This window comes from Dasypus novemcinctus, chromosome 5 (assembly GCF_030445035.2).
Source record: "Dasypus novemcinctus isolate mDasNov1 chromosome 5, mDasNov1.1.hap2, whole genome shotgun sequence".
Classification (NCBI taxonomy): Eukaryota; Metazoa; Chordata; class Mammalia; order Cingulata; family Dasypodidae; genus Dasypus; species Dasypus novemcinctus.
The window spans coordinates 147,064,813-147,353,170 of record NC_080677.1 but is presented as its reverse complement, the minus strand read 5'-3'; the positions used below and the strand labels follow the sequence as shown (position 1 = coordinate 147,353,170).

At 38.0% G+C, this 288,358-nt stretch overlaps 2 long non-coding RNA genes and 1 pseudogene across 3 annotated transcripts; 2 read left to right on the top strand and 1 right to left on the bottom strand.

Annotated features, from left to right (window-relative positions):
* Positions 1 to 96,901: 96,901 nt before the first annotated feature.
* On the bottom strand, positions 96,902 to 134,784 carry LOC131278561 (uncharacterized). 2 transcript variants are annotated; one of them, XR_011648919.1, is made up of 4 exons: positions 134,661 to 134,784; positions 131,642 to 131,685; positions 105,038 to 105,355; positions 96,902 to 101,818 (listed from the first exon to the last, which is right to left on the bottom strand). It is a non-coding gene; the product is annotated as an uncharacterized lncRNA (long non-coding RNA). The 2 variants fall into 2 exon arrangements; XR_009185928.1 differs by having other exon boundaries at positions 96,902 to 101,344; positions 134,661 to 134,778.
* On the top strand, positions 120,870 to 251,356 carry LOC139439054 (uncharacterized). The gene is made up of 4 exons (XR_011648920.1): positions 120,870 to 121,335; positions 240,262 to 240,458; positions 242,663 to 242,842; positions 244,782 to 251,356. It is a non-coding gene; the product is annotated as an uncharacterized lncRNA (long non-coding RNA).
* On the top strand, positions 139,856 to 152,088 carry LOC101430060 (zinc finger CCCH domain-containing protein 15 pseudogene; annotated as a pseudogene).
* Positions 251,357 to 288,358: the final 37,002 nt, after the last annotated feature.

Below are 288,358 nucleotides of genomic sequence, written 5' to 3'. Positions count from 1 at the left end.
CCTGGCCCTGGTTCCCAAAAAACAACAGAAAAGACAGACATGATTGCCACAGCTTGCCCTCTGAGCCCTTGCCATTACTGTGGAACAGCAGACTGTCATACATGGTGTGAAGAGGATGAGGCATTGGAGTGGACCTGGACGCTGGCTGCCCTGTATAAACTGCCTGCCAGATGATGAGCAGTCATGGAGGGGGAATTAATGACTCTTGCTTTAAGCCACTGAATTGGGGCAGTTTGTAACTCAGCATTATTGTGGCAAAACCAATCTATACGCTCTCTTTCATAAACTTTCTTTTATGTCACTGAAAACAGTTTGTTACTCTTTCGTCTCTGCCGCCAGTGACCTGAGTTTTGTTTGGCAGTTATTTGTTTACACATCTGTTTTCCTTACTTTACTACAAAGTCCTTTGGGATGGATGTTTGCTTTTCTTCACTTCTATTCCATAATACTTATATAGTTTCTGAGACAAATGCAAGTGCTGAATCAAACTGATCTGTGTTTTGAATAGCATAGATTGTCCAAATAAAATCTAAAGAAGATGGAGAAACAGTTTGGTCTGGAGGAAAAACACTCAACTGGAGTTTTACTCTGACCCTGACCCTGACCCTGATTCATTCTTAAAACCAGTAGCAGATCAACTAATGCCTCTGAGTCTCAGTTTCCTGAAGGTCTGAACTTACTCGTGCATGCTTCTGTCCAGTCAAAATGCTCTGAATTAAAAAAAGAAACAAATCAATCCTAAATGGTTCTGTAAATAGCCAATAACTCTTCTTCATTCCCTGAAACTAAATCAGGCACTAGGCACAGACTGAAAAGAAGTGTGTTAGTTTCCCAGGTGCTAAAATAAATATCATACGATTGGTTAGCTCTGCAGCAGGAATTTACTGGTGCATGATTTCAGAAGCTAGGTTTGCTTCCTCCCAGGTCAGTGTCCTCTGGCTGGCTGGCAGTCTTGGGGTTCCTTGCTTTTCTGTCACATGGCAATGCATGTGGCTTTTCCTTTCTTCTCTGGGTTCTGTTAACTAGTAGCTTCTGGCTGCTCCCGGTGGCTTCTCTCTGTGCATCTGATTTCCTTTGCTTTGCAGGACTCTAACCATATTTGCTTGAGGCTCACTTTCTTTCAGTTAGGGCGCACCTTAACTAAAGACATCTTCAAAATGGTATCAGAGCCAGTGTCTAGGTTATCGGCTTCTCAAGAAAGAATTAAGGGATGAGCCACAAATTAATGAGGCAGGCAGAGAATTTATTGGGGGTGGGGGTGGGGGGTCAAGCAAAAAGCAAAAGAACAGAAGTATACCCCTCAGACATTCTTAAGGGAGAGAAATGCAAATTTCTGTCCCGAGGTCCCCTGTTTTATGGGAGTGCAGTACTCCAGGTCTGTGCTAATAAGCAAGGGCTCAGCGGTGGGTGGACCCAGGGATGTGGGGTGCCTAGGGATGTCTGGTGATGATTGGCTTCTGGCTGCTGTCCACGATGTCTGCAGGGTGTGTTGTCTGGGGTGATTAGCTTCTGGTCACTGTCCATGAGGTGTGGGGTAACCTGAAAGCTTGGTGGGTAGAGGTGGTGACCCTCTGGCCTCTTTGGGTGTGTGCTGTGAACTTCAGGGTGTGTTCTTGTAAGCTGCCCCTTCCTAACTTGCTTGTGTGACGCAGCAGCTGATGTAAGTCGGCAAGCCATTACCTCAGTTTCTGCTTATGTGGCTTATTAGGCTTTCTGCCCCCTTCCTCCTCAGGTCCCTATTCTATTCTGCCACAAATGGCCCTATTTATAAATGGGCTCATGTCCATGGGACCAGGTATTGGGACCTGACGTTCCTTTTGTGAGGGACATGGCTTAAGTCCCAACAAATTCCTACAGGTAAGGCAGTATTGAAATATTTGTACTGCCAATAAAGTTCTTTAAAAACAAAACAAGACAACAGCAGCCAGTGTTTTGTTCTAGTGGATCACTGCCACAATTGTGGTCCAGGAGAGTTAGCAGGGTCTAAGTTTTGTAAATAATAGCTACAATCAGTATATGAGTGTACACCTACACAAAACCCAAGAAACAGTTTGCACCAGTCTACATATTTAAAACTCCAATTAGTCAAATAAGAATTGAAGGGTACATAAATACCCACCTAATTTTTAGTGGCCAAATTGGATATATATATATAAAAAGTAAAGCGTTTTAATTCCTTGCTTAGTACTCTTCTAGATATTTATTATAAAGAAATGTCAAAGATGTGCCTAAAATTTAATTATAGAATCAAAGTATTACTTATTTTAAAAGAAAAGTTATTTAAAAATAAATTATTACCAACACACACACTAATTATCAAACCATTTAACTGTTACCACCTTAAAGCCAAATAATCCATTGGTTGACCTTGGAACTACTGGGGTTTGTTGATAAGTTTGTTGTAATTTCTGTTTTCATTTTTGACCCAGTGGAGCATAGGGCCATGCTCGTCATCCTCCCTAGACAAAAAAAAAAGGAATATTGGTGGAGCTGGTGGAGCTCAGTGGTTGAGTGGGTGCTTCCCATGTACAAGGTCCTGGGTTCAATTTCTAGTACCTCCTAAAAAAAAAAACAAAAAGGAAAAAAAAAGGAGTATTGGTTATATTGATTATATTGAATATTATTTATGTGTTCCTTTGCTTCAAGTACATCTCTGCTTCCAAGGAACCCTAAAATTGATTTAATACAGCCCATCCCTTACTGAGAAAAATAACCCAAGTATAAATGAAATGAATGACAATTTTGTTTCAATATTCATGTATTCCAGATATATCAATTTTGCACAGATAATAAACATTTCTCATAAAGATTTTGTAGAGAGAAATTATAGAAACCTTTATCACATTTAGGATTTTTCAGTATCTAATTTCATTGAGGTATAAGGTATAAATAAAGAAAGGTAATAGAATACGAAGTTGAACTGCTTTCACTTTTTTAAAAAGTGAACAAAAATACTGTTTTGCAAAAATGTCACTGTAAGTCACATTTAATGAAATCCACATGAAAGTCGACAGTGTCCTGGTTGAAATTATAATAATGGTAGACAGTTATTCAGCAAAATATCTTCAAAACATCTTTGGAAGACAAACTTTTGCTTTTTTTTGAAGTAAGGCATTCTTTTGGGGGGGGAAAGATTGGTAAAGTTATCTGAGTCTTTATATACTAAAACGTGAACTGAATATTAGTTTTACTCCGAGAAGATTGGAGGGATTCCAGTTGCAAGGGCCTGTCCTTGACTTAACAGATCCCTGCGCTCTAAGTGTCTCTTGCTCATGAGCAGTCATCTTGACCCTTTTCTGAGATCTCTGAACTCTGCTGACCTCCTGCCCCTGCTTGGAAATCTGGCATCTTTGTTCCCACTGCCATGTTGGAAGGACCCACCTCCCTTCCTTTTCCCCTCCTCTCTTACACTGCTTAGACACTTCTCCCACTTCCAGTGTCCCCCCATACAACTATTTTATGGACTTTCTGTCTGAAAATTTACACTCATACTTGCTATACAAATAATGTTATGAATGGTCAGTTCTTTAGTACTGTTTGGGCACACACCACTTTGAGGCATATTAGACTATGTTAGTGAGCAGATTATGATTTTAGATATTGCTTCTTGAGAATGTGCCCAAACTATTTTTCTCCACATCAAAACACATGGTAATGGAGCTAATTTTTGAGCAATAGGATGGCTGTTAGTCTGGTTTTATATAAGAATAAGTCTCAATATAGAGAAGACTTCATGTATTGGGGGGATACAACATTTACATTGTCTGTAAAAAAAAAGGCACAGTCTCTTGCTTGGGATGTGTTAGAAATCTCAAGTTGCTTTTAATGATGGGTGAGAACTAAAGAGAGACTTTAGCTTATATCCCACTCAAATTCCTCCTGACACTGTAAGTCACAATCAAACTCCATCTCGATTTTCAAACGGATCACCTTAGCTAGGTAGCTTGGCCTGTGTGGGCCCCATTTTCTCAGCCCAGATATGGGAACAATATTAAAACATATGTGATACAATTGTTGAAATAGTACAATGACATAATATCTATGAAAGCACTTTGAAAGGTATAAAATGGCCCACAATTGAAAAACAATTCTCAAAACACTTCTTACCACTGTCCCTTGGCTACCCTACAGCTGTACATATCATCATGTGCTTTACACTAAAATGTTCCTGTAGTAAAGAGATTTGAGATATGAAAGACATACTGTCCATATTGATTATCATTTATGAATGAATCAGGTTTCCAATAATGCCGGCTCTTGGTTTTAATCTTGCTATTCACATGCCCATCTCCTTAGGCAGCCTGTGGTTAAACATCTGTGTGTCTCCTGGAGAGCACCCCACATTGTCTAATAAAAAGGCTGGCTGATTTCAAAGAATACTTCAGGATTTGGAGAGATGATCATTAACCCTGACCTTTCTAGCATCCTATCGGAGGGAACGCTGTACATAGTTGAATGCCCAGCACCTGGGATCAAGGCAGACTATTCAATAGACACCTTCCAGTACAAGGGTCCCCATTCAGGAGATGAGTGCCTATCAGGAAGCACATCTTGGGGCTGACTAAGTGCTCCCTTAAGATGGCTGCCACTGGTGCATCCAAATCTCTGTGGTTGGCTAAGTTTTCTAGTGGGGAGGTATAGCAGTTTGATATTATTGATGAGTTCCAAAAAGAAATATTGAATTAGGTTTGTAAACAGATCTTTTCCTCTGGGCATATTAGATTATATTGGATTCAGAGGTTTACTTGATTGTAGTCAGGTAAATCTCTTGTGCCAGTAGGGCACCCTTGGTGAGTGGGGTCTCACAGATAAAAGGCATGGCAAAGGACAGATTTGGAGGTGTTCTGATGTTGGAGTTTTGATGCTGGATTTTGATGCTGAAGCCTTAAGCTGCAGCCCCGGAAAGTAAGCTCACATAGGAAACAGAAGCAAGCCCTGGGAAGAGAGGAACACTGAGCCCAGGAAAAAGAAGGTTGAGGAAAGGAGGAACCCAGGAAGCCTGAGCCCTTGCAGATGTTAGCAGCCATCTTGCTCAACACGTGGAAATAGACTTTGGTGAGGGAAGTAACTTATGCTTTATGGCCTGGTATCTGTAAGCGCCTACTCCAAATAAATACCTTTTATAAAAACCAACATATTTTCTGGTATTTAGCATCAGTACCCCTTTGTCTGTCTAATACAAAAGGGCAAGCCAGTGCAAATAGCAGTGATGTCTCCTCCAAGCAATTCAGAAAAGAATGTCACTGCTATGTCAAGCACGGTCATGATACATTTCACAGTCTACTTCTCTCCAGTCCTCAGATCATATCATCTCAGCTGGAAGACTGGAAAATTAGCCTCCTTCCCCAAAGTCTCAGAATTCCTGTACTCTGGGATTTACTTTAAAATGTTAAATCAGATGGAAAGGAGGAAAGGAAATTAACACAATTTTGTGTAGTGGTAATAGCCAGAATTTATTGCTCACCCACCATAGATCAAGTCTTGTGGTAAGTTCTTTGCAGACATGATCATTTACCATCACAAAAGCTCTATAAGTTAAGTATTTTTATCTGTTAAGTATTTTACAGATAGGGAAACTGAGGTTGAGATTCAGAGCTATAAAGTATCATGCCAAAAAGTCTATTTATAAATGCAGATTACTCAGACTACAATGCTTAGGTGGTTTTTTAAAAAATGACATTTGGTAAATTATTATCTGAATAAAAAGAGACTTATTTAATTATTTATCTACCTACTTATTTGCTTCTTTTTGTTCATTGCTTCCTTGGAGATCTGAATTCCTTCCACAGCAGTTTGGATTGGGCCAATCAACAATCTTAGCATGAAAGATTGTTTTCTTGCCACAGAGAACAGAAGGTTAGTTGGGGGGGAGCATTCTCCTCCTTGTAGTTGGGGACAGGCTGCTACAGGCCCCCCCACCATCAGGCTTCCAGAAGCCTGAAGAACAAAGCTCAGGTGGACAGAGAAGGGAGCAAGATAAATGCTATGACTTCCTTCCCTTCCTGCCTCCAGGGTTCCTCTTTCTTTTTTTCACCTTCCTCTCTCCTTAGAAGGCCAAAGATAGCTACAGCTGAAATGAGTGAAAACTGGCATCCTATTTCTGTGTGGAAATAAGGTAATAAGCATTAAACTCCTAAAAATGCTTATACCCTTTGAACCAGAATTTCCACCTCAACTTAAAAACAACAAAAACATAAAGCAGGCAGGCAAAGAAATATCCTCAAGAATGTTCATTGGGACATTGATTATAAAAACACAGAATATGAGAGTAATACGTCTCAATAATTAGAATATGGTTAAATAATAAGATTAGTGTCATACACTGGTAAGTTATACAGTCTTTAAAATTGTTTTTACATTAGTATTTATTGGCAGGGTATCCCCTGTCGTGCTTACCAGGTGAAACAAGAAAGCTAGAAATCTGTGTCAACAAAATAATTTTCATTCCGTAAAGTAAAAGTACACAATGAACTGTAGAGAGCGGAGATATTTGGGTGTGGGTTTGTAGACGTGTGTGTGTGTGCATTTACTTTTCTTGTTTTTCTATGTCCCTATAACTGAGCATGGATAATTTAAAGAAATACAATCTGACAGACTGTTTTAGCTTTTCTTGCTGTGGAATCAAATTACCACAGGCTTAGTGACTTAAAAAAATGTATATTTGTTATCTTAAAGTTCTGTAGATGAGAGGTCTAACACGGGTCTCTAATTCAAGGTACTCACAGGGCTGCTTACCTTTCTGGAAGCTCTAGGGAATTATCTCCCCATCTATATCACACCTGCTGGTTCCAGGGATTAGGACATGGGCAATTTTGGGAAACCATTATTCTGCCTACCAGACATTGTCTTTTCATAAGTGTGTTTATCTTTTATTGTGCTATGGTTAGGTGAGGTTCATTTTACCATATGATTTTTTCAATTTCTACTCTTCACACTTTTCTTTTGTTCTTTTCTTGTCTCCTTTCCTAGCTTATGTGGAAGTGATTGAATTAATTTCCTTTCACCCTCTACCAGTTCTATTAATTTAGTAGATACACTTACGTTTTAACCTATTTCCCTTTAATTTTTCTAGAAATGCCTAAAATTAGTTTTTCTTTCCTCTTCAGCAAGACCAAGCATTTAACTTCCCTCCAAATCTCACTATTTCCACCTCCATGTCATTGTTGTCTCAAATTTAAACTTAAAAAAAAAGACAAATGAGAATTGCCATCCTCATCATTATTTCTCAGACAATGAAAAGATAAATCTCAAAATGTCTTTTCATGATTTTATTGCTCACTATTGATTCTGGCATCCTAGCCTTCTGAGGATTTTATTTTTTTCTTATTGAAGGATCTGCTTTATTAGCTTTTTCCATGAGGGCCTGTGGGTAATAAAATATCTTAGTCCTTGTATGCCTTACAATATTTTTGTTTCACTATAAAATTCTAGGTCTCCAGTTAGGCTTCTTCATCCTTTATCACTGATAAGAAACCAAGAGTCAAATGATTGCAGTTGTGTGTGTGTGTGTGTCTGTGTGTGTATGTTTTGGGTGGATAGACTTCTTTTTTCTTTAATATATTCTAAAGTATAATCTCTCTATCCTTGATACATTGTAGTTTCATAGTGATGAATACAAGTATGGATTTCTATATTTTTATGTGTTCAGCAATGGACATGACTTTTCTATTTGAATGCTCATAAGTTTCTGCAAGCCTGAAAAATACTGTACTTTTTGTTAACTTAAGTATACATACGATAGATATCTGGTAACAAGAATAAAGTCATAAAATATGTTAATGTGTGTTAAATGAACATTAAATGAAAACAAAAGGTGTAGAAAGAAATATATTATTAGAATAATAAAAGCTAACATTAACTGTGCAACTATTATGACAAACCACTATACTAAATGCTATTTAGGAATTATCATTTCATTCTCTTGATAATCCCATGGATTGCAAAATTGTCTCTATTTTAAAAAGAGAAATTTGAGGTGAGGAGTGCTAGATAAGCCTCTCAGGGTTACATAGCAAGAAAATGGCAGGGCTTGTCTTCTTACTACAATATTATACTGTCCCTTTCAGCTCATAAACGCTTGGCCAGGGAGCAAGGGAAGGAGGACACGGAAAGAATATCTACCAGTATGTTAAAAGACGTTAACTCTGAGTGACAGAAATATGAGTTTGTTTTATTTTCTTATTTTACTTTCTCTGAATTTTCTAAATTTTACAGTGAACACAGTGCTTTTGTAATGAGGAAAAATAGTAATAAAATTATTTTAATATGCCTGTAAAATGTAAATGATGTCTTCTTCTAATAGTAACACTTTCATTGTTAGATAACAGTAGCAGAGATAAAGTCAGCTAAGGGCCAGATTGCCTGCAAGATGGGTGGGAGGAATAACAATGAGAAAAAAAGTGCTCAAAGAGAAGAAGGAAGGTACTTGAATGGCAGACACATATTATTTACTTCACTGTATGTCTAGCACTGGCCAAAACTACATTCTCAAAATCATCTCTATACCACTTCTGGCCTGCACACCTGATTTGGTCCAGCTTATCCCATTGATGTTTAACGAACTGTCTTTCATTGTATTTTTGCTCCTAAGTGTTCAGTTTCTATGGCAATGGATGCTATTTGAAATGCAGAAAAAACCTACTCTGTATTCTCAGTAGGAGCAATATTTCTCATTCTTATGGTACTTCTATTCATTAAAATCCACGTAAAAGACCATAATTTCATGACTGCAGTGTGACATAAGGGAAAAAAAGAGGAAGAGGTTGTGGATGCAGAGAATATGCAGTTTAAAATGCCACAAAGAAATGTTCAATTTTTTAAAAGTAAAGGCTGGGAAAATGTTAAGTCCTTTTAAAAAGGGTGAGGTGTCAAGACAACTAACCACAGAAAGGGTCTGTCATTTGCTACCAAATGCCAGGAGGGGCATACACATTTGAATTGTCCTCTGCTGTTGTGCCTGGCACTCTCCTTGCATAAAGAATGAAGGGTGGGTCATGTCCCAGGAGCAGCAAAGGGGACGAGCAGAGAGAAGAGAATCAAGGGCCAGGGTCATGGGAACTGGGACAAGAGAGGAAGTGACGATTATAACAGTCCAGCTCAGCCAAAATTCAAGGAGCCCTGGGAAATCCTGTCCTTTCTGACTGTTGGAGATAGAATCACTTACCCCACAAAAGGTGTTCAAGTTTTAAAATGCACTCCCGTGGATATGGATCCATTTACAAATAGGACCTTTGAAGATGTTATTATCAGTTAAGGTATGAACTTTTTTGTGAATAGGACCTTCTGAGATCCTATTTAGGTGTGGCCAGACTGAGTGAGTGTGGGCCTTAGTCCACATGGCTGGAGGATTTATAAAGAGGAGAAATTTGGGAGCAGTCAGAGGAGCCAGAATTCATCAGAAATCAGAAGAGCAGAAAAAGAGAGAGAGTGAGCGAAAGAGCCTTATGATGGAGGACTGCCATCACCAGAACTCTACTCTCCCCTGGGGGAAGGCATGGCCTTTCTGACACCTCGATTTTGGACTTCCTGCCTTCAAAACCATAAGACAATACATGTTTATTGTTTCAGCCAACCCCAATGTGTAGTAATTGTCATAGCAGCTCTAGCAAACTAAGACACAGGCCCTCTACTCAGAAAGTTTCCCTGATCTTATAGCCCAGGCTTTGATTCATTACAAAATTTATGAAGCCACCTCAGGTCAGATGAACAGAATGTGAATCCTTGTAGAAAGAGCATCACGATATGATTTGCCTATGATTCTTCTGGAATGCCTGGGGCCAATGTTTCTTCGCTTATTCATACCCAGAGAGCTCTGAACCTGAACAGATTGAGCAAAATCTGGAGACTTGACCGTGAGTTAGCAAAAAGTATTGAATAAAATGCCACCTCAGATTCATGATGATCTCTATAGTTGTGATACAGAACGAAAGCATGTTATTTATAAGATGTATTTTATAGGCATAAAGTTATATAACCTACATTTTTGTATGATAAAAATAAATTATATTTAAATGGTCTCACGCTGAGTTTTGCATCATCAACCAGCAAACTGTACCTTTGCCTCCATGCACCTTCTCTCCACCCCACTTCTGCTGGCCACACGCAACACTTTTTAACAAAAACTTCACATCAGAAGTTAAACTTACCACCTTTTCTAAACAGGCAATGTGTTGCATTATTATCCAAAATAAAAGTAACTCCACAATAATAACACTCATCTAATTACTTTTTAAACTTACCATTTTTTTATGGGTAAATTTTTTAAATTATATTTTCCTTATTCAAAACATCTCAGTTTCACTGTCATGTTCTTGATTGACACGAAACTAACACAACTGTGCATTTTTTGGCTGAGGTCTATGGATTGTATGGAGAATTATGCCAAAAAGAAGAAGACTCATTTCTGCTAAAAAACAACAGACTTCAGTAATTCTTGACAACTACCTGTTGTGGCAGGGGAAGGAGAAATACAATAATAAGTTTAGAAATGTCACAAATTAATATAGCAAAATATTAGTAACTCTAAGCATATAATGAACTGTAATTATGCCTTTAACATGGGCTGCTAGCAAGACACACAAATAAAATATTTCAATATATCATCTTTCAGAAGTTCCTATTATTGTTTTCAAAGGAACTTTACAATCTGTCAAGTTTATCTAAGACAAATTAGAAGTTGATTTTTATGCTGCTATAAGTGATTTTACAGTTGTCATAAACCTAGAAACATATTATGCTAGATTCTTTCATAGCAAGTATCCAAATCGGGGGAGTTCACAGAATGATTTAAATAAATGTAAGTTGTTTTATCATTACTTTTTCTTTGATATTTCTCTCTAAGAAAAAAAGGAGTAGAGGTGACAATGCAATAATGCATTTTAAAAATATCAATAGAAAAATGTTTGCCTGAATTTGACGTAAACAAATTAAACAATTAAAAGGAATTTCCACACAAGTTGTGAAAATGACTTGAAAAGAACTTGCAGAAGGATTGTACCTAGCCACTTGGGTCACCATTTTATTATCTATAATTATTTTGCATCATCACTGGAGTTTTGCTAGACCACCATTTTCAGTGACAAATGATGGACCTATCTTGGACTCTACAAAAGGTATTTTACATTTTATGTTCTAGAGAACAGACAGACATCTCATATAAATACACACATATAAAAGGGCTCATAATGAGCCCCAGAAAGAGTCAGAATAAAAGAGTATCAACATTATAATCATCCAGAAATCCTTCCTTTTCTATCACTAATGTGGAAATCCCCTTCATAGTATTCCAAAACATAGTCAATCTGCCACAGCATAAATATTTGCAGTGATTTGGATTTCTGAAGCACTCAGTTCTTTACAAATGTTCTCATTTTTATTAATTAATTAGAATAATTTTGCTTTGGTCTGGTGCTGAAAAATTGATTCATATGAGGCTCTTTGTAGCAAAACAAAAGCAGCCCAATTTCTTGTGCATGTTAGCCTATTACTCAGGAGATATTCCCCTGGTGTTTTTAGACTCCAACAAAGATTTCTGCATTAGAGTAAGTTTGGAAATGAAAGTGATGACATAAGATGCAGGCACCTATTAAGCTCTGATTGTACCTCTGCTTTAGTCAGATATGACATAATAGACAATGATGTCACAACAAATGGGCACAGTTATGTTAGACTTGCTCACTTGGGTCTATCCCTCCAGGTAGCTCTTTGTACTCTGCTGGTTCCACAGGCTCTTTCCTTCACACCCAGCTTGTTCTCTATTTCATGCCAGCAAAGTCTGTCAGCTGCCAGTTGCTTCCCTGCAGTCACTGCTATGTGTGAAAAAGTTCTGCTTTGGTGACATTTTGCAGAGTCTAATGTCTGAAAGATCTTTAGCCCAGAGACCATAAAAGGCAAGAAAATGCATTCACACATGTTGTTGAAATTGAATAAAAATGAGTGTAACATTCTTTATTTTATCTCTCGCTCCAGGAAGGTAAACTTCTCACCATGTATTTAATAGATGTAACTTAGTCATATACCCTTGGTTTGAAACAATTTAGAAGTTAAATGTGGTGGGTGGCTATCAATAATCATTTTATAGAATGGATACACACACTTGTAGATAGAAGGTAGGCAATTTAAAAATAGCCACTGTTCTGGGAATTGAAAAACTAGGCTCTAGGTCCAACTCTCTTGCTATTAACTTTCTGAATGACAAAGGGTAAATCACAGAATTTCCAAGTCCGAATTTTCTTGGTAATAAAACTACATGGATTGCATTGAATGATGGTTATTTTTCTTTCCGGAATGATTTTATGACACTTCTCTGTTCTCAGGCTTATTCGAAGTAGAACTTCCTACTAGATTTGATGAGGAGATAAAAATGGAAGAGGAGGCTGGAACTTTATTGACTTAACAATTTAATTGTATAAAAGAAACATGCACGCATCAAAAATATGATAGAGGGAAGGCAGGGATAACAAGAGTCGATTTGGGGGGAAGAGAGGTTTTGAGTTAGATGTCAACAGTTGTGCATTAACTGCACAGAAACAAGAAGGACATATCCAAAACAGAAATGGGGTCTAGTGAGGCAGAAGGAGAACATTATGAGGAGAGAGAGTAACTAGAAGTCAATTTGCTGAGAAGAAAAGTGATGGCATTTAGCCCAAGAGAAGCTGTATGCTTCATTTAAGCCCCACAATCCCTTTAGCCATGATCACATTAACCTCAGTATGAAGTGCCAACCTCATTATAAATCACTGAAATTTTGGAACTAATCTGTACAGGAAGAAGCTGTTAATAGAAAACGCAACAGATGAGATGGGCAGACCACTGAATAGGACCCAAAGGACTACCATGCTTCATGAGTGCTAAAGGCCTTGGCATTTTCCTTTTTTTGTTGTTTTCTGAGTTCCTATGTGTAAACGGTAACAGCAACACATGTACCTGTAAGTGCAGTGCTTGTGGTTAGACTAGGTAGACCTCAGGGTAAATTAGTTTTGCTTTCCTCTGTTTTTTTTTGTTGTTGTTGTTGGACCTTCCTTCCTTTTTTTTTTTTTAATGGTTTTTTTTTTATTTTATTTTATTGACTTTGTAATAATATTACATTAAAAATATATATGTGGGGTCCCATTCAACCCCACCCCCCCACCCCACCTCTCCCCCGCCCCAGCAACACTCCCTCCCATCATCATGACACATCCATTGGATTTGGTAAGTACATCTTTGGGCACCTCTGCACCTCACAGTCAATGGTCCACATCATGGCCCATACTCTCCCCCATTCCATCCAGTGGGCCCTGTGAGGATTTACAATGTCCGGTGATTGCCTCTGAAGCACCATCCAGGGCAGCTCCATGTCCCAAAGATGCCTCCACCTCTCATCTCTTCCTGCCTTTCCCCATACCCATCAGCCACCATGTCCACTTTTCCCAATCCAATGCCACCTCTTCTATGTGGACATTGGATTGGCTGTGTCCATTGCACCTCTATGTCAAGAGGAGGCTCAGATTCCACATGGATGCTGGATGCAATCCTCCCACTTTCAGTTGTAATCACTCTAGGCTCCATGGTGTGGTGGTTGTCCTTCTTCAACTCCATCTTAGCTGAGTGTGGTAAGTCCAATAAAACAGATTGTAGGTGCTGGAGTCTGTTGAGGCTCAGGACCTGGCTATCACATTGTCAGTCCAGAGATTCAAATCCCCTAAATATATCTTAAACCCCAACGTTAACTGCACCTCCAGCACATTAGCATGAAAGTCTTATGAAGGGAGATCCCATCTGAGTCCAGATTCATCACACATAAACACCATTTCCAAAGAGGGGCCATCTGACCTGGTAGTTAACCCCATCGGCCATGACCATAACTCCCATGGGTCTCTTTAGCCCTCAAAGGAACCAATATCGGGGGGTTGTATCTGCTTTATCTGTCTCTCTGACTCTGCTCAGTTGTGCATAAGGGCAATCCTTCTGCCAGCCTCCAGACTCTTTTTTAGAAACTCGTAGCCATATAAACTCATTTCTCCTTTCCATTTCCCCCTTACTTTAGGTCAAACAGCATTTTAAAGTCATGTTATTTTATGTAGACAGGGATATTCTGCTGATCCGCATTGAACCTTCCATATAAGGTCATTTTCCAGTTGCATCATCAGTTGGTAGTTGATAGTGGTCCCTCGGTGCCAGGGAGGCTCATCCCCGGGTGTCATATCCCACGCTGGGGGGAAGGCATTGCATTTACATGCTGAGTTTGGCTTTGAGACTGGCCACATTTGAGTAACATGAAGGCTGACAGGAGGAAATTCCCAGGCACAATGTTGCTCTAGGCCTTGTTCTTATTTTAAGCTTATCAGCTCACAAGCATATTTTATTACATCTCTCAAATGTCACACTGTTTAGTGTTTTAAAAGATTCACTTGTAACATGTTAGAAGTCAATCTATGATGGAAAGAGGCCAGTTAATGCCAGTAAGCTGGAATTTGAACCCTCAGGAGCATCAAACAGATATCATCTCCTTTGCCATTGGGTTGGTGCTCTTCCTCACATGGATTTCATTTTGTTGTGCTGCCCGGACAATCAGCCTTGTTGGCATATGGTTGGAAAGCCCCTGAAAATGCGTGCCATTTTACTTTGTCATTCGACTTCCTCCCCTGTGTTCTTGCTTATCTCCACATCTGACCTCCATCTAAAGTGTCTATTCCTTTCAAAGGTTTATTCTTTGTCACTGACTTTCCCTTTCATTTCACCCAAACCAGTGAGCTCATCTTAAAGTTCCTTCTGAAGAGATGATTCTTCTGGGGAACTTCAGGGGCTTTTTTTTGTTGTTGTTTCCTGTACTCTTTCCTGTCTCATTATGAAATAGTTTTTTTTTTTTGAGACATGGATCAAAATCCCCATTTCATCCCTATTTTTTTCTATTTTTTTCAAATGGTAATTGAAAGCTTGAAATGTATAAAGTATTTTACTAGAGTTACAAAGTATATAAATAATAAAAATGCTCAAGAAACATAAAATATCATATCATAGCTAATGGGTATAAATAAATACAGCTTGAAAATATTATGCAGTAGATGTCTTTTAAATCTTTCATGGAAAAGCCATCAACTTTTCCTTATTATTGGTAAGTCATCCTTATTATGAGTACTCTATATATTAATAGAGTAGATGTCTTCCTGACCTGTACTTTTTCTACTTTAAATGAGAAAGTTTTGTCATTATTGAAGAACAAAATCATGTCATTGAGTTGCCCAATTTAAAAGGCATATTCCAAAAGTGTTTTAAATAATGACTATCTTTAGGACAAGTATATTGCCTTCGGGGTGGGTTTGGAAGAAAATAACCTTTCTTATCTGTCTACCTATCAATTTAAATCATTGTAAATTTGAAAGACTAGTTCATTGCATTTGAATATTGTTAGGTAGGAAGGTAGAAATAAAGGGTGGGATAAAGGATATGTAGAGACAGGGAGAAAGTATTTGTGTGTATATGTGAGAGAGACAACACAGAGAATGTTAAAAATATTTTGAAAATCTCATCCATAATTACCCTTTGAAATGCTTATTCAATGTGATAATGCAGCATTTTTTGTTCAAAAAAAATGGAAGCTGTTTTTTTCTACTCTCAGAAAAATTGTTGAACTTGAACCAAGTTCTTCATTGGTGAATCATACAGATTAAGACAGAGCACCTAAGCCTGTGTGAACAGGTCATTTCAGGTACCCTTAGTTCACAGAATGGGTAGAATTTCTACTTTGGGAGAGCATTTGTAAATTTAGAGAAACTTTGAGGGGGTACAGATTAAATGGCGAACTTTATCATCTCATTGGGATATTCTGGTATCACATAGCTATACCAGAATGCTGTGTTCACACAGAGTAGAGAAGTTGGAATTCCTGCTTTTGAAAGAGTCATTCCAATGGGAGTCAGAACCTTCCACATCCAGAGTGATGGACCCACAGATATGGTATCATGCAGCAAACACTACCTCTGCACTGGGAAAACACAGTTAATTAAAAGAGCTCTTACAGACACATGCTGAGTTCAGCACTATCTTTGTTGCAATGAAGACACAAAGAAATAGGAGGTGTAGTTTGGGGCTATAAGTACATTTCAAGCTATTGGAAAAATACAGGAATAAATAATAATGCAAAATAGCTTATGAACAAGCATTGAAATGCATTGTACAAAAGATAATAAGAAAACTGAAGCAGGAATCAAGGTAGTCCAGAGCTGTTGATGAAAGTTAGATGAAATAAGAGACTGGATTTGATTTGATCATTGGGGATTAGTCAGGATTTGGATAAGCTGCAGAGAGAGAAAAACAAGAAAAGCAGGTTGAGCAGTCCTGTAGGATGAATGAGAAAACCAGAGTTACATAGGGTGTTAGCTGGAATAAGGATGCCTTGATAGACACCCAGTTGTGAAGAGATTTGACTATTAAACCAGGGAATTTAGAATTTTTCCACTATCAGTGGAAAGCTCTAAGAAATGATTCTCCAAATTTTTAGAGAACTATTTTCCTATTATGTATGTATGTATTTATTTATTTATCAAGCTCATGGTTGTTCATCATTTGTCATAAATTTGTAAGCTGGTGAAATATGAAGGAAGTGCTGTTTTAGATAAAACTAATCCACTCCCCTGTGAAGAATGGATTAGTGAGGAGAGAAACCAGATGTATTGAGACCCATGAGTAAACCAGACATACACCAATGAGTTCTGACCTCCTGTGAAAGAAGTCAGAATAGACACATAGGGAAGCACCTTGAATGAAGAGATATATGACTTTGGGGATGAAATAGCTATAGGAGCTATAAGAGAAAAAGAAGCAAACTGATTCTGAGATTTAATTATTTTTTAGAAGTTTTATTTTATTTTATTTATTTATTTACTTTTGAGGGACCAGTACCAGAGTTTGAACCCAGGACCTCATATGTGCAAGCCAGTGCTCAAAACTGAGCCACATCAGCTCCCCTGAGATTTGATTTTTTTTTTTAAGATTTATTTATTTGTTCCCCCTCATCCCACATTGTCTGTTCTCTGTGTGTTCTTCTGTGTTTGCTTGTATTCTCAATTAGGTGGCTCCAGGAACCAATCCTGGGACCTTCCAGAGTGGGAGAGAGGCAATCATTCCCTTGTGCCACCTCAGCAACCTGTTCTGCTATGTCTCTTATTGTGTCTCCTCTGTGTCTCTTGTTGCATCATCTACTGTGCCAGATCTCTTCGTTGGCCAGCACTCTGCATGGGCCATCTCACTGCGTGGGTCAACTTGCCTTCACCAGGAGGCCCAGGGCATCAAACCCTGGATGTCCTATATAGTAGGCAGGAGCCCAACTGCTTGAGCCATATCCGTTTCCCTAAGATTTGATTTTAAAGTAATAACTTACCCCAATGGAAAAAGGTTAAGAAAGAATCTTTAAACCAGTATGTTGATCTTCTATTGTCTAGTCCAGCATTGTCAATAGAAATATAATGTAAGCCACATAAGAAACTTTAAATTTTTGTGTAGCCACATTAAAAAGTTAAGAGACACAAAATTTTTATGTTAATAATTTTATTCAATTCAAAATATCCGAAATATTATTATTCTAACATATAATCAATATAAACTATTATTAATTAGATACATCACTTTCCTTTTTTCCATATTATGGTTTTGAAATCAGTCTGCATTTTACGCTACCTGCATATCTAAATTTGAATTAGCTCCATTTCAAGTACTCAGTAATCTCAGGTGGTAAGTGGCTACCATATTGGACAATGCAACTATAGACATAGAACTAATGGTGCCCAGTGAACAACACCTCCAAAGAGATTAGAAAACGCCTATATTGTGTGTTTCAAAGATAAAATGGTATAAGTGGTGTTGTGTATATGTGCTTAGGTACATATTATGTGGCAAACATGTGTGTGTATATGTATGGGTATGTGCATGCCTGTGCGTGTGTGTATACAGTTACTGCCATGCCAAGAAAGCATTTCTATGACATCCTTCAGAAGAGTTCTTCACTATTATTTGCCAAATTCATTGTTGCTCACTCTTGTCAGAATCTTTTTTGAGAGAAATAGCAGAGATGGAGAATTTCCTGAAGTACTAATCCCTTCGTCCAGTCAGAGATCATCAGCCTAAGGCCCTTCATCCAAAAGAAGCCCGTCGTTTGCAGATGAGTTCTGTTTGGACAGCTCAGTATTTTTTTTTGAATCTGTGACTTTGAGACTCTCCAGGCAAAGCATGTGCCCTCCACTCTCTGTGCACACACTTTCCCTGAACTGCCTGGCCTCTAGGTATTCAAGTGTATACTTGTACAAAAGCCAGAATAGCAGGAACAGAAAACCTGGGCCACATCGCTGTGATTCACTGGCTGAAAGATTTTTTTATAGAATTGCTATTTTTTTTTTTTTTTTGCCTCCAAACCATCAGCCTGGATTCTTGTGTACATTTTTAGGATGTTGTTTGTGGCATTTAATTTACGGTACCTTGACCTCTTCTAGGGCCAAGGGAGAATAGTTTGTCTAGTATTGGTACTAGAATAGTTGAGCTTCACCAGAGCAACTAACTACGGGATTAAGAATCATTTCCTCTTTCATTTACATATTTTGACAGACAAATGTTTATCCCACTTCTAGCTAATGAATATATAGGTCATCAATGTAGTTGTTTTCTGTTAAAGTCACTCTTGACTAAACCTTATTTTTTCTAGATTCATTTTTTCCCTTCATTGCAATGTCTTCAGATACTTGGTTATTATTTTAACTTGTTGTGCTGTTTTTATCTATCTATCTATCTATCTATCTATCTATCTATCTATCTATCTACTTATCTATATATGTATATCTATCTATCCATAGTTCTTCTGGCCAGTACTTCTCACCCCACTCCCTTTATCTTTCACAATGGAGCTACCATATTTTAAATTTACCTGATGCTGAGGCACAGCTGAGGGGTTCAGAATTGGGCACTTGACTTGGAGCTGGGCCAGAAAGTTTTTCCCAACAATATTTTGGACTTGGTACTTGGAGCAATATCTCACCAACGGCTGAAGCTGTAAAAGTAACTCTCCAGAGCTGTTATCAGCCATGTTTTCCTCCATGCAAAGAAAACCAGACTGGGGAATGAATGAATCCGAAACACTGAAAAGAAGTGAGTGCTGGGGAAAGAGTCTAAATGGCTTACAAGTCTCAGATTTTGCTTATTTCTTAGGCTTAGCCAAAATCTTTGCCTTTCTTGAAATTTGGCTATCCAATTTTGGTTTGGACTCTGACACTGCAATATCTTTTCCAGTAAAGTCTCTTTTAATTTAAGTTACATGGGTGGGGCAGGTCTCTGGCATCTGCAAATAGGAGAGGTATAAATAATACAGTAGTTTTTAAGGCAATGTAGGAAACACAGTGGGGCCAAATAGGTTTATAAATATAATTCTTTTATAAAGTTTGTTAAGACATGACCAGGCAAAAGCTGTCATTATTTCAGGTCAAAGTGTGCTACAGATGGATCAAGCCAATTGTACGCTTTGGTGGATGGAGTCAGTTCTGAAACAAAAATGGTAAGTAAAAGAGGTTCCTGTTGTTTGTGAAACAGATAACTGAAATGAAAATTCATTCAAAATGGTCCTATTTTATCTAGACTGTTCTTAGCTATCTCATTTTTATGTAGCGATGTGGTCTAAGGTCAGCACATAAAGAATCATGTATAACAATTCCTTAGGGATGTACCATATTGCAAACCAACACAGATCCAGCCTCCCAATCAATCTGAAATGACTGGTTTTCTCTTCAACTTCTGAAGAGACTACATGTGGTTTCTTTAGCTGAGTAACTAATAAAGCAGCTGGCTCATGTTTAGAGGATCATGCTATGTAAAAAAAATACATGCCTTTAGACATTAAAGACAGATACAGTGAAGTTTTCTCAGTATGAGAGGCACGTAAGAACTGAAATTGACAAAACAGCAGATAATACCAAAAATCTCTTGCTCATACTCAAAGCAAAAGCTCCCTGAAAGGAAAGGTAGAAAGAATTGAACAGATTGGCCAAACTATAAAGTATTCTCTATCTTTCTTTCTCTCCTGCTCCCCCTCTCTCACTTTCTCTTTCTCATAAAGTTGAATTTGTGTGGGTTGAATGAACACATCAGACAACTCCAGTATATAATTGTATGTGACTATCCCAGTAAACAACTGCCACCGACTTAATAATATTAAACTTTATGCCTATTTTCCCATATTTTCTTAATTTTTAATTCCATTATGTCCAAAGTATAGGCTATTAACAACATTCAGAGGAAAATTTAAAACCACAATTTGTGGTAGTTCTCATGCATCTTTTAAGTATTGTACCAATGAAAAAAGGAGTAGTACCAGGAAACTGCCAAAACAATTAATTTCTATTAGGTAAGAAAAGGAAATGTTCAGACTTTCAGAATAAGCAAATCTGTAAAACTGTATCTCACTCTTAGGAATTTTGTGTTGTGCTTTGAGTCCCATTTTCTAATTATGTTCCCAAAGTCTTATCTTTCATATATCCAATAAAGTAAAAAATATTCCAAAAAAATGTCCTAAGATTCTTTATACTACCTTTTTCTTTAATGACTAATGCTTTTTGGTATTGTATCTATACAACATAATAACTGAACAGATTTTTTTAATGCAGCCAGAAGCATTACCTTATTATATTTTTTAGATTATATATGCCAAATAACAGATTTAGCCCACTCCTGAAATGGAATGGTTATCTGACAATAATAATTGGACCATCTTGATGCTTCTTATTGGTATACTGTGAACAAAACCTTAGGAACATCAATAACACATTAGAGTAACTCTATATAGACATGTTTTCCCCAAGTGTGATCCTAGCCTGTTGCCTTTTTTTTTTTTTTTCCTTTTGTGGCTTTTTTCTCTTAGTATATATATATTTTTTAAATATATTTTTTATTTTTTAAAAAGGTACTTAGATTACACAAAATGTTACACACAAAAATATAAGGGATTCCCACATGCCCCACTCCCCACATCTCCCACACTTCCCCACAATTGATGAACACATTTGGAACATTGCCACTAAGCATGGATACTAGTTTACATTGTCATTTACACTCTCTCCCACTCAATTTTGTAAATTATGGCAGGATATATAATGGCCTGTATCTGTCATTGAAATGTCATTCAAGACAATTCCAAGTCATGAAAATGCCTACATATTTTACCTCTTTTTCCTTTCCCTGCCTTCAGCACCTCCAGTGGTCATTGCCTCCACATCAATGATATAATTTCTTCCATTGCTAGAATCATAATAAATCTATAGTAGAATACCAGTAAATCTACTGTAGTCCATATTATGTTCCCCAATCCTGAGGATTCTGGGATGGTGATACCCACTTCACTTCTAATTGAGAGAGGGCCTCGATCCCATATGGCTGATGAATGGGATTCTCTTGCTTGCAGTTGTAGACTTTCTCAGTTCCTTGGGATGGTGGTTGTCCATCTTTACCTCCTTGTTTGTTGTCCTGGGTGAGTCCAATGAAATGGAGAGTAGGTGTTGCAACTCTGCTGAGGATCAGGGCTCAGCTGGCACATGGACAGCCCAAAGATTCAAGTCTCTTGGACATATACCTACCAACTCTAGCACCAACTATAGATTCAAATAGAAGGGACAGAAGAGGCATGTGTAGAGAAGTCACAACTGGGTCCAACTCTGTCACACTCAGGAGCACAAACTCAAAAGTAGGGCACACTGGCAAGGCGCCAGACTCCAAAGCTATCTGCCAAGACTGCAGAACCTGGGTGTCTCCAGAGCCCTCAGGAGCCCCATTATTTGGGGTAGTATCTACCTTGGCAGTCTATGAGATCCTGCTGAGACTTGCATAAGCATTATCTCTGGGATGACCTCCAGACTCACTTAGAAGTTTCTTAGCCATATAGACTCATTTGTCTTTACCTTTTCACCCTTTTATTCAAGTTCTTTTTCCAATTGCTTTGCTACTTGGTGCTTGGTAGTAGTCCCTTGGTGCCCGGGAGGCTCATCCCCAGGAGTCATGTCCCACACTGGGGGGAATCCACTTATATGCCGAGTTTGGCCTAGAGAGAGGCCACATTTGAGCAACATGGAGGCTCTCAGGAGATAATTTTTAAGCACCCTACAGCACTAGGCTAAATTTGCAATTTCAAGAGCAAAGGTTCATAAGCATAGTCATCAATATCAAGCCCATCAATGGACCATCCTTCTTCACTAGTCATGGCCCCTACACTTGGGGAATTGTTGTCGTTCCATTAGAGAATGTCCATCCTGTTGCCTTTAGCTCTGGATTCCAGAATTTACTTCCATAGCCAAGACTATGCAACCATATCTCCCAAGTACCTTTTTCTTCAAATGCCCACTCTTCCAGTACTACCAAATTACCATCTGTGATGGCTTAGAGCTATGTACCTGAGAAAAAAATGTTCTTACACTTAATCCATTCCTGTGGGTGTGAACCCTTCTAAATAGGATCTTTTGATGAGGTTATTCCAGTTAAGGTGTGGCCCAGCTGAATCAGGATGAGTCTCATTCCTGTTACTGAAGTCCTTATTCAGAAGGTCACAGAAAGAGAACACTGGAAGGAGCAGTCAGAAGTTGAATGTCAACATCCAGGGAAAAGAAGGCAGAAGCCAGAAGGGACTGTTATGTGCATTGTCATGTGATAGTAGAGCCAAAGACCAAGGATCACTGGCAGCTAGACCCAGAATGCTACAGTCTCCTGGGAGAAAGAATCACTTTGATGACACCTTGATTCTGGACTTGTCCTAGCTTAAAACCATTAGCCAATAAATTCTTTTGTTTAAGCCCACCCATTTTATGGTATGTGTCTCAGATGGGAAAACTAAAATATACTCTAATTACCTTTTTCCTCAACAAAACTTCTGAACCACTTAAGAATAAATGCATGAGAAAAATAACTATGGGATTAGAATCTGAGATGGCCCCACCCTCTTTCTTCATTAATCTTTATTTACATTCTTCCTTCTGAGTTGAAATAAATATTCTCTTTATTTTCTACTTTTCAAAATAACAGATATTTTTCCAAATTTCCTATCTTCAATAATTGGGTTAAAATAGCTTCTTAGCACAAATATCACATACTTCATCAATTTCACCTAAGTCAAGAAATATTAGTCACATCCCTTGACTTTCAAGAAATACTTGTTGAACCCTTACTGTATAGAACTCTTTTTGGAGGTTGGACTGAAAAGTGATTAAGTATATATATGCTGTCTTTGCCAAAAAAAAATTTACATTCTAATAATTATTTTTTAATAGAAAATACATTCCCTATAGTATTTTATTCATTATTAATGATATTTATTAATATTAATATTAATATTATTTCTCTCTCCAGGTCTAGATATGAGTTTTGTGAGGTCAAAAACAGCCTTATACTCAATGCAGTTTCTGCCATTCAGTAAAAATTAACAAGTACCTGCTGGATGAATAAATGAATGAATGAATGAATGAATGACTGTGTAGATACTTTATTCAACTTACTTTTTTTCTACTATATGTACTAGAAGATCTAAACTTCCTGAAAAATTGCCCTTGTGCATCTAATGTTACTTAGAATTGAGATCCTTTCAATCTCTTTCATTTTGAATACTGTTGTACTCTTATTTAATTCAAACTCCTATTTTTGTTTTCTTAAACATTAAGCTGATAGTGAACATGATCGTATAAGACAAAAATGACTACAAGTTGGTTGATTTTTGAAATTTGATTCTTACTTGGATTTCAGGATTTGGTGAACACATTTTTGGATGAATAGGAAATAGACAAATTAACAAGAACTCTCATATGAATTTATAAGGGCTGATAGATAACGTGTACCAGCTAAAGTAAATTAAATATCTATGTATTTTTTTACTTTGAATAGTAAGTCTTTGGGAGAGTTGAGTGTTATTTGTGGGTCCTTCTATTTGTAGAGAAGAGTTGAGTCTATCTCAAAAGTATATGAAAAGCTACTTGGAGAGTTTTTCTTCTTGTCTTTAATTAATATCAATCCACGCATCCTTTGTGAGAGCTATTTAAACTTACAGGACACATATTTTAGTGCAAATAGTTATAGTACAGTTTATAAAGAGCTTCAAATTCATTATATCATCTTATTTCACAAAAGCTTGGTGATAAGGTGGGAAAAACAGCAACTGGTGCCCCTATTTGTGGATGGAGAGGATGAGAGACCACTAGGATCTCAGCCCAAGTCTCCTGAGCCACAGGCCCTGACTCTCCTGAGTCACTTCGTGCAGGGTGAATACTTGATCACCAGGTGGTCTACATTTTATGAGGAAAAAAAACCCAAATCATCTAGGTGACTGAGGGTCTAGGTCAGAGTCTGTGTCCTTGTCACTGGAAGTTTGGTTCAGGCTTCATTCCTAGGCCTGGAAAATGCCTGATGAAATACAAAGAACTCTATTCTCAGAACCAGAGAGTCCTATCTAGCAGATATGTTAAAGATCATGACTCAAATGCCTGAGATGTTTCACTTAACTGACAGACTAGATATATAAACACATCATTAGCTAGCTATAGATGGCACCCTCTAAATATTTTTTTTAAAGAACTCAAAGATGAAATTGCAAACTCTAGTTAAAATGTGTATCTTGTGAGCATAAATACCTGGTATCTGATGAATGAGGATTGCAAATATGGCAGTCCTAAAGAAAGACTGTGTAAAAGGCCCTTATGACTACAAATTGATGACTCTCATTACCATCCAAGTGAAACTACTGAAAACTATAATAAGGGTTAGGCTAACTGAGCAGTTAAATTTAATAACCTTCAATGGTAAAAGGTAAAATGGTGTCTATAATGGAATATCTTGCATAACCAATCAACAGGTCTTTAGAGATATATACAAGCATGTGGTCAAAGGAAAAAGAAAAGACATTCTTTACTTCCATTCTCCACAATTTGCTTTGACTTTCAAATAAGATCATCCATCTTCCTATTCTCCATGGTGTACACATTACTACTTTGCACACAGTGGGTGCTTATAGTAAATTTTTTTTCAAGTTTTTACATTACAATTCAGTTTGAAATTACTTGCTAGAGGTTCGCGGGAGTGTTTTGTCACAGACATGGCACCAAGTGTGGTTGGTGCATAATGGGTCCCCAACATGTCCTTCTTGACTGACTAACTGAAGATTCAAAGGATAAAGATAGGAAAAAAGAGAGCTCTTCTCTGGTTAAAATATGAAGAGAAAATTTTGCTAGGAGTCCATCAGTGAAACAATATTTTAAATATTTTTATAAATTATCTGGTCCAAGATAAGAGCATTGAAATTATAGCTTACCGTTGACTCTTCTTAACACTATACTAGGTATATTCTCACAACTGTGTTTGTAGAACTCCTTTTTAGTTCAGATTCTGTCACCAATATTTTTTGTAAACTTAGTGAGATAATTTAACCTGTCTCTGCCTTAATGCCATCACTTGGGAAAATTCATCTACCCTCAATCTCAGTGTGACATAGGATTTTAAAGCTGCACTGACATCCTACCAGTGGACACTTGAACTCATTCATGTCTCTTATCAACACATATTAATACTCCCCTTCTCTTCTTCTGTTCATTAAAAAGCATATTTTTAGGTACCATTTCTGCTGTATTCCTACTCTGTGCACTCCAGGACTATAAACTCTCCTTTTGGCACAGGGATTTGAGCATTAGCCTCAGTGTGTCAACTGTTGGTGTTTAACTATATCTGAACTTAGCTGACAATTGTTGGGACCAAAGGTGGGGAGTAGGACCCTTCTAGAAATAGAAAGAGACATAGGCCAGTATGATGGTTGGGCTATTGTGTCAACTTGGCCAGGTAATTCACCCACTTGTTTGGTCAAGCAAGCACTGGGCTGACTGTAATACAAGGGCATTTATGGACTTTAGTCACCACTGACTTTACTGCAGTGGTAAATCATAGATAGCTGATTATAATTACATCAATCAGGGAGATTGGCATCAGCAATGAGCGACGCTTAACCCAATCAGTTGAATGCCTTCAAAGGGGAAGTGATTCCAACATTGAGTGAGAATTTCCCAGCTCGTCTTTGGACAGCCAGTGTCTCCCAGAACTTGTCCAGAATCTTCATTGGACTTTCATTGGAGCCCCTGGTTGCAGCCTACCTGTGGAACCTGGACTTGTGTATTCCCATGGTCATGTGAGAGACTCTGATAAAATTGCATATTATTGACAGATATCTCTTGTTGATTCTATTTCCCTAGAGAACCCTGACTAATACAGACTGTAGCAAAGACTCATTTCATTAAGGGAGTAGTAATAATTCTGAGAATTTGTTCCCTGAATTTTATGAAAAAGAGGGATAATAAGTAAAAAAAAAAAAAAAAAAAAAGAGATTTGAATTTAGGAAACAAGATAAAAACTCCATGAAACATAGGGCACACGTTTTACTCATTTGGAAGGGACTTCTCCTTTGGAAGGTACTCCTTCCAAATGAGTACAACTTAAAGGGGAGAGCATTTTTTAATCTATTTTGTCACAGATCAACATTTAATTTGCCATTGTCGGACTTCTAATATTTTGCAAAGTGCCAATATGAGCTCTGGGGAGATGAGTCCTTTGTGATCATAAATGAGCTATCTCCTAAGGACCTCCAGAATACAACTGGGGGGCTAAAATTTCAATGCAAACAGATAGACCTAAAAGCCTGTGGGAATTTGGACTATCATTTCAAAAGTCTATCAAAAGATCCTGAGGTTGAATGTGACCACTCTCTAATCCAAACTCAGCATGTAAATGCATTACCTTCCCCCAGCGTGGGACATGATTCCTGCAGATGAGCCTCCCTGGCGCCGAGGGATTACTACCAACCACTACCTGATGAAGCAACTAGAAAGAGACCTTGAATAAAAGGGTCAACTCAGACCAGCAGAATATCTCAGCCTACATGTTGGATCAAGTGTTAAAAACTGCTTTTTGACCTTGAATAAAAGGGGGAAATGGCAAAGACAAATGAGTTTACATGGCTAAGAGTCTTCCAAAAAGAGTTGGGAGGACATCAGAGGGGTTGTGCTTATGCACAACTCAGCAGGACCCCAGAAAAAGCCAAAGTAGATACAGCCCTAGGTACTGGTTCTCCTGAAGGCTACAGAGATCCACAGGTTATATGTCATGGCAGATGGATTTGGAGTTCTGTGCCATGGCAGAGGGCCTTATTCTGGAATTTGTGCTCCTGAGTGTGATGGAGCTGGACTCAGATGTGACTTTTCTACACATGCCTCTTCTGTCACTTTTACTGAAACCGTGCTTGGTTCTAGGGATAGTGCATACTCAGGAGACTTGAATCTCTGGACTGCCTATGTGCCGGCTGAACCCTGAGCCTCAGCAGTGAGGCAACTCCTACTCAATGATTCATTGGTCTTACTCAGGTCAGCTAACAGTGAGGTGAGGATGGTCAACCACCACACCAGGGAATCAAGAGTGCCTACAACTGCAAGCAGAGGGATTGCATCCATCATCCATGTGAAATCTAAGCCCCCTCTTGATCTAGAGGTGGAGAGGGCATCACCATACCAGGGTCCACAGAATGAAGGAATCAAATATGGACTAGCGAGGACTTAACTGATATTCTACTATAAAACTATTGTGACCAGTAATGGAAGAAATTTTAGCATCGAGGTGGAGAAAGTGACCACAGTAGTTGCTGAGGGCAGGGAGAGGGAAGAAGAGATGTGATGCGGGGGCATTTTTGGGATTTCGAGTTGTTCTAAATGATATTGCAAGGTCAGATGCTGGACTTTATATATCCTGCCAAAACCCACTGAATGTACTGGGGGAGAGTGTGAGCTATAGATAAACTATTATCTATGTAGTGCAGCAGTGCCCCAAAACGTGTTCACCGAGTGCAATGAGTGTGCCACAATGATGGGGGAGGTTGTTGGTGTGGGAGGAGTGGGGTGGGGGGATGGGGGGTATACATTATATCTTTTAATGTAACATTTTTTGTGTGATATACGTATCTTCAAAAAATACAATTTACAAAAATGATGAGGTGGGGAGTGGGGAGTGGGGAGTGGGTTATATGGGAACCTCTTATGTTTTTGTTTTTTTAATGTTTTTTAATGCAACGTTCCTGGTGATCTATTAACTTAAAAAAAATAAAATAGAAAAAAAAAGATCCTGAGGCTGGGTAAAACACAAATTTCATATTAATATTTGTTTCCATACCACACATTAATTTTCAGGACCTATATTCTTTGCAATAGTTTTTTTTTTTAAGTAAATAGTGTTTCTTCTCTTTGATTCTCAGCATTTTTGTACTTTAATTTGGAGGTATAAAATACTATGAGCTATTGTGAGCTATCACAAGCTATCTAGCTAATTTTTGCTCATAAGAGTGAGTAGAAAAATGGTCCCTACTTTCTATGTGAGCCAGTAATTTCCAAGTAATTACTTGGAAAAAGTATTTAAAATTGTGGTTTTAAAATGATATCTCTTGAGCTTGGACTGTATACTATAAATAAATTAATCTAATGTGTTACTACTACAGGAGAAATGGTTAACAGGTCTTAGAATGATCACACCTGATATTTAAAATTAGAACCAAAATATATGCCTACTCTAAAAAATATATTGAGTCTGTAGAGGGAATATTGTGTGTATGTGTGATTTCCACCATTGATTATAAATACAGAAATATGGAAGGACAGTTGATGGGGACTGGATGGATAGATAGATGATAGATAGATAGATAAATAGATATAGATGGATAGATGGTAGGTGGATGGAGAGGCAGAGGGGATGAGAGAGAGAGAAGAAAGGTGGATAAATTATAAAATTAAAGGGAAAGGGATCTGGGCAGAGCGAATATCATGATGAAATGAATGGAGTGTATTCACTGTAAGAAGTGATGAAAAATTAGGGCTCTTTTGCTTGAAAGAATATGAAAGTTGAGGTGAAGATATGATCAAAGTTTATAAATTTGTTGAAGGCTCTGCTAATGTGATCACAGATCTATTAACCACATCCCAGAGTCTTCTTTGAAGTTTGAACAGGGTAGTCTTAGGATAGATGAAAGGAAGTACTTTTGTACAGTAGGAAGGAAATTTATGGAACTTTTCAGAAGTTACAGACTGAAAATACTGTATAAACATTTTCAGGAGGCATAATAGATCCATCCTAGGTTTATTTAAGGGAGCCTGAGGTACAGGCAAAACAGCTAAATATAATGGAAAGTAAAGATATCCTTTGTAGTATTCCCTTAATTTCACTTTCTAAGTCATACTATATACACTTTTCTTTAATATGTTCATAATCATTAACAAATTTCCATGCATAGCATTAGTATAAAATAGTTACAGACATCAGTTAGTGCCCAATTTGACTGTGATTTCTAAAATTCCTCCTTCTGGAAGAGATTTGTTCTTTGCATCAGGTCCAGTGGACCCTCTCTATTTGTAGGAGATATGATCCCCCATTGCTTTCTTACTTTTAGCGAGCCACAGCCATTTGGGCATTGACATAATTGAACCCCTTCCTTAGCCTTGTGTCTTAGTGTGCCAGGGCTGCTTAGACAAATACCACACAATGGATTGGCTTTATTAACAAGAACTTATTTTGTCATAGTTTTGAAGTCCAACATCAAGGTCTCAACAAACCATGTTTTCTCCTGGAGGCTGCAGCATTCTGGTGCTGGCTTGCTGCAATCCTTGGGGTCCCTTGACTTGTAGATGCATGACTTTCTATTTCTGGTTTCTTCTGGCCTCTTCTGACTGACTGCATCTGAATTGCCTTTGCTTATCGGGACTTCAGTCATGTGCATTAAAGCCCACCCAAGTTCAATTTGACCTCATTTAAATAGGATCTTTGAAGATCCTAGTCACAAAAGACTCCACACCTTAATTAACAATAGCACCTTCGAAGGTCCTATTACAAATGGATTCATGCTCTCAGGAATATGGGTTAAGAATTGAATATCTTTATGGGACAACAGTTCAATCCCCAACACCTTGGGAGATGCAGGACAAGCATTTTCTCACTAGGGAGAGGTAGACAAACAAAACTCTTATTTCTGTTGCATTTTCCTTTTGTACTGCAGCCCAGTGTTATCTAAATAATGACTTAATCCATTTCTTTTCTCATATGGATGCTGCATCTTGATTTTTGTTATGTCTGCAGAAATACTTTTCCTTCTTACCTTGTCATCTATTTGAATTCAATAATCATTCACTGAAGATGTATTCCATGCCAGGCACAACTGTGCTTCATGCTCTCACATGCATATTCTTGATCCAGCCTCCTCACTACCTTCATGGGTAGGCGAGCCCTGCAATTGCACCAGGCCCCATGCTTAAGAGGGGCCAGTGCTTAGTTTATGAAATTTTTAGTAATTTTCACACGAGGAGCCTTATATTTTCATACTGCACCGGGCTCCATAAATTATGTGGCTGGTCCTTGGAGAGACAAACAGACTTTTATCCCCATTTTATAAATGAAGAAACCGATGTTCAAAATCAGAGTCACTCATCTCACGAGAGGGACAGAGCTAGAAAGTGGCTGAGCCAAGTTTTCAAATTCAGGGCTTCTGACACCACATCCTGCTCCCACTGGCAGACCACTTGCTCAATGTCCCTCTAGGAACACAGCTCCATCCTCGGAACATTACTGCCGTGGGAACAGAGTCGCTTTCTGTGGCAAGGGCAGGTCGAAGGCAGGCAGGGGGAATACAGGCCGTTTAGTACATTGCAGTTAAAAGACTCATTTCCTCTCCTTGACCTTCTATTTGCCCTTGCTTGATAGACAAGAGATGATGGGTAAGTGGCGGGGGTGGGGGAGTGAGGGAAAACAATACTCATACACACTTTTAAATTAAGCTGTCCAATTCCTATGACATGAGCCATTTGGGCACTGGCAACCCTGCACACTCACTGCGAGTGAGGATTTTGTATGGAGTGATTATTTCCTCTTTGCCTGACCCTTTCCTGTTTTCCCCCTTTAGCCCCTGTTGCTATTCAGTAGGCTGCAACCGGGCGAACTGGAAACAGTGACCCAGCCGTGATATCACTGCTGAGGCAGCAGCGGTTTGTGAACGTGTCATCAAATGCAGAACAATGATACCATTTTCTCTAAAGCCGGAAGTTCTTTTTTTTCAATGCAAAATAAAATGGCCAAAGCTCCAGTGGCTTTGTTTTTTGACTGAAATTTCTCCCTTCCCCCAGTGGTCTTCGGCTTTTTTTCAGTTCGTGCAAAGAGGTTTTTGTTTTGTGTTGTGTTGTGTTGTTCTGGTTTTTTTACGGGCTTGGCTCTCTGGAGACCGTATAAACAGAGACTAACCTGCTGCCATTTGATAAAAGAAGAGGCAGTTGCTCAAGAACCCCAGTTTATTCGGAATCTGGTTTTTCAAGTGTAAATTTATGTAGCATCACTTATCTCCCTGTAGTGTCTGCTTGTTGAGGATGAAAAAAAAAATCTTTGTTTTTTTTTAGATGTCAGAAAGGATCAAGTCAGATTGAAAGACATGGGTGATTGGTGAAATTGAAAGGCTTTTGCAATTAAGAGTCCTGAAGGGACACAAAAAAAGAGGTTGTTTTGGTTAAGAATAGAAAGGGGGTAGCTACCTTTGGAATTGCCTTTGCACAGTCGCATAGTTTGCGTCATTATACAGGCATCCCCTTGGCATCGACTAGCTTTTCATGGCTCTGACATGGAATTGTCACTACTGCGTCGTCCCATTTGTGTTACGTGTTCGGGAATTGGGGGGTGGGGCTGGGGATAGAGGAGAAAGACACCGACAGGTGGGGCCAGGTACTTAGGGGTACACATTGTACAGTCACACATGCTCAGAAGGGACCCGAGCTTACTTTAGTGCTCTGATGTCACTGTCTTGAAATTATAACTTTGCACTAGGCCCTGCAGATTATGTGTTCAATTCTGCCCAGAGGTGGCTTGGGAACAACTCTAGTGGCTTTCCACTAATTTCTCCATATTCTTTTCTGTGAATATATGGGAGTACTTTCATGCCTACCTCAAATTTGGTGATAAATGTGTGCTTGTGTATATGTCTGTTTTTAAAGAGGTGTGTGTGAATCAGAAAAAGAAACACTTGTAGGTGTGTTTTGAGTTAGAGTGTTAATAGAAAAGCTGCTGAGTCAAGTTCATATCCATTTGTAGGGGTATTTGTTCCATCTATTCCATTGTAATTTAATATTTTCAACTTCATCTATGACATGATGTTTTTGGATTATATTAAAGTTTCTTCAATTAGCGTATGACACAATAAGTGACCCCTACACTTACCCCATGGAAAAAAAAGAAAGGAAGAAAACACAATATTGTAATTGGAAGCTCCTTGCTAATATTATTGTCATATCTCTGACTTAGCACCAGTATGCAAAATGCTCACTCTTCTATAGGGGGTGTACATTTTGGTAAATTTACTTTAAAGGGGTTCATTTAAAAAAATTGAAATCTTCTTGTACTATTGAGACATTTATGAAGCTGTCTCTATTTAAGGTATGGTTATTAATTTTACTTGACTTCTAATGTTAAGGGGCAGTATAGATTTAGGGACACGTGTAAATAATTGAATGGCTACATCTATAATCTGAAGAAGAAAGAGGGCAAGATAGCAAATGTTTCTTGTGGCTACATGTCTTACAGAGCTGATCTACACAGAATTGAATAAAATATGTTTGGAAATTGACCTCCTCCTCGGTGTTCATCCAGGAGTTCTAGGATCTGGTCTGCTAGGTGTATTAGGGTTCTCTAGGGAAACAAAATCAACAGCAGATATCTGTACATAGTATGAGATTTTATAAAATTCCCTCATGTGACTGTGGGGATGTATAAGTCCAAATTCCGCCGGTAAGCTGCAAATCAGGGGTTCCAATGAAGGTCCTTGATGAGTTCCCAGGGAAACATTGGCTATCCAAAGTCAAGCTGGAAATATTCTCTGAATGTTCAAATCACTTTTAAGTCATTCAACTGATTGGATAAAACATCACTCATTGCTGACAGCAGTCTCCTTGGTTGAGTGTAGATGTAATCAGCCATCCATGCAATGAATTCACTATGACTAAAGTCCATAAATGTCCTTGTATTACATTAGCCCAGTGTTTGCTTGACCAAACAACTGGGCACAACTACCTGGCTGAATTGACACATTAGCCTAACCATCACAGTCCACCCTTTGTCAACTTGGCAGCCATACACATCACCTTAAACTATATTTGGTCTCCAAATAAGAACAATAACAGACATACAAATGTATATATTTCTACCTAACAGTTTTCAACTGTCCTGCATACAATTGGAAAACATTAATTTCTTACAGAACAGGAAACGAAAGAGCTCCATAGACATGGAATTGGAGAGAACTTTGTTCCTATGGCCCTGGGAAGAGAGATGAGTCATTTGCCTGATAGCCTTTAGCTGAGATTGGAAAGAAGCTGGGCCCATGCAGCCTCGAGAGGAAGAGGAAGCCCTGAGAGACAAGCCCTATGCCAGGCTGCAGTTGAGAGAAAGGAAGCCCAAAGTGGAAGGCTGAACCCTTACAGAGATCACCCACCATCTTGCTTCACACATGGCAACTGACCTTAGCGAGAAAACAGCCTTGAGTTGGACTCTTTAGGGCCATGTAACTATAAGCTTTTACCCCAAAAAAATACCCTTTATAATATATATATATATATAGTTAAAGATTTTATTTTATTTATTTCTCTCCCCTTCCCTCCCCATTGTCTGCTCTCTGTACCCATTTGATGTGTGTTATTTTGCTCCCACTTGCATTATCCAGCAGCACTGGGAAAGTGCGTCTCTTTTTTGTTGCATCATCTTGCTGTGTGAGCTCTCCATGTGTGTGGCGCCACTCCCAGGCCGGCTGTACTTTTTTCACGTGGGGCGGTTTTCCTTGTGGGGCACACTCCTTGTGCATGGGGCACCCCTACATGGGGGCTCCCCTGCATGGCACGGCACTCCTTGCATACAGCAGTACTGCATGTAGGCCAGCTTACCACATGGACCAGGAGGTCCTGAGGATCGAACCCTGGATCCTCCATATGGTAGACAGACGCTCTATCAGTTGAGCCACATCTGCTTCCCTAAATACCCTTTATAAAAACCAATATGGGAAGAGGATTTGGTCCAGTGGTTAGGGCGTCCGTCTATCACATGGGAGGTCCGCGGTTCAAACCCCGGGCCTCCTTGACCCATGTGGAACTGGCCCATGCGCAGTGCTGATGCACACAAGGAGTGCTGTGCCATGCAGGGGTGTCCCCCGCGTAGGGGAGCCCCATGCGCAAGGAGTGCGCCCCATAAGGAGAGCTGCGCAGCACAAAAGAAAATGCAGCCTGCCTAAGAATGAGGCCGCCCACACTGAGAGCTGACACAACAAGATGGCACAACAAAAAGAAACACAGATTCCCATGCCGCTGACAACAACAGAAGCGGACAAAGAAGAAGACGCAGCAAATAGACACAGAAAACAGACAACCAGGGTGGGGGGTGGTGGGGGGAAAGGGAGAGAAATAAATAAATAAATAAATCTTTAAAAAACAAAACAAAATAAAAATAGTTTTCTGTTGAAGTCTGTTGCATCAGCACCCTTTGGGTTCCTAAAACACCAGGGGTCAGCAAACTTTTTCTGTAAAGGGCCATGTTCTAGTTTACTAAAGCTGCTCAAAGCAGATATTATAAAAGTGGTTGGCTTTTAACAGTGGAAATCTGTTAGGTTACAAGCTTATAGTTTCAAGGCTGAGAAAAATGTCTAAATCAAGGTCTCATCAGACAATGCTTTCTCCCAGAAGACTGGCTGCCAGCAATCCATCCTCTGTCTCATGGCAAAGTACATGCACCGGAATCTGCTGGTCTCTCCCTTCTCTTCCAGGTTTTGTTGCTTTCAACTTCTTGCTTCAGTGGCTCTTTCTTTGTCTAAATTTCATTCTCTTATAAAGACTCCAGTAAGTAGATTAAGACTCATCCTGAATGAGGGGGATTACATCTTAAGATCCTACAAAAGACTCTACTAACAATGGGTCTACACACTCAGGAATGGATTATCTTTAAGAACATACTTTTCTGGGGGTATCTATAGCTTCGAATTATTACAGACCAGATAGTAAATATTTTAGGTTTGGGGTGTTATAATGTCTGCCACAACAACTCAACTCTGTAGTTATAGCGTGAAAGCAACAATAGACAATATGTAAATGAATGACCAACTGTACTTGTGTTGCCAAAAAAGAAAAAAATAAGGTTGGGCTTGCTTCAGATTGAGTAGTCTGAGAAGAGGTGGTAGTGGTGATCAGTTTTGTCTTGCCAACACCACCCCTATGTTTAGGTCTGGCAAGGAGAATAGTGATTAGAGGGAAAAGGACACAGTCTTCGAAGGCTAGTACAGATTCACTTAGTGATGGTACCCTCTGAGGGTTATTGATACTCAGCTGTTAGTTCTTTCTCTCATGGGGTTCTTTGTGGGGGTGGGGTTTTTGGAAAGTTTCCTGCAGGGACATCCAGCTACATTCTCACATGCTGGCCATGCTTCTGCATGGCTACTCTCGATCGCTCCTTCAGCCTACCTATCTTCTCCCTACTGGGTCTACCCAAATAAAGTATCTTTGTGTGAGGAACACCTCTGCAGGCAGCAAGCCTTCTTGGATATAACAAATTGACAGGGTCCAGCTCTCATAGGAGGTCCACATCTGGCCACCTAGAAATGCATGCTTTCATCCCATCAAATACTAGTTGCTGCCTTCTTCAAATTCCAGGGCACATAGCTCAAGCTCATCAGCTGTTTTTTTCTTGAAGCCTTTTTTTATTTAGCATAAGAGGAAGAGACAACAAAACCCACTCCTTTCCTATTGCATACCGATAACTCTTTCTAAAGGCCTGGTCAACACCTCATTGACTTCCTCACCTGCTTATACATAGCATGCAGCTCAGTGATATCCTAACACAGTCTTAACAACTTTCCAGTACCCTTCTTTAGGCTGTGGAGGTTTATGGAGCTTTTGTTGTTCACGACGATGATATTGTTGTTGTCTTTGGCATTCAAAACCTCTATTGAAACACTGAGAAGAAAACACATATAGCACTCTGGGACACCTACATGGGATAGGCCATCAGTTAGGTAGAAAGGCTTAGGAAATAAACATGAATAGTTTTTTTCTTTCTAGGTGCCCTAATATCCTGCCAATAAGATCATCCTCTTGATTATATATAAAAAAAGAGACCAACTAATTAAATGAGATAACTGAGTACTTGCCTAGTTTTAAAAAGTATGTTGCTTTGAAAAATGTTTTATAAACTTTAATGACAAATGAACAGAGGAGTGAAAATTTGCCTTTGTCATAGTTCAGTGCTATCCTTATGTTCTACTGTTCTTGTCATTTCTCTACTTTCTCCACAAGTAAGAAACAACACTGTTGGAGACACTGTCCAAACTTTGTTTTAATATGGCTGTATTCAGTGGTTAGTCATAACTGGCTTAAATTATGAGTGAAGATAGTGGCATTATAGCCTTGGAAGAAGGAGGCAGTCAGTTATATAATTGTTCTCCTTTGTATGCTTCTAAGATATTCTATATTTCTGTTCTACATTTACTGTTTGATGTCACAGGGATGTCATAATCTATGACAAAAGAATATGCTCTATGAATACCTACTTTTGGAAATATATATTTAGAAATATTTAAAACTAGATATAGGTATCTCTCTAGACTCCAAACATTTTTCTTAGTCTTTGTGCTAAATCATTCTACCTTTTCTGAGAGTATTCTATGCCTTAGGTGTAGAAATTTTTCTTAGATAAAATACCGCTTTCTGTCTTCTACATATGTCTTTGTGTGTCAGCTAGCTTTTTTTGCATACAAATCACCCCCACAACTTAGCAGTTTAGATCATCAATCATATATTTGCTTACAGTTCTGTGGGTCTGCACTTTGAGCTGTGGTCAGCTAGGAGGTTCTTCTGCTGATCTGCCCGAGCTTATACAGCTCACTCATTCAGCTGCAGTAAACTGATGCATTGGCTAGAAGCTGGTTGTTCCTGGATGGCTTCTCTCATATGTCTGTTGATTGGCAGGGCTTATGGGGGCAAATGGGCCACATGTTTCCAGAATCCAGCAGGCTAGCCTAGACTTCTTGTTATGGCATCTGTGTTCCAAAGCATTAAGAAAGAGAGATAGAGAGTAAGCTCAGTGCTTAGGTACTTTTTAAGGCTCTGCTTGTATCACATTCGCTACTGTCCTTCTGGTCAAAGCAAGTTTCCAGACAAAGTCCAGATTCAAACTAGGTCTTAGTGGAAGGAGCTGCAAACTTTTTTGCCCTATTTTTTCTCTACCACATTGTGTGTTTACTGTGTGTAGTAGTTGAGATCAATTACTAAATTTATTAATAAGAAACAGGTCTTCAATTTTTGTTTTGAATTTTTGTAATTTGTTTTAATTACAAAAAATAATAAGTCTCACTCTAAAATGTTCATGCATATAAAGATGTAAAATATGCACTAAAAGTCCCTGGTGTAACTATGGGGGGGAAACTAGGTGAAGGGTAAGTATGCGGGACCTCTCTGTGCTATCTTTGCAACATCCTGTGATCCAATAATTATTTCAAAATAGAAAGTTTAAAAATAAAGTAAAAATTCCCTTCCCTTCAATTCAACTCCACAGATTAACTGTATTTAGCAGTATCGTATGTATTTTTTTCTGACACACCTTGCATATACTCTATGTTTGCCTCTATATTTTTAACACATGGGTTTTTTAACCAATTTCTGTTGAATACTTAAGAGCCACTCTCACTCTTCTTTCAGACTAACAGAATCCTGGTTTGTTCTAGTGGATGGAGATTTCTTGATCTCAGGGAGGGTAGATCCACCATAGCATCAGGTGAAGAGTCCTTAACTGGTCTCTATTAGTCATGGGACTCTCATTCTCCCTGACCCACTGGTCTACTAATCAGCATGTAATGCATGTCTAGCTAATGAGTATGCAGGTTAGTTTTTAGAGAAGTCTTCCCTTCCTCAGTAAAAAGAAAAGCAAATGATAGCCAGTGTTTATACAATACTTTGAATGTACATGGCAGATCTCTAAATGCTTTTGATATGTTAACACATTTAATATTCACAACAACCCTATGCAGAGGTTCTATTAGTATCTCCATTTTACAAATGAGGAACTTGAGAGCACACAGGTTAAGTAACTTGCCCAAGCTGACAAAGATAATAAGTGGTATTCCTGTGATTTCAGTCCAGGAAAGCTCATTCCAGAGTCTGTTTTTAACCAATACATTACACTATCTTTTGGCACTTTATTGCTTCTCCACTCTTTCTATTGTGAGCGTGGATGTGATGTCTGGAGATGAAGTGGCCATTTTATGACTCTAAAGAGAACACTGATGATATTGTAAAGCCCACACATAAGCCCTGGCCTTCCCATATCCAGCCTTCTTGTTACATGACAAAAATAAACCCTGTTTTGCTTAAGCCATTCTAATGATTTTTCTGTTACTCATAGTAAAAAAATTCTAGCTCATATAACAAACTATTGTGAAACATGATTTTCTAATTTAATATTATACTTTAGATATGTTTTCATATGAATATAAAAATATATAGATTTACCACCTTATATATAATGTCCACACAGGATTTTGTTATATGGATGTCCAACAACATCTTAAAAGCCATTATTTATAAACATTTAGCCTGGGCTAATTGTTTGCCATAACAAAGTTCTGTGAACACCCTTTTTTTGGTTAAGCTTCCTATTTGATGGAGATCAAGGCTCTCATATAAACAGAAAAGGAATTTTCTGAAAGGGTTTGAGGCATTTCACAGAGTCACTCAAACAGATAGAGGTCTAGGCTCAGAAAGTGGGATGAGAAGAAGTTTAGGCATCAAGAACCAGAATCAAACTCATGTCCAGTATCAGCCTAATGGGGACATGTGGCTGCCACAGTGAGCATTGATCATGCAGCCTGCCCTGTCAGCACGGCCAGTCTTGGTCCCCAGATGTTGCCACTGTACTGCTACTTCTATTTTTCTTAGATAATGGATATTGCCTTTCAACCATTATAATAAAAACACATATCCCAGTGTTCCTGCCTCCTTGTGTGATTAGTTCCAGGGTAAAATTTTGCCCCATCGCATGTAATTGACTGAACCTAGATCACTGTGATGGGCAGTGACCTCCTGGACAGTGCAGGGCAAGGGGGATTGTTATAAAGGGGGTGCCTGGCATTTTCATCTTGTGTATTGAGTTGTGAGTTCTGCTTCCTGACTGATGTATACATTGGGGATGTCCCCAAATAGAGAAAAAAGGTTCAGACACTGTGGAGATAAGTGGGGAGAAAAAAGACAAACGCCTTTTATATTCTCCTACATGGATTTTTCTGCATTGTGCAAGTTTAAGTGGACTATTCGAGCCAAAGGTACATATGCATTTCAAAATTTGAAGATATTTCTAAACTTCTCTTTTAAAGAGCCTATACTAATTTATAGTCCTACCAGTAGCATATGTAAGTTCTGATTTCTCCACACCCTCAAAACCTGGATACTTCCGTCACTCAAGTGAAATGTTTTTACAAGAAGCACTAAAAATCCTCAAAAATTCCTGGTTGGAATAGTCTAATCTTGCTGTCAGTAGTTTTATATATTTAGCACATACAGTTTTTCTTAAAGTATTAGGCAAAAATATTTTCAAAGAGAAGTGTAACTGTTAAGACATTACTACATTTACTTTAAGTCTTTCAAAAGATTTTAGCTCAGTTTCTTCAACAGTATTATACATGCATGAATAGAAATCAAAATATATCATTATATATGTGTATATATATGTATATATGTAATATATATGTCTTTATAACTAAAAAATAGCAAACTAATTTAAGAACATTATTTTTCTATGGTTAGAATTACTTTCCAGTTAATATAGAAAATATATGAATATACCATATGTCTAATATATTTCAACAATGAGCTAATGAGCTCAGCAAGATATTTATGTTAAGTGTTGTAGTTACATTCATATGTCAACTTGTCTAGATTATGGTGTCCAGTAGTTTGGTTAAGCAGTCGCTGGGCTGATTTCTACTATATTTGCATAGATAGCCAATGACTGTATATACACCTGATGGCATCTACAATCAACAAGGGGATTACCCTCAGCAATTGGGGAGTCTCCTCTCCCAATCATTTGGAGATTTAAATGTCAGATCTGAGGATTTCAGAAGTCAGAAGGAAGAATTTCTCTCCTTTCTTCAGCCAACCAGCTTCTCCTGGGGAATTGACTGTCACCTTCACTGCATTTCCAACTTGCAGACTGCTCTATGGAATTGAGATTTGCCAGTCCCCACTGATGCATGAGCCAATTCCTACAATGAATTCTTAATAGTTACATAAATGTGTATATTTAAATGTATATTTACATAAATGGATATATATGTATCTTGTCAGTTCTGTTACTCTGGAGAGCCCTGCCTAATATACTAAGCAAGCTATCACTTCTGTACTGAAATATATCTTATAGTACTTTAATCTGCACCTCTCTTAAGATACCCCATTATACACTGGATCTAAATTTCCTGTGTGCGGGTGTTGAAAGATGGTACTAAAAATAATTATGATAAAGGACCATGGTCTAAAACATTTGAGAAAGCCTGGTTTAATCTAAGTTAGACAGACTTCTTTTCTACAGGGTCTGTGTGTGTCTTACTGTGCTAACGATAGTTTAAATCTCCGAAAGGGGAATATAATAGGAAGGTTTTCGCAAATGAGCAAAAAGGACTCTTTTATTATAGGATACATATATTCTGGGATGAACTGTGTTTTAAAAGTCCTAGTATTGTATATTCTTCAGGGGAAAGGCAAAGTTTATAGATCAGAAATTTGGATTTACATAAGGAAAGAAAGAGAAGGAATAATTAAGGTAAAATAAGTATTTTATTTTCCTCAACAACAACAAAAAAGTCCTAGCACTAGATAATGGTTCCCTGGGTGTAGAGTTGCTTCCCTGGGTGTAGAGTCCCTAAATAAGGGAGGCTCATTATTAACTTCACAGGGTTCTGCTTGATGTAAGCATTCTTCAAAATGCCTGACTGATAAACAAATAAGTGAATTAATTGTTTCTATTTCATTGGAATCCAGACCATCAGCATTCTTCAACAACTAGCTATGAAATAAAAGTTAGAACCTTCAAAGTCTAAGCAGAAATTATACATTTCATGTCTTGACTCATTCGAAGCTTTTGACATCTAAAAACAACACTTACATTTGTTAGTAATTTTAAAGTTCCCTTCAACCAAACCATTATTTAATTTTAAATTTAACAGCTTATAGTTTAGGCTTGCTTCTCTGTGGGGTTTAAGATGGAGATTAGTCATCAATGTTACCTGTGTTTTCTGCTTTGCCTAAGTCACTGGGTAATGTCATTACATTTTTTTTTTAAGATTTATTTATTTATTTCTCTCCCCTTTTTTCCCCTCCCCAGTGTCTGTTCTCTGTGTCTATTTGCTGCATGTTCTTTGTCCGCTTCTGTTGTTGTCAGCGACACGGGAATCTGTGTTTCTTTTTGTTGCGTCATCTTGTTGTGTCAGCTCTCCGTGTGTGTGATGCCATTCCTGGGCATGCTGCACTTTCTTTCGCGCTGGGCGGCTCTCCTTATGGGGCGCACTCCTTGTGCGTGGGGCTCCCCTACGCGGGGACACCCCTGTGTGGCAGGGCGCTCCTTGTGCGCATCAGCACTGCGCATGGGTCAGCTCCACATGGGTCAAGGAGGCCTGCAGTTTGAACCGTGGACCTCCCATTTGATAGGCGGAGGCCCTAACCACTGGGCCAAGTCCACTTCCCATCATTACATTTTTGTCTATGCTTTCTTTGTTTGGTATGATCTTCTTAAGTGGTCACCCATCAAACACGTATCTTTAAAAACCATCCAGGTGAAAGTTTGTGTTTCCCAGTGCTCTGTACATACCTTTATCATATAACTTCTTACCCATTTATTTTGTCATTTATCAGTTAATCTGCACTGCCAATGTCAGATGGATATCTAGCACATCATAGTTGTCCAACTAATGCTTATTGCAAAATAATTAAATGATTATATTGTTAAAACCTTGCTTTCTAGAGCCAGAGTTTTCTTTGTGAAATTTTGGTGTTTCTAGAAATGTAATTCTAACAGCCTGGTATTGGCTTAGGCACAGACAAATATATTAGCAAGCCAGAATGAGTAACCCCAAAATATATACCTGCTTATATGAAGATTTATAGATGATAAATATAATTTAAAATTTGGGAGGTGAATACATAAATTATTTAATAAACCATGCTGGAAAAATTAGAAGAAAATAAAGATGATTCCTACCTCAGATTATATATAAATATATTTCAGATGAAACACAGTATTAAATGTAACATAAAATTAAAACTATAGATGAAAATTTAGAAGATTGTATATGTAGCATAGATGTTGAGACTTTCCTAACCGACATAAGAAACTAAGAATTAGTAAAAGGAAAGAAGATATTTTACACTTATATAGAAAAGGATATCAGAACCAAGTTACCAAATGCATGATAGATTGGGAAAATAATATTAATAATTCATCTGACAGATAAAGAGTTAATAGCAATCATGACAGAAATGGGTAAAAATATGAATAGGCAATTCTGGGAAGATTAAATCCAAATGGCAATGACACATGGAAATTGCAACCCCATTAGTAGTCAAGTAGAAGCAAATGAAAGCAACAATGATATATTACTTCTCAACTATATGATTTATGCAAAAATATAAAAAATCAGGTTCTAATGTCTATTGTTGATGAGAAATGAAGAAAAGAGTATATTTATGGAAGTATAAATTCCAACAGCCATTTTCAAAAACAATCTGGATATCTAAACATAAAGGTGCACACTCTTTTCTACAATGCATTCCTCATCTAGTAATTTATGCCCTAAAAATAAAAATCCCCAATAATATTTAAGAACAAAGTACAAGAATATTTACAGTAGCATTTTTAAAGCCCCCAAAATGAAATCAAAACACATTTTTCTCAAAGGAGAATGTTTGAATAAATCGTGGTACAACCTTACCATGGAATTTTATGTTGCCATTTAAAGAGAATAATTTTATGTAAACTGTTTAACAGAGGGATTTCTAGGTTATACAGTGAACTTAGAAAAGCAAGATGCAAGTAAGTTATATAATATTGATTCCCTGTTATAAACTGTATGGTTTATGAGCATGGTAAAAGTAATAGAAAGATACATGAATATGGGAGGAGGGATTACAGTATAGTAGAGTGAGTAGAGGTGAGTAAAATATTCTATGAGAAAAATATCTTACCCTGTGAATATATCTATACATGCAGGTTTGTAAGAAATAAATATACCAAAGCTTAACACTGATTTTATCAGTTTAAATGGTTTCCCTTAGGTTGTCATTCTATATTAATTACTAAATGTTGCAAAACAGGATAGAAAAAGAACTAAACCCATATAAATGGTGCAACCAAGGAGCACTTAGTGCTTCTAGAAGGGGCAATGCTTGATTACCACATCAGCTGGTTGAGGAAGGACACAGGCCCCACAAAGCAGACCGGAAACAGGGGTTCCCAAGAGTAATTCAGGGGAAACAAAAGAATTTCCTTCATGGGAAAAATCAGAACGTTGTGGAACTTCTTTACTTTTAAGATTAGTATTAATTTGATTTTGAATTACAAAAATGGCAAGGTAGGTATCTGTCTGGCACAAGCTTTTTGGTGTTTCAGGTATTCACCTGACCTAGAGAACAGATTATAATGTAAGAAAGGGAAGACGCAGGTGATCAAAGGCACACTGGGTGACAGTACTCAGTCACAAATCCTGCTCCCCCCTTAGACCTTCCTGGAGAATCACTCAAGCTTTCCTCTCAAGGACAGTACAGTTACTGACTCTGGATTTCCCAGACTGTGGCTCCTTCCGACCCTACTAAACCCCGGAGCTTCCAGCAAGTCCTGTGTTTCTTGTGATCAATGTTAAGTCACAGTAGGTCTCTAGAAGCATTTATATATATCCATTTTGTAGACTCTTCATTTTAATAAAAGGATTGAGTGCGGAGTACAAACTGTCCTCAGACATCATTGTGAAAGGGAGTTTGGGGCAAGAGCTTGGCTTGTGGACAGTCCTATCTGATCAATTTTGTGGCCAGTTCAGAGATTAGAGGAGATCAGTTTCTTTGCCATAGCCTAACTTTACTCAATATGAGTCAATGTCCTGTCTTCTGATTTTTCAGTTTTTATTTTGTTTTTTCAGAACATCTGAGTCTCCTTTCCTTCGAGTTTGGCAGAGGAAATTTGAGGCTGGCACTTGCTTACCAAAGAGACTAAGAAACATGGTTTGAAAAGTTTACACTCATTACTTTAATTCCCCGATAAAAGGCAACGCCTGGACTTGTTTACTGTTAATACATGTGAGTATCATTAAATCAGAGTGGATTAATGCTGTTTATGGCCCGAATTGTTTCAGAAATCTTGACCTGAATACAACTTTATCTGCCATTAATTTGAATTACTTCCACTTGTGTGTCAGCACTATTTTTAAGAGGATCAATGAAGGTTTATGGAGAAAAAGAGCCTTGTCATCTACTACTCCCAAATGGACTAAATTAATTAAATTGCTGGAGCCAAATCTATGACACTTTTTATATATTGTTGCTTTTTATGGATTGGCTGCTGACATTGATTAGAACAAAAAGATGTGCCTTTTTAGCTGAGCACAATAGATGGTTTTCAGCAAACAGGTATTCATAATTTAACTTTCATGGTTATCAGAGTAGGATATGAGTAGCATATTTCTTGTAAAAACTAGAGCATCTCCTGGCATATGGTGGGAGTATAAAGTCTAAGTAGTTTTAATACAGACAAATTAAAAACTACCAATTCATAGTAAAATCTCCCTGGCTACAAAATCTATCAGTCCCTAGTGAGAAGTTTTTTCTCCAACCACTTAAAGGACTCCCTTGACTTTTTTTCCTACTTAATTTGGGGATTGTCCTAGAAGTGTGATGAGGTAAATGTGGAATTTGGGAAAAGAAATGTGGCCTAGATCCAAATCAGCCATGGCAGTGCAGTCTTGGGCAAAATTAGAAAGTAGGTTATGTATATATTTGCATTTTTTAATCTCAAAATTCTGTGTCCTGACATTCCTACTTTTCACCTAGCACTCTTTGAAAGGTGAGAAAGCTGAAGGGATGCTAAACTTAGAATCAAAAATCAAGTATTTTTCTCTACAGTTTTATAACATTTACTGTACATGTAGCAATCCATTTAAACCCCTAAACCTCAGTTATCTCATCATAGATTCGGCATGCTGATCAAAAGCAGCCATACAAGGAAACAATGTGTTCCCACATAAATAGCTTCCCACTCAGGTCTATTCATCTCAGATAATGCTTCATCCTCTTTTGCCTCTCAATACTTACTTGTTCTGGATCTTGGACTTATAAAAGTCCAAGGACTAATCTGTGAAACTAATTCCAAACAGAACACCAATAGTTGATAACGGGCTTCTGTGTTTTTAACAAATCTTTCCTATTACCACTACACTGCTATTACTCTCCTGTTACTAGTACTCTGAACAAGTAGGTCAATGAGGGAGCTATTTTAGGGGAAGGCAGTCCCCTAAAATCACACCGCTTTGGATGCAATGTACAACTGACCTTAAAGCAGTCCTGCGTGCTGAAAATGGACAGCAGAGTATGGTAGAAAGAGTGTGTAAAGTTTAGATTTTAAAAATATGACTTTGGTTTCTGATTTCACCACTTTCTAGCTGAGAAACCTGCCCTGAGGATGAGCTTGGCTTGACTTGACCCAGTCATTGCATTCTGTGGGTCTCGTCGCCTTCCATGGTGGTATTTCTGGGATGGGAGCCAATGTGATCCATGTAAAGAGAGTTTTGTTAGGATTTCGGGAAGGAAAAGAAAAAAACAAAAACATAACACTTATTTATACTTCCCTAAGACTTACAGAAAAAAATTCTCTTTCTCATAAATGAATGATATAGTGCAGAGACCTGGGAAACCCTGCTGATGACATGCGGGGTGAGCTTGCCTGGAATGGAGCCAATACAGAAAAAGCAGAGACAAAATGAGAACCCTGAACCAATCTGCCTCCGGCATGTGAGGAATCTGGGCCCAGACTGTTGTATTGTATGAGCCAATAAATCCCCTTTAATGTTCCATCTGGTTTGGATTGGGTTTTCTGTTCATTGCAACACAAACGGTCTTCCCTGATGTGGTAGCCAACCAACCAGCTAGCCCCAGATCCAGGGTGGAGCACAAAGTGTCACAGGAGCCTTGTGAATGGATAATGCTTCTTTCCTCATCATTTTCGTGGCATCTTCCAGAAACTAGTTCCCATATCTGGTTGGGAGGATGGGTTCCTATTTTTGTAAATCATCCCACATTTGCCTTATTAACTTACAACCTGGATTCTTTCAAATGAGGAGTATGGGAAGAGTGGCGTCTATTCCTGTTATAATTTCCATGTCCTCTGGTACTTAAAAAACATCAATTTAAAAAGGGATTTATAATACTTGATTCCCTTCATTGATTGAAAGGATCTGCTATTGTGTTGGGAAACACAGAGTTAAAGTCATGGAAAACTCTTCGGAATACTCTACAGTCAGCGTGGCCTGGGTAAGATACTTGTCTGCATCTGGGCTTTAATCTCAGCCTGATTAGGAGACTTCTATGTTGTGCTTATATTTTAACACGCTCTCCCTCCCTGCTTAGGCTCTGCAGAGATTTGCAACAGGGTACATTGTACATGTAAAATTCCCTGGTCTAAGTGGAAGCTTCCATTCTTCAAAGTTTTATATATATTTATAATATATATAAGTATGTATATGTATATGGAAGGAGATGAATTCTTCACATTCATATGCAAAAGGTCCTGGGGCACACCAGGGAAGAAAGACACCTCTAAAACAGAAAGCTTTGGAAATCGTGCTTAGAATGGCACAATTTACTGGAATTTAATATTGCTTCCTATGGCTTTGTGGTTACAAAGGCAAGATTTTACTTGGTATTACAAGTAAAATGCAAGTACATCTCACTCATGTGATATGTATTGCTACTGTTTCCAGAACCAGGAAGTTAGTCCATGTGAGAATAAATTTTAAGCCACTATGAATATGATTTGCATAGCTTGTTCTTGGAAGTACTATCTTTGCAGGTTGTATATTTGGGAACAATGAGGACATTTTTAGGATTAGCCATCATGCTAATGACTAGAATTTCCCAATATAATTATAATAACTGAAGGATAAGAGCTGGCTCCTCTGTCTTGCTGTGAACATGAATGCAAACTAGCATTGTCCAACAGGTTCTAGGTCCTTAAGAAGTGAACTTATAAATTATGAAATCATTAAAAAAAGAGCTTATATCCATACATGTAGAATTACTGATTAATGCAGTGATATTCCCTTATTTACAGTATCTTTTTCTTTGAGCCAGGTTAAATGACCAAACCTTAAAGCACTTTTAGGCTCTCAGATTGCTGTAAAACTACAGTGGTCTCTCTTATGAGTCCTCTGGTAGTTAATAATAACTAGCATTTGAATAGTTTCATAGGGTTTTTTGTTTGCTTGTTTTGTTTTGCTTTATTTTTTTTTAAGGTTTATTTATTTTCCCCCCTCCCCACCTCCTGCCCTGCTGTTTTTGCTGTCTGTGTTGTCTTCTCTTCTCATTTTCTCTCCTCTAGGATTCACTGGGATTCAACCCTGGAGACCTCTGATGGGAAAAGAGGTTTCCTGTTAATTGCATCACCTCAGTTCCGGTTTTCTGCTGTGCTTCACCTTGACTGTTCCCTTGTCTCTCTTTTAATGCATCATCATCTTGCTGCATGACTCACTTGCTGTGCGGCATGCTTTCTCTTCATTTTCACCAGGAGGCCCCAGGGATTGAACCCAGGTCCTCCCACAGGGTAGGCAGAAGCTCTATCACTTGAGCCACATCCACTTCCCAGTTTCATGGAGTTCATAAGACAATCTCTCATACATAATTTTATTTGATCCTCATAAAACTCTGTGAGATAAGAAGACTTTTATTATTATTCTAATTTTGCAGTTGAGTGAGACTTAAAAGTTTAGGGGCTGCTTACATAGCTGACAAACTTTCATGACTTCATAGCAAACATGAAAACAGAACTTGAAGAACTTGAATGTAATTCCCATGCTCTTTCTACTTAACCAACTTTCTATCTCTGGGTAGGCACATGATAGGGTATAGAGCATGAATAGGAAAAAGATTTAGGAGAGTCATATATTGTAGAATGTTCAAGCTTAGGAGTATCTGTTTTATTTTTAGAATGTTAGTGATGAATTAAATTATTTATTCATTCACGTAATGAGCATGTATTGAAAGGCTACTATGTAGGAAGAATTCTTCTAGATACTCAATACATAGATGAGTAAAAGAGTCAAAGTCCCTGAGTGTACAGTCTCATGGAGAGGACATACACCAAACAAATAATCTTGGAAAGAGCTAGTACAGCAGATGATAGGAGCAATGAAGAAAAGTAAATCAGGATAAAGGGGAGAAGAAATACTGAAACTGGGTGTGAGTTACTATTTAACATAGGGCTTCCCTGCTGAAAGCAGGAGGGGAGAAAGCCATGTGAATTTTGGGGGGAGCATTTTCTAGGTAGAGGGAAGAGGAAGTCCTATGGTCCTAGATAGGAGTGTGCCTGGCTAGTTTGAGGAAGAGGAGGGAGACTGAATTTGGGGAAAGGAGTAGTAAAAGAGGAAATTAAAAAGATTGGCAAGGATCAGGTGTCAAAGGGCTTTATGCAAGCCTTAAAGAATTGAAGAGACATGAGCAGGATCATCACGTGACATATTTTTAAAAGCATCACAAAGACTGTTGAGTTGGAAATAGATATGTGACCAGAGCTGAAACAAGGTGAAGAGGTAGAAGAGCTTTGCAATTACTCAGGTAAGTGTTGATGATGGTGTGGACAAGGATGGTAATAGAGGCATAGAGAGAAGCCAAAATATTCCAGATTATTCTAAAGTTAAAAGTCATAACATTTGCTGATGCTGCATTGAGAAAAAAAGATGGGTCAAGGATAACTCTATGTTTGGGGGCCTGGAGAATTAAAATGTTAAATTTGTTTTTGACTGACATGGGAAAGGCTAGGGGCTGAAAAACCCATTGGGTAGTAGACCAGGCATTTGGTTTTGTAGGTACTCAACACCATTGCCTGCTGGCCTAAGGAAATGAGTCATAAATGACGGGCTCTATTTTAAGAAATAACTCATACTAGATCCCTGCCTGTCTAAAAAGCCTTTTTTTGCCTCTTGATTAATTTTGCTCACTGTAGTTTCCCTTGACCCAAATTTTTTGTTCAACATCCCACTAAATTCCACCAACTTCTCCACATACCTACAGACATTTTTTATCATGAGTATCCTGATTTTGATTTTCCCTTCTTTGTGGTAGTTGGTGTGAACCATTCCACCTCCAGATCTTGTTGTAACCTTTTCTCTAGTCAGGCAAACCCTTCCCCACTGTCACTTTTATCATGCAAAGGAGGCATGTGGATGAACTGTTCCAAGCACATATTAACCCAGAAGAATATTTTCAGCCACACTCATGGGCCCTCAAATCATTTAACATTTCTATCCTCACTTTCCCAATAAAGACATTCTCTTACAGCTGAATGGGAAAATTCCCACATTAACAAATGGAAAATACTACTAATTTGGTTTTCTGTCATGCTTAAGAAGCTTAAATCAGTAACATCTCATAAACAAACTGCTTCAAGTCACAAAAGGCATGGAAAGCGAATTAAAGCCCAGGCTTTTACAATAACACCAATTTCTCTATTTATTTTTAAAATGTTTCAAGAGGAATAAACATAAAACATGCTGCATATCCAGTGGCTCATGATTTTGGAAAGAAAAAAACAAACAATATTATAATGTAAAAAAATCAGAGTGTCTTCTCATCCCTATAATCACTTCTGAAATTCTATGGCAAATGTAATTCCAAAATTATTCAGACTGTAACTATTAAGCATACATAAAATGATTATAAAATAAGAAACATATTAATTTCTAAAGTGATGCTTCATCTAAACAGCCAATTTACCCATAAAGTTAAGTTGTTTATGTGGCAGCTAAACATGAGGGGAGTGAATGGCAAAAAAATGATTTGTTGATGGGAAGGTAAAATACCAGCCATAATAGCAGCTTTTGCTTCAGCAGCTGCAAAATACGTTGTTCTGGAAATCTGGAGAGCATCTCAGTCCAGAAACCTTTGACCAATGAAAGGATCTCTTGCTCACTAAAATCAAAATAGGCACAAAAAACAATTCAAATGGTGGCATTGAATGGATAGTTCTAGTGCATATAATTTCACAGCTTCCTACCTAAAATAGAAAATGTACTTCAGTAGGAGTAAATTTAATTACATTTATCTTTAATGAAGCTGAAAGGTAGGGAAATTGCCATTTCTGTGGACCAACATTGCTTCTTCCACTGGGTTTATAGAGCTTCACACAACATTCACCAGAGACTGGATCCATTTGACTTGCCATCTCCCTCATTGAACCAAGTACTGCCCCATGACAGGTCTTTGTTTTCCTGTTCTTGGTAATTTTAGTGCCTGGTCTGATGACTGATTGTTATATGAATGAGAAAACACAAGCAAATCAATAAATAGCAGAATCTCCATTTGAAAGTTCACCATCATCGTTAGAGAAATTTATTGAATTGAACTTATGCAATGAATGGATGTAGATGCTGACACAAAGTGTAAGGAGGTCAGATGGGGAGAAAGAATGGCTGAGGATGTTGTGCCATTTGTTCATTGCACAAAGGTGCCCATGAAGGCAGGGGCAGGGGAGCTAAAATCCACAGGAGAGCCCCGTGTGGCTATAAAAGACCAGAGAGGGCACCACTCTTTAAGACACCCCCACACACATACATTCACATGTAGCCTAGTTTTGACTCTGCAAGAAGATGTGTTCATATTCTCTTGGTAGTTGTTAGAGAAGGTATTAGTTGGTGTCAGCTTAAGAAGGCTCATTTGGGAATAGAGAAATAAAATAAAAATTCATGATATGCTTTAAATCAGTACCATTCAAGTGTTACAAAAAATAAAAATAAAAACATACAGATGGTCTCAGGTGTTTATTGCATGCAGATTCTAATTCCACAGGCAGGGATAGGGGCTGGCACTGAGGTTCTACACTTCTAACAAGTTCCCAGATAACATCAGTGCTTTGGGTAGCCAGGATCTAAGATACAATGAGGTACCCAGCTCAGTCTGCAGCAGCACAGAATGAGTGATCAGCCAGGTAGAATGAGAGAATCCCTTATTCTTCAGAAACCCCTTGCAGCTTAGAGACCTTCCCTTGTCTGCACCCAACAGACTTAAGCACATTTATCAGCAATCATTGAATCATGTTACATCTTCAGTAAGTTCTACCAATGTTGAATTCAAGAAATAAGTATACAGATAAGGTTTTCCTCCTGGGATTGTCCCAAACCAGAAAAGAAAGGGAAAAGCCCTGTTTAAGGTATCTGACCTATAAGTCAACACTCAGGCTCACTAGGGATCTCATAACAGCAATGCCAATTCTGGACCATTGGGCCTCAGTCTTAGAGCTATAATGGCTTTTTACTGATCTTTCCAACGTTCAGCCCCTTTAAGTGGTTCAAAAGCTTTGAGAAATGGTTATTTATTTATTTGGGGGGCAGGTGTTGGGGATTGAATCATGTTCCCCACAAAAGACATGTTCAGGTCCCAACCCCTGGTTCTGTGAATGTGATCCCATTTGTAAGAGAATCTTTGAAGATATTAAGATATGTCCATACTGAATGAAGGTAGGTCTTAATCCAATATGGCTGAAGACCTTATAGAAAAAGGAAATTGGACATAGAAGAAGAGGAAGCCATGGGAGCAGTCAGAAGCTGGAAGTCAATGGAACCCAAAAGATAAAGAAGACGCCACCATGTACGTTGCCTTGTAATGAAAAAGCCCAAATATTGAACTCCAAAGATTGCTCGCCAGCCAGAAGATCCAAAACTCAGGAGGAAGCAAGTCTTCTTGCCTCTGAAACCATGAGCCAATTACTTCTCATTGTTGAAGCCAACCCTTTCTGTGGTATTTATGATCACAGCAAGGAAACTAAAGCAGTAAGTCTCTTCAATTTTGGCATGTCTTCAATATTTAATATATGTTACAATACAACCTGGCAATTTTTTTAATGATGATGATGAACATAACTAGTAACAATAATGAAACAGGGAACTTAGGTAAAATACGGCATATCAGAGTTTACCAGTGGTTTCATTCATGCTCTCCCTTTTAATCTTCAGAACACTCTATAAGGATTTAGCATTTGTTCCATTCCAAATTCCAGGACAAAATCCAAACCAAACATGGCATTTTCTGAGAATCTTGCATTTCTCATCCCCTGGACCAAATAAGTAGGCTGACATTTTAAAATATGTTTAGCCCCAAACTGATTTAGTTTCACAATAAATGAAAATAGTCTTTGCAGGGTTTTGGCAACTTGGAAGGTTTCACAGCTACAGGCAAAGGAAGGCAAACCAAGGGAGAGAGCATGCTCCCAAGCACAATTAATCATTCCTCATGCAAATTATGGCTCATGGTTTAGAAATGACTTTAGTGTTTCTGACACAGAGAGAGTCCACTGTCTCCCTGGGGCTTCACTTGCAGCTTCCCCGAGGGTGTCGTACCCTGAATTGAAACTACTGAACAAAACTCTTTCTGCTCATATTAAATATCCCCCACAAATCAGAAATTTTGAGCTGCTTCTATGCACGTATTCCCATTGCATGCATCTATCTTATTTTGACAGTGGTCTATTTGGTTATCTACTAAAGTTCACTTAGAAAAAAATAAACAATTTTACATGGACCCAATCATGTGCATTAGAAAGCTTGATTAGAATATGATTTTTTTTAATTGAAATACTTGGATTGGGTCCAAGCCCAAGAAATTTGGAAGTAAAACAAACTTCCTTTCAAATGAGTTGAAAGTCACCTTTGGAATTAAAAACTCATGTAATAAAAAATCCCCTTTTAAAAGTAAAATCCCCTTTGATACTCAATGTGAAATGGTTTTTACATGAATATCAGTTTTTGTTTTCTTTCTTTTTTTAGCCTGAAATAAGCTGTTTTGTTTACATGGAATATGTCTATCTTTTAAGTTCAATTAGTTGATACTTCTGAATGTATATTTTTTGCGTGTGGCTCTCTCTATATGTCCATATATTTATATTGTCTACATATGTAGTGTGTAAGTATGTGTGATATAATCCACTTTCTCATTTACCATAGTGATTTCTTTTGATATAGAATCTGAAATAAGAGTTCAGAATATATTAGGGGTAGATTGTGTGTGGCAAAAATTCCTAGGCTTAGAATCCAAAAACCTGGGTGCAAGTGCTGAATTTTTTCACTTCATCACCTCATTTTCCTTAGGGAAGTCACCTCTACTCAGCCACAGCTTCCTCACTTGTAAAGCAGAGGCTCCCCCGGCTCCATCTACCATGCAACGTTGCTGAGCAGAGCGGGTAGCATAGCATGTGGACGGCTTTTATAAACTACAGGAGTGCCATTAAGTGATTTATTATTTTAAAGAGCCCAGTTACTAATGCCAGCTTACTACTGAAAACGATTTATCTTGTCTTATATATAATTGTGCCATATATTTATGTAAAATTTTAAAACATTTTCTTATAAATGCCATTTACAAGGTGTTCCTGTCTTAACGTTCCTTAGATTATAACACATATTAAGTATATTAGGACCATGTAAACATCCGCTGAATATTAAACCTAATTAAGCCAAAACAAATATGATATATAAAAAAGGAAAAGAAAAGATTACCATTTCCCTGGATCATCAAAGAAAGCATCCTCAGGGAAACATCCCTGTAAGAAAACTCAGGCCTTATGAATGTGGGGATCAGAAAAATTTAACCCATTAATCCAATACACATGTGTAGTCCTACTGTGAGCCAGGCACAGTGCCTGTTACTGGTGAGTTGAATGAGAACAAAAAATGCACAGAAGGGGGTGGGGGGAAGAGGTTTCTGGGAAGAAGAAACTACTTGTGTGGAGGCCAAGAGGTCGAAGATGAATGAGGCTCTGAGGAAATGAAAAATGCTAATGTGAAGATGTGAAGAAAAGCAGCAAAGGGTTGGAGATGTGGACAGAGGCCAGATCACCCAAAACCTTACATGTTATGCTAAGATATTTAGTTATTTTCCTAAATGCAGTGGGAAACATGGAAAGATTTTCAACACAGGTGGCAGGCTAGACTTATGCTGGCTGCTGTGTGGAAAGTGAATGAGAGGGGGACAACGTTGGAGACAGGAGGAATAACAAAGGAGTCGAGTGTAATCCGCACAGGAGAATATGGTAGCCTGAGGCAGAACAGTGTCTAGTCTAGGACAGAAAGCTTAAAATGGGATTCAAGATATGTTTTAGAGCAGAATCAATGGACTCAGTGAATGCCTGTATGTGAGAGGTGAGAGCAATAGACGCCAGATGGAGGGCATGAGTTTGGTTTTGGAATCCTGTTTGAGCTATCCAGCTGGAGGTGCCGAAAAGGTAGTTAGACATACAGGTCTGGATTTCTGAGAGGGAACCCGGTTGGAAATGCCGCTTTGAATTGAGTTGACAACACAGGAAGAAAGTAGAGAAGACTGCACAGTACCCAGGGCACAGCTCTGAAGAACATTCCTGGTTAAAGGGCAGAGGCATACATAGGAGTTTAAAATGCCAGAGAAACAGGGAAAACTCCAGGAGAGATCGGCATCAAACCAGCTCAGTTAAATGGTATTTCAAGGAGGGAGTGACGAACAGGGTCAAGCACTACTTAGAAGGCAATCAAAATAAAGATGAAAATAACATCTATTTGATTTAACAACCTGGTTGGTGAAAGCAATTTGCTGGAGAGGTTGGATTAGGAGCCAAAATACAATGCAACGAAGAGTAAATGAAAGGTGAAAGAATGGAAACATTGGATCTAGGCAACATAGGCGACCACGGGTGATATTTGGCATCCCAGTTTGTGTATGTGTGCATGTGTGTGTTAATCTGGGCACATCTGGCATTTCCATCTATACCATTTCCTCTTAATTTAGTGATCTAAGTATACTAAGAAAAACATTATTCCATAATAAATACACTTTGTATTCTGACTGGCTACACAGGAGAGTTGTTCTAATAATTCCTTGAAAGCAGGAGCTCTGTCTGCCATTCTGTCTGGCTGGCAAGAAAGACAGGTTGCTTGAGTTCTGGGTCAATGGCTAGATGCAGGAAACAGATAGTGTGGCTAGGATAGGAGACCACTTCCTGTGTTAACTGTGCTGCCCAAAATGGTGGCCTGTTGTCCAAAGTGGCCATTTAGACTTAAAAGTTTTTAAAAAATTAAAATTAAGGAAAGTAAAAATACTTCAGGTCTCATTTGCATCAGCCATATTTTGATGGCTCAATAACCATAGTGGTTAGTGGTTACCATATGGCACACCGCAGACTGTGGACATTCCATCATTGCAGAATTTTCTATTGGAGCACACTGGTCTAGAAGAGTGAGGCAATCCAACTGAAATTAATTCAAGTCTGGGGAACATGTCAAGATATCAGCTTGTGAATAGTCTAATTTAGTATTCAGGAAATCTACACGATAAATCTGATAATCAAGTTGAAGATTCAATAGCCAATGTTATTAAGACTTACAGGATCAAATGAAAAGAAACACTGTGTTGAGCAGTGGTTTCAACAACTTAACTCTATATGTGGTTTTAACCTGGATCTTACAGCCCAAGATTATAACACTCTTCCAGAAACTTCCTTGTTTGTTGTTGTTTCTAAACCGGATCCTTGCTGGCCTTTGAGCAGGACTTTTCTCCTGTACTTTTGCCAGATGGTAGGGCTGCAGTCTCATAAATAATTGAATTGCTCACAAGTGAAACACAAATTTCCAAGGAAGAATAAAGAAAAAATGAAAAATATGAGTAAGTAATGAGAAAGAGTTAGCCTTAGTGAGTCTACAGAAATTAAAATAGCATAACATTGGCAGAAGAGTGAATAGTTTTCCCAGGAAAGATTAGTTTTCCCAGGAAACAAATGCTGAATGAGAAAAAAATAATGGTGACATGGAAAGGAAAAATTATTCAATAAACGATGTTGGAAAATTTGTTGACTTAGTTGGAAAAAATCGATTAAGAGCCTTAATTATACCATATTGCAAAATAAATTGAAGAATTATTAAATGGAACATGTAGAGAGCTAAAACATTAAAAATAACAAACAGAAACAAAAAAAACCAGTGGAACATTTTACTGATCTCAGAAGAGATAAAGACTTTCCAAGTAGATAATGAATGGAAGAAATTATAAAGCAAAATACAGATAGATTTGGTTACTATTCAGGGTCAACAAGAATGTCAAAAAGTACTGATTTTCTTCTCTCATAAACTAATTTTTATCAGTGTTGGATGCTGGCTTGGTTTTAACAATCAATCACAACACAGACCTTCGACTGATACCAACCGTTGCACCAAAGATAAAACCCATTTACCATTCTGGGATTTCATACACTTGGATAAAGTAAAACAACAACTGAAAACAAACAAACTTGGATAAATGAAAAAGTATTCATTATAACAAAACTAAAACATATTTAAGAAACTAGGGCTAAATGCTAAAAGGATTCCAGCAGAAAAATAGCCAGGGCTTACTCATAAAACAAGAAATGCAAAGACTAAAAAGCAAATTTAAAAATTCCTTATTCTCACTAGTAATGAAAAGAAATTCAAATTCTTAAAACAGCTAGAAATTTTTTTGCCTAACAAATTTGCAAACCCTTCCCTTCCCTTCCCTTCCCTTCCTTTCCCTTCTTTTCTTTTCTGTTACATTATGTTACATTATTTTATGTTATTTTCTTCTTAAATAAAACCCCCCATTGCAGTTAGAATTTCCAGTAGATAGACAATCTCATTCAATCCTGGTAGGTATCTAAATTGGTACAGAATTTCCAGAAAGTGGTTTTTCACTTTATATAAATTGTTTCAAAATTATTCATGCCCTACAACCAAGAAACTCCATTTCTAGTAATATACCTTTAAAAAGTAAGATGACTTATCTACAGGATCTATGCCAATGATGTTTACCCTAATTTTGTAGAACTGTTAACAACAGAAATATTCAAGACTAAGAGAGGGGCTAAATAATTTGGTACAATTAATAAGATGAAATACTATGTAGTGTACAAAATTATAATTTTATGTTTTTAATTACTCGGAAATGTTAGATGAAAAAAGCAGGATCTTAAATTGAATAAGCAGCATGTTCACCATGATAGGCATATAAATGTAGATTTGGCATTATAAACAAAGGCAGATTCCCATAGCAAAGAATATTGGGGGTATATATTCCATCCCTCAAAATGACTGTTTTAACTGCTAGGTTTAGCTAACATGAGTGATTTTTATTTCCTTCTTCACATTTTTTCCATATTTTCCATGTTTTTAAAAAAGGATCATTTTCACAAAATGTCAATACACAAGTTTTTTTTTTTAGGAGGCACCAGAGATTGAACCCAGGATCTCATACATGGGAAGCAGGCACTCAACCACTGAGCCTCATCCACTCTCTGATATGCAGAATTTTAAAATGAAATTTCAGTGATGAAGTGACTCAGCTTAATCCAAAGTCCTCCTCAAGATTATTTCTGTCCTTCTGTAAAGTGGGTTCAGGGCCTTCTCTTGTAGTGTCTAGTTTTGGAGTGTAAGAACATAAAAGATAAAGCCTAGTATCCTGAGATCTCATCTGAAATTGGACATTAACTGTAAATTACTGACTTATGACAGTAGCGAAGGCCATTAGAGTTGATGGGGTCCTTTTGTTTGTGTGTTTATCAAGAATTTGATGCATGACAGAGACCCGTTAGAGAAAGATGTGTATAATTAATTCAACAAAAGTTAAGTCATTTTAAAAACATGTATTACATGCCTTTTTCATGTTCTAAGAATTACATTAGATGTTTGGTCAGCCCAGCTTAACTTATTAGATCAAGAGAAACCAGAGACCACAGACTATGATTTCAGAAAACCTGCTTTGCTTAGCCTAGAACTAAAGGACCATAAGGCATAGAGAAAAACTGAATAGTCCAGAATGGTGACATACCAAAATTAAAAGCTGATTAGAATTAGAGAGTGCATCCCAAGGATATTGCATGAACTTAGTATATGCCCAGCCTGTGCTAGAAACTGTAAAGATACAGTAGAAACAAATCCTCAAAAAATTTATAATCTAATAAATTGGTATGGAAAAACATATCAACACAAAATATTGAATTAGCAGTATAAAACTATGTACAGCTTAGAACAGTATTTCCCAAAATGTTCAACTGAATACTACTTTTTCAAGATTCAATAAGGAAATGTACCACACACACACGTGCACACATGCACATACACATTTATTTGATTAATTGATCCTTTTAAAAAGGTTAAATTAAACAAGTTTCATTATTCCTTATCTTTTCAGATACTTTAATATGCTAATGCTGTGCATTGCAGATTTGAATTCTACCAGAGAAGATATTGCAATGGGGTCGCCCTTATCAAGAATTTAATGGATTACCATTCAAAAAGTGTTGACGTCATGAAAAAAAAATTACTGAAAAAAAATGCTTTGGGTGTTCAGAAGAGAAAAGATCATGAGCAGCTTGAAATGTGGCCAAGGCTGTAAAGGATTTAGTCCTTTTGGGCAACCAGGTTAAAAAGGCCTTGAGTAATGAGTAGTTTCAACTGAGTGCCTGAACAGAAGTCTCTGGAGTTTGGACTTAGAAGCAGAGAACATTAAAGATGGAAGAGACCTGACAATCATCAAGTCCAGCTTCTTCATTTTCCAAATATGGAAACTGTCCCAAAGATGTCGTGTGAATTTCTTCCCAGATGTCATACATTAATTTTTGTGAAGAACCAGGAGTGGAGCCAGCATACCTTAACTGGTTGTGCTACACCATGAAGTCATTCTCAGAGGACTTCCAGAACAAGGAGAGTGCAGTAAACTGAATCAGACTACGCTCTCGGTGTCTACTCCTCACACCTTCATTTTTCCCAAATATATAATTTGTGCCTCATCTTCACCCCTGGTGGGAGTAAAGCATCTTCCATTCTATACTGAACAGGAAATATGTGTTTTGATTTTTTTGTCTCTATGTAAAGAAAGATAAAAGGTGAAAATCCTCAGGTGGAAGCCAAGAAAAATTCCCAATCCCATCCCCTGCCAGGACACCACAATTCTAGAGACAGTAAAGAGCTTATAACACAATCACTGATTAACACTTGCATAAAGTGAGTCTATGCATGCCTCTTTGCCATCATGAGATAACGATAATAATATCCTAATAGCTAAGGCTCACTGAGCACTTATATGGCATAGTACTTGATAAGCCGTATATTATTTAATCTTCAGAAATCCCTAACAACTGAAATTACAATCCTTGCCATTTTACAGATAAGGAAAAGTGCCTATGGTTATACATCTAGTAAGCAGCAAAGCTAGAACTTAAACTCAGGGATTCTGATCCCAGAGCCATATTGAGCCAGGGCAGGAGGGTTCCATTTCTTGTCATGTTAATAACTTCTTTGTGAGGGGCATCCACTGATGTCCTACAATCCCATGAATTTCCTGAAGGGTCAGATGGAAAGAAAAGAATAGTCCACAAGAAGTTTGTACTCAGGTATTTCATTAGTACCATCCCAATGACCCAAGGAAATATAAGGAGCCTTGGAAGACCAACGAATTAGTTACCTAAACAAGTATCATCTGTTCACCAGCTGTGAGACTAATTCCACAATATGTAAAGTTAGCTTGTCACGTAGTATTACTCTTAAAATTGAGCACTACTCTTAAAACTGAGTTTAACTTGGACCACTCGTAGATTTCCCATAGCATAAATTCTGTCTTTTTCCTTTTCCACTGTCACCCCTGAACATCTGATTTAACACTGGACATGGCAAGTTTGTAGGATTTCCTTCTTAATTTATATATGGTGAAATATGTCTTAAAAGGACTTAAAATATATTTTTCGTGTCAAAAATAGAAGGACTGGGGCAGTGCCAACCATTTCCCTTCTCTTTCGGTGGTCAATTTCAGATTTCCACAGCAAGGAATTTAAAGAGCAGAGCCCAGTTCAGAACGACACAATCTCTCCACGGGCTTATGTTTACTGGGTCCATGGACCAGTACATGGATGAACTCTCCCAATTAGTCTGAGCTATTACAAAACACTGAAGCTGAGCCTCAAACCCAGGCCCATGGATGGGTTTAAGAAGGCCTGGAAAGTCTTTAAGACAATTTGCAAAATGTTATAACTAGAGAAGACAGCATCTCTGCTGCTTTTCCACAGTTTCTTAAAGTACCTATGGCCCTAAAACTCTAAAAATACCCCTTGAAGGGAAGCTTTATACATATCTTACAGGAGTGTGAAATATTTCAGTTCTACTCTCCAGTGTGTTCTGTTTTCTCCATGAAAATGGAAGCTCTCCTACCCTTGTACCCCTCTCCCTACCCACACGCCAGAGCTGCCATGGAAATTAGAGCTGGAAGAAAGGAATTGCACTGCAAGTGTTCTTAGTCTGGGATTTCCAGGTGTACATTAAAGTGTCATAAGAAATAATCAATGTTGGTTAAGTCTGTAGTCACCCAAACAGCAACATTTGCATTTGACTTAATGTATAATTCTAGGAAGCATGTGGGAGCAATGCTGCATCTCTTTTTCCTCTTCTGAAATCTACCCTTTGATCAGGATGTGTGACTCATTGATTCCAGCCCTGACACAAATGCCTCAAATGAATGTGAATTAACAAGCTGCAGAGTGACTACTTTCTTTTAAGTATATTACAGAAAGTTCTGGCAAGTTTGGAAAATTGCGAAGCCATTAAGTCATAATAGTAGAACACAACTCTTACTGAACCAGAAAACAAGCAAATGAAGAGAGGCAGTAGGCGGACATCCTGCTGTGAAACCAGGACTTATAAATTCGTTCCCCAAAGTCAGAGTTGTCCCACACTGCGTTAAGCTCTTTGCAGCTTTTCCTTAAGCTCTTACATGAGCTTTAATAGAAATGGAGCCCTGATTTGACTCTCTTATTGACTAAGAATTCAGATCCATGCATCCAGGTTGTGTAAAACCCACAGCCCACCCTTCTAAGTTCTGAGAGACCCGTTCGAATCATAGGAGCAGGGGAGAGGGGCATTTTCTGTACTATGGAAAGTGAACTATCTTACTCACGTGCCTTGATTAACTGGTGATGTCTCAAGGATTTTGTAATTCAAGTATAGTTGGTGGGCAGAAAGGAAACATTCCATTTTATTGTGTGAGTCAGTCACCCAAATCTAAGTCTATTTTTCTTGTAATATAGTATTGTTTATTTCTTATCAGCATCTACTCCCACGAAGAGCCAATGATCTAATCAACTCTTCAGAGCAAACATGCAAAACAGCAGATTTTGATGTTTAACAATAATATATGTGGAAAGTCATATCCTTGTTTCAGTATGATTGTATAATAACGTATTTGTGCCCCTGGTTAAAGTTTACATTTTATAAAACAATGATGATAATGATATATATATGCATATGTATATAAGAGTGTTGTCAGGTCTCTCCAGGGAAAAAATGTGATCACATACACTGATGACCCCAAACGAAGGGTTAAAACTGTTAAGAGACATACGCAAAATCACACAGGTAATAGATTTCAGAATCAGGACCAGGTCTCCATTTCATGATATTACGTCCATCCCATGGAACATAAACGGGAAACAACAGCAAACAGGTTGGACTCCTAAGAACAAAGAAACACAAACTCAAAGCTATGCAAAGCAAGAGACTGTCCATGCAGGAGATTCTGCTTCTCCACTTTGGGGGTGCTCATGGGCTTTGGAGTGAGAGCGCCGGGGTTTCTAGCCTTGCTCTTTCCCGTGGTCACTTAGGAAATTTGCTGTCCTCTCTGTGTCTCTGTTTCCTCATCTCCAGTGGGGATAGTAGTCATATATCTTAGGGTTGATGATAGGAGGTTATGAGTCAATATAGACAAAGGGCTAGATTATACCTGGCCTTTAGAAAGCCTTCAATAACTAACAGAGGGAATGGGCAGAATTAGAGGGAACGCTGCCTTGGCGACCAGTTGTCAAGAATAGGGACATTGGTGTGAGAAGCAACCTGAGGTGGGTGGAGCACATGGAAACATATAATGATTATGTGCATGCCTTCTCCCTATAATTGAGTAAACTGAACTAGCCTGAAAGCTGCTGTTTCTGGAAACCAAACAAATCTTTGGTAAGTCCTGTGTCCAGCAAAATGCTAGGCATTCTGAGGATATGAGGGAATTATAATCTCTACCTTAAAGTAGCTCAAAACTAGAATTGCAAAGACCAGATAGATCTTAAATGGTGGGGCACAAATACAGTAGACATGGAGGAAAAGAGCTGTAGTAGTCCAGAAAGTCTTCTTGGAAGAGGAAAAATTTTAACGAGCCCTTGAAATATAGGTAGAATATTTAAAAGAAAGTAATTTGAATAGGTGTAATATCAGAAATCAGAATAATGGTGCTAGGCAGTAGTGGGGATCAAATTATAGAAATGCCTAAAAGTGGCAATCCTGAAACTGAGGATCAAATGAAATAATTCTGTTGTTGGAAAAATAAATTTCTAGAAATTTTACTGAATCTACTTGAAAATACAAGTTTTAAAGGATTTTTTAAAAATTCCATTTTGTGCCTAAGCATCACTATGTTACTGACACACGCCTCACGTTTCTCTTTCTGACCAGAGAGAGTGGAACATTTTTTTAAATGAAGATAATTCATTCCTGAGGCTTCAAATTGTGAATTTAAAAAGATCTTCATAGTGTTCTTAAAAAGCATACTGAATTACACAGGTGCAATTGCACACAGATTAAGTTTAGTAATTCCAGATGCATAATATTGCTAATGTTCTTTATTGTTATTGCTACATTGTTATAGAATCATAAATGTTTTATATTATATTGCCTTTGTGGGAATGCTCTTGGTTCTGAGGATTTTAGGATTTTCAGGAGAAGTCATTTCACTAATTTTTACAACTATCTCTGTAGTGTATTGAGGGAATAAGAAATGCCATATTATCCTAACATATGGTTATTAGGTCCTATCTTTAACTTTACATAATCCTTGCCTCTGGATCACATTCTCTTCACTGTACAATTTACCCACTGTCACAATGAGCTTTTTTTTTTTAAATTATCTGAGTTGATGTAAATGGTCTCATATGGTAACAGAGCTGTCCATGTTCCTTAGCCCTTCCAATGGTAGAAGGCCTTTTAAAGTCAATGGCCAGCTGGCAAGTGGAGGAAGCTGGTAAGGAGCTTTTGATATGCACAGAAAGAGAAAGGAATGCCTAAGTACAGTAAAGTGTAAGTAGCATAGTTGTTAAATATGTGCCCCAAACTACCTGGATTCAAATCTTAGTTCTGCCACATATTAGGTAATTTAATTGGCTTCAATTTCTCATCTGTTAAGTGGGGACAGCAATAGTCCCATACTCTCAGGGATTGGTTGAGGACTAAAGTCAACAGATGAAAGGCATTTGAAACTAGCCCCTGTATCTGATAAGAATGCTACAAATGTTTATGATCATTGTGAAGGAAATGTTAAGAACAAAGAGATACTGATTAATATTTTTAATTCACCAAAAATTTAATGAGTGATTACATAGCAGGAGCACTATTAAAGACTTTGAATTAAAAAACAAAGAGATGTAGTCATTGTTTATTTGGGTAAAATGACACATAAAATAGTTAATTATTATATACTGTGCAAAGCAATTAGTAAGTATCTTCAAAGTGCTCTAAATGTACAAAGGAAGAATCAAGTTTTTCCTTACATGAAAGAAAATTTCTGTCCCTGCAGGAAAGGAATATTTGATCATGTTACTTGAGTCAAATTCAGTATCAGAAACATCCATATAAAAAGGTATGAAATGAGACTCAAGGGGTAATGGTCTATTTAGAGCACTAGAAATCTGGAAGCCAAGATAAGATTCATAGATACCTAGAAATTGGCTCTGATCTCTCTTGCTGGATGAGAATATGGCCTAGCTGATGTGGAGTTTTGGCCACTAACAGGTAAAGCTTCTGTGACACACAGATCTTTAGGAAAGTTGATATAAGCCCACATAGAAAAAGCTGATGGTCCAACTAACAATGAGCTTCTTGAGTCCTCTCAGTCCATAGCCCACCCAAAATCCTGCAGTTCTTCATAAATTTAAAATTGTGCCACTGGACCCTTTTGGTAAAAAAGATTTGAGCTTTACCCTTTTCTTGGCCTGACATGTGAGGTCAAGGTGAGATGTGGGATTGTGCTGCTCTCCCGGACTAAATAACAGGAACCTAAATGTAGGTAGAGGCAGCCAAGAATGCATTGTTAGAAGGTGAGTCTTAACTGGGAGATCAGCATATTTCAATTCCAAAATTCCAAGATGGGAAGAGAATAGAGTGAGACCAAGTAAGATGCAGCCCATTTAGAGAGTTGAGGACTTCTACCAACAGAGATTATCTGTCAGAGACCTTTGAGTTGGTATCTGGGCTTATTGCTAAGGAGTGTAGGGCCAAACTGAACAAATATTCTAAAAGTAGTCATAGGCTATCCCAAGTTATTTGCACTCTTTCTTGATGGTTCTGCTTTGAACTCTGGCTGGTTTCATAGCAGTTGCCTGTGGCCATTTAATAATTTATATGAGTTCTTTAGGATCTAAACTGTATTATATAGCACCATGCTGTAAAAGAGTGCTTTCCAGTATTTTTCACATCAAAGAAGACATCGGAAATGTTAATATTTATATAGGCCCACGGAATAATTGGATACTGCTACTCCCAGCCAATGGTTATGGATGCTGAGATTAGATTAGTCCCATATGCCCCAAAGACTGAGATGATCAATTCCTCTGTATACCTGTACCCGATTCAAGTCACACCAGATTGCCTGACCTACGGTGGGAAGCTCTGATCTATACATCAGACTCACCAACAGAGTTGGAATTTTCTTCCTTATCCTTTGTAAATTTAAGCATCACATTTCATTTTAAGCATTTCTTTTTTTAGACTCCTTTTGAAACAAAGAACCAATATAAATAAAAATTATATAAATAGCCCCAAGCTAAAACTCACTTGTAAATAGGAAAAGATATGTGCAGAATGTGTCCAGAGGAAATAAGATAGAGAATTAATTAGTAAAGGCCTTTTCCTCCCCAACTTTCCCATCTTTGGGTCCTCAGTGATGTAAAGGAGGAAAAAAAAGTCAGCTCATTTTGGTTAGATCAGTTTTGTTCAATGTTTTTCTTTCCTTTTTTTTTTTTTAAAGCAAAGAAATATATACCAAACACAAACCTTTGTCTGTTTAGAATATAACCTGAACTACTGAAATGGCATCACGAGCTAATGAACTTTCAAGAAGCCAAGGAGTTTGTGCTCAGGATACACTGGTGTAATTTTCTGTTTGTTGCTATTATAGAAATGAACTGCCGGTGAACAACTTGAAGGCATTATATGTAAATAAGAATCCATGGAAACCACTGTCATGACTTTGAGGTATAATCTTTGCTTGTTTTATTTTTCGTGAAGCCTGAGCATATTTTACAATCCATAAGGGATTGATGAACTAAGCAGGATTTAGTTCTAGTTTTGTCAGGCATCAGCTGGGCACTATCGTCAACCCTATGAGCCATTAACATTTATGGACAGTAGTTCAGTGCACTCAGCAATGGTGGATTCAAGTCTTGGTCATCGCTCAGGGACTCATCTCCCAAACCTTAAATAATTAAGATTCCTATCAAAGGTCCCTGTGGTTAGGAGCTTAGATTTGGTTTCTAATATCTTAGAAACAAGGCTTTTCATCGTTTTGGGATTCTAGTCCACTTTGTTAATTTTTAAAGCTTGAGAATATTTTTTTTCTGAGAGTACAAATGTAGTTTTCTTTATTTGTGTATATATATTCTTTGAATATATATTACAAACAAAATTGAGTTAAAGTAAAAGATTAATCCAAGTAACTAGGGGTTTTATGGGTCTTCATTACTTATTACACAGCATGGGCCAGACTAATGATGGTCATAAGGAATACAAGGACGGGTGAAATACAAGGCCTGCCCTCCCGGGTTCACAGGCAAATGAAGAGTGCGCAACCCACATAATTGGAATGTTTGCTTCAGAAAATGGTCTGACTAGACAATAGCCACAATCCTTAGTATCGTATGGACTTACGTTTTTCTCTAGTTCTTGAATTTATGCCCATGTGTAAAGTCCTGGGTAAAACATAAAACATGAAGACACTGCACGAGGGTGGACAGCTGAGTTTATCAAGAGAAACAGAGAGAAAGTGGCAACTCTAGATGAGTAGAAAGAGACTAGTGGCATAGACAACCACAGACCATATCCAGAAACTAAAGGGATGTAGATTGCACCCTTTGGGTTTTGTAATTAATGAGTCTTCAAACTAAATAAAATAATTTGCATTTTGCAAATTTTAAATCATCTATATGACTAGATGTTGAGAATTCAAAACATATCATCCCAATGAACTACTATTCAGATTTTTACATTTTATCTGAGCCTTTGCAAAGCAGAAACCCCTCTCACTGGACCACGTCCAGGTGTGGAGAAAAAAACTCTCGTGTAGATATTTTGAGAGCTCTTCAGACATGGTCATTAGTATTCGCCCATCCTTGACCAAAAATATACACATATTTTTTAAAGTATTTCACTTCCCTCTCTCTTGAGCATGAAATAACTATCACCAGTTCTTCATTGTAGCCTGCCTGAGGTGATTTGAAGCTGTATGTACCCCAGAAAAACATGTTCTTAAATTTAACCATTTTTGGGGGTGTGAACCCATTGTAAGCAGGATTAGCTTCTTAGGTTTAAGGTGTGGCTCAGCCCAATCAGGATCTGTTCCGTTACAAGCAAAATGAAATTCAGACAGAGAGGGGAAAAGGCACAGGAAGCAAGAAGCTGAACATCACTGGAACACTGAAGAGAAGGGAGACACCAGGGGTTGAGACCAGGAGATGCCATCATTTGTCTTGCCATGTGACAAGCAAGGACCAAGAACCATTAGCTGCCAGCCCCAGATGCCATGGTCTTCAGGAAAGCATGGCCTTGATGACACCTTGAATGGACTTTTTCCAGAATTATACTGTGAGCAAATAAATTCCCCTTGTTTAGCCTGACCCCTTTCATGGTATTTGCTTGAGTAGCCCAGGAACTAAAGCCCTGCCCCATGTGGAAGCTAAGCATCACCATTGCCAAGGTCTTCCTGTGGACCTCCCTGAACACCTGAGTCTTGCCAACCAAAGGCCATTGCTTCTCAGCATCCACTCACTTTCATGTACCTGGGTGTTCTCCCCTTGCTAACACTATGAAGTATATTTACAGGAAGTGAAGATTTTCCTCTCTGAACCTGCTTCAGGAATGAGAGGGTAAGGCTTAAGAGCAAGAAAAGGGAGTCAGAAGAAGAGCCTTTTCAGGGTAATCCAAGAAACATAAATGCCTTAGTAAATAAGGGAAATAAATGCTTCTCAGAACATCTCAAAAAATGCCAACTTGAACAAGACAGGAATGCAATCAAAATCAAATCATAGGGCATGCAGCTTGCTTTGAGTGGCAGGAATAATGTATGAGTCTGTTGCCGAAAAGGTAGATGATGAGAGGAAATCAGTCAATTGAGGAAGCTCAGCCAGGAGGCCACCAATCCACTTTGTATATAGGTTACTGTCTCAATTTCAAACCCCTGGTGAGGAGATCTGTAATTAACGTACTCTATCTGAACCAAACTAAAATGATGAGGCAGGATGCCATGTTAGATGGAGTGGTGGGGGGAGGGGTAGATGGTGAAGCAGTAAGTAATGAGAAGCAACTTAAACACATCACATTGCAACCAACCAGAGGAGAATGCATGGCATCTCATAGAGGATTCCTGGACTACAGACATCAGTGGTTGCAATTATATACATTACTAGCTTTTCTGGAACCCAGTCAAATCTCAACAAAGCAGTAAAACAATATATGAGCTGAGAAGGGAGAGACATAATCAAACCCTGCTGTAGACATAGCTATAGACCATGCTAATTCAATATTTATTTCAGCCTAATAGAAAGAACGACTGACATCATTCACAGAGTGCTGAAAAGTTGATTAACTTACCTTCATTGGTACTGTAACATATGATTTCCCTTCATTGTCCAGATGACACACATAAGCAGATCACTCTTGTGTACAGAATTAGATCATGGGATTTTTTTTCCTTTACAGTTGAAATTCTCCTGGAAATACTGGACAAAAAGCAACACATCCCATCCCCTAATTTTAAACAAATAAACTGCATGTCTTTAACACTGAAAATTAGCTGCCATTATTACTGGAGTATTAATAGTATTATAAGTATCCTTTAAAGAGATATGTCTCAATTTATTCCAGCAGTAATTCCAAGATCTACTGAGTTCTTCACCAGAACAACTGTGCAGCTTTCCAAGAGGAATGAATAGTAGAAGAGTTGATAGTGCATATGGTGACTGCAATGATTAGTCTAGCTCACCAATACACATCAAAGATTTATCTACCTTAAGCTTCTAAGTTATTTTTCACAGCACTACTTGGCATGCATGCATAAACAATCAAATGTAAGCCAAAAAAAAAAAAAAATGAATGCAAACACAGATGATATGGAGTAGGAGAGGATTTGGTTGTTTTGTTGTTTCATAATCCAGAGATGTGAGGGACCTGAGATGATGTGACAAAAGATGTATGTAAATGAAAAACTAAATAGCATTAAACATGTATCTCCCTTTCTCTCTCTCTCTTTCTCAACACACACACACACAATATCCCTAGAAAGCATGTATATCCTCATTAGAAGGATATAATTAAGTGAAGGGGGTAAGAGCAAAATGTGGAAGCTGAGAAAAAAGAACTGCAGGTACACAATTTACACAGCTGGGAAGGATAGCTGCCTGTTTCCCTGTATGAGTTCGAAGCACAGAGCAAGAGAGATCTGTAGTAACAGAATTAAAAAAAAAAAAAAAAGAATTAAAAAGAAGTTGTGATGGTTGCCTCTAACAAGAGTCAGTACTGTGACTTGGCTTTCAGAAGAAATAAAAAGTTCAAGCAATTTCCCACCAATTTGACAATTTCTGATCACTACCATCAGTCAATGAGTCACATATATGAACGAGTATAAACATTTTCAGTTTTAAGAAGTATTTTATCTTGCACACCCTAAGTACCTGGTAGCAACAAACGAGCGTATATTCAGGGATCAACAAAAATGGTGGAGGATCTAGAAACAATTTTGTACAGCAACAGAGACAACTGAGGATGTGACATGAAAATGGGTAGACTTGGAGAGGAACTAATAGCTCTCTTCAAATATTTTAAGGGGTTCCATATGGAAAAGGAGGTAGACTGATACTTTAAATCACAAAAGAAAAGACCTAAGACCAGTGGACAGAAGTTACTTGTAAACAGATTATCACTCATATAAGACTATTTTGACTCTCAAAGGGCCACAGTACTTTGGGGGCAAGTGAGCTTTATGCTCTTGTCTATCTTTAAACTGAAATTGAATAACTATGTGGAATACCTTTGCTGATCCCATCTCCAGGCAACAGAATTTACCCACAAGTTAACTGAATTAAAGTTGTGTTTTCATGACACATAAATATTTGGTCAATGCAGCAAAATCTAGTCAATAAAATAAAATGATTTGACTATTGTCATACAGCCTGAACATTAGCCAAATCCAAACGATGTTATTACTAACACTTAACGATCTGTCAGTAAGAAAACTTTGATAGATTTCTTGAGTTACAAGTTTAAAAACCAGAAAGATTTTATCATGAAATGAATGAACCAGGTGCCTCTGCTTTCTAACTCAGGGATCTGTCGTTGATACAGCATTCTCCACCCTTTCATTAACTAACAGTTTAGTTGTTCATTGTGGAGTAAAACTGACCAGTATTGTTCATGCCAGGATTGGGCTAAGATTTATCACATTGTTTCTGTGAGGGCAGGAGGTGAGTAGAAGACAAGATATGATGTAAGGGCAGCATCTAGTTTCATACACGTAGACTTGACAAGAATTCTCTGGATGAAGAGAGTAGGCAAGAGCGTATGTGAGAGTACACTATTTGTACTGGAAAGGCCTATTAAAATTACTGCTGAATACTAGACTGAAAATTCCTAATTTTAAAATGATCTTGTTAGGAAAAATATGTTCTTAAAACACCATTAAAACTGAAAGCCAATGAGGTCTTAAACAAATGCTGACTTTACTAACTGGCTGCTCAATCAGCTTTGGTGAACAAGAAGCTCGGATGTTGAGTCTTGGTTATAAATAATTTATGGTAACTCAGCTAATGACACCACCTCTAACAAAACCTCCTATCCACATCTAATTCACATAGCCCGGAACCCAGCTATGTTTGATATAAATATAGAATAGATAGTAATGATTTTTGTTGTATTCACTGCATTTAGTATTCATGAACATTTGAATGTATTTCTCAGTACCCTGCTGAGATTTTCTCTGTCTGAACTAGAGGGTGCCAAGTTAAAGACTTGGCTGTGAGTAAAAGAGTAAAACCGTAGAATGTATTCATGTTGCGTAAGGGCATGGTTGTTGAGGCTTACAGAGGACGGTTTGGAAGGCAAAGCCAGTTAAAGAAAGGAGAAGCAGGAAAGAGGCCTCCGCCTACCCCAGAGGACTCAAAATTCTAGAATCTGCCACCTGATTTCTTTGTGGCCAGAGAATATGGATCTACATCAACTGCTATGAATAACTTGGATCCAGATCCTGGAAGAGTTACTTTATTATGATTATGTTTTTAATCACTCTAACTGTAATAGTTGGCTATTTTTTTAAATAGAGTTTCCTGCTGTTATCTTGGAATCCATGAGAAGAAGGAAGTTAGAAAGTGTCAAAGACACTATAAAATGGTTCAGAAGGAAATATGGGGCAAGGATCAGTGAATAAGGCAATGAATTCTAAATCTGGTTTTATTACTGGCTAAGGAATATCTTTCTACTTTTATCACTGACTTGGAAATGTTCCCACTATTCTGTTCTTATCCCATTTGCTTTCCTTATGAGGACTAACTGGTACATCTGATGACCACCTGTACTGTAATATGAATGGCTATTTGTCAAAGAAAGAAATGGAGGCCTCCCTTGCCAACAAAAGTCACTTGGATGATTTATGCTTATTAAACACTTCCCTGTGGCTTTGGCAGTCTCATCCTCTTAAAAGGCCTTGGTTGTTTTGACCCTGAGTGTGTCTAGTTAGGCTGCTGACGTCACCAAAACCCGTAAGCCAGTGGATGTTCCTCTCGCCTGGAGGAAGGAAGACAGAGAGACCACTGACCGTACTGTACCTGGGCTGGCTGAGGCCCTGAGGCCATCCCAGCTTGATGCTGCGATGGCCTGTCAGTGACTGAGGTCACCTGGCAGCATCCCAAAACATGCTTCAGGACTCTAGTGGAATTCTATAGCGAATGATACAGCTACATCGTTAATACAAGCACCACTTAAAAATGGTCACCGTTTAAAGTTTCTGTGAATCGATTTCTATACCCATTGTATAAAATGTTAGCCGATGCAAATCACTTGCATTTCCGGCTTGTTTTCTGCTTAAATGTACTCTGGCTTTCCTTTGAAACAAATTGCTAGTCCGCCATCTACATAGGTTCATTCAAGTCTTTCCCTTTGGCTGTCTACAAAGAGATAAAGTATCCTCATTCAATATACAAATTGTTCACGAGATGTGGGGAAGTGATCATTTGTATTCAAACAAAAGAAATTTCACGTGCAAAGGAAAATAAAAACACAAATTAAGCAAGACATACATTTTGCTGGATTGTCCTGATAATACAATTGCAATTTCCAAACACAGTGAACCTAAGAAAATAGAAAGTAAGGCCAATCAGACAATTCAGAGAAACAAAATTTTCAAGTGGAGAAACCAAAGAAAAACAGCATTTAAATGTGCAGTTGAGCCCAGGCTCAAAATGTCACAGTATATCATCAGAAATGATAGGGTCTAACTTGTTTGTAATAAGATGAGAAACCAAACCTGAGGAAACGCTATATGAGGTAATGTGTTCCCACCTTAATCATAAAGGGGAGAGCCACACAGTGGAAAGCCAAAGGGAGTGGAGATATCCCAAATCCGGTGACATACACACTATCATACTAATCATACTTTACTAAAACAAACATTTATTTTTAATTATCTTTTACTCTTTGTACTTAATTTGGCCTATAAAGAACAAAGGATTAAGTTAGTGATAAATGCCAGGTGAGAGGGGAATAAACTCATGGCACTGGAGAAGCCGCAAAGTGAAAATCTGTTTGAGTTACTTTTCTTTGTGTGTAGCCTCTTTAAACCTCTATCTTATTGCAAAAATAAAATCATTTGGCTTTTTGTTTGTTTTCTTCTATAATTTATGCCCCCCAACTGCTTCTAAAATATGTTTGATATCACAATGGTCCTAGTTAGTTGACCAGCTGTGTACAAATTGTGAAATAATCCTTTGAAAACTAAAAGAACTTCTTCCTTCTTCATATTCATTTTTACTTTTTCTAGGACATTTTCATTTCTGTGTTTTTCTGATGAAACAACTATCTTCAGATTCCTCAAATATTATAAACCAAAAATGATTTCATACTGACATTATGCTGGATTCAAATGATAGAGGTACTTTGTCAGACAGGGCAGCTGAACATCAGGAGCAGGTACTAGCAGTCACTGGGAAACTTCTATCATGCAAGAAAGAAATCAATAATAATGGTAAATGTAAGTATGCTTTTGTGGTGTTTGAAGACACACTCATTTTGAGGCAAGTACAGCTGGTGGGATGGGAAGAAATGGAAATAACAGCCCTTACAAGTATTATCAAGGCTAAATCTGAGGCTGGTGGCTTTCAGTGATACTCAAAGTTTGCATCAGTTAACTAGCACTTGGTAGAGACAGAAAAGGGGAAAGATATTTGGGGCTGGCTAGAGTAGAGTTTGGTCTCAAAGGCAAAAGACTTGTTTTGAAAAGGATTCAGAAGCCTCAACGGAGTGAAAAAGCCTTTTCTTTTGACTTCGAATCTTTTATTTTACTTCAAGGAAATTAGAAATTTCTTAGGAATGAGCTCTGCTGGAGCAGCAGCATGAAAAAAAGTGACTTCACCACAAATAGGCTTATTTGAGAAATATCTCAGTTTCTCAAGTATGAAGAGCCATTGATGCAAAATGTATTTGACTTGTCATTTGAAGGGAAGTTATATTTAGTTGTGAAGCTGGTGTGATATTTTTAGAAATAGTAACATTCATAGAATTTTTTTTAAAATGTTGAATGAAAATGTTAGGAGATGTAGAGAAGTGACCCTTGCCACCTGGTCCTGGAAACTTGTAATTCCTCTTTTCTTGTTTCCTATCTGTGGCAGCTTGACTCTGTGAACCACACCCGCAATCATCCTGAGCAGACGCAGCTTCTGTTTATTCAGCCTCATGGGGCCTGGGCCTGATACTGTAGAGAATCTGGGCCTGGGTATGTAAAAGTCCCCCCGAAGGAAGCCATTCCATAATTCTTGCAAGATTCTCTAGCAGCATCTGGTTCCCTGGAAAAGATAGCAGCAGATATTCAGAGCTGGGAAGGACTTCAGTGATAAATCACCGCATCTAACTATCTCAATTTAAAATAAGAAGGAAACGAGGCCACCAGCAGTTAAGTAATCTTAACAGAGTCCAGGGTATGGTGGGACTCGAACCCGGATTTCTCAGCAGTCCACCCTGGGCCATTCCCCCACAACACAGCTGCTTCTCATTATGCACCAAAATCAAGTTATGTAAAGCAGAGTTCTGCAGAGGGAGGCTAAAGCCCTCTGCTGCCTCATTAAACTAATACTTTCTTGGCTGAAGCTAGATTGTGGTTTCCTGAGAAATATGCTGTCTGGCCATCCTGCATCTTCCCTCTCACAGTAACACAATTTTTCCATGGAACTACCTCAAAGAAGTATCACCCTTCCATGGAAGAATCAAATGTAGTTAAATATCTATCTTGCGACCCCCTTCCAGTAATACTTTTGCCCTTCCCCAGTTTCCTGTTCCTCAAATATTCATGGGCTCACTACTATATCTCATTCATAGACACATTAACAGAAGTGCCCTTCACTTATCACATTTTGCTCCATAGGACAAGTAACCATCAATGTTCTCCTGTGTCTGTCTGCAGCAGCACAGCAACACACGTGGCTGTGTTACAAAGCCAAAGCAAAGCTAGATGCAGCCAAATTCATCTCTCTCTCCTTTAAAAAGGAACCCTTACATTTCAACTCAATTCACACACACACACACAAACACACTATATATGTATATATATAAAGAAAAGGAGTAGTAACAACAGTTCAAATATTTGCTCTCTCTTATTAATGTTTCATTCATGGAGAATTGACCTTTATGAAGGTGAGTCTTATAAGGTTCATATGAAACAGACCCTGTGTGCCAAAATGCCACAACAAGATTTACATTAAAGCCATCTCGAAGGCAGGTGGCATGGACTTAACATTTTGGCATCTTTTTTCTCATTTTTTCCCATTCCATTATAATCATTTCTGAGCCTTTAATTTTTTTGTAGTATTAAGATATGAGCATAGTACTGCATTTTGATCTGTATAGTTATGAGACTTAAATGAATGTTTTGAGCATTAGGATTTGGCAAAGAATGTTTAAAAACACATAGGATGTTGTTGCTTTGTTATGAAAGCTATGAAATAAGGAATGTAAAATTCCAAATATCTTAAGCATGAAGAATATAGTGTGTTTGCTGACCTGATGGATTCAGACCAGATCACTGTTTCCAAGTGGGATTGAGAGTTGGTGGTCATGTCTGAGAGCTGGTTAAATACAGAAAGGAGAGATGACCACCCATTTGCAAGTTCCTGTACTCGGAACGCATATACTGAGCATTCTGTGGACATTCCTATAAAACACTGATTTTTGGAAATACAGACACTTATGCAAAGATATCTTTCAGTCTTGTTTCTGAAATAATGGCTCAGAACTAAAATTACAACAAATAATGTTTTGCTATGCTTGACTTCTTAATTTACCTTCACAGTGGAGTTGATCCATTATTTTACTGAATGGTGGCTTTGAGATCTCCTTTCATGGAATGGAGCAGCATTAGCATCAGCTGTGTAATGAAACAACTTGAAATCTGCATTGTATCTAGGGGATCAACTTCTAAATTTTTGCCAGGACACTACTAAGACAAAACCACCTCATTCCATTATCCACATGAACGCTTCAAGAATTCACTGGAAATCACTGGAAAATTGGGAGACTGGTTGCTAATTTCTACACTCTTTTAGAGGTGTTATTTAAATTGATATATGCAAAAAAGCTGGCTTGGGGTCATCAATGAGCTAAACTTCAATGCAGAATAAAGCAGGAAATAATGTGTTTCAGGACTCATTTTCTCACTGTGCTCTCCCTCTCAGTGATAGGATACCATGCCTTGCCTTTAAACCCTTTCTTTATACTGATAAGTCCCAAATTTGTATTCCTCTTCTGGACCTCTCTCCTACATTCTAGACAATACACCAAAGCACCTGTTCAACATTCCCATTTGGATGGTCTATTGACATCTCACAATAAACATGCCCAAAACTAAGCTAAAGCTTTTCTTTCCCCAGACTCATCTTTCAGTCTTCCCTATTTCCACCCTTTGGCAATTCCATTCTTTTGACTGCTCCGAACAAAAATACCTGCAGTCAACCTTGACTTTTCTCTTTCAGGTCATGCATCCAATCTTCCAGCATATACTATTGGTTCTGCCTTTCAAAATTATCCAGGTCTGACCACTTTTCATTGCCACTACTATGATGACACAGGTGTGATTAGTTAAATTCTTTTCTCCTAAATTATTACAGTAGCCTCCTAGTTGTTTTTTTCTGCTCCTATACCTCTCTCTACTGCAATCTATTCTGGACATAGCAGCCAGAGCAATCCTTTACTTTTGAAATATATGTCAAATGATGCCACTCTTTGCTTAAAAGATCACCATTTCACTCTGAGTAAAAGCCAAGTCCTGTAAGCTCTGGAGCCTTATCTCTCTTGATCTCAACTCTACTCCTCTGTACCTCCGTCACTCTCCAGCCATACCTGCTTCCTTGCTCTTCGTAAAGCACAACAGGCACATTCATGCCTTAGGATATTTTTCCAAATAGTACCCATGCTTGGAATAGCATTCTTTCTGATCTCTGTGTGGCCAACTCCGTCATCTCCTTTAATCCTTTGTTCCAATGTCATCCTATCAAGAAACTCATCTTAGCCAGTCCTGTCATCCTGCACTACATGAGGATGACTACTCATCACCTTGACCCACACTGTATAATTTACTTATTCAACCTATTAATGAGCATCCTATACCATCAGAATGTATACTCCACAAGGATGAAGATCTTGCTTCTGTTGCTTACTGATGTATCTCAAGCACCAAGAACAATGTCTGGTATATATTAGTGCCTGATGGGTGCACATTTAATATCTGCTGAATGGATGGATATTGTTATATGATCAGGAGACTCCAGAAGCATGCAAGAAAGTATACCTCCATTGTAACTTTTGCTAATGGTTTATGGTTTGGTTTTTTTTTTTTTTTTTTTTTGTATCTTTGTTTGTTTTGCCACAGAAGGACAATCCATAGAACTTTGCTCAGTTTTCATAACAGAAATCTGCCCCTAAAACAGCTCTGGCTTTTTGCTGGCCTCCAGGGCTAACTGATTTCTTCAGACATGGACCTTCTAAAAACTCATCTCTTGAACATGATAATATTTAATACTTACTAACAGCCTTCTTATGCAGACAAAGAAGAAATGAAAGCAAAATGTAAGCAAGAAATCATTTTGTGAGAGGAAAATATGTTGCTCTTTTAGAGTTTAAATTCCTCTTTTGCCATTTACTAGCTCAATATTCATGGCAAATTATTTAATGTCTCACTTTTCTATTTCCTTATTGGTAAAATGAGCCTAACATGATTGTTATGGGGATTAAGTGGGAAAATATATGTAAAGCCCACAGCACACTATCTACAAATGCTCAATAAATATTAGCTATTCTTATTATTTTCTAACTTTAAAGGATATTATTTTTACTGCAGGAAAGAATACTCAAAGCTCAGTATCAGAGATGAAGTAGTTTTCTTACTGTAAAGACATTTGAATAGATTCTATGGGGATATATGCACACATAAACATACACACGGACACATTTCCTGCAGAAAAGCATTATAAATTCTGACTACTGCCACTAGCCATATTGAAATCTTTGTACACATATTCTAATCTCTCTTTTTATCCCTGCTGGGCTACTGTAATTGCTTCTAGATCTCTTGACCCTACCATCCCTCTGCAATCTTCAGTCAGCATTGTGTCCTAATGTACAAAACTTTAAGTGACTTCTCATCAGTGACTCCATAAAGGCAAGCCCTTCTCCTAAGCTAACCCAAGCCTAAGGCTTGGTTTCCAAGCCACCACTGCCATGGTCTTATAATTATGACTACTCATCCTTCCCTGGGCTCTCCTATAATTTCCTCCTTCTTGTTTTGGCCCAATGTCTCTCTGGACCTTTTTCTTTTTACTCAGTTCAAGTACCATTTCTTACCATAAGCCCTCTCTAGCCCTTTCCATTACCCACTGTAACACGTTTTGATATTTCCACAATGCTTATTCCATATCTACTTCTCTGTACATTTTTGTTTCCCCTTTTAGACTCTAAGCATAAGTGCAATGTTTCATCCATTTTCCTCTCATGTAATTCTCCCATCCTTAGATATAGTAAGTGCTATTGACTAAGACTTCCCTGATATCAAGGATTTCTCTTAAAACCCAAAAGCCAACAATGAAGGTATTGAATATCCCCCACATTTCACTGAGAGTGCCGGCACATTCCAAACAGAACTGCTAGAACCATGCCCTCCCTCAAACTGAGATGTGAATATACTGATCTTAGACACTCTTCAACTCCACCACCCAACCAGCCTACATTTACTTATACAAATTGAAAGCTAAATGCGTTTTCCTTGAGGATTTTGCTTCAGTCATGGGTCCTTTGGGAGTATTGTAGCAAATGTGTGCTCCCTAATCCCATGCCAAATGATGGGTCCTTAAGAGAACTACTCCTAGAAACTGGGGTACCTGACATCTCATTCCCTGGCTGAGCACTTGTCCAACAGCAGAAGCTTATAAGTATTCCTTGTGTGGCCCCTAAATTGGACTATGGGATAGGGTTCTGAAAAGTTGGCATGTGTTCCCTGGAGGTTGAGGGCACATATGCACATGGAAACAAATGCTTATTTCTTTACTGAGAATGGGAAACTGGCACAGTAAGCCAGCATTGTCAATCTATACACCTCCATAAAGCTTGGTGAGGATGTATATTGAAGAAGAATTATTCTGAGGCTGGTATCATGGAATGATAGGCTGTCTTCCCTGGTGATTCTTCTTATACTTGGTAGAAATTTTAAAAAGGGAGTAAGGAAAGATTTACCAACCATGTTTTTATAATACACAAATGAAACATTCCATTCAGTATGGTTCTTTCTGAGCTTACGTGATTAAAATGACTCTTACAGAAAAGAGGAAAATGGTTTGGAAAGACTGAAGTTGCAAAGTCAATGCAAGTATGATCAATTGCTGTTTAAGGGTAATAGGACATCAGCTTCTTTCTTTTCATCCATCTCCCTGCCACACTGAAGTATGATTCTTTGAAGTACAGTATCATCTCTATGACACAATATTTCACAGAAATGATGCTTTAGTACTGATCAATCTATATACTTGCTGCTATGTAAGTACAGTGTCCAGAAGTTTTATGCTTGTGGAAATGAGTCTTTTGCAATAAAGCACTATTTATAGGATACCTCATCATGTAAACATCTAAAGTGTCTAATACAAAACACCAAAGAAAAACAAACACAGTTCAGTCACAAGGAAAAACCACACACAAGTTCCAATTTATTTAGAAGATTAACTACATAAAAGGTGCCATATTCTCCTTATTTATTTGGTTTTACACATAAATGTCATGCCTAGAATAATTTCAAGTGCCTTACAGAATAAGGGGATATTCATTATATTCCAAAGACATTTTAAATAAACTTTTAGGTAAGAGAATGAGAAAATGAAGTAGAGTAATTCATGTTAATTATAATATTGCTGGATAGACCCAGGTAAATTATTAAAAACAAGCTCCTTTTCAGTTGCTTTAAATGTGTTGCTATTTATTTTTATATATCACTTCAATATCTATTTAAGATTAAGCTTTTGACTTTGTCCCCTGCTTAGAGTAGAATGTTCAAGAAATGAATTTCTGTAACCACATGGTCAATGTCTTCATTTTAAAGTTGGCCCAGGGTATACATCATGTTCTCAAGGTTACAGAGCTCATTAATGTTGGTTGGGGCAGTCTCTTGTCCAGCAAAAGTGACCCTTCTCTATACTCTGGATTTTTCATGATTCTTGGTAATATCCAGCCTCTGACATTAACTAGCTGTGTGGCCTTGGGTCATAATTTTGTCAGGCATTCAGTTAGGTGATCTCTGAGACCTCCTCCAGCTCTAAAATTTAATGCCTCTGAAGATTCACAAAGATCATGAGCAAGAATTCCTAGCATAAAGCAAGTATCTGATTTAGCAAAGATTTTATGAAATTGATTGTGGAATCTATTTCTTCATTTCTTCCACTTATCAATCAACCAATATTTCTTGATTTTTTTTCAGTGATTCAGACATTATATTATATTTTTATTTCTAATCCATTCAAAGGCACTCATGAGAATGTGAAATATGCAGTTTAAGTGACCACCTAGAGGCCTTGCCTCCTCACAGGCTCAATTCATTTACTGGGTGATCAGAAAGACCTCTTTGGCCACTCTAAGCTGCATTGATTCCCTTCTCTTTTAAAACCAGAGTCCTATACTGTCCCTTTGACATTCAATATGACATGTAATCATTTACCATTATAACAATTATAATATGTAGTTACTTGTTGAGTTCAATTTTGCATTTTCTGTATTTTATCTTCTATGTAGGTTGTATGCTCCTTGACGAGAGAGGCAGTGTGTTTTTATTTGCCTGGCAACATCTCCACCAACACTAAAAATTACTCAAAAGTTGGATGAGTAAATGGTAAAATGGTAGATATAGAAGTTTGAATAGAAGATGACCTGACAATGTTGAAGACTGACAAAGACGGTCAGCTGTTCAGTTAGAGGCCTCAGGGATTGACATCTTGATAAATTTTCCATAATTTAGGGCCTGCTCTTCAGCCACACTGACCCAGAAATTTATCAAGAATGATGATTTATACAACACACTACAGATGTCTATTAGATACCTTGGATAGGTGTGTTAGTAATGACAAGTCATAGCTACATTTACTGAGAGTCAGGCACTGCACTGAGGTTTACAGAAAGACTTTCTGCTGATGAGTTTTACACATCCATATTACTGAAACTTAGAGAAGTGAAGTAACTGTTTGGGCTTGCTCTGCTATAAGTGCTAAGATCAGACCTCAGACAGCAAAGCTTCATCTCTTTCCATTAGAGCCCACTGAGTCTTTCACTAAAACTATCAGTAGAAAACTTAAACCATCTTGAAATTGGGGTGTTTTAGTAAGGGTTCTCTAGGGAAACAGAATCAATAAGAGATATCTGTCAATTGCATGCAATTTTATAAGAGTTTCTCACGTAGCTGTGGGGATGCACAAGTCCATGTTCAGTAAGCAGGCTGCAACCAGGGGCTCCAATGAAAGTCCGATGAAGGTTCTTGATGAGTTCTGGGAGATGCTGGTGGTCCAAAGATGAGCTGGGAAATTCTCACTCAGTGCTGGAATCACTTGCCCTGCTAAGACATCCATCTGATTGGATGAAGCATCACTCATTGCTGGTGGCAATCTCCCTGATTGATGTAGTTGTAATCAGCTCTCTATGATTTACCACTGCAGTAGATTCAATGGTGACTAAAGTCCATAAATGCCCTTGTATTACAATTTGCCCAGTGTTTGCTTGACCAACCAATTGGGCACTATTACCTGGCTAAGTTAACATATTAGCCTAACCATGGCACAGGGGATAGTATTTATAAGTGTGTACTATGGATGTGGTACTTTCATATGCATTATCTCATTTAGTTCTCTTAAGAAGGTAGTGACTTTGCCATTACAGAAATAGAAAAACCTTCTCAAAATTACATGGTTACTAAGTGGGTTAACACAGATTAATAAATGCAGAATTTTCAGAGTTCCAGACTCAATCAATGTGAGCAGTGTAAAAGCCATTAACATGGAAGAAATTATATCACTGATGTGGAGACAGTGGCCAAAGGAGTTGCTAAGGGCAGGGAGAAGGAAAAGGAGGTGTGACATAGGGGCATTTTTGGGATCTGGAGTTGTCCTGAATGATATTGCAGGGACAGATGCAGGACATTATATATCCTGCCCTAACTCACTGGATGGACTGGGAGAGAGTGTAAATTACAATGTAAACTATGATCCATGCTGTGTATCAGTGCTCCAAAATGTATTCATCAATTGCAAAGAATAAACCACACTAATGAAAGATTTGTTGATGTGAGAAAAGTGGGGGTATGGGGAGTGGGGCATATGGGAACGTCCTATATTTTCTAATGTAACATTTTGTGTGATCTATATATCTTTTAAAAATAAATAAAAAACATGTTTTTAAAAGCCATTAACAGAAATACTGCAGCAATTATATTAACTTAAAATTCAAGTCATAACTGGGAGTAAGAACTATTAATTTCTTTAAATGAAAACAGTTCCCGGTCTTGAGATAAGAGCAGGTATCTCAGAAGAGAAAATCCCAAAACAAACCCAGGAAAGCATGTGTTGCTCATCTGCCCCTGCTAGAGGCAACATAATTGGAAATAGTTTGCAGGGGTTCTTAACGTTTTTTTGTTCCCCAGACCCTTTGCCAGTCAAGTGAAAACCACAGACCACTTACTAAGTCCATACTATACTGTGTATTATTTCATAAATATAAGACCAACACATCCCCACAAGAATCATGTTCTTTAAATTTCAGTTCAAGCTCATGTACCCCTTGTTACAAATCCCGGGTTTAAAGAGAATCCCTTTTATTTTGTGCCCAGTCTGCAACTACATTTCCAACCTTTAGTTGGAAGCTAGCTAGGGAATAGGGAATGGAGGCAGCCCTGACATTTATGGGCTTTGTTGGAGCAAATCACATCAGGCAAACCTGATTTCATTTTCTCATAGAATTATAAGATTGATAGCAAAGGGGAAGAGAGTAGATGGCATATTTGCTTGTTTAATAAAAATACTTGATATAGTATTTTCATGACATTTTCTTTTATAAAGAAATTCGAAATGGTTTGGAAACAATCACCGTCATTTTTATTTGAAAGTAGCTGCAATGTAAATAAAGGGAAATAATAAAAAATCCAATGGAACTATGTCTCGCTGGGCAGTAAGAAACAGTAAGGATAAGAGGGTTGAACTCCAGAATACCTAACATTTATGAAAAGCAAAACTCTGCCAGGGAAATGAAGAAGCACAGATGATTTCAAATATAATGGAAAGAAGATAAACTCTAGAAAAGAATCTTAAAAGACAGAAGCAGAGATAATTCACAGAATGGGTTCAAATCCAAAGGTTCCTAAGAGTACCTGCCAGATTATATTCATGTTAGAAATGCATGAAAATAGCAGAACACTTGTTTCTATTGGCTGTTTTCACAACCGTGAGCCATGTTACCTCTTGCTAGATGAACATCTGAGACCAGTGTCAGATAAGTCACTCTTCCCATGAGACATTGCAGTGGTGTGCCCATCTGAAATATATTAATCTTGCCTGGAGTACCAATAACATCTCTAATCTAATCTCTATTGAGCCATCTAGCCATAGTAACTTAAACATTTAGTTTTTAAAAATCACCCACCAGTTGTTTTATATGTTCCTTGTTCATTCAATATTACTTATATTTTACTGCTAGAAAGAATATATTGGAAAATTCCTATTATCTCATATAAAAGCAAACAAACAATTGCCTTGTGGCTTCAGTTATTTATTGAAAAGTAGAACAAGCAGGAGGAGGAATATCAATAAAAGTACCAATTTCTTTTTTTTTTTTCCAAATGGGTCAAGGATATTTTAAAGGCAACATTTGTTCATATACCTCACAGAAAAATATCCTCGTTTAGTGCTTTGAATATGTCTTTGCTAAAAACTCTGTCTTGATCCTATGAAATCCATGACAGAAGATTTAACACCAAAAGATTCCCAATACCCCACCCCCAAAAATATTAAAGTAGAAGATAGAGTTATACAAATTTAAATCTGAATTACAGGCTGCATATTGGGGCTCACTCTAATGTGCTGCTTATTCTGATCAAATCCAATAAAGTTGCTGTTTGACAAACACATATCAAAAAGGGTCCTCAAACAACTACCAGGTTAGCTAGCGTACTGGCTAAAATGTGTCCCCTACATAACTGCCTAGAGGCCCACACATGGATCAGGAGTGCTGGCAGCACTCTTCCATGAGCTGATCCAGATACCTAGGTTCCTTCTTTCTTGTTGCTCCGACATCCTCTAGAATGTCTTTTTTCATCTTCTGCAGAGTCGAATCTGTTTCCATCACTACTCTATTAGTCAGCCAAAGGGGTGCTGATGCAAACTACCAGAAATCGACTGGCTTTTATAAAGGGTATTTATTTGGGGTAGCAGCTTATAGTTACCAGGCCATAAAGCACCAAAGTCTATCAGCAAGATGGCTGCCAATGTCTGCAAGGGTTCAGCCTCCCTCTTCCTCTTAATGCACAGTGGTCCCAGCTTCTTCCAACATCAGCTGTAGGCTGGGATACATCTCATCTCTCTCCCAGGGCTCATTCCTCTCCAGGTACAGTTACTCTGTTCTCTCTACAAGGTCAAATGTAGACTCTCAGGCTCTCTCTTCCTGGGGTCTCTGCCATGTCTATGGAGCCATTTCTATTCCTCTGTGTTCTTCTCCTGCGTGTGTATTTCCTGGGGCTCCAGCATCCAAAAACCTCCAAATAGCTTCTCTGCCTTGTTTTCTCTGAAAGTCCCCACCCACCAAGGGGGTAGGAATTCAGCATCCTCCTGACATGGCCCAATCAAAACCCTAGTCATAATTTAATCAAGTAAAAGTGAAAACTCTGAAGATATTACAACTTAATATGCCCAGAGGATGTTTACAAACATCATCCAATATCTATTTTTGAAATTCATAAATACCAAACTGTTTCAACTACCAAGTCCATTTTCCAGTCTATGGGAAGGAGAGGGGAGGTGGACAGTTGTATTAGTCAGCCAAAGGGGTACTGATGCAAAGTGCCAGAATTGGTTGGCTTTTATGTAGGGTATTTATTTGGAGTAAAGGCTTACAGTTACCAGGCCCTAAAGATCCCAACTGGAGATACCATAAGAGGCACTGCCGCACCCAAAGTCTTGCCACATGTTGAAGCAAGATGGTGGACAATGTTTGTGAGGATTCAACTTTCCTCTCTTTCCTAATGCTACATGGGCCCAGCTTCTTTGGATCTCAGCTGTAGGCTGTGGAGGGCTCATCTCGCTTCCCAGGGCCTCTGCCATGTCTATGGAGCTGTCTATCTTCCTCTTTGTATCTTCTCTGTGTATTTATTTCTATGTGTTTCCCTGATTGAGTATACATTCATATAGCCCACCCCGGGGGGGGGGGGGGGTAGGGACACAAACTGAGTCACCCTAATGGCATGATTGAATCAAAGTTCTAATCTTAATATAATTTAATCAAAGGAATCTCAGCTGAATCAAATACAATCAAAGGGTATCACACCCAGAGACTAGTTTACAAACATAATCTATATCTCTGTGGAATTCATAAATAATATCAAACTGCTATAACAGTGTACACAATTCTTTGATCATACTCCTCTATCTAGAAACCAGCCGCATGCTAATACCTAGCTTTAATCTGCTAGGTATAGCAGGATGAAGTCCCTCTTCATGAAGAATTCCATGATTGAGAACATTTGAATATCATCATTTTACTATATCTAATGAGTTAATGGATTTAGGCAATGATCATAGTGGCTGTTCACAGTACCATAGAAAAGCAGCCACACATTTGTCCCTCTAAATTGAGCAACATAATACTACCTATGAAGTAGACTTGCAAAAGATAAAAAGGTCTGGCTCTAATCAAGCTATCATGTCAAGAAAATGTAGAATACAGAGTAATATTCAACAATACCACCTGAATGGAAAAGCCTACAGGAAAACCACCTGTTTCCTCAGCAAACACTATTAAAGGAAAAAGAGAGAGAGAGAAGTGGGAGGACTTACTGATTAAAATAAACAAGTATATCAGTCAATATCAATGTGTGGATCATATGTGGACCTTGACTCAGGCAAACTGTTGTTTTTTAAAAGCACATTTATAAGAGAGTTGGAAAACTTGAAATCTGATTGGATATTTTTTAGTAAGGAATTATATGTAATCTGTTTATGTGTATATATATATAAAATGGTTTATGTTTATGGGTTTTCCAAATGCTTGTCATTTAGATATATATAAAAAGAACTATCTACAGAAGAAATTAGGTAACATTTGGGGTTTGCTTTACAGTAATGTTGAGGAATAGGGATATTGATAAAACAAGATTGGGTATGCATTAATAATTGTTAAAGCTAGTTGATAGATACCATGAGTAGTTCATTATATGATTCCATCTACTTTTGTACATATTTTCATTTCCCATAGTAAAAAGATTAAAATAGCTCAATTTAAAAAGTCTAGGCAGGGGCAGGTGTGACAGTAGGAGGTGGTGTCTATTACTAAAAGGAAAAAGAGAGAATGATTTGGGGTGACAATTAGTTGTCTCCTTCACAATTGCCCATCCACGCACAAAAACCATACCGTAATAAAAGATGATGTGCTTGTGACCAGCTACAGAGAGGGTTGATACTATCCCTCGAAATAAGCTCATGCTTCATTTTCTGAACTAAATAGGAGATGTCTTGAAAGTAAAAGGGGTAGAAAATGGACATCCATACCATAAATTCTTCTCTCATCCATTGTTTTCCAGCTCAAGACATCATCAATAAGTCACTTAATGCATTTAATACCCATTAAATAAATGCAAGTAGCCACTCAACACTGGTCTCCCTGTCTTTTAGTCTCTCCCACTTCCAATCTCTCTTATACCTGACATGTTTCTGAGTATTGCTCATCCCAATTCCCTCGCCAACAGCTGCGAGTAGCTTCACAGTCCCTATAGAACCCCAGACTCCCTGCCTGGCTGTCACAGTGTTCCATGATCTGGCTCCCAAACTAGCCAATAATGAGATGTCTTTTCTCATCCTTGCTTATGGGATTCAGGCAGAGATGTGCGTGAACACCCCTTTGAATGCTGAGTTTCCTAATCTTTTTATCCTTTGTTAAAAAATGCTTTTCATTTTAATTCCTCTATGCTTTTTGTCAGCGTTTGAAGTCCTTTTCCTGTTAATGACCTCACAGTGGATGTTTCCCTTATTTGAAGAAAGAACAACAAAGCATAAGACATCACCATCCTGCATTTCATGCCTATTAGCTCCTTATTAAAGTACCATACGATGCACAAACAGCTGTTTTCAGAGAAGTTTTTACTTTAAGCTCCCGACACAAAGAAAATATACTCTATGGCAAATCATTGTTAAGCACCCCGGCAGGCAGAACTAACTGTTTTCAAAAGTAATCACCCTTGATGGGGTCCCAAACAATATATATGTATATTTAGGAAAAAAAAAATCAGTCAAGAACATTCCTTTTTGAGCAGTTGGTAAGACAGGCTTAATATAATAGCCTTAGCCTTTAAAGTAACTCCACATGCCTTTCATCTTAATTAGCTACTGCAACAGCCCAGGCAAAGCAAACAAAAGTTACTTTCAGAAGGCTAGGTTTAAGGGCAAAAGGTAAATTGGTAATTGGATTCCTCTCCATGGCATAAGCTTCACTGACAGAGCAATGGGGAGCCAGCTGGTGGCTGGCTAAGCAGACAAGAGCAGTATTTGTTAAGGAACATTTATTTCTGTCTGAGTTGTATAACAGTATTATACATGGTCAGCAGACAAAATGCATCTTTGATCTTTCTCCCTCATACAGTAAAGAATGTTTTGTTCCTTCTTCCTAAAATCTTATTAATATTTTCTCTTAGGAAAACCCAGAATATTGGTTTATTTTACTTATGGGTGAAGTAAATCAACATACCACCTCTTCAGGAGCTTTTTCTTCTGAAGGCTAATCTGTACTTGTGAAATAGAAGATTTGGTACCAGGTTTACAAACTTTGGGCTATGTATAGGTTAGTAAGAAAGCATTTTTCTAAGTAGCAATGGTAATAACAAAAATGGTATTATTTAACAGTTAAATTAGACAAAGTATGATGTAATGGCCCATGGTAAATCTATAATAACATTACAAAAATCAGTAAGGCGCAGGCAGGCAAGCATGGATTTTGAGAGTGGTAGAAACACATCATGAGAAAAAGTTTTGTGTCCATTGTGGAAGTTCAGAAATCTCCTTTACTCTCCCTTAAAGAGCTTGGAGAGCTTGGAGAGGAGGTCAAATTCCAATTCTATTCTGAGAGTCTTTATGAAGGATAATTGAATTGAGCCAAATTGAATTGAGAAAGCTTTGAGGAAGTCAGATTTACACAGGAGCATTGCTTACAGCTTTTAGGGCCCAAAAAGGCAAACAGCCTTGTCTTTGGGAGAATCACCTGCTTTGCTGTTGTAATTTGATTTCTTTTGTTAAAAAGACTGGAAAAGGGCTATTACAAAAAAATATTACTGTACAATGGCATTGAAAATTATACTTGTAAATATTTGCTGAAGAACCCTGTATAATTGCTCTTGACTGTAACTCTTTTCCCACCCCACACACTGCCATCCACCTATACCTGGGTGAAACTTTCTTAACCTTTAAGAATCACCTCAGGGCCGTCATTTCCTCCAGGGATATTTTCCCCTCCTGCCTAACTCCCTCCTTCCCTTTTGCTTCCCCGCTCTGATCTCCCTTAAACTAGATGCATGCCATTTAACACTACATATCATGTGTCACGATGTATATATGTCTCCACCAAAAGATTGAGTCTTAAGCATCTTTATGTTCTTAGCACCTGGCACAGCACCTCAGGAGCTACACACTACATGCCCAAGTAAGTATATGTAAAATCCTAGTGAAGTGTGGATGAAACAGTATTGATTTGCTAGAGTGGATATGCAAGAAGCGATCCCCTGCTATAACTTATAACTTTTGAGTCTGCAGCTCCCAGTCTGGAAATCACTGAGAAGGAATCTAGAAAAAAATTTAAGAGGTGGCACATTCACTCTGGTGGTCTCTGAAATTCACAGCTGATTCTGTGGATTTCTCCTCATTTACCTAAAGTAAAGGCCCTAAATATGGAAACTGAACAGAAGCTTTGCGGAGTCTTTACAGAGAATGCCTCACCCCATCCTGAGTGAACAGCAGAAACACTAGTACAGAATTCAGAGGCTTTTCTACTCTTTAATTTAGAAAACTGGCTTGTTTGCAGAGTAGTCTTGGAGCAGGATTGCCCCAGAGTCCTGGAAGCTGCTGTGACAATTTAGACTCTAGGTTCTTAGCATAGGAGTGATAATAATAGCTCACATGTAGTGCTTGCTTCTTACCTAATAGGAAGGTACTTCAAATATATTATTTTATTTAAACTTTGTAACAATCCTACGGAATTGTTTTTTATAATGTTTCATCACGTAGTATTATGACACCCATTTCACATTTGTGAAAATGGAGAGTCAGGGAGATAACAAGTAACAGGAACGTAACTTCTAACCGTAGAAACAGAACTTCAATTTATCCATCTGCAAAGTCTGCCTCTGTCTGTAGAGGGAACCATGTGATCCTGTGAAGGGTTCCAGTGTTGCCACGGAGATTTCATGGCTCTCTAAATGATGCATTAATATTATGCAGCATCTTCAAAATGCACCTAAATGCAAACAGGCAGTACCGTTTTTCCTTCCAAATCATTATCTTTATTAATTGGTGCCCTTGGTGGGATGGAAAGATCAGTAGGTCTGAAGAAAGATCACTGGTTCTGAAGGCATGTGACCAGCCTTTGAGTCTTGCCTCAGTTGCAAGCTTATTATGTGACCTTGGATAAATCACTTAATCTTGCTGTGTCTCAGCATCCTCTAAAATGGGAAGATTGGTTAAAAATTATCTTCAGGGTTCCTTTAAGACATTAAATTCTACATTTTTTTCTTTTTGTCTTCCTGAGCAATTAACAAGAATGATTGAATTGGTTCTGCCTTTTCATCCTTTTTTATGGTAGCTTAATTTTGAAAAAAGTTTAAAAACTAGATAGGAAAAAATCCAAAATGAATGGTGCTGAGTCTTTACAATAGTGCTTTCTTTGATGCTTTCTCATATGTGTCCATTGCTATGTAGCATGTGAAATGTGCTTTCCTGTGAAGATCTAAGGGTAGAAAAACACATGGGCCCCTCTGGGCTTATAACTGACACCTAGGCTGTGATCAAGACCTGGAGGCGCTAAGGGTTTTGGCCGTTTTCCAGGGATCTGCCTGAAGAATTTCACAAGCAGATGCTTTCTTAGATCCTTCTTTCTCTACAGTTTTTACTAAAGTAACTATCCCACATTCGTGATGTTTCACTCATTAAACCAAAACATATGGGCATTTTATCTGCTATACTTATTCATCCAGTAGTAGGTGCTTCATCTATTGATGGCTGAATTGTAATGAGCATTTCCTGAACCATACCTTTTAAAAATTTCTAAGACTCTGATACGACTATGTTATTTTTCTTCCGTGCCTTTTGAAATTTAATTCAAACAAACAAGAATATATTATGGTCAAGTTTGTACTGACTTTTTTGGCAGGCTAAAAAATAAAAGATAGCTTCTCATCTTCAGAAGAATTTTGTATAAACAGACAAATATTGAAAATAAGTTAAGCGTTAGACCTGGTCCATAGTATTTTTCTTGAAGTAGAAAATTAATTCAATTAGGTTTTTTTCTCAATAAATATGTGAGAAGATCATGCTAATACAATTTGTGGTACCAAGGCATCTTGCCCTGATTAGTTTATTTTCCTTCACTCATGGAATTCCCTCTACCGCTTCCAGCTTTTTTATCTCCAGGTTCTTCTAAGTCTGGTTGCCTCCAGGACTGAGCTGACAGATGTCAGCTGCCCTCCAAGTACAGGCACCCGGTTGCACCCCAACACTGGGCCATGGGATGGGAGTCCTTGAAGATGGTTCCTTTCCCCACCAGAGTTGTGTAAAATATACCTGCCCACAGCTGCAGTTAACCTGCTCAAAAATCTCTTAGAAACTTTTAGTTGATCACAAAAATCACTTATAAAGATTAGTTCTTCTCATTTATAAAATGTAGCTCTCCAAAGACCCATATTACAGAAAAAATAAGGGGCAGCAAGGGTCGTTGTGTGTTCAACCAACACTGAAGACTATTAACAACCTTGCTTGCATAACCTTGTATTCATTTTCTGTTGCTGCTATAACAAAAACTTAATGGCTGAAAAACAACAGAGATTATTATTTTACAGTTTTGGCAATCAAACGTTTGAATTGGGTCTCACTGAGCTAAAACATGGGGTTAGCCAGGTGCATCCCTTTCTTTCAGGGGAGAATCTTTTTCCTTGCTTTTTCCAACTTCTAGAGACCACATGAATTCCTTGGTTCAGGACCACATTCTCTCCCCTTTAAAGCCAATGATGCCAGGCTGAGTCCCTCGTACACTGCCATCTCTCTAGTTGTCCCTCGTACATATCCCTCTATGATGTCTAAGGACCACTGAGATTAAATTGAGCCCACCTGGATAATCTAGGATCATCTTCCCTACCTCAAAATTGTTAATTTAATCACAGATGCAAAGCCCCTTTAGCCATATTAAGTAACATTCACAGGTTTGGGGGGTTAGAACATGGACAGCTTTGGGGAAACATTATTCAGCTTACCACAGTCTGCTACTTGGTCCCCAAAGGTTTACCTCTCCCACATACAAATGAACCCTATCCCAAGTTCCACCAAAGTCTCAACTCATGATAGAATCAAACTCAGATCCCAAACCTCATCTAAGTCTCATCAGTTCAACAGTCCTAAATCTCATCATCTAAATTATCTACAATTAGGTCTGGGTGAGATTCTGGGTATGATTCATCCTGGGGCAAAATTCCTTCTCTATCTTTGAGCCTATGAAACTCAAGAAACAAGTTATCAGCTCCCAAAATGAAATAGTGCAACAGGCATAAGAGAACAATTATAGATATTCCCATTCTAAAATGGAGGAAAATAAGGAAAAAGGAATCACTAGACCCACACAACTTCAGAATCCACCTGGGAAAATTCTATTAGGTTTCCAGGTCTAGAAATCATCCTCTGTGGCTTGAGGATCTGTCTCCCCACTAGGCCTACAGTTCCACCTTTAAATTATCCATCCTTTTTCATGAAGGATAGTAGCATGTGTTTGCCACCGAATCATTTTATGAGCCCATTCCTGTCTGTAGAATTTTGGAAGTCCGACATCCTATCATTTCATCTCCTATCTGTTCTCTTCAGTCTAAGCTGGCAGTGTCTCTGTTGGTATAACATTCTCAAAAGCTCTTTAGCTCTTCCACATATGTCATGGGCATACACTCCACTAATATTCCCATCTCTATTCCAGGCTTTTGCTGAGATGGCTGAGGCAATCCATGAATCACATGCCCAATGTCTTCAAAGAACCCTGTGTGACTGAATTCTCTGAACTTTTGACACTTCCAAGGCAATAGCAAAAGGCAATCCAATCATATCCATTGGCATTCTCCCCAGAGCCTACTTCCTGATACTGAATCTCCTAATTGTAGTACTTTTTGGCAGTCTGGATAGGCTGAGAATTTCCCAAATCAAATCCTGGTTCCTTTTAGCTTAACAGTTCTTCTCTCAATTTCTTTCTTTCTTCTCCCATTTTACTATAAACAGCAAGGAAAAAACAAAAAGGCTGCACCTTTGATACTTTTCTTGGAAATATCCTAAGCTAAATATCCAAGGTCATTGCTTACAAATCCCACTTTCCATATAACTGTAGGAAAAAACTCAGCTAAGATTTCTGCCACTATAACAAGGATTCTCTTCCCCTCTTCCAATAGCATGCTACTAATTTCTGTTTGAGCCCTCACCAATATCCTTTAACCTCCCTGTTTCTACCAACAGTCTGTTTATGATGACTTAGGTATTTCTGAAAATGATACAGGTTTTCAATACCATGTTTTTCAGTTCTTTCTGAGGACCCACTAGCAGCACCTATACAGTCCATATTTTTACTGACAATCTATTCAAGGCAATCTAGGTTTTTCTATCATGATTCTCAATATTCTTCCAGCCTCTGCCCATTACCCAATTCCAAAGCCACTTACACAATTTTAAGAATTTGTTACAGTAGCACCTCTCTTCCAGGTACCAAAGTCTGTATTAGTATCATATTGCTGCTGTAACAAATTAATACAAAGTTAATGGCTTTCTATAATACAGATTTATCATCTTACAGTTAGGTCAGAAATCTGAAATGTGTTTTCTTGGGCTGAATTTAAGGTGTTGGTGGAGCTGTCCTGCCTCCAGAGACTCTAGGAAAAAAATCAATTTATTTGAGTTTTCTGGCTTCTAGAGGCCATTTACATTCCTTGGTTCATGGTTCCTTCCTCTGTCTTCTAAGCACATTAGACCAACCTCTGCTCCTATTGTTCTATTTCTCCTTTCTGATCCTTATCCTCTCATTTTCCTCTTATAAGACCCTGTGATTGCATTGAGCCCATGAGAGCATTCAGGATAATTTCCCCATCTCAAAATAAAAGATTTAATCCCATGTGTCAAGTCCTTTTTACCATATGAAGTAGCATATCAACAAGTTCCAGGAATTAGGACATGGGCATCTTTGGGGGACCACTGTTCAGTCTACCATAATGTCTATGCTCTGCTGCTTCCCATATTCATCTAGACAATAATAAATTGAAAGTTGGGTAGACATCATCTTCCGAAGGTCCACGAGATGGAGGAATATAATATGGATTGTAATGGACTTGGTGGTATTTTACTATAGAACTGTTGTGACTCTAACAATGGAAGAAATTGTGTCATTGATATAGAGATGGTGGCCAAAGGAGTTGCTGAGGGCTGCAAGAGGGAGGAAGAGGTGTGATATGGGGCATTTTCGGGACTTGGAGTTTTCCTGAACGATACTGCAGTGACAGATGCAGAACATTGTTTACCCTGCCATAACCCACTGGATGGATTGGGGGAGAGTGTGACTTACAACGTAAACTATGGTCCATGCGATATGGCAGTACTCCTGGGTGCATTCACCAAATTCAATGAATGAGCCTCACTGATGAAAGGGGATGTTGATGTGGGAGGAGAGGGGTTGGGGTGGGGAGTGGGTTATATGTGAAGCTCTTATGTTTTTTAACATAACATTTTGTGTGATCTAACTTTGAAAAAAAAGACAACAAAATATAATAATAAAAATTGAAAGTTGGAGCATGAAGATTTTCAGGTAATTAAAATGTATGAAGTTTTTGCCTTATATTAGAAAAAAGTGAGAACCAATTTGTACTTTGTTACAAAAAACTCTTCACAAATATCTATTGGAGTGGATTTGGCTCAATTGGTTAAGCACCTACTTCCCACAGAGGAGTCTCAGGTGCCTCCTAAAAACAAACAAACAATACAACAACAAGTAGAAAGAAAAAAAAACAACTCAGGGCAGCTGATGTGGCTCAGTGGTTGAGCTCCAGCTTCCTTCATACAAGGTCCCAGTTTCAATCCTCAGCCTCAGCACCTAAAAAAAAAATCTGTTCAACACTTAAGGATTAGGTATTAGATATTAAGAGATAAGAGATTCCAAATTATGGAAAGTTAGAAAAGTAGGGGAAAAGGGAAATGTTATTAAAACAACAAAGGGCAAAAAAAGAGGAGAAAGGAAAGGCATAATAATAAAGGACACAATAAAACAGTAAATATAATTCTAAGTATATGAGTAAACACAATAAATATGTATTAAACTAATCAAAGGAAAGATAGAAATTAATAGATGAGGCAAAAGACAATAGACAAAAGCCAACACACAAAAACTCACTAAACTGCTTATAAGAGACACTATCTACCAAAAATAATGATATAGAAAATTTGACATAAAGGCAATGGTAGAAGGTATGTCAGATAAAAAAGATAAAGCTAAAACAAAAGAAAAAAAAGAAATGTAAATGAAAGTAAAAGGCTAAAAAGGTGTGTAGAAACAAATTTTTTCTGCTGTAATCAACACTGAGGTTTGATCAACTTATTTATCAAATGGTATATTGATACAAAACTAAAATATAATTGATAAGGTAAAGAAAAAGATAAAGCTATAGTAATGATGTTAACGATATATAAAAATGGTAGAATAATTTTTTTAAAAATTAATAAGCATAAAGAGGAGCTATACATGATGATAAAAGCAATAATCAACTTACAAAAAAAATTGACAGTCCGGGACGTATATGCCCTAACAACATGGTCAGTTTAAAGCACAAACTGACAAAGTTGGGAGCGGATGTGGCTCAAGCAGTTGAGAGCCTGCTTCCCACATGGGAGATTCTGGGTTTAGTCCCTGGTGCCTCCTAAAAACAAACAAACAAACAAAAAAAACAATAAGCAAACAAACGGAAAAAAACAACTCAGGGGAGCTGATGTGGCTCAGTGGTTGAGCACTGGCTTTCCACATTGAGGTCTCAGGTTTAATCCCCAGCCCTGGTACCTAAAAAAAAAAACAAAAACAAAGTGACAAAGTCAAAAATAATGTTGACAAACTAAACAATGGAAATAGGAGACTTTTAAATGCCTCTCTCAGAAATTGATCAATCACGTATATAAATTATTAGTAAGATTTGAAAAACCAAGGCAGCGAGCTTCATGTAGTTGACCAATAAAATCCTGAACTCCAAAACAGAGAATATGCATTCTTGCGGAAAGCAACTCCTGACAAGTTACCCAATAATTTCCACCTCCTGATATTTATGCCCTCATGGAATATCCTCCCCTTGAGTGTAGGCTGCAGTGAGGGACTTGCTTCGGATCTGGCACAAGTGATAGCTTGCGAAAAACGTAGTCCTCTGACTCATGTGCTTTCTCCTGCCATCATTCTGATGCAGTCAATTACTATGTTGTGCATTGTCTTAGTAAGGGACCCACATGGTAAGTCACCAGTCAATAGCTCTTTTTTTTTTTAATTTTTTGAAATATATCACTCATACATAAACATATGTAAATAATAAGTGTATAATAGTTGTACACTTACAAAACAAACATATATAACATCAAACACATATAACATCTCACCCTACCACCAATAACTTCATTGTTTTTAAACCTTTTTAACTAATGATTAAAGAGCATTGTCAACATATTACTACTAAACAAAGTAGTTTTCCCCTAACCAATCCAATTGTTATTATCTTTATATCATTTATATATGAACATACATAAACAATTAAGTGTATAGTAAAAGTTGTGAACTTACAAAGCAAACTTGCATAACATCATACAGGGGTCCCATACATTAACCCTCCACCAACACCTTGCATTGTCATGAGACGTTTGTTACAAACTATGAAAGAACACTGTCAAAATCTTACTACTAATAGTTCTTATCTTACATTTGGTGTGTATCCCTCCCAAACTCACCCTATTATTATTTTTAAATATATTTTTTATGACAGAACTTGTAAACTTATAAAACAATCATGCACATGTGCAGAATTCCCAAACAACACCCCTCTATCAATACACCACTGTGGTGTGTCATTTGCTACAGATAAAATAATATCATCTGATTGTTACCATGTCCATGTACATTTGGCTCACATTTTCCATACTGCCTTAGTATCAACACAGTACCTTTTTTGCATAGATGCAAGAATATTATATTATTACTACTAACCACAGTCCATAGATCACTCCAGCTGTATTTTTCCCATGCTTCTCCACATTCCCACCACCATGCAGTAGTGATATACATTTGATCTAGCTAACAAAGGACACTCTTGCATCTGTACCATCAACCACAATTCTCACCCACCTCTTGATCTATTGTGTTATCCAGTTCCTAGATTATTCTCAAACATTGTCAATTGGCATTTACATAATTAGAGTACCATTTTCAGTCACATCCCCATTTATAAACTAGCTGTTATTCACTGTGTGTTACCATCCACTCTACATTTTCATAATTTTACAATAAAGCTAATTAAAGCTTCTACATACATTAAACATCAGTAGTCCACTCAGTCCTTCTCTTATCTCCTTTAAGAATCTGCCACCTACCACCAGGTCTGAGGTGTCAAGCCTCAAACTAACAACCTACAAGGAATTGAATTCTGCCAACAGGCATATGAGTGGATCCCTTCCAACTGAGCAAGAGTCAGAGGACTCCACTAAGCTGTGCCCAGGTTCCTTACCCCTAGAAACTGTCAGGTAATAAATGCTGTTTTAAGTCACAACGTTTTAAATTCTTTGTCTCAGGAGTGTTACTCCTAAGGATTGTAAAAACATTTTTCTCAATCCACTAGTTCTGACCCTTGCTCTACAGAGCATGAAATTATATTATATACCTTGTAAAGCCCAGAAGGTGAGGAAACCTTTTACTCTCCCAGTTCTACATTCAGTATGGAGTCCTATACTATTTGATAAAATGTCTTTACGTTGTTCTCCAGAGCCAAATACAAGTATCTTAGGGTTTGTTTTTTTTTTCCTAAAAGCTATTTGGGAAACAGTCAAAATAAATCAAGCTGCAAAGAATAACTTGTATGAAAAGCTCTTAATACGCCTATACTTGTAGAATTGTCGCACTTCGCATTTTTCTTCCCTGGGGTCAAATCATTGTTACCCCAGTTAAAGTCAGGGATAAGTCAGGTGATCAGTCATGGGTCAAATCCTCAAGAATAGAATGGAGAGAATTCTATTAAAGTATCAAGGGTTGGAAAGGCTAGAAAAGTTTTTTTTTTCTTTTTTCTTTTCCTTAGTTCAAGTTCAATTCCATCAAGATCTGGAGGCAAATAGGGTGAAGTTTCCTATAAAATAAAATATGTGTCGAAAACCTTAATTTAAGAACTACTGCTCTAGATGTTTGATCCTTTACAAAAATGGAAAGAAAAAAAAAAGATGTGTTTTCAGAGAGAGAAGGCATTACGCTTAGCTAAAGGAAAATTAAACTCCTACCCTGTCTGAATTAATAATTTAGCCAAACAAATCATGACATATTTCCTAGCTTTACATTGGTTTTGAATTTTAGGCCTCACAGAAGTCATACAAAAAGAATATTACTTTCGCGCTTGTACTGGGAGAAACAAATCTAAAAGGCTATACATTAGAGTCAAACCCGAAATACAATTTATAATTTAAACCATTATTTTCACCACTAAAGAAGAGATTTTGTTCATGTCCAAGGAACCAAATTTTCAAAGGATTTTCATATTAACAAAGGAGATATAACAGCTAGATGAATTTGACTTATGCCCATAAAACTGTGCCTACAACAGTCTACTTTGTACCTCTGTGACAATTTATACAATGTATTATAATGTACCTTGGTGCTGATCTTCAGTCAAGGTATAATTAAAAGAGGATGCAGTGAGAAACAATAGCACATGTTAGATTCATTGTCACTGTTCATTCCTAAAGTGATCATTTTTAAAAGCACAAGGAGCAGTGCCATCAACACATTCCTATAAATGTGGCTGGGCATTCTAAACTCCCAAATATATATAAGGGAATTTTTTGAGAATCACAGGATGTTTTCAAAAGAGGAGATTTTAAAGACTACATAGTCTAATCCATTGTTCACAGATGAGAAAATAGTCTTGGGAAGATTAAAAAGAGATGCCTATGGTTAGATAGCTATTGGTGGCAAGGCAATATGTTCTCAACCCCACAGATTTCATCTCTGCCTATGGATGTACAGGGGAAAAATACAGGGCCTAGTAACTTTCTGAATATGATTTTCCCAATGGCACAGTAGTCCAAATCTAATGAATTAACACTTTTGTCATTTTTATAATTACTAAAAATATGCACATATACATAAATTAATTCTCTTTAAACTCAGAAATAAGGAGTGCCTATAGAAAGGTGCATTCCCTATGATTAGCACTGGGGTAGGTATTCTCAGAATCCATTCAGGTATTCTTAGAATCCACTGCATGGGGTTGTAACTAGGAGCTTCTAGAGCCTGAAAAATTGGTTTCTGGACACACAAACATGTACATAACACATACCTCACACCATATGAAATATGATCCCTTTAGCTCTTAGAATAGCAGAGTCCACTGCTGAAGCCTTGGGATGCCTGCTTAGACTGCAAGCAAACCACTTGTCTGACCCCAATGTGACATGCAAGTATTATCATTTTCTACAGGTGCCATAGCTGAGGATGTTATGCTATGCTAATATTTGGGGTATATTTTGTGTACTATGCCGAATGCTTTATAAGCATTATCTTGTAGGTAATCCTTACAACTTTCTGCAAGGGTTTCACTATTATTTGCATATTATTAGGCCTAGAGAAGTGAGGTGACCTGCTCAAAATGACACACCCAGCCAACAACACCTAAAATCCAGTGAAGGAGAATGTGTAAAAGAATCAGAAAAGGCTTATCTCTATCCTATACATTCCATGCTGGAGTAAAACAAAACCTACTGATGTCACCAATGTTATCATAACATAGAAAATCAGAGATTATTCATATTTTAACGGTCATGCACACCAATTGACTCATATAAAAAACAACAACAACAACAACAAACTGGAATCCAGAGAGGGCTGAATAATTTGTCCAAAGTCTAGGATTCAAATTTAGGGATAGGAATAAATGTGTACAAGTTTCTTTAGTCTAAAATATAATAAAAAAACTTTAATCTATAAAGCTATAATTGCTAGGAAAACTAAGACATAATCCCCACCATTCCAGTTAAGGATCACTCAGCGCTCTTCAGTAGAATTGCACAAATACCCTTAGTAAAATATGTATTTCCCTCCACCCACTTAAGAGTAGGATGAAATGGCACATTCCATTTTCAAAGTGGGTTGCTGCCACACATCAGCAGTATCAAGAATCTGAAAAACTTTAACTTGGTACCCAAAGTAACTTGCAAGTGAATTTACTCACCAAAGTAAACCAGTTGAATAGAAGGTATAAAATCATATACTTTTCTAAATGCCATTTCAAAGCCAAGCAGGAGCAGAATAAGCACTGACTTGTGTTTGTGATAATGACATTTAAAAGTCTAAAAATTATAGGGTTGTTTACAGAGATGGACTTATTATAAAATAATTGCATCCAACTTCTCATAAACATAAAACGTTCATAAACATAAAAGGTTGTACATAGTTGAAAGAAAAGGTTTCCTTAAAGAATAGAGAAAATAACATTCAGAGTTTCAGAAACAAAACTTCAAAGGCAATCTGGAAATACATAGAATTTTAAAGAGAGAAGCTCACTCAGAGATTTCTCTAAAATTTCCAAAATGTAAAAGCTTATTTTTCTGCAGACATCTAATTTAGAGTACATAGCAAAACCTGTAATAAACCTCCTACAAAGAAATAATAGAAGACTATATGCATTATAGATGTTCAGAAGTCTTTCTATTTAAATACAATTATTGACCTTCCACCAACAGTCAGGAAGCATAACTTTCCATGGCAACAGCAAAAGAAAGGTCACAATCATATTATCCAAGGTAATTTTTGACCCTTAGGAGGGATTCACTATTATACTTGGAAGCCAAATCACCTGAGGGACAATAGGTAAAGATCAAATTTCACCTTGAAAGTGCCTTTTGTTTTCTTTTCTGGTCACAAATAGCTCTCATCTAAGTGGCATCTACCATTCCTATAAGATGTATGTTTATTCATCATTAAGTATCACAACTTCCCATAGTGAAGGTATAAATGGAATATGAAAGTCTCTTGGTCTTTAAGGTGTTTGACAACCATTAATTCTGGACGCAGCATTTGGAGAGATTAAAAGCTTTGTTTCTGTGGGCAGTAAATCCTGGATTTGCTAGATGTATGTGTTTCGGCCACCTACATTAACCATGTTCCAATAAATTGGGAGTAATAGTATCTTCCCTTAGAGTTGTTGTGAGGCTAAAGAAGAAAACGATGCCAAAGCATATAGTCCAACAGCTGAAAAAGTATAAATACTCAGTAAGAATAGCTATCCCAATTATTGATATACACTTATCTTAATTGTTTCAGTGTTTCTAATATGTTACATTTTTTGGTGAGATTGAGCAGATGGTAAAATGTATTTTAAAATATAGAATATCAATGAATTATTTTAATAAATTACCTTTGGCCTATTTAGCATGGAATATATATTATTTCATGAATTGTGAAGTTGAGTGAGAATTATTAATGTTTTTACATAAGAATAATAATTATCATTATACCATTTGTGTGTGCATATATGTTAATTAGGTCAAATTAAATATCTCAGTAAATGACATTTTAAGCAAAATACAACGGACACTTTTATTTTTTTCTGAATAACAAATATACAAATGAAACTACAGCATCAAGATATTATATTGGCAAACATGGAATTTATAATAAATACTCTTTTTATAGGTTAATGTCATGGCATTCATAGTAATTTAACTGAAGAATCTTCATCAACTGAAAATTCATCAGTTGTTTCAGTACTTTGTTAAGAAATTGCTCTAAATCAATATCTCATCTTCTCTTTGAAATCTATTTTAAAAAATAAAAACAGAAAAAGGCCTCTGGTTAACAGTATCACATGTAAAATATCCAATCAAGGGTGACTTAAAATGAGTCAGAGCAGAATATCTACATTTGTGTTTCTAGTTCTTTCCCTGGAAATTGTAGGAATGGAAGTCAATCTCTAGCTGACAAGCAAGTTAGAAATGTCATAAAATATTTCATAAAATATTCTCTTCAATTAATATATTTCTATAATATCCTATTTTGAATTCTCAAAACATATAAAATATCTGTGTATATCATGAAAATATGCACATTACTGCAATTTAGATCTTTACAAAACAGTCCTTCATTTATTTCTCCCCTTGGCCTTATGCATCTCCCTTTTGAGGGTAAAAGTCATAAAACATCAAGGGTTTAAGCAAATGAATTCTTTCATCTTTAGTTTCTTCATGACTGCAGACAAGAAAAGTATGTGTTAAGATCTGATACAACAAGAAAAACACTGACTTCTAAAAAAATGCATGCTTTTAAAAAACTAGACTATTTACAAACTTTAAGCATAACAAAAAGAAATATAAATGTGCATGCCCTGATTCCTTCTTTTCCTGGAGACATAGCACTATCTTTTCATGATTTTTCTCCTTGCTAGCTAGCCAATACTCTTTTGTGTTATCATTCAAGGCCTACTCCTTATTTCTGACATCACTGTAGTGTTGCTATGGGAATGATGATTTGATGTGCCCCTGAAGGAACAAAGGGTGATTTCCATTTGAGGACTTCAGAGCATGCTTGGTTCCTTGTTGATAAATGACTGTGGTAACCAGTATATAAAATGTTATCAGCAAAATTCCATTCATATTTTACATGTCTCCTTTCCAGCAAACACTTCTTTCAGTACATGTTATTACAACAACCTTGGGACACAGGCTGGAACAAAAATGAGAATTTACTGGGTTGAGTATGGATCACAAGTCAAAAAAAGCAAGTAGTAGGATTTTGAATAATGTCCTTTGTCTTCTGAATACCAATTCACAGTTTTCCCAGGAAATTTCTTTTTTTTTTTTGGCTGTAATTTTTTTTTTAATCTTGGTACTCATAGGACTAATTTTAAAGTAGATGGAGTCAATCAGATAGTGGTTTCCCCAAATCCTCCAGCTTTCCCAACTCCTGCCCCGTCATTTAGCTAAATTCATGTACCCAATTTATAAGTAGAGACAACCTTAGTAAAAAAATCCAGAAAAATTCAAAATCTCTGTTAACAAAACATTATAATGATTGAAATGACAGCTATTACAACAAGTAAGTTCTCTCAAGTAGCTATGTAATTATTTACAGTTTAGTTTTATTTATGACATTCCCTTCACTGGTATGTCTTAAAAATATTTTTAATTTTTAAGTACAACATTCATACTATAAAGACTACACATCATAAGTATGTAGTTCACTACGCTTTTTAAAAAGCAAGCACATGCACATAACAACTACCCAGACCAAGCATCCCCAAATCTGCTTTCACCTGTCATGACATAGCCCCTTAAAAGGTAACTGTGATTCTGACTCCTATCACTATAAATTTGGTTGACTTGTTCTTGTGCTTTACATAAATAGACAAAGAGTATCAAAGAGTGTGTAGTCTAGTGTCAGCCATATGTCTGCCAGAGTCACCGAGGATGGGTGTACATCCGGCGTGCTCACTTCACTGCTGCCTACATTCCATTGCATTGCATGGAAATAGCACAAATCACTCATCTCTTTGTTTTAGTTTACTAAAAGCTGCTGGGAGCAGTATACCAGAAATGAGTTGACTTTTACAATGGAGACTTATTAGGTTGAAAGCTTATAGTTCTAGGACTGTGAAACTGTCCAAATGAAGGCATTGCAGGAGATCCTTTCTCCCCGTGCTGCAGCTGTAGGTGATCAGGCACATTGCAGGCATCTGCTGTCTCTCTCCTCTCCTCCAGGCCTCATTACTTTGAGCGTCTGACCAAAGTGGCCTTCTCTCAGCTTCTGGGTTCCTCTCTGCCTCTGCAGCATTTTTCTGTATATCTGTGGCTTTTTTTCCCTCTCCATTTATAAGGGACTCCAGTGAGAAGATTAAGACCCACCCTGGGTCATGCAGTCTAATCAAAGGCCCTTAACTGAAGTAACGTAATCAAAAGGTCCCACCTACAGTAGGTTTATATTTACAGAAATGAATTAGCTTTAAGAATAGGGTTTTCTGGGGTCTGCAAAAGAGTCAAACTGCCATGCCATTTTACTGTTAATGGACATTTAAGTTGCTTCCAATTTGAGACAATTATTAAATAAAGCTATTGTCTTTTCATGGTTACCTGCATTCTTTTCTCTTGGGCATATACATAAGAGAGGAATTGTTTGGTCATGGCTATGTCCATGCTCCTTTTAGTAGATAATGCTAAGCAAGTTTACAAAGTAGGTGTAGCAAATTAACACCAGAAGTGTGTGAGAGTTCAAATTGCTCCATGTCTTTGTCTACACTTGGAATTGTCAGGTGTTTTGTTTTGTTTTGCCATTCTGGTAGGTGTTGTAGGTGTTACTATTTATTCATTGTCACTGTTATTTATTACTGTGGTAATACTTAATGCTGAGCATTTTCAGCACATCATTCAGAAAACTTTGATTTTCTTATTGGAAATGTTTTAAATTAGAGATTTCAATTTCATGAATATAAATAGGATTATAAAGATTTTCTATTTCTTCTTGTTTCAATTCTGGTAAATTATGTTAATTAGGAAAAGTGTTTGTGCCATTTAAAGTTTCAAATTTATTGACATAACAGTGTTTTAATGAATCTTTGTGGTAGACAGAATAACAAACATCCAGGGATGGAGATATCCTAATCCCTGAAACCTATGGATATGTTACCTTGCATGGAACAAAAAACAAAACAGAAATACTGCAGATGTGATGACATTAAGGATTTTGAGATGGGGAGATTATCCTATATTACTTGGGTGGGCTCAATGTTATCACAGGGGTCCTTAGAAGAGGGAGGTAAGAAAGTCAGTGTCAGAGAAGGAGACGGGACACTACAAGCAGAATTCAGGGTGATGCTATGCTGGAAGCGGGCCACAAATCTAAGGAATCCAGGCAGGCTCCAGGAGTTTCCTCGGTTTCATTTTTCTCTTAAATTCTTTTCTCTCCTTTCCAAACCACTCTCTGTGCTTCCATCTGGACATTTTTTATTGAGATATCTTCTAGTACAATAATCCTACTTATTGCTCTATCTAATATATCAGTAAACCCAGCTCTTGAACACATAATTTAACTTATTGTATTTTTAGTTCATGAAATGTATTAAATTAATTTTATATTAATTTTTATATTTTATGATTTTTTGATCATTTTCACCATGTTTTTTTTCCTTATTTTGGACATGTTATTAATAGTTATTTTAAAATGCAATATCTGAATCAACTGTGGGTCTAATCTGTTTCCTGTTTCCTTGGTTTCTGTTTACTTTTCCTATTTTTTTTGGCATTGTTGCCAAGTTTAGACTGATAGAGCATGTATATGGAGAATGGTATCTAGGCTTTGAATGAGGTTATCATCCTGCAGAAAGGATTTAATTGTCTTCTGGAAGGCAGCCAGAGAATAGGAAGATCATCTTGATCCATTCCGAGAGAGAGTTGATGCCAGGCTGTGTTTCAGTCTATATGAAAGAGTCTGTTTCTATTTTGCTATTATTCCTAAGGAATAGCCCTTGATGGAGTTCCAGGTAAAAGCCCCATATATTTACCAGGACCCTTTGTTATTGGCAGTCTCTGAAGCTAATCATCTCTCTAGCACCATCAAACTGCCAAAATCTCTACTTAGCATTTTAGCTTCTCCACAGCTATTTTTTTGCCTGGTTTATCTGCTCTTTACTCTACACACACAGATTAGAAATTTGTGAATGCCTCAAGGGGAAATTGCATGTGGAATACTGGCTTCACTTCTCTGAAATTTTCTTTTCCCAGAATCTTGGCCTTACTAATCCTGGCTGACTTGAAAGATCTAAATTCAAATTTTGATCACAATGAAGGCGGTTAGCTGCCACTTTATTTTCAGTCTCTCTGCCCCACCCCTCTAACACCCACAAATTCACAAATGCCCACAGGGAAAAAGTAGCAGTAGCTGTAGTCTCACCTCTGTGCTTGCTTTCACTCCAGAATGTTGGCTCCTCAAATCCTGCCTGATTTGCTGTTAGGATAAGCCTGCAAACAGCTGTTATTTTATTGTTGTTATTGTGATTTTATCCAGCTTTTATAATTGGATTTTGTGGGAGGGAGTCTGTAATAAATTCTTCCTCATAATCAGAAGGAAAAATCAACTCCAACTGTGTATTTTAATATAAATTAATAGACAGTTCATTTTTATCACCCAGATCAAAAAGCTCTTAATTTTCTAATTTCTTGTGATGTTCATTCTGTTATTAAGAAGCAAAGATTCCTGTCTCTTGATTACCTGGAAGAAATGGGGGAAAGAAATGAAGAGGAGGTGACAAAAATAAACATAGAGATAGCATGATAAATATTTGACAACAAACATAAAGGTAATATTTACATTAGGAAACTTTCAAGAGAAAGGTATGATGACAATATATCCCACCCTGTCCAAGACAATTCCAGATTATGCCTGTTTTCCCAAAGAATCCAAAAATAAGGCCCCTTTCACTTCCACAAATATCCCAATTTGGATGAAAAAGTTACATCATCACCATAATTAGAAGTGCAGTAAGTAAAATTATGTCAGATAAATAGTTTACGAGAATTCCTAGAAAGTAAGGGGCCTTGTATATTTTGTTAGCCACTATATCCCCAGCACCTCAAAGAGAGCCTGACTTACAGTAGACCCTCATTAAATATTTGTTGAATGCTTGGTTGATCAAAATTTTCTTCTTATTGATAGTTCAGAAAAGTTCCTATAAACTTTACGACTTAATATGAGAAATGTCATGTAAATTTTTAACATTACTGTCTAATTTGGGAAAACTTCTATCAGCTATATTTCAAAAATGGGCTCTTATAGGCATATATGCTAATGGTATTACTGCTTCCTCCTTGTGTCCTACAAACATAGGAATTCTGATAAGTTCCATTTTGTGTGCTTCCCAGCACAAAAGGAAAGAAAATGCATAATGCATTTAATTTATAATTATATAAGCTCCTTACTTGAATATATTCCTGACAAGAGAGAAGTTCCATTTTGACTACAAGTTGATGATAAGCAATTCCTCCATTTAGAATTTTACATATCAAATGATTGAAAGAACTTTCCCCAGACTAGCTTCTGGTTCAGTATATTTCAGCCATTGCTTCTCTTCACTCCTCACCTACTTTCAGAGAGAGTGAGAAGCATCTGCATATGATATGTCCTTTGGTGCTGTTATGGTACTAATTTATGGTACTAATAGGTCAGGAGCATATCTTGAAGCCTTTTCCACACCGAGACGGTAAGCAATAACTTGACTATTCATGTAAGTGACAGCAAAGCACTTAAATATACATTTAAAAAATCTGAACTCTGTACCCAATTAGCTTCTTTGTAATCATATCCCACTTCATCCCCACCCGACATCAGGGGAAATATGATGGCGGGCAAGTCAGAATTTAGACACAATGGTCTTTCTGATTGCAGTTAAACGACATATGAACAAACATATGAGTATGTGGACATCTTGCTAGAACCTTCCCTGGCTTTGGAAGAAGCTATGAAGTGAGGGGTCCAGAAATTTAGCTTTGCTAATTTTACAGTAAATTTGGTTCTGGTTACAGATTTGCACCGGGATCTCTGGTGTGCAGAGCAGGGTTATCTCAGGCAATGCAGGAGAAGTGACATTTGGATAATAGATAATGAAGATGAGGAGGGGTTATGGAAGATTATGATAACCTGACTTGTTCTGTTAACTCTGAGTAGTTTGATGCAAGTAGATTAAAGAAGAGAATGTGCTCAAGGTTGAGAAACAAGACCTAGACAACATCCTCATGGGGGTGGCCCATGAAAGGTCTTTCATATTAGAATCCAGCATTTAAGTTTTATCCTGAAAGACAGCGAGATGGGGGTGTGTGGGGGTGTTGATTAATTTTCAGGCTATGAATGACATTGTCAATTTATGTTACTGAAACTTACCCTCTCTGGTAGTGGTTTGGAGGAGGCATTTTTAGGGTCCCTGACTAGACAAATATTTGGAAGTTAGAAGGCTGTTTAGGTGGCCTATTAAACTAATTCATTGGTATGGACAGACAGATGTAAGTAATACTACTAATGAAGTGAAATCTGTGGCTTGTCGTTAAGTAGGTGGGCGAGGGAGGATCAGCGTCTGGGCTGAGGCATGGGGCTTGTCATTCTACCTTCGTGACCTCGACCCCCCTACATCTCTATACACAGGTCTTATCTCTGCTTCTTGGAACCTTCTCCCTTGGTGACAAATGATACCAAACTTGCCAAATTCCCTTCTACTTCCACGGTCCCCTCCTTAGTCTCTGACAGGCTTCTCACTTGACCTCTAAATGTTAATATTAAGAGGACACTTCTGAGCCCTCTTTATTTCTGTCCCTACACTTTGTTCCTAGTTGGTTTCAACTTTTCCCTTTCCATGGTTTTAAGGATCATGTACATTCTACTAAGTCATAAATATATCGAGAGAGAGGAAGAGGAAAAAGTCCAACCCTCTTCCCTGACCTGCAGACCCTCAATACCTAACTACACACCATCTCCTACCAAATATCTTAAAATCATTGTATGTCCAAAATGGGCACAACCTAACCATTGAGACCCCATTTATACCCCTTCCTTTTCTCTCCTCCCTTTATCAGTAAATTTGGTCATCATCTACCCAATTACTTAAGCCACACTTGAGCTCATTTGCTCCTTCATTTACTCCATCTGATCCTTTAAAAAAACAAACAAGCAAGTAGAAAACATCATTCAATCATCATTACCATTATACCGCAAATTAAAAAAAAAAAAGAACTGCTTACCAAGGTCAGTGAAACCTTATAAGATCTGACCCAGGCCACTTTTTTTTTCCCTAGATTAGGGCGTTCACACTTGCCATTCCCTCTGCCTGGAAAATCTTTCCCCTCACTTTTCATTCTTCAGGATACTGCTTACATGTCAGACCCTCCTTCTTCATTCTATTTTAGAAAGCCTCCCACCTCTGCCCCTTATTCTCTATCTTAGCACAAGAGTATTTTCTTCATAACCCTTGCCCTTACTGACAAGTTATAATAACAATCACATTTTCTATTATTTTTTCTCTGCATCCCACACTGAGCTGTGATATCCACATTCTGAATGCTCAGCCTGCTCTTTATGGGGTTGAGAGAAAATAAAATAAAAACAAAATAATAAAATAAAAATAAAATAAAATACAGTCTCTTTGTGTAAAACAGTTTGTCATGCTATAAATTTTATTGATGCCATATATAAAACTATCAATTGTGCTGTCTAGTGCTAGCCAATTATGACTGCTAATTTTTATAGAGTCCTTACACAGATATATCAATTATATTCCTGAAAAGGAGAATTAAACTCTTTTAAAAATTCTGGAAAAAAAAAAAAGAGTGGTTGTCTCTGGGCTATGGAATGGAAAGTGATTTTTTGTTTTCCTCATTACATTTTACTACATAAATTGCATTTAACTGTATTGGTCACATGTTGCTTCTGTAATCAGAAAAAATCAGAATGAAACCAAAAATTTAAAAAGACACAAAAGAAGTATTTGCTCTGTGGAGTATTATCATGTAAAACTGGTTTTTAAAAGAATTTTACTATCTGTGTTTTATAACATCCATGTTATCACTTTCATACACGGCGGCACACATGTAGAAAGATGAAGGGAAGCCAAGTACTTCTAACTTCTTTTTTATCTTGTCTGAGCTAAAGGTTTTCATTTCTAATGTTTGGCCTTTTAATTTTTTTTATTCTTATTTCTCCTTGGTTTTCTGAAAGAGAAGACCTTTAACATTTATCCCACAAGACTTCAAACTGATTTAAAAGGCACTGGGTTGGGTGTACTTGCCTTTCTGCCCAGAGGGTGTAAGCTTTTTCTTCGGCAAACTCCCTGCTGACTTCCCAAAATAGCAGATAGTAAATGTGGCTCAACATGTTTTCAATCTAAACAGATTTATTTATGTGGATTCATAGATGAGTCATGTCTATACTGTTATTTTACTCTAGAGCAGTTGGCAAGGCAGTAAAGAGCCATTATTTTGACCGTTATTCTATACACTCAGATCAAAAATGCCTTTCCATTTTAATAGGCATTTTTAATAACAAGAGCCAAGATTTGTAGGGCATTTCCTGGGTGCTAAGGATTCAGTGCACCTTTATAAGTTAGTTGTCATTGTTCACGTTTTACAGTTAAGGAAATCAAGACTCAGAGTCTAAATCACTTGCTTAGAGTCTCCGAGCTGGACAGGGCTTTGCCCTCACTGGCTATCCTCTTTGCTCACCATTCCTATCCTGTTAGCTTCAGTTATTTTCCCATTCTCCCCACCCTCCCCTGACAGTTTCCTTCAGACTTCAATCCCTAAAATAGGAAAGAAATAAAAATAAAGCCATACCAGTGCAATGACTCACTTCTGAGCCAAGACTAATTTAACTCTAATATTGCACAGCACATAAGATTAATTTTGAGATGGCTTACATTTCCCCCAGTGACAAAGCATAATAAAGGCACTTTCTTGTGGAAATATAGCTGCTCCTAAAAAGTAAAACATACAAACAAACAGAAAGTACTTTCCCTGTTCTGATTACCCATTTAGAACTATCCAAGAGCACATTAAGAGAAGTCATTCTACCATTCCCTTTCACCACTTCCTCCACCTGGAAAAACCACATGAGTCACAACCATGAGTGCCCTTTCATCCACAACCTTCTTTCTCATGGTTTGGGTGTGTGCTTTTACTGGAAAATATTCTGATAAATGCCAGCATTAAATATTCAAAATACATTATTATTTAAATAACAGAACATGATGAATATCATCCAATAAAAGCCAAGAGAGAGCAATCAAGCCAGGCAGTAGTCAGCACTTAGAGATTCACAAGGTCTCTCTGATGTCCATGTACTTCTTGCAAGAAACACTGTGATTTACACTCAAAGAAGTTGCCCTGAGTAAGTCTTGGTAAAGTGGTAGAGAGGAAAGAGCACTGGGCCTGCAGAAATTGCAGAGCCATGGGCCAGTCATCTGAATGTTTTTGAACATTGTAACACAGAAGACCAGGCTTTTGACTCCTTGAAAATACTTTAGCACTTCTTGAAAATAGTATTTTATCAGTTCTTCCAGTGTTAGTGTAACAGAGATAATTTTATTATCTATGGTCTTAGTCTTCCAGGGTTGCTATCACAAATAGCAAAGATTGGTTTCCTTAAACAACAGGAATTTATTTGTCTCACAGTTTTAGCATCTAGAAGTCCAAAATCAAGTAGCATTCTGGTGGCTGTTTGTCAGTGTGGCAGTTTAAAATTATTTTATGAATCCCCCAAAGAGAAAGATCATGTTTCTTAAATAATCCATTCCTGTGGGTGTGAGACCTTTTCAATTAGACTACGTCAGTGAGGCGTGACTCAGGTTGAGTCCCTGCCCTCTTGCTGGGTCTGATAAAAACAGAGACACAGGAAAAGGGCACCATCGTTTTTGATCCTGAAATGTGAGAGAAAGTATTCCAGTTTCAGCCACAGTGGAACTGCAAGGAGAGAAGCCGCCAAGAAGCTCAAAGACCTGAGGTCCAGGGAGAGAATGGACATGTCTGAAAACTTGCAGCTGAACTCAGGAAGAAAGTGGAGCAGCCAACACTGACAGAGAAGGCCTACTAAAAGATAATCTCTATGCCTGGTTGCTCTTGGCTGAACTTTCGGAGATGGTACCTTCTGGAGGGAAAGGCAGAGACCTTGACTGAGTTTAGCAGAGCTTAGCAGCTGCCTTGCTTTACCATGTGGCAGCTGACTTTGGTGAGAATGCTTCTCTGCTGATGCCTTGTTTGGACATTTCATGGCCTCAGAACTGTAAAATTTACCCCAAATAAATCCCCATTATAAAAGCCAACACATGTGTGGTACTTTGCATCAGCAGCCCCTTGGCAAACTAAAACAGCCGACAATCCAAATTTCAGTCTCCACCCCTGTTACATGGATATCCGTCTCCTTCTGCCTCTAACTCTTCCTCCTGCTCTGTCCAATTTTCCTTTGCTCATAAGGACTCCCATCTTGTTGAATTAAGGACCCTTCTAATTCAGTTTGGTCTCATCTTAACAAGCTCTTAGAAGATCACATCCACAGGATGGGGATGCGGGTTAGGGCTGGGATATGTGGGGGACATGATTCTATTCACAATATCCATGCCTTGGATATGAACTGGATTTGTGAAAATTCTAAGCTTTGGTATACATTATTTCAGAAGCAGATGATTCACAATAAGGTCTTAAATACCTCTTCTGTGATGAAGATATTCTGAAAGGTAAGAAAATGGACTTTGATATTGCTAAAAAAAAATTGCCTCTTCCATATGTAAAAACAAGCAAACAGCTGAAAGTTATATTAATAGGTTTGGTGAGTGAAGTGTCAGAGTGGTGAAGGCAATGGATGAGGAGAAAGATACTATGCCAACCTCAGAGAAGTTACTTGACTTCTCCAAGCTTTAACTTACTCACATGTAAATGAGGATAATGATACCCATTCTGGTGATGCTGATGTCAGGGCAGGTATCATTGTTGTGAAGATCAAATGAGATGTTTTATGTAAAAGCTCTTGAAAAATACTGTTTCTGGTCCAATATAAGGCACTATTTAATTTCACAGCAGTAACTTCCAGTCAGGAAATTTCATGAAAATATTATTCAAGAACTCAATTTAAAAAAACAAAAACAAAAACAAAACTGTACCTGAAATGTACTTATATAGTTTGTTTTATATTCCCAGTACCCAAATAGAAATTATTTAAAATTTACTTATATTAAGTTCATTTGCACTATATTCCTAGAAATACATTTATTTTTCAAAATAACAGAGATACAACTCTGTTTGGATTTCAACAGGATCACCGTGTTTCCAAGAATACTTACTTACCAAGTTAAGAATTATTACAAAATATTGTTTTGGTGAGAAAAGTAGGGGATAGAGATTAGACTGTATCATTACAAATATCTCAGTGTCTCATCTCTACATGTAACAAGATTTTCTATTTCTGTCAAAAATAGACCATCTAAATATGTAAAATATTTTGGGTGAAAAAATAAGGTATAAATCATAAAAGAAAGTAAGAGGCAAACAAGTCTACTCAGTCTAGAGTCACAGTTTGTCCTTATACTGACCTTCTACAGAACATCTATTAATTGGTAAAGCTGGTCAAGCTGTTTGATCTCAGTGAACACTACAGTGACTTATGCTTACACTGAACATGAATCTTGCCCCCCTCAGAGGGAGAATTAGGGCAAATGCTCCAGTGCCCAAACAGATTTGGGGTCATGGAAACAAAACTGTTTTCTGGTCCCTTTATGTGTAATTTGCATCTTGATTCGAAATCATGTCTAAATGAGCTGAAGCACTCCCCGACATCCTCCTTCCGACCTGAATCCAAAAGAGAGAGATCGAGTTCTCTCTTCTGCAAGTCCGAAAAAAAAAAATGGCTTAGAATTATCCACTCTAAACTCAATATTTAATTGGTCTATATCTAATAATTCTATGGAGCAGACTAATTCATTTGGTTAAGTAGGAGTACAAGGGCAATTTATCCTCAGAGGCTCACTGCCTAAAAACTGATCATGACGGAAGTTTTTCAGAGATTTTTTTTAATGCCCACACGAGCAATTGCTGTCGCCCCTTTAAGAATATTCCAGACTAAATCATCACAGCCATAATGATAGTATTTGTTGATCATTATCCATGTGCCATAATGTATCACAGTACCAAGTACTTTGCATATAATATCACATTTGGTTCTCACAACACCTCTAAAGGTGCAGGTACTATTATTATCCCCACATGTGGATAAAGAATTTGAGGCTTAGATTGGTACCTTGTCTAGGGGTAAAATGATTGATTCTTATCCAGATGGTTGAACTTCAGAATTCTATTTTTACATTGTACAATGTAGAATTGGGAATCAAATTATTCATTTATTTACAGGATATGGGTTATATCAACCCATTATTATATCTTAAACAAACGTTTGTGCTGGCTTAGGAGGTAGCTTAGGAGGCAGGCCTTCCTGTGCTGACCTCCATTAAGAGCAGGAGGTGGCAGATCCTCATTTCCTGAGAGGACACTGATGCTCTCTCCTGCTGAAATGCTTACACAACTTCACTATGGTGATAACCTTGAAATATTTGTTCTTTCCAATTATTTCAAAAGTTTGGTTTTGAGAAATATTTCTGGAGGATTGCCTAAAAGTTATACATTTCATCTATTCTTATAGTTTAGATTTGACTGCTGGAGAAAACCAGACCAACAAAAAACTGTGAATTTAGGCTAGCCTATTGGTCCTCTATGAAATCTCTTTTACTGAATTGTCAACTTGGCATAAATTGAGGAATGTTATGAGAAACATACTCACAACAGCATTTTTGGTGGTATGTTGTTCTGGTTTTTTTTCACTTGATTTTTAGCTTTATTTGGGAACCATGTAAAGGCTTTATATATACAATAATATACAACTTTTTAAACAGAAAGAAATGAAATCCAACCCCAAATATGGGAAAAAGTGCAAAACAAATAAAATTAGCACTATATTAAGCTAGTAGTAATGACAGAGGTAAAAGTTTGCTGCATGTGACTTTAGAATAAATGATTAAGAACTAAATAGACACAAGGACATCCTAAACAGCACTCCAAAGACTTATTTTTAATAGTTATATTGGTATTTTGGGTCTATCATTGGTACTTTGTCAGATAAAGCAAATAAATAATATATAAGTGACTACACAGCTGAAGTTTACAATGTGAGAAAAGACTGATATCAAGCTACATGGTTAAGTCCCATTTGAATAGGAAAGACCAATGTAAGCTTTTGTTTTACTTTTTTTATATTTTAACTTTTTTTCTTTATTCTTATTTTTTTAATGTTACACTCAAAAAATGTAAGAGGTTCCCACATACCTCCCCCCTACTCCTCCCACATCCACAACACCCCCACCACTGCGGCCCACTCATTGCACTTGGTGAACACATCCCGGAGCACCACCGCACCACATTGATAACAGTTCACATTGTCGTTTACACTCTCCCCCAGCCCATCAAGTGGGTTATGGCAGGATATATAATGTCCAGCATCTATCCCTGCAACATCATACAGGGCAACTCCAAGTCCTGAAAACACCTCAAATCACATCTCTTCTTCCCTCTCCCTGCCCCCAGCAACTACCATGGCTACTTTTTCCACATCAATGCTACAATTTCTTCCATTACTAGCCACAGTAGTTCCATAGAAGAATATCAGTAAGTCCACTCTCATCCATATTTTATTCCTCCATCCTGTTGACCCTGGGATGGTGATGTCCACTCCACCTCTATATCAAGAGGGGGCTTAGATTGCACATGGATGATGGATGCAGTTCTCCTGCTTGCAATTGTAGGCACTCCCTGGTGTAGTGGCTGACCATCTTCACCACCCTGTTAGCTGGCCTGGGTAAGTCCAATGAACCAGAGGGTAGGAGTTGCATGACTGCTAAGGCTCAGGGTCCAGCTGGCACATGGACAGTCCAGAGATTCAAGTTTCCTGAGTGTACACCAACCCTAATACCAACCACAGGTTCAATAAAAGTGACAGAAGACACATGTGTAGAAAGATCACCTCTGAATCCAACTCCATCTTACTCAGGAACACAAATTCCAACAATGGCACTGAATTCCAGAGCCATTTGCCATGACCATAGAACCTGTGGATCTCCATAGCCCTCAGGACAACCAGTACCTGGGGTTGTATCTACTTTGGCTGTCTCTGGGGTCCTGCTGAGGTGTGCATAAGTGCAACCCCTCTGATAATCTCCCAACTATTTTTTGAAGACTCTTAGCCATATAAACTCATTTGTCTTTGCCATTTCCCCCTTTTATTCAAGGTCAAAAAGCAGTTTTTAACACATGATCCTACATGTAGGCTAAGATATTCTGCTGGGGTATGTTGTTTAGGGAGTTTTTCACCTCATCACTCAGTATTTCCCTTATAAATGCTCAAGGGAAAATTCCCTCTTCATACTTCTGTGCCTGGGGTGGGAGGCAGCATAAAGAACAGAAAAAAAATATTTCTTTCGGAAATTTAATGTATTATTTGATGGATAATGTGAATTATCTAGATGTCTCATTTTTTCTTTTTTCTCTGGCCACTTAGAAGCAACTTAAATATATTACTTTTGTAGAACATATGACATTAATTTTTGTGTGTTAATTGCCCTTTCAGTCTTTTCTTACTCTATCTTGATTTCCTGTTTTTCTGTTTTTCTATCTGAATGTTGACTTCAGTTTGGAGCTGTATGTACTCCACAAAAACATTTTCTTAAACGCAATCCATTCCTATGGATGTGAACCCATTGTTAAGTAGGCTCTTTTGATGAGGTTACTTCAGTTAAAGTGCTGCCCACCTCAATTAGGATGGGTCTTAATCCTATTACTGGGGCTGTTTATAAGCAAATGAACTTCGGACAGAGAGAGCGAGCGAGAAAGCCACAGGAAGCAAGGAGGAAATTCAACAGAGCCCACAAGAGTATAGAAAGGCCAGGAGAGGCTGCCATGTGCATTGGTATATGACAGAGGAGACAAGGACCAAGGATCGATGGCAGCCAGCCCCAGAATTCCACAGTCTTTGGGGAGCAAGCATCACCTTGATGATATCTTGATTTGGAATTTTTCCTTGCCTCAAAACTGTGGGCTAATAAATTCCCATTGTTTAAGCAAACCCATTGCATGGCATTTGCTCGAGTAGTCTATCAAAATTCATTCACTACAAATTTCTGATCATCTCTTCTCTCAATGTGGGGCCAGCTACATCATTCACTAAATAGAGTGCAAAATGAAAATGCAAGTCTGGCAGAAGCAAGCAAGTCAATCTCCCCTTTCCACAACCCTTGTAGGTCATGTATTCCCCCAGAGCACAAGGTTGCAAAGAGTAGGCACCCTAGAACCTGTCCCAGAACCTGTCTTGGGGGGGGGGGGGGCCGGCAGAGATGGCCTGCATGTGAGGGAGCACCATTTTGCCATCAGACTTCACTTACAAAACATAGTTCCAAGAAGAAATTTGTAAGTTTTTCCAGATGGCAAAGACAAAGCACTAAACCCTTCTGGCCATGGGGCTTTTGGGATTGCACAGGTACATACCCAGGAAGCCAGAATTTCCTCCACCCTTCCCAGTTCTCCCAATTCATCTTCTCATTCTGGCTTCCTCCCACTTCCAGCCTACCCTGGAATTCATGGCAAAATATTTCAACCCCGTACTTGTTTAGTCTCAAATTCAGCTGGTGTTCCTCCTACCATCAGCTCTGGGATGCCCACTGTTTTTGAGCGGTCCAAGACAAGAGGAGACAAAAAACATTTAGCTTCTGGCATCACTCCCTTTCCCTCTAATTTCCCAGAATTTATTATCAGAGGTGTCACCTGCTTTCTCCATGATCTTTCAGCATCCTGAGATTGTAACTCAGATAATTTTGGCCATAGCTACTCTAGCTCCTCCCATATCTTGGGCTTCAGTTTCCTCATCCTGACTGAGCTTTAATTTTTCCAGATACAAGGTTATATTTTTCAGTGATGAAAAGCAAAGCAAACTGCGAGGTGACCAGCTCCACTTTCTGTCGTCTGTTCATTGCCAGTCATCTGTTGATATCACACCGTGTTCCTGAAGTGGTAACTTTTATTCTTTTTCTTATCCAAAACACAACTAATAAAACCAGTTCTGCTTTCCTTAAAATCATTAGTAAGCCCAAAGCCTATTCTGGACTTTAGCATTCCTGAAACTGTTTTTAAGTTTCCATCACTGTTTCAATCACTGATCTTGGTTTGGTGTTAGGCTTTCATCTTCCTTCTGTAAGGTTTGTCCTGCTTTGAGTCTTTTATGGATCCCAGAAAATTATATTCTTAGGCTAACCCATTCCTTTAGTTAAGGGCCTTTGTTTAGATTGTGGGGTCCAGGGTCGGTTCTAATTCTTTTACTGGAGTCTTATGTAAATGGAACACAGAGAGAAAGAGTACTACTACCCTGCCCTGAGAGAGAATACTCCAGCACCACCCACAGCTGGAGAAAGGCAGAGAAACCCAGAGAGGCTGAGAGAGAGGCCAGAGACTGGAATCAGCAGAGCAGCTGAAGCAACAAGGCCCCCAGAAGGCTAGGCCAAAGGAACAGCTTTGGTGCAGGTGGTCAAGGTCATACCACACAGGAACTACGGCCTTCGGTTTGTGAGAATGCCTCTGATTAGGGCTACTAGGCTTGGAAACAAAAATACAGGACACCCAGTTAAATGTGAATCTCAGATAAACAACAAATCCTTTTTTCAGTATAAGCAAATTTGGTGACATCCTTGTACTAAAAAATTATTTGTTGTTTATTTGAAATTCGCATTTATTTGGGTGTCTTATATGCTATTTGACAGCCCTACTATAATAGAGCTAACTTGGCCTCTGACAGTTCAGTCTCATCTATAAAATAAGAGAACTGGATTTTACAAAATTCCCTTCTTAACTTGGTTTTGTGAGTCCAGTCTTTTTACTTATATTCTCAGATGGCAAACCTGAGAGGTAGTACGACTTCACTGTAATAGTGGGAATTAGAGGAAGACTGCCTGGCTCTGACTCCCAGCTCTGCCACTCACCTGCTGTGTGACTTAGCAGATCACTTAACTTCTCTCTGCCTCAGTTTCTTCATCTATAAAATGGAGCTTATAGGAGCACATGCCTCATAAACTTAGAGCAAGGATTAAATAAGTGAATAAGTAAAGTTCCTTAATAGTGCCTTCCATAGATTGTGCACTCAGTAAATTCTGGCTACTAAGAAGGGCATATATCCTCTAGCCACAGGCCACACTGGTCCTAATTGTCTTCACCAGTAATGGGTAGGCTCATGTGTCAACTTGGCCAGGTAACGGTGCCCAGGTATTTGGTCAAGCAAGCATTGGCCTAATTGTACTGTGAGAACATTTTGTGGACTTAAATCATCAGGGAGTTGATGGCTTCTGTGGCTGATTACATCTACAATAAATTGAAGAGATAGCCTTCAGCAATGAGTGACACCTCATCCAGTCAGTTGAAGGCCTTAAAAGGAGAGGTGATTTCAGCATTCAGAGAAAGAATTCCCATCTCTATTTCAGATAGCCAGCTTCTCCTGGGGATTTCTTTGAGGCTTTTCGTCAGGGTTTCTGGCTTGCAGTCTGCCCTAAGGAATTTGGACTGATGCATCCCCAAGGTCACATGAGAGAGTTTCATAAAATCTCTTCTTAGTATTTAAAGATACCTCCTGTCAGTTCTGTTTCCCTAGAGAATCCTGACTAATCCAATACCCTCTGCCAGATTTTCATGTCTCCTGCCTTGCCACCGGAGGCATTTGGGATGGTGCTACCTAAAAATCATTAACTGAGGATGTAAGCATGTCACCCTGAGTTCTGCAAAAATAAATATTTCACCTTCACATAACAAGTCTATCTACATCTAAACCCATGATTTCCCCATATGATAATGAAATGTGCTCTATCTCAGATCTTCACTGTAACTTGTAAGATGGCAGCAACTCCTACAGCCGCCCCTATCTCTTCCTAGCAAATCTACATTTCTACAGCTAACAGCAGCCAGGATGAGCATGACCTGAAGGTGGAACCTAGAATATCCTATCATGGAGGGCACAACTAAACCAAGGAGAGACTTTGGTTGGCTAATGAAGAGCAAGTGAAAAACAGGTGCCTCCTTTCCTGCTTTTCCTGAGGGGCTCAGGTCCTAAGGTTCACACACTTCCACTCAGTTCTTCGTGGTGTCACGTCACCACCAAGGAGTAGTATTTTTAAGGAGCAAAGCCCCCTTTCACCCTCCCTCCCACACTTGCCACCAGGTACCACATCTGTTTGAAAATACATTTGTTTTCCCTTTCTAAAGCATTTAAGACCCACTGGGTCACCCCAGCAATTTGGGTCTCCCAAAGAAACAGTTTTTAGGGCTAAAATGGAGAACAATGGCTTGCTTCAGCATTAAAAAAAAAAAGTTGGAGCAAGATAAAAAGAAGTGATCCTTAACCCTCTAATCTTCAGCCCGCTCTCACAAATCCAATGTGATGTGAGAAACCACCTGGGAAAACCCCCCTGTTGCCATGGAGACTGTGAAATCCTGAACTACTCTCAAAGGCTGTCATCACTTCATGCCTTTTTTTCTGAGGCCATGTATTTTTAAACTGATAATGTTAGGCTGGCACCAATCTTGGGTCCAGATAGCTGAGTTTTCTGTTGTGGATTGCTGCCTTTTTTTTTTTTTTTCTTTGTAAACTAAAGTGACCTTAGTTTAAATATATGCCTAATGAGAAACACACAGAACACAAAGTCACTCACCTGGATAAATAAGCTTTAGGCAGACAATAAAGCCTTTAACAGGTTATAAAACAGTGGGTAGCATTCTCCCATATTTAATGGTTCAAGGAAGAGTATCCTATCCCTGCCCTCTTTGCTGGCCTCACATTCTCCTGCTCTCAGGTGGCAGCTAGAGTTTAAAGGCCATTGAATGCTGTGAGATTTCCCAATGTGGCCCAATTATACACACACCTGTGATCAATTATTTCTGCTGCTCTACTGTTTGGGGAAAAAAAGACCCCAAATGCCCTGCCCCATTTAACCATGGTAAGATGGCGTAGAGCTTGAGTGTGCATTGGACTATAGCCTACATCAAAGAGATACTCAGAGGCAAACACCGGCAAATGCCTCTTTGAATCACTCCTGCCCTCCTACACAAGCCCGCTTGTGTGTGTGTGTGTGTCATTTGCCCATACCCTTTCCACAAAAAATAAAATCCCTGAAAAATAACTTATTTTCATCAGAATTACCCAAAGAACTCCAAAATCTCAGGCTTATGTGCTACGGTATGACAAGCGTAGTCAGGAATCCCATTCACCTAAGAAGGAAAAACTATTTCATCAAGATTATAAATATGAGGCAAGTGTTTCACATGGATGCTTCTCTGCCCTTTAATCAAGTAAAAAAAAAAACATGTATTCCTTCTAATGTTTGTACTTATAACATCCTCAAAGTAGATATTTGATATCACTGTAATAAGGACATTCTAATTAGTATGGAATACTTGGCTTTGATCAGACAACTCTTGCTAAATATTTTCCTAAGAGAAACATAATTTACAATAGCTTACTGGAAAAGATATTTTTAGGAACCTGATTTGAAAATGTTCCTATCCTTGATTGGATAACTATCTATTAAGGTCAATAATCCAATTCTAGCATGAATAATAATTAAGATTGAATACAGCATTAAGAATCTGAAACATGGTCCCTTCCAAAGTATGTTTTATGGTGACAGCTATTGTGATGTTATAAAGCCCTAATCTGCCCTATTAGAGCCAAGACCTCATTATCGGGGAGGCGTGGCACAGAACTGTTACTATAATCTTATTTTAGCATTAACTCAGCTAAAACATGACTGTACTCCCAGAGAGGCTGTTATAGCCAGGTTCCAAAACACAGATACCTGAATTTTTGCCAATTAAAATCCTCAGAACTTAGAATGAGTAGGAATAAAGAAATGCAAATGGACTGACAAAATCATAGGCTCTGGCTTATAAATAGCTTGAACAGGAATTTTGATTGGCTAAATTTAGCTATCATGCAGTAAGAATTTAAAATTAATCAGTAGCTAACCTAACTAGAATATACACAATGGAGTCAACTTTAAGTATCTCAGATTTGACCAAATCAAAATGCATTGACGTTTTTAAGGTTGGAACCCAGGGTTTCTTTGGCTGATTCCAGGTCTGCTTATGTGCCACTGGCCTAGAGAAAGCACTCCCATCTCACTGAGCGTCTCCTCCCATCGGGAGTCTGAGGATAGTGACAGTTACCTCCCCATTTGCTGTTTATTGACTTGGATGGGTAAAAGTAAAAAAAGACCTGAAAAGCTACAGAAACAGAGAGCATGACCTAATGACAGGAATAAGAGGAACTAAAAAAAACAGGGATATGTGAAGATATGTCCCACATTTTCAGAGTGGGCAGGTACTTCCAGAAACACTGGTTGCTAAGTGGTAGCAGGAGTTGATACTCTAACGTCCACCAAGTAGATCCTTTATCGAAGCAAGTTTTTGCCCTGACAGATTGGAGAGTAGGATGGAAAATCACATTACAAGCCCTAGCCAGGCTTCTTGAAAAGAGAAAAACTCTAAGAAAGAAAGACTTCCTAAGGAATGTGTGCAATGTCGCAATCACCTGCTAATGATAGCAAACAAAAACCTTCCATCAAGAATCCGAAGCCCCTCTCTGAGGAGGTAAGCAGTGCTATCTTTCTTTGAATAATAGCTGTGAAAGTTGTGAATGTTCTTTTCAGAGCTTACTCATATTCTTTTCTAAACTGGAAACTTTTTAAGGATTAGGGCACAGCAGACTTTAACTGCAGACTTTTAAATTTTGGGGGGAAGGGAAAAGCATTGTCACACCCATTAGGTAGTCTATTTAAACCCTCCTTTACTCCAGGATAGGGTTTTCATTTCCTTTATAAAACTCTATACAAGACATTGCTAAAATGGGATTCATGTTTCAATTAACAATTTGACCAAGGTTTAAAAAGTGGTTGAATAGAGCAAAAAATGAAGGTTTCAGGATATGCAGAGAAATGCATTGCACAGCTTCTCTATGCAAATAATTAAATGTTTTCCCTATGCTAATAGTAATCTACTTAGCGTGCCCCACACAACCTTATTTTGATTTCTATGGTTGGCAATTGTGGCAGAAATGCACACATTTCAGACAAGATTAAAATATGAAATTATGATGATAACATTATCTTCACAAACACATTCTCTCATTTCCTGTAGCTATATCCACTTTGCTATTTAAATCATGTTTACAGCTCACTCCTATAGCTTCTTCCTAATTTATACTTGATTTCTTACCAAATAGCATTTTAAAAAGACTGAGCATAACCCAAAAGGCACATGCAAAGGAAAACTGCCAAATCTTAAGAGGGAATATCAATCTGGGAAACACAGAACTTCCTTGTAAAGGTAGAACCATCGAAATCACATGGATAGGAAATAACAGATTCTTGAACATAAAATAGACTTGTGAGAAACTAATTGCTACAGATTTTATAATGCCCAAAATAAAACATGGGGAAAAATCATGAGCATACTGTAACGCATAAAATCTTGAAACTTGTGATAAAATACTTAAAATATACACTGGAAGGTTGGAGCTTGTCTTTAATGTTTAATTCTTTAAATTATTTCAAACAGCTAACCATATTTGTGGCATCACATTGAATGGGGTGTTGAGAGGGAGACAAGAAACAAAAATAGACCCTGTTCTTCTTTGAAAAATTTATATCCCAGAAGGTGCATTTTGAGCAGCACAGGATCTGCAGGGTGGTGAAATAGAAAAATCTTCTTTTACAGATGCAGAAATGGGGGCCAGGATAGATGAGGAAATTTGGCCAAATAGCCCCCTTGTTAAAGGGAGAGATTCAGAATCTTCTACCACAAGGCCTCTCTGAGTAGGATCAGAGGCTGCTATTTTGCAATTATCACAAATGATTGTTTATCACTTCAGTAGTTTGAAGGAGGCATATGGAAAGATTGCATTCCAAAGTCTTGATCACTAAAAATGCTGTGGTTGAAAACTGTAATTACCAACTCTCTCAGAATCCCTTGGTACCTCCTCTGGGATTATTTGCATAAACTCCTTGCCTGTGGCATTTCCTGAAAACAACTCTCCCTGCTCTAACAGTGTCACACACTGAAGAAGTCTTCCTAGGTTAAGATGTTTTTGTGTTTTCAAATAAGCTTTTGTTCCCCAACATCTGAGTTGCTGTGGTCTTAAAAAGGTAGAGTGTTGTTTCTCTATACCCAGTAAAGCCCTTTGTGTGAATTATATCACTCTAAAGTAATCAGGTGTACTGAAGAAGTGTAAGAGGGAGGTGTCTTTAAAGCTAGTTGCAATCAGAAGTTGACTGTGGTGATAATGGGTCCTGAAGGAGAGGAACTTCAGCAACCAGACAGAAGAAGAAAGTAGAACTCACAGCAGATGAGTTTCAAAAAACCTAGGGTTTGCTATCAGTGCAGCCAGAGTTCAAATTCCACTGTATGTAGTGAAGGTCAAATGAAATAAGGGGCCGATATCAGTGGACAAAATGATATCATTATAAATTATGTAAAGCCATGTAACCATCATAATAGGGCTTGGAGAAAGGACCAAATAAAAGTAAGGACTTGGAGGGCCTAGAAAGAATTATTCAGTGGTTTCAACCACTATAGAATAAACAGAACCGTCTGAGAAATGTCCATTAAACACAATCTTACACAGCGTCTTCCCCACCTCCCAAGTCACCCACATCATACACTGGAAGAGATTCTGAATGTTGGACAGTAACAGTCCAGGGAGAAAAAAGACAGGCTATCCAGAATGTAGGGAATCCGTGGGGAAAGTGTCCCCCTTTAGACCTACAGAGTTGTTAGCAAAGACGTGTTGAGCCCTAGGGAAAGATCCTGATGGGCAGAGCCTGTGTTTTCCCAGGGCTTAGCGTTTTGCTTATTTAATAAATGCCTAGTAGCTTTTTTTTTCTTTATTTTTAAAGAGGCTTTCAATTACTTAAGTATTACATAAAAAATACAGGGGATTTCCATATACCCCACCTTCTCCTCCTATCGCACTTTCCTCCATTAACATCTTTCATTAGTGTGGGACATTTGTTACAATTGATCAACACACATTGAAGCGTTGCTACTAAGCATGGTCTATAGATAATTTACTTCTCTTCTCTGAACGAGTATCTCCCAAACATGGCATGGGGATGCCATGCCCCTTTCCTTGCAACTCTCTGTTCCAAGTCACACACACACACACACACACACACACACACAGTATTCACACTGACTATTCTGAAGCAAGCCCCCCCCATTCAGAAAGAGACCATTAATTCTTTATATTAATTTTACTTATACTAATAATTGCTTAAAGCCAATTTGCCTCCTACTTTCCTGTCTCATCAGCAAGGGATATCTAACTCACCTATTATAAATGACCCATGAAAGTTTCTGAGCTGAAATTAACCTCAGCTTGACTCTTTAGTCACCTTGCCATGGGAACCTCTTGAATAACCTTAGTGGATTTTAAATCAATGATGTACACACATATATTTCTAATAAGTAAAGCACATGATGATTTCCTGAGAAAGTCCTGACTCAAGTGTTTATCCAGTCAAGTACAGCAAAGCAAACATGCAAACATAAGCACTTCCATTGGTAAGAGGACATGCTTTTTTTTAAAAGGGGGCATCCCTAAATACTCAATGACTTAGTCTTAAAGGGAAGAGTAATCGATTTTAAAGTTTTCTTCACTCTTCTGACTGTGGCATGTAATAAATGAGCTCAAATGTGCCTTGAATGTTTTATTAGGATTTCCCTTGCATCAAGTTTTTACCTTGATGAGCATTCATAGCAGGTTTTTCAGGTTCCTTCGCATACAATCTAATTACAAACTTTATGCCAAAACAGTGACAGGTTGCAACAGGTATCAAATTACACGGGCAAAATCTTAGCACACTTTTCTGATTGATGCAAGGAACAGTTGACAGGGAATGCAATATTCTTCATATTCTTCCCACGTCCTTAATACTCCTGAGGCGTGAAGTGGCGTCTCTTTACTGACACACACCTCACTCGCAGCCCGAGGATGCTAGTCTTAAAGGGTAAATGGATGCCATCATTTGTTCTTTTTTTTTTTTTTTTTCTATTCCCTTCATCACTGCTTCAGGTTTTGCTGCCTTGGAGAGAAGGGTCCTCCTGTGTTACCCATTGGGAGATGTTAGATCAGTTTTCTCCTTTGGGATCTCTGTGAAATGGCAAAATCTTCCTTGATTTTCTCTCCTGTCAAATTCTTCAAGGAATGGGCTGATATATCTTTTCCCAAAGGACAGAGGTAAAGAATATAGAGTTTACCATAGACTTCCACTGAACTTTCATCATTTCTACCCTAAATCAACTCCCTTTGGAATCTAACAACTATGCTAAATTAATTTCCATACTTTTTCTCCAACTCCATTACTAGAACATTTTCATTTATTCCTTCTGTTTATCTGTTGAGTACCTATGGCAGGGGTTCTTAACAAGGGGTCCATGAGCTTGAATTGAAATTCAAAAAACATTATTCTTGTGGGGGCGTGTTGCTGAGGGTGTGATCTATTTATTAAATAATACGCAGTGTAGTGTGGACTTAGTAAGGAGTCCCTGGTTTTCACCTGACTGGCAAAGGAGTCTGTCTGAGGTAAAAAAAGGTAAAGAACCCCTGACCTGTGATGTGTCAGGCATTCTTAGAAGTGCTGGAGATACATAGGTGAATAAAACAACAAAGATCAATGTTCTCTTGAGCTTAATTCTAGTAGGAAATTCACATCAAGTCAGGTGATAGGTAAAGGTTACAGTAGAGTGAAGAACTGAGTGAATGAATGAATAAATAAATGGATTAACTCTGTTTTCAGAATTGAGACTATAAAAATATGAATTTGGAGTGAGAACACTTAGGGATTTGCTTTCTAAGACAATATATACCATAGTATAGGAAAAGTGAAGTCTTCCCACCCTATTTTATGTATTTATTTTTTCAAGTCACAAAATTCCTAAGAGATTTTTAAAATGAAGGCACAGTCTACTCAGTATGAATAATTTCAGTGCTTTCTATAATCAATATTGATTATTAAAAGGCAAAACTTATATATGTTTATCAGTAGGCAGTTAGGCCCCCTGAGTTAGTAGTTTTGATGTAGATGTAATCCCTCATTGTTCCGCCAGGTTATACTTTGGACTAGAACAGTGATTCTCAGCCTTGGCTACATGTTAAAATAACCAGGGAGCTTTGGGAAGAATGATGCCTCGGTCCTATCCCCAGACATTCTGATTTAATTGGTCTGGAGTGAGGCCTGGGCACTGGGATATTTAAACCCTCCCCAGGTAATTGTAATGCACAGCCAAGACTGAGAACCACTGCTTTAGAACATTCTAATTAATCCATCTGCTTTCCCAGCAGGACTCCGAGCCTCATGTTTTGCTCATCTTTTCCAATACCCAAGAGCTGAAGAGCATCAGGCTGATGAGTGTGGATAGCTATCCAATTCAATTTCTGAGAGCCTGTGATAATGGGGAAACATTTATTTATAAGGTGTAACCCCAAACTCAAAATATTTACAATTTCCTTTTTAGCAGGTAAGCATAGGGTATTGAAGTGAAGATATAGATATATAGACATAAAGATTATAGACATTGAGCAACTGGATTGGGATTGTGTCTCCAAAATGGGAATGGATGTTTGTGGGGATACTTGTTATATGTCAACAGGCTGATACTGATTTCATTTATTTCTTACCACAGTCTCATAAGGTTGCTATTATTATCTTACAAAAAAGTCAACTAAAACCTAGTAACTCACACAGTCATACAGCCAGTGAGGACAGAACTGTGACTTGACTTTGGGTCTGTGTCACCCCAAAGCCTGCTTTCTTCTAATCATAAGAAATACTCACTGTGTATTGGTAAATACACAGGTTCTAAAAGAGTTCAAGGAACAAAATCATGCACAAAACACAAATTTACTTGTCTCCATTGGCTCATTTTTTTTCTAACAATATACTCACAAGGTTTCTGGAAAATATGTTCCTATGCTAACTGAAATCCAAAAATTAATCGTCTGCCTTCTTTAAAGTGCCTTGATCCTAAGTGACCCATTAAAACGAGTAAGAAACAACCTTCCAAACAAGACACTCAAGATTCTTTTTAATATGACAATGTCCCTGTTCCACATTTCCATTTGGTTGCCATACCTACTCTTGCTTTATTTGGTTCTCAAATCTAACTCTCTTTTAACCTCTGCAAGAATTATCAAGAGCTGTGCCAATTCACTGACCTTCCATCCAGTCACTTTTTTCATGTGGATGACAATGTTATTAAAACATCTGTGAAATTGAGAATGATCCCATTCTTTTTCAGGCTTGTGGTCCCTTTTCATTGCACTCCCCATAAAGTATCAAATACTCAGAGACTCTTATCTGTCATGAAAATATTATGAACCTTAATCTTCCCTTCTTGGTCTTATTCTATAGGTTATATACTCATGTCCACTCTGGGGAATTTGCTCAGTTTTACTTTTGACAGTATGTCTCTCTCTTCTGTTTCTGAACCTTCAAATCTTCAGCAGAATACTAACTTGATAGGCCCTTAACTTGGTTTAACCAAATAATTCCTAAGAACCTATTTCTTAGGTGAGGCTTTCTTGGGCAACTTAAAAAAGACACAGTGCATTACACCAACATACAATTCCCATAAATTACCCTCCACTCGCAAATCTGTGGTAGAGCTGGTCTTAAGCATATGAATGATGCCATACGAATTGTGAATGTATGTTTTTGCCCCCACCCCTCACCAAGATCCTCATACTTGGCACAAAATTGGAATATCTGTCAGAGATCCAGTGGGTAACAGAATTCAACCCAGATAATTCAATTGAGAGAACTTAATGAAAAAACTATTCACAGACCATCGGGCAAGGTTAAGAGGACCAAAGGGGTATTAAGATTCTTAGAGACTAGAAAGAGTAGGAAGACCTGAGGGAGCAAGAAAACTAAATATTGATCCCAGAGCTCAGTGGGACCTGGAGCCCTAGAGGAGGGGCGGCCTGGCAGGAGAGAACTCTGTGGAAGAGCAGCTCTACTGCCTGAGGCCTGCCAGGGATAAGGCACTGTGTCCCTCCCTCTTCTCTCAAATCTTCTGCCAGTGACTCTAACTGGTCAACCCCAACAGGAAACCAGCATGCAAGGAAGCTGTGCGATATTGCCTTTAAGGTCAACCTCTCAGGATCAAGATTAGATCAGGGACGATAGAGAATGGGTGAGGAGCAAGCAGGACTGGGTCAAAAGGAAAATAATCAACACAAACACTTCAGCATCACAGCAACTGGCAGAGTGTTAGGCAGTAGAGAAATCATTTAACTTTGATTTAACTCAACCATAACCTCCAGTGATCACATGAATTTATGTAAATTTTCTAAGAGTATCTGATCAAGGAGGCATTGATTTTTGTGGGTTTATTTACCATTATATCTTTCTCATCCCTAACAGTGCCTAGAACACCACAAGTGGCCAGTAACTAACTAAATTTAAGTTAATATTTCATTTCCTCAAAAAAACATCTGTCAGATACTTTGCCAAGGTTTGGTGAAGAAGCAACCAGCTAAGATGAGGGTTTGTGACAAAACATGAGTCAGCAGTTTAGTCTTGCTTTTCTACTTCTGTGGAGTCAGAAGTAGTCAAGGATGACTTCAATTTATAAATGCTGATTCTATAAATGGATTATGACCATATGTTGATACTAAAGGCTACTCTGAGATGGGAGAGTTAATTCCTGTCATCTCTGGCTCTGTATATTCTCTAGCTTCTATATCCTATTTCCCAAATATTAAACTACAATGCTCATTAAATCCCCAAACCTCCTACATAAATGGAACTTGCTGGCAATACATATATTCAGAATTTGAAAACTATTTGATATTAATAAATATTTTCAAGACCAGCCAATGTACATCATAAATACATGTTAGCTTTAATTATTACTAAACCTCTTAAGGTACAATCACAAAGTTTTTAATTAAATCTTTACTCCCCTTCTGTACTAAGCCTGTCATTTACTAGTTCATCAAATATTTAATGCTAAATATAAGTAGGATTTCTCTAATATTGTAAACTATACATCTTGATGATACATTGTGTTTCTTGTTTATTATCTCTCTCCCCCCTACCAACCACCTCCTCACTCCATCTCATAAAATGTAAGTTGCAGGACAGGAACTTTTGCCTCCTATGTTTGATAATGTATTCCAAGGAACTAGAACAGTTTCTGACTCACAATAGGCAAGCAGTAAATACCTCTTACACAAATGAAAGAGTTCAGTGTTTACTCCATCAGAAACATTGTCCTAATTGCAATGGATACTATAGTGGAAACGTATAGCTTCTACCGTTAAAATCTTACAGTTTAGTAGAGAAGAACAAGGGTTTGATTCTGAGTTATCACCTAGTTCCTAAGAGAAGAGAGAGAATGAAGAAGAAAATCCAGAAGAGAAAATAAAAAGGAAACTTTGCAAAAAGTAGATGAAGAAAAGGAAAAAGAAAGAAATACTATTTAGTTATTTGTGTCATAGTCTGGAAACCCTAAGTATTGACTTAGTATTCAGTAGTTAGTACTGTACTGTCAAGTCATTGTGTTCTGTGGTCCTCAGATGTTTGGCATCATACCGAGGCACATTCTTACCTGCAGTCCTGAATGTCCCATATTCTCACACCTCTGTTACTTCAACTGCTTCCTCTGTCTGAATCCTCTTCCTCGCCCCCACTTCCCTCTTCCTTAGCAAACTCCTATTCATTCTTCAAAACCAGCTCAATCATCCTTTCCACTATGAGAGCCTCCATGCTCATTGGCCATATCAAGACCAGTCTATTCCTATGGTTGATGATGATGATGATAATAATAGCACACATTTCTTAAGGACTTACTCTATTCCAGGCACTGTTTTCATTTATTTCTCTTTGCTAACCCCTTAGAGTTTAGAGGCACAGAATTTAGGATTGCCAATTTTGCCAATGTCTACTGTACTATTTCTTGCATGTATCTTCTTACTCCATTAAATTCTCAGGTGTTGAGGTAAAGAACCACAATACTGATTGCTTTGTATTTTCAGATCCCGGTAGAGTACTGGACATTTAGAAGATCCATAATAAATATTTATTCAATATTTTGATAAGTATTCTTTTGAACCCCTAGGTATCTCCTGGTTTTCAACTCCTCCGCCTCTGAGCCATTTGATAAATTATTTTACACCAAGGTTAAAATTGAAAAATTCTCAGTGATTTGTCATTTGAAAAGAGAGTTATAATGCTTCGCCTGAAAGGAATGGTAGAACTTTAGGTTAGTGTTCACCCTAGAGGTTCCTTTAGGAGAGGGCATTCTAGAATCCCTTGATTTACATGGTTTAGTTGATTCCCTACAGGTTCTGTAGTTCAGAGGCATCAGAGTATGGAGTAGTAGCCCCAAGTTAGAGGCAACTTGTTTACTCTGCTTTCCCACCCCCAGGATTAGAGCCTAAATTTAATTAAGGTAGGTAATATAAACCTATATTACAACTATCAGAGGAAATGAAAACTAAAAGATTCCATGTTTTAGAGGAGAGAGATGGTAGTGAGGACCTTTAGTTCCTTATCTCAATAAACAAAGAAATTTTAATTTCAATAACAATAAAAGCAGCAGCAGCAAAACAATAATAAAAGCTAACATATAATACAGTGCCTACTTTGTAAGGCATTATTCTTAACATGCATCCATTCACTCAATCCTCCCAATAACCTTAACCCCATTTTCCAGATAGAGAAATTGAGGAACAGAAAGACTAAGTGATTTGTTGAAAGTCACACAGTTAGCAGCAAACAACAACAACAACAAGAACGAGACAACCCCTTCCCCCAGCCACATACACACAGGCTAGCACATACAAAGTAAATAATGGAAACAAAAGGACAAAACTAATAATGTAAGGTTAAAGTTTACATGTAATAAAGGAATAGACACTAGAATACTGTATTTTAAATGCTGATGTTTATTAGATCTAGAGAATTTGGAAGAGAGTAATAATCCTGTCATCAGCTAAAATTTTGACATTTTGTTCTTCATGGATATTTTTGCATTAGTTTTAATTTTTAAAGTGCGTTAAAATATTTCTCTTAATTACAGAGTTGCTGGCACTCCTTGAAATTTTGTACCCAAGGCAAATGTGCCTAGGTCTGACCATGTAGAACCAGACACAGGTGAAATGAATTTAGACTGTGTGGTATTAGGGAGAGCATTCTAAATGTGGTGACCAGTTGACCATGAAGAAGATTCACAGAATGTAGAATGAGAACTTAATTACTTGGGATGACCAACCCAGAAAGATCAAAATCCCAAAGGATAAGTACTGGAGTGGCAAGCTAATGACCTTTTGGACTGTTCTTATCTTGAATTCCTATAATTCTTGTAATATACTTTCTTCCTTCATAGTTGGGAGCGAAAGAAAAAAGTGATCTCTAAGTGAAACTGAAAATCTCCTACAGTTAGAAATTGAAAGTAAAAATATTTCAGCTCTAAAGGAAGAATTTTAAATCCAGTTTTAAGAAATTGATTATTAGGGTTAAGAATATTCCAAAGGACCACCAGGACAACCAAAATTTCTACTTCTTTTTATACCTGCAAGTTCTTCTAATTTTTAATGGGAAGAATTCCAATTTGATAATCAATGAAACCTAATAAAAGAGAGAGACCTCTTTCTCACAATATCTTTGTGTGTATGTACATACATATATAAATACCTCAAATAACATTTTAATATTGACCTAAATGAAAAATACCTAAATATTTAAAACTTAGATATCTCAAGAACTTAATTTTTGTATTTCCTGAAAATCTGACCTAAAATTATCTATTTCTTTTGTTTGTCAGTGGTCATTTTATTTCATGATAAAGTAGTATCTGTTGGGGAGAGGATGTAGCTCAGGTGGTTGAGTACCTGCTTCCCACGTATGAGGTCCTGGGTTCAATCCCTTGTATCTCCTAAAAAAAAAAAAAAAGTAATACATGTATTAGCCAGTCAAAGGTGTGCTCATGCAAAATACCAGAAATCTGTTGGCTTTTATAAAGGGAATTTATTTATTTTTATAAAAGGTATTTACAGCTACCAGGCCATAAAGCATAAGTTACTTCCCTTACCAAAGTCTGTTGCTATGTGTTGGAGCAAAATGGCTGACAGTGTCTGCCAAGAATTCAGACTTCCTGGGTTTTTCTCTTCCTGGGGCTTGTTTCTCTCTGGGTTCAGCTGCCTCCTCTCTCCACAAGGCCAGATGTAGACTATCAGGCAACTGGCTCTGTCTCTCTCCCCAGGCTCAATTTTCTCCAGACTCAGCTGCTCTTCTCCTCTATGTGCTTACTTCCTGGGTTCCAGCTCAAAACTCCCAACTCTGTCCTTTGCCATGTCTTTTCTATGACATGGCCCAATCAAAGTCCCAGTCATAATTTAATCATTTAAAGTGATAACTCTGACAGACAGACCAGTTTGCAAACATAATCCAATAACTATTTTTGGAATTCATAAATAATACCAAACTGCTACACATGTTTATTCAACAAAATTCATATGAAACCAAAAAGATGGGGTGATTTTTATTTTTTACATCATATCTATTTTCGGATTGGTTAATAAAAATTGACATTCCAATGGCAGATGGATATATTACCTGATAAAAGAAGGACTAAATTAGGCAATTTCTGGATTTTAGAGAATACTAAAATCATTTCATTCTAAAGTAAAACAGCTATACTACATTGTTTTTTGACTGGAATTACTATGCTACATTTTCCTTACCTACAAAATAAACTTTGTTTAAATCAGGTAATCTCCCTGATTCTACAAAACAAGAGTCTATCAGCTTCAGGGGGTATAAAATATTTACCTTTGAAAGTAACTACAGTCAAGGTGAAGAAACCAGTGCACTGGGGAACAAGCATGGCTTTCAGTAAAAAAAAGTGTTGTGCTGAATTAAGGGCGGGGAGGAAGCAAGATTGCAAAAGACCCTCAACCTTCTCAACCTTCTCTATACTGCACATGTAACTTCTTTAACTGTGTACTCTCAATAGCTTAGAAGGAAAATAAATATTTTATGTGTGGTTTTTTTTAAAGGAACTGTATAAATTTTATATATTAAAAGTATTTGTGGGTTATGACTTCTAGGTAAGATATAAAGTTGTAAGAGAGCGTCATATCCATCCTAACAAGGCAAAGTTGCCGGAGAAGCTATAAAACTGTATGTTTTTTTAAAAAAATAATTATAGAATTGAAGACCCGGATATATCTAAATGAACTAAATTCCAGAAAGTGATGAACCCTTCCTCAAAGGAAAAGAGACATAAGACTGCTTTCATCCCTGGTGGAGGGTTGAGATGAGCAGAAATTAACCATAGGTGTGAAATAGGAGAAGCCAGTCTAACTTTTCACACATACGGGCTGCCATGTTGCATTGGAAACCCAAGGAAACCCAACTACAGAATGAGGGTCCATGCACCACTCACATCTTTACCTTAAGGTTTCTACACAGCAATAAACAGGAATGAACTACTGATACATGCAACAAAATGGATGGCTCTCACAAACATTATATTAAGCAAAGGAAGGCCAAAATAAAGAACGTGGAAAGTGATTATTTGGGGGATTGACTGCAAAAGGACACGAAGGAATTTTCTGTCATGATAGATATGTTTTATGTATGTATCATTTTAAAAGATGGATGCATAGGTGGCAGATACACAGCATTTTATTGCATGTACTTACATAAAATAGTAAAAAAAAAATGTGTCTGGTCATCCTAGCAGGTGAATGTTACAAAAATGTTTTTCAAATTATTTTAAAATAACTTATTAAACTGCTTTTAAAACTATTATATTATTTGCTCTTACTAACGTGGAAGAAGATAGAAACTTTAAGTTAAAGGGACTTGTTTTATTCTTTAAAAAATGGCATAAATTTGGTTTTGATGAACAATCTTCATTTTCCAGATATACTATAAAAAGTTCTCACTCATAATGTGATCTCAATTTCAACCTCTAATACAATATAAAAATATTTAAAAGCCCCATTTCTGTAGTTACCTTTTCATTTATAACCTTGCCTCAGCAACTATACTTAAATCCCCATAAATACAGACCTGGTAAAAAAGAGAGCGAATATTTAAAGACCTGTCAAGTAAGTTATCCATTAAGAAATAAAAATGGGGAAATGGACTTGGCCCAGTGGTTAGGGCGTCCGTCTACCACATGGCAGGTCCGTGGTTCAAACCCAGGGCCTCCTTGACCCGTGTGGAGCTGGCCCATGCGCAGTGCTGATGCGCACAAGGAGTGCCATGCCACGCAGGGGTGTCCCCCGCGTAGGGGTGTCCCCCGCATAGGGGAGCCCCATGCGCAAGAAGTGCGCCCCATAAGGAGAGCCACCCAGCGCGAAAGAAAGAGCAGCCTGCCCAGGAATGGTACCGCCCACACTTCCCGTGCCGCTGACAACAGAAGCGGACAAAGAAACAAAACAACAAGATGCAGCAAATAGACACAGAGAACAGACAACCGGGGGAGGGGGGGAATTAAATAAATAAATAAATCTTAAAAAAAAAAAAAGAAATAAAAATGTTTTTTTCACAAACTTTAGTTTATCATTTTCAGTCACTAAAGATCAGTAATTTATGAGAAACAAGCCAGTTAAGACAGTAAGCTGATGGAAGAGGAGTGAATAAACACATTAAGCAACACAACAAAGAAATAGAACATGGAGATTCCTAAAACCATAAGACACTGAATTTGAATTTCACATGGGAAGGACTACGCCAGGGAGATTTTTTAAATTCAGTATGTCATTTTAATTAAATTGTAACTCTGAATTAGATATAAATCAACCAGACCCAATTTGGTTTCATTTTTAACACAAAGATCCTATCATCTTTAGCATTTCATTCAAAGCTAATTAAATATGGATTTATGGCACACAGTACCTTGAAACATAGATGGACTTCCAGAACTTGCTGACCCACTGAGAAAGGAACTGTTTTGAGTTTAATGACTGAATGTCCGACATTGACCACACCGCTCTGCTTCTAAAAGCTAACTGTCTTTTCTGGGTGTGTAAACAAGTCTCATAAAACTCTCGTTGTTTTCAATCCTTAGTAACAGTGTAAATTCACCACACACTGAAAGACTCTGTTTGCTGCCAACACTATTCAGCACAATAGCTCCTGTTCTCTCACTTTCCAGACCCTTCCTTTCTTGGCATTCTTGTTCTACTGAGCATAAGCAAAGTAAATATACACACTAATTCCTTATTTGGACCATCTTTTTTCCCCTCTGTGCCCAGTAAAAATTTGCTGTTGAGGATTTTCAGGATTCTGGTTGTGGCCTAGTAAATGCGTTTTAGCTGAGTTTATTGAATGCCTTGAAAACCAAAATGCCAGTTTAGTTTCATAATAACTATAATGCGTTCTCTGGAGGTACACTGCTGTCCTTAGCTGATGATTTAACACTTTCATGTTAGAAGGAAGAAATATGCCAAATAAAGATGTCAATTCATTTCTTTCCACATCAAAGATAAGCCATTAATTAAAAGAAAAATGCACTTCTGGAAGTAAATGGGTGCAGGCATAGAAGAAGAAAAATACTATGTTTTGAATAACTAATGGAAATTAAATAAAGCAAACCATTTTGGAAAAGAATATAGGTGTATGTGTTAGAAGGGAAATGATAGCTTTGATACATAGAGAAGGATTGTCTATAAAAACAGGCAGTCAGGCAGATTTCTTGGCTCCATAGTCTTCATTACAGTTTTGGAGAGACTGCAGGATGCCTAAAACTGAAATATTTTTGGGTCTTTTAATGATGAAGAATGCAATAAAAAAGTTTTGATCAAAAAAGAAAGAGAGATTCCTAAAGAATCTACTTGATTAGAAGGAAGCTCACAACATGGGAAGTCTGATTTAGTGTGAATAACAGGGAAAACAGAAGATACAATTCTTAGAAGAAATTTGATTACTAGGGAAAAGACTACAAAAAATAACTGTATTTTGGCCAAGCAATGGCAATTATTGATGATGCATGTGAGCAAGTGCCAAGTTGTTTTGTAATCTTTTCTAAGATATGAGATCAGAAAACTCATATGTGAGGTGTTCTGTAGTTTTGACTTAGCATTGCACACACATATACATTCCAAAAAGAATATTTTTTTTTTGGAAAAAAATTAGAAATACCCTTTTGAAACTCAATGCATAGCTTGTAAAAGCAAAAAATCTAATAATAAAGTCAACTTTCTATTGCTACTTAGACCTGATGTCCCCATTCTGGGACTAAGGGACAGGAGTCCCTCTCATAACATTTCCCCCCCCAGTATGTATGAGCTTATGCAGAACAAAATTCTCATATGTGGTAGGGATGTAAATCCAGGCGATGGTGATCTCTGGCATTGTTTTTCAACACCACTATAAAATTGCATCTTTCCTTCATCAGACTAAAAGATAATATTAAACTTGGCCTTCATTATCAAGCTTTCTATAAAGATAATATGGTTATACAAATAAGATGCTGTACAGTGGGGCATTTGTTGTTCTTTTTGTGTTTCTCCATTTGGAAGCAAAGTTCAGTTATCCTTAAGAGGAATTGCTAATGTACCCATGTTGGCACATGGCAAATAGGAAAACACAGGTACCAAATAGCACAGGGCAACAATATGTTCACATCAAAACTGGGGCCACATTTGGGCCAACAGCTGTTTTTCAAGGTGGTATCTCCAACTGTGTTAAGGAACGATCTAGTTTATCTTTTTTTTTTCCCAGAGATAAAGCAATCTCTTCTTTAGGTTCACTGCTACAGAAAACCTGCCTCCCTTCTCTCTCAATAATTGAAGCACTAATGTTCTTCCCCTTTCTAGGTCAGTATCATGCTCTGAGGCAAATTCCTCAAAGCAGAGAAAGATGTTGAGACTCAGTAAAACTCAGAGCTTTCAAGAGAATCAAAGCTGGGCTGTGGTCAAAAGGCAGCTGTGTCCTCAGTTTCCCTTATATTGGGCCCATTTCTGTTTAAGGGAGAAACCGGACACATTTGGGAACTGAAATGGGGGATCCTCTACTCCTACCCCTTTCTGGATCAGAATGAGAAAAATCTGGATGAGCAAGAGTCTGAAATTTTAGACTAACTGTGGTTTGTCATGCCCTCGACTCTGTGAAAATTTTTTGGCTATTTGCAATGGCATAATGAGTCATGCATTTCACAGGAATTTTTCAAACAGGGGAAACACCTTCCTGCTTGAAATGTGATTCTCGTTTAAAAAGGGACTGTGTGAAAACACCAAGGAACTCATCCACTCTCAGTGATCCTTTTAATTCTTCCTGCTTGATTTCTATGATGAAGACTAGTTTTAACTGTTAGAAAGCTGAAATCTAATCCTGTTAGAAATCAAGAAGCCAAATTCTCCCTGGCTTACATCTGAGCAAACAAATTAGCACCTCCTCAAATACTAAGGATTAGGTCACAAGCCAAAAGAAACACAAGCTACTTTTTGGATTTAGAGAAAAATGTGCTGTACCTGAGCTAAAAGCAAACCAAATCAAAGCAAAACAACAATAACAACAACAACAACAAGAAAAAACAACTTCCTAGGCCAGTCCCTTGAGTGAATGTGAAATAGGTGCCATGGAAAAGGATGGAATACAGCTTCTCCTGTACTGGGTCATCACCTTTAGCAAAGCTACTTTTGCTATTTTTTTTTTTAGCAACTTTTCCATAAGCATATATCCATTTTAGTTAGACTCTTTTGAATCAACCAGAGGACCAAAGGCAAATGACAAGTTGAATCCCGTGCACTAAACCCTGTGAACTAAAATGTTCAGGTTGTCAGTGCTCACAACTCAGCTTTGCCCTTGGGTTAAAATCAGTCACTGCATTCCTGCTCTCACATCTAACCAAGGTTGAGAATATTCGCTCAAGAGAAAGAAGGGCCAGACTTTTAGAGCCAGTCAGATGTGGTATGGACTGTTTTGGGTTAGATGATTCAGCCCATTTTTGTGGCTTTCCCAAGATGCTTTCTGAAACTCTGTTGAAAAATATCTTGTGTGATCTTGTAACAAATTAAACAAAAGACAAACCACCAAGTGCTTGCCTGTTTGAATAGGTTAACCACAAGAACTCTGATTCATGGTGACCTATTGTAAAGGAGGAAAAGCCCTAGATCATCACTTAAATCCTAACTTTCACAATCTTCAGTTCACTGCGTTCTTTCTTAGAGCTTAATGAAGGAGGGTTGGCTATATTTTTAATAGCCCAAGGTTCATTACACTAAAATATTTTAGTCATCTTAGGAAACTTGTGCCTCCATAGTTGACTGTGCCAGAAAGCATTGGTTTGCATTGTTTACCATCTTCAGTTTTAAATGATTTTTTAAATTTTATTGGGGGATAGGGGAGGCTTGCTTATTTTTATTTATTTATTTATTTTCCTTTAAGGAGCTAATTAATCACAATATATATTTTTTAACAATTTTTAAAAAATGAGTCACACATTTTGTTTAATTATCCTTTTTTGTTTAATTATCCTTCCCCCCCCCCAACCGCATACACCCACATTTCTTTACTGACTTACTCATGGATCCAAACAACAAGCACTGGTTCTGTTTTTCACCAACCACAATAACTTGCCAGAATTTTCCCCACATACTTCATGGAAATGGAATTTCTAACACACCCACTCTTTATCCTTCTTGTTGTGGATGTTGTTATTGGTGTTGTGGATGGGTGTTTTCCTCTGGACTGAATCTGTGCTCTCACTTACCTCTTGGGGAACTATCATAACAAAGAAACATGTATTTGCAAGATGCACAGCCTTGCCCAATCCTATGATGTAGCTTATTCTACCAACATTCTTAAGCCACACGATGGGCTCATTCACACACAACTTCCTTTTCTGAACAGTAGCTCTCTCCCTCTACCACTGGGAAGCTTATTCCCCAGCTGTCTGGGAGAAGTCCTGGCCTGCTGGTTGGATCTTGAAATTTACAATTTTGCTGAGTAATCACAATGGCAGTATCTTTTGCTCCATCCAGTTAAGACTGTATTGTTGCTGTTATTATTCCTCCTTCTGAAACTAAAATGTTAGCCTTTAGAGAATTCCTGAGTTATAAGAAATGCACAGACATGGGAGGAAAACTCAGGACACCAAGAGAAGGAGGAACACCATGTGGTTTGCCAAAACTGACTAAAAGTTCCTGTCTTCCAAGTCTCAGGTGTAAATTTACCTTTTGGGTCAAGTTTTCTGTCTTTCTGGAATCTACAGCTTTTTCTTCCTGATTTCTTAAAGATTTAGAAAAGATATTCAATGGGCTTCTTAAAAAAATTATGTAAGTGCTTTTTTTTAACCCAAGTTTTTGTGAGCTAGACTCAATTGTTTTGAAACCATAATGCAATCAATTTCCCTTTAAGTATCCATCAGCCTATCATAAAGGTGAAACAGATTCAGACAAGTGTGTAAAGGGTTTCATTTTACCTTCAAATATAGGAAAGTAATTTTAAACACTTTTTAGCCTGTGAACAAAGAAAAAGTTGTATTAAATATCTCATATTTAAATGGCTTAAGTCAATAGAAGCTGAAATATCGTAGATTTCACTCCATATGTTGTTCTTCAGCCATGTATAAATTTAGAATACATAACATATAAATACAAAATATATAATACAATAATGTTTCAATAATCATAGAGGTATAAAACAGTAAACAAATGTGTATTTTTTTTTATTTTTTAAGAACAGTCTCCAATGATTCCTCAAAGAGTAAAAATATATATGTATTGTTGGTTGTCTCTTAATAGAGGAAAAAATGCAAAATGCAAATCTTCAATGTCATAAAATTGGATTCTATAGAAACTTCCTAAAATGTCAGTTTCTAGTCTACAATTAGCTTACTTCTTCCTTCAAAGCTCTAACCAACTCAATACTAATTTTAGATGAAATATAATCTTATGAGGGAATCATCTACTCTAAAAACGCCCTCCATCAAACTCAGAGTCTAAAATAGTCATTATTTTGGAAAATGCTCAGACACATCACATATCGTTATGGTGTCTGGGTCTGATGAATCCTCATAGTAATCTACCTCCCTGCATATGATTAAAAACAGGAGATTCAAATACTCTTTTACAATACTATTAGCTGGAATGACCCTGAATTCATCCATTTGCAATCTATCACTCCTGTCTCTGGTACAGGATTCTAAGTATAATCTGAAATCAGCTTTTACAGGTAACTTCATCCATACATAGGGTCTTCCAGTTGAGTTTTTAGTTCTAAACTTTACGTAATGATCAAGTTACATTTTTGCAAACAACACTGAAAAGATTACCTGCTTTAACTTTCAGGAAGGCAAAGAGCTATTACAAGCTCTCCTCAAGGGGCCAGCAAACAGCACTTTTTTTCTGAGTGTAGTACTTTATGAATTGTAGCTTTTAAGTATCAGGTTGTTTTAAGTATCAGGAGTATCAATATATGTCAACTTGACTACACTGTGGTGTCCAGTTGTTTGGTCAAATGCTAGCTGAGATGCTGCTGTTAAGTATTTTGTAGATTTGATTAGAATCTAAAATCAGTTGTTTTTAGAGAGAGGAACTTGCCCTTGACCATGCTGATGGGCCTTATCCAATCACATGAAGGTCTTAAGAGCAAAAACTAATATAATATTTCATATTAGTTTGTTTCTCTGGAGAACCCTGACTGCTATAAGGAGATAGTTTATTAAGGCATATAAACTTGGTAATTATAAGACTATGGCATTAAAAAATTTGCTAATGACAGAAACAGGGAATTGGAAAAGTTAATCTTTGTTAGCTTTTGCATATGTTCCATACTAGTCATATATACAAACCAATTCAAATAAACTCCAGAACTCAACTGTTATGTTCTTCATGCTACTTAGAAGAAGGTAGTCTTAAAGCCAGTGTAGTGGTTAGAAATATATGTATCCCAGAAAAATAAGTTATTAAATCTAATCTACTCTTGTGGATATAAACCTATTTCAAGTAGGGTCTTTTGATGAAGGCACTTCAGTTAAAGTGTGGTCCACCTCATTCAGGATGGGTCTTAATTCTATTACTGTAGTCTTTTATAAACACAGTAAATACAGAGAGAGAGGGCCACAGATGCAAGAAGCTGAAATCAACAAAACCTGGAAGAGAAGAGAAAAACCAGCAGATGCTGCCATGTCCCTTGCCATGTGGCAGAGGAGCCAAGGATCACCGGCAGCCGATCTTCTGGAAGACAGCATCACCTTGATGATGCCCTGATTTGGACATTTTCCTGTCCTCAAACTGAGAGTGAATAAATTCCCATGGTTTAAGCCAACTCATTTTATGGCATTTGCTGGAACAGCCTAGGAAACTAAAACAGCCTGCATGGAGAAGATGGGAAGAATATTAGTCTGACTGAATCAGCATGAAGGAAACTAAGGTGAATGAATGTTTAGGAAATGATATTCAGTAAGGTTTTCTCTCCTAGGAGACAGTGAAATTCATTTGTGGTTCCCCCCTCCCCCCAAGCTCTTATGTTTCTGTGTCATATGTTCCTCCTTGATGAAATTTTGATAATTAATCATTTGCCTTAACAAATCTTAGAAAGGTATTGAGAGAAAGAAATGAAGTAATGGTTATGAAAGCAATTTGGGAAAATACTACATAAATACAATGCTTTTACAACCTATTTATGAAATTTGGGATTGGATCAATTGGGTACACACACTTATGGAAATACCAGAACGATCTATCTTCTTTGCATAAGAACATAGAAGCAAATTATGTTGTGAACATGCTACTTGTACTCTTCTTATAAGAGGCAGCCAATTACTTATTTTAGACTAATTCTTTTATTTTCATCTTTATGTTTCTCTGCTACCCTTAATGTATATCAACTCCTCTTATTATTCCAGATGATTCTTCAGAAATTAGTGAAACTATACAAACTTGGATCTATCTTAAACATGGACATACTTAAGAACATATACAAATATACAGGTGATATTGAAGTGAAGAATGCACAACTCAATGATTATACCAAATGCCATTGATTATACACTTTACATAGATTGCATTGTTTATGAATACCTTTCAGTAAAATTGATAAAAATTATATTATATGTATATATATGAAATAAAACCTTGGACTGTCTCTGCAGACTACCTCCCTCCAGAAAGAAGAAAATAGCAGATGAAAATATATCTTCATGACCAAAGTATTCAGCCTTATTTGAGGTATGGGAACAAGATTTAAACCAGGTTCTCAATCCTGATGGTATCAGATGTTGATGAGATTACATCACAAGTATTTTGTTATAAATATTAGAAGTGAAAATACAGCCTTGGAGTTTAAAAAAAACAACAACCTAATATCACCAAGCTAGGTCTAACAAATATTATCTCAACAAGGTGACTCCATGAAATCTCATGGGCTTCTAGTGACTGAATACATTGGTTTAGCATAATAAAGTAAGTAATGTTTCCTTCATGGCTTGTGGATTTAGTCAGTTAGTTAAAAGGAATCCCTGCTGGGCTTGCTTCCCTGAGAATCTACTTGATACATGTAAGAACAAGAAAGGTCATTTTTCCATAAGCAGTTTCATTGTTTTGACTTTAATCTGTAGCAAATTATCCTTCTTCAGTAAAAGTGAAGAGGTTTAATCTTGCAGGATACTTTTTAATGTCAGAAATATAATAACAAGCCAGCATATTAAAGTCACATTCAGCTCATGTCTCTTGGTATATTTGATTATAATATGGCCCTTTACAATATATGTAATCACTAGATAAGACAACTGTGAACTTATTATCATCTAAGAAAACAGAGCCAGGATCTGAGTATTTATAAATCTGAAACTATTATGTTAGGTCCTGTGAATAACTGAGACTTAAGCATACATCTCTCTTTCAATGAACACTCCTTTACAGTCTCTAGAAACAAGTATTCACCACAAACAGATTTTGATCAATGTCAGATTAAATGGGGAACTGAGAGATGGAAGATGTTAAAGCTTTTCTCAGTCTACTGTCTATTTTTAAAATTAAATCTAATGTAATATCTTTATTTGCTCAAAAAGTCTATTGACATAAGGAAGAGGCTTCTCAAAAAGCTTGTGAAACAAGTACTGTTATTATCTCATCTTACAAATGGAAACTGAGACACAGACAATTAATAAATGTCAGAGGCAAAAATCTCATCCAAGTGTTTCTGTCTCCTAATTCAACATGGAATTGGAGCCCACATGGAATTAGAGAAGGCCTAGAGAAATGGGAATGAAGTATCTGGCAAAGTAGCAGAAGGAATTACAAGAAAGCGAGAAAAGGTTCCTTATCTTCTGCTTGTTGGGTATTTAGAGTCATCATTTGATTTCTCTAGAGTAGACATACCTCTCTGGTTTGCCCATTAAAAATTACCATATGCTAAAAGAAGACAGTAGGTCAACAAAGGCAAAGAAGCCACTCATTGGATATGGTTTGGGTCCATGTGCAACCAAAACCTGATTCAAGGAATTATTTGAACAATTATTTAGAGGGAGAGATAACACAAACCAGGTGGCATAATGATAATGAGTGTGAATTTGACATCAGTATGATCGGGATTATGAAGAAGGTTCTATCTGGAAGTCTAGTGAAGGGTGTTGCCTTTCCCAAGATCCAGGCCAACTCAAAGCCAAGCCTCTGCAGGAATTTGAGTGGGGTGTAGGAAGCACCATGAAACACACAAAGCTCTCATTCTCTACTGTCTCCAAGGTGGCACCTTCCATATGGAGGTCAGAGAGAGGATGTTAGTTAGCCAGGAAAGATCTTGGCTATCTTAATGTGCAAATGCACTTCAGAAATAATAAAGTAGAATTTTAAGTAAGAGGATTCAAACTCAAAAATTAAGAACCACAACAATGTGAACCAGGCAGTGGTATGATTCACTAAGGAATAGCATGTTTAATGAAAAAGAAAAGAAAAAAACTGGGTATATGTCTGGCAAAGGTTTTATAGGACACTGTGTTTGTTTGTGTGTGTGTATGTGTTTACTCAAGGGCAGGATGAATGGTGATACACTTACTTCAGGGGATGTGATAACATATAAATTCCTTTAACCAAAGCTAATAAGACATTCCTGATTTGGACTAAAAATAAAAAGACAATCTGGAAAAGTTGAGTATTTTGTTAAATCAATCCAGGTGGACTGTAAACTAAAATTTATATAAATTAGTGTTAAATTAACTACCAGTAAATAATTTGTAGCCTGGAAGTTTTTAAATCTATTGTAAAACAGCTTTGGACTTAGTGAAACAGATTAGCATATTTTGAGAATGACATATAATGAAAGAAGCTACCTGGCTGAAAGTAAAGAGCAAATACCATAGTAACGAAGTTACAGTAAAATGAGGGAAAACACTGATCTTTTGGTTTATGCAGGGAAATTTGCCCCTGGCAAATACATACTTCCTTGTCTGATAGTGGTCCAGGTGGCTCCTTTCTAAAATTAAAAGGCATTGAATTTGAGTTTGAGGTTGGGTGGTAAGGTTAGAAAATAAGGGTGATACAAGGATATGTGTATGTCTTTGCAGAGAGACAAGAAGTACAGAAACTTGGACATATTTAAGGTTTTCAAATCTCAGAAGAAGAGATCATTTGGAGAATTATTGTGTTACTTTGTCAGCCACTTTGGAATATGTTTTCCAAGCCATAGGAGTCATTCCACTCCAAATCTTTGAGTCTCATATATACTTACTCCTGACCTCCAAAAGGTCTTTGTGCGGCAGAAATGTTTCAAAATGTATGACTCTACTTTGATCATCAAGAGCCTCTTAGATGATCCAGCATTGTCAGGAAATAATTATTAGTCTTTACGGCTTCTCTTTTTAAAGTGGTTTTCATAAATACATTTTTTTTCTTTATATAATTTTAAAAAATAATAGTTCTAGATATGCACAGCTTAGTTTGTTCTGAGAATATTTTGGAAATGTACATTTCCAACCTTGTAGGTAGATGTAGTTTACCCCGGGCAACACCTTCTCTGAGGTCCCTGAATGCTGCACTCGATTCTCAGACCAGTTGATGAAGAAGATACAGTATCTATACTCTGTTAGAGGAGGTTAATATTCCCCTCTAAGCAGGTGTGTAGGGGGAGAAACCCTTGCATTCATTCAGAACTTACTCTTTTGTTTGTCCTTTAAATGTATAGGGTATTTTAAAAGACTCATCTATAAAATTAGGGGGAGAAATCAGAATTATGAAAAGCAAAAGCATCCACTGAATGGCATTAATATTTATGGACTAAAACTTTGATTCAAAGATCTCAAATCATTTTAAAAAGTCTAAATAAGTGAGTAAATGAGGGAAAGCACCTAGAAGATGACAGTACTGTTGGACCAGGTATATATTATGCTGTACTTATCCAGCTTGACCATGAAAAAGAACTTGAACTGAGGAGGGAAGTTATGGCAAAAGAAACTGGCTAAACAGAAGGAAATCTAGCTGACCAGCAGTAGAAAAGACTACCAGTAATAGAAGTAATCAGATAAGCTGAATGAATGGCTGTCAGAAATGTGGTAGTAGAGATTGTTTTCTTTGAGAAGGAAGTTGAATTGTTAACTTAAAGATTCTCTTCAATTCTGATATTTTAATACACATGTTTTATATTATACAAATGATATTATACTATAATAGACATTGCTGTAATCCTTCTACTTGAGAAGCATTACAATATAGAGCTGCAATTCCCTGAGCAAAACCCTTGAGGCAGTATGTGTTTCAGAGTTCTTAATTTTATTTTTTAATTTTAGAAAGACGATATGATATATTCACCATATGTTCCATAACATCCCCAGTGAGAACTGGAGCAATCTTCTGTTTTTAAAAACAACTAATAGTTCTATGCCTAACTCTGTACTTATTCAGAATAAAGGACTTATAAAGATTATCAGTAGTGTCATATAAATTTTGGTCAGTTTAGGTTGAAAATTATATTTAGCACCAAACCTACTAATATAACTTTGTGTTTTCAGACCTTGGTTGATTTCAGAATTGCATCAAAGCTCTGTAAAGTGGTATTTATATGTGTGTATATATGTTTGTACCCACTACTAAATAGTATGGTTTTGTTAAGTTAAAGTGAATTACACTGAAGAAAGAGAATTTCAGTTAAAAGATGAAAAGAATTTTGAGCCCCTTTGAAGACCATTATGAAAGGAAGCCCTAGAATTCACCTCTCTGATGCTTTAAGAATAACACAGAGAAGAAAAGCTGAATAATTAGGGGGGGGGGGGGAAAAAAAAAAAAAAAAAAAAGAAAAGAAAAAAATAGGATGTGGAATTTTTTCAAGTCAACATTCTTTATCTAAGTTCTTTATCTAACTTTATCCAAGTTCTTTATCTATCCTTTAAACTCATCGCTATATGCCATTCCCTAGTAAGGGACCATGACATTATATTGGGCTTCAAATTTCGGGGAGTTCTGGATCACAGAGTGTTTCAACAATGGCAATGGAGGGATACTGGTATGGGATACCAATGACAGATGATATATGACTGACAGGGAGCTGTACAGAACATATGTCCAGGGTGCATGGTAATGTTTGGATATACTCATAGTGGCAACAATTAAAAACCACAGTAGGGGGGGTACTGGGTTCCTGGCCAGTGGTGCTCTGTCGTGGTCCCTAGGGGAGCAGCGACAGTCTCCCAGGTACAGTGGTGGGGACCGGGAGGGAGTGAGGGTTCAACAGTGAGCCCCTGATACTAATGACTATGCTTGTGAGCTGATAAACCCAAAATAATAACAAGGCCTAGAGCGACTTTGTGCCTGGGAATTTCCTTCTGTCAGCCTTCATGTTACTCAAATGTGGCCAGTCTCGAAGCCAAACTCAGCATGTAAATGCAATGCCTTCCCCCCAGCGTGGGACATGACACCCGGGGATGAGCCTCCCTGGCAACGAGGGACCACTATCAACTACCAACTGATGATGCAACTGGAAAATGACCTTATACGGAAGGTTCAATGCGGATCAGCAGAATATCCATGTCTACATAAAATACCATGACTTTAAAATGCTGTTTGACCTAAAGTAAGGGGGAAATGGAAAGGAGAAATGAGTTTATATGGCTACGAGTTTCTAAAAAAGAGTCTGGAGGCTGGCAGAAGGTTTGCCCTCATGCACAACTGAGCAGAGTCAGAGAGACAGATAAAGCAGATACAACCCCCAGATATTGGTTCCTTTGAGGGCTAAAGAGACCCATGGGAGTTATGGTCATGGCCGATGGGGTTAACTACCAGGGCAGATGGCCCCTCTTTGGAAATGGTGTTTATGTGTGATGAATCTGGACTCAGATGGGATCTCCCTTCATAAGACTTTCATGCTAATGTGCTGGAGGTGCAGTTAATGTTGGGGTTTAAGATATATTTAGGGGATTTGAATCTCTGGACTGACAATGTGATAGCCAGATCCTGAGCCTCAACAGACTCCAGCACCTACAATCTGATTTATTGGACTTACCACACTCAGCTAAGATGGAGTTGAAGAAGGACAACCACCACACCATGGAGCCTAGAGTGATTACAACTGAAAATGGGAGGATTGCATCCAGCATCCAGGTGGAATCTGACCCTCCTCTTGACATAGAGGTGCAATGGACACAACCAATCCAATGTCCACATAGAAGAGGTGGCATTGGATTGGGAAAAGTGGACATAATGGACAAAGGGTATGGGGAAAGGCAGGAAGAGATGAGAGGTGGAGGCGTCTTTGGGACATGGAGCTGCCCTGGATGGTGCTTCAGAGGTAATCACCGGACATTGTAAATCCTCACAGGGCCCACTTGATGGAATAGAGGAGAGTATGGGCCATGATGTGAACCAATGTATATGAGGTGCAGAGGTGCCCAAAGATGTACTTACCAAATCCAATGGATGTGTCATGATGATGGGAACGAGTGTTGTTGGGGGTGGGGAGAGGGGGGGTGGGGGGGGTGGGGTTGAATGGGACCTCACATATATATTTTTAATGTAATATTATTACAAAGTCAATAAAAAATAAAAAAAATTAAAAAAAAAAAAAAAAAAAGAATAACACAGAAACAGGTCTTTCTGGCTTAGCTTTTTCCTGCCCAGCCACAGGCCTGGAGGTCCCTTCTTTTTCTGTTTTCTAAATGAAGTCATTGTTTCTTGCCTTTGGAGTGTCAGCTGACAATTAATAATACTAATAACAGCAATAATACTCATAAAACTAAAGAACCTCATAGGACTGAGCTGCCCATTTAAAAAATACAACCATATATCTCAGACAGGTTGCATTTAATGAGGTGATTCACTTTGTACCAGTGTTCAGGATACCCCGTTATACTTGTTCACAAATTATTTTCCCAAAGCAGAATACTTTCATTGTCCTCTAATTGTTGCCACAGAAAAGGAAGTCACTGATTTGAAATAGGCTGGTAATCCCTACTGGCAGAAAAGCACAATCCCTAAAGTAAGATCTTTCCATCAAAAAGAGCTTCACATGACTTTTGAGATGAATCTGGGAGCTGATGGCCTACCATAGCACTCTGTAAATCAGATGTCTTTGCTGTCTTAAGCACTCAGCAATGCAGAACAGACCTCAAATGTTATTTCAAGCAACATCTATTTTAATCTGCCCCTTCTGACTTCTTGGAATGTTGACTTATTTGGAAAGTCACATTCCTTTGAAGTTCCCTCAAGGTGGGCATAATCTTCAGGTAGAAACGACATAAATTTGGGATTCAATATCTCCCAACATAATTTTTTTAAGTAAAGTATGTTAGGTATCCTTGCTGATAAGTGAAAAGGCAGTTCCTCCTTCCCTGGGGATCCTGCATTTATAGGAGGGCCTGGGAGGCGAGGGTGCATGACCTGAAACATGAGTTCTTTCCTCAGAGAGTTTATTAAAAAATGTTCAACACCAGGAGGAAGTGGGGTCTGCTGCTTTATTGGAGGCAGCATGCCTGCCTGGTGTGACCAAACCCCTAACTAGCAAATCACGGATCTTTTATGCTGATAATGACTTACAATGGGACCCCTTATATTTACAACCCATTACAAAACAGCAGGGAAAATAAACCACTGGAGTTGAAATACAGTCTTGGCCATTTATTGTGCTTTTCATAATGAAGCCTCCTTAAGTGCTTAAATCTTTGGTGGGATTCCCAGACAAGCCGTATTCTCTCTGGGCATCAGGATAGTTCTGCCAGAGCAATGGCTGCCTGGAAACAGGCAAAATCAGAACATGGCATTAAGAGGGAGGAAAGGAAGGAGGTAAAATAGGCTCAAGGATCACCAACAATTAGTTGAGGAGTGGGTGCACACGTGCTGTGTGCATTATTCCTTCCCACAGTTACAGAGAGGATGCCATCAAGCTGACCCTCCTTATAAAGATTACCAAGTTCTGCAAAGCATAGGGGGAATTCACAAAGAGGTCCGGGGAAGAACAGTTCTTCTGAGATCCTGCTGGAATCTGTCCTGGGTTATTTGTTAGGTAGAGTATGTGACTAAGCAGTAAACAGTTCCATTCGTTTTTGTAAAGGTTAAGCCCATTCTCTGCATTGTGACTCAGTTCATAAGTTTGTGACCTTTGGTGAAAAAAAGTGTTTATTTGCTTTGCAGCCATGATTACTATAATGATTCCACATGCTTTCATGGTGGCTTTTATCTGAAGAACTTCCAGCACCTTCTAAGCAATAATTAGCCACACCACTATGTGGCTTTCACAGTTGAATAAATGAGGCACACTCAGCCTTGAACTATTTGAATCTTAATGACTTGTACATAGTGATTACGACAAACCAAGAAGATCTTAAGAATATGAGTGCCCGATCCCTTATTTTAACCTGTCGAAAATAGCAAATTGAAGAAATGGTAGTATTTGAATTCTATTTTTTTTAAGTATATTTTACTAACATAGGTAAGAAAAGGGTGTTTCAATGAGTTTTATCAGTCTTCAGCTGAATGGGGAAAGAGATAGAGAAGTAAGGGAAAAGTGAAGAAAAAAAATAATTTAGAATTGGGAAAGAATGAGAAGCAGAACATGTCCTTAGTAAGGTTTAGAAATTTGTTTTCTTCTGCATACTTCATGTCACCACTTATTTACCTTCCTGGGGATCAAGTGCATCAATTAACCTGATTCTTAGTCCCCAGTTCTGAGTAAGAACTCTATACAGGCAATCATTTCCAAGGCAAACTTGCAGGTGTATTTCTCCCTCCCCTCCCCTCTTAAAACTTCTCTGTACTGGTCCTTTTTAGCCAACATCCTATTATGAGATGGAGTGTTAGGAAAAAGAGGTAAAGTAATTGACCCTAAATTTGGGATTAACTCTGACTCTTTGATGAAGAGGTCACTGCCTAGCATGTGGTAGGAGCTTGGTAAATATCAGCTGAACGAAAGATGTGAAGAAAAGGAGGAATGGAGGGAGGGAAGAAGAAGGAGAAAGAAGAGGAGGAAAAGGAAGGGAAGAGGAAGGAATGGAGGGAGGAAGGGGAGGAAGAAGAGTGGATGAAGGGGAATGTGTTTAAGAAGTCAATTGGGGTTGGTTCTACCACTTCCTAGATGTATGACCAAGTTATGGCACTTCTCTCCAAGTATAAGTTTCTCCATCAGCAAAATGAAAATTATAACAGTATCTTCATTTCAATGTTGTTGGAAAGATTAAATAAGATAATTTATAATCCTTAGTCTACTGATAGGTACACAATAATTGTTAACTATTATTTCCACACTAGTAACAAGAATAACAAATGTTAATAATATCTGAAAATAGATATTTTCCCAATGAATGTTTTTTAACAGTACCCCACTGTGAAAAGAAAAGGAAACCAATGCCCAAAGACATACTTTGGCAAAGAGTCAGGTTGAAAATACTTTTGATTGAGGGCAGCTTTTCTTTAGCAGCCCTCAACTCCAGCAGATAAAAAGGCAACCCTAAGAAGGAAAATAATATTAAACCAGTCAAATATGCAACACTTAATAGCTCAAGACAAAGGGTTGATGAGCTGAGATTTTATATTATTTACTGAAATATAATTCCAAGATTATGAGTAGATAATACATAACCTTTTATCTCCCTGGGTCTCAGAATCCAGACATTGCTTCAGTGGGCTCTTCGTATATATTGATTGACTGTGGTAAACAAATATCCTAAGATTTGTAACATCTTATTTTTTCCTGTAAGACATTCCTAGAATAAACCTTGTTTACTTTATTTCCCTTCCCTATTATTGTTTATCTGTCTTTTAAACACTGTGAATAACATGACTTAACTAGGGTATACATTCTCTAGATAGTTGTTAATGGGGCACTAATACATTCCAAACTGCCTGTTTCTAAATATTCATTATTCAGGGATCTCTGTACAGAAATATGAATGGCTATTCTCCATCAGTTTTCTTACTACTTCTCTTCCACTTGGCATTTTAGTTTCTTCAGCTTTACAATAACCAAAGATGTCCTCCTACAAAACTCAAAGGAAAAATATAGACGGTATCTTAGGAAAAAGAAAAGAAAACATGAGAAGTAAGTGTTTACATTGACACAAGAGATGAAGAACTTGAGAAAGAGACCAGGGATGAGAAAAAGCTGGAAGAACTAGTGAAGAAGCATAGTGAGGAGGAAAAGAAAAAAACCAAAGACACAAATAGTATGCAAGCATTTCCTTGAAGCTACTGAAAACAACAAGTGTGGCTGGTTTGAGGTATGCCCTGGAGGGGTTGATACTTACACATATCATACATTTCCTCCTGGATTTATGGTGAAAAAAGATAAAAAGAAAGAAGAGAAAGAAGTTGAAATTTCATTAGATGATCTAGTTGAAAGAGTGTTCTGCCCTTAGTCCAAATGTTACCAAAACCACTTTAGAAGCTTTTCTTGCATGGGAGAAAAGAAGAAGACAAGAAAAGATTGATAAACTTCAACAAGGTATGGAAAAAAGGAAAGGAGACTTCAAAGCAGGGAAAGCACTAGTCATCAGTGGTCATGAAGTGTTTGAATTTCTTCCTGCACTGGTTGATGAAGAGGAGGAGGAAGCAGATGACACTCCTTATCTCCAGGGATAGATCAGGTGGTGATGAGGTCGATGATTCTGTGGGCATGAATGACATAGATTTAAGGCTGTATATTCCAAGAGAAATAGATGAGACAAGTATTACTGTAGCTAGTCTTGGATGATTCAGCATGTATACATACATCAGAAAAAGATGAAAACAAATTAAGTGAAGCTTCTGGCTGTAGGGCTGAAAATGGTAGAAGTGATTTGGAAGAGGGCGATGAAAGAACAGGACATGAAAATGGAGCCATCAATGCTGTTGATGAAAATCTTTTTACTGGGAAATACTTGGGTGAACTAGAAGAAGAGTGAAACCCACTTGATTTAGAAGAATGACACCAAACAAGTCAATGAAAAAATTGTCAGCTTTACACAAGTTAAAATTGACTATATTAAATTTTTCCCACCTAGAATTCTACAACAGGATATTTATTTCCCTTGCTGATTACAGAGGACTTATGCTTCTCCAAAAAAGGCATAGTCTCCCTACATCTTCTCTTCTGACTGACTACATCTCACAGTAAGTTCAGAGTAGTTTATGATAAATTGAAACAGAATGGTCATTGCAGAAAATGATTGTGGTAACTACCCACTCAAGTGGGAAATGTAACTGCTTTTCCAGTTTTGATTTTCCCTAGGCCTGTGTTAATACCAGGAACAACATAAATTTAAATTTAAAATACCTTACACTTAATGCAGTTTTTAATGGGTGATTTGATTTCCTATGTATTTATATATTAAGAAGATAGCTTAAAATACAAGCACTGTACTTTGTAAAGGAAACTGCATATGCACATTCAGGGTTGTATCTCTTCGGACAGTTAGCCAAATGGACATTTAAAATGAAACTTCTTTAATCCAACAGGATAAGCTGCAATGCTCTGCTTTAAACTATTTTAAACTTTTCCTCTTCCTTTTTGCCAATAAAGTTGTAAAAAAGGTGGGGAGGGGGTGGTGGAGGGATTCATAGAAAGCTTTGCCTATGAGGAAATCTTTAATGTTGTTTACTAACCCTTTCATTAAATTGTGGGTAACTCTTTTCTCTTCTGGGGTTAGCTTTGGTAGAGGACTATCAGCTTAATTCCCCTTTCAAAAGGGAACATCATTAGCCTTGAGTCCACAGCTTTTCTCAGCAGTGCACCCCAAAAGTACTTTGATCCAGATGTTAACATTTGAGTTGAAGAAAGTTAAACCAGCTATGGCTTCTACTGAAGTTCTTGCCTGAAATTACCATTACCTAGTCCCAAACACAAACCTACAAGTAAACATTTTCCTTCAAATGCCATCAATTAGCCTCCTTCATTAAAGTCCTTTTTTTCCCCATTTTACTAATGCCATTATGAACAACAATCAGTTATACTGAGGCTATTTACAATGTTTGTGAAATGTTCAAAGACTTCTCTAAGAATGCATTAGCACTTAGCCAGCTGGAGTCCGGTGACAGACACCAATTAATTGGAATACCTCCTTCTCATGACATGTATGGAAATGGACTATTATTATCTTAACTACAGAAGAAAGGTATGAGAGCATGTTTAAAATTGACATGTGTTTTACAAATGAGGAGTTTGGGGAGCTTTATTTTTTGTTAGAACAAAACCAATCTCTACATTTTGACTGTGTAAGAAGAATGACTACTTCTCCTTACCTGGGTGAAGAGTGTGGTGAGAAAATTCGATGTGAACATAAATTCAGTTCCCTTCCTGGAGATCTGGAGTTCATACTCTAGCTCTGATTCATCATTTATCTTTTATAGACAAGTGGCCATTTTCTCTCATGGAAAGCCTAAAAAGGCTAGAACTTGCTTGATGAGGATGAAGAACCAAAGTAAGCCAGGTCTCTCTAAGGGTTTTCAGAGGGAGATTGTCATCTCTGAAACCACACCATGCCTCTGGGATATACGTGGAATGCTGAGGCTCCCCTCCCTTGACTCTGGTTTGCTCACCATTCCACTGGAAAATGACATTCTCTCCATGGAGGACTTCCAGTGCTAACACTAGATATTGCATTAGCACATCTATGACAGCTTTCTCATGCTAAAAGTCCCTAAAAACTCCTGCCATCTTCATTCTTTTCCTATTTTGGACTAGTCAGTGCAATTCAGTGGCCATCGTAGATGCCACTGAAATCACTACTTCAGGTTCTATTACGGCAGCTTTTAAAAGAAATTGTTTAATCTTCCTTGTAGAGAGAGCATGGGTTACAATTTAAAGACCTGAGCTCTAATTCTTAGCTCCACTTTCTGACCTCTGTAAGCCTCATTTTTCTTACCTCTAGAATGGAAATAATGACACCATCCTCCTGTCAACTTTACAAACTGATTGTGAAGAGCAAATGCAAAAATGTATGTGGAAGTGCTTTGACAAATCCTATTCCATCAAATACATGGAAAGCATAGTTTATGTTCTTTCTCCCAAGTCTTTCATTGAACCACCTATATCATTTCTTCTCATAAAAAGGTGTGTCTACCTCCCCAGTCCATCTATTCCCAATGCTTAATAGAAACTATAGAAACTGTAGAAGTTAAATAAGAACAAGAACATAGAAAGGCTGGAAAAAGCCAACAAATCCCCCAGAGTCTTCATGGAACCTCACTAACTTGGTCAGTTCTCTCCTGGGATTATTCTTTAGCCACAGAGGCTCAGATTTGTCAGAACTGATCCTTTTCAAGATATGACTCACATCAACCAAACTCATATTGCCATAAATGTGATCACTTTTGAGACCAGTCAGTCAGGTCCCACTGAGCCTAGAATATGGACATGCAAATTATAAACAACAGTTTGCTTCAGTGAACACAGAATCTGAGAAAGAATGATTAAGTGTTAATTCAACATTAAATGCTTCAAGTGAGAGTAACCTGATACCTTCAGTATCAAAATGGAGCTAGAACATCCCCTGGAAAATCATATCCATCTTCCTTGGTGGCCATGGCCAAGCTTTCCCACTGTGTTTTTCCTTTTCTGATGTATCTCCAAGGCTAACTCACTACCCTTCCCATCTGTACATTCTTTCTTAAGCCACTATTAAGGGTTACAGGTTCAGAAAACTTCTCTGCCTCTTTAAGGAGACTGCTCAATTATGGGTCAATCTCAAAAGTTTACCTCTTAGAGAACAATCTCAAACTTCTTGTTTCCAAGTCCTGGGTAAAGAAATCAGAATGGAAAGGCAAAAGCAATTCCTTATAAAATTCCAAGCCATCAAATACCATAAAAAATGCAAGGCAGGGAAATGAACATAAAATTCTAACTTCATGATTATTTTGTTTGTCTTCCCTCCTCTTCCCCCACCCCTCTGGTTCTATCTCAATGAAATCATAAAACTATCATTTAAAGACACATTCTGCTCTGCCTCCTAATGGCTTTTCCCAGTTCAGTTCAGTTTATCTTTCCTGTAAAAAGACTCATTTGCAAAGAGTTCCAGAAGCATGTCCTGCCTAACATACAAGACATATGAATGAATATTTATTGGTTTGGCACTATAATACTTTAACCCCCCCACACCTCCCACCACTACTGGCTTGTGTTTGAGAAGATTTTCTGGCCGTTGAGCTCAGTCAAACATATTTTTTGATAAAATGAAACTGTATTTTATTGGATTCTTCATCCATAAAATTAGGTGGTCAGACTAGATAATCTCTGAGGGATTTTCCAGCTCTAAAGTGGTATGATTCTATGATTTTATGATGTGGTGGTGAGCTTTTCAATTACATTTCACTCAATAAGGATTATCTAGCATCATTTTAACTTTGAACAAGAAAGGCGCATTCCATAATGTCCAAGCCAAGTTTACATCAAGGCCTATTGAGTCCATGGTCAATTTACCAATTATTTCCTTAAACTAAGGAATTTTATCCAAAATATAAATTGATGGAAAATAGTTCCATAAAACTCAAAACATTAGGAAGATTCAAAGCCAGTGTTAGAGTTAAGTGTTCTGCTCATCCACTTAAAATAAAGAAATCTTATTTGGAGTTTATTTCAATGTCAGGACAAGAGGAACATTGCAATAAAAAATATGTATAATATAAAACAAGAACAGAACCCATTAGTTTATGGTGACATTTCATTCATCTGTCCTGAGGCACTATTAAAAAAGACACTATTTTCAGTAATGAACCATAACTAAAGTCATATTAAAGTCGTCAATTAGTAGCATTAGAAATACATGGTTTACATGTTGTAATAATATTTGATTTTTAGCTTTTGTCCTCAATGCCTTTTTTCTTTTCCTATAAATTTAGTGGGAAGGGAACACCAAAAATCATCCAACTTGTATTCACAGCATATCTCATTAAGATGAAAATGTGACCTACTTAAAGAAATCCATGAGAGGGTAAAAAGTCTATCTTGGTTCCCAAACTTGCCTGGAAGTTAGAATCTCTGGGCAGATGGGATTGGCTATTCCCTGGTCACAGTCCATCCCAATTGAATCAGAACATCAGGGGTGAGATTCAGGCTTCAGTAGTTTTAAGATTATATTATTATCACCCCTATTTACTTGTGAAGAAACTGAGGCATAGAGAGGATAATTAACTTTTCCAAGGTCACACAGTGAGTAACTGGCAATTGGCAATTGCACTCCAAATCCACGAAGTTTAACTCTAGAGTCTATGCTCTTTATTGCAATGTTATACAGCCTCTCATATAAACCCATTATAGAAAACTCAGAAAATGCAAATTCACAAAATGCCAAATAAGAAAAATACCCCAAATCACACACACTCAGAGAAAATCAGTGTTAATATTTTACAACATAACATTCCTGAGTTACTTGCCTTCAGTGGGCACTCTTAGATTGTACATGTAATATATTACAGGACAGGGGTATAGAGATTTCCAAAGCAATTGTCTAGTAGATATATAGTTATGGTTATATATACATCATAATATTCTATAATGTACTTTTTCTTAAAATGAGGAAAGTTATGGGCTTACAGAAAAATCATGCATAAAATAAGAATCCCCATGTACCACCCTATTACTTAACATCTTAGATTTTTTTTGTAATTGATAAAAGTACATTTTCATAATTGTATTATTAACTACAGTCCATGGCTTAGCTTAGAGTTTACTATTATGCAGTTCCATGGATTTTAAAAAACTTTTTATTCTAGTAACATATATACAAACTAAAATTTACCCTTTTATCACATTCAAATACATAATTGAGTTCTGTTAATGATATTCACAGAGTTGTGCTACCATGATCACCATTCTTTAGAAGACACTTTCATTATCCCAAATGTAAACAATACATTTTAAGTACTAACTTTCCCTACCCTACTCCTGATCCAGCTCCTGGTAAACTATATTCTAGATTCCAACTCTATGAGTTTGCTTATTCCAATTATGTCATATTAGTGAGATCATGCAGTATTTGTCCTTTTATGACTGCTTATTTCACTAAACTTAACATCTTCACAGTTCATCCTTATTGTCACATGTATCAGAACATCATTCCTTTTTTACAGCTGAATAATATTCCATCATATGGCTATACCACTTTTGTTTATCCATTAATGTGCTGAAGGACACTTGGGATGTTTCCATCATTTGGCAATTGTGAATAATGCCACTATGAATATTACTGTGAAAATATCTGTTCAAGACCCTGTTTTCTGTTCTTTGGAGTATATACCTAGAAATTAGAATGCTAGGTCATTTGGTAATTCTACACTTAACTGTCTCAGGAACCACCAACACTGGTTTCCACAGCAGCTGCACCATTTTACATTCCTACCAGCAATGTGTATTTCTATTTCTTCACATCCTCCCCTTTAAAAAAAAGTAGTTGCCATTCTAGTGCATGTGAAATGGTATATCATTCTGATTTTGATTTACATTTTCCAATGTCTAATGATGTTGAGCATTTTTTTCATGTGCTTTTTGGCCATTTGTATATCCTCTTTGGAGAAATGTCTATTCAAGACTTTTACCCATTTTTTAATTGGGTTGATTGTCTTCTTATTATCAAAGTCTGATTCTGAATGTTAAACCCTTTTCAGGCATGCGGTTTCCAAATATTTCCCCCACTGTGTATGTTGTCATTCCACTTTCATGATAAAAACCCTTTGATGTGCGAAAGTTTTTTTTATTTTGACGAGGTCCCATTTATCTATTTTTTCTTTTGTTGATGGTGCTTTGAATATAAAATCTAAGAAACTATTGCCTAACACAAGGTCCTGAAGATCCTTCCCAACATTTTATTCTAGGAGTTTTATAATTCTGGTTCTTATATTTAGGACTTTCATCCATTTTGAGCTGTGTAAGGTGTGAAGTAGGAATCTACCTTCATTCTTTTGCATATGGACATCCATTTCCCCAAAACAATTTGTTGAAGGGACTATTCTTTACCTAATTTAAGTGATCTTTGCTCCCTTGTCAAAAATCAGTTGTCCATGAACGTGACAGTTCATTTCCAAATTCTCAGTTCAATTCAATTCCATTGGTTTATATGTCTGTTACTTTGCCAGTACCATGTAGCTTTGATTACAATGGCTTTGTGATAAGTTTTAAGATTGGAAAATGTGAATCCTCCATCTTTCTTCTTTTTCAAGATGGCTTTGGTTATTTGGGCCCTTTACAATTCCATTTAAATCTGTTCCACTGCAGATCTTAGTACAAGGAATCATTTGCCCCAGGCCACCTCCTTCAATTGTTTCTTATACTGCTTTTGTCTTCTCGAGTTGTCTTTGCCTGGTGGACAAATTTGGGGAAAGGGGACAGTGGAGAGAAGTTTCCCAAATCATTCTTTCCCAGCCAGAACAAGACTAGAGACCCACAAAAGGGGCACCAGCTGGCTTCAAACTGCCCTGTGAAGAGAATGAGAGAAGGGTCAGAAAGGGGCCAGGAGTTCCATCCATGGTGACTCAGGCTGTGTTTTGTTGCCCTGATACCTTTTCAGCCCATGCAGCCCTTTAACTATCCTCTGCAGCTCTGAGGATACCATCTTTATTAATTTTTTAAAATATATTTTTTAATTTTTTTAAAAGATACATAGTTTACCTAAAATATTACATTAAAAATTAGGGATTCCCATATGCCCATTCCCCCCACCTCCCAGTTTTCCCCACATTAACAATTTATTTCATTAGTGTAGTACATTCATTGTGATTAAGGAACATTTTGGAGCATTGCCACTAAGCATGGATAATAGTTTACCTTGTAGTTTACACTCTCTCCCACTCAATTCTGTAAGTTATAGCAAGATATATAATGGCTTGTATCTGTCATGCAACGTTATTCAGGACAATTCCAAGTCCCAAAAATGCCCCCATTTTATCCCTTTTTCCCCTCTCCCTGCCTTCAGTACCTCCAATGGCCACTGTCTCCACGTCAATGATATAATTTCTTCCATTGCTACAACCACAATAAATCTATAGTAGAATACCAGTAAGTACACACTACTCCATATTTTATTCCCCAATCCTAAGGATTCCAGAATGGTGATTTCCACCCCACCTCTAATTGAGAGGGAGCTTCAATCCTATACCACTGATAGATGGGAATCTCTTATTTGCAGTTGTAGAGTCTCGGTTCCTTGGTGTGGTGGTTGTCCATCCTTGTCTCCCTGTTAGTTGTCCTGGGTGAGTCCCATGAACTAGAAAGTAGGTGGTTGCAACTCCGCTGAGGCTCAGGGCCAAGCTGGCACATGGACAGCCCAAAGATTCAAGTCTCTTGGATGTATACCTACAAACTCCAGCACCAACTATAGGTTCAAATAGAAGGGACAAAAGAGGCATGTGTAGAGAAGTCATGACTGAGTCCAAATCTGTCACACTCAGGAGCACAAAGTCCAAAGTAGTGTCCACTGGCAAGGCCCCAAACTTTGGAGCTATATGCCATGACCCAGATATCTCCAGAGCCCTCAGGAACCCCACTAGTATCTACCTTGGCAGTCAATGAGATCCTGCTGAGACGTGCATAAGCATTAACTCTGGGATGACCTCCAGACTCACTTTGAAATCTCTTAGCCATATAAACTCATTTGTCTTTACCTTTCCCCCCTTTTATTCAAGGTCTTTTTCCAGTTGCATTGCTAGTTGTTCTTGGTAGTAGTCCATTGGTGCCAGGGAAGCTTATTCCCAGGAGTCAGGCCCCACACTGGGGGGAAGGTAATACATTCATATGCTGAGTTTGGCTTAGAGAGAGGCCACATTTGAGCAACATGGAGGCTCCCAGGAGGTAGCTCTCAGGCACCCTACAACACTAGGCTAAGTTGCCATTTTAAGAGCAAAGACTCATAAGCACAGGCATCAATATCAAGGACCCATCAATGGACCATCTTTCTTCACTAGTCACTGCCCCTGTACTTGGGAGATTCTTGCTGTTCCATTAGAGAATGTGACAGAGCTTCCCAGGATGGGAATTCAGTGTTCTTTCAGTTATTGTGTGAATCTTTACCTATCCCGCATCACTGTCACCCCACACCAATGATCCTCCCCTGCCACAGGTGTAAACCTTCTGTGATCCAAATCTTCTTCACAAATGAAGCCTAGAGGGAAGCAGCTATGGCTCAATCATTTGGGCTCCTGTCTACCATATGGGTTCTAGTCCCAGGGCCTCCTTGTGAAGGCAAGCTCACCCGCATGCCACAGAGAGCCGCTGGCCCATAAGCACTATGGAGTGCTGCCCAGCCAGCAAGCACAGCAGAGAACTGACTCAGCAAGGTGACGCAACAACAAAAAAGGGAGACAAGTGAAAAACACAGAAGATTGCACAGCAAATGGACACAGAAAGCAGACAATAAGCAAGTCACAAGTGGCAGGGGAAATAAATAAAAATAAATACAGACACACAGAAGAACACACAGCAAATGGACACAGCGGATGGGTGCAGAGAGCAGACAGCAAGCAAGCCTAAGGGGGCGGGGATTAAAAAAAATTAAGCCAAGAATATTGCCAAATGCAATTAATGGAAAAATGAAATAATAATGATAAGTTTAAACACAAGAAATAAAATACCAAATAATTTAGAAAAAAATAAAAATAAAATAACAAAATTGGAATATTAAAAAATACTGAAAAATATTTTTAAAATTTTTTTGACATTTTGCCTTTCATCACTGTAATATCTGTTGTCCTGTATGTTCAGTGACATTTTCTTCTATTTCTTCCCCAGTGTCTTACTTTTTTTCATTTTATCTTCAAAGAAGTTTTTGGTCACAGTGAAGCACATACAGAATATAGGGGACTCATATATATACCCAACATCCAACCTCTATTCTGCCTTCCCATATTAACAACCTTTTTATATGTGGATGGTACATTTGTTACAACTGAAGTACAAATATTAAAACATAGCCACCAGTCATGGTTCAATGGTTTACATTAGGGTTTATATTTTACACCATATACTTTTATAAATTTTTGATGAAATTTAACATGGCCTATATCCATCATTGCAAGATCATGCAGAACACTGCCATTGCCCCCTAAATACCCCCTCTTCCATCTATTCTATTCTTCCCTCCCCTTCCCCCTGGAGCCCATGGTGACCACCAGACTTCACTCCTTGAAGGACAAGATTCATAGTTACTTGCAACAACACTGAGGGTTTGACACACTGATCCGTCCTCCCCTTTTAGGAAACACCCATGTTCTCAAGAGATACCCACCTCTCTGTTGGAGAACATATCGGGCCTCCCCAGGATGGCAGTCCAACTCCTTCCTGCTTATTGTGTGGGTTTCCATCCACTGATATAACACACAATGGCAAGATGAACACACACACACTCCCTAGAAGTCTGCCCCAGGTGCACCCTGTCCCGAACGCCCCCCTCACTGAATGCACTAAACCAGTAACCCTTCCTTGTCATAATGCCAGAAGGGCTTTCACAACCTAGCAGTTTCAACCACATGCTGCCAATACCCAGTGTTCATCTGCTCCCTCCCACAACTCTCCCCAGTTCCATGGGCCGTCCAAACCACCCTCCCCACACTCCCCTCCTTGTCAAACTTCCACCACCCAACCCAATATTATTGATACACCCCTGTCATATCCTCTCACTGAACAACTACTCACTTCCACCTTATCATAGATTTCACCCATATGGGCATTGGCTCACAACCTTCTTCTCCCGTTCTATTTCCTGTAAACCTGTCTTCTAGACTCCAGCTCTGTGAGTCTGCTCCATTTGCTTAATTCATATCAGTAAGGTCATAAATATTTGTCCTTCAATGCCTGACTTGCTTCACTCATCATAAGGTCTTCAAGATTCATCCATGTTATCTCATGTGTTAGTACTGTATTCATTCTTATAGCTGAGTATATTCCATTGTATGTATATACCACATTTTGTTTATCCATTCATCTGTTGAAGGGCATTTGGATTGATTCTAACTTTTGGTAATAGTGAATAACGTCACTATGAACATTGGTGTGCATATATTTGTCTGTGTCCTTGCTTTCAATTCTTCTGGGTATATACCCAGCAGTGGAATTGCTGGATCATATGGCACATCTATAGTTAGTTTTTTGAGGAACCACCAAATTATCTTCCACAATGGCTGGACCATTCTATATTCCCACCAGCAGTGGACAAGTGTTCCCATTCCTCCATATCCTTTCCAATGCTTGTAGTCCTCTATTTTTTTAACGGCCACCAGTCTAATGGCTGTAAGATGATATCTCACTGTAGCTTTGATTTGCATTTCCCTAATAGCTAGTGATGTTGGACATCTTTTCATGGGCTTTTTTTAGCCATTTGTATTTCTTCTTTGGAGAAGTGTCTGTTCAAATCACTTGCCCATTTTTTAAATGTGTTGTTTGTCTTTTTATTTTTAAGATATAGGATTTCTTTTTTATATGCTAGATATTAGGCTCCTATTAGATATATGGTTACCAAATATTTTCCCCCTTTGGGTAGGCTCACTTTTCACTTTCTTGACAAATTCGTTTGAGGTGCAAAAGTTTTTAATTTTGAGGAGGTCTCATTGGTCTATTTTTTTTTCTTTCACTACTTGTGTTTTGTATGTGAAATTCATGAAACAATTTTTTCTTATTATGGATGCTTCCCTACATTATCTTCCAAGGTCTTTATGGTCCTGGCTCTTGTATTTAGATCTTTGATCTGTCTTGAGTTGATTTTTGTATAAAATAGAGATGGTGTTCCTCTCTCATTCTTTTGGATATGGATATCTAGTTCTCCAAGTTCCATTTGTTGAAGAGGCCATTTTCCCAGTTGAGTGGGCTTGGTGGCCTTGTCAAATATCAGATGACTATATATGCGAGGATCATTATCAGAACTCTCAATTCAGTTCCATTGTTGGTATGTCTATCCTTGTGCCAATACCATTCAGTTTTGACCACTGTAGCTTTGTACTATGTTTTAAAGTCAGGTCATGTGATTTCTCCAATTTCATTTTTCTTTTTCAATATGTCTAGCTATTCGGGGCCTCATGCCCTTCCAAATAAATTTTATAGTCAGTTTGTACAATTCAGGATACCACCTTTAATTCTCCCCCACTGCCAATGTCCAGAGAGGGTTGGAATGATGGTTACCCTCAGAACTTGGCCCCCAGCATTCCAATGTAGCTTATCAAAAGTAGTGATCTGTGATCTGACCACATGCCCCTTGAATTGTGGGGAACTGGATTTTTAAGTCACTTTCTGGCACCAGCAACCTACACCAAGGGCCAACCCCACAGCTCCCTGCCAGAAGAGTGGGGGATAGGTAACGCTAACCACCATGGGGAGAGAAAATTATTGATATTTACTTTAATTTATCAGCCTCTTCTTCCTGCTCTTCCCCATATGCTGTACAGTGTTCTACCTTATCCAGAGTTTCATAATAGTTGCTTCAGATAGTTCCTGCCTGTTTAATAGTTGTTCTGGTAAAGTGACTGTTTTCTGGAGCTTCATGCTCCACTGTCTTCCCATCTGTAATGTCTTTTTACAACTGCCTTATATTACAAGTATATTTTAATCTTGCATACACTTTTACAACACCATTTTCAATAAGTGCAATGTAGTTGATTATATGATGTGGTAGTTTTAAAAATATTTCCTTAAATTCTTTGATATGCCTCTCTTTCCAAAGGAAGAATCTGATTCTCATCCCCTTGAGTATGGGTTGGACGTAGTGACACTACTAAGTAATAGATATGATGGCAATGATGATATATGATTTCCAAGACTAGGTCATAAAAGGTGCATTCTTCCTCATACCCTCTCTTGGATCACTCACTCTGGGGAATCCAGCTGCATGTCACCAGGACATGCATGCAACACTATAGAGATATCCACATGACCACCTGATAACAACCAGCACTAACTAACCGGGTGGTGAATGAGCTACCATGAAAGGAAATCCTCCAGCCTTAGTCAAGCCTGCAGCTGACTGCAGCCTTAGCTGACATCTCAAGTGCATTTTCATGAAAGACTCTGAGTCAGAACCACCCAAGCAAAAGTCTCCTGGATTTCTGATCCTCAGAAGCTATGTGAAAAAATAAATCATAATTGCTTAAGTTGCTAAAGCAAATAATAATACATAACACAGCGATAGATAATTGGCACAGATGGATTTACCATTTTTTATTTAACTAATCTACTATTATTAGACGCTTGAATTTTTCTAACTTCTCCCCATTGCCAAAAGCATCGATTAGAACAGCTTTAAGTCTAGCAATAATCATATCTTTAGGATATATTTCCAAATAAAAATTGCTGGGTTAAATATTTCACATATTTATTAGGCTTTTGCTACTCCTATATTTCCCTTCAGAGAGTTTTTAGCATTCAACATTCCCAATAGAAAGGTATGAGAATGACCATTTCTTCATTTCCTCACAGCAATAAGTAATGGACCCCAAAAGATGCCTACGTGCTAATCCCCAGAACCTATGACTTTATTATGTTACATAGCAAAGGGAACTTTACAAATATGATTAAGTTAAGGTCCTTAAGATGGAAAGATTGTATTTGATCATCCGGTGGGCCCAGTGTAATCATAAGTGTCCTTTAAAGTGGATTATGGGAGCAGAAATCAGAGTGAGGTAACATAAGATGGACTCAACATGCCATTGCTTGCTGTGAAGATTGAGGAAGAGGACTACAAGCCAAATAGATAGAAAAGACAAGGAGATGGATTCTCCCCTAGAGCATTCAGGAAAGAGCACAGCCCTACCCAAACATTGATTTCACCTTACTAAGACCTGTATTAGGCTTCTGACCTGTGACCTGGGATATAATTTGTGTTGTTTTAAGTCACTAAGTTTGTGGTAGTTTGTTATAGCAGCAAAAGAAAACTGATACACTCACCCAAAACATGTATTGAAATGTTTTCATGTTCACCTTTGATGTCTGAAAAATGGATACTTCATTTTGTCTTGATGGACGAATTATCTTGATTTGCTTTCATTATTACTGAACTTACCTTTACTACATTGTTAAATACTCATCCCCTAAGTATTTCAGATCTTTTCCTGTCTTGTACCTAAAAAACGAATAGTTCTTTCTCAAGTGTGCATTTAGTTAGGCTATGCTAACGAACATGTCTATGACCTTATTAAAATTTTTGGTGTTTGCTTGTTTTGGTTTTGTAAGATCATATATATATGATACAACCTACAAGCCCCTCCAAGAATTGACCTGTGGCCATCACGGGAGAAAGAGGTAGATAAGAGCTCATAATAGGAGTAGGAAAGCATAACCTGCTGTCAGAAATAAGCAAACTTCAAAAGGGCCCCTTTAAAGGAACGGATGTCATACACTTAAAGGGAAGCTCAATGTCTCACCAGAAAAACATTAAGCATCACTTCATTGTTGAAATTTTAACATTCCATCTCTAACATTGATATGTAGTGTTGGGGACATAAAACAATTCTGCCAACAATGATCCTCTGTACCAAGAAGAAAGAGGATATATCATAGAATAAGCCTGATCTCATTTACATTCACCTAAGGTAGCACAAAAGTGACAACAAAGTCTGGACAGCATTTCACAGAAATTTATACAGTGAAGTGGGAGAAAGAACAATGAAAACTTTTCCTATCTTAAAGAGTGATAAGTGGGTATGCCTTGTAATTGTCTCCTATATACCATTTGAGTAACCCGGAATTCATTCCAACAGCACCTGTTTACAGTTCCAATGGCCTTCAGATCCTTGTCCTTACACTGTAAAATGAAAACACGGGGCTTCTTACTGGCTTGTTATGTTTTCAAGCAGACATGCTAAGGAGGGGAAGGCGAAGAGGAAGCTGTCTCCCTCCTCAAAGGAAATTTTACATTTTATACTTACAGTAGCGCTGTTTTTTATGTAAGTGTTGATTTACTAATCACTGCCTGTTAACCCACCTTCCTCTTTCCAAATGTATGTCATCATCCAGCTTAAACGAATCTGATGCTTGATTAAAATGAACAATAGACCTAGGAGTGTCAAATGCCACCTGTGTCTCTAAATTTCTTATCGATCTATAAATAACTACCCTCTGAGTAGGACTTCCTTGGCAATTCTCCTATAAGTTCTTATCTCAAGACAAGCTTTAAAATGACCTCTATTTAATAGTAGCTAGGTTCAATTTTAATTGGGCAATAAGTGGTAAATATTTGCTAATAGACTTTGGGGTGAATAATTAATCAGAAAAAGACTGCTATGTGCAGACAATTTATGTGGCCAAACTAATGGGATTAGATCCCATAAAGTCTTCATGAGAGCAATCCTTTCTAACTTAATTGTTGAAAATCTAAGATCTATATGAAATTGTTGTTTAAATAATAATAAACTGTAGTTTTTCTCCAAACTTTTTTTTAAAGATTTATTTATTTATTTCTCTCCCCTTCCCCCACCCCGGTTGTTGTCAGCGGCACGGGAATCTGTGTTTCTTTTCGTCTTCTTGTTGTGTCAGCTCTCCGTGTGTGCGGCGCCATTCCTGGGCAGGCTGCACTTTCTTTTGCACTGGGCAAAGGCTCTACTTCTGGGGCGCACTCCTTGCGCATGGGGTTCCCCGACGCGGGTAGGGCATTCCTTGCGCGCATCAGCACTGCACATGGGCCAGCTGCACACAGGTCAAGGAGGGCCCGGGTTTGAACCTTGGACTTCCCATGTTGTAGACGGATGCCCTAAACACTGGGCCAAGTCCACCACCCAAACTTTCATTCTTATTTCAGTGCCTACATAGGAAAATATTCTTTCTATTTTTTTGCATTAATTCAAACAGTTACCCTATTAATAAATAAATAAGCAAGAATTGGACAGATTCTGTATTTTATCTTTTTTGTGGTACTTGAACATGTTTCTGCTAGAATATTGTTCAAATGATGCTAGGGTGCATTTTTCCTTCTAGGGTATAAAAGGTGCTATAATCTGGAGTCCAATTATTAATACTTTTAACAGTTTTATTAAGGTCTAACTTACATATCATAAATTTCATTTTAACTGTACAATTCACTGATTTTTAGCAAATTTACAGAGTTATGTAACTATCAACAAAATCCAATTTTAGAATCATGAAAAGATCTCTTGAGCCCATTTGCAGTCACTTAGTATTTTTACCTGCCCACAACTAGGAATCTATTTTACGTTTCTATGGATTTGCCTTTTCTGGATATTTCACATAAATAGAATCATATACGTTGTGGTCTTTTTTTTTTTTTTTTGATTTATGTTTTATTGCATTTTTTTTGAAGGTACATAGATCACAAAAAATATGAGGCCCCACATACCCCACACCCCACCCCACTCCTCCCACATCAACAACCTCTTTCATCATTGTGGCACATTCATTGCATTTGGTGAATATATTTTGGAGCACTGCTGCACCGCATGGTAATAGTTTACATTGTAGTTTACACTCTGTGACTAGTTTCTTTCACTTAGTATATTCTTTTTGAGGGTTATCTATGTTATAGCATTTATTTGTAGTTCATTCATTTTTTTATTGACAATTAATATTTCATTTCATGGAATGCAATGCCTATCTAATCACCGGCTGATCGACATGTGGATTGTTTCCACCCATTGGTTATTGTTAATTGTGCTGCTATGAATATTCACATGCAAGTCTTTCTGTTGACATATATTTTTTATTGCTTTTGGGTAGATTCCTAGGATTTGTATTATTGAGTTGTATGGTAAATTTATGTCTAACATTTTAAGAAACTGTCAAACTGTTTTCCAAAGTGGTAGAACAACGTATATTCCCATTAGCATTGTATAAAGGGTACAGTTTCTCCACATCTTCACAAACATTTGTTATTGCCTGTCTTTTTTTTTTTATTATAGCCATTGTAGTGGGTGTGTCTAGTAGGTATCTCATTGTGTTGTTAATTTGCATTACCCAAACGACTAGCAATGTTGAACATCTTTATATGTGCTTAAAAGCCAATTGTCTATCTTCTTTTGTGAAATCTGTATTCAGTTATATTTATGTAGCATTAGGTATGCATTACTGTAACATCATCTCATATATTCTAAATACATTTGATTATATCTGAATGAATATTTACTATACACAATGCACTGGCCCACATGCTTTTTAACATTAAATGAACACATTCCACATGCAGTGTGCTGAGTTGTTAATTTGTACTATACAAAACAAAATGAGACCCTTAAGCCCTAAGGTTAGTATAGAAATACCATGTTATAAGGTAGATGATTCATTAATGTTGAGAGCTATAAGAGGGATAATTAATTATGCAGTGTTTTGGGGAGTACAAAGGAAGAAAAAATATTCCAATTTGATAGGAAGAAGGAATCAAAGAAGGCTTTGTAGAAAGGCAGAGTATAAGCATCATTTGTAGAAAGGTTAGAAATTCAGATGTGTGGAAAGAGAGGGAGGGAAAGTGCATTTCAGGGAAAACAAATAATAAAAGTCAAGGAATGGGAAAAAAACTGCACATGAGGAAAAAGAAGAAACAATTTGGTTTAGCTGAACTACAAATACATGAAGGGGAGCAGTTAAAAAGTTAGATGGGATGTGATCATGAAGTACTTTGAAGTGCTATGCAAGAAGTATACATTTTATTCACCACAATGAGAGCTATTAGAGTGCCTCTGTTCAAACAAGATGGTGGTGTAAGTCACTCCAGGTTGTCATTCCCTTACAAAATCTTTGAGAAATGAGCAAAAATAAATGTAACCAAGGATATAAAGGAGTTGTACATGAAAATCACAATATATTTCTTAAAGAAATCAAAGAAAACCTGAATAAATGGAAGGTCATTCTGTATTCATGGACTTGGAAATCTAGACATTGCTAAGATGTCAATTCTGCCCAAAGCAATTGACTGATTCAAAGAAATCCTAATCAAAATTCCAACAGTCTTCTCTTCAGAAGTGGGAAAGCCAATCAACAAATTTATATGGATGGGTAAGTGTCCCCAAATAGCCAATATCATCTTGAAAAAGAAAATGAAGCTAGAGGACTCAAAATTCCCAATTTTAAAACTTATTACTCAGCTACATAATCCCCAACAGCATGACATTCACATAAGGACAGTCATATAAATCAATGGAATAAAATTGAGAATTCAGAAACAAACCTTCATATTTATGGCCAATTAATTTTTGACAAGGGCGTCAAATTCCATTCAAAGTAGAAAGAGTAGTCTCCCCAACAGATGGTGCTTGGAAAACAGGATCTCCATATGCAATATAAGGATCCTTACCTTATACCATAAGCAAAAAATATTTCAAAACAAAGCCCTAAATATAAGAAACGAAACTATGAAGTGTTTAGAAGGTAACAGAGGGCAAATCATCATGACCTGGGATTTGGGAATGGATTGTTAAATATACACTAAAAGCAAAAACAGCAAAAAAAATTATAGGTAAATTTGTTTTTATCAAAATTAAAAACTCTTGTACAACAAAGGAAATTATCAAGAGAGTGAAAAGACAATGTACAGAATGGGAGAAAATAGTTTCAAACCATATATCAAATGAATGCTTAATATCCAGAATATATAAAGAACCTCTACATATGGAAAAAAAAACTTGGATAGACATTTATCCAAAGAATATATGCAAATTGTCAATAAGTACACGAAAAGATGTTCAACATCATTAACCATTAGGTAAATACAAATTAAAATCTTCTTCACACCCAGAAGGATGGCTATTATTAAAAAGAATAGAAAATATCTAGTGTTGCAGAGGATGCAAAGAAATTGAAACTCCAGTGCATTGCTGGTGGTGCAGCCACTGTGGAAAGCAATATGGTTTTCCTCAAAAAGTTAAATATAGAATTGCCATTTGATCCAGCAATCCCACTTCTACATATCTGCCCACTTCTAGATATCTACCCATATCTAGATATCTAGAGGGAAAAGAGGGTTGAGACAGAAACTCATACATCAATGTTTATAGAAGTATTAACCACAATTGCCAAACTCTGGAAATAAATGCCCACTAACAGATGAATCAATAAACAAAATGTGGTATATAAATACAATGGAATGTTATTCAGCCTTGAAAAGGAATAAATTTCTGATACATGTGATAATGTGGGTGAACCTTAAAAAGATTATATTGAGTTAAATAAGCCAGACATAGAAGGACAAATATTGTATGATCTCACTGATATGAAATAATTGGAATAAGCAAATTCATAGAGTTAGAAATTAGAATATAGGTTACCAGGGACCAGAGTGTGAGTAGGAACTGGGGAGTTAGTGCTTAATTGGTATAGATTTTCTGTTTGCAGTGATGGAAATTTTTGGTAATGGATGTGGTAATGGTAGCACAATATTACGAACATAATTTACACCTCTGAATTATATATTTAAATGTGGAATTTTGTCTATATGTTTCTAAAATTTAAAAATGTAAACCATAGGAATATATAGCACAAACCACAAACCCTAATGTAAAGTACAGACTATTGTTAATGGAATAATTATAATAATATTCTTTCATCAGTTATAAAAAAGATACCACATCAATGCAAAATGTTAATACTAAGCAAAACTGTATTGGAGGGGAGTATATGGGAACTCTATATTTTCTGTAAATCTACTACTTCTCTAATAAAAATAAACAAATTTTTAAATATATGATAAAAGCCATTGAAAAATATATTATTTTAAAAAATAAAGAACAAGAGCCATTAAGAGATTTTCAATAATTGAGTGTCATCACTAAAGTTGTTTCTTTAGAATATTATTCTAACATTTATATGTAAGAAAAAAAACTGAAGCAGGAAGAGAATGAAGACAGACACCATTAAGCAAGGCATGGCTTATGGGACATTAATTTAAAAAAAGAATAATAAAGAGATAAATGAGATAGAGATTATAGCAACTGATTCCACTGACCCAGCAATCAGTTGACTTCTGGAGATAAGTAATAAGAAAGTCAGAAAAGGCATTGGCATTTTGAATTGTATAATGAAAAACTAAGAGCAGCATTTGGAATTATAGAAGGAACTTATCATTAATAGGGATTTGAAAAAGCAGAGTGGTAGATAATGAGTTTAATTATGGAGCTCTTAGACTTAAGACGCTAGTGGGTCATCAAATTTATATCAAGGAGAGTTGGGAAAATGGTACCACAGTTCATTAAATGTGTCTATAATGGTTAGCAGCTATATGGCCCCCCAAAAATCATGTTTTTAAAGCTAAACCAATCCTGTGAGGGTGGTCTTAATCCTCTTCCTGGAGTCCTTTGTAAGAGAATGAAATTCAGATGAAGAGAGAGAGAAAGCCACGGAAGCCTGAAGTAAAAGCAACAAAACCTGGAATAGAAGGAAGAGACCAGCAGACAACACATGTGCCTTGCCATGTGACAGAGGAGTCCAGGATCGCCAGCAGCCAGTCTTTGGGGATAAAGCATGGCCTAATGATATTCGATCAGAACTGTAAAGCTAATAAATCCTCATTGTAAAAGCCAACTCATTTCTGACATATTGTTTCAGCAGCGTTAGCAAACTAAAATGGTATCAGCATTAGAGATACTACTGAGAGGAAGTAGTTGAAACCATGAGATTAAAAGAGAAGGCTTACAGTGTAGAACAAACTCCAGAGAGCCATGGACCTCTGTTCAACAGAAATCCAAAGGTCTATTTACACCAGAAACTCTCAGTGATTTTTTACTAATATTCTAGACTCTAGGACATGTTCCCAATTTCCAAGATGAATTGAGAATCACGATTACAATTTTCCTCTGTATACCTTCTCCTATTCTCATTTTTAGAGAATTCAAATAACTCTTACATTCTCATTGATAACTCTTCCAATACTTTTCTAGCAGTTCCATGACCTCATCCTTTCTAACTACCCCCCTTTCCTCTGTATGCAGCTACTCACTGCACAAAATACCTTAGAATTTTTATCATGTGTATTTTATTCTACTATTCATGTCAGTTTTCCAGGACTCAATGTCCCAGGTCTGTCAGTATTTGAACAGCATTTGTCTTAAAATGTTTATTATTACTTTAGATGCATAATGAGTATTTAAAAACATATATGCTTATACACACATATATATATTTATACATATGTCTATATAAAAGACCTACTGTGTGCCAAGAATTGTACAAGAATTCTTTCATAAATGCTTCCTCCATTGCTCCTGATATTTATCCTATGAAGATGTGATGTAAATTTAATTCCCATTCAATGCATTAAAAGTATGCATGTGAATAATTTCAAAATGATAACAGACCTGATTTCACAGTTTCCCTGCCTGGGTATTGCTTATTGAATTGATGCTAGACTTTAAGATCGAATATGATCTACTATAATCTTTAGTGAAGCCTGAGCAATCAAAGGAAAAATGCACTCAGGTGGTTACCATGATGAGTCCCCACAGAGCCTAGTTCAGCTGATAATACTGCTCTGAGAATATGGAGATGAATTTCTCCTTGGTATCAGACTTTTCAGTCTTAAATCCATTCTAAGCAGCTCTTTTAAAAGGTTTGCTATACCACCAATTGTAAAATGCATTTGATTTGGGGGGAATTTGCTACAAGTAGCTATACATCCATATCAATAGTCTCTCCACAGCAGATACATAGTTACCTGAAAGTATGTCATTAAACACATGTTCAGGAAGGTTTTGGATATTATTTTACCCTCTGGGTTATATACTTTTTAATGAAACAGTGTTACTAGCTTGGAAATTTGATATTAACACACTAAAATAATGTCAAGAATTACAAGAAGGTCCAGGTAGGTTGGCCAACATGAACAAACAATTTAGACTCTCTCTTCCCAAATCTAGTCCCAAACTGTATCTGAAATGTTTTAGTTTTGCATTTACTCTTTGAACAATGATATTGGTTCTAATTAAATGGCAGTATTGTGGGGAACTATTTCGGGGCCAAGCATCCAAGCAGATGGTCCTTACCCCTCATGGGACTAATAAGCAAGGAACTTTTCTGTTGCGAGTGGCAGAGTACCCAAATTAGACTAAAATAAAGAAGAGGGATTTTTTGGTAAACAGGTCTAGGTTCAGATGTACTTTGAGCCAAAAGCTTCACAAAGGTCACCAAAGAGCTAGTTTTTCTGCCTCCTGTCATGACAATTTCATTTTCTTCCTCCTTCCTACAAGTCCAAGCTCCCCTCTTCTGGTACCAAAATGATGGCAGTAGCTCTAGCCCACAGTGCACACACCTGCCCAGAAAGGGCAGGTTCCCTTGCAGCCATTCACACGAATGAGAAAGGTGGGTTCCCTCTCCAGAAATTCCAGAAATCTCATGACTTTTTTGGCTCCTTCTCTAGGATCAGAGGTGTGGGCTTTGCTGTTGACTGAAGCCACCAGTGCCCAGTCCTGGAGCTGCTGTAGGTCAGTGACACAAAGCACACAGGTGAAAATGGGGATGGTCTGTTCCCTCCAGGTCAACTATTATTGCTCTCATTGGGACCCAAAGGAACAGAGATTTGGAAGCTGAAACAGCAAATGGACATGACAAGGAAATCTGTTTGCCCCCATGGCTGACGAAATGGCATGAAAATGTACGGAATGGAGATGAGGTCAGAGGTATTGCCAGTGGTTCAGAGAAGCATTTTTAAGCAGTCACTTAAATATGATTTTTTAAAATCTAGGTATCTTTTAAAAAGGAGCTAGCATGGACTTACCTATTTATAGACCCAAAATTCTCCACTGACATTTCTACCTGTTAAAGTTCATATACTTGTATTATGGGTTGAATTGTGTTTCCCCCAAAAGATATTCTGAAATCCATATTAGTCTGGGTTCCCCAGGGAAACAGAACTGGCATGATTGTAGGGATAGGCAAGTCCAACTTCCAGAGGCAGGCCACAAGCTGGGAACTCTAATGAATTCCCCAGGAGAAGCTGAAGTAGAGATGGAAATTTTCTCTTCTGATTGCTGAAATCATCACTTCTCCTTTTAAGGCCTTCATCAGATTGGGAGAGATTGCTCTCATTGTTGAAGGCAACCTGCTCAGTTGGTTGTAGATGTAATCAATCATAGATGCAATCAACAAACTGATGCTTTAACTTGACCAAAATATCCTCACAGTAACAATCAGGTCAGTGCTTGTTTGGATCAGAAAACTGGAAAATGAAACTTAGACAAACTGACAACTGGACTTAACCATCACAATCCAACCCATGTCAATCTGGCACCAATACACATCTCCTTAAACCACACTTAATCTCTAAATAAAAATAATAACATTCATATTTTCACCTAACAATACTCAACTGCCCTGCATACCACCTTACAAGTACTAAAGTTCCCCCAGAATAGAGTGCAAGTCTTGGGTAATATTCACTCTTTTTTTTTAAAGATTTATTTATTTCTCTCCCCTCCCCCACCTCCCCCGCCCTGGTTGTCTGTTCTCTGTGTCTATTTGCTGCATCTTCTTTGTCCAGTTCTGTTGTTGTCAGCGGCACGGGAATCTGTGTTTCTTTTTGTTGCGTCATCTTGTCGTGTCAGCTCTCCATGTGTGTGGCGCCATTCCTGGGCAGGCTGCACTTTCTTTTGTGCTGGGCGGTTCTCCTTACAGGATGCACTCCTTGCGCATGGGGCTTCCCTACATGGGGGACACCCCTGCATGGAACCGCACTCCCTGCATGCATCAGCACTGCGCATGGGCCAGCTCCACTCAGGTCAAGGAGGCCCAGGGTTTGAACCACGGACCTCCCATGTGGGAGACGGACGCCCTAACCACTGGCCCAAGTCTGCTTCCCTAATATTCACTCTTAAACTTGATATCCCTTAAATTAAATAGTGTGACATGAAGTTAGTAGTCAAAATTTACTACGATCCTAGTACTTTAAACAAAAGCCTACATTTAGGCTCTTTTTGTGTCTCTGGTATAACTGCCAATCTCAAAATCAGCTGCATAGTTGACATCAGGAATCTAGTCTCCTAAAGACTTGCAACTTAGGGTGTTTTTTTTCCCAATTATTCACAATATTATGATTCTTGTGAAAGCATTATCTCTTCAAAATTTAATGTGATTTGTCATTTCTTCAAGAAGAATTTATTTTGTACACAACTTTAGAATGCTTGCCCTTGGGTTATAAAAGGATGGTTTTCAGCAGGCAGAAACTAAGATTGGGGAATGAACAATGGACAAGACCTGACTTATTGTTATTCTACTATAGATTTATTATTATTCTAGCAATGGAAGAACTCTTATCATTTATATAAAGGCAGTGGCCACCAGAGGTTCTAAGGAATGGGAGAGGGAAGAATAGGTGTAATATGGGGGCATTTTCAGGACATTGGATTGTCCTACATGACATTGCAGTGATGGATACAGGCCATTGCATATTTTGTCATAACCTACAAAATTGTGCAGGACTAAGTGTAAACTTTAATGTAAACTGTAGTCCATAGTTAGTAGTAATGCTTCAATTGTGTTCAGCAATTGTAACAAATATACCACACTAATAAGGCATGCTGTTGATGTGGGAAAGTGTGGGAGGGGTAGGGAGTGGGGCATATGGGAATCCCTTATATTTTTTATGCAACTATTATGTCATCAAAAGCTTCTTAAAAATAAAAATAAAAATTTTTTTTAAAATGTGTACCTTGCAACCAGTCCTTTCACTAACAACAAAACAACAACACAGGAACAATTAATTAAATATAAGATAACATGGAACAGAAAGAACACTCATATGTTAAGGTCAGACTAAATACAAGAATGAATAAAAAGTGGAGCTGGTCAAGGAAGACATTAAAGGTTTTGAGCAGGATTTAATAAAAAAAAAAAGGTTATTGATTAGAAGAAAACTCAAGTGCAGAGAGAGGCACTACTTTGTCATGTTTGACCATCCTAAATCTTACCTGCCAATAGGTCTAAAAAGGCATTTTTTTTCCAGGCTCCTTCTAAAATAAACTAACAAAATCCCAAAATATTTCATGGTATTTACAGATTTCGTATTCTGGTACTTGCCCAGACAAATATTGAACCCTAGTGGGAAAAAATGTAAACTTTGCTTCTCAACAAGACTGCAAAGTCCCTGTTCTAGCCCGTTGCCTCCCAGAAATGCCTTCATGCCCTCTGGGGACCTAAGTGCAGAGCTACCTTTTCTGGCTCCAAAATATTACTGGAACTGCTTGGGTGGTAGGTGAGCGAATTTTGAAAAACCAAATATGGGTCTGTAATTTGAGGCAGGGTTTTAAACCTTTCAGTAAACATCAACCCTCCAACTCTGAGAGATATAGATGCATATCCAGAAAAATATGTAAACATGTTTTTCCCTAAGATTGCTGAACTTCCTGTATCCAGTCAAGCCAGAAATACCACAAGTGCAACCCTTCTCGCAGTATTTTTCCACTTCTTCTCTGGGTCTTGGCCAGAATATTGAAGTGCAGAAATGAGCAATAATATTATAATAAAAATTGGGCCTCTTCCAGAAAACACGTTAAATGAATTCAACTATTCTCATTAGCAACACTAACAGTAACGATAATAGAAATAGCCACAGCTTTCATTGCCTGTGTCAGAGGAAAGAGAAAGGCTTGGAAATTTGACAGCAGAAGAAAACGTACCTCTTCAAAATGTTCCTTAAGACTTGCGTTACTGGAATTGCAGCACTGTCAGAGCTTTGTGGTTTATTGAGCCTAACTGCTCACTTTGAGGAAACTGAGGTCCAGAGAAGTTTAACCAAAACAATTGCAAAACAGGCCCAGAAGTCAGGGCTCCTGACTCCTGGTCTTCTCGTCCAGACCATTTCTCCACTACACCACTTAGCTCCTTGCTCAGACTCTGCCAAGAACCACAGGCCTGACGCTCAGCCTGCAGCTGCTGCTCCAGCTGCTTTCCCTTCACTCTCCTCACGTGCCTCCTTTCCTTTGATGTCAAACACCGGGAGCTGGAAGGGGATCTATGTCCACAGGCTGGAAGTGGGAAGGGTGACGCGATGATCAGGATGGCCTAATTTTGCCCGACCCATAAAAAAGTCCAGATTTTTGGAGCAGCAACTTGTCTTTGAGCACGTCTTTGTTTTACTATTATTACCTTGCTGTTTAGTCATAATGTGATTGCCATGAAATGGGGAATCTTGCCTCACTTTCCTAATCAATGAGATGATGAAAATAATAGTGCCTACTTCATGTAGGGTAAATGGCTTAACACAGTACCTGGTCCCTTCATCCTCATCATTTTTTCTGTGGATAGAACTTTCTGATAAATTATGAGGAATAAATCAAGGATATAAATGGAGCATGCACCATTACTAAATGAGCAGGGAGAATCAACTGTCTTGGGTGCGTTCCAGAGAATGAGTGAGGAATTGATAGGTGGACTTAGAATGGTGTGCATTGCTTTCTAAGTGAGAATTCAGGTTGGGCACTTCTGGAGAACCTAGAGTTACTGGACCCATTGTAATAGATGTGAGCTTAATTGAGTTTTTTTCCTGTCTATACTTTTGAATTTCTGAAGTTTAAAAAGAGAACTGCCATAAAAAGATGAGCAGTATATAAACCAATCTTTTTAACACATAGGAGGGCTCAAGAAAAAAATACCATTTATTCCTCACTCTCTTAACAGCAGGAAGATAGATATTTTCAAATGCAAACAAAATAAACTATAAAACCTAGTATATTTGGGGAAATCCTGTTATAGCATAGATTTTAAAATACCATCTTTGAATGGAAAAAAAACCACATGTCAGTGCTGTTCATCTATATGCAGTAAGCTGGAGAAGGCATGTTCTTTCGCTAATAAAATTCTCAAACAGATGATTAATATAGCCAAGGACTGAGTTAGATTAATTAATTTGGCTAATTTGAAATAAGATGGCATTGTGACAGCATAATTTAGTCTCAGTTCAGTGATGAAAAATGGACTTCAAGTGATTCTTCCCCAAGTGTTTCAGTCTTGGAATCCTTTTAATTTCATGTTGATCTAATTAGTAACTCCAATCACATGCAAGAGGAGAAAAAACACATTTCCTCAGCTCATGGTCAATAATTTTGTATCCATGTGGACATCAGTGCTTTCCATTTCTCACTAGGGGTTTGGAATGCTTCCATTTGATAATGGATGATAATGGATGGATGGAGGTTTTACACAATTTGCCCTTCTCAGGGGAGACAGCGGGGCTGGTGAGTCGAAAGACGGAAGGACTTTTTGCAGCACTTGGCATTTGACAGCACACCAGTCTCTAAGCTCACAAATACTTCCCCCTGAAAACAGAGAGCTTATAAATGACCACAAGGGAGTGTTAGAGCCATCGTCTGCATTATTACACAACAAACCAAACAAAGATCTTGCAATGATCCAGAGTTGGGAGCGAGGACCTGTAGTAGAGTTATCCTACTATATGAAGCAGATTACACATTTTCTGAGGCCCTTCTCCCCAAGACCTCGATTGTAACACAGGGAAGAGATGACCAGAACATACATCAGGGGCAGTGGTTATTAAAGGAAGAAAAATGGACTGTAAATGTCAGTCGATATCAGTTGATGGATAGAAGTACTGTGAGGATGAGGGAAATTTCATAAATGGGCAGAAGACAGCCTAAGGGAAACAATGGGAAAGCTGCCTGCGGATGCGACCTGTATGTTAGACAATTGCTACTTGCTTACGCTCCCAGTGAGGGACACTGGCTCCATCTAAAAGAAGCCTCAGGACGAGCTCCTGCTTTCGAGGTATTAGGAGCAGCTCTAGGTGGTGATTAATAAGTTCTTAAAAAATTTTTGCTTTGCCTTCCTATATTTGGTTTAAGCCAGAGAAAATTGCTTGCTTTTAGGACATTGTAAAGCATCCAAAATACCTGAGAGTTTGTTTGGAATGGGGGATTTGTTGAGGGAAACAAAATAAAATTAAAATAAAAACCAAGAATGGCATCACAGAATCAGGATGAGAACCAAGAAAGCAAAGGGTTCTAAATCTCAAATTATGGACATTAGATTGTGCAGAAGATGCTCAGAAATAAAAGGGGGCATTTCTGAGGGGACATCTGCACTTTGGTTTGTAGGCTTGCACCGTAAGCTAGATACCTTCACTTGGATGGCCAGCAGTCTTGGGCTCCTTGCCAGGAGAAAGCCCACTTTCCACTCCTGCCGCTAAGGTCTTTCTCTTCTCAGCCTCCTGGACCCCTGCCCCTCCGTCTAGAGCTGGGTTTCTTAACAAGGGGTCAATGAGCTTGAACTGAAATTCAGAAAACATTATTCTTGTGGGGACATGTTGGTGCGGCTGTGAAACGCTTTTTAATAATACACAGTATAGTGTGGACTTAGTGAGGGGTCCTTGGTTTTCCTCACTGGCAAAGGGGTCCATGGAATAAAAAAGGTGTAGAACCCCTGTTCTAGAATGAATCCCCAATGTATTTTCGGCTCTTGGTTTTAGTGTTCTCACCTGTAGAATGTAATGACTGTTCTAAACAACCTGTGAGGATGCTAAGGACTCCAGTTGCATGTTTTATATTTTTATACTTCTAGGTTTTCTTGATTTACTCTTTGTAACAGTTGTGTTTTCATTACACTGCCACTACCTCTGGGTCCCTTCATGCTTGCTGTGGCAACTCTTCTCACTTTTTCACCCTCTGTCCTCTATCCTTCTTGGACATCCCTGTCAGAGTAATTTCTTTTTACAGAGATTTTCATCATGTCACATCCATGTACGTCTGTTCAAACACTTTTAATATTTCTCCTCACTCCTGCAAGATAAAAAGTCATTTCTCCATCTTCTGGTACTCCAGCTCTTACACCATCAGTTGGTCACAATCCTGCTGCATTACGAGCCCATCGCCAGCCCTGCAAGGACCTGGAATCAGGCTTTGCACTCGTTTACCTTGGCCACAAAGGTGCAAAGCTTCAAGAGTGCACCTGCCTGGTAGAACAGAAGGAGTATAACACTAAAGGAGGGCATTCACCCTCTGCACCTACACCTTCTGTGTGAGCACTGTCTTCCCACCTTATCTAAAAAGGCAAACCATGCTGAGAAAATAGGAAGTGATGAGAGTTTGGGGGTGGCTTGAAGAATCTCACAAAAGCCCAGGAGAGTGGACCAAACCATGTAAAGCAAAACACGATAAACAGTTCCTCCTGGTGACACTTGCAGTGAACCAGCTCCATCTTGTTCCATCTTTGCTGGATCCATTTTCTAACACTTACTATATTCCCCTCACCTCTGGACCTCCCCACCTCCTTCCTGGTGGCTTCCCAATTGTTTGGTTTCTCCTATTTTATTCTTCATAGAAAAGAGCAGATTTCTTCCTTTTTTAAGCAGTGCTTATTTTGGATTTCTCTTCTGGTAACCCAAATCTGTTTCATTTGCTTCTTTGTGTTCTCCTGGCAGACAGTCTGAACTGGCATTACAAGGCAAATGGGAGGGCTGGGCCCTAAAGGGTACCACAAACTCAATTTTCACCTCATCATCTTTTCCTTTTGTAAATCAATTTTATTGGTACAGATTTATAAAATTTACAATCCATCCAAAGTGCACAATCAATAGTATTTGATATAATCACAGAGTTGTGCATTCATCACTTCTATCAATATTAGAGCATTTTCATTGCTCCAATAATAATAATAAAACAGACAAACAAACCAAAAAACTCTACTCCTTAATAATCACCTCTCAATCTTTCTATCCTTTCCCTGCCATACCTAGCTGCTATTCTGTTTCCATCTCTCTAATTTACTTGTATTTATATCTTGTATAGAGTCAAACGACATGTGGTATCTTCTGTCTAATTTCACTTTTTCAACCTTTAATGGAAACTTATTAATATCTTACTATACATTACTCTCCATAGTTTCCTTTGGTTGTATTTTTGCTTGATATTAACAACTGTAATATTAGTGAACATTTGTTCTGTTGCAAAGAAAAATGGTATTATATAGGCAATATAACCCATACTCATTTTTCATGAGGTTTTTGCTATGGTATACAGTTCCATGCTATGTTTTTTTTTTTAAACATTTCTTACAGTATAATACAGGACCTTAAACTTTTCCTTTCAACCACTGTCATAACCATATATTAGTGCTATTAACTACATATGCTGTGATGTGCTTTCACTATTTCAATTCATTTCCAAAACTTTACAAACAACCTTTCACCAATTCTGCACAGATTAAACCTCAGCTTTCCATTCCCTAACTTCATTCTATTTTCTGGTGACCTTTATTTTAGTTATTAACTCCATGAGTTTACACAATGTATTTAGTTCATATTAGTGCAATCATACAGTATTTGTCCTTTTGTATCTCACTTGCTTCACTCAACATAATGTCCTCCAGATTCATCCATGTTGTCATATGCTTCACAACTTCATTTCTTCTTACAGCTGAATAATATTCCATCATATGTACACACCACAATTTGCTTATCCATTCAATGGGTGATGGACATCTGGGTTATTTCCATCTTCTGGTGATTGTGAATAATGCCACAATGAATATCGGTGTGCAGATCACTGCTCTCAGTTCTTCTGGGTATATACCTAGTAGTGGTATTGCCAGGACACATGGCAAATCTATATTCAATTTCTTTAGGAACTGCCAAACAGTCCTCCACAGGGGCTATAGCATTCTACATTCTCTCCAACAGGGAATAAGCATTCCTATCTGTCCACATCCCACCTGTTACTGATTTCCGGCTTCATTCCATTATGATTTGTGAAGGTGCATAGTATAATTTTAATCTTTTCATGTTTAATGAGACTTGTTTTGTGACCGAACATGTGGTCTATCCTAGAGAAAAATCCGTGAGCACTTGAGGAGAATATATAACCCACTGATTTAGAATGCAACATTCTGTATATGCTAGGTCTAGCTCATGTATCAGATTGCTCACATTCTCTGTTTCCTTGTTGATCTTCTGTCTAGTTGTTCTATTTATGTGAATGGCATGTTGTCATCTCCAACTATTATTGCAGATATGTCTATTTTTCCCTTCAGTTTTGCCTGAGTTTGCCTCATGCATCTGGGGGCACCAAAGTATGGGGCACCACCTTGCTGGTGTATTCTCCCTTTTATTAATATGTAATGGTCTTCTGCATCTCATAGATTTTTTGCATTTAAAGTCTGTTTTGCCTGATATTAGTATAGCTAGTCCTGCTTTGTTTGTTTTTTGTTTATTTGTTTTTGGTTACTGTGTGCACTGAATATCTTTTTCCACCCTTTCAATTTCAGCCAATTTGTATCCCCAGATCTAAGGTGAGTCTCTTGTAGAGAGCATATGGATGATTCATGTTTTCATGTTGTTGTTTTTAATCCATTCTGTCAGTCTATATCTTTTGATTGGGGAGTTTAATCAAAACATTCACTATTATTACTGTAAATGTATTATTTATTCCATAATTTTATTCTTTGGCTTTCATATGTCTTATCTTATTTTCATCTGTAATTTTACCCTTTTGGTTATCCTTTCTGATAGTGTTCCCTTCTATACTTTTCTCCAAGCCTCTGTGCTTCCTGCAGAGCCAGATTCCTTTTGATGAATACCTTCGCTCAATTTTTTCCATTCTTTTCTCTTTGTTATTCTCTCTTCAATTTCAGCTGTTCTGACTTTAACATCATTTATGATTCTGTGATTTCAAGTCTGCTATTGTATGCCTCTAATCTGACTTTCCCATAAATTCTGATACTTTTCTATCTAGTTTTCAAATTCTTCTTTATGCTCCCCCAGTGTCTTCTTGATGTCCTTTATCTCGTTAGCCAAATTATCTTTAAATTCCTTGATTTGATTTAGGAGATTTGTATTGACCACTGATTAGTTGTCTCAAATCCTGTGTCTCATCTGGATTGATATGTTCCTTTACTTGAGCCATATCTACCTATTTTAGTATGGTTTGTAATTTTTTGTGGCCACCTAGATATCTGATTATGATGGTGAGTCTACTCTAATGCTCACTTTTTCTCTTGCATAGGGATTTCGTTGTGAGAGGCTATGTTACTGCTCTTCTTTGATCTTGGTTCAACCTGTTCTAGCTCTTTAGAATTGTCCCTGTTGAGTTACTCAAATCTAGGCCATGAACCCAGCAATGGGTTGCAGACTAGCTTCCAAGGACCTAGGGGAAGGAGGCTGTAAATGCCTGAAAAAAAGTATCTTTTATGTATTTACTTTTATTTTCTTTGACTGTACTTCCTTGGTCTGCCAGCAGGTGGTGGTCATCAACAGACCTCTCATTTCCATCCCTGGTTGGAATGTGTTCGTGGGTTCACCATAACCATGACTGGAATAATGTGACCGAGAAGGCTGCCTCAGCACTATTCAGAACCTTGCAGATCAAACTTTCTCAAAAGCTGTTCTCCTCCCTTTGCTGGCAATCCTCTTCCTTTTCCCAAGTAGGAAATAATTCCAATCCCCTCTGTGTCCTCAACAACCAATCCTCATCAGTAGGAAGGGTGTTTGAAAGAGTCAGATCTCTTTAGTCCCTTGCTGGCTCTCAGGGCAAACAGTGGCATGGCTTCGCCTGGCCTGGAAGGACTCATAGGACACAGCAGGACAAATTTGTTGGCCAAAAGCTGAAACAGTCTCTGGCTGCATCCCTCTCTCTCCCTTTTGTTGGGGAAGTGAGCCCCTATGGTCCCCTCTGTCCTTAGCTGCCTGCCAGAGGCCAGAGGACTCAAAGCTGTCTGCTCCTGTGGCTTTTACTCACAGAGTCTTCCCATCAAGAGTTGTTTCTTTTTCTTTGCTCCTCTTTCTTCTGGGTGGCACCCAGCCTTCCACTGGTGTCCTAAGCCCTAGAACATTTTTTCCAGGCAGTTTCTGCCTATCCTGTAGCTATTTTACTGGGAGAGAAGTGAGTCCTGCTTCTCTCTAGTCCTCCATCTTTCTGGAAGGCTCATCATCTTTTCCTTTTCACAGCCTCATACACTGAACAGTTCTCTGAGGGCAAGACAGGTCAACAAGAGGATTGAGTACCAGGACTTGTTAGGTAGATGAAGCCAAGGGAGAGTTCAAAACTATATCCAAGAATATATGTCAAATCCAAAATGCTGAACTTATCAAAAGGGGAAAGGAAATGAGAGAGGAGAACAATAAGCAGAGGGAGAAAAAACGTGAGAAGGTCCAGACTCAGGCTGTAAAGAGAGTAGATGCCAGATATCTATTTTACTGGGTACTGATTTCATGACCCAGGGATGTGCCAGGACAGATGAACAGGTAGATGAGGATACATATTCATGCTTTGCACAGAACCCCCTTGCACGTACCTACCTTCACCCCCATTTTTGTCCCAAAGCTTCTTTCTCGTCTTCTTTATGGTCTGAACTCTATGGTCTTCCTCAAGCCCCTGTTCAATCACACTTCCTTTTTAAAGCTGGACTTGACACAAAATCCCTCAGATCGTTCTCTCCTTTGAACTGCTACAGAACTTAACTATCTTTATCACTGTTAAAGCTGTTGTGATTTACCAAATTATCTTGTAATTTATCTTTCTGTGTGCACATAAATATTTCATCCCCAGCGGAAGCTCTTTGAGGGTCAAGTTCATTTCTTGTGCATTTGTCTGAATACTATATTCCTACTTCCCTGTCTTGAACATAGTAAGTACTTTGTACATATCATATATTTGGACTGATCCTCAAGCTGTCAGTGAAGGTGAGGAGGTACTTGTATTGGCCTGAATTTATCATACTGTTAATTTCCCAAGGTTAATTTACACCAGGGATTAGTCGTTTATAATGACTCAGAATAATACAGAGACAGTAAATTATAAAAATGTAGCTATGTGACATTGAGTAAATTGAAAAAAAAAGCAATGGCTATGCTGTTTGTAGTGAACATAATTTATTTCTTAGGGGAGTCCACTTATATAGATGTTACATTTTAAATAGACTTCAAAAAGATCTCATTTGTATAAAAGGAGCAGACTTGAAAACCAGTGGTTATAATCGGGCACAATAGTGTTAACACAGGTGGCTTTATGAGCCACACTTATTCAGGGATATTAGGACATATTAACAGCTAGAAAGATAACAGCAGGAACACTTCTCTGCTCACAGAATGAAGCATCCACCCTTAAAACTCACTAACAGTTTCTTATAGATTATACGAATCTTGTTCTGAGACACCATGCCCATTTAACTCTTTAAGGGGCAAGTTCTATATTTTCTAGTCTTGCTTGGATTAAGAGCTTTATTTCCAATTTCATTTTGGTATTCTCCATTTTCCCTTCCCTCTTCTCTAAAATGTAAATCCCTATGTCAACTAAAATGAGTACAATTTCAGTATAAAACATTTTCCCTAATCACCCTTTGGTCCATTTTCAAGGATCATATCAATGCAACAGACAGAATGGCCCTTATATTGCCAACACCATAGTGGCAACAATATTTTCATTTTCAAAAGAGAAAAAGAAATCTGATTCATGTAGTTTGGAATAAGGCCCAAGTCATTTATTTTCTCTTCTTTTAATTTTAATAAAAACTGTCCAATAAGCTTCCTGGCAAAAGGTTGAACAAGAGGAAGAGGTAGGAGTTAATTTGTTTAGACCAACCTCCTCTGGCCTGGTTTTCCAGAAGAGGAGCTGCCCTTCTGCAAAGCTCCATAGTGCGAGCCATGGCCAAATCCTCAGGGCAATCAGTCCTGCTCAGCCTCAGCCCGCGCCCCAGCTCCAACTCAACCACATCATGCCTAGGGAGGGGGCGCCTACCTCTGGCTTTCCAGACCTCGCAGCTGCTAATGGCAGGTTTGGACCCATGCCCTAAATGATGCCAGGAGAGAAGTTTTATGGTCCCTCTGCCACACATGCTAAGCTGGCAGGCTACAGCTGGAGCCAACTTATGCCATACTCAATGCTAACATATCCTGATCATACCAAGGACAGTAATCGGGCAGATGCAAAGCCCCGTGGTCCAAGGGCAGGCTTCCTCTAGTGGAGCCTGATATTGCTACATTGTTCTCCACTAGCCCGGTGTCATACGACTGGGGAGCCCGCACACATGCCACCTCTCCTGTCTCTGCCATAACAATGGTTTGAGCAGGACTGCTGTGTGTTCTGTGTCCACAACATACTTTTGTTGGCCTTGTCGTCTTTTCCCAGACTGAAAGAAACCTTCGTCCTCTCCTGATCTCTTTTTTTCTGAGATTAGGAAAGGAAAAGAAAAAAAAAAGAGGTGGCTTTAGGAACTAGATATTATTTCCCTCTTCTCATGAACAGGGAGGCAGGAATTATTATTATGGCTGTTTTACAAGGAGGGAATTAAGAATCGGTGTGACTGACTACGGAACTCTTAGCTATTAAGTGAACACAATAAGTTTTGAGCCCAGGACTTGGTAACTCCCACATCCTTGTTGTTTCAGCCATAGTGATACATTTCTTGCCCAAAAAAGTACCCCCTGCAGGATTTCAACATTTTCTTAGAGAGCTGGTTCAGGATAAAATAGAGAATTCTAGATAAGGGGTTATTCTACAGTCTTTCCTGGACTACAACTATAAGCTATATACATACAAAATTCCAAATATCTTACATGCATATCTTCATTTGGATGACTTTCACCTTTCCTTTGGTGATGTATTATTATGTTCTAACATTCTACAGACAGGCAGCTAAGGTCACACAACTTTTTACCAACAGATCCTGAACTCAGCACAATTTTCTAACCTGCAGCTTTGCTGTCTTGGACAATGGCTGCTACTCTTGCACAGCAACAAGCAGTTTTGCTGGAAGGGGAATGATTTTTCCTCTGTGAATCTCCCTCTATTGTTGATGCTAACCACACCAGTCTTTCCTGCAGTAGCCTCTTCTGACTCACCCCTAGTATGAAATAAATCTTGAGCAAGATCTAGAAAACTCTTACATTTCTTAAAAGAAACCACCAGAAAAAAAAGTTTGTTTCTGATCCAGTGCACGTAATACATTTTCAGATCACTTTTTTTAAAAAAAAATGAAATGCATCAATGAGGAACTAAATGGTATTCTGTAAATCTGAAAGGTTAACACTATTTCTAAGTTCTTGAGCAAACTTTGACCCTGGGAGGATCTAAATGAAGACTAAAGTGCTATTTTAAATTCTTCAGCTGCTAAGCTCATGAGACGTTGCTAACGTCTTTTCCTTTTTATTTGGTTTCCAAGAATGGCTGGGACAGTTGACTTGACTTTTATCTGCCAACAAGCATCTACGTCACATGGGCAGATATGTGAGAATATGAAGCTGGACTCTGGGGAAGTATCTTTTTAGGAGGTCTCAAAATCAAAAGCTCCACTATGTTTCAAAGTCTACATCTAAATTTTAAGAAAATATAGCTTGAAATTAAAAGAGATAGTTCTTGCAAATATGCCTCTTGGTCATGTTCTGAATCACCACCAACTTAATTTTTCTACAAAATATATCAGCATATTTTAGCATTCTATCAGTCACCGCTCCCTATGTCCTCAGAGATAAAGATAAATAAATCAAAATGAAAAATAGGTATGACCTTAATTAATTACAAACATCTTCCCTTCCTCCCTTTGGCATGGCTAACTCCCACTCATTCTACCAGGCTTATACCAGGTAGCACCTCAAAGCAACCAGCCTTTCCTAATTCCTCTAGCTGAATAGGGTACATTTCTCTTAACCCATGTGCATATCTGCATCATACCATTTATGTTATCAAACTCTTTATCTGATATTCTCTCTTCCTAGACCACAGCCTATGGTATGGGGTGTCATGAGTTAAATTTTACAGAATCAAGCTGCACCCAAATAGAGATGGTACATCCCAGGAATACAATGGATCCCCATATTGGAAAAGCATGTAGCATAGGCACATAGTGAGAACTCAATGAAAATCAGTTGAACGGATGAGTCATCAAGTTCTGTTCCAGATTAATAGACACAATTGAGCATAAGAAAAACTCAGTTCAACTACTTTGGGTACAGGTAAAGTGAGTCTTATTGGAAGCAAATTTCTAAGTCAAGAAAGACATTGAACATTTCTTGGGGGCACCCAGCCTGCTCTGGGTGCAATCACCTCAGTGAGTAACTTCCTATATATATTATGGTCTTTCATCATGAGCAGCTCAAAGACGCTCAACTGTCTCTACACCTTCCCTTTTTCCTCTTTCCCCAGTGAAAACCAGTTATTATTTAGGGACTTTCCCTAAGCATGAAAACAGCTGCTCATTCAGTTTTTAGCACTGGAAAATCTCAAGACAAGACTGTTTCCTCTGGCTGAGATTAGGGATTTTTGTGTGGGGTTTTGTTTTTGTTTGTGTTTTTGCTCCTATTCCCCACACCCACCCAGGACTTTTAAGGACCCAGTTATATCAATTTCTGCCTGGGTCTGGGATCATCTGGAGAGGCTCTAGTACACATTTTAGAGTTTTTATTCCCTAAAGCAGTGCTGCTCAATAGAACTCTCTGCAATAATGAAACGTTCTAGAGTCTGTGCTGTTTAATAGAGTAGCACCAGCCACATGTGGCTATTGAGTACTTGGAAGGTGGCTAATATGACTGAAAAACTAGAGTTTTAAAAATTCATTTTAATTTTATCAATTTAAATTTCAGCCTGGTGATACTGGGATTTGGACCTCTGGTCTCCAGACCTGTAAGACAATACATTACTGTGGTTTTAAGTCACCAGCTTTGTGGAAATGTGTTACAGTAGTCATAGAAAACTAATACATGCCTCTAGGAAGGACTCCTGTCCCCAGAAATCTTATGAGAGTTTACCTGGCAAGGACTGAAGAAAAGCATTGAGTAGAAAATATTCCCAGACCAGAAAAGATCTCTAGAGCTGGCGGATAATTTAAGGAGTGGAGGTGGGTAGAGACTGGGAGGTAGGGACTTGACCTGGAGTATCCACGGAATTGCAGACAGCATCCTGAGATGCAACTTCTACCTGAGAGAGCACAGTTCCACGATGCACCCAGAGCCTCTTATAAACCAAGTCCCCTTCTAAATACTCTACATTTGATCAAATTTGTGCCAAGGTGCTATGTTACCTGTCTTTCTTCCTGGGTTCTGATGAGGCTATTTCTTCTGCAGCAGCACAGGAATGATGCCAAACTCTGTGTCAAGAGTTTGCTTCCTCCCTGTATTATGTGAGGTGCCACCCGTTTGGATGAGGGCACACATCCCCTCAGCCATCGGGGATGCTGGCTGCTGACAGTTCACAGCTGACACCTCTTTGTGAAAGGACATCAGCCAACAGATGCTGCTTTACCAGAGGGAGCCCCACCCAGTTTCCACTTAATACAGGGGGTACAAACCAGACCATCTTGCCTTGACTGGTTTCAGCTAACCACTGAAGGGCCACCCCAATTCCCATGATAGTTGCTCAAACTGCATCACGGTTTAATATCTCCCCTTTAGAAGGTATTACTTTAGTTAAGATGTGGTCAACTGATTACTGCTTCCTTCACTCTTTTATGGGGACTGAGCTTGAGAGCCTTCCCCTGTAGACTTGCACAGAAGTGTCTACCTCAGAGGAACCTTCCAGAGAACCTGTTCTATGACAGTTCTCACCAAACTTAACTCATGTAGTTAACCTCACAGTCCTTCCTCTTTCCTTCCAGAGCCAGAATAATCAGAGCAAGGGAAAAGGAGACACTGATCCTAGTGTCCTAGAGCTGGAGCTGTTGTGTGGAAGCCTTTTACACCTCCACTTGAGTAGGAGTAAAAGAAAATTTAAAAAAAATAAATAAATCCAGGTCAATAGTTCCCCCTAAACTGTTCAGACGATTAAAAACATTACATGATTTTAGGCTATGTGTATTGTCTTGGTTTGCCAGAGCTGCCAGCACAAATACCGTACAATAGGTTGACTTAAACAACAGGAAGGAAATGTCTCATTCAATGAGTTGAGGCTAGAAGTCTAAAACCAAGATAACCGCACATCTCTGCTTCTCTCTTCAGAGACTATAATATTTTGGTGCTGGCTGCCAGCAATCCTTGGAGTTTCTTAGCTTATGTTTCTGCCTACCATCACATGGCAATGCCCTCTCCTTTCTCTGCCAGCTTCCTCCTGACATCCAGCTTCTGTGACTTCTGGGTTCTCTTTATGTGCCCTTCAGTGACCCAGATTTTCCTCTGTATATGCTATTTCCAATTATGATACAGCAGCTCCTTTGTAAGTACCAAGTCATGTTCATCCTTTGGTACATTTCTGCATTTGCTTTTAGACCATTTCTTTGGTTTAAAAAAAAAATTATAATAAAGCTAGCTCTCGTAAAATGCAAAAAAAAAAAAAAAATTGAAGAACATTGATTTTAGTGTAAGAAAAAAAAAGAACAAGTAAGGCAGAAAAAGCAAATTTCTGGAAGCAGATGTGGCTCAAGTGAGAGAGCTTCTGCCTACCATATGGGAGGACCTGGATTCAATCCCTGGGGTCTCCTGGTGAAAAAGAAGAAGAGAAAGGGTGCCTGTGTAGCAAGGCAGTACCTGAGTGAGTGCCCATGTGGTGAGCCAGTGCCCTGTGCAAGTGAGTCACACAGCAAGATGATACATCAAAAGAGAGACAAGGGGAGAGTCAAGGTGAAGTGCAGCAGAAACCAGAAACTGAGGTAGCTCAATTGACAAGGAAACTCGCTCCCCATCAGAGGTCCTCATGATCGAATCCTGATGAATCCTAGAGAAGAGAAAATTAGAAGAGAAAACAACACAGAAAAAATAGAAGAAAAAGTTTAAAAAAATTTTAAGTAAAAATAAAAAAAATAAGAAAAGCAAATTGCAAAGTTTTTGCTTTTACTTAAGTGAGGATCCAATTTGACTCTTATTTATTTGCTAGTCATTCTGACCTGTCATAATTTTTGTTGGGCTTGTACAGTTTTCTTGCAGTAGAAAAGACTGCTATCATGAATTATTAGCTTTTTAAATTCTGTGGAGCAAGAGGGAAAAGCTTAAATATAGTGAATACCTGATGCCATTTTGCCCCAAATCATCAGTCAAGTCTAACATTGCCATGGGTTTTTACACTTAAAGCAATTGAAATATTCAACTGATAATGATTCTTCCCTAAGTCTTCTGAATATCCCGATATTCAGATAACTTCAAATAGCTATGGAGATATGCTATCTATTTGATTATAATTTAAGGTCATTATAAGAACCAACCAAAATTAAAGAAGTTTCTTTGAAAGCAATTTCTTTGCCCAGTTTCCCAGAATCTACACATATGAAGTTAAAACCCAGTGTATGTAAAATAATCAGTGTGGGTGAGGGAGAAGAAAGCAATTCACTTGCTCTTTCAGTTTTTATTCTTCAAAATCTGTCTAAAAGAAGAATAACTTCTTATTGTAGTATTGCCACTTCTGCCTGCCATTTCCAAGTAATAAACAATAGGGAAGGCCTTAGAAAGTGAACTGAGTGATGGTCTTGGAAGAAGTGACCATAAAAGACAATATTCATCTCTAGCTCCCCACTGGCTGAAACCAAAAACACGGGAGTCACTTTTAAATCATCTTTTCTTCTTTTTTCTTTTTTCTCCTTACCCTTCATATCACCAAGCTAATGTTAGTTCTGCCTCCAAAATATATCTGCAATCCGTTTATTTCCCTCCTTATACCTGGGTACCTATGTCTTTCTGGCCTGCCATATTTAGTGTTCCTAAATAGCAGGAACCTATTTAATGTTCCTGCTTCTACATTTGTCCCCTAAATGCTATTCTTCACCCAAGAGTATTTTTTATATTTATGAGGAAAATGTACCTAACCGCTCCTTACAAAGGAAAATGTGAGATAATTAAATTAGAAGAGACAAAAATTCCACTAAGATGTATTGTATTAACTGAGTGAGAATCAGTTCCTTATAGGTGTTGAGGGGGATGTTGTTAAGTTTAATACCTAAGACATGGTCTACCCCTTTAAGGAGCGTACCATCATATTAAATGACTTATTCTAATTCAAATAAAACAGATTCGAATATAAGGCATAGAGAAATGAGTGTCAGCATTATTAGGAGATTAGAAAGAAATTAGTCAATAGAATTATGAGGTTTTCAGTCTAAAGAAGCATAAACAGATAAGAGGATGGTTTTCACATCTCCACCTTCGCCAATTATTTTGAGAAATCTGGATCTCAAAGAGGGTAGACACACTATTCCTGCATGGGTGGAAGATTGGCCTTAAAGGCAGATTCTCTGTCCTTGTACATTATTTGTCCTAAACAGCTAGACTTTAACCTGTCAAAGGCCTTTGGTTAGAAAAATCTAATATTTTTAAAATTTCATAAAGACTGACTATCTGCCATACAATCTTATATGGTTTTGTCCATCTGTGCTTGTAAGCCTGAAACTTGTCTCAGATGCCTTGTATCCCATTTCCGCTCTTTCCCCATCCCTTATTCTAATGACTGGTGCACATCAGCCACTCAACTGATAGACATAGAAGGGGGAGAAGGAGCCAGGAGACTGAGGGCAGTGTCAAATGCAAACGTATCAAAAGGCCTCTGAGAATTATTTTCAGATTAACTTCACAGTGTTTTCAAAACAGTTAGAACTAAATATTGGTATTGCTTTTCCAGTCATCTTCTCCATCCATTTCTCTTCCTCACTGAGATAATATAATCATATGCTCCAGAGGATAATATCTTCCTGAAAAAGGCAGCCTATCCTTTAGGAGAATGGCTTACAATAGTAAAAGATAAACGTATATGTTACTTCCCCGTTTTTACGATGACTCAATAAAAATCAGAAAATAGTCATTAAAAGTCTGTTATGTGATCTGCATGAAGAACCAGCTAATTCAACATCCAACTAAACCAACTTAAGCTATTGACTTGGGAAGTTTTGTGAGACCACATCAATATTACGTATTAGAGCCAACTCATTTTTGTGGGAGAAGGGGAGGAAGTTATAAGAGGGGACTGAGTTTTTAGAAAGGTGATGACACAAACTCTCTATGACAGCTTATAGAGTATCCTTCCCCATCTCCTGTGACTAACTCCTTTTCTCACTGTGGCCCATGAGAGTACTCAAGAAGCAGAGTCCACATAGGATTTAACCACCCAGCAAATTGGAAGATAATCTTGACTTGATAGCCTAGTCTTGTTAAATCCATGTCTTTCCTGGATTATACTTCAGATTGCAGGAGAGAGTTCTGCAATAACCACAGAAAGTCAAGATACTGGATCAAGTGGAGAAAACCTAGTTATGTAACTAAATTAGAAAAAGAGTAGAATTAGCTTTTTGCTCCTGCCAACCTGGAATACAATGCCAGGAAAGGTGTGCATAGGTGTGTTTCTAATGTCAGTACTTTGCTGAACAACACAGAACCTTGGAACCGTATAAGAAATGCCAGCCAACAGGGTTTCCCAAGGGAAGACTTGAACGGTCCTTGTTCTGAGCTCATCTCTGTTATCAGGCACTCGGAATCTCCTTTCAGTAACTTTCACATGTTTTTAATGACTGACACTTTTTCCCACACAAAATTTTACCCCAAACCCTGACATAATAAAAGAGGTACACAGAAACTGTCTTTTAAAGAGGCGGTTAGAAGACAGAGGTTGGTGAAATGATGGTAAGCACTATACTCTTGGCATTCTCTACTATTCCCAGACACTTTCAAGGAAACCTGGTACTTCTTGGGATTTTATTTGAAAGCCACTGATCTAGTTCCATTCCTGCCATTTTGGAAGCATAGATTCAAGGCTGAAGATTTGAAGTGAGCTCACGGGGTGTACACAGCCCATTGTAGAGGATAACCAAGCCCTGGCTTCATCTTCTTCCCATGGCTCCATGGCCAGTGGGCATGGTTGACATGCATATACTCTGGACTCATCCTTGCTCTTCCAATTACTAGAAGTTGTGAGAATTAAACAAGAAGCAAAAGGAAACCTCTGTGTTATTCCCTCCAATTCCTTTCTTTCCACCTTCTATTCACTCCTCTCTAGCCCATATCAGAGGTGGTTCTCACTAAGATGCATTTAAAATCTTATTTACAGTTCCTGTTTTATCACTTTTGCTTCTGAGATGTTTAATCATTTTCTTTTTCTAATACACAGTTAAGATTTAATGCTTATCTCATCAGATGATTCCAATGATTAACTCTCAAAAAATGTTGAGTGACCTATCTTTTTCTTTTCTGAGAACCCAGAGAACAGAGAATCATAGTCTCATTCTGATATAAGTGCCCAAATATAAGAAAAAAGCATTTTCTTTTTGTTTCAGCAGGCTAGGTTGTGGGAAACAGATTATGTTCAGAAGAAGGGGAGGAATCAAGCAGAGCAGACAATTTGACCTTGACCAGTTTGGCTGCTTCATCATGTTTCCATTTACGGAAACACCATCAAGAATTTATAAGAGAAATAAAGGAACTGTTAGCTTCCTACTGTCACAAAGACAGCTTTCCAAGGAGCAGGTTCTAATAACCACTGTAGAGGAGGTCTCCATGCTGTGAAGAAAAGGAAAGAAAAACAGAGACTTTGACCGTGGGTCTTTTTCCTTCAGGGGGTTGGAATCTGGCCCTGCCTCTTAAGGGCAAATTACTCACTGGCCACTTAACTACCAGCCTGTCTTTCTGCCCAAGTCAAATTTCCCCATTAAGGCATTGTCCTCAATCACACTGACTCCTCATGTACTCTTCTTCCCCGAACCCCCATAGCATTTTGAATTTAAACTGCATGAGCAAAATTTGAATAGATTCTATCATTTATATGATGCAATGGTTTTTTCGCATCAACCTTTTCTCCCCTACCAGACTATTCTCCTGAGAGCAGAGAAAATTTTGTATTTCTTTGTTGTAAGTTCTATCATAGAACAGATAGTGTATGTTGATTGATTTACTCAGGTCTGCCTTTAATCCTGGGCAAGAAGGGGCCCCTACCTTGGGCCCTGTGTTACAGAGGCCCTGTATATCACTGACACATAAGTCCTTTTTTAATTTAAAAAAAGTCATTTTAGTCATGTATATTTTTCATGAAGCTGGGAAATAAATTGTGCCAGTTTGGGTTCTCCAACAATCAGACACCGAGATGGAATTTGTGAGCCTTCTCAGCTGAGCATGTTCATGGATGTCCCATCAATTGAGCAATTGAGCAAATAGATATACAAGGTTTACCAGCAGAGGTGGGCCACCAAACTGTCCGATATGGGGTTGGGAGCTCAGAAACATGTTTCTGATGTGCAGTGTGTGTGGTGGGGGCTGGACTTGCCTGAAATCCTGAATCAGAAAAGTAGAGCAAGAGAGAATAGAGCCTGTTTTCCCAGCTCCCTAGGAAGCTGTACCTGCCCAGGCGTCCTAGGCTCATGCCTTGCCCTGCCCCAGCAGATCTGTGCTAACATTCAAATGCATAGGCAGCAGGCACTTCGAGGAGGGGGAGAAGTAGACAGGGGAGAAAGAAGGCCAGTTATGGATAAACAAAGAGGTTACTGGTTGTCTTAACTTCCAAGGGTGGTCCAACCAGGCAGCTTAAAGCAACAATAGTTTCTCATGGTAATTAATCACATCTTCAAAACTCTTTTTCCAGATAAGGTCACATTCACAGGACCAGGGGTTAGGACTTGAACATGGCTATTTGGGGGGACACAATTCAACCAAGAAGAACATTCTAGCCAGCTGCGGCTCTCACTAGGAGCCTTTGACAGGCTGTGTAGAATACTTCACAACTGTTCACCAACAGGTTAGGAAGTTGGGTTGTGTTTCACACCAATTCCTGTCCTTCATTATTTTTTGAGGGGTACTTCAGGAAAGGTTTCTGGCAGAGAGATATAGGAAGCCACTGACTCAGAGTTGTTTTTAAATGACCTATGGAATCTAAACCCCCTCTTGATGTAGAGGGGGAATGGACATAGCCATCCCAGGTCCACGAGATGGAGGAATAGAGTATGGATTAGAGTGGTCTTACTGGTGTTCTGCTGGGGAATTATTGTGATAAGTAAGCCACAATGGCTGCTGATGGTCAGGAGAGGGAAGAAGAGATATGGGGAGGAGGCATTTTCAGGATTTGGGGTTGTCCTAGGTGGTGCTGCAGGGATGGATGCTGGACGTTGTGTGTCCTGTCATGGCCCATTGGCTGGACTGGGGGAGAGTGTGGACTACAATGTAGACCACTGTCCATGTGCTGCAGTGGTTCTCCAGAATGTATTCACCAGGTGCAGTGGATGTGCCACAATGATGGAAGAGGTTGTTGATGTGGGAGGGGTGGCATGGAGGTGGGGGGAGGGGATGGGTGGGTGTATGGGGACCTCATATTTTTTGAATGTAACATTTAAAAGAAAATGAAGAAAAAATAACCTATGGGATAGGCCAAGGGTATGTTGGTGGGACTGACAGCATCTGCTACACTCTACCACTTGCACTTATGCTACCATTAAGTCCACTTTATCTTGTCACTGATTCTAAAGGGATATCATACACTATTTGGAGTCTCATGTATTTTGGTTATTTCATGAATAATTTTGATATCCTCCTTTCCTAGTATACAGAAACAATGATTATTTGTCTGTAAGGCCCTTTGACAAAGGATTAGGAAATATTTGTTATGTATATTGTAATAGCTTTGATGTTGAAGGACCTTTCTCAAGGGGACCAAGTCACTTTTTTAATCAACTGTTTCTGGACCCTAGAACTAGTTCAGTTCCATAAATCAGGAAACAGATTGTGATTTTCTATTTGGGGCAACTGGCATCCATCCTTGGCTCAATTGCTATTGATCTTTTTTAGTTACATAGGTTTTTTGGTTCTATGATCAAGCAATATCTTCATCGACTGTCCGTCTAGGAACACCACAGTGTTTGAAACATCACTGTAGATCCCTGCAGGTCAAGGTTCTCTGGTTATGATTCAAGTCCTATTGCACGACAATTATGCCTATCTTGCCTCTGACATTTGTGTCACCACCAGCAAGTGGTCATTCTATCATCCCTATTGATACCTGGTAACTCAGTTTCATAGCATCATCAGCTAATATCAGCTCTGGCTTCAAGAAGACAGCTATCACTGAGTTTCTCAATGACATGGGTGCCCCTTCACTCATGTCTTTTTCATTGCTTTAGTAAAGGGAGGACCCTCTAGGCCCTTCCATGGAATATGGTCAGCTGGTGGGTCTCTGATCTTAGGTAATAAATTAATTCCAGCATGCCATTTTCTCCAAGCCTAGTCATCCCTTCTTCAGTGTTCTTTCTTGACAGTCCCAGCATTTCCATCTACATTACTGGCAACCATCATCTTTTCCAAGCATCAAAAAATCATTCAAGCAGCTTATTAGGCCTGGTTTCAGGCGTGTTTCACAGATATCCTAAGTCACAGGAGAGTGTCCCTGTATCTATCACTATATTTCTCACAGCCTCCAGGTCAATACCTTCAAGAGCTACTCTAATACATGCTCTTCTAGTTCCTTCTAGGCTCTACCACTCTTTTGAATCATCCACTTCCTTCTATATCTGGGACAGTACTTTCCAACCAGACCATGCTAAGACCCATTCATTTATGGTTTTCGATCTAGAAATATGAGGTGAGGTAGGGAGGAGGAACACAAACGTCATCTCCCAAGACATCTACCTCAGATCAGGTCTCTGAACAGTCTGTAGACAACGGAAAGTTTTTCTCCTTTAGCAAGGTGAAAAGGCCACTTCTGGGTGGCTGAAGCAAGAGAGGGGTTATGACTGCCTCACTACAAGTAGGATATTTGTTGTCATCCAGAATCCTGTCCTGAAGATCTGTTTTTGAGTTCCATTGCTAGTTTGGATGACCAGCCTCTCAGTTTGGGACTTTTCTGAGTTTGGCACAAAATGTCTGGTGTCCTGGGAAATGCCTCAGTCTCAGACAAACTACTTCTGCTAATTACCGCCTTGGTCTGGGTTTCCCCTAAACAGATTCCAAGACAAGAATTTATTGAGTACTTACTGTGTGGCAAAATTATGCTAGAGACTAAGCAAAGCACAGTGAGCCAAACAGACGAAGTCCCTACTCTCTTGGGGCTTAGGGACTGATGGTGGAGATGACAAAAGAAAATCTAAACAAAATATAAAGTGAAAAATGTTAAAAAAAAAAAAAAAGTATGAAATGGGAGTTGCCCCAAGCATTGGGAGATGGAGATGTGACACTTTTAAGCAGAGTAACCACAGAAAACCTCACTGAGGAAGTAACATTTAAAACAAAACCCAAAAGGTGAGTCAGTCAAAGAGCTGGCTCCACATTTTATTGAGCATTTATCACACACCTAGCGTGTGCTAAATGCTTGATACACACTATTTCATTTAAACCTGACACTTCTTACAAAGTAGGTACTAATAGTTCATTTACACAAGTGAGAAAACAGAGGCTCAGAAACTTTAAACAACTTGTCCAGGGCCAACTTCATGCAGGAACAGCAATCCAAGTCCCAATCTGCCTGACCCACCCTCAGATGTTTAGCAGCTTCAATTGTCATTGTCTCCTCTCAGGTGTAGCTCATCGAGTCTTAACATTATAAGGTCCTTCACATGTCTTTCATGTGCCCTCCTTTCTAGATTCCTCCACCATCCTGACTGAGCTCAATTGGCCAACCTCAGCTTGTCACTGTTCCTCCAAAGATGAAGTGCACAGATCAGGTGTACTATCCTAACACTGCGGCCAGGGTAGAATAATGTAACAATTACTTCTGGAGATTTTTGACACTATGCTTCTCTCATGTGTTAGATTATTCCAGCAGCAGTTTGTATCCGAATTCTATCATCCATTATGTCAGTGATCTCTACTATATGCCTTCTGCACATACTTCCATACTGTTCTAATCAAGGTCTAGTGAGGAAAATTTAAAATAGAAGCACTTAATGCAGGCAATTAATTACATGGGAGATGGAGGAGCTGAGAAGTCAAGTAAGGACAGTGAGACAATCCAGAGATTAACAATAAGAAAGAACCACCGCCCCCTGGGCTAGAAGGAAAGAGGGGAGAGGCAGTGTTCTTGGAATCCAGGATCCAGGGACTCCCAGAGAAGCTGAACCACATAGCCCTGTCAATCTTGCAGGAGCTGGAGCCACAGAGGAGATGCTGTCACTGTGAGAGGCATCCCCAAAGCAGAGGCAGCCGGGGAGAAACAGCCTGCCTGCCCCATCCTCCCCACCACTCACCCCCCAATCCCATCCCCACCCAACACTGTGCCGTGGCCTCCACTGGCTGAAGCAACCAGGAGTCGGAGATACAGGAGCCTGGGAAGCACTGCCTGCAAGGGCCAAGTGATTCAGAACAGAGCAGGAGAAGGAGGAGGAGTTGACTTGAGGTCAAAGAAGCCGGGGACTGACATGCCTGTCATTGATGAAAATAACAATAGCTTCCATTTATTCCACTCCACTCCGTGACAGCTGCTGTACTAGGTGTGTCGTATGTGTAGTTTCAATTACTAGTTCCAATCACTGAAGAAAGAAGAGGGAACCTTGGCTTAGGGGTATTATGTAACTTGTCAAGAGCAGCTCGCGGTTGCAGAACCAGGCTTAGAAACCAGTTCACACCCTCCCCTTGGACAGAGCAGGGCCAAAGACCAAGGTAGTGCTAGACTTTTTTTCCAGTTTGTGAGTCATTAACGATACTAACTAATTAATGAATGTGACCCTATTCCCCTTATGTTTTGGTAAACATCACTAGTTAATATAGCATAACCTGGTGATAGTTTCCTGGGAAGATCCCCACCCACCCTCCATTGCCACAATTCACTTCTTTTTGCCTTATTTAAGATTCAACAGGTTTTACTTTATTTAATGAAGAATCTCATGGGGAAAAGAGACAGGTAAAGGTGAAATTCAAATAGTTTCATGACTCTCTACAGGGCTAAGCTCCACCCTGGCATGCCTCACTGAACTTTCCCTTCATCTAAAAAAGAACACAGGGCACATTAAAAGCCCAGATCAGAGAAAGTGAGTTTTGACTTCAGAATTAAACCTTGCCGCATGGAATAGGAGATCACAAGTGCTGGCAGCTTTCTCTGCAAATTACCTTTGAAACACTGAAAAGGCCGCTTGCTATCAGGATGATCAAACAAAGCTCAGTGCTGTGTCTTGTAGCTCCTGCTTTCACTTGTGCTCCATAAAATTTATACATCCAGAAATGAGGAAATGCAGTTAACCATTCACTCCGCTATTACCTGGGAGGTTTGGCTAACATAACATTTTCATAATGATTCACAGGCTGAACTTTCAGAGCTTCTCCGCCTCCTTTCAAGTCGGCATCCAGCTCACCTCCTTATGGCTGGGAGGAAAGCCACCACCTTTTCAATCTTCTCATCATTTGAAATGCAATTGTGGATTCTGGGAGGATCTGCGCTGGTTGATTACAGACAGGGGAGGAGGCCAAAACCAACTCCCACAGTCTTTCTGTGCTGGAGAATGGCATGTTCCAATCTGCGGTGGGAATTTCCATGGTAAAAGTATGTCCAATAAATGTGTGAAGATGACTGAAGCAGAGGGCAAACCACTCTGAGCTCCGGAGCATGGAGCCTGAGGCCTGCCCTATGAGACCCCCCCCCCCACCTGCCCAGACTCAACAGGCTCACCCCCTCCAGGACAGCACTCGTCACCCCTGAACATCCTGTCCTTTATAAAATAGGCGCAGGGGCTGCCCCCTAACTGGGGATCATCTGCAGAAGAAAACTGAGGAGGGCCATGGTTTTTCTCACACCACTTATCCTCCTTCTTTGTCCCAGACAAGTATTCATACCACTCATAATTGTCTCGCATGGCAGTCTAAAAGGCATTTTGAAATTCACTAGCTCATTTCACCTGGTCATCACCCTGGGAGGACAGGACTGCTCTCATTATTACAGAATTGAGAAAAAAGAACTAACGCTGCAGCTCAGAAAGTGGAAATGGCTTGTCTACATTCACAAATCAGGGAAGCACAGGTGCAGCCGTGCAAGCCTGGTTTGGTGGGTTTGTTCATACTCCCAAGTACTGCTCAGTCGACTACACTTTGCTGGAACTTTCCTCTCCCTGACCTCCCACTCCAGCTTTTATCCCCTCTTTTTCTTGTAATCAGAGACACCGAAGAATGCCTTATTTAAAAGTATACCTTACATGAGTCTCTCAGTTACCTGTGAGCTGGTGTGTGTGTGTGCATTTACATAATCAACAGAATTAAAATCATTTAGAAGTCAGAGTCTGGGTCAAGGTGATAAGTACCTTCTAAGCATTTAATAAATATTACATTAGTAATTGATCATTCCTCAGGGTGATAGGAAAAGCAAGGGCAATAATTCAGATGAAAATGCTTTATCTTCATGATCCTGCCATTTGTGAGGTTTCTTTATAAAAATCCTAGCTCCTCTTCTTCCATTTAAAGGAGCAATACTCAGCTTATTAGTAACTTTGCAAGGAAAATCTACTTACTTGGTGACAATTTGCAATTCCACCACAGATGAATTACATCCCATGTTCTGACTGCTTCACTTTCTGCAGCAGTGAGGAGCGTTATTCTCACACACCAGCCGAAGCTTTGGCATCTGGCTTAACCAGACAAAAGCCAGTGTGTCCAGAGCAAATACTGCAATTCCTCCTCTGTGCCTCCTGCCATGAGGAGAAGGTTCTGTGAGGCCAAAAGGCGGGGAAGAGCTACTTAGGATAAGCTCTCCCCTACGCCTTGCTGGCAATGCTCACTCACCATAAATATGCTCTCTTTAGGGCAGGGGTTTTTAACCTTTTTTGTTCCATGGACTCCTTTGCCAGTCAGGTGAAAACCATGAACCCCTTACTAAGTGCACACTAGTAATAAATAGATCATACCTGCACCAACATGACCCCACAAGAATAGTGTTTTTTTGAATCTCCATTCAAGCCCATGGACCCCTTGTTAAGAACCCTTGCTTTAGTGTAAGCCATAAAATGGACTTTCCCCAGAGGCTAAGTCTTGCAGTGTTCCATGTATGGGCTTGGGTTAGCTGGGTCCAAGTAGGTCTCTGAAGGAATGGACTCTACTGCTTTCTATTTACTGCAATGAAGCCTTCTTAAGGAGCCTACTCCAAGCATGGGTATCTCCAACTGATTTTCATCTCAAACTTTGTGATTCTTAGGTACTATAAAACTGCCAGGGACAAAATTAATTTCCATGATTAATAAACTCTAACATAATGCTCTTCAGCATGGAAGACAAACCAAAAGTCACTCTACCAGCATGCCCATTGTATAAGCAATTATTATTTTACGCCTCTTTTTTTGGAACATTTGGTGCTCCAAGGACAGCATAATCACACAGTGGTAGCTTCTAGATGACAAAGTGATCACAACAGTGTATCTGGTGGTTTTATTAGCCTTGTAATGTCGATGGCAGTATACCAGTTTCATAATGTGAAGGGCCCACATTCTCATTGTTGATAAGGAGGTTTGTTGTGTTTTTTATTTGTTTAGTTTGGTTTTCCAAAATGGAAGAGGGCTTTGGAGTAAAAAGGATCTAGATTAAAATTCCAGCTCTGCTAGTTATGTGCTACTTACTGGTGGGCAACCTACTTATCCTTCTAAGCCCTAATATTTATCTAGAAAACAATGATAATAGTACCTATTTCACAGGGTTCTAATGAAGATTAAATTAAATGACATGATGTATGTAAAACACTTAGCACAGAGCTCAACAAATGGGTCATACAGTCAACAAATGGGTTGTATAATCATAGGATCCATAGCGTAAATAATTTAGAAATTCAACTGTAATGCCATAAAATGGTCAATTCAACAACACAAGAGATCATAGTCAATCATTTTTCAGCTCAAACTTTAAGTCCTTGCAAATAGGCACTGCATCTTGAACTTAAAACATAGAAACACATCATCATCCTTGCTCAGTCCCTCTTCCTAATAATTTAATCTGTTTTAAACCAAGAATGAAATTTATGCCCTTTAGCTTTGAGTTTAAAAAATTTAATGTATGCATTTTTGTTATAATGTATTTCAAAAAAAGCCTTTAGAAAGCAGCAGGGGTATAGAATGTATGTATGTATACATGTACGCATACATAGGTGCATAAGTATTTTTTGTATCAAACCCATAAATGCCAATTCTATTCTAAATTCTGTTGTGTAGTCACAATGGAAGTTAGCAAATTGCCCTGAATAAATGCCTCCTCATCATTATGCTAGTTTTATATATCAGGAATCCATATGATAGAATGAAAATAACACTAGCAATGCAGACGAGGTATAGATTTTGGTTCAGCTCTGCCTTCGACTTGCTGATGGTCTCTTGAAAATCAATTAACCTTCCTGAATCTAAATTTCTTCATTCCCAAATATGGGAAGAACAAAACTGCTCTTTCTAGATCATAGTGATATTGTTTGGGTAAAATAAAATAATGTATATTAAAGTACACTAAACAGATATATTTTTAGGTGTAGCTGTGTACTTTAAGTATAAAGTACCATAACAGAAGATGTTTTTAATACCCTAAGAAAGAAGAAAGGACTAGAACTCTAATTTCTTGGTTCTCTACCTTTTGTCACATGTATTATAAATGGTGCAAGTTCAATAACTGGATTTCTTAATGGAATACTGTATCTAGAAATTATTTTAATAACTATTCTTCTAGAAGATCATAAACTTCCACCTTCAGAAATGTCTGAAACAAATTTACTATGTTGCTTCAGACTAATATAGTATGTGGTAAATATAAGCCATTCAATTTCCAAATCCCCCTCATTAAAATAATTTATAGGCTATTCAACAATGTCTTTTTATTTTTGCTTGTTTTAGTGTTGATAGTAATAAGAAGGGGAAGTAGCATTTCTTAAATATCTACTGGGTACAAGTTACCATTTTACATATGTGTGTTTCTAGAACCCCTGAATGATGAGGAATCCAAGGTTCAGTGAGTGGCTTTAACCTGCCCAGTGCCCAACCCAGGGTGAATGACGGAACAGACTAGAAATAAGCAGATACTTAAAATAGCAAGATATATAGAGAAAGACACAACATACTATTCAGTTTGGTTATCAAAGCTACCAGCATCTTTTTTTTCTGGGATCCTTATATATGGAACCATGTCATATTTTCCCTCTAACAGTCATAAATTTAATCATTTTATCTATTGTACAAATAAATAAAAATAATGCGGAAAATATAATTTTTAATGAAATTTCCATATGCTGTCTATGCACAGGAAATGTCACAAAGATTCTTTGTTATTCCATCTTCCAGATTTTTCATAAATAAAATGTGAGCACTCTTAATAGATGGGAGATTTTGTGTCTCAAAGGCTGTACATGTCCTTCTCATTTGCCAACACTGCTAAGGCAGCAAAGCACTTAAGTTTTCTCTGAATTTCGGTAATTGACTGACCAGAGGTTGTGGATCTTTCGCCAAATTTGAGGCTGTAGTGAAAATAGCGGGCCAATCTAATCACAGCGGGCTTCTCGCTGCACAGCTGAGAACTGGGTGAGAAGTCGGGCGCAAGACCCAGGGCCCAAAAGAAGAACAGAAAAGGAAAAGGAAGCAGACCATCGCTCTCAAAAATAACCAGGTACCTCAGAGAGGAATGCCTGCTTGGCTCCTAATTGGAAGAATTGGGGTTTTTTGTTTTTGTTTGTTTTTTATTCTGATTATGTTTCTTAAGACTTAACAGTGGGACCACTCTTTACCATGTAAGGAGACAGAATGAAAATCTTTTCCTGGGTTAAAAAACAAATTCTCAATTTAACAACTGGGATTCAGCTCAAGTTATTGCCACTAGCAACTTACTATCTTTTGAACTTAAATTAAAACTTTGATACCTATTTCTTTTTATGAAAAAGCCTCCACATAAAGCATAATTACAGTAATGAAGATTTATTGCTTCTCTGTGGGGATTTATGGCAACTATTTTGCTCAATTTGCTGAGGAATGTCAGAATGAAATGAAGGGGTAACCCCTGAAGAGAAACTACCAAAGAAAATTCTTAAGTAGAGTGGATGAACAAAGTAGGAGGGGAGGAAATTATCTATTGCAGTTAAATAACTAGATTTTTGGAGATAGATGCACAATGTTCTCAGTCAATTGAACTAGATATCCGTCAAAGGCAGCCTTTTACTTCCACTTCTATTGATGGAATCTCATAATAAAATAATAATTTGCATTTCTATGATGCCTGTCATCCTATTGGGCTTTATAGATGCTAAATTATTTAGCTTTATAACAACTCTGAGAGGTAAGTTTCTTTATATGCTAACCTGAGGCATTGATAAACTAAATCACCTTCCAAAAGGTACAGTTCAGAGTGGATCCTGAAGCACAATTTAATCCTGTCTCCTGGGGGCATTTCTCCAGTCTCATTTTTTATGGTTAAGCTCATCTGAGCACTTTTCTCACCCAAACAGATGTTTCTTTTTAAACTCCAATCAGAATCACCCCATCATTAGGTGACATAAAGAATTATCACTGAGTAAATCCCTTTGGAAGAGAGCATACTCTATATAGGATGTTTCCCCCTGAATTTCTTTCTGTTATTTGTGATGACTCCTCCATCCTCCCCAGTCTTCCTTTCTCTCTTCCTTTCAGCTGCTCTCACAAGGAGGGAGAGAACTGGGAATCCCATCCAGCCCACTGTCCGAATACGTCGATCTCTTTTGCATTATTTTGCTTTTCGTTCATGAGAATATTTCAGAATTTGGAGTACCTAAATTTTCTAGACTATATAGAGCATAACAGAACAACAATGCCAGACAGAATTTGATATTCAACCTTCCTGATGTTGGAGCCTGAGCTAGGATTTGTGAGGCAAGGGGGAGAAGGAGGTTAGGATATGCAGGGTGCATAATTATTTCTCCTGTAACAAAGGCTGAAGAAATATAATTGTGTACGGAAGAATACGTAAGCCCTGTTTGAACTGAATGATGGGAAACAGATTTCCATTTGCTATTTTAACATTTTCCCCAAGGAATATTAGTTTCTTCCAAAATGATTTTTACTTAGGTAATAATGTTTCTAAAGAACAAACAAAGGCTCTCAACTTTTGTGTGCCAAATCCCAGTTTCACACAATGAGTTTTTTATCTGATTGGAAATTAGAAGAACCAAACTATAATATGGCTCATTTAGTTGTCTGAGAGTTAACTATTAAATAAAATAAACGTACAAAACATTGGTTACTCCTTATTCTTTCTTTGTCAGAAGGGTGCCACGTTAGAGGCAAATGGCAGGGCACAAAATCAAGGGGTCTCCAAACCGATTTTTTCCCAGGGCACTGGAAAGCTGCACCTACTGCTAAGTCAATACTTACTGTGGAAGGGAATTTAGCTACGCTAAGGATGTAATTGTGTATGATGTGTAAGAACAATTTCTTTGCTGCACACTGCTACACTTACCTCCAAAACACTAAACACACAAACCAAAAGTAAAAAGAGGGACAATGCACCATCTCAGCCCTAGAGCGTCAATTCCAGCCCATCTCCATTCTTCTTCCACCACCCACTACCTTATTAGGTACTGCTAGGTCTGACTGTTTAACAGGGTCTCCTGAGTTCTTAACTCTGAATGGGAGTAAGCAGGAAATAGCTTTGTTTAGAACACAAAATCGCTCCTGGGCTCACCGCTTTGCTGGCTCGACAAAAATGCTTTAGAGATGATGTAATAACATGTATTTGAATAAGCTCTTCACACTAGTGAACTCTTTTTAAGTGAAAAGAAAGGATTTCTTTGAAAAGATGATCTCATTTCCCTGAACCCAGTTTTCAGAGTTCTTATACGTATACTATTTTTACATCAGTTGAACCCTGCTACCTGACAGGATAGAATTGGGTTATATGTTACTTTCTGAAATATAATTATGCACAGGGGGTGGGGGAAGCCTGGCAGATATAGACTCTGCTGTTCTTTAACACCGTTACCATCAGAGAACTCACAGTACAAAATGAAAATTTTGTTTCCTATGGTTCTTAGATTTTTTCACCTAGTCATGATATTTCTGAATTTGCTTTATTTATAAATATTAATGGTAAGTACTCTAAACAAAAGTGTGCATTGTACTTGTGTTATTGGATAGTTTTCTGGGCAATTAATTCAGTATTAGATTTTCATCAAACACTTTTGCTAACCTAAGATCAACACTAATTACGCACAGATTGGCTTTTCTAACCTCTAGCAAAGGACTAGACCCAAAAAGTGTCTCTTAATTTCTCTTTCTGAATATTGCCCTTTTAACTTTCTACCCTACTTCTTTATACATAGCGAACATTCTGCACCTGTCAGGGTTGCAGCTGAATTAAAATGCGAATGTTTATATGTTAGCACAATGTTAATCCTTCTATCCTGAAAGGAAGAGCAAAAGTGGGATGGCAAGCAAAGCAGTTCCAGCAATGTATTAACTGCACGAAAGCAAAAATCACAAGATTTTAAAGTTGACAGTGCCGTATTGCCCACCTATTCCCCAAGCCTCGTCCTCCACCTCCACAAACATAAACACATATACACATTTAAGGACTGTGAGCTTCCAAGGGGTTAAGTAATCTGTCTAAATCATATTCTAGGAGCTCAGTGACAAAACCTCTTACTAGAATCAGGATTCTAGGCTTCCGGTCCAGGGCACCTTTCAACCACATCACATTGTTTGTTATGTCATGTCATGACAGAGAGTCTTCATTGAAGACATTTCCAGAGATTAACTATTTAGTTTCTAAATTAGTATCTTTATTTAGCAGACCAAAGGTTATAATAGGTCCATTATTCTCAAAGTATAGTTCACACTTAGGAAATGGATTAGAAATGCCACATTTCAGTCCCTACCATAGAGCTACTGAATCACCCCCCGGAGGGGTGGGGCCCAGAAATCTTTGTTTTAGCAAGCCCTTCAGATGATTCTGATGCACACAAAATTTTGAGAGCTAATGGTCTATGACTTAGTCTACACATCTGAAATAGGCTAACTACTAATACCCATATTTACAGGTTAATCAAGGGCAATGACATAGAAGATGGCATAAGAACCAACACTTCTTGATTGAAGCAGCAGCACATTAAGAATCTCACATAAAATTCCATTTAATCCTCACAATCATTTTGAAAAGTAGAAATTGCTCAAGCCATCTTCTTAATGAGGAAACAGCATTAGAGAAGGCAAAAAGCCAAGGAACTTAAGGTAACATGTAAACAGAAGATTTGGATTCATATCCAAGAAAGAGAAAGCGCAAGCAGGAGTGTCAGACGCATGGAGATATGACGTGATGTGGTCGAGTGGGAAAGCATGGGGTTTCCTAAGGGTGATGGAGTTTGCAACCTAGATAGGCTGCTTATTGGTTATATGATGTAACCTCTCTTAGTCCCTGATGAGATTTTGTGAAATGGGAATAATGATATTGTGTAAACTACATAACTCTAGGATTATGTAAAGCAATTACCACAGCACCTCGCCTATTTCAGTGCTCAGTAAGTAAAAGCCTTTCTTCTGACTCAAAAGACATTTCTTTGCACTGCATAGGATGACAGCAGTTATAGATACAACTAGGACACCTTCAACCTTGTCCTGACTTGTTTCTCATTTGATGAGTAAATTTAGGCAAATTATTTACCAGCTTTCTGTTTTAGGTTCCCCTAAAAAAATGTGTTGAAGAAATTTGTATAAAGGCTCATGAGTTTCCCTTACCCTTTAGGGGATTTGATCCCCTCATTCAACAAAGATTTATTAAGCATCTATTACATGCTAGGCACTGTGCTAGGGATGGGAACTAAAATATTGAACACAAGAAGATACAATCTCTGTCTACATGGAGCTCAGAATCGAGTGAGAGAGAATGGCAATCATCAAAAAGCCACTGAAATAAATGTTGAGTGACAAACTGGTGGTATAAGGTAGTATAAGGCAAAATTATTTTTCCATGAGTGAATCAGTCTATTTTATTAGGGAACTGTTAAGGATTGATTCATGCCCTCCATAAAGACATGTTCAAGTCCAAACCCTGTGGTCCTCTGAATGTAAGCCCATTTGTAAATAAGATCTTTGAAGGTGATTTTAGTTAAAGTGAGGCCAAACGGACTCAGGGTGGGTCTTTGCACATACAACTGGGGTCCTTATAAGCAGCAGAATTTGGATACAGGGAATAGGAGACAAATGAAGAGGAGGACTGTCATGCGATGGAGGCAGAGAATGAGTTATGGAATTCCAGCAAACCACTACCAGAACGTTACAAATTTCAGAGAAATCATGACACTGCTGAAACCTTGGTTTTGGACTTCAAACCTCCCAAACTATGAGCCAACACATTCCTGTTGTTTAAGCCGACTAGTCTATCATGCTTTGTTAGAGCAGCCCTGACAAACTAATACAGGGGTCAGTGTTTCAAACTACTATGAGAGGAGGAAAATTTTATGACAAATCATTTAGGCAAACTGGGCTGTTTTCCATCTATCTATAATATCAATTTAATTGAGGTTACCCATGCCCAGTTATATAATAACAAAATAACATTAACTGTAGTTTATCCATAGCAAATCTTTAATGCTTCCATGCTTTCTAGGCTGCAATAGAAAATAGAATTGAGGAAGAAAGCTGATGTCACTATTTGTATTAAGTCCAATGAGCAGATGAAACAAAGTAATGTGGGTATTGCTCTTTTAAAGTCATTATGGTGTCCATAAATGACAAACACGAATTATCTAGTATCAGTGTAAATGATAGACATGGACCTGGGAGACAGACAGACCTGGGGTAGAATCTAGATGTACAACTATTAGAAGACTTAAACTGTGAAAAGCTCTGCTTTCCTAATCTGCAAAATGGGGGAAAGACCAACCCTATGGGACTGTTTTCAGAATTGACTGAAATAACATTTGCAAAGCTTTTAGCATCAGGTCTCGCCCATAGTACAGTTCTAAAAAAAAATTGTTATTATCTCTGTCCCCAACATAATTAGAGTTCGGTGTCCAGTTCAGTGGGCCAGTTAGACGCAATTCTCTGGTGAAGACCTGCCATACACAGCACTCAATCCACAGGAAATAGATTGTGCTCCACAAAAGAGACAGAAGAGCCACCGAAGAGAGTTTGCATCTCTGAATCTGACAGCTAAGGAACAAAGGACGCGAGGGTCATGGAGACCTGTCAAAATGGACCTGCCAGAGTTTTCCTGTCAGGGCTGCAGGCCTCATATAGGAGAACGATACCAGGCTTCCTCAAAGTCAGTATTTTTCTATAAAAGGAAAAGCAACCAAGATGGGCTTCCTCATCTGGCAAGTAAGTCAAACCCAGTGGGAGGATCTGTTCACAGGATTGGAGAAGAGACCCTTTAACCGACTCAGTCTTAGAGGAGAGGAGGGATTGCAATCTTCATTCACAAAATTTTCCAATGTTTTGGTGTCGGTTCCACTTTTTCTCACCTGCACTGGGACCAAAAATTAACAGCAACTGAAACAATGAGTGGGCGATGGGGATGGAATCTGGTAATTACAAACAGAATAGTTATTTGAATATTTCCTTCCGGATCTGCTTAAGTTTTTAAAAATAATAAATTCCACATTTAAACAGTGCCAACAGTGTGAGTGACAGAAGTCTGGAAAGTCACCTGGAGGCTGGCAAACATACTTGTAATTGGGAATTTCCCCACACTAAGAGAGCGGTTTTCCTTTCACCACCTTGTTTGACCATATGGGTTGAAATGTGCCATGCATAATTGCCTTACCAGGCATTTCCCAAATAACAAGCTCTGACATGGCCTGATGCTGAGCCAGGGAAAGGAAAGCACACTTAAGAGCAAAGCATTCTGGGGTAAGAGGCAAATTGCTTCTTTCAGGCACCAGATGAACCATTACACATTGTTTTTTCTGGGCAGGGGGAGCATGGAAAATAGCTCAGCAGGGATCTAAAAAGGCAGGGAGCAGACCGATATGGCATTGCTGAAGAGAATCACATTAACCCACTCTCTGATACAGGACTATTCCATCAACTGGGAAAGTCAGGCAACTATCTAAGTGGAATCAGCTGAGAAGAAACTATAACCTCTCCCCCATCAGAAATACAGTTCCCTCCTGATTCCTTACTGATTTTTCAAGGCATTAGAATTAATAGGTTAATGGAAATTAGGCTTTTGGCTTAGATTATTCTCATAAAGCACAGGTTAAAATGAATATAATGATTTGCATCATTTGTGATAGTTGGTTTTTCTGTCAAATAGAAAAAGAATATGACTCAGAAGGGTTGGGATGTGAGATAGGCAAGTTCAAGTTAACCTATTCTAGATGTGTGATGGATATATGATGGTTTTTTTAGGACCATTTTTCTCATCTAGAATCAAACCTAAAGCCATATTCTTCCTATTCTGTACACATTATGTCATAAAATATTAATATTGATTTAGAACAATTGGAAAAAGTCCCAGGTGGCTCATATTAACCAAATGTACAAGAGTTTAAGGTAGACTTCATTTATACTTAGGGTCAGTATAGACAAGTAACAGATCAGGTAGAGAGGGTGTTTTACCAGAAGTGTGTATTCAAGGGTGTCATCTTCAAGGGAAAGGGGACTTTAGTTTTTATTGTAAAATGAAAATATATTCAGAAGGGCTGGGATAAGGCAAATATTTAGTACCTTTCACATATTTCCATTCAATTTTTCCTGGGGTGCACTTAGAGATTGTAAGGCTTATGTAGACCTATTTCTTAAAAAGTACAAAATTGTTCTACAAACTCCATTGTCTATAAGAGAACTTTAGCAGTGTAACCTTTAAATAGAGAAGGGAAATAACTTCTTTATATCTATTCACTTAGCTTAGTCAAACTCTTTAATCTGCTAATCACAACCTTTCAAAGGTCTGAGTTTCATGCCTCAATGCTTTGCTCCATGAATGCTTTGTTGTAGACAGACTGGTAGTATATTCAGGGCTTGATAAGTGAAGCAGATTCACTAAGATACATGCATATGTATTTAAAGGTATTCATTAAAGGTAGCTGAAGTTATGGCATCATGCGAATTGGTTAAATAATTTATGAGAGATTGTTATTTCTGCATGTGGTGCTAGAGTAGGGAATGCAGAGCGCAAATAATTTGGAAGGGAAATGAACATTAAATAGGGAAAGCAAAGACAAGCTAGAACCTCCAAGGCTGAGCTTGTACCTACCTATGAGGATAACTGGATTCTACATTGGCTCTCACTGTGAACACATCCCCAACGCAGACAGGGTGTCCTTCAGGAGATGCTGGTGTCCTTCAGTGTGAAGCTAAACACACACCTGACCCAGAAATCAGAAAAGCTTTACAAAGAAGATCCTGTAGAGGCTGACAGAGCTGCTGGCCTATGTGCTATCCCATGTGTTTTAGTTTGTCAAGATGGCTATGACAAATACCACAAATTAGCTGGCTCAAAAAACAGGAATTAATTGTCTCACAGTTTCGGCAACTAGAAGTATCTCCTTACCATGCTTTCTTCCAGAGTCTATAGCATTCTAGTGATTACTTTCTAGAAACCCTGGGTGTTCCTTTGCCTGTAGATGTATCTCTGCTTCTGACATATCATGATCTCTCTCTCCATTTCTGTCTTCTCCTAAGTTCTGCTCTGAATTTCCTTGGTTTGTGAGGACATCAGTCATAGTAGATTAAGACCCACTCTCATTCAGTTTGGCCTTGCCTTAACTAATAAATCTTCATAGGTCCTACTTACAAATGGGTTCATATTCATACCTGACTCATTAACTAATAACGTATTCAAAGATAATATTTACAAATGGGTTTGTGCTCATAGGAACAGGGGTTAGGACTTGAACATGTCTTCTGGGGGGCTTTGATTCACTCCCCATAACATGCCTACCAGGTGAACTATCATTGTGGCAAATAATCAACAATGTATGTGAGCTGCCACATTATTCCATGCCCTGTTCTGATCTTCTAAGTATAGAAAGAATATGGTTGCCTTTTCACACCCCATTTTCTAATCTCACACTTAATGTGTCTTTGGCATTTGGAACTATGAATGGAAGGAAATTCTGGGAAATTTAGTCCCAGTTTGCTAGAATGACATGGTACCTATCTACCTGTGGGAGGCAGTCACTAAGAGGACCCTCAATGATCCCCACCTTCTGGGTATTCATGGCTTCTATAACACCTTCCCTTTTAATAACTTCTTCTAAAAAATAGAATACAATAATCCTGAGGGGAAGTTATTTCTGAGATTATTTTATAAAAGACCATGCCTTCTTGCATACTTTCTGTCCCTGGCTTTTCTCATGTTTTTATTCAGATGTAGAGGGCCACCTGGAGAGGAACAGAGGATGGCCTCCAACCAATAGCCAGCAAGGAAATGAGACCCTCAGTCCAGCCATCCCAGAGGAAATGAATCGTTCCAACAATGATATAAGTGAGCTTGGAAGCAGACCCTTCCACAGCTGAGCCTTCAGATGAAACCCTAACCCTGCGGCCTCCTGAGAGTCCCTGAGTCAGATAAGTCAACTAAGCTACACAAAGATTCCTGGCTCACAAAAACTGTGAAAGAATAAATGCATGTTATTTTAAGCTTCCAAGTTCTAGAAAAATTTGATACACAGCAATAGATAACTAATACACCACCACACTGGTCTGTTTGTTGGTCTTTGAACATACCATACTGTGTTAGTCATGATTCTCTAGGGAAACAGAATTGACAGGAGATGATAGATAGATAGATAGATAGATAGATAGATAGATAGATAGATAGATAGATAGATAGATAGATAGATAGATAGATAGACAGATAGATAGATAGATAGATAAGGAGATTTTTGTAAGTGTTTTCTCTTGAGACTGTGGAACAAGTCCAAATTTCATAGGGCAGACTGCAAATTGGGAACTCTGATGAAAGTTTCTGATGAATTTCCCAGTAGAAGCTGGCAGGCTGATGGAGAGATGAGAATTCTCTCTTCTGCCTGCTGAAATCATCATTTCTCCTTTTAAAGCCTTCGACTGATTGGATGAGACTTCTTTTATTGCTGTAGGCAATCTGCTCAGTTAATCATAGATGTAATCAGCCATAGATGCCATCACCTTACTGATGATTTATTTCCATGAAATGTCTTCACAGTAACAATCAGGCCAGTGCTTGTTTCATAAAACAATGGGAAACAATAACCAGGCCAAGTTGACACATGAACATAATCATGACATATGTTTATTCTTTTTTTCTCATGCTGTTTTCCTCATCCAAATTGCATCAGCCTTGCTCAGTGCCTGCCCAAGTCTATCTATTCTTCAAGATACAGATCAGTTTCCATGTTCTTTCTAAGCCCTTGCGATTATTTCAGTCCATTCTTCTTTTTTTCTTCCAAGAGACAATATTTACTATCTGGAGCAGGAGTTCCTTCAAACAGTAACCCCTGACCTTGGTACGGCACAGGTCTCGACAGAAGACAGGCTGAGATTAAAAATCAGATAGAGAGATCATCAAAGCTAGTAGGATTTTATACTCACTTGAAAGCAAAACTGGAAATAATTTGAGTTTAGAAATTCTTCAACATTCGTTGCCTGAATCAGGTAAGGATGAGCCTGAGAATAGGTGTGAGAAGTGTGGGGAACACCTGGAAATCAGTACCAGGAGCAAGTGATAAAGAAGAGGAAAGCAAACGTAAGTAAGGGATGTAGACTGTTGGAGATTAGAATGGCTTTGGCGGAGTCTTTTTCTGAAGGACTTACTCTTCTCCAGCTCTCTGAGTAGAGTTCTGTTGATCTTAAAGAGCAATGCCATGGGACAGGGGCTTGATACCTTGTGACATCATGTGCGTGTGTGTGTGTGTGTGTACACGTACTTCAACTTTCCCTTTACATTAGCATGGATTCACTGGGAAAGATAAGCTCATCTAGTGCAGTGATTTGAAATCCACTCAGAAAATACGCATTGAACTAGTGCTTGGAAATGCAGCCTTTGCTCGTCCTTTTTCTAACTTCTATTCAATCTTTATAAAAATTTAAAAAAAAAAGAATATTTTTATCTATGGCTAGCAGTTTATGGATTCAATCCAGTTCCCAATGATATAGAACAAATATAAAAGGTGTTAATTTTTTTTTTTAATTCAGCTTATTTCTACGGCTATTTAGGCTTAATTTATACTCAATTTAATAGGGAAAAATAGTAGCAAATTCAGGCAGCAATGCAAAGACAGTCTAATAATTGGATGAAGCAAGAGGTTATTTTCACTTATTTAACATTAATGCTAGACTGAGGAGAACCACAGAAATTTGTAACAAATATATTCTCTCTATATATTAAAACTTTGTTTACACAAATTTATACAATTACAATTAAATTAAATGTGTCATATATAACTACAAAAATAACCTTTGGAGTAAAGGTACTTTATTGCTTGATATAAGGCATAGTTCTATTATGTAAAGGCTAAGGAGAATCAGGTTTAATCTATTTATATCTATGTATACAATGGTTTAAATGAAATTAATTGAATAGAACAGACTTGAGTTCTCTAAAGTCAAATATTTGGGATTTGGATTGTTGCTGCTGCTGCTGCTACTGTTATAAAGGCAAGCAACTGACTCGATTAAAATTTTTCACTGCTTTGACATTAGCTATAACCAAACTACAGAGAGAAAAAAAAAAGTCTACTCTACCTGTCAGCCAGAGAAGGCTAATGGTTCATCATTACCTAAAAGAACTCACGGTCAGACATTTTAGAAAAAAGCATACCATTCTACAGGCTAAATCCACATTAGAAAAAGGGAAAAGCATTTGAATAATCATTAGAGTTATTTTATCAGTGTAGATATTTGATCTGGAACATTCATCACCAACAACATAGTAAGGAGCTGAAATTATCTAACTTTGTAACCAGTACAACTATGTTTGATCATCTTTAATGTCAATATACTTTCTAGTGTCAATTCTTCCATGACATTTAATTTAGCAAAAAAATCTTAAGGAAAAATAGAGTTTGGCTGTAAACCTGTGTCTTCATTCAATAAAAAACATAAGGAAAATAATCCAGGACAGAAACAATAAATTAAACAGACACACAGCAAAACACCTTTTCCTGAGTTAAGCTCAGAGTGTTCAGGGGATATTTTTTAGGACTGGAATTATCTCTATGCTGCTTGATTGGGCTTATAATTTGGTTTGAACATTGTCACTACGCATGTTGTTCTGGTTATTATAAATGCCTAACCTTAGTTGAAACTATTCATCACATTAATAAGCTGCAGTGAAGACTTTTACAAGATAATTACATGGAGAGTAAACAATTCAACGTTTCTATTTATCTGTTTTCAATTTGATACCTTCTAATTTTATCACCTGCCTTTTGTTCATTATTATAGGGCAAGGTAAATAAAAGTCAAGGAACAGTATTTCTAAACCATATATTATTATCTATTTCACTGTATCTCTAAATGAAGGAGCAATATTTAGTGCTTATCATCTTCCCATTTTATAAACATCAGCTCCATTGTTCCTATAGAGGGTGGAAGAAATACTGAGCCAGTCTTTCCCTTTGAATGCTTGTAAGATCGCTTGTTCTTCTGATAATAGCCTAGAAAAAACAGACTCTTTTATTTTGCATTTCACAAGGAGATGTTCGCTGTCCCAACATGGAAGCTGACAATGACCTTAGCTTTGCTTTTTTTTTTTTCGTTTCCCTTCCTTCCTTTTTCCCTTCCTTCCTTCCTCCCCTTTTTTTCTTTCTTGCTTAGTTAATATTTATGGAGCAGTTATATGAACAAAGTAATATCGTTGTTACTTCCATTTTTAAAACGAGAGTTTAAGAAGTTAAATAACTTATCTGTTGTTAAATACCTAATAAGTAATGGAGCTAGAATTTCAACCCAGACTGTCTGGACCTATACTACCTACTGTTAACAGTTTGACTTTATTGCTTCCATAAACTTCATAAACCCCTTTAAGATGTTAGTCTGGCACCCTTTAGGGAAGAACAAAGTCTCACTGAAGAATATCTGCAAAGCACCCAGATAAGGAAGGGAATGACTCCTCAAATAGTCACCATTCTCACCCCTGAAATACCTTTGGCTGCTTTATGTATACATGTGTGATGATGACCTTCCTCACATTTACAGCTCCTTCTCCATGAGAGGGTCTCGGGGTTGACTTTAAAAGCTCATTTTCTGCATGCTTGTGCAAACAGCGCGCTTGTTTTCCCTTCTCCTTTGTTGCTGTGGTAAAAGTCACCAATAGACTCTGAGAAGAAAGGAACAGCCCCCATTCCAAGAAGCCCGCCATGCTGTGGTTCTTCCTCTAGCCCTCCTTTGTAAAATGCAAGAGAGTTAAGCCTTGTCTTCCCTCAAGGGAAAGGAAAACCTTTTTTGATGATCTAAGCACTGTTTTTTATGAGCTGTCAAATTTAAATTGCTGAGGGTGAGAAAGGATGAAAATAGGGTATTTCCTTAGGGTAGATATAAGAAATAAGTAGAGTCTAGGCCCAGGAGAGAGTAAACTGAGCACATGGGCACTGACATTGAGGAAGGTGGAAGGGCCAAGGCCAATGCCAATAACATGTTAAGAAAATACAGGGAAAAAAGGACAAACTGAGGAGCTTTGTACTAACACAATGTTTTAGTGTCCTAGCTGCTAAAACAAATACCATACAATGGGTTGGCCAAACAATGGGAATGTATTGGCTCATGGTTTCCGAGGTTTGCTTCCTCCCGGGGCCTGTATCTTCTGGCTGCCTGGCAATCTTTGGGATTCCTGGCTTTTCTGTCACATGACAATGTTCCCCAACTTCATTGACTTCCTGCTTCTGATTGTCCTCCGTGACTTTTCTGTCTGACTTTCACTCTGCTTATAAAGGACATCAGTAATCCAGGTTAAAGCTCAACCTGATTCATCTGGGTCACACCTTAATTAAAGTAAAATACTGAAGAGATATTATTTACGATAGTTCACACCTACCAAAATGTGGACCAAAAACATGCCCAAATTGAGGTAAACAATTCAATCCACCATACCTAGCAATATCCAGAATCCCAGACACACATTTCCATTCTACCACTAAATCTTTGCTTCAGAGAGCCTCCCAGGCCCCCTTACCAGTTCATATGCTCCCATTTCTAGAAGTAGAAATTTTGCCCTACCTTTACTAGGGCTTCATCATTGGTTGTTTATTAGGGCAGACACTTGGCCAACCATGAGCTTTTATTAGGTCTCCAATAAATATGCTATGAGTATGCTCTTACTCCCACAATGGCCTAGAATTCCCAAAGTGGAGCACAGAGTCATCTAGCAGAGTGGTGATAGTGGTGTTTCTGAAACAAAGCAAGCTTGAGACCCCAGTGTTGGATCATTTGCTACTTAAGAGTCCCATAGAGTAGCAATAACTGTTAATTATTGGAGTTGAGGCAGTTAATATATCTGACATGCCTTCCAAATTGTAGCAAAGGTGTTTTCTCATATAACACAAGGTTGAAATTAAGAAGTGCAATCACTTTTGTAATATAAAAGTGCCTCATAGAAGAAAAGAGTATCCAGAGCAGCTATTGCCCAAGCAACTCTCCAGTTCCTCAGACCCCTCAATACACCTAGAAGGCAGAAGATCCAAACTCTTCATCATAAGTCATGTACACAATGGTTACAGAACAGAGCTTGCTGACCATCTTGGCACTGCCCGCCTATGTGATGCTGAGGATATTTTCCTTCCTGTGTATTCCAGAAAGCATTCAAATATCCAGAGTTTGTAAGCTTTGGAAGATGTTCGTGGAGGCCTTTTCACTATCGAGACATGTGGACCTGACATCAGTGATGGTAGAATCTCCTTTGCAAGGCATTTCTTCCAGAGATACGTGTGATCAGGATTCCAGTCATTGAGTTTGGGAGGCTACTTGATTTGTGGCATGAATGGTGCTGAATACCTTCAAGGTTTGATTAGGAAAGTTGGGAAGAGGTGTCCCCACCTGACCAAGCTAGAAATACATATTGCATATCTGAGGAAACTTCCAATTACTAAACTACTCCAGTCATTGAAGAGCCTGGAGCTGCATAACTGTGAAATTTCCAAGTCATGGCTTCTCAAGGAAAGCAACTTCTCCCCACTACCATTCTTGCAGCACCTTGTCCTGGACTACATCCCTGTGTTCAATGACATGCAGCTAAAAGCCTTGTCCAGGCTGAAGACATTTTGTTCCTTGGAGCTGGTGGACATGCCTCTAGTATCTGATGAGGGTCTCATTCTCATGATGAAGTTGAAGACCTCTACAACCTAAAACATTTTTGCTGAACTCAGTAGAACATCATTTCCCACAGATGAGACTTGGCATCCTTGTTCCCCTAGACTTGTTCAGGATATGCATTCTGGGCATTTTGAGGCAAACACAGAACATGTGAATACTAGAGGTGAAGTCTTCTCTGGTGGAAGGAACATTTAGTTCCAAATGGTACAGTTAACCCATCCTTTCTGTTGAGACAGTTCTTTGCTTACGAGCCCATTCACACTGATAATGAGCTTTTATAGCTTCTGAGAAAGAGGACTTTACCAGTTTTAGGTTGTTTCCTCAGATATGCAATATGTATTTCTAGCTTGGTCAGGTGGGGACACCTCTTTCACTTACTGGTGGTAATAATGCGATGACACAACTCAGATCCTCTCCTCCCTATATATCCCATATTATTTCACTTATTCCCTTTTCTGACAAATGGTTATCCCTCTGGGGTTGCTATTTCCAGAGGTATTTTGGGCACTGAGAGGATATAACATACTGTAAACTGTGGTCAGAGTCCAGGGCTTTAGGCCAGACATACAGAAACTTGAAACGCGGTTCCACCAACGATATGCTTTGTGGTTTTTGTCAAGTCATAAGAAACCTATGTAAGCAGGTTCCATAATAGGAAAAGTGATGATAATAGCAATCTCAGGGTATTTTGAATGCATGACAATAATATATGTAAATATCCCTGTAAAAAAAGTGCTGGTTATTCAGCCAAAGATGCCCCAAAGCAATTCCTTTCAGTCTTTTTTCATGTACCAGCATTCTTGAGGGTTAGAATACCTATCTTGGTGGCTATAGTTTACCGTGGCAGCCATGGTGTTCATGCCCACATGTGTGTGTTTGTATGTGTATCAGAATGGGGGACATTTAAAAAAAAAACAACCCAGGTGACTTGGAGTTCCCATGCCCTTTGATAAACTTTGCTTAGTGGCAAATTGCAAGATGAGAAACTCAGATTAGAGGTTATTTAAGGTCAGTTTAGCTCATTAAACCATGATTTTGTAACTGCTGAAAGTGAGGCAGTGCTAAATATTGCATATAGATATGAAGAAAAACATGATACCTTCAAGAAATTCTAAATGAGAAGGGGCTTCTTTACTCTCAAAATATACACTTACTGTATATTTTAGCAAAATGTCACCTATCTAGACACTAATTGGCATATGGAAGGCCTGTTGTGTATGATTGAGACCACAGTCCTTATCCCCTACTCACTCCAAAATCTCTTTCACTTCAACATTTCTGAAAGAGGAGGCAGGGATTGAATTAAAGAAGGGAGAGCCCAATTTCACATCTTTTGTTGTTTGCTGAAAGTAAATGTTTATGAAATACTATTATTGCCAAACTTTGGCTAAAAGTTTTATCTCCTAGATCCTTCATACATTTTTTTCCCTTTATTTGTGTTTATTCAGCAAATACATTCTGATTTCACTTTGTGCTGGACCCTGGTTTGAGGTGCTAGAAATTATGTACTATTATTATCCTCATCTGACGTCTTGGCAGATTGAACTTCAGAGCAATTACTGGTCTTCCCTTAAATTCAACACAGTTATTCCCGGTTAATTTTATGCATCACCTTGGCTAGATTGTGGTGTCTAGTTGACCTAGAGTCTACTGTGGGGTATTTTGTAAATGGAATTAACATCTAAAATCAGTTGAATTTAAGTGAAGGTGATTACCCTAAAAAATGTGGGTGAGCCTCTTCAAATCAGCTGGCAGCCATAAAAGCAGAAAATGGGTCTGGAAAGAAGAAATTCTTCCTGAAGACTGAACGTCCCACTTCTTTCTGAGTTTCCAGCCTGCTGGCTTTCCCTATGGATTTCAGACTCAAAATTTCAATATCAACTCTTAACAGAATTTCCCTACCTCATGGAATTCATTCTGCCCTACAGAATTTGAACTTGCCTGCCCACCCCCTCCATTAATTGAGTGAATCAATACCTTAAAATATATCTCTTATGTATTTTTTTTTCATCCATCCTATTGGTTCTATTTCTTTAGAGAGCCCTGACTAAAACACTCTGTAGAGCCAGGATTTGGATTCAAGTCTGTCTGATGCCAATGATATCCTGCTGGAACAAGGGACTTTCACAGTATCTCAGGCTTAATAATGTAGTTAAGTTATGACAACCAGCCAGACGTAATTTGATTTATGTTCAATTTTTAAAGAACATTTTATTGTAGAATATTTTAAACATACAAATGTAGAGAAAGTAATATAGTAAATTTCCATGTACACATAACCCATCTTCAGCAATTATCTACATTTCCCTTTCTTGTTTCATTAATCTCCATCAATCTCCACTGTTTTTGTTGTTGTGAAATTTTAAAGCAAATATGAAACAACATATCACTTCATCTATAAATATTTTATTATGTATCACAAAAACATTTTTAAACTTAACCACAATGCCATTATCACTCCCCATAAAATTGGCAATAATTCCTTAATAATATCTAATGCTAGTCTGTCCTCAGTTTATACTGATTGTCCAAAAAAAAAAAAAACAAAAACCAACAACATTGGTTTGTTTATATCATGATACAAATAAACACCATGCTTAAGAATCTTTTATTCTATAACAGTTCCCATTTCCTACCTTCACCTTCTTAAAATTTCATTTATTTGCTGGATTATTTGAAGAAAGGAGAAAATGGGTCAATTATTCTACAGAATTTCCCACATTCTGGAATTTATGCAGACCCTCGTGATTACGATGTCTTTAACTAACTGGTTGTAAGTGTAAATCTAGGATGTGAGCGAATACACAGGTTTTCCCATAGTAAGACCTCTGTTAGGCATTCCTACTTACAAATATCATAACACATATTGTATTGAAACTACATTTTAGCATAGGATGTGATGTTATTATCTGTGAGGATAATCTCTATTTCTCACTGTATTTTTCCTTGGGTAGTAAATATACATCACTCTTTTTCATTTCCTTGTCCTCAAAGAAATAAATATAAATAAAATTAATACGTCTTTATTTTTGAATTCCAGATTCTGTTCTAAGGTTGGAGGAGGGAACTGGTATTAGGACTGAGCAATGTAAGATCTCTTTAGAATCAGATGATAGTCTTCTTTTTTTTTTTAATGTAGTATTTTTCTCTTGAAGATCTTGTAGTTTCCTATACTGCTATTACCTCTATCTGACAAATCTCCATTTTCAGACCTGAGTTCAGTGTATACCATCCTCTTCTCTAAATACTTTCTTATCTGTTTCATTGCAATTTAAACTCAATGTGACTATAACCAAATTTAAGATTATTCTCCAGAAGCCAAGTCTCATTTGGAAATCCTCTATCCATACCTGTGACATCATCTTCTAAGGGCTTCAAATCTTTTAATGTTAAAAAAAAAATTTTCCCCTTGTTCTCCACATCAAGTTACACATTAAGTTACTCTAAAAATCCCTCCTGTCTATGTAATGGGAATATGTGCACCACAAACAAAGGCAAATATCAAGAACAGATGATAGCATGCCATCTTTTCTTTATAAGAAATGACATGAATATATGGAAGCTTATAATGATAAGGAATAACTATAAAGTTCTGAGACTGTTGATTAACAGTCTATCCATCCAAATGAGTGTCATCTTTCTAATATAGCCAATTACCTACTTACCTCAAGAGTCTTAACTTAAAATGAATTTTAACTATTTGCAAAAAGCAAACTCAATTTCAAAGACAAAGACTTTCTATAATTGAGAAAGATCAGAAGAATATATTGAGAGTCCTAAAAGCAGTTTAAATATAATAGTGCCAAAATATTTTGGCTGCATCTCTGGGATAAGTTTTCGGTTTCCCAATAGGACTATTTTAAATAGCTTGTGTTCTTCCTTAGCTATTTGTAATTCATGGTTTGGTTCATTTATAGCTGCTGTCAAAAATAAGTATTCCTCTAAACAAAAATCTAGTATGGATGACTTTATTGTGTGTTAGAATATTATCTACATAGAAAATATTACTCTGGGTTTTCAAAGGCAACTTGCTGATTACATGTATTTTCTGAATTTTGGTATTACACCTTTGAATACTTTGATCAAAACTATATGCTTTTTAAATGAACAATTGGATACATTTTGGTAAATGCTTAAGTTTATAGGTTGTATAACCACCACCACAATAAAGATAAAGAAGAGTTCTAGTGTCCTGTAAGTTTTCTTGTGATCCTTTGCAATCAATTCCTTTCACCAATCCCTGGTCCCAAGCCAACACTGATCTGATTTCTGTCATTATCATTTCATTTTTTTATAAAATTTCATATAAGTAAAATCAGATAGTAGGTAGTTTTGTTGACTTCTCTAACTTAGCGTAACATTTTTGACATTCATCCATGTTGTGATATATATTCATTTTATTCCTTTATATAATTGAGCATAGTACTCTATTGTATGGATATTCCATAATTTTTTATACATTCACCAGTTGATAGGCATTTGGCTTGCTTCCAAATGCCCTTCACTATTGCTTTCACTATTAAAAATAATGTTGTTGTGAAAATTTGCATACACTCCTTTGTGTAGACATGTCTTTTTATTTCTCTTTGGGGAATATCTGGGAGTGAAATTGTTGGGTCATATAGTAAGCATGGATTTAACTTGATAAGATTCTGCTATTCTGTTTTCCAAAGTGACCGTACCATTTTTCATTTGCACTAACAATGAATGAGAGTTCCAGTTATTTCACATCTTCACCAATATTTGATATTGCCAGGCTTTTCATACTTAATCATTTTAGTGAGCACACTGATACCTCAGTGGCTTTCATTTCCATTTCTCATTTCAAATAGTTATTGACCAGTCATGTAACCTCTTTTAGGGAGAGTTTGTAACAAATTTAATTATTTTTATTGGGTCCTTTCATTTTTGTTTTCAGTTGTAAGAGTTCTTTATATATTTTGGACACAAGCCCTTTTTGGATATATACTTTGCAAAGTTTTCTCCCAGTCTGTGGATTGTCTCTTTATTTCTTATCTATGTTTTTCAAAGAGCAGAAGATTTTAATGAAAGTTTCCAAAGAATCCTCGTTTTAATGCACTGCCTCCTGTTGGAGTCCTGGCTGAGAGAGGCTCTAAGGAGACATCAATGTCCTATAACAGTCTGGCACACTGTGCCATGGTTTTTCCACCTTTATTCCAGCCATTACCCAGAAAATGAAAATGAAAGAGTTTTCTCCCTCCAAAACTCCCACCCAGGATAACCTAACCCCTCCACTAGCTGTCCTCACCACCACCAGTCCCAACTGAAGTTTAGCACTGAGAGTTTGAGAGGAGGTGAGAGTACCATGAATATGAAGTTGACAATTATGGTCAAAATGGTTTGCTCTGATTTAGTGATGTTAATTAAAGACCTAACTATCTCATTTTCAGTTGTTTTGGATGGTCATACTTGACCAAGGTTAGCAGAACAAGTTGTGAAATCTATTGCTGGCTTTGTTTTGGTTTAGTTATAAAATTTCTTATCTATTTATCAAGGGCAGATTTACCATGAAGCTACTGAAACTCAAGCTTCAGGGACCCTAATTTCCATTGACCCTTTTGAAGGTCCTGGAAAAAGCCCTATAATGTATTCAGGTGGCCATATGCATTTGTGAAATTCACAAAATAAAATCTCTTAACTGCAATTCATTAGGGCTACTGTCTCTTTCTACTCTGATTTCTCATCCATTCCCCTAGTGTGGTAGTAATAAAGCAGCTGAATATATTTTGGTGAAGCAGCTAAGGAGATTGTTTTTGGAGGATACAGTGAATTTGAGTTCAACAAGATGTGATTTACAGTGTGCAGACATCGCCATGCTTAATTAAGTTACTGCTAGCTCTCCTGGTTTTGAACTAGCTCCCAGAAATACTCCTACTGTCCATTGTGCCAATTCCCCTGGGATCATGATACAAAGGTGTAGGGCTAGAATTCATACTATGATATTAACATGCCTTGTGGCCCCAGGCACAGTATGTGGATAACCAACAAAAACAAGGTTTGACATATGTGGAGCCAGATGCTAGTGTAGTGGAAGTTTTTCTAAAAGTAGAAATGTAAAATTGTAAGCAAGGAAGTCAATTTTAGTATACCTAAGATGAATCAAAGTTCTTTTACAGCAGATAAGATAGCATAACATCATCAAATGACACTAAAATGAGGACATTGATGACAAATCCTTTCAGTGTTGCCAACTCAGAGTATTCAAACTTAGTTAGCACACAATAAAATTTGAAATGCCATGAACTCCTATAGTTTGTATAGGAAAGAAAAGTGATCTAATTTTTACCAAATTTCACACTATTCTAAAAATTTATGCGACAGTACCAGCAAAAAAATTGTGAAGGTGAAGGCAACTTTTCTCAAGAATCAATAAAATATTCCAATCCATATTAGAGGAAAGGCTAAATAGTATTGACTGATTTGTAACTCTACTTCTTACTTTCTACAGGTGCTAAAATGCAAATGCATAAAAAGTAATAATAAATCTAGGTTTGGGGGCATACAATAAACAAGGATCTAAGTGGTAACAGTACAAAAAAAAAAAACAGTAAGGGGACAGAGAGGGGTATAGGAAAATTGAGTGAGCCTGCTATTGGAGTTAAGGTGATATCAAACCAATTATGATTGTTACATATTCAGAATGTTAAATTTTAACCCTATGGTAACCATAGGGAAAATAGATGAAAAATATATCCAGATAGAAATGAGAAATTATTTAACATGGCACAAAACAAAAAAACAAATAAATATAAAATTAGGTATTAATGGAACTGAGGAACAAAAAAGGTATAAGACTTAAAAATGCTAATAGCATAATGGCAGATGATAGTCCTGTATTTCAGTCATTATTTTAAATGTAAATGGATTGAACTCGCCAATCAAAAGACAGAGACTGGCAAAATGAGTAAAGAAGCATGACCCACCTATATGTTGTCTGCAAAAGACTCAACTTAAATTCAAAGATACAAGTAGTTTGAGTGTAAAAGGATAAATATATATATATATACCATGAAAGTAGTAACAAAAAGAGAGCTGGGATGGCTATACCAATATTGGATAAAATAGGCTTTAAGTCAAAAACAGTTACATGTGAGAAAGATGGTCATTACATACTGATAAAGGGAATAATTCAACAGGAAAATGAAGCATTATAAATATATATGCACCTAATAACAGAGCCCCCAAATAAATGAAGCAAATGCTTACAGATTTGAAGGGAAAAATTAATGGTTCTACATTAAGAGTAGGACACTGTAACATACCATTCTCAATAATGGAAAGAACATCAGGTCAGAAGTTCATTATGGGGAATCAAAATTGGCTCAATGGATAGAATGTCCACCTACCACATGGGACATCCATGGTTCAAACCCAGGGCCTCCTTGACCCATGCGGAGCTGGCCCACACACAGTGCTGATGTGCACAAGGAGTGCTCTGCCACGCAGGGGTGTCCCCTGCTTAAGGGAGCCCCACGTGCAAGGAGTGCACCCTGTAAGGAGAGCTGCCCAGCGCAAAAGAAAGTTCAGCCTGCCCAGGAGTGGTGCCGCACACATGGAGAGCTGACGTAGCAAGATGACACAACAAAAAGAGACACAGTTTCCCGGTGCTGCTGATAAGAAGCGGACACAGGAGAACACACAGTGAATGGACATAGAGAACAGACAACTGGGGCAGGGGAGTGGGAAGGCAGGAAGGGGAGAGAAATAAAATAAAAATCTAAAAAGAAAAGTTCATTATGAAAGTTCAGGATTTGAATGATACACTAATGTAAATAATAGATGATTGAACTATTTTAATAACATTTCATTATTGTAACAAAGATAACAACTGTTAAAAACAGTACAATTATTTTTAAAAATAAGGGCTGTCATCAAATTAGCAAATGTTCCATATTAGTGCAAGATATTGGTGGTGTGCTTTTCACAAATCCCATATTTTATGTATGATTGTTTTGCAAACCCACAACTTCCCTAATAAGAAAATACAAAATGCCAAAACTTTAGGATGCAGTGAAGACAGTGCTGAGAGGAAATTTATAGCTCTAAATGCTTACATTTAAAAAGAAGAGTAACTTCAAATCAGAGAACTAACCTCTAAACTGAAAGAACTGGAAAAAGAATAACCTAACCCAAAGCAAGCAGAAGGAAGGAATTAATAAAGATTAAAGCAGAGATAAATGAAATTAAGACAAACAAGCAAAAAAAAAAAAAAAATAGAATCAATAAAAGCAAAAGTTGGTTCTTTGAGGTCAATAAAATTGACAAACCTCTAGCTAGCCTGACAAAGAAAAAAGAGAGGAGATACAATTAATGAAAGTTAGATGTGAAAAGGGGACATCACTACTGACCCAATGGTGGGGGGGAGGGGAAGATGATAAGAGGATATTGTGAACAATGATATGCCAATAAATTAAATAACCTAGATGAAAAGGACAAATTCTTGGAAAAACATAAAGCACCTACATTGTTTCAAGAAATAAAACCAATTACAAGAGATTAAATCAATAATCAAAAACCTTAGAACAAAGAAAAGCCCAAGACCAGATGGTTTCATAGGCGAATTCTATCAAACATTCCAAGAAGACCTAGCTCCAATTCTGCATAAACTCTTCCTATGAGTTGATAAGGAGGGAACACTCCCTTACTCATTATACAAGGCCAATGTCAATAAAGATAATGCAAGAATAGAAAACTACAGACCAATATCTGGTATGACTGTAGATGCAAAGAATCCTCAAAAAAATGCTAGCAAAACTGAATCTACGTGCAAGTAGTTTACCCTGTGGGAAGAGCCACCCAGCACAAAGAAAGTGCAGCTTGTCCAGGAGTGGCACCAGAGAGTCGACAGCAGTGGGATGATGCAACAAAAAGAGACACAGATTCCGGGTGCCACTGACAAGAATACAAAGCAGACATGGAAGAACACACAGCAAGTGGACACAGAGAACAGACAACTGAGGCAGGGGAGGGGGTTGCAGGAAGGGGATAGGAATAAATAAAAAAATAAATCTTAAAAAAAAGTAATAACTGAATCTAACATCATACTAAAAGAATCATACATCATGATCAATTGAGATTTATCCCTGGTATGCAAGCATAAGACAAGTAATTTTAATAGTACACTACATTACCAGAATAATGAAAAAACAACACATGAGCATCTCAATTAATGCAGAAAATGCATTGACAAAATACAGCATACGCTCTTGATTTTAAAAAAAAACCTTTAGAACAATAGGAGTAGATGGAAACTTCCTTAACATGATAAAAGACATCTACAAAAAGCCTACGGGTATCATCCTACATAATGGTGAAAGACTGAAAGCTTTCCCTCTAAGATCTAACTCAAGAATGACCACTGTCACTAGTGTAATTCAGCATTGTACTGGAAGTTCTTGCCAGGGCATTTAGGCAAGAAAAAAAATAAAAGGAATGCAAATTGCAATGGAAGAAGTAAAAATTCCCTATTTACAGATGATATGATCCTATACAAAGAAAATTCTAAAAAATCCACAGCTAAGCTTCTAGAGCTAATAAAGGACTCAGCAAAGTAGCAGGATACAAGATCAACACCCCAAAATTTGTGGTGTTTCTATAAACAAGCAATGAACAATCTAAAGAAGAAATTTTTTAAAAATCCATTCACAATAGAAAGTAACAGAATCAATGTCTAGGAATAAATCTAACAAGGATGTAAAGGGCTTGTACACAGAAAATTACAAAACATTGCTAAAAGAAATTAAAGAAGACCCAAATAAGTGGAAGGACATTCCATATTCTTGGACTGGAAGATTAAATATTGTTAAGACATCAATACTACTCAAAGCAATTTATAGATTCAATTCAATCACAATCAAAATTCTAACTAATTTCTTTGGAGAAATGGAAAAAGCTAATCATCAAATTTTATGGAAGGACCACTAATAACTAAAGCCATCTTGAAAAGAAATAAAGTTAGAAGACTCATACTTCCTGATCTTAAAACAAAGCCCAGTAATCAAAACAGCATGGTGTGTGCACAAAAACAGACATAGAGCAGTAGAATCAAATTGAGGGCTACAATTCAGCCCTCACATTTATGGCCAACTGATTTTTGATAAGGTGGCAGAGGCCACTTAATTGGAAAATCATAGTCTCTTCAACAAATGGTACTGGGAAAATGGGATCTCCATTCGCAAAATAAAGGAGAAGGACACCTATATCTCACACCATATATAAATATCAACTCAAAGTAGATTAAAGACCTAAATATAGGAGACAGAAATATCAAACTCCTAGAAGAAAAGTTAGGGAAACATCATCAGTAACTCAAATTAAGCAATAGTTTCTTAGGTTTTACACCCAAAGCACATGCAACAAAGAAAGAACAGATAAAGGGGACCTCATCAAATTTAAAAAAATTTTGGTACTTATGGGACTTTATTATGAATGTAAAACAACAACCTAACAATGGGAGAAAATATTTGGAAATTATATATCTAATAAGGATTAATATTCAGAATAAGGAAATCCTTTAACTTAACAACAAAAAGACAAACAACCCAATTATAAAATGGGCAAAAGACTTAGATATCTCTCCAAAGAAGATATGAATGTGTCCAGAAAGTACATGAAAAGATGCTCATCATCATTAGCCCTCAAGGAAATACAAATCAAAACCACAATGAGATACCATTTCATACCTATGAGAATGGGTGCTATTAAAAAAAAAAGAAAGAAACAGAAAATAATAAGAGCTGGAAATGACACAGAAAAATAGGGACACTCATTCACTGCTGGAAGCAATATAGAATGGTGCAGCTACTGTGGAAGATAGTTTGGCAGTTCCTCAGAAAGCTAAGCATAGAACTACCCCATGATCTTACAATTTCACTACTCGGTATATACCTAAAAGAATTGAAAGCATGGGCTCAAACAGATATTTGCATATTAATGTTCATAGCGGCATTATTCACAATTGCCAAAACATGGAAGCAACCCAAGCGTCTATCAACAGATGAATGGATAAACAAAATGTGGTTTATATACACAATGGAATATCATTTGCCACAGAAAGAATGAAGTACTGATAAATGTGATGAAACCTGAAGGCATCATGTTGAGTGAAATAAGTCAGAAACAAAAAGGACAAATATTGCATGAAATCACTGATTTGAAACAATTAGAATAAGCAAATTCACAGAGTCAGAATCTAGAACATGGGTTACCAGGGGATGGAAGTGGATATAGTGAATGGGAAGTTAAGGTTTAAATCGTACAAGTTTTCTATTTGGAATGACGGAAACGTTTTGGTAACAGATGGTGGTGATGACAACACAATATTGTGAACACAACAGCACTGAAATATGTATCTGCATATAATTAAAAGGAGAAATACTAGATGCATATATGATAACAATAATTTCTTTTAAAAATCTATGAAACTACACTACACCAACAGGGAACCCTAAATTAAACCATAGACTTTTATCAGTGGACAATTTTTAAAATGTGCTAGAATCAATTATAACAAATGTTCTACACCAAAGCAAGATGTTGGTGGTGGGGTGGTGTATGGGAATCCTGTATTTAATGTATGATTTTTCTGTAAACTCACAACTCTCTAATAATGAAAAAAAGAAAGAGAAATGACATCACAAAATCTTAGTCCTATGAAGAGGCAACCAAAGAAGATGTATTCAAAAATTTTAGAAAAATATTACAGAGTTGTGTTGGGCCATCAATTAATTTAAGTTTTATTACATTTTTCTGGCTTTTGTGATTTAGAATTACCAGATGTATAAAAATTTTAATTTTTGTGATTTCTTTTCTCATTTTGATTAAATGTAATCATTTGTGTGCTTTATTTTCCAATATTTTATATTCTTATTTTCCAAAAGACCTCCCCCAATGTTAAATACTTCAAGCTCCATAAAGAATGGAAGGGCAAGTTGGCAAATATCATTTGAATGATTTAGAGCTTAGTTGCAAAGACAGCTTCCTCTGGATTATGAGTGAGTGTGTGTGTGTTCATAAGAGTATGTATAAGGGTGGGTGTATGTGTTGGTGAGTGTATTGGTATGGAGAGTTGGGCAGAAGAGGAAGGATAACCGTAAGATTAGTAAAATATCTCAGGAAATACCCTATAACTTACTTGTCTTGTTTCCTCTGCTTCATTTAAAATAATGATCAAAGGAAAACTGTGCTGCTGGTTTTTTTAAACGCAGATTTCCTGGAAGAAAGAATAGGCACTGAAGTCTGAAGTCAAGAAAAGCTAAAACTTCATTTCTAAGGTCAGCTCATAGATAAGGATCTTGCTAAGGTAATTAAAAACAGCAGTAGGAGGCACTACTCACCTTCTCAATGAAAATGATAGAGGCTTTGAATGCCAAAGTTAAACATGGCATGGGACAGCCACTATTGGCATCTCCAGAAATCTGCAGAAAAAGAGCATTAATTGAAATAGATAAATGCAGTATGAATGAGCTAAAAACATTGTGCTTGAGCAAAATCAGAGACTAGGCTTAGAAACAGTTGAATTTATTATAGATTGACCCTGGTTGACTTTTTCTTGAGCTTTCACTTTCAGTGGCATTACACTGAGAAGTAATATATAAGTAGTTTGGAGAGAAACCTAACATATCATGGGAGGAGGTACGTCTCACCTTTCTTAGTGCCTGTGCCAAATCTGATTTTTGGTCGAACTTTTTAAAATTGTTTTTATGGCCCAAATGGCAGTCATTATCTAATTGGTTGTTAGAATGTCTAGCATAAACCATTCAACCATTGAAGTGTGTGCCTTAGAAATGCAGGCTTTATAAACAATGGCAAATATAAATCAAACAACTGATGAAGTTATCCCATTTTTAAGAGTATTATGCAGAGTCTCCCAATTGCCCCTGCCTTTAATCCTCTAATTTTCTTAAAGGTTCTTTCTAGCCCAAACCTCAGCTTGTCCACAGTTAGGTCTTCAAATCGTCTTTCATTAAGTACTCACCATATCCCTTTCCCTTCTTTTACTTTCTCTTGTGTGCTTCTTTCTACTACTCCCCCATCCCTCATCTTCCTGTCTTGTTTTTGTTTACACCATCTCTGTCCCTCTAATTCCATAAGATTTCCAAGGTGTTACCTATTCTGTCTCCTTAGCTCTTCCCTTCAACCTACCAATTAAATTGTCTAAAAACTTGTATCTTTATTTCCTAGTAGGTTGCTCCAACCCAGGGATCAAGCCCTCGTTCTGTCATTGAAGGCTCTGAAGTCTTGTGTAGATCACTTTGGGCCTTGGGAACATTTATCTGTAAGAAGGAGTGAATCCTACAGCACATTTAAGGTCTTCTCTAGCTGTAATGTTCCATTCACTTAATTCTGTTACTCTTAAAATGTATTTAAGATCAAAGTTTAAATAAGTTTTTGTTTGTTCAGTGTATTTTTTAATCACTTTAATGGTAAACTTCCTCATCATATTTTGGCACGTCATGTGTGAGCAGCTATGAAAATGCAGCTCTGATTTCTGTGGGGAGTGTGGTCAACCAATGGCCATGGCTACTCTGCTCTGACATCCATCTCTAGTTTGGACTGAGGTCATGCTTCCAATGGGATGCTGCTAGCCAGTCACAGAGCATGGTAGGGCTACTAAGGCAGGGCCAATCCTGGAGACATGGGGCCTCTCTGACAGTAGACATTGGATGGAAGAAACTTCCCATAGCCTTGCCAAACTCTCTTAGAACTGCACAGCCGTCTAAGATGCTTCCAGCCAAAGTCCAACTTCCATAACTGCTTCTAACACCAATAGCAAAGACTACAGTAACTCAATTCAATTCTGACTATCTGGACCAATGACAGCTCCCACAGGTTAAGGGGATTGCTCTTCAAGAAGAGGTCACAAGTTTAAGGCCCAGGCCATCTGCACTACTGACCAACTGGCTAAAAATTTGCGGGTTCCCACCCCCTCTCAGGTTCAATAATTCATTAGAATGACTCACAGTGTTGCAGCAGAGAGAAGTCAGGTGATTGCAGAATTGAAGGCCAAGGCATGAGAAAACTTTGAGAAGGAAGATTTATTTTGACCGGCCAGGTGTGAAAGACTCCTGTCTAAAAAGCCAAGCCCTTGGAAGTGGACTTGGCCCAGTGGTTAGGGCGTCCGCCTACCACATGGGAGGTCCGCGGTTCAAACCCCGGGCCTCCTTGACCCGTGTGGAGCTGGCCCATGCGCAGTGCTGATGCGCGCAAGGAGTGCCCTGCCACGAGGGGTGTCCCCCGTGTCGGGGAGCCCCACGTGCAAGGAGTGCACCCCATAAAGCGAGCCGCCCAGCGTGAAAGAAAGTGCGGCCTGCCCAGGAATGGTGCTGCACACACGGAGAGTTGACACAACAAGACGACGCAACAAAAAGAAACACAGATTCCCATGCCGCTGACAACAACAGAAGTGGACAAAGAAGACGCAGCAAATAGACACAGAAAACCGACAGCCGGGGTGGGGGGGGTGGGGGAGGAGAGAAATAAATAAATAAATCTTTTTAAAAAATTTTTACTTTTAGTAAATCTAATTTAAACAGAGCTAAAATGTTTTGTCATTGCCGAACACCTCAGAGCACTTATATAAGTGAGAATTGTAACTGTCCAAGGAAAGGGTAGAGTATGCAGAATTTTCCAAATGAATTTGGTCAGAGTACTTTTACTCTGGAACATCCCCAGAGAGGAGGATTCCATGAGAAAAGTTATTCAAATGCTAATTTATGGGCCAATCTCTCCATATTAAAGCCATCAGGAAATTTTCATTCTAATTTTAGCCATGGATCGTTCCTAATTTCACAAATACCAAGGAAAGCATAGTCTTCATAAGATCTAAAATCCATATGAATTGAAAAATGGAGTCTCAATGCCTCTCCTTAGTAGAAAAAAAAATTCTAGGTCTCAATTCAAACTCAAAGTATTCATGGACAACAGATCAATTAACCCCTTTGCTTCTGAAAAATATTAGAATATAACCTTCTTTTCTGACAGCAAAAAAAATGTCAGGTTTTCTTCCCAACAACCTTGGGATGACTGCATTTTATGTCACTTATTCTTTATCTTTCACACATAGGAGATTTTAATTATTCTAGTTCATATTATATTTATTGCAACTTACTTTATGGAGTTAAAACTAACCAATTATATAACATTGCTTTTGGAAAAAAACACATTTACCATAACCTTTTCTAAGTAGAAAGTTGGCATCCTAGTTAGTGCTTTATTTAAACAAGGATATCAAGGTTCTTAGGGCAAATTGCTGGAGAATGGCATTGCCTAGAATATTCTCTGGAAAACATTTTCCCTATATAATATGATGATCCTGTTTGGCACACACAACTATAAGCCAATCTGTTAGGCAAATCCAAGTTAAAGGTTTGATTTTTTTTCCATTTTCTAAGAAATATCATGCAAGAATTCTAGAGTAAAGTGATTAAATCTGAAAAAGAACTTCCTGCCCAAAATTCTGTGGTCACTTAAATCTTTATAATTATAACAAATTAAATTCTTTTTTTGAAATTTATCCTCGTTATTTTTTTTTTTACAAAAAAATATAGTCAAATTTATCCCTGTTCTCCAGAAATATTCCCATTGTAAAAATCAAATATGCTTTATGGTAAGTTGGAAAATGTAATAAAAGACCTTGGCATCAGCTTCTTTGGAAACTTAAGGCTTGATGTCAGATTGGAGAGCCATGCTTGGGTTAAAGAATGCAAGTGAGAATGTTGTTGTAGAGAGATATAAACCGATCTTACTTTCTGGAGTAGGAAACATCATTCTCTTTACCTGAAATCATACTCAAGTCATCCCACTGCCTCCTTTCCCTCTTTCAGCCTTACTTACTTCCTCCTGCTACCTGGATGCCAACATTGTCCTTTTCCTGCATTCTTTTTCCTGTTCAGAGGTAGCTTCCTCAGATGATAAGCACAATGTTTGGAATCACTGTCTTTTGTGTTTACCCACCTGGGAGCTCTTCTCTGTGTAAGTGCCAACTTGGGCCACACACTATGGCATTGGCCACGGCCTAGGGAAACAAGCTGTGCGCATTCAATCCTGGGAGGAGAAAGGGTGAAAGAAACCCCACCTTTTTTTTTTTTTTTTGTCCTATTCCATCCATCAACTATCACGAGATTGCCCTATGTTAGTTTTACTGTGTTACAGACTACTCCCAATCTTAGTTGCTTACAGCAACAGATAACACATAGTTCTCATAATTTTGCAGCTATGCTAGATGGCGTTTCAGATCTGATTCAGCTCAGCTGAGGTTGGATGGTCTAGGATGTCTGAGGTCTCAGCTGAGATGGCTTGTCTGGAGGGGGTTTTCTTTTTACATGTTCTCTCATTCTCCAGGGGGCATACTAGGCCTTAATCACATCTTGGGGAAAGGGTTCCCAAAGAACAACAAAAGAGGGCATCTAAAAAATACATATCTCTTTGGCCAAAATGAAACAATGCCAAGTTTAGATTCAAGGGGTGGAGAAACAGGTTCTACCTCTTGATGGTACTAGTGGCAAAGCCGTACTGCATTGGGGTGTGTGTACAGGGAAGGGGAGAATATTACAGCCATCTTAGCAAGCAATTACCTTACCTGGCTGTGTAGGAATATGAAAATATGATTTGTGAAGCTTTACAGCCATTTACAACACAGAGAAGAAAAGTGCAAATTCTCACTTTCTCTACTATGTGTGTTTTAAATGGAAGACAACTAAACACTTAGGCCCTTGGCAAGGAGAAGACTCGTCTTTCTCTACTCCTCACAAGTATCCTCTAGGCCATAGGTTCATGACCAGTTCTCTAAGAGCCTTTTGAAGTCTCCCAATATAGACTTCCTAACAAAATACCACAAGGAAGGTTGAGAATAAGTATCTCTGGGTATCCAGCAGATCATAAGTCATTTCCTATGACATAGTCTGGGAAATCTCAGGAACAGCTAATGGAGCAACGTCCAGGCCCATGGTCACTGACTGGGATCTTCCTGAAAAGATTTTCTTTTTTTGTATTCTCACCGTTGTGAACTACGTTGATTCCTTTAACTGGTGAGCTAGTTAACTTACCCTAGGACCAGCTACATAATTTGTAGGGCCCAGTGCAAGAATAAAATACAAAGCCCTTGTACAAACATTATTAAAAATTTCAAGACAGTGACAGCAGAATATTAAACCCAGTGTAGGGTCCTTCTCAGCACTGGGTCCTTTGCAGTTGTTTAGCTGCACAACTCTAAAGCTGGCCCCGAATTAATCACATGCCTTTCTCCCATCCTCGATTCCCAGTCCTTGATTGGGAGGATGCCTCATTTTTGTGGAGTCAGTATGCCTCATCATTGCGGATTAAAACATATGACTTCTTTCCTGCTCTACTTGTGGAATGTTTTTATAATAATAATCAAAGTATTACAAAACTGGCAACCATCGGTCATATGAACTCAGCAGTCTTGTTTTATTTGGTTCACATTTTATTCATAATCTTTTCATTTTTTTTAATTAATGCAGTTTTAGGTTTATAGAAATATCAAACAAAAAGTAGAACTCCCATATACCCAATCTCACCTAATTTCCCTTATTATTTGCATTTTGCATTAGTGTGGTACCTTGTTACAAATGATTAAACAATGTTATTATAATTATGTTGTTATCTATAGTCCATGGTTTACATTAGGGTTCGTCGCTTGTGTTGTATAGGTCTATGGTTACCTATATACAACCTAAAATTTCCTATTTTAACCATTTTCAAATATAGAATTCAGCGATGTTAATTACATTCACAATCTTGTGCTAACACCACCATCCCCCAATACCCAAACTTTTCCATCACCCCAAAAGAAACTAGTACCAATTAAACAATAAATTCCATTCCCTACTCCTACTCTGGTACTAATAACCTGTATTCATGTGACATTTGGAAAACAGACTAGATGACTTCTCTGGTAAATTTTACCAAACATTCCAAGAAGAATTGTCAATCCTGATCAAATTCTTCCAAAAAACTGAATAGGAGGGAACACTCCTTAACTCTTTTTATGAAGCCAACATCACCCTAATATCAACCAGAAGGTCCATTTCCTGATGTGCACAGAAGCCAATAATGAGTCACCATGATTTTGAGAAGAGTTTTATTGTGTGGTCAGCCCACAAGGAGACTGGAGGCAAGCCTCAGCTCAGCCTCACTGAACAAAATGGGCCCTGGGGTTTTAAACAGTCTGTGGAAGGCGGGCATAAGGTGAGAGGCTAAAGATGGGGAGGTGCCTCAGACCAATCTGATTTGGGAAAGACAGACGAGTGACATGGCTAAACAGTGGGGTGAGATGACGTGGGTCAATCTCCTTTGAGAAAGGTGGGGTTAAACAGATGTCCTAAAATTGAGGCCTAGATGCTCTGTGACTAGCACCATTTTGAGCCGGCTTCAGAAACCAATTTTTCTTGCGAGACAGCAAGCCTTCTATGAATAAACATGAAAGGTGGATATTTGAATGAAAGTTTCTAGAAACTTCTACAAACCAGTAAGGGAGAAGCTACTCTGAAAAGTGGGTTAGTGAGCAGGGGTTTTGAAGGGCAAGGGAGTGGCAGTTTCATTACCAAAGCCAGATAAAGATACCACAAGAAAAGAAAACTACAGACATAGCCCTTATACATGTAGATGGAAAAATCCGCAATAAAATGCAGCAAACTGAAATTTTACACCATGATCAAGTGGGATTTATCCCAGATATGCAAGGGTAATTCAATCAACATAAGAAAATAAAATAATGTAATATACCACATGAAAGAAAGAAAGGAAAAAACAAAACAAAACACTTAACATCTCAACTCATGCACAAAAGATCTTTACGAGACTCCAGCACCCTATCTTGTTGCATCACTTGGAAAACTAGGAATAGAGGGAAACCTACTCAACACAATAAAGGGCATATATGAAAAATCCACAGTTGACACCATACTCAGTGCTGAAAGACTGAATGCTTTCCCTCTAACATCTGGAACAAGACAAGGATGCCCCCTGTCAGCACTGTTATTCACCATTGTACTGAAAGTTCCTGCCAGAGCAGTTAGGCAAGAAAAAGAAATGAAAGACACCCAAACTGGAAAAGAAAATGTGGTGTAGTCATACAATGGAATATTTTTCAGCAGTACAGATGAATGATGTTCTGATGCAACAACATGGATGAATCTTGAAGACATCTTGTTGAGTGAAATAAACCAGACATAAAAGGACAAGTATTATATGATCTCACAGATAGAAAATAAGTAGGATTAGCAAATTCATAGAGACAGAAAGTAGAATACAAGTTACAAGGGGCTACGGTGAGGAAGGGAACAGTGTGTTAGTGCTTAATCTGTACAGAGCTTCTATTTTTTTTTTTCAAGTTTTGGTAATAAATGGTGGTGATGGTAGCACAACATTGTAAATGTTACTAACAACATTGAATTATATATTTGAATGTGGCTAAAAAGGGAAATTTTAGGTTGTATATGTGCTACTAGACTAGAATAATAATTAAAGGAAAAAAGAACGGGACTGTACAAAACAAAGAGTGATCCCTAATGTAGACCATGAACTATAGTTAGTAGTATAATTAAATTATATTCTTCATCAGCTAGACAGAAAATACTGCACTAACACAAGGTCTTAATAATGGGGAAGGGAGTTGTGATATGGGAACCCTGATCCTTCTTTATCATTTTTTGTAAACCTATAACTTCTTTAATCAATTTTTTTTAAGTCTTAGAATTTCATGTAAAAAATCAGATTTCCAGTTTCTTGTGGAAGCATAAGTTCACCATCTCGAACCTCTATGATAAGAGTTAACTAGTGCTGGCTGGGTAGATTCTACCCATGCCAGAAGCAGCCTGTCTCTCCAGTTCCTGGTTGCCTTCATCCTCCCTGTGGGTGGCACTCCTCATGTTGTCTTTCTGGCCTTTAGAGGCAATAGCGCATCACCCCTACTTCAGAAGTTCTTCCCTTGAACAAGAAGATGAGCTGTCTTGGATGGAGGATACCTCTTTCTCCAGTCAACAGCAGCATTCTCTTCCCTCCGCAATCACTGAAGAGCAGGCATGGGTTAAGGCCCCACTGGAATAAAGCTAAACCATATGGAGCATTCTTGCAACTTGTCTTTCCAGGGAAATGCAGCTCCCTCAGGGCAAACAAAATAAAACCTGAGTATTTTGAATTTATAATACTATTTTTAGAATCAGTCTCCCCTTTTATTTGTTATTCATTTCTTGCCATAAACAATGAGGTGCTGTGTTGGGAGGGAAGGAAGAGGTATAGCATAGGGAAATTAACCCAGAATAAAGGGGAAAAAGTATGTCAACTAGTTTTATGTGGACATGACAGACTGAATGATCCAGGCCAGCTCCATGTTCTCAGAGCTCTTCCTAAAATGGCAGGGCAGGGTATATATGACTGGTGAGTAGTGCTGGACAGTTCTTGGGCTGTTTCTAGGAGGGGCTACAGACAGGGCAGCCCTTGGCACAATGCCAAAAGCAAATCCTAGCTATTACAGGAGAAAAAGGAGGAGTTCATAGAGAGAATCAGTCTTACTTACAAGGTCTGGATTCAGAGCTAATTCTGGTTCCAGAGAAGACCTAGAAATGAGCAAAGGAGTGGTTGGATGAAGTGCCTACATGGGGTTGAGGGAACGGTTGAGAACAGGGAAGGTAAGAGCAGTTTGGTGCTGTCTTGGAACTAAGGCTGTGTTTACTCCAATATTCAAGGTGCAGAGCAATAGAATTCTTTGTGACCACAGTTAATAGGAAGAAGGATGGCCTTTTTGGAGCCTGATAATTTCTGGGTTTCCAGACCCAAGTCATCTTACACAGTTACTTAAACACTCTGAGCTTCATGTTCTCATGTGAATAGCAAGGATCATGAAAGTCCTTCATTTACCTCATCTATGAAAGGATTAAGTAAAATTATGTACATATAGCACTTAGCCTAAGCATAATTGCTATGACATAGATGCTCTACAGACTGCCTAACCAATAGTTCATCTTCCTGCTCCTTTTTCCCTGTGTTCTGTTATTTCAGCCATGTGCTTCAGGGTATGCTAAGTGACCTGCCAAACCACTTCCCCATTCTCAATGGGCTTAGTTAGACTGTGCTAATCATGGGAATTCTATTCCCTTTGCCATGGGTTAAGGGATGGACATAAAACCCTAACTTAGTCCAATAAGGGAACCATCTAGTGGGGAAGATTTACTTCACTTTTAGAAAATGAGCAAAAAAATGATGTTCTGTCTCCCAGCCTTTGGACGTTTTGGTGGGAGCACATGATGCTCAAAGCTACTACAGCTAACCTTGGTCTTTGGAGGGACAATCCTGAGATAAAAGCCAATCTGTTGAGAACAGAAAGGTGGAGAGAATCTGACTCATTGATGTTGTCATGGAACCGATGGAATCACCAGCCTTGGCATTGTCCTGCCTTTGACATCATTTTGTGAGGTAAAGTATTCACAATACTACCGAAACAAGTTTTAGTGTGACTCGGGTGATCTATTATGCAGGCTAAAAGCATTTTTGTTTTTGGGATTGCTCCATAAGGCAAGGCCTTCCTTTTGAGGGCTGATTTCAGAAAAATCAAGAGAGGAGACTGATCAAAGGAATTTTGTATGCCTTTTATCCCTTATTAAAAGAAATACCCAAAGAATATTCATATATTAACCACCTTACTTACAGCCTTCTACCTGAAAGTGGGAATATTGAATTATTCAGATGTGCCCTCAGCTGGTGTTGGCTCCTCATTGATTGGAAATATTTAGCATAGTGGTTGCCTAATGTGACTCCCCAGTCAACCACGGGGGAATGGGTGCTCTGGTTATTTGCATTACTTACCTGGGAGAAGGCATTGTGGGTACAGGTTGAAGTCCTTCTGGTTCATTTGCAAGGCAGAAATTCAAGTTTATAGCTAATCTATTGAAGACAGCAAATATCTTTATTTTAAGTCTCTGAGAGGGGGCTTAACAAGAGAATTTGCATTTGTTACTCATTTTCCCCCTGTCCATGCCTGTTGTCTAACCCAATAGGAAGGGAACCAGAAAACTTACATCGCCTTTTTAGGAAAAATGGCCACAATCTATTAGTCTCATCTAACCCTAACTTAGGAGGAAAATCTTTAGGAGTGGAAGGAGAGCTCAGGTTCCATCTGGGAATTTTCTCTAAGAGAGTGGTCTCTTAGTATGCATTCAATGGAAGCTTCAGCTGCTGGCTGCTGTGGCAAATGCCAAGTGATTGAACCTGGGGCTCACGTGGTCAACAAGCCGGAAAGAGAACTGAGAAACTAAGAACTGTTGCTTTATTATTGGCGGGATATGTCTCCACAGTGTCTTTCAATCATTATTTTAAAAATTTCTCAGTAATAGATACATCAAAGGGTACAAAATTGGTTCATTTTTTACGGCTAGTGATTTTATGTTTGATTGTAGTTTCCATTCAAGTTTTTTCTACCAATAGGAAAGGGAAAGATAAATGCCTTGTCTCTAAAAGACTTCAGACTTTTTATTTTGCACCTACACAAACTAAACCCTGAAGAAAATTATTTCAAAGAGCATGGAGATTCTCTCTCCATCCCCTTCTATTCCTTGTTCCTTAAAACACGCAATAGTCACTGTACCAAAAGAGCCATGTCATAACAAGTTCCTTAGATCTAAGGAAGAAAAATCAGAGTTGTTGTCATATACATGGGTTCTCTGTCAATCACCTGTCCTGGGCAGGTCCTCCAATATAGTAACAAATATAACTCAGGAAGGTTGCTGGAATCTGTGGGTAGGGATTGGATATGTATGCTCCATTTGCATCTATTCCCTTGGAGTGGTTTTACAGCCCCAAGAGAGTGAGGAAAATGCAATTGAGACACGGTACTTTATCCTCTTCTAAAAAGCACAAGAAGCTTTATAGCCAGTATGAATATAGGTGGAAATTTAGAGGAGAAGTCAAAGGACATTTTAAGATATACTGCAGTCTTGTCTGCTCTAGGTGCACTGACTTTTCTGTTTATTCAAAAACACTCCTAAGAAGTACTATGTGGTAGGTACTGGTGACACAGGTATGAAAGTCTGAAACTCTGCCTGTGAAGTGTTCCTAACAAATTGATAAGGACAATGATATAGGGAAGGGAAAGCAATGCAACTACAGAGGAGGACAATGGTACAGAGGTAGTATCAGAGATGCAATACCGACTGAATATATGAATAATCCTGGTTAGATTGGGAGGGCAATTCCAGAACTTTTTCTCGGTAGTCAGGGTGTTTTGAAATGGTATGAGAGAGAGAGAGAGAGAGAGAGAGAGAGAGAGAAGAACAACAGAACAAATGGCAGTATGGCAGGACAGCTTGTCAGTCAAAACCTGCCCCCCTGGGGCAACCTGATAATAGGAAATCAGCTGCCTTCTAAAGGTCTGGGTACTCAGAGAAAAGACTGGTGATTGAAGGTCATTGTTGACCTAAAGTAGAGACATCTATTTGTTTTCATCAACAGTTTCTCTGTAGGTGTGTCATTGTCATAGTACTTGCAAATGGAGAAAATTTGAACTTCACAGGGACGAATACTTCCTAGTTTATGGGTAAAAGTCTGAGATATACGAAGTGAGGTTTTATTCATCCAAAATATAACTGGGGTTTACTTTTCTTTCTTCTTTTCCCTGCCACAAGGATAATGTGAAGTCCTCAAATGCATTTCTCTCTTACTCTAGAAGAGGACTGGATGCCTCAGGAGACTAAAAGGGCATCTTCACATCCCTACGTTCCTTCTGATTTTTGCAATGATCTTTGAAGACATACTGAAGATCACCTTCTTAATTTGTCCAGTAGGACAGCTCAGTTTAATTGAGTGTGAGTTAAATATTTGTTAGCAGTAACCAACACTTTATCCCCATCATTCTTCTTGGCCTCATTATTTGTCTTGAAAATAATTTGTTTCAAGTTTGCTAAGACTCAAATTACTCCTATCTAGTAAGAGGATCATCTAAATAAAAGCCTGAACATATGTGCCCAATTCTGCATGATGTATTGATGAAGCTGAATCTTCTGTGTTAGGAATTAGGTTTTATCAATCAGGAGACTTATTCAATTGAATAATGGCATCCTCAAGAGAAGTTAGCCAGGCTAATTATTAGTAAATATTATCTGGTGATGAAAATATACTGGTAGCTAATGCTGATCTCACAAGTAGGTTTTGGGGATTTTTTCCTATTACTACTGGAGAACAGGATATGACCAACAAATTGAATGATGTTCTCTTTAACACACAATAATCTGTCTGCTCCCATACAAATTGCATTAGAATTTTCTTAGCATAATGACTTCCTCTTTAGATGATGAGGCTTTTGTATTTATGAAAAATGTATATAATTTTGGCTGCTGACCGAGATAACTTAACAACTTTCCGAATTCAGATATTGTTAGAATGCATGTAAAACAGCAACTAGTAATTAATAGGATATTGATTGGTTCAGCCTAGTCTAATCATAGACTGTATAATAAATCATAAGGTGTTTTGCAATTAGGAAAATCCATACTAAATAAGAAAGTACTGTTATCTTTGTAACCTTAACAAGTATGGAGTAATGAATCATGGAATAATTGCTACAATGTAGGTGTACCTGTTTAAAATGAATTTCCATTTATCATTTGTAACAAGCCTCTTGTTTTTGTGGAAACTGCTGTACTGGCTAAAGGTCACTGGTGAAATACTTAGCTAATATCCCAAAAATGCTTGTTTCTCCCCAAGGAATTTTCCGTATCATCTTCCTATTTCACAGACTGAGAGAGTCTTCTCTCTTCATTCCCTACACAGGTAGTGATTAAAAGCACCATTATTTCAGCAGCGCCAACCAGTGCCATAGCATTTATGGGGCTTTCAGCATTTCCATTACAAACCCCTAATAAATGATCAGCTATAAAACAAAATTGAACCAGCTGGGGGAAAAATTGACTTAAAAAGGTTTTAGCCTGAGAGCAAATATTCTTTTTACAAAGACAGTTGCCCATGTATTAAAATAAATACATGGAATTCTTTTATTTGCATTTACCATCTATTTCAGAGAAAAAAAATAACGCAGAAGAGTATTGTTCTTTTTGTGTTTGACTTACATTGCATGCTTCTGAAAAATAAGACACTAAAAATAACCTTCACAATGGGTTATAGTTTAAATAGGGTTTTTTCTTCCAATTTGCAACCTCAAAAAGTTAAAAGGTTACAAACTTATTTGGTATCATTACTCAATTAAACGGTGTTTTAAAAATATGTATTTTAATGCTAAAAGGGATTTTGAGGATATTTGAATCCCATAGTCATTTGCAAAATGGGGGAACTGAGTTGCAGATCAACTAACTCACCTTCCAAGGCTACTGGCCAAAGACATTGCAGAGTAGGAACTCAAGTGCAAGACACTGAGTTAAACCCCACTCTCAGTTCTCCAGTGAAATGACCTCCCCTGCTAAATGTAATCCAGTACTAGGCCTGAGATCACAGCTAGAAAGAATCTCAACATCCTAAATTTCTATTACTTTTTCTACTACTCTATGTAGTTAAGCTTTTCTATTAATACTAGCTCAGTTGTAATAGAGCCTAAAACCAAGTATGCATGTATTACAAGACTTCTGAAAGTAAATTGTAGTCCCAATGACTAATCACCTTCACCTTTGTGACTAATGGCAGTTGATTGTATACTAGGAGCTGAACTTTATTCTAGATACTCTGTGCATATTCTGCTACCCTCAGAACATCACTGTGGGGTTGATGCTATTATTTTTATGTTTCACATTTCAGAAAAATGGAGGCTAAAGCGACCAGACTCTGGCCACACTGCTGGTGAGTGGTGGAAACCCAGCAGTCCAATTCCAAGACCCACGTGCTTAACTCCACAAAGGGGCTGACGCACTTACAGTCATGTTTAAATCACAAAAATTAATAAAGTCATAAAAACCTCTGTGTGTATATTTCAGATGAAAGCATTTTACTTTGAAAAATCCTGTGTTTTCTTAAATAGTTCATATGCTCATTTTCCTTAAATCCTACAGTTAGTGACCTCGAGGCATAGCCTCCGTTTGCCTGATAATTTTTTCCTTTTGTTATTTGAATTTGTCATTAGACACAGTCTTTGATCCTAAAACCAAGGTAAAAACATGAAGCATCCAAATTGTCTGTTTCCTTGTTCATGACATAAATATATATATTTTCAACTTTAGCATATAATATAGTAATTGATTTAAACTCTTCTACTTAAAAATGCTGTAAACTAATTGAAGTCATAGACAGTAATTGAAATGTACAAGGTGAATAAAGAGGTTTTTTTTTTTGATGAGTGTTTTCAAAGGGCCAAAAAAAAGAAACGCTAAATATGTGTCTTGGTTCCTTAGCAATATTCAAATAAATAGATTATATTGAAAATATAGTCACTCAAATCTCCTTTCTGCTTGCTAAAAATTTATGAGAATTTAAGGACCTGATAAAAAGTGAATCAATATATAAAAACAAAAGTTTAAATGTCCAAAGTAAATCACTTTTATTGTGAGGGTTTATAGAGAAATACAGTGCACATTCAAATATATATTTTTTTATTAGACTGAAGAGTAGAACCTCTGGCACTGCCCAGATATTTTATTCTTTAAGGTGAAAGACTAGGCAATAATTTTATTCACAGCTTATAAAGATTTAGAATTAGCATGGTGATCTGTGAATAATGGTTAATAAACCAATCTGGATTTCAAAGGGCAAAAGAAAGGAGGTAAAAAAACTCTTTGGAGCAGATATTCCTTAATGAACTGCTGCCACATTTCCACCAATTCCAAATTCTAAGTCTGTGCTTTTCTAAACTTTCAGAGATTTGGTATACTTGCTTCTTTGTTGTTTTTGTTTGTTTTGTTTTTGTTTTTTAACTCCCTTCCTTTAGGAGCCTCTTCCCTTACTGCTCTCTCTCTCTCCTTGCACGCTTGTCATATTCCCTTCCTTCTCTGCTTCTTATTCTGTGCTTCTTTTGGCAACTGTAACTTTCCCCCAACCTGACATACTATCAACCCAAAGTGTGATATGTAGTACTTACTGTGTTCATTGATGGAAATGTGTTCCCCAATGCTAAAGTTAAGAGTACATGAGTTGTGAGTTTTATATTTATTCAAGACAGTGGTTCTCAAAGTATAGTCCCTAGACCATCAGCAAGTGGGAACTTGTTAGAAATGCAAATTCTTGGACCTGGTCCCAGGTGTACTGAATCAGAAACTATGGCGTGGGGCCCAGCAATCTGTATTTGAACAAATCCTCCAGGTGATCCTAATGCTTACAAAAGTTTAAGAACTACTGATCTAAGAGAAAACGAGATCCATTTTGGGGGAAACTGGGTTTTTCATTGATTTCTCTATTCTCATTCCCTACCCCTACTCCTCCACTTTTTGTACACTCAAAGGAAAAAATGAACTGAACTCTGAAATCATTACTAAAGTGTCAACAGAAGGACTGGCCATTTCTGTCACCTTGAATAGAACGTCTCATTCTTGATGGGGCATCAGAATCATCTGGAGAGCTTGTTAATTCTGTTTCAGTTGATCTGGGACAGGGACCAGGATTTGCATTTTTAATACACCCCCAGGTGATGCTGATGTTGCTGGCCCAAGGACCTGACTTAGAGTAGCACTAATCTCAAAGAGTAAATTGTTTCCCACTTGGTTAATCCTGTTGCTGTGAAAGGAAAGAGTCCAAAATAGCATACAGTATTGTAGCCAATGTGTGCAAAAAAAATTGTCTAAAAATAATGATCTCTGCATATTAATGCTAATAATTATTATATTATGTTTAGCTCTATAATAACCAAAAATTAAAGGACATCGTAGCTGAGATGTTTGCTTTTAAGGCAAGCTGAAGGCAGCTGTTGTCCTCACAATTTTTCCATGCTCTGCTTGAGTCTCCACATTTCATGAATGTGTTGATAAGGCCAAAACTCAGCTTACACCATTTAATTCTAAACGGTCCCAGTATGCAGTCCAACTGGAATTTTTCCAAAAGTCACTTCTCAGTTACACAGCAATATGGGGAAATAAGCTGATGTCAATGAAGTACTCTGGTTAATCAAGAATCACTATATCAAATGCCATGATAAGGTTGTCACTTTTTGGTTAATGAGAATGCAACAGAGTAATAGAACTCCAAACAATATTGTGCACAATTAAATATGGTCTTCATACTTGAGTGAGTAAATATATGTAAGGCACTTATTAATGGCTAGATACATTTCTATGTATGATTCCAATAACCTACCAGGTTTCATTTCATCATAATATGCATTATCTTGGTCTAGAGATGGATTCACTTTGACCTTACTGCATTGCTATACTGACGAGGCATGTTATTATTTAATGTATTCATATTTGCACAGTTCTGTTTATTTCTGTAAACAAATCCAGGAGAAAGACTCAACTGTCATGTCCAACCTCTGGATAAGATTTTTTATGTCAAATGCATTTTCTGTAATTCAATCATCAATATGAAAGTCATTCTTTACACAAGTAATAATATGGTGCAAACAAGTGTGGTCTACTTTGAACTTTGAAAACGATTCAACATCCATTATCTTATTTTGTCTTTGTGATATCCTCTGTGATAAGTATTTTCATCCCAAGGCAACTAGTAATGAATTATGATTAAGAGAACTTAAGATAACACAAATATTTGGTGGCAGAACTGGAACTAAAAGCAGCTTTTCTGGTCCATTGTTCCATAGCCTTTGGCAAGATGGTTGTGGTTTCTTCTTCCTGTTGAGACCAGTCATCCACTAAATGGAACCATCCAGAAATCATACAGGGACAACCTACATTTTCTCTAATTAAGAACTTTAGAAAACTTAGTCGTTTCAAACCTTGAATACCTTGACTTTGTTACTCAGAGGTGAAATATTAAATATACTAATAGAATGGAGTAAATAATGTGTTTTACTTCCACAGTTCATTTCAGTAAGCATTTATTGACAATCTGGTTTCCACTATGTTCACTCTGTTGAGGTTACAAAAATGACCAAGATATGGTTTCTAACTGCTAGATACTTGCAATCTGGGTGAAAGGATGGGTATTTGGAGGAAGGAACCTGAGTCTACCATCAAATCATAAATCTACTTTCCTATTAATGAAAGTATTTGAAAACTGCATTATTCACTTAAATGAGTAAAAATCAATTTTATTCACTGTTTACAGGCTAAGAAATTAGAGGTTAAATAATATCGCTGACACGATATTGCGGGTTGGTGCTATTGTTTTATCTCTCTACTCCAGAGCCTATTATACCATTGCATAGTATACATAACTCCATTTAATAGTAAAGGAAGTCACACTTGGGTATTCAAAAGAAAACCCCCCTCCTGGAATCTGCACAGGAAAATCCCAGAGGGAATAATATTTTCTACAACCTAGTGATTGCCCTATCAGGACCCAACAAGTTACTCTGCATGGTAATTAAGTAAGCACAACAGGCAAATTCAGGTTTCAAGAATCTGCATTTTATGGTTACAGATGTTCTTCTCAGCATAGTCTGTTCAGCAGCTCCTTGGGTCATAAATGTTTAATTTTTAATCTATTTTTTATCGGTTTAGTGTAATGCAAGCCGCTAGTATAGCAAAAGAATTTTTACTAGTGCATTTTATGTGCAGGAAGTTTTCAATAATAAAAGCTTTAGTAAAATAAAATAAGATGTGTTCCCTTAAGAAAATAAACATTGCTTTAACTCAAAACACAGTTTAACGTCCCTTTTATAGGACATGGACTATGTAGATCTCGTTTACAATATTATTTGCGAGTGACAGCCTATTTGTAGACTTAACATTATCCTGGGAAATCATACAACTTACCTTGTAGATGTTTTATTGAAAGCACATAGAGTTACATCATATATTTGCACTGGAAATGTCCTTTGAAATGATTCAGGGACTCGGAACAATAGTCATTTCAGGATATATTTATCTTGTATGACTCAAGCAGCTGCCCCACTTTTCAGGAGACCTTGTCATATAGACAGTATTTGCAGTTGAAAGGAAAATTATTGTTCAAATTCCACAAAGGCTGACAAAATATAGGTGACATCATATGTGTACATATTTACGGGTAACTATAAACCTGACATTCAGTTGCCCTGAAAACATAATAATCATCACAGTATACTCTGAGTATGAAATGCTGAGGTAAAATCTTTTATTGAGGTTTGTTTGTTTGTTTAGCTTACAGTATAGACACTGATTCTGAAAATTTTTAAATGCTTTCTCTATATCCTACATGTGTGTCTTTGGGAACTCTTTTCCCAGTCACTCCTTTATGTACCAATAGCTAGAGTGAGTTAATTGTTCACATTTAGGCAACATGGACTTACTGACAGGGAAAAGATATGGCAAGCTCTCCAGTGCACCGCAGTTGTGGCAAAGGAGTTAAGAAGCATTCACCACCCAGAGAGAAACGTCTGCCCACACAAGAGAAAGACTGAGAAACAAGTCACAGAGAAGTTTCATCTGCATCTAATTACCCTATGTTTCCACTTCAGAACCTCCCCAAAACATCAAAGACTCTCACCTTCGTTGTCGTTTTCTCCTGCATTGGGTCTTCATTTCTAGTCCAGACTTGGTTTTGCAATAAAAAACTGAATAATCTTGCCTTTCCCCAATCTGACTTTCCCCAATTTTCCTAAAACTGAAATAGGATGCTCTCTAATGCCATGACCAATGTCAGATTTCTCCTGTACTTTGCTCTCTCCATCTGCCAAACCATGGTCATGTCCACTTTACCCTACAAAGTTAATTTAAGTTTAGATGTCAGTTTCCTTCTCCCTAGGGACTCACTCAGAGGTTCCATGTGCCTCCAGTGAATCCAAAAAGTGAGCTGTTTCATGTGAGAGTCCTTGCATTTCCCTCTGCCCAGTGGCTCACAGTAGAGTTTGTTTAAGCCGACTAATCTGTAGAAAAAAATTTGGAACATATGTATTTTAATTTTTCTGGAACTATCAGGAAATATGAAAAAGAAGCTGAATATCTGGCTGTAGAAAAAGGTGAATACAGACAATATTTGAAAATCATGGTTAACCTTCAGGAAACATGTTTAAAAATATACCAAGTTTGAGGACCTCCTTGTTGCACAAATGTGGCCTTTCTCTAAGCCAAACTCAGCAAAAAAATCCACTGCCTTCCTCCCAACATGGGGCATGACTCCCAGGGATAGCCTCCCTGGCACCAAGGGATCAATACCAAGCACCAACTAATGATGCATTTGGAGAAAGACCTGGACCAAAAGGGGAAAACATTAAATGCAAGTGAGTTTTTATGGCAAAAAGATTTCAAAGTGAGTTGGGAGGTCATTCCAGTGGATACACTTATATACATCTCTGAAGGATCTCACTGTCTGCCATAGTAAACAGTGTCTAAAATAGAGATGTTCCTGGGGGCTCAAGAGACATCTAGACACTATAGGCAGGGCAGACAACCCAAGGAAATTGGCACCCTGTCAGTGGGCCTTACCTTGGAATACATGATGACCCATCTCCCCCAACATATTAGAGTTAGACTCATTTATAACTTTCCTGGACATGGGTCTTTTACCCCATTTACTTGAACCTATAATTAACACTGTATCAATTAAATAAATGTCCCAGAGACTTAAATCTTTGGGCTGCTCATATGCCAGGTGAGCCCTGAATATCATCAGAGTTGCAGCCAACACCTACTCTCCAGTTTATCAGACTCACCCAGGACAACTAACAAAAGGATGACCCAAGAAGCAGAGAGTATCTTCATCTGCAAGCAAAACAGTTTCATTCATCTGCCTTATGTGATCCAAGCCCCCTCTCAATTAGAAACAGGGTGGTGATTACTATCCCCAAATCCTCAAGATAGAGGAATGAACAAACATAAGGAGAGAATGCAACTATGAACTAAAGTAGACGTATTATTCTTCTTCTAGGAATGAAAGAACTTGTAATATGGATATAAGGACAGTGGTTACTAGAGATTTTGAGGGGAGGCAGAGGGAACAATAGGTGTAATAGGTGGGGCATTTTTGACATATTGGAATCATTTTGCATATTACAAGGATGGATACCAGCCATTATACTTTTTGTCAAACCTATAATATTGTGAGGTACAAAGTGTAAAACATCGTGTAAATTATAGACCATGGTTAGTAGCAATGCTTCAATATATGTTCATCAATTTTAACAAATGTACCACACTAATGAAAGATGTTGTTAATGTGAGAAAGTGTGGGAGGGGAAGGAGGTGGGGTTTACAGGAATCCCCCAATTTTTCAATGTAACATGTATATAATCTAAAGCCCCTTTAAAAATAAAGAAAAAAATTACTTAAATATATATATATATACACCAAGTTTAACATTCTTTCCTCTCTAGAGCAAAACAAGTTAACTAAATCACACTATGGTTTTTGTTGTTTTTTAACTGATATAATTTTTTAAAAGAAAAAAAGAGGGAAACAGATGTGGTTCATGCAATTGGGTGCCTGCCTCCCAAATGGGAGGTCCCAGGTTTGTTTCCTGGTGCCTCCTAAAGAAGATGAGCAGATGCTGCAACCAGCAGATGCTGCAACCAGCAAATGCTGCAATAGGCAGATACCACAACAAGCAGAGGCCGCACTCAGCAGATGTCACAAACACAGCAGCCAGCAGATGCTGCAATGAGAAGATGCTGCAATGAACAGATGCCACAACCATCAGACAACACAACCAGCAGGGAGCAGAGATGGCTCAAGCAGTTGGGCACCTTGCCTCTCACATAGGAGGTCCTGGGTTTGGTTCCCAGTGCCTCCTAAAGAAGATGTGCAGACAATGAGCAGACAGAGGAGGGAGTCATCTTGGTGGAGGGGATAAAAAGTTTTTTAAAAATTATTTTAAAAACTCCATTCAAAAAAAAAAAGAAGCACTCAATCCCCACCCTGGAATTCTACCATTTATAAAATAACATGCTCAAATGCCAGTGAAAATGAACAGTTTATAAACCTGAAAACAAATCTTTCAATGAAAGAATTCAGATTCCAGCAGAACATGGCATTGTATAGCTGGGGAAGAATAGCTTGTGTCACACCCAGTTTTTACCAAATACAAATAAACACAGAACAGATTGGAAAAAACCTATAAAATCAGAATTTTTCAATAGAAAGCAGCTTTTAATCTGTAGAAATTTTAAAGACAATATGGATAATAGTACTGTGCAGTTACTTTAGAGCACGTCATCAACTTGCGATTCATGCATATTCCTTACAACTTCAAGCAGTAGGACTTTGATTCAAAAGAGCTCAACTTGAATTCCAGTTTATCACCAGTCATTTAAATGTGCTGCATCTGCTTCCTTATCTAAGTGTCTAGAATTAAGTGGGACTCAGAACAAGTGAACAAATGTTATCTAGTACTGAATCTATTGCTACATGTAAGGAAAATGGGAGATTTTATCACTTGCCTAAAAAACCACACAGCTAATCAATATAGGAATTTGGATTGGAACAGTGGTTGCCCAGAACCTCTAGAGAATCCTCAAAATGCTTTCAGGAGGTCTTTGAGGTCAAAACTGTTTTTATAATTACCCTAAGTCTATTTTTTTGTCTTTTTCACTCCATTCTTTCATGAACATACTATGGAACATTCCAGAGTCTATATGATGTATGCTATTACAACAGATTAAATGCAGAAGCAGATATGAAAATCCAGCTGTCTTTTATTAAACCAGACATTAAAGGGATTTCCAAAAATGTAAAATAACACCATTCCCTTCCCACTAAGTTTTTTGAAAATATAGCTATTTTTCATAAAAATATTCATTCATATTAACATGTAATGAATTTATATTTCTTATTTTTAAATGAAGTAATAAATAGGCATAAAACATTTCACAGTTTAAATTTTTAATTTGGTAAATATAAATATAAACCACATGAACAACCGCCCACGGGGTGCTCCATAATTTCTACCAGCAGAGGGGTTGTAAGACCAAAATGCTGAAGAATCTCTGGATTTAAACAGTGTTTCTAAAGCTTTAGTAAGCTTGTAATGGCAGAGGGACCTCATTAAAGTGCAGATTTGGGGTCAGTAGGTCTGTGAGGGGGCCTGGAGTCAGCATTTCTAACAAATCCAAGGGGGTGCTGATGCTTCTGGGCCACAGACAACAGTCTGAGTATGACTATAGCACCCTCTTTTGACACCCTATCTAGCAAGGTTTCCCAGAATAGAGAAAAGCAGAGGATACCTTGTGGACCTGGCAGTTGTAAATGTGTCCGTTTGCCTAAAGAAATCTGGATGTCAGAACCTGGCGCAAGAGGGGTTTAAATTCAAGCCAACACCCTGTCTGCTACGGTGCAGGGAAGGAAGCAAAGCCTTTTTTCTAAGTCCTGCAAGCTTTCTTTGTTGTTGTTGTTGTTTGTTTTAGGGAATGAACCCAGGACCTTGGACATGGAAGCAGGCGCTCAACAGCTTGAGCTACATCTGCTCCCCAGGCAAGCATTCCTGATGGTGGGCAGTAACCCTGGCTTCCAGCCACTTAGTGAATAGGATGAGAAAACTATAAACAGAAGCACTTTGGTAAGGGGGAGCTGAACATCAGGTAAGCAAAGATAAGTCAGTTTGAGGATCAGGGGAGTTCCCCAAATATCTTGACAGTTTTGAGGGGAGAGATTGACAAAATAGGAGGAATATTTTTAGTTTATGATAGGTCCCTTTTGTTCTCAATAACTTTGTTGGCTTTCAAATATTCTTTTATGTTTTTGTTCCTCATTGAATAACGTTCTACAAAGCATTCTTTTTTTCCATTTTTTTGTGTGTTCTTCAACTAAAAATTTTTAATTCAAATCATTAACAAATACAGACATGTTTTTTCAAAATTCACTAACATTTTAGCTAAAATTGGCTGATGGTAGAGAAAGCCTTCAAGGTATTATTAGTCACTGAATGGGTAAGTTTTTTATTTTATTTTATTTCTTAATTAACTTTTTTTAAAGTTAATAGATCACACAAAGCATAAGATGTTCCCATATACCCCACTCCCCACCCCTATACCCCCATCATTTTTTAATTGTATTTTTTTAAGATACATGGATCACAAAAATGTTACATTAAAAAATATAAGAGGTTCCCATATATCCACACACACTCCCACCCGACTCCTCCCACATCCACAACCTCTTTCATCATTGTGGCACATTCGTTGCATTTGATGAATACATTTTGGAGCACTGCTGCACCACATGGATAATAATTTACATTGTAGTTCACACTGTCCTCCAGTCCATTCAGTGGGTTATGGCAGGATATATGATGTCCAGCATCTGTCTCTGCAATATCATTTAGGACAACTCCAAGTCCCCAAAATCAAACAGCATCTTATCACCCCTCAAGTGATACAAAGGAGGTGGAGAAAACAAAAGGTTTATCATCAAAAGGAAAAAAATGGTGTGAGAGCTGGAAGAGAGAAAGACATTGAACTCACATTATTTTTCCTTTAAAATTTTCCTTAAGACCACCTATATCATAAACATTCAGAATTCACGGGTTTTGCCAGGTTAGCCATTAGTCCTAAATCAGAATTCTTAAGAACAAAGGTGAAGGTTGGTCTGAGTGTCTGCATTCTCACAGAGGAGAAGCAGGAATGTCTCACCTTGTGAGAAGGCTGGTCAGCCTCTTTAAGCAAACAGATGAAAAAATAAATAAATAAATAAAAGAAAGGACACTCACTTGAGCACATTTCATTCATTTGATGGATAAGATATTTTGTTCCCTGTGGAATAAATCTCACTACAGAGAGATTCAGTATATCACTCCCCATTATTGTTAACAAGAGCGAAAAGCCTTATTTCCTATGCTTTCACTGTAAATGTTCCTTTTGTGTGCTGCTAAAAAGGCTTGTACTAAAGACGACCTATATTTGGAGAAAGTGATGTCCTTGGAGTTTTTCACTGAATTGAGCTTTTTAGAACAAAATATACATTTCTCTGTCTTGTGAAAACGTTTTGGGCATTGCCTGGCAAAGGAAGACAGAGGTTGTTAACATTAAACTCAACATGTATCCCTTCAAACAATCGGCAGTAAACATAAACATGGGCATTTTGGGGTGATTAGTAGGCCCAATACTGATTATTTTAATTTATAGTAACTTTTCAGTATGAAGGCTTTTGAAAGTATTTTGGAAGACTAAAGGAAAGAACCTTGCTTAAATAACCACCTCGGTAATAATTTATATTTATCCAACTACAAGTAGAAAGAGGGGTCAAGAACTTGAGAGGTGTCCACATATTAAAACCCAAAGGAAAACGAATTGCCTCTGAGGTAAGAAAAGATAGATTTGTAAATGGCCTTCTGAATAGTGTAACGGGTAAGAAGTAGAAAACAGCAAAACAATGGGGACATAAACAAATCTTTACAAAAATCAAGCGTTTAGGTAAAGAAGCAGGGTAGGACTGTGTCAGAAGTCTGAACTTTGCAAAAGCTTTTGAAAAAAAGCATGAGCATAGCTTTGGAGTTTTCTAGGCCAGGCTCTCTTGAAAACAACCTGCTTTACCGCCTCCACCTCCCAGCTGGCTTCCCAGGTCCTCTATTCCATTCCAATGCATCATGATTATGAACATTAAGAGAAAGCTCCTTTAAAAGGTGCCTGTTTGTTGTCCTTGAGTAACTTACACCCTTGAGAGTCTTTAGCATTTCCACTTACTTAAAGGGTAGCCAGGGAATTTCTTAATTAGGTATTCAAAACCCTAGACAAATAAGCTCTAACCTATCCCATCTCTGTCCCTTCCTCTTGTCTCTCCCTTCCCCCTCTCCCCCTTTTTACCCCTCTAATTGGGCGAATAATTACTTTGTGAGAAAAATGTACTGTGGTAAGTCATCTCCAGCAATTTGCCACCATTTAAATCTATCCAGTTTTCAAAGTGCCCATGATTGCCCCAAATGACATCTTATCTGATCTCCTTCATCACTGAAATCCTGCAGCATTTCAATAAAATGGCAAGTAATTTAGTACATTATTATTTTGGGGTATTATTTTATTTAATTTCATATTGTGAGTTTTGTCTACTTAACTTAAATACCAGATCCAGGATATCTCAAACCATTACTAACATTTCTTCTATAACCCCACAGAACCTTGAACACAATTCAGCTCAAAATAAGTTCTCAATAAACACCTGGTTGATTGACTTACTTATTGATGTGACTGAGAGGTGCTCATAGCAGGCTAAAACATTAGGAAATAAAAGTTATATGGAAAAGTGTTTAGGCCAATCCTACAAAGATTTAATCTAGGCAGAATTTTTTTTCTTTAAAGGAGCATTTTTTTTAAAAAATATATTTTACTTCTCCCCCTACTTCCCCCAGATGGTTCACTAGTCTGTCTGCTCACTGTTTGTTTGCTCAGCTCTTCCAGGAGAGGACCTCCCACATGAAAGGCGAGTGCCCAAAGGGCTGCTGTGTCTGCTGACTGCTCGTTGCGGCATGGGCAGAGTCTAGCTCGTTGCATCAAGGGCAGCATCTAGTTCTGTTGTGTTGGGAAGCATCATCTGCTCTTCCTTTTAGGAGGCACCAGGAACCAAACCCAGGACCTCCCATATGGTAGGTGGGTGCCCAAGTGGTTGAGCCACATCTGTTTCCCAGAACTTTTTAAAATCAATAAACAAGAAAGGTGGCAAGGATATAGGTGATCCAAAAATGAACCCTGATCATAAATTAGTTGAAAAGAAGGGGTAGACTTAGAAATAAGTAAAACAATTGAATGGTAAAAATTGCAATCATAATTATATGATAGACACGAGGTTAAACAATAAAACATAATATTTTATGTCCACATTAACTAAGAAATTCTATAATATCAAATAATTGCACTGAGAAGATAGCTATGAGTTAATCAGGTGAAACTGTTCAAAGAGATGAATCAAGAATACAATGTTTGCCAAGAAAACTGTACATTTGAAATGTTGGTTGAAAGGAAATGAAGAAACATTGATATTGCTGCTATTGGAACATAAAGAAAAATTAACAAGGCAAGAGAGTTGCATGAATATAACCATTTTACCATTAATAGGTCTACAGAGCAGATCACTATTAAAATAGCAGAAAGTTACATCCTTTGGAAATATGAAATATGTATAACCAATTGTCTGTGTACCGGCCTATTCTAACATTGGCCCAGATAAAAAAGCCTATTTACAAATGAGTTAGAGGAAGCTAAGTGACCAAAATAGACCTCGCTTTTAAGTGAAATAAAATGCAACTACAACATTGAGCCCATAACCTTGGTAGTAAAATAAAATAAAGTGGAAGAAGCCAAGCTGTAATAACAATTTAATATTCACCAGATTGTAAAGTCAATCTAGGAGGAATCATTGCACATGCAAGAAGAAAATTATCACCCAATATAATCTGCTATGAAACATATTCATAGTCATCTAGAGAACACCAAAATTTCGGTGGTGATTAGCTTTAAAATTATGGCTGAACCCTGGTGGTAACTTTATTCATTCCTCTACATTCTTCTTAAGCAGAATGAGGTGTCCATGCCTGGTTCAAATTTGCCTCATGTTAAGGATACACAATGTGATCTAAGCACATCGCAGGACCTTCCCTGAGACCAGGCTTGTGTAAACTTCACCAATGGATAAGGGACCAATGTTGGAAAGATCAATGATCTAAGAGTCAGAAAACCGCAATTCTAATCAGAGCTCTGTGGATAGATAGTTGTTTGATCCTAGCAAGTAATTTAACCCCTCTTTTTATCTGCCAACGTACTGGGATGTTTCCATCATTCAAAGGGATGGGTAGGACTAATGGATTTCTAAACTTTCTTTCAATGCAAACATTACATTTATCTATGGAAGGCATGACTGGATTTAGGAGATATTGTGTCATTTCCACGGCTATTATCCCTTTCATTCTTTGGTTATGATTACCTCGAATCACTTCATTATTCCTTGGAAGTTCCTAGAAAGGACCTGGAACTTATTCAAAACATTCCTAAGCAACTCTAGTTATACCCTTAGCATCTGAGAAGGTAAGTTAAGTACAGTCCGTTACCAGAAAGAAAATCTTCTTTATGAATCAGGGTTACACATGGCATACATAAGATGGTGAGAATTTTTTCTTTTCCCATCAAGTCACCACATGTGGTCATTCAGGAGTCCCTCTTCTTTGGTCCTTCAAAGTTCATTTATATGTCTCTGGTGACCCCCAGCATCCTAACTTCACTTTGGAAGAGAAACACCAAGTATTTCCAGCTTGTACATGCCTGAAAGCTTTCATTCTTTAGAATTCACCTTACTGAAGTTACCCACTCTGGAAAAGATGGGAGAAAAATTTGGGAGGAAAGACGTGGGTGAGAAGAGAAAGTCCCACACTGCCAAACATTCTAGGTTAGAAAGCAAGTTTATGGAGAAACTGTGCTGTTAGGTGAGTATGAGATTGCCTTAACATTTGAATTTTCTTAGCTCAGCCCTTAAATCAGCTAAATAGCTAATGCAGCCTGGTCCCTAGTTTGGTAGGTGGAACACTTAACCACAATTTTAGTTTTCTCATAAAAAAAAATCTTCACGTTCTTGGTGCACGCTATTAGATTCAAGAATGTCTGCTAATCCTTGCTCTTAAAGGATGTGTGCACATCCTTTCCTTTGTGTGTCTACATTAGCATTGTTTATTTTAGGATTGTCATTCCTTGAAGGAACTAAATAAAAGGCCATTCATTCTCCCTCAGCATTAAAGTTCTGTATATATTTCAAGTGCTTACTGAAGCAGTTTTGTATCCTTGGCAAATATTGCTACAGAATTTTTAAAAAGCCTTGGATGTACTCTCTCTTCTTGAACTTTTGTTTTTGTTTTCCACAGATAAGGATAACTTCGCCACATATCCTCCCCATTGCCTTCATCTACATCCACATTTGGATTGCTGCTAAAACCTCTTAACGGTGTTTCCTGCCTCAAGTCTTGCCCTCTCCAATCTCATTCCCAGCACACTGTCACTGAAGGAGGCTCCTGTGAAAAGTACTGAATATTTTTGCTACTTCCCCACTAGTATGCCCTTCCCTTGTCCCTATTACCATGTACACCCAAGAGCTTCCCTGAGCCCCACTCCTATCATGTTGGAAGGCAGCTGTCCCTACTCTGTATTACAGCATTTGCAAACTCACATATGATTTTTCTGGTTTTTGTTTTTTTCCCCACCCCTGAGATGTTTCCCTCCTTTGTCTGCTTGCTGTGTCTGCTCATTGTATCTGCTTATTGGGTCTGCTTGTTGTCTGCTCACCTTCTTTAGAAGGCACCAGGAACAGAATCGGGACCTCCAATGTGGGAGACGAGTGCCCAACTGCTTGAGGCACATTGGCTCCCTGCTCATTATGTCTGCTAGTTGCATCAGTTGAAGGCACAAGAAACAGAACCCAAGACCTACCATGTGGGAGGTGGGGACCCAACTCCTTGAGCCACATCTGCTCTCTCACATATGGTTTCGTTTCCCCTACCATTGTTATATATGAGGTTAGATATAGATTTAATTAATATTTACAGTCTTCAAAATACCTAGCCCTTACTACTTTTCAAATATATTTTGTTGAATTAACATAAATTATTCAAAAGGATAGAGCTTGAGACATTCCCAGCATTCCCCACTATGTAAAACTTCTCTTTTTTCAAAACCATGGACAATTTAATAGTTCCTCTTTCTATTTGTCACACTCCCTGTGCAGGATTGAATTATTTACAGTGAGTATGGACCAAACCCATCATAAATAGGACCATCTGACAATGGATTTTATCTTTAGTTAAGGGGTGGCCAACTGAGTCAGGATGGGCCTTGAGCCTATTACTGGAGGCCTTGTGAAGAGAAAGTCATGGGAGGAACTGGGAGCTGGAAGTCAGTGGAACCCAGAAGAGAAAGGAGAGGACATCTCCACGTGACAGGGAAAACCAAGGAACCCGAGGACTGCTGGCCAGCCAGCACACAACTCATCCCAGAAGGTGAGCCTGCTCGCCTCTGAAACCAAGAAGAAACACGTTCTTGTCGCTTAGCCAAGCCATCGCGGGGTGTGTGTATAGCAGCCAGGAAACAAGTCATTTCCCAGCTGGAGCAACACCAGACACAGGCAAGCGGCTGCATTAGAAAGCGGGTTCTGGAGACCCGAGTTCTACTGTGCTCTCCGTCACTGCCCAGCCATGCAACCTTCGACCAGCACTGTCCCCACGTGTAAAATTAGGGAACTGGCCTAGAGCCACGGTCCCTAAGCATTCCTGTGACACTTAGAGCTCCTCCAGTGGCTGAGGGATGCGGGCAGGCAGAGGCCCTCAGCTCTTGCCTCCAGCAGAGCAGCCCTACTGATACCTGCTTTAACGCTGGGGTCTCATGTGCAGTTTCATTTAGACACAGTCTTTTCAAGAAAACTAGAAAGTAGGAAAACAACTGGCTAGGTGATTTCCCAAGTTCCTCTCGGGTCTCTGGTGTGAATATTAAAATTTTCACAGCGCTTTGCTGCTACAGGGAGAATGAGCCTAGTTGGAACTTTTAAAAAGCAAAGACTTGACCCACTTGACCCACGGGGAAGAGTGACTCAGAGAGGACACTAGTAAAGAGTGTGTGCATAGGTATTACTAGGCTTGAAATAGGAGGAAATCATAGTACAAAGGACTCTGACTAAGATGCGGCCCCCAGCTCAGACAGCCCCCCCCCCCAACACACACACACACACACACACACACACACACACACGGCCCCTGGGCTGCACATGCGCGGCTGTCCCTAGCGCAGGATGGCCGGTTTACAAAACCGCTGATTTGAAGCACTAGAGAATACAATTAAAAGCCCCCTGGATATTCTTTTTGGGGAAGGATAACAAGAGAGACAGCAATATAGAAAATGCGTACAAGAACAACAGCTGGAATTCTCTGGCTTGGTGATGTTTCCATGACTAGACGTGGTGCCCGTTTCCTCACTTTGGCAGCAAATATCCAGCATTGCGATGGCCCGGTATGCGAAGAACAAAAATAGAACCACTGCCTTTAGCAATGATTTCCATAAGTTGGAAGTACTGGCATTTTTATGCAGAAAGCATCATTTTCTTCTTGGTGCCTTCTTAAAGGGAATCACTTCATAAAGAATAGATCTTGATTTTGTAAAAACCCAGCTAAGGAGCACCATAGAAACAATATTTACATATTCAGATTAGATTTCCTAAAATCTGGTTTGCACCAATAGGTTCCTTCCACTCCTCCTCTGATCACACAGAAATAAAATATGTTTATTTTCCAAAATACGTTTTAACCACAAACCTGCCTAAAAGAGAAAGCTCAGTGTGTTTGATGCAGCATCATGTCCTTAGTGTCCACAGCTTTAATGACTGCTGAAATCCTCAGAGCAGGACTGGCTGTAAAGCAGCCTGGATGTCAGCTTCCTTTGACTCTTTAGTGGCTGTGTCATTGCCCTGCAAGAAATGACAGGTGATTCTTTGAAGCTTCAGAATTATACTATATTCACAAATTATTAATCTATTAGATGCTTTGAGTAGTTACATGTTCAAATATAAGTCACATGAGAGCAAGCCCCCTAATTATGTTTGTCTCCCTTGTATCACCAGCACTTATTTTATGAGTGGAGCTCAAGAAGTCCTAGTCTTGTTATCACCTTCATGGGCTTTATATTAGTCAGCCAAAGGGGTGCTGATGCAAAGGACCAGAAATCTGTTGGCTTTTATAAAGAGTGTTTATTTGGAGTAAAAGCATACAGTTAAAAGGCCCTGAAGAGTCCAACTCAAGGCTGCTTTCTCACCAAAGTAATTGCCACATGTTGAAACAAGATGGTGGGCGATCTCTGCCTGGTCTCTCAGGGCTTCCTATATCAGTCGCTGGCATAGGCCTGGTTCCTTTCCCAGCCTTCTCAGCTGCTCAGCTGCTCTGTTCTCTTCAGCTGCAAACTATCAAGCAAATGGCTCATCTCTCCCTGGACTTTAGCTATTTAAGCCTTCTCCTTTCTGTCACATAACTAAGTTCTCTCCTTGGGCACCTATGGAGCTCTCTGTCTTCCTGTGCGTCTTCTTGATTGAGTGTCCATTTCTATCAGGCCACCAAGGGGACTGGGACTCAACCCTGAGTCATGCCCTATGGTGTGGTAGAATCAAAGCCCTAATCTTAACAGGTATTTTAATTAAGACATGTCAGCTGAATCTAATGTATTCAAAGGGTATCACACCCAGAGGAACAGACCAGTTTACAAACATAATCTCTACCTTTGGGATTCGTAAATAATTTCAAACTGTCACAGGCCTTACGCATTTATTCCTTTGCAGGTCCCTTCCTCCATATAAATTTAAGAAGCATGTTTTATGACTGAATTGATATAAAGAAAAAGATAATCCAAATCAGATTTGTTGTTATTCATTTGTTTTCTAATTTTATAAGAAAATTTGATTTCTCCCACAAGTATTATGGGCCAAGACAATTTACCTACCATGCCTAATAGATGAGTTGGTCCTAAAAGAAATATCTGTTGAAGGAAGATGGATGAAGCTGAAGAGAACAATTGGCCCTTTTTTTTTTTTTTTTTTTTGTCCTATATGACATATTGGATTGCAGTTTTGAAAGCACTAAGGAAAAGCAAGCAGCAGATCATGGCCAGCCAAGACCCTTCCATAGGCACAAAAAGCTAGTCCATCTACTTCCTTTATTTATTTTTTACAGGTAAGAAAACTTAAGCTTACAGGGGTTAATTCTTTCCAAGGTCACATGGCTAGTTAGTAGAAAAACAAAGAGTACAACCTACAAGTCAGTGTCCTTCCTACCATATCACTCCTATTATGTTCCTGAGATAAGCATCCAAGTTCCTTTACCTTCAACCTTTTTTTTTGAGGCTCATTTCCCACCTCTCCCATATACTCCAAAACCCAACTTTTCTATCATTTCCAAATATATCCATGTACTCAGAGCCAAATATTTATGCAGCCGCTGCTGTGTGCCAGATGCCATGAGGAGCGTGCAGTTATAGAAACAAATAATTTATACCCCTTCAAGTCTTTGCTCAGGTCCTTGAATCCTCCTGGAATGTCCTGGTATGTTCTTGTCTCCACCTTTTAAATCTTAAATGAACTTTCAAAATCAACTCAGATCCCATATTCTTTATGAAGCCTTTTTTGAGGCAATCATGATTAGTCTTTCTCTTCTGTCAACTGCCAGATTATATATGATATTGTGGCCATTCTGTTTTGTATTAAAGAAAATTGCAAAGTCTTTACCCTACCTTTCATATTGTAAATTCCCTGAGGCAAGAACTGAGCTTAATTAATTAATCAAATTACCTACTATGGGTCTTGTCTTTATTCATCTATTCATTCATTCTTTTCTTTTTTAATCAAATATTTATCAATGGCCTACAATATGCTTTGTACGCAAGAGAAAGAAAAAACAGGTAATATTTTCCTACTTCAACCCCTCTTTGCAGCTTATAGAACAATAGCTGAAACTAGAAAAGTGAATGTGCTAGTTTCATATTTTTCTTAGACATCATCGATTCCTTCATAATTTCCTATATACTGTATGAGACTGTTTAAAATCCATACAAATAGAATATAGGAGAGGAGAGAGCTCCTTTGAGGCTGGAATTGTTTGAGATTTCAAGAAGAAATGATGATTTCCCTGGGATGTGGCTGAATCTTGAATGATGAATAGGATTTAGAAGGTCATTCAAGCAGGGAGCAGCATGACCAAAAATTATCAGTCAGCAGTAAGATGGTATCAGTAGAGGAAAAGGAGACCAGGAGGGCAGGAGAAGTGAGTTCATGAAAAGAATCTGCATAAGTAGGACAGTAACACAAGGTCCAGGTTTAGGACTTTGAAAGGTAGATAGTCACATTACATTTTAATAGAAATTAAACCTTCAAGTAATGTTTTGATCTCTAAGAATGGAAATTCTAGTAATGAATTTGTTTACTCTATTTATCTGGGAATTTCAACATGGTCTAAAAAAAATCAATGGCTCCATGTTGATTCCTTTCACTTACAAACCTCCCTCCTGAACTCTGCAGTGATGAATAATGTAAATGTGATTTCAGTCGGTGGATGGAAACACACTGCATCAAAGAGCAATATCCCATTGACTCCTCAAGCCCTCAGCAAACTGCCTAATGAAGTATTTGAGGTGCATTCTAAGGAATGGGTTGAAGGATTAAGGAAACAGGAAAGATACAGTAACTTAGTTTTATCTTCATTTCCCGTTTTCTAAGCCAACACAATGAGTCTTGTCTTTATTCCTTGCTCTTCTTAGAGATCTACATAGCCACCAGTAGACACTATTGCTAATAGACACACATACTCCATACCTTGTGTTACTTATAGCTCACAAAAGAGGAATAATAATTAGGTAGGTAATATTATCCTCAGTACACAGATAAGAAACTGAGTAGAAGAGGAAGGAATGTGTCCAAGTTCACACATCTAGAAATATGCAACTCAAGTCCTTGGAAAGTGAAACTCTGTCACTTCGGAACCATCTGAAAGTGAAACTCCAGGTCTTTGGAACCATCTGCCCTACCCATGCATATCTCCCCAGAGTTCACTTAAACTTTCACAACTGCAATTTCTTTTTGTGTACATTAAAGGCGTTGGAGGGAAATGGACTTGGCCCAGTGGTTAGGGCGTCCATCTACCACATGGGAGGTCTGCGGTTCAAACCTTGGGCCTCCTTGACCCGTGTGGAGCTGGCCCATGCGCAGTGCCGATTTGCGCAAGGAGTGCCGTGCCACGCAGGGGTGTCCTCCGCGTAGGGGAGCCCCACGTGCAAGGAGTGCGCCCCGTAAGGAGAGCCGCCCAGCGCGAAAGAAAGTGCAGCCTGCCCAGGAATGGCACCGCCCACACTTCCCGTGCCGCTGCCGACAACAGAAGCGGACAAAGAAACAAGATGCAGCAAAAAGACACAGAGAACAGACAACCGGGGGAGGGGGTAAATTAAATAAATAAATAAATCTTTAAAAAAAAAAATTTAAAGGCATTGGAATAGGTGATTTTTAAATGTCCATGTCAGCTATGTTTTTCCTTCTTTCATTCTTCCTCTTTTTTGCCATATCAAAAATACCCAGGGGAAGTCAGCATAAAAAATTTAGAACATAAAAGAGTTATGGTTAATAAAGGTTAAGAGAAGGCAGATTTTCTTTTAATTTTCTCAATTCATATGAGATGAAAGAATGTAAGAGGCATGGGATTCAAAAAGTAATGCTTTCTTTTGGTGAAAGTTCTGATTTATCTCTAAAGGGAAATTAAGTTACAGGACATAAGGTATAAAATGGCTGTGTCTTAAAATATAGACAGGAAAAAAAAAGCATAATATTTTCTTACTGATGTTAAAAAAATGTTAATTTAGTAATCCAGAGTCCTTTTAGGTGGTGATACAAAAATATATTATTTTTCAGATAATATACTATGGATATTTTCATAATTAAAATCAATTTACATAAAATTTCTCTAATTTTCATAAGTAATTGTGTGAATATTTTGCCATAACTATAAAGAATACACATATTTTTTCATTTTAGATTCAATTTTGCTTGTGAAAATTTTCTTGTCTGGCACCATTTTGAGAAAGCAGTCCTTTTACACAGCTTTAAAATACTGTTATAAATGGTGCATAATTATATCATTTATATTCTTTACCTAAGTCCTATTTTTACCTTTTTATTTCTGAAATAGAACCTTCCAGTAAAATGGAAGGGAAAAAAGTGTGGGGTACTACTTATATAAATTTTATTTTTAATTTAAGAAGCATTTTTCTTCATTCTGAATATTTAAGGTGGATTATTTATATATATATCATAGTCATGAACTATTAAAAGTAGATTTCCCAACACCATATGATCCTGGGTTCTACAACTCTAAATATCAGGTGATCTCCTTTATAATCAGTATCAGTCAAGACATTTTCAAACAATGGTGTTAAAGAAGTAAATTGTAATCATAACTATAATACATGAAAAGGAAAACATAAACATGTAAGTGGAATGGGAAAAGTATTTCAAGGTTCGGAGGAATAAACAGTGAGTCTCCGCTTTTCACTGCTTTTTGTTCATGGCTTCATTTTTCTAATACCATCACTTTTACCTACTATGTTCAGGGTTTCTGTTTCATAAAGATGAACACATATAACAGACATACTTTTTATATGGATCCAGGAACATATTATAGCATAAAATAACATCCACTTATTTAGAATGTAGCTTTCTTAGCATGGATTCATTGGTGCATAAATATATTCTCACTCTATTCAATAAATGCTTTTTTCCCAGTTGCTGTATTCCCATTTGAATGTCCCAACTGAAAGATTTGAAGACAGGAACGTTTGGAAACCCATGACATTCATGAAATTTAAGAGGTAGTGAGAGCCCAGGTGAAGGGGAGGGCTATAGACACATCTGGGTTTTATAAACTCACATTTAGTTGTAGTCATAGGGAATTCTTAAGATTAATTAATCTGCTAACATCAGGTACAAGGTTGGCCTTAATGAACTTTGCTTGATTATTTCAAATACGCTGAAATCCATGGGACAAGCCAAATCTCTACTGATTTGAAGCACCTGGGATCTCTTTCATCCATATGTTTTCATTTAAGGGTAAATTTACACCAGAAGAGCTGAAACAAAAGTTCCAAAATATATTGCCACAACATTAGATTTAACCAATTGGCATGTATTTAGGCCATACAAGACATTTCACATGATACGTGTAAATCCTTTATTAGCAGTGTCAGCTGTTGACAAATTACATGTAATTCTGGCACTGACAGGAAACTTATACATATGCCTCACTGACATACTGAGCTACAGGGCTACATCTACGTTAGTGGGAAAAAGAGAATGCACAGCTATTCATGGGCTCAGATCAATAAGAAGTGCAGGAAAAGGCCTAATTTAAATGACAATTAGTGTTATATGCCTTATGAATATCTATTAGGTGCTAAAACTGCACGGATTTGATTTTCCTAATCTACAAAGAAATCTTCATTCTGGGTGGAGAATGGCTCCTAGTCACTTGTAATTTTATAAGAGGCATTCAGATAAGGGGAGGAGCTTTGCAGGCTTGTTGACTGGCATTCTAGCAGCCAGCCACTGGCCTCTTTTATTTGTCTAAAGAAATATAGCAACAATAGTTCCATTATGGCAACCATGTGCTTACTGTATGGGACAATCTTCACTATTTCAACTGCAAGATCAAAATGAGCAGAACTAATGGAGCCATCAAAGAAATAGGGTTAAAGTCCTGATTTGTAAACACCCACACATTGCACATTCCTCACCAGGACTTTTCCCAAGGGAAAAATGGCCTGGAAAGGCTGATGGGACACAGCCAAGAAGGCTGCAGACTGCTCTGTGCCAGGTTGCCCTCTCCTAACTTTCATCTCCCTGAGTTCATCCTGGCAAGTAACGGGAATTCCAAACGGGACAGAATGAGGCTGAGGAGTGTCTGGGTTTCTCACATATCCCAGTGAGTGCTGTGACAGTGGGACATTCCTGGGCATTGTGTCATGACGAGGGCTTGGGAGGAGGGAGACATCCAAATCCCCATGGTGCCAAGATCCAGGGTGTCAAAACACAATAGACTGCACAATGGAAGGATGTGGGTTAAGATCAAAAGAAACACACATTCAAATGAAGAAACAGTATATAATTTGGTCTTAGGAGCCAGATTTCCATCCCATGCAAATGTGTAGAATTGGCTGCTGAAAAAGGGGTAGTAACCATGGTATTTGAAGGAACTTTAAATATCTGGTCTTAGAAAACAAGGTCTGGAAAATGTTCTTAAAAGTGTGGTGGTGCATTTATCCAGCAATGTTTAGAGAAATTCTTATGAATCTAAGCAAGAGGCAAAAAGGTTAAAATCCAATTCTAACTGGAACCAACCAAGCGAGCCAGAATGGATCACAAGAAGTCAGCAACTTATAGACAAATTATATTAAAATCATATTACGATCTTATAACATTGTTGTAACTTCTTAAAACTGATCTGAGAGTCTTTATAACATATCAAACCATTAAAATAATATATAGAATTCCTTTGAGATTCACTGCCTAGACTACTACAAACCTATTCTAATGACTTACAGTAGATTAAATTTAGGAGAACTTTCTCCATAAGCTACAAGTAATGAAGGCAGTCATTTACTAGATAATTCTAAATAACTCCACATTGAAGAGCTGTTTTATGTTTCTTTACATAGTAGTATGCATTTTTTAAATGGGAAATAGTGATAATGCATTCTCCAGGTGTTTTTCATTCCATTTTGACCTTTTGACCACTGTCTAAATGAAGGGATTTCCCAAGCCTCTGTGCTGACATTTTCTCTCCTTCTTTCTGAGAATGAAAGTAAGCTCTGCATCCAGGAGATCCAGCAGCTTGCTTTGTCCTATCAGTTAGGTCTACATGTGGTATGAGCCAGCCTGGCTTTTCCAGCTAGGGTTGCTCTTCTCCTCTTGAATGTAAACAATTTCACAGAACATCAGGCAAGAAAGACCACTCTGATGACCAAGACCCTCTATCTTGGCTAATACATGTGACTTCGACCTCTTTTCCAATTATACCTTTATCTGCCCTACTTTTATATATGATTTATGAAGATACCTAATCATAGAATTGTTCCTGCTTCCTGACCACACCCAACCTAGCAGGAACCCCAACCCCTCAGTTCACTGAAATCTCTTCAAAACCACCTAACACAAGCCAGAATCCTATAGTAACATTTTTCTAATACCCTCTTACTGACACACTTATTACTAAAGCCAACTTACTCAACAACAGGTGTGTCCCTGGTGGCCTTTGGCTCAAAGGCACTCTGCCTTCCAAACATTGGCATCTCTTTTGTGGCCAGCGATTCAACTATTGTCTCTAGGCAGACGGCGCACAAATCTCCATTTCCAGCGTTGACCTCTCATTTTGGATTAGACTCAAAATTTCAAATGCCTACTAAATATCCCCAGATGTCATGTTGCTGGAAATTCAAATTCAATTTGTCCCAAACTAAACTCATCATCTTCTCCTCCATAAATCTTTTCTAGTTCCAGCAGCTCTCGACTCTCATAATGTTACGGAAAAATTTTTAGCCTCTAGACTAAAAATAGAACCTATAAAAAACTTAAAAGTTGCTAGAGAATATACCAGAAACACTGAAATGCTTAATCAAATGTGAAATTGTACTTGAGTACTATAGCAGTTCGATATGGTTATGAATTCCAAAAATAGATATTGGATTATGTTTGTAATCTGATCTGTACTTGGGCATGATTAAGTTATGATTAGGCCTTTGACTGGGCTGCTTCATTAGGGCTTTGAGTCACCACTCCTTGGTGGGTGAGGACTCACAGATAAAGGCATAGCAAAAGACAGATTGAGGGTTTCTGATGTTGGAGTTTTGATGTTGGTGTTTGATGTTGAAGTCTTAACCTGGAGCCCCAGGAAGTAAGCATGCAGAGGAAAGAGAAGCAAGCCCTGGGAAGAGAGGCCCTGAGCCAGGAAAAGAACACCAAGGAATAGAAACAGCTCCTTAGACATGCAGAAACCCCAGTGAGAGAGACAGAGCTGTTCACCTGATAATCTACAGCTGAGCTTGTGGAACAAGGCAAAGTCTAGAAAGCCTCATAGTCTACAGCTGACTTTGTGGAGAAACCAGAGGAGCTGAGCCCAGAGAAACCCAGGAAGCCTGAACCCTTGCAGATATCAGCAGCCATCTTGCTCCAACACATGAAAATAGACTTTGGTGAGGGAAGTAACTTATGCTTTATGGCCTGGTATCTGTAAGCTCCTACCCCAAATGAACACCCTTTATAAAGCCAACCAATTTCTGGTATTTTGCATCAGTACCCTTTTGGCTGATTAATACAAGTATCTACAGCTTTATGTATTCTTAATGTTCTTTTCTTAAAAACATTGAACAAAAATAGCAAAATAGCTAATGTTTAAAGTTCAAGAATATAATAAGACAACATAAGATGCTAGTGATCTTAATATATGAAGATTTGATTGGGGGAAAAATTACCTAAAGCAGCAGCTATTTGCTTTCAAGATGACCCTATGATTTCAAAATCCTGGGAAATTCTAGCTTGGCATGATTTATAATGGTCCTTCATTGCCATTTGTTTATCCTTGTGTCAGTATAAATTGGTGCAAGTTGCCATCTTCTAAAACATTATAGTCAAAACAATGATGTGGCTTCCTTCATTTTGCAGACATTGTACCTGTGATACTGCCCATCCTCAGTCTATTATGGTCTACAAAATCAGTATTTAAGATGGTATTTTCCTCTTACTTTATCTACCTTTAAAATATGGGTAAGCTGTAGTAACACTCATGATAGTCTTGTGATCTAAACTGATAGTTTCTGAAATTGGATTTTCATCAGACCTGCTTGAGGAGTTTCATTTCTTTCATTTCTTTCTCTTAAGAAATATGGACCCCAGATCCCCTTCTACCACTGCATATACCTCCCCCAAGATTCTAAAAAGAGAAGATTTGAGGGGTGGGAACGAGGAATCCATATATGAAAAATACAAAACAGCAATAAAAATTTCTCCCAGGGAGTATTGATGATCAGCAAGACTTAGAAACTACTTACTAAACAAAATTATTTACATGCTGGATATTGCCATTGAGTCAGTAAAGCACATTCTAATGTATTTTTCCTCTAGAGCATGAAAATAATATTTTCCTTTTCACATGGAAAGCTAAAGACTAGCTAAAGCAAAATATTTCGTGTACTCTATAAGTGTTTTTTAATTAAAATCGCATATAATTTTCAATTTTATCAAGATGTTTCCTTCTTAATATTAAGCAAAATTTTTTTTTAGTTACAATTTTTCTTAAGGTATCCCTGAAGGTTCTTACTAAATCCCAGTTCTGTTGTTAAGCTTCAGGGAATCCCTGATGATTAGCTTTTCTTAACAAAAATGGATTCCCCTCTCTTGCCACACTGTTCTATTTTTCCTGATGGTAGCTGATTTTGCCATCTTTTCTGGCTCCCGTGTTCACCTACTAGCTCTTCTTTCCCCAAGTAGTGAATCAGAGAATTAGAATTTACTTTCAACTGATTGTATGTTTCCTAAGGACAACATGAGGTCTACCCTTTCCATTACCATATCCCTGTTGCATTTAACAGCATCTAACAGAGTGCGTTGACTATTTGTTAAATGAATGAATAATAAATGGGTGAACAAATTTCCATTCAAGTAAGTGTATCTTCATTTCAGCAGCACAAACCTGACTATTGTTCTCAAACCACTATGAAGTCATTTGCTTTCTCGGAAATGAGAATACTGACCTAACCTACTCATAAAAATGGAATCAGTCTAACTGGTATAAATTATGATTGGAAAATTTATGACAGTGCTATATAATGTGAGATAAGATAGTTATTGAGGCCCCAATACCATTCAAGTCTCTGACTACTATGAAGAAGGTAATGTAATGCAAGGAAAATGACATTACCTGAAAACCTGGATTCTAGACACATATCTATCACTAATTCAATTGTGTGAGCTTTACTCTACCTTTCAACTTTAGAAGTGAACTGGTTTGCCACAGACTGGTAGACTTAAGTAACAGGAATGTATTGGCCCCCTGTTTGAGGGTCGAAAGTCCACCATCAGTGCATCAGCAGGCCATGCTGGCAATCGATCTGTCTGTCTCATGGTGATCTGACTCTTTCTATCTCTTCCTGTGGCTTTGGCAACGTGTTCAAATTTCCTTTGCTGATAAGGATTCCAGCCATACTGGATTAAAATCCTGCCTCTTTTGGCTCATCTTTGAAGATCCCATTTACAAATGAGTTCACACCTACCACAGGGGGTGGGCCTTTGACCATGGCTCTGTGGGATCAAGATTCAAGTCAGCAGAGTAGACCTCAGTTTCCTCATGAGCAAAATATGGTAGGGAGTAGTTAAATTATATTTAACATTCTTAGCCATCCAGTCATTATTTAATAGAAAAATCTGAAATCAAATCTAGAAATGGTAACATAAATCCAGTCATTTTTGTAAAATAAAGGAAAAGTGAAAATGCCACTAGTCATCTATTGATTTCATGTAAGAATGGCTTTTCACTTTCTTTCTCTCGCTCCTCTTCTCATCTCTGTGTTTCTCTGTCATTTAGCTACTCAAGTATCTTACATATGTTCCTTTTATGAACTGCACTTCTTGCCTATTCCCATGATTATCTCTTTCTAGACTATAAGATTTTGGAGACCAGATATGAGGCTACATTCATTTCTGTACCCTTTGCCTACTATAGTATTTGATACTATGATAGAAGCCCAAACATTTTTTTTTTACTTGATGAATGAATAAAGACATGATAAAAGAATGGATTGTCACTAAAAGAAAATGAGAAAAAAAATGACGGCACTATTCAGCATTTTGAAACATGAAAAACTATTTCATTCCATATTTTTGGTGAGGTATTTAAAGTAGCCACCCCATTTGTAGGTCTTCCTCTTCCCACAAGCCACTTACTATATGACTACTCTTAATAATTTGAATGAGTATTAGTTGTCTTTCATGACTAGTTATCAGTTTTGTGCCAGGAGCTTTGAGTTCATTATTGCATTTAATTCTCAGCCAAATTGGGAGTGGTTAATGCTGGTGTCCCCATTTTATGGATGCAGCTGAGGCAAGTTTAGTGACTTCTCCAGGATAGTATAACTAGTTACTGGCTCAAGTAGTATCTAAAAATCCAGTGTCCAAAGTCAAGATTAGTTGATTTGAATGTCCATGTGCCAATATTGCATAGGGCATGGGGGTAGGGGGGCAGTGTTTAAGTCACAAAGGCACTGAATGTGGTGACAAAGCATAATCCCCGAATAATTTAAATACTCTTTCAAATTTAGACTTATCTTAAATAGGAGAGAATGCTGAAAGAGAAATGTATGCCACATGTAGGCCTTTATATCTTGGGGCACGCCTCACCCTGATTATACCCCCAAGCTCTTTATTGTTTTCTTTTTGAGAGCCTCAAAAAGTTCTTTAAGTTTTAATACAGATGGTCCTTCAGCTTGATTAATGCTATTAAGTAAAATGTTGTTATGCAAAAAGGAAAAAAATAAATAAATAAAAGGACCTAGGAAAGTACTTTTTTTATTAGCCTTCAGGCAAGTTCATTAACCATGCTGAAACTGTTTTGCATAATTTATGCATTATATGCATGTACATGTAGTGCCTTATAAAATAGATCATTTACTCAATTAATAATAGCACTGTCGTCTCTCCTGCTGGATGTAGGGACCGAACAGAGTTTCTCTTATAAATCTAGTCTTCAATAGCTTCCCTTAAGAAGCATATATTTGGGTTCTGAAAAGGTCAAAGAGCCTTTAGAAGCAGAAAATGACTGAGTCAGGATCATTAGTATCTGAGTAATCATATTATTCAGTATTCCCCTTGCTCACACCACCGCCACCACCCCCACCATCCCCGCCACCTTTGAAACTGTATCTGGGTTTGAAATAAATTTCCTCTGCTACTTCCTTTTCCCCATCTGCTGGTTTGGCATCCTCTTTGTATTCATATTAGGTCAAAGGGCATTTTAAAAAAAGAACCTTCAGATAATTTCCAGAGAGTATTATCCCATTAGGTTTTGGTCTAACAATTGTTAGTAAACTGATTAACTCCATCCAGAAAGCAACCCATTGTTTTGTAGGGTTGTTAATCAAACATAAACTACTGACAGAGAGTTTACAGTGGACATGTCCCCATCTTCTGTCACTAAGCGGCATCAACAATTGGAAGATATTTATCAGATCTCACGTCCAAAGATCCGCCACACCAAAGCATCTTTGTCATTGTCTCGGTCACCTAGGGTGACCACCTTGTCATCTTTGACATCACCTCTTAAGGGCTTAGTCATTGTTGTCTGGGAAAAATAAAATATTAAATAACGAGTGAAAAGAGATTTGTTTGTGCCATTGCTGCTCACTACCTCCTACCTGGACTGAAATGATAAAGGCAATTTTATGCAAAGGGGAAATAGCCCCACTGGAGACCCTGAGATGCTGAAGGTAGCTTGGTAAGTTTCTTAGCAAAATAGGGATTACTACAAAAAAGATGTCAAGTGGAATAGAAGATAAAATTTTAGTTTCACACATTTAACCAGCATTCAATGGCCTTCCTAAAAATGTGCTCAGTGTACAGTAGAGTCTGTGAGATGTTAATTGGGTGATCCAAATGTTTGCATTGGGAGTGGGGGCAGATTTCTAAAGTCAAATTCATTTGTGGAATGCTGGAAGCTAAACCTGTTAACATGTCTCTTCAGTAAAGGATTGTATTGTCCAATTTGGTAACTTCTAGGCACATGTGGCTATTGAGGGCTTGAAATGTGGCTAGACTGACTAGAGATGTATTTTAAGTATAAAAATATGTGCTGGATTGCTTAGACTTAATGCAGAAAAAAAAAAGAATGTAATCAGTAATACTTTTTTTCTGGTTACCCTTTAACATGATAATATTTATAATATAGTACATTAAATATATTATCAAAATTCATTTTATCTATTTCTTTTTACTTTTTTTCAATGTGATTATGAGAAAATTTTAAACTACATTTGTGACTCACATTATAATTTCTATTGAACAGTGCTGATACAGAACTTCTCAAAATCTTCAATATGCTAAATTGCTTTGTACATCCCTAAGAGATGATATAGTATACACCATTTCCCAAACTCACATGGCCCCTAAACTCTATTTTGCTGAACACCTATAAATCTTCCTTGAAACACCAATTTTCCATAGAAAACAGTTTCAGAAAACTGCCATCACAACATTTTTATCTTTGGCTCAGTCTCTTTCAGACTTAACTACCTGTCACGTTGAGTCTTCCGTCAAATCCACACAAATTTTATATGTATTTGACATATTTGTTAATGGAAAATATCAAGCTGCAACTTCTGAGGAAGGTGCTATTGGTGATGCATTTTTAAATGCTCAATTCATTCATTTTATACAATTGGTATTCTTTAGGTATTAAACCATCAGCATCTCTCTAAATATTTATAGTTTTACAGATATTTATATATAAAGTACAAACATGTAATTTAACTCTCCAAAACAAAATCAAAACCATCAGTCTATTAGGTAAAATTAATTTAAATGCTTTAACTGTCTTTACCAGGGCAAAAATAGAATGCAAAGTATTAAATGAATTAAAAGAGTCATTATTAAAACTCCTGGTTCAACTGGTATCAAAAGTACTAATCCTATCAGTTAGGTATCTTTTTACAGATGGTGGTGGTTAGGCACAAAGTGGGAATGGATGCTGAAGAGTATATTAGGAAAGTGGAAACAGCAAAGACCCCAAGGCAGAAAATCCACAGCCACATTTAGGAAGCTCTGCACAGAGAAGTCAGAACATCTAGGAAATCCCACATGCTCTTGCCCAGGCAGGAGACATGGACTCCATCGTCTCTGCAAGGCCACCTCTAGACCTGGCTAGAGTCACAAAACACCTCACAATGTGATATTGTAGGGTTTATATTTTTAAAAAGCTTTATCAAAACAATGTAAAGAAAAAAATGATATAAAGAAAAATTACATATTCATTTCTTCAGTAAACTAAATTAAATATTTTTACATTAAAACATATATAAAAAGAATATTTTTGCATGCACTTGGAAGCAAAAATTCTCTGAACATTTAGGTGAATATCAGCTAACTGGCAAACTCACATATAGGTGAGGTAAGTGCTAATGACTATGAAATATGTGATTACATTTCTTTTGAAGTACACATGGTTTTCAGCCTAAAAATTAAAGACATTGTTTGAGCTTGCAAAAGGCTGCCAATGTAATATACCAGAAATGGGTTGGGCTTTACAACGGGAATTTATTTAGTTCAAAGTTTACAGTTCTGAGACTGCAAAAACGTCCATAGCCAGGCATCCTCAGAGATGCGGTGTCACTGAAGGCTGGCTGTTAGCAATTCTGGACTCCTGTGATGATGGCAGTGGCTCTGCCAGGTTCTACCTTCTCCTGCAGGCTCATTATCTCCCCAAGCTCAGCTGTGGGTGATCAGGCACATGGCAGCCACTCATCTCTCCCCTCTCCTCTGGGCCTCGTTGCTAGTTCTGCTTTGGGTTACTTCATTTGTGGTTTTCTCTCTCACAGGTTTGTTGATTTCTGGAGGCGTCCCTCTGTCACTGTGGTTTTTTTCCTGTGTCTGTAGCTCTTTATTCCTCCTATTGAAAGGACTCCAGTAAGAGGATGAAGACCCACCCTGGGTCATGTCCTACTAAAGTGATCTAATCTAAAGGAGATCCATTAAATGAATCTAATCAAAAAGTCCCATTTACAATAGGTTTTATACCCACAGGAATGGATAAGCTTGAAGAACATGATCTTCTGGGGTCCAGCTAGCTTCACACTCTCACAGACATTGATGCAAAATGCTTTGAATTTCCCTGAATCTAAAATATTTGGAAAGTACTTGTAGAAATTACCCTTGACTTTCTGATGCATTCAATAACCCCTCCCTAAGCTACACTTGTGTGAAATAATTTGAGAATCACTTGTCCTGTAAATGGACTTGGTTTCTTCCAAGTCAGCTGGAACAATTATAACTAAAATATATAATCAGTCTCTTTAGCACATTCTGGAACATTTAGTCAAATACTAAAAGAGACGTGGAATACTAGTGGGTTGGCCTGGGTTGGGTCTGGTGCTAGGTCTGCTTTGATCCAACTCTTGTCCGTGTTCAGTTTCTCAGTGGTTGAGTCATTGAGGCATTGAGAGCTGAGCCAGACAGCTGTGTTCAAATGTTGCTCTCTCACTTACTTGTCATGTGGTCTTCAACAAGCTATCCTCCTGTTTGTGCCTCAGTTTCTTCTTTTGGAAAATATGGTAATAATATGCACCTTATAACTTTGTTATGAGATTTAAACAAGTTAGTAGACATAAAGTATTTACAACAGTATCTGGTTAGCACACATCCCAGTTTCCTGGGATAACAAACTGACAGGGTGGGGCCAGAGTAGGGTTGCCAGATAAAATATGAAATGTCCAATGAAATTTGTATTTCAGATAAAAAATCTTTAAAAATTAGTGTAGGTATATCTATGCAATATTCATATTTTTATTTGCAAATCTGGCAACCCTTAGCTAGAGTCATGCTTTTCAAACTCAGATTTCAAGAATCAAGATGTACCAGAAACCACAACTTCACCTCCCTCTCACCCTCAATCACTCATTCTCCCCTGCTAGTTCAGCGTTTATCATTTGCAAGGTCCATTGAAAAATGAAATGCAGAGCCCCTTGTTCAAAAATCACAAAGACTCTTAAGACAGCAAGAGCATTAAATCAAGCAGTTGCACAGGTCTCCCACCTAAAGCGAGGCTTGTTCCCTGCCATTGGAGGTTGAGTAGAAAAGTTTGAGACACTCTGGACTATTTCATCTCTAAGATTATTTCTAAATAAAAAAATTGTTTGATCCTTTGGTTGAGTGATTTTTCCACAAAGGCTTTGTAGACAGTTTGAATTTTGTGAATCCCAGAAAATATTATGTTCTTGAACTAATCCATTCCTGTGGGTGTGGGGCCCTTTGAATGCATTAGCTTCAAATAAGGAAACTTTAATTAGACCACTTCCAGTTAGATTGCTTTAGGGCTTTTGATTGGACAGTGTCAGTGAGGCATGGCCCACGTTGGGTCTCTGCCCTCTTGCTGGGTCTTATATAAACTGAGTGCAGACACAGAGAAAGAGAGCTCTGCCATATTGACCCTGCCATGTGGAAAGAGGACCCCAGGTTCGCCTACAGCTGCAGAAAGACAGAGAAGCCTGAAAGACTTCAGGAGATGAGGCCCAAGGAGAGATGCCTGATCACCCACAGCCCGAGCTCAAGAAGAAAGTAGAGACCAGCAGACCTGCCACCATCTTGCCTTGTCATGGCAGGAATTCAGGATCTGCTATTAATCAACCTATCTCTGATAATGCCTTGATTTGAACATTTTTATAGCCTCAGGACTATAAGCTTTTACCCTAATAAAATTCCCATTATAAAAACCAAACTAGTTTTGGTATATTGCATTGGCAGCCTTTGGCAAACTATTACAGACTTCACTACTGTCATCCACATATTTCAGTTTTTTATGCCTTTCTTCCGCCAGTGTTGTAGCAATTAGAATGATAATGGAAATAGCTCTCCTTTATTTAGCCCTGCCAATCAACAATTACTCCACTAAGTCTTCCATATATGTTGCTTGTAATCTTTACAACACACACATGAAGGGGATATTGTTCAACAACCTCCCTCCCAATACACACATGTGTTAAAGAAACTGATGTGAAGTCATTTACCCAACATGGCACAGCTATTAAGGTATAGACTGGGATTTGAACCCAGCTCTGTTTATGTCCAAAGTCTATGCACTCAATCATTCTGATATACTGATTTAACCTTTTAATAAGATTAAAAAACAAGTATCCTATACTCAATTCCCTGTCATGCCACGTTTAAAAAAAAATGTAGGAAATAACCTTGGAAAATTTTTATCAATGAGAAAAATGAAGACTTTGATACCATAATCCCTTTGAAAGGAAAAATACAAAGATAGCACTGCATATAAAGTGCCTGGATACCTTTATGAAGCTGAGATGGAAGGTGGAAATGCATCATGTTTCAGAGATAGCAGTTTTTCAGAATATGCCCTTTTGGTAGCATCACGTTTGTCTGGTATGTGAATTTCATCTTCCTCTTTCCAGCACTTCCACCCCTTTTTAGGCTTAAAGTTTCCCTGTCCCTTATTCTTCCACTTCCCTTGTTTAAATACATAAAGCTTTGTTACATTTATAATTATTTTCATTTTCTAAGCTGGGCTGATTCCTGATAAACATTTCCATTAATTATTCATTAACATTTATTGCCTTTCCTTATCAAAAAGTGGTGATGAACATACAATTCTATTTTTTTTTCCCACAGCAAATCAATTGCCCTGCTCTCATAGCCCTTCCTGTATTTTATCCATTTGTGAAGCCAAATCAGTGGGGATGAGAGGGATCTAATCCCCCCATACAATTGCAATTGGAAGTGAATCTGGAAACTGGATCAATGTGAGAAACTGTTAATCTATAAAGAGGTTTTAGAGTCTTATAAATATCTATGTCAGCAAATGTCTCCCAGTTCAAATGACCAAATAAAACAAGATAAAATTCATTTGATTTTTAAACAGTGGGCAGATCCTTTTAGGAATGAAAAAAATCATTAACCCTAATTAGTTTTATTTAACTTGACTATTTAACTGGCTAGTTTATTTAAAACAGATTAATTTCCACTGTGCACTTCCGTATGCAAATAAAGCAATTTCAGTAAACTGGGACCATTGCTGATCAGTGCCTAAGTCTATCCCCTTATCCAGATAGCAATTTATTATCTTATTCTTTCTTTCTCATGCTATTAAACTATATAATAAAGTCTTGCTCATAATCCCATTTTCATATATTACATCTCAACCAGAGACTGGTTTAATACAAGGGACACAGTACACCCTACACCAGTAATAGAATCACAGGTCTGATAAACATTTCATTTAGATTGACAGATAAAGTGTGTGCTTTTTCTCCTACAGACCAAAGTAAGGGTGTATATTTTTTTATTTTTATCTCCAACCTGTCAGCTAATAATGCAGTTGTTCCATTTATAGCTTCCACCTGAAACTGTAACCATATGGCTCGAAAACTTCATTCAGGAAAGCAAAGTCATGAATGTACAGGTTTGATAACTTAATTTCATTCACTGATTAGATTTATATAACATCCTTCCTTATATATGTTAAAATATTACCCTGTTATCATGACAAGAACTGTATATAGCAAGGAGTTGGAAGAGAGGGAAAAAAAAGAGCAGAAAGAAATGATGGGAAGCAGACTTGGCCCAAAGGATAGGGCTTCTGCCTACCACATGGGAGGTCTGCAGTTCAGGCCCAGGGCCTCCTTGACCTGTGTGCAGCTGGCCCAAGCACAGTGCTGATGTGCGAAAGGAGTGCCCTGCCATGCAGGGGTGTCCCTGCGTAGGGGAGCCCACATGCAGGGAGTGCGCCCCATAAGGAGAGCTGCCCAGCAGGCCAAGAAAGTGCAGCCTGCCCAGGAATGGCACCACACACACGGAGAACTGACATAACAAGATGACGCAACGAAAAGAAACACAGATTCCCAGTGCCACTGATAAGGACAGAAATGGTCACAGAAGAACACACAGCAAATGGACACAGAGAGCAGACTTCTGGGGGGGTGGGGGCAGGAAGGGGAAAGAAATAAATAAAAAATAAATCTTTAAAAAAAGAGAAAGAAATGATGCTAATGGAATCTACACTTTACCTGAATTTATTCACTTGTTGGGTTAACCTCCAGGTTTCCAGAAATGAACTGAGCCCAGAAAAACAGACTTAAAAATAAGAAAAGAGAGGAAGACAATTGAGAGGTATTGCTCTGGTGCCTTTTGCTTCTATTTTGAAGTAGATAAAGCCATTTGATTCTATAGCCTCAGAGAAGAGATTGAATATAAGGCAGGGGTTAAAAGATGAATGTGGGAGTCCAATAGAACTGGGTCTTGGTCCAAGCCTTACTATCTAGTTAAACCTTTCAGCCTTTGTTTCCACACTTATAAAATAGGGCTAAAAATAGTATTGTATGTAACGCATGAGAAAGAACTTAATAAATGGTAGTTATAAGTACCTACCCACTCTGTATTTTCTGCATGGTTTTCCCGAACATCTACAACTTATCTAATACAACAAATACATTAAACTTAATTGATTAGTTTTTTAAAAGAAAATTAATGAAAATAAGTTTCATTTCCTTTACTTCCTTCCCTTCTCCTTAAGCAGTATAGTCAGTTAGGATTGTGTCCCTGGTCAAGTGTTCCAGGAGACATTCTTTTCAACTAGCTAACAACACTAATGTCGGCTGTGGACTTAGATACATGTTAAGAATTTAAAAGACACATCTTTACCTTCCATCCCATAGGTAAATTAGGACGGGATAATAAAAAGAATGGTTTATTATACAATGCTAAATACTGAGAAACAAAAAATATGAATAGTCCATAAAATCATACTGGAAATCAATGTCACAAGAAGAAAGAAAATGACTACGATGACAGATAGTTTATTGCACATTGCTAAATTTAGCAGAACGAATAACAAATGAAATACTGTATCAGATAGAGCATAGGACTGATGTCACCAGAAAGAAGAAAATTTGTGTGGGTTGGAGTCATCGAAGTTGGGCATTACAAAGTCAGTCTGATTGGGTGGGATCCAATTCAATAGTTTTTGCCCACCTATTGAATGCAAAGCTGTGTTAATTATTGTAGGGGGCAATAGTTATGTTCTAGAGGACTAAGGACATGGGATAGCAGCACAGGATGCAGGCACTAGGGGTTAGAGTGCAGCAGAAGATCATGCCTTCTTCCAGCAAGAATTTATGCTAGGTGGAAACCACAGAGTTAAAGTTGAAGGGTAAGGTGTGTTCTGTGAGGGAAATTTCTGAGTTAGACACAGAGTGACTTTTGTTAACTTCCATGATCCATCCCTCCCAAAGACCGTTTCTTTTCCTGACTGAGCACTTTCTCCTAAGGATGGCTGGGCAAGAAAAGAAATTCAATTTCCTGTACAAAACTACCTCATATTAGGAACAACCCAAAACACATGTGTGATGGGATCAGTGCCATCAGATCTCATACAAAAGATATAAAAAAATCAAAATTCTGTTGAAATAAAATGCTTATATACTTATCAAGATAAATATGTGTTTGGTTTTTCTTCCTCTTCACAAGTATAGGTCCCGTTTTCACTTCCTGTAAAAGAGAGTGAGCAGAACTTGCTTCTTAGTTAGGCACTGAGGCCACCATACTTTATTATGAATGAGCTTCTGTCACATAAGGTTCCTTCTAGAACTTCTAATCTAAGAGTGTTGAGCCCTATACCTAGCAGTTATGTTGCATATCATGTTATTATTATCATTATAGCCTTTAGGTATTTCTCCAGTCATGACATTGTTGCTAACCTCTGAATATGTTGACTGTGCTCTACAATTGTCTATGTCATTAAACTTCATCTATACTTGTGATGTCACAGTTTCCATAGCAACTAATGTATTTCAACAAGAGGAAAATGGAAGGTCCCCAGCTATAAATAGAGTGAAAATTGGAGAAAATGAGTAGTAAAACCAAATATGTGTGATGGGGTATGCTGTGGCAGAGAAAGATTGTGTATGGAGCATGACGGTCACTTTTTAAACAGAAACTCCCAGGGTTCATTTAAGTTTTGTTTGCTGAATCCCAGGTCAGCTTCCTCTCTACCATCATCAATTTATAATCCTATTCATATTCATACAGTACAGGGAAAATACTCGCTCTAGATTTTTTTCACTAGGTTAAGATGATAATGATAAAAGACTGCAAAATTTTAACATTGTCATATCTAAATTATCAAGGATAATACAATTGAGAACTGGAATAAGTGTCTTTCTCGATTATCCATTGCTTCTAAAAATGAAAAAAAAAAATAGGAAAAGCAAAAGACAAAAGAACGAGGAAAAGCACTATTGATCAGTTAACAGTAAGTTGACAAGAGTGTCACCCATGATGTGACCTGAAGCAACGGGGCTTAAACACAATGCAACTGATTCTGCAGCATATTTTAGTAGAAAAAATCCCAGCATCTGAATGACCCACCGCAGCGTTTGTGGCACATACTTCTTTACAACTGCCTTTATGCATACTCTCTACCCTGAAGGGAAAAAATAATTACAATTTAGAACATCAATTATTTAGACTAATCACCGAATCATAGGTTTGGATGAGACCTTGAAAGGTCATCCAGTTCACTCCCTTGCTTCCAGGCTATATTATATTAGAAGCATCTAAGACAGACTGGCTCCCGTCATGACAATAAACACTTCCAACAATTCTGACTCCCCCTTGTTCCACATAAACTGCTTGCTTTGTCCTCACTTCAAAACATTTCAAGCCAGATGTTTGTTGTGTTTTATTAAACCTAATCACAGCTTCATTGAATTATTTGCCGACATCTTGTAATAATCTTTCATACTGCATTTTAACCTGACATTCTCTTGTTTTTCTCTCAGAAACATGGATGCATTTGTTCACTGTTTTTGTTTTTGCCTATCACTTCACATATTAGCAGCTATTATTGAGTCTCCTAGGGGTCATGTAAAAAATTTTATGACAAAATAATTTGCAGAATGTGGTTAAATGAAAAAAAAAAGTTCATTTTTCTGAAACAACAAACAAACAAAAACAGAGCAGTAAACAGGAAAACAGGCAGTAGTAATTATAGATCGACCTAGAGAAAGAAGACTGGAAAGATTATAGGCCAAAATGTTCATAGTAACATTAAGGATAATCTATTCTGTTTTCCCATATTTTAAAAACTATTTTAGAATGACAGCATTATTATTGTAATAATAAAAATTTTATAATAAAAGAAATAAAGAGGCTTATTAAAGTCAAAGACCAAGGAAGTATCAGAGCCTAAATTAAAACACAGTTGTATTGTTTCCAAATCATATGGTTTTTCCACATTGCAATATTATAAATAGATCAAGTGTTCCCAGTCTAGGAGAGGGAGAAAAGGGAAGCAGAGTAACCTACCTTCTCTCATTAAATGAGTGAATTTCTCAAGTTAACTTTTCCCTCTCTCCAAACTCCCTATTTTAATAAAAATTTGCTACTTAAATTACCAAATTAGTACAGCGTGTATTGATATTAAAAGATCTAATTTTAGTCAACAGGGATGTGGTAATTTATGGGTCCACAACCCAAGGATTTTTTTTGAAGAGGGAGAGGATGGATAATTATGGATACAGCTATACTAGAACAGATTTTCCCTTTTCAAAAAAAATTATGTTTTTGACCAATTGCCACTTCCTATGTGAATACAAGTTTAAGTCACGTATTTTACCATCTGAATTCAAGACATTTGAACCTAATTCTGGCAAACGCAAGACTCAAACTATTTGATTCAAATTAGTCAAGTGTCTGGAACTCAAGTGATTTTCAACCAAAGGGAGACTCCTAAATGCAGGTTTCATCCATCCATTTTCTTGTCCTGTTTGAAAAGCCACATATAATTCTAATAAATGGATAGACACTTGACTCTTAATCAGTGCTAGACAGAAAGGAAACATGATGGTTCAAGAGGCTGCTGCTGTTCATAATGGGGCATCTGCTCCACTATCAGAAAGATGAAGGCATACATGTATGCTGACTTTTCTACTGTGTAGAGGAGATCCAGGAATTCAGTATATTCAGAGATGTGCTGGTAGATGTTTAGCAACTGTCCTTGGGGGAAAAAAAAGAAAAGCCCTGCTTTGAAGTTTTTGCCAATTTCTGTGTGCGAATATTCCCACTATGGCCTATTTCAAGCTACCAATATGGCATCACTGAACTCAGAGTTAGGAAGAGCCGCACATGATCTGTTCTCTGAGTTGGTGGGAGCTGCCCCTTGCTGAAGATTTCTTATACCTATCCCAGAAACAAAAATTTACGTGCACAAAAAACCTTTACATGAATTTTATAGCAGCTCTATTCAAAATAGTAAAAAAAAAACTGGAAACTACCCAAGTGTCCTTCAGTTTGTGAATGGTTAACCAAAATCTGGTACATCCATGCAATGGAATGCTATCTGGCAACAAAAATGAATAAACCCTGGGAATGTGAAACAACCTGGATGCACCTCAAGGGCATTAAGCTTGGTGAGAAATGTCAATCTCAAAAGGTTACATACTGTATGAGTTCATTTTTATAGCATTCTCAAAATGACACTTGAGATGGAGAACAGATTGGTGGTTGCCAAGGGACAGGGACAGGGCACAGGGGAATGATAGAAAGAAGGAGCATGAGGGAGTTCCTTCGTGGGATTCAAACAGTCCTGCATCTTCCCTGTGGTAGTGGTCACACAAATCTAATCGTGGCATAAAATTGCATGGAATGATGCCCACATACTCACACATCTACGACTGCATGTAAAACAATGGTGAAAACTGAATAAGAGCTGCTAATTAACCAAATTATAGGAATGTCAATTTCCTGGTTTGGATAGTGAACCACGGTTATATAAGATGTCATCATTGGGAGAAGGAGAGGGCAGGATGCATAAGACTCTAAATACTATTTTACAACTTCCTGTCACTCTATAATTATTTCAAAATATGAAGATAAAAAAATCATTACAAAGCAGTACATACTAGCAGTCAAAAGAGTGATACTGAAAGTTTCTATAAAACTTAAAAGGACCAAAGATGATTATTCCTCTCCATGCACCCCCAACCCTCTCATTTCACAGTCTGAAAGTTTCTCAAAGGTTTTCATATAATCCTGAAAAAATACAAAGAATTAATCATTTAAATTGATGAAAAAACACATATCAGTGACTTTTTCATTTTAGAAATAGTGAGGGATAATGCCATGAAACCAACCCAAAACATTACAACAGCGAATTAAAAGCTGAAGCCAAATGACAATGCAGTTTCCTGACATCAAGGATCATTTACTGATGTATCTTAAGTCATCCTTTTCAGAAAAGCTTTTGGTAGTTTATTCTGAATTCTTATCTTTTTTCTCTACTCAAGACCTTCAGCAACTCTGACCAAATTCTTAACCAAAACTCTAAGTGCCTTTGCTAGCGTGCCTTTTTCCAAATGAGAAGGTTCTTTATCCTTCTTCCGTGCAGTTTTTAGGTAGCCGGCGAGTGCCTTCACTGCTGCTGGCTACGCGCATCCAGTCCTCTGAGAGCCAGGTTGAAAGAGGAGGGATGCGGAGAGGGAAGGAAGAAGGAAGGAGAAGTCATTCCACGTGACCAAAAAGAATGGGGCATAAGCAGAGACCCCCAAGCCAAATAGGGATTGAGCCAGGGACACAGGGAGCAGGAGCAAAGACAATGTTCTCCAGGGAACAGCGGCCAAAGGTGCTCCCACTTGAGGGTCCTCCCTGCTGGTGCTTTCTCCTGCTCTTTTCCACTAAGGGGAGTCACACGTTCCCGACGCTGGGGGCGTCGCAGGAGCTGCCTTCTCAGCTGTCGCTCTTGAGCAGTGCCTCCACTCTCTCTGCTCTTGCCATCTGACTGTCACCGCCCCTGGCAGCATCTCACCACTGTGCTGGCAGCCACAGGCCACAAAATCACATGAATAAATAACCTTCTGATTCCGAAATGTGACACATTTGGCAAGGGGCAGAAAGTGCATATTTCACTAAGTGTTAAAATATTGTCAGAGCTACAAATATTTTTCCAGTGGAGACAAGTTGCAGAAATGGAAAACAAATGACACCTAGAGAACCTCTCCTCCAATCTTTTCTGAAAATCACCCCTTTCTTCCGATTATTGTTGCTTGCAGCTTGTAAAACTTTCTTATAATTAATATAATTAACAAACTCATTTGAGAAGTAACCAGGAAAATTACCCCAAGTCAGTTACCCTGAAGAGACAAAGGGTGGAAATAGGAATGAAAACACAAACTCACAGGGGAGAGTTTCCTTTCATTTGGGGAGGAAAGGGTAATACAGGAGAAATGTCTTCTTAGATCGATATTTTTGCCTTCCGAATGTGGCTTTCAAAAAAAAAAGACTGAAATCTTTTGGTGGATAATAGCAAGACAGATTTGCCCTGGTCTTTAGGCACCTACCGCATCACCAGGCTAACATTCATTCTCTAGATAACACCTCCCAGCACAAGATACAATAATGCAATTACCTTCTGTGCAAGTCAGGCCTCTGAAATTCAGTTGACATAGAGCATAGAGCACTACCAGACAGCCATATGGCTTTCTCTCTCCCACTGTGATATTTTTATTCAGAAATTTCAGTGCAGGCACTGATTTTTGGCTGTTGGAGTCCTGAATCTCTCTTGTGAGGCCTCCTTGCCCATGGTAAATCTTAAGAGCTGCCTTTGGATACAGGGAAAACGATTCATAATTGAACCAAAGAGATTCTTTTAATGAACTTGCCACAGGGGATATCAAGCTCTTTTTATGAGCAAATTTAATGAATCATAATGAATTTCATCATTTGAAAATGATCTGTGTACACCATAAAGAAGGCACAAAGCTTTCTGGCCTAGACTCAAATGAGAAGAAAATACAGGGAAACCATTTGTAAGGAATACACATGAACATAAAATGAAAAATGGTAAGTATTTTATGGTGGATTTTAAACATTAGTAATGAGGTATATAAATACCACACACATGATCTCTAAAGTAATTTTCAGCAGAAAAAAAAAATTCTGTAGACAAATTACTTATAGTACTTTTCTATAAGGGATCTTAAAGATTTTCCCCAAACTTTGTTTTTAGAGAAAAGACTGTCTCCCCTTGAAGACTTTATCCACACGTCACCCCTTGGCAAAGACTTCTCTGGCTCCTCTTTTTGAGTTGTTCAGATATCAGCACTCTCAGGGTGCAGAGTTCCTAGCTCTATAGAGAGGCACACTTATCCCACTTGTACTCCCATTTATCTCTTTATCATTTTATCAGACTAGTTCATGAACCTCCTGAAGTCAAGGGGTCATAAAGTATAGTCCTTGACCTCAAACAATTTATAATCCAGTGGAGGAGAAAAACAAATAAGTAAGAAATTATAATTCGTTTTTATACGTAGCAATGGTAGAAGTATAGGACATGCATGGAAAGAGCATACCTCAGCCTTGTGAAAACAGTACAGGCATAATGGAAATTTGATCTGAAACTTGATGGATAATATTTGCCCATCCAGATACACCCTCTATACTGCATCACCATGGTCAAGACCTCAGGAGGCTCAACTCATTGTCTGCATTCACAGATTTCCACCAGCTTCTGGTGGTGCTCTAGCATGGAAGACAGCAGCAGGAGATTTGGAGTGGAGAAGAGGAGAATGTGGCTGGGGTAGTTATTCTTCTGGCTCCTCAGTAATATTGACCCTGGGACCTTCCTCATTCCTTATTGTTTACCATAATCCTCTCCACAGTTCGTCTGTGTTAACTTCGTTAAACTTGCCTTAATTACAGAGCTTTAGTGGGCTACCTGTTTCCCACAGACACCTAAGATATGAGTAAATGTACCCAAGATAACTCAGAGAATTGAGGCCATGGGCAGAGCTCAAGGAAAAAGCACCTGGCAATTTTGAGATTTTAAGTAATTCCAATAGGATAGAAATGGGGGTTGGAAAATGGGTGAAGAGTGAAAAGAAATGGATCTGGTGAAAAATGTATGGGCCAGATTATAAAAGAGTTTATGTACCATGCTAAATAATTTGAAGTTTGTCTTAAAGGCTAGAGTCAGACTAAAGAGGAGACTTGTGGAGCAGTTACTCCTGGCACCAATACGTTTCCGCCAGTTTACCCATTACACAACTGGTGAAACATGGA